The 211,848-nt window shown below is 42.9% G+C and overlaps 1 protein-coding gene across 6 annotated transcripts; it reads left to right on the forward strand.

The window, feature by feature from the left end:
- The first annotated feature begins 49,933 nt into the window (after positions 1-49,933).
- CEP170 (centrosomal protein 170) lies at positions 49,934-191,250 on the forward strand. Of its 6 annotated transcripts, none has more exons than XM_073627941.1 (18): positions 49,934-50,127; positions 69,069-69,215; positions 75,370-75,459; positions 80,876-80,954; positions 85,062-85,120; positions 89,978-90,128; positions 96,277-96,399; positions 99,555-100,028; positions 117,868-118,475; positions 134,246-134,369; positions 149,382-151,109; positions 152,622-152,880; positions 164,299-164,473; positions 171,253-171,417; positions 181,266-181,354; positions 181,527-181,620; positions 185,733-185,784; positions 188,996-191,250. In XM_073627941.1, exons 2-18 carry the CDS (start codon positions 69,111-69,113, stop codon positions 189,280-189,282), a joined length of 4,662 nt encoding a protein of 1,553 aa, XP_073484042.1. In that variant the 5' UTR covers positions 49,934-50,127; positions 69,069-69,110; the 3' UTR covers positions 189,283-191,250. The 6 variants fall into 6 exon arrangements, with proteins under 6 accessions (XP_073484042.1, XP_073484045.1, XP_073484044.1 ...); XM_073627944.1 differs by having other exon boundaries at positions 164,299-164,446; XM_073627943.1 differs by having other exon boundaries at positions 152,625-152,880.
- Positions 191,251-211,848: the final 20,598 nt, after the last annotated feature.

The raw sequence follows: 211,848 nt of genomic DNA on the forward strand, positions 1-211,848 counted from the left end.
TGGAGCAGCAGCAGGGAGTGCCTGCAACACAGGTTGTGTCAGAGCAGCCACAGTGGAAGACTCCAGGTGATCCTGCTCATATAATTTGGAAAAAATATTACCAACAAGTGGATTGACTGCATCTTCTGAATTCATGGCCTTCACCTACTGTCAGAAACCATGAATCAGACTGAGACAGAAGTACCGTTAAATCACACTCGTTTAATAATAAAAGTAAATAGAACAAACGTAGTCAAAACATAGCCAAAGTTTGGTAACCGGAACAGATAGTCAGACAAACCAGAAAGTCAGGAAGCCAGGGAACAGTGTAGTGGAACAGCATGCAGGATCTGGAGCCAGAAGGAATGTCAGCCAAGTAAGTCTTTAACAGGAACACAGGAGATAGTCTCTGTGATGTTGACCAAGGCGAAGGCAGAGATCATCTGGGCTGGACAGCTTAAGTAGGCAGGACTGACGAGCAGGATATCATCAACAGGTGAGTCACTGTGGAGAAGTAGGAGCTGGCAATTAGCCAAAAGCTGAGCGGCCAGCTCAGAGAAGGAAGAGCTGAGCCCAGTCCTGACAGTACCTCTATCAATCATCTGTTTACCTCCATACACGTACAGTAGAATTGTCCGGAGATGAGAAGAGAGCAAATTGGGCAACAGACCCATAAGAACAAAGAACACATTGCAGTACACATCTACTTCTCAAAAAAGATGAAGCCACACAGAGATGAAGGATCCGCATCTCAACCAGTCACAGTAGTATATGTTTGTCTGTCATGTCTTTAACCTCACATAGAAAGAAAAATGCTAAAAAAAAAAAAAAAAAAAAAGCTTTAGGCAGTTCTCTGTGCAATGGGCTAAAAAGAGATTGTAGACAGCCCACTTTGGGAATACACTAAATACAATGTTTGCTGTACAACTCTTTTCTGCTGTCTCATCTGTGTGCGCAGTCTCGGCTGTAAAGTGTTGGGAAGAGGGTGTACCCCTTTACAGAGGATAAGCAGCAGGACCTGTTCGCCCAGAGTATGGTAGAATTTTTTGGAGACAAGAGCAAATTGGGTAATAGGTCCATAGGAACAAAGAACACATTGCAGTACACAACTACTTCTCAAAGACGATGAAGCCACATAGAGAAGGAGGATCTGCATCTCGTCCTGTCACAGTAGAATATGATTGTTTGTCTTGTCTTGTGCCATCCATTGTGTACATTTGTGTTGCTAGCTGTGATTGGTGACAGTGATTACATGGTACAGACAGGGCAAATCACAGCTCATCTGTACCATATGATTAGCTGTGGCAAATCACAGCTATTTACAACAAAAAGACACTGAATAATTCAGTTTCCTTTAGTAAAAATGATTGCATATACTAGTAAAATTGACTGATATAAACAAACGATGTGTGAAAAAAAATTATCTGGATCACTTCCCCAGAGCAGTAGTGTTACAATGGTAACACTTTATTGCTCTGGTCACAGTGTGTTAAAAAAAATCTTAAAAAAACAAACAAAAATGTATAACTTCATATACCCATTTTGTATCAACATTCACCACCCTTATACCCCCATGCACTCCCTTTATACCCCCATTCATCACCTGCATATTTCCCTTACAGGTTCTCTGTTACCTCCATCAATCATCTGTTTACCTCCATACATGTACTGTAGAATTGTCCGGAAATGAGAAGAGAGCAAATTAGGCAACAGACCCATAAGAACAAAGAACACATTGCAGTACACAACTACTTCTCAAAGAAGATGAAGCCACACAGAGAAGAAGGATTTGCAACTCAACTGGTCACAGTAGTATACGTTTGTCTGTCTTGTCTTGTCTTTAACCTCACATAGAAAGACAAATGCTCAAAAAAAAAAGAGGTTTAGGCACTTCTCTGTGCAATGGGCTAAAAAGAGATTGTAGATAGTCCACTTTGGGACTACACTACACGAGAATACTAACACACTGAATAATTCAGTTTCATTTAGTAAATATGGTTGCATATACTAGTAAAATTGACTGATATAAACAAACATAATATATTAAAAAAAATTATCCAGATCACTTCCCCAGAGCAGTAGTGTTACAATGGTAACACTCTATTGCTCTGGTCACAGTGTGTTAAAAAAAAATCATAAAAAAACAAACAAAAATGTATAACCTCATATACCTATTTTGTATCAACGTTCACCACCCTTATACCCCCATGCACCCCCTTTATACCCCCGATCATCACCTGCATATTTCTCTTACAGGTTCTTTGTGTACCTCCATCAATCATCTGTTTACCTCCATACACGTACGGTAGAATTGTCCGGAGATGAGAAGAGAGCAAATTGGGCAACAGACCCATAAGTAAACAATGGTATCATTAACTGTTAGCGCAAAGAACAGTGTAAAATAAAGGTAGTGCTGATGTGAATAAGAAATCACTTATATTCAGTCTGTAAACAGTTCATAAATGAATCATCAGTTCATGGTAAGAGAACGGTGGGGTAGTAAAGGCAGCTGCTGTCCTCAGAAAGCCAACTCGGTATGGAGGAAGATAAAAGGAGAGAGCACAGGAAGCGCCACCTAAGTGTAGCATTAAGATTAACGTTTTAATGACATGGTACATATGAACACTCACAAGAGATAAAAAGATATAGATTCATCTTTTATCCAGTGGTCCAAGAAGCTCCTGGTGTCCGGGGAGAGCTTCAATGCGTTGCTGTATAGGTGGTGTGTCCTCTGGCCAACGCTGTATCCTGGCCAAGCCCGACAAGGCCCAGGCCTAGGGCAGCACTTTGCAGGGGGGCAGCACGGAAAGAGTCCCCGCCGGCTTGCGTTACACTGTTAGTGTAGTGCTAGTCTTATGGGGTGGACTTAGGTGAGAGGCAAATTAATCCCCATAAAGTGGCCGCACTGCTTCCGGTATGCGGGCGGTCAGCATTCCGCAACTGTGGGGGGGGCTGCTTCTAATTTTGACTGTCCTATCATCCTGGACCACAAACCTTCCTCACTGTGCTCTATGTTTTCTGCTGCACCATTGGCATGGTTATATCTTCATAGTCCTCTCCATAAAATTATCAGAAATTTGTGCTTAAAGTAGAACTATAGGCAATACTTTTTTTTTTCATTCTGGATAGAATAAGGGAGGGTTATAGCCCCTGTCAGTTTATTATTTACCATCCCTGTCCCATTGCAGAGATTTCCCTTCACTTCCTGCAGCATAGCCAAACAGGAAGTGAGAGGAAATCTATGCAAATTAAGGGAATCCATTGCCCCTCCCCCCAGACCCTCAGAACTAGTGTCCCCACTCAAAAATTTCAGGGCGGGTCTTAAACACCAAGGGGTGTGGCCTTGAAAGGAAGGGGTGGGTCATATTTAAATTAGGAGGTGCATAAGTTTAGTCAGGTCTAGGGCAGCACAAAACCTAAATACACTACTGCTGTGGCCACAGGAAAGCAGACAGAACCAGCGTGGAACGCACGGATGTGAAGTCACGGACAGCGGTATAACATCCAGGGGAGCTGTGGCAGTGGAAGACAATAGGCTAGCAGGCTACCTGCTCGGAGCGTCAGCTCCTTCTACAGGCCTGGGGTGGCAGTGCCTTCAGGCTGCTATTTATGTGACGGTGCTGTGGGACAGCAGATCCCAGCGCGGACTAATCTTAACCAGTGTCCACGCTGGGATCTGCTGTCCCACAGCACAGTCACAAAAATAGCAGCCTGAAGGCACTGCCACCCCAGGCCTGTAGATGGAGCTGATGCTCTGAACGCGTAGCCTGCTAGCCCATCATCTTTCACTGCCACATAGGGATGAGCCGAACCCCCCCCCAGAACATTGGAACGGACCGAAAGTTCTTGCGAGCATTCGAACACCGTTAAAGTCTATGGGACACGAACGTGAAAAATCAAAAGTGTGAATTTTAAAGGCTAATATGCAAGTTATTGTTCTAAAAAGTGTTTGGGGACCCGGGTCCTGCCCCAGGGGACATGTATCAATGCAAAAAAAAGTTTTAAAAATGGCCGTTTTTTCGGGAGCAGTGATTTTAATAATGCTTAAAGTGAAAAAATAAAAGTGAAATATTCCTTTAAATATCATACCTGGGGGGTGACTATAGTATGCCTGTAAAGTGGCGCGTGTTTCCCGTGTTTAGAACAGTCCCTGCACAAAATGACATTTCTAAAGGAATAAAAGTCATTTAAAAAGTCATGCTTGCAGCTGTAATGTAATGTCGGGTCCTGGCAACGTGGATGAAAATTATTGAGAAAAACGGCATGGGTACCCCCCCAGCCAATTACCCGGCCCTTTGGGTCTTATGGATATTAAGGGGAACCCCGCACCCAAATTAAAAAAAGAAAAGGCGTGGGGCCCCCAGGCCCTATATACTCTGAACAGAAGTTTACAGGCGGTCCAAACAAGACAGGGACTGTAGGTTTGTTCTTAAGTTGAATTTGTTTGTAATTTGGAAAAGGTACATTTTGTAAGTGTAGCTTCAGCCAAAAAAACAATTCTTAAGCTTTTTGAATAACATAGGGAAGGGTTATCACCCCTGTAACATTTATTTTGCTGTCTGTGCCCCTGTTCAGAAGATTTCACCTCACTTTCTGTCCCAATGACAATTGGATTTTGAAAAATTGGGGTTATTAGGGAAACAAGGATTGGTGATAAAGCATCAGTGGAGACACCTTTTTCCCATATTAACTCTTAAAGGAGAGAATTTCCCTTCCTAGGGGTAGATTTCCTCTCACTTCCTGTTGTTTCCCTCTGTTTGTAAGTAGGAGTCGTTCGTAAGTCAGATGTTTGAAAGTAGGGGACCGCTTGTATATACTATACAGCCTGCCCTATACACTCTGCAGAAAAGTGGGCCTTAGGTGTTGGTGGTACCAGAACACTATAAGCCCTCACAGTTACTCTTGGTGGCCGCTGGAACGGGCCCTGTTGAACAGGGGCAGAAAAATTGGGCCTTTGGTGGTGGTGTGGTGGTGGTGCCACAACACTGTAAGCCCTCACAGTTACTCTTGGTGGGCTCAGGAACGGGCCCTGCTGTGAAATATTAGATCAAAAATTGTAATTACACGCCCCTGTTAAACAGGGGCAGAAAATTTGGGTCTTAGGCAGTGGTGGTGGTGCCACAATACTGTAACCCCTCACAGATTCTGTTGTTGAGCACAGGAAAGAGCCCTGCTGTGAAATATTAGAGCAAATATTGTAATTACATTATCAGGAACCATGAATCAGACGGAGACAGAAGTATAGTTAAATCACACTTGTTTAATAATAATAATAATAAGGTAAACAGAGTAAGCGTAGTCAAAACAAGCCAGAGTTCAGTAACCTGATCAGGTAGTCAGCCAAGCAATTGTCAGAGAGCCAGAAGGAACGTCAGCAGAGCAAGTCTTCAACAGGAAAGACAGAAAAAGTCTCTGTGATGTTGACAAAGGCGAAGGCAGAGAACAAGTGAGCTGGACGACTTTAAGTAGGCAGGACTGACGAGCAGAATCAACAACAGCTGGGTAACTGTGGAGAGAGATGGGCGCTGGCAATTAGCCGACAGATGAGCGGCCAGCTCAGAGAAGGAAGGGATGAGCCCAGCCCTGACAGTACCCTCTCCTCAATGACCACTCCCCCTCAGTGGACCACCGGGCTTGAGGGGAAAACGTCTATGGAAATCACGGAGGAGGACAGGGGCATGTACGTCTGAGGATGAGACCCAAGAGCGTTCCTCCGGACCGTACCCCTTCCAATGCACCAGATACTGTATGCGCCCACGAAACCTAAGGGGGTCAACATTGGATTGTACTTCATATTCCTCATGGTTCTCAACCTGTATAGGGTGAGGACGTGGTACCAAGGTGGTAAAGGGTTTGCAGACCAAAGGTTTCAATAAGGAGACATGAAACACATTTGAGATGCGCATACTAGGAGGAAGGTACAAGGCGTAAGCCACTGGGTTAATCCTGCGAAGGATATGGAAAGGCCCAATAAACCGAGGTGCGAACTTCAAAGAAGGAATACGAAGTTGGAGGTTGCGAGACGACAGCCAGACTCTGTCCCCAACCTGCTAGGAAGGTGCACGCAGGCGTCTGCGGTCAGCATGGAGTCTGTACCTATCGTTAGCATGTTGCAAAGCCTCCTGAACTTGTGCCCAAGTGGAACAAAGACCACGGAGATGCTCCTCTAACGCAGGAATACTCTGCGGAACAAACGACTCAGACAACATGGAAGGTTGGAAACCATAATTCGCCATAAACGGGGATAATTGGGAAACAGAATTCAAGGCACTGTTGTGAGCAAACTCTGCCCACGGTAATAGTTCAGCCTCCTGAACTTGTGCCCAAGTGGAACAAAGACCACGGAGATGCTCCTCTAATGCAGGAATACTCTGCGGAACAAACGACTCAGGCAACATGGAAGGTTGGAAACCATAATTTGCCATAAACGGGGATAATTGGGAAACAGAATTCAAGGCACTGTTGTGAGCAAACTCTGCCCACGGTAATAGGTCTGACCAGTTGTTATGATGGTCAGAAATATAGCAACGTAAGAATTGCTCCAAGGGCTGATTGGCTCGTTCTGCAGCCCCATTAGACTGTGGGTGATATGCAGAGGAGAAAGCAAGTTGAATTCCCAACTGTGCACAAAAGGCTCTCCAGAACCGGGAGACAAACTGACTACCCCTGTCCGAGACAATCACCTTGGGTAGCCCATGTAAGCGAAAGATCTCCCAAGCAAAAATGGAAGCCAGTTCCTTAGAAGTGGGCAGCTTCTTAAGTGGAATACAATGACACATCTTTGAGAACCGGTCAACCACCATAAGGATAACAGTGTTGACTTGGGACTTGGGTAACTCCACAATGAAATCCATAGACAGATGGGTCCAGGGCCTCTCTCCATTGGGTATGGGTTGTAAGAGGCCTACTGGACGGTGTCGTTGAGTCTTACTCTGAGCACACACAGAAAAGGCAGTTACGAAGGCAGTTACATCAGCCTGTAGATTAGGCCACCAGAATTGTTGGGAAATGGCCCAAAAGAGTTGATTCTCCCCAGGGTGGCCAGCTGCCTTGGGAGAATGGTAAGTCTGGAGCACGGCAGTAAGGAGACTCTCTGGGACAAAGCAGCGGTCACAAGGTTTCTCAGGAGGAGCATGGACCTGAGCAGCAAGAATTTTGTCACCCCAGAGGGCGCATGCGCGAGGCTAAGATGGCGGACATGTGAAGTCTCGGCTCCGCTCCCCACCGGCCTGCTCGTCACACACCCGGACAGCTAGCAATCCCGCCCGCCGCTGAAAAAACCTGCTCCGACTCCCGCCACCCCGTGGACCCGATCCACGGCCCGGACAGAGCAGTAATTGTCCCCACGAGAGCCGCTGGAGCGGGGACTAGGGAAGGCCAGAAGCTGCGGCCTCAGTTACACTATCCGCCGGCCCACTTGCTCCTCGCCTGGGCTTCTAGTAACCCCGTCCAACGCAACGAGCAGCCGTCGGACACCTGCAGCCCTGAGAACCAGAACTACAGGTTGAGGTAGGCCAGATTAGCCCCCCCAGCTGCCGCTCTGACACAGGCCAGAGAGGGCCGAAACATCAAGATGGCAGCGGCAGCAGCGCGGCTCACAAGTAAACAGCAGCCCCCCCGCAGACACAGCCCGAGGATGCCTTATTCCACAGCCGGGCAGGGGAGGCAAACGAGGTGACCTCCCAAGCAGCTTCACTATCACCAGAACGGGACATGTTCTCCTCACCATCTGATTTGGACAGGGCTCTGGGGGACATGTTATTCAGCCAGGGGAGCCCAGATAATAACCCTAGCTATTCATCCAATGTGCAGGCTGCTTCACCACCCACTGAATATTCTGGGGATCCCATACTTTTAGCCAGATTTTCTGCATTGCTTGATCAGGGCTTGGAAAAGGCCACTACACACATAACCTCCGACCTTAAACGTGAATTGCAAGAATTGGGAACCCGCATAGGAACCCTAGAAAACACGCTGGATGACACTATTACGAGGACCAACCAAAATACTGATTGTATAGAGAATATTCACAAGAGGCTCGATGACGCCTTAAACAAGATTGATGACCTGGAGAACCGTTCTCGTCGCTACAATTTTAGGGTCCGCGGAATCCCTGAAAGTTTCACAGACTCTGAGGCTATAGTCAAGGAACTGATTTCATACCTTATTCCAGATATACCTCTCCACAGAATGGAACTAGATCGAGTCCACAGGGCCCTGACTGCACCCCGGCCCAATGGTCTACCAAGAGATATCATTGTAAAACCTCACTACTACGCGGTGAAGGAAAGAGTGATGGCTAAAGCTAGGGAGATCGTGGACTTACACCTGAGAGATCACTCTATTCAGATTTTTGCCGACATCTTGCCTGTCACCGTACAAAAACGCAGAGCATTGAAACCCCTGCTACAACCACTCATTGCTAACAATATAAAGTATCACTGGGCCTTCCCGTTCCGACTGAACTTCACCTACCGTAACAAAAAACACGCCTTCTCGACCTTTCCTGAAAGTGAAACATTGCTGAGAAGTCTGGGCCTGATCTCCAATGAACTTGGAGGCTCCCCCCATACTCCACAATCCAAACCTCCAACCAGCGTGCCACTGCAGAGCCCCCTATCCCAGGTGCGGTGCTCAACAAGAAGCAAGGCCAAGCTCAAGGCTCGACCTCCATGATGACGACGGCTGTCGAGGCTGCTTTTGGGATGATGCAAATTTTTTTTGTCGCTAATTTTCCCAATTGATCCTAGGGCGGGATCACAGTTAGAATCACAGTTAGAACCACTGATGGTTCCTAAGTTTACCGTTATGTTACAGAAAGAGGGAAACCCTCCCTTACAAACAAACACTATCTTTTAGTATTGTGTACAACAACAATGAGACTTCCACTCCTTGTTAAAAAAGTATGGTTCTAAAGTTAACGATTCAAGGGTGTTCTAATGTCCGGTGGAGGTTGTCATCTGCCCTGTTTGATTTTATTCTCCTTCCTGGTTGAGGGGACTGGGATCAAACCTGGCCTTGGGTCTAACCCAGGGCTGTTACTGACGACAAGGGGCCTATACCCCCCCCCCCCTTTTTTTTTTTTCCTTCTCCCCCCTTTTTTTTCTCCCTTGTTATTACAATTTAGTCATCATTAATAATCTAAGTGACTTGTTCTAATATTGTTCTCTGCATTTTGTAGGACAGTACCTATTCAGATTGTAAATTCCATCCCTACTCTCTACCTCTCTTTCTTTTCCTTCCTTTCTTCCTTTTCTTAAATCTTTCCTTCGGAGTCCCTCGGTCCTGGGCCCTGACCACGAAGTAAACTTCGCCAGTTGGACAATCCTGCAACTGTCCTCTGGGGTATAGGTGAGTAAGTTTATTGCTTCTTGAGTGCACCATGGCGAATCAGACTACAGACCTCCCCTTTAAAATTGTTACACATAATGTCCAGGGATTTAATTCTCCAGTTAAATGCAGAATGGCCTTTCAACACTACAAATCCCTACACACAGACATGCTTTTCCTTCAAGAAACGCACTTTCCTCCGAATTACGATCCTAAATTTCTACACCATTACTACCCCCACTTTTACCTAGCGAACGGCCCGGGTAAGACTGGGGGGGTGGCAATATGTTTTTCCAAGCGGGTCTCTTTTTCACTGGAGAAACAAATTAGTGACCCAGAGGGCAGATACCTAGCACTAATAGGACACCTGGAGGACTCCCCCGTTACCTTAATTTCTTATTATGCACCCAACACAGGCCAACTACCTTTTTTTCGTAAACTACTGCACTCCGTGTCCCCTGACCTAGGAGGAGTTGTTCTCTTTGGAGGAGACTCCAATGTGGCCCTAGACTCTATTTTTGATAAAACCAGGAGGCCTTTATCGGCCCCACGACACTTCCCTAAAGTTGGATCTAAATTAGCCAAAATGTTATATTATCACAACTTGATTGACGTCTGGAGAGAGTTAAACCCATCCAGGAAAGATTACACATTCTTTTCCCATGTCCAAAATACCTATTCCAGAATAGGCCACTTTTTCACAAACGCCACAAGTGTTCCTCTTTTTCGGGCCATTAAGATAGGGGAAGTGACTTGGTCAGATCACTCCTTGCTTTGGACCACGTGTGACTCTTTATGAGACACTAGGGGTCCAGCTCCCTGGAGAATAAATGATTCTCTTCTGAGCAACCCTTCCGTCTGTTTTGACGTGGAGCAGCACCTCAAGGAATATTTCTCTTTGAACAATTCGGAAGATACTTCCCTGTGACCAACTGGGCTGCCCACAAGGCCACAATTAGAGGCTATCTCATACAAATAGCGCCCGAATTAAAAAACACTCTAACTCATTAATACAGGAAAAAGAACGGGAATTAAATGATCTATTGGCCCAGCACAAACAGCGCCCCGACCTAGACCTGAGAGACAAAATAGATTCCACTCGGTTGGAATTAAACCTTTGCTTGACAACTAAAGCAGAAAATAGCCTTAGGTGGACCCAGGCTTCCTTTTATACGTTGAAGGATAAACCTGGTACTATGCTGGCTCGCAGGCTTTGCGCCTAGGACCCGTCGGACGGTACCCCCAAAACTCAGACAGCCCAATGGAAACTTGACACAGAACCCACAGATTATTACAAAATTGTTCCACTCCTACTATACTTCCTTATACTCTACACAGGAGGCCCCCCTCCCGGAGCCCTGGATGACTTTTTTAAAGACGTGGCCCTACCATCTTTCTCAGATTCTCACCGTGAGATCTTGGAAGGAGACATCATCGTAACAGAAATTTTGGCTGCAATAAAACAGGCTAACGCGTCCAGGACTCCGGGGCTGGATGGCTTCTCAGCCTCTTATTATAAGAAATTTGCTCCACTATTGGCACCCCATCTACTAAAATTCTTTACTGCCCTTCGTGACGGGGTGCCTCTTGATACGGATTCTAATAGAGCCCACATCAGTCTGATCCCCAAGCCAGACAAGGATCATAGTGATGTGGCAAACTATCGCCCGATATCACTGATCAATAGCGACCTGAAGCTACTCACAAAAATCTATGCAAACCGATTTAATACAGTTCTGGCGCAATATATCCATATAGACCAAGTGGGATTTGTTACGGGGCGGCAAGCTGCTGACCAGATCTGACGGGCCACTGACCTGATTTCTATTTTACGCTCTAATTGGGATGGGCGCTAGGCGAGGAATGCTTCTGTCATTGGACCTTCACAAGGCCTTTGACTCTGTTTCCTGGCCCTTCCTCTTCCATACATTGAAACAGTGAAACTGCGGACCTAAATTTATGAGCCTTATTGGCACATTATACTCTAATCCTTCGGCCAACATTCTTGCATATGGACACAAGTCGGATCTTATACAGATAAGGAGAGGAACTAGGCAGGGATGCCCTCTCTCGCCTCTCCTTTTTATTCTGGCGATCGAATCACTGGCAACGGCTATCCGTGCCAACCCAAACATTCATGGTGTCCCTAGTGGCGGCAGGACACATAAATGTGCTTTTTTTGCCAACGACTTGCTATTATTTGTAACAGATCCAATCACAACTCTACCCAATTTATTTGCTACACTCTCTAGATTTGAAACTGTCTCTGGTCTACGAGTTAACCAATCTAAATCTGAAGCCTTGGACATAAACCTTCCTGTCCCGGTACGGGATGCAATACAGCAGTCGTTTCCCTTTAAATGGTGCATACAGGCACTCCCTTATCTGGGAATTAAACTCACTCTGGATGTTTCTACACTGTTTCAGGTTAATTATACCCCCCTTTTTAAGTCCATTGAACAAGAACTAAAGAACTGGCAGTCACATGATCTTTCCTGGATGGGTAGAATAGCAGCCATAAAGATGACGGTACTAGCCCGAATCCTATACTATTTCCGATCATTGCCAATTCCGATACCATTTGCATTCCTTAAAAAACTTCAGTCGCTAGTATACAAATACATTTGGGGTGGTAGGGGATGCAGAGTAGCTCACTCCACTCTCTACATCTCCAAAGGGAGTGGAGGACTGGGAGTTCCCCACTTCGTGAAGTATTATAGGGCGGCTCAACTGGTACAACTTTCCCAAATTTTTTCTACAACATACCAACCAGACTGGGTTCGGTTGGAAGCGCAGGCCAGTCCCTCACTACCAGTAGACCTCCTGCTGTGGCTTCCGACAAGAGAACGTCGGGCCATATTGTGCCCTTCTTTATCCCACTCCCTGCGTTTGTGGGACATGGTGAGCAAAATATACCCGCTGAAATCTCCTCATTCTCCTGTAGCCCCTATACTCAATAACCCACACTTTCCTCCAGCCACAACCCATAACCCACAAAATCCCCAACAATTCACGTGGTGGGTTAACAAAGGCCTTTATAGGATAGCACACTTCATAGATCACAAAGGGATCAGGCAACAGGCTTACTTTTGAGAGACGTTCCAGATGCCTCAGACGGAATCTTTCCGTCTACATCAAATCACTCACTTCATAAAATCCCTAGCTACTGATCTGATAGACATAACCACTAGGACCTTGTTTGAAAATAAATGCTTATGCAGAACTGAGTCACGGGGAGGGATCTCAGAGCTCTATGCCCTCTTCAATACTCAACAGACCAAACCTTCATACCAAATAGCATGGGAATCTGATTTAGGTGAGACTATAGAGGAGGAGTTATGGGGGAAATGGTCGACCATGGTGCACAAGGGAATACTCAATACTTCCCTGGTGGAGGGAAACTACAAGGTGTTGTCCAGGTGGTACCTTGTCCCGGCGAGGCTGGCAAAGATGTACCCCGGAACTTCACCCCTTTGCTTTAGAGGATGCGGGCAGGAGGGTACCATGTTACATGTTTGGTGGTCCTGTCCCAAGGTCCAGCGCTTCTGGATCAGAGTATTCACCCTGTCCTTTTCAGTGACAGGACAAAAGCTACCTAAAAATCCCAAGACTGCGCTATTTGCAGATTTGCCGGACGGGACCCCTCCGAACGCTCATCTTCTTTATTTTTTCAGCAGCTAAAATTACAATAGCATGAGCATGGAAAATTCCAGTGGTCAACCTTGCACTGGTAAAGAATAAAATATCTTGGATCATGGTCAATGAAAAATTGGCCAGTATCCTTAAAGACAGACAGGCCAGATTTGACAGGGTGTGGTCCCCCTGGATTAAATACCTCCAAGCCCCATAGTCTCTAGAATTGTATGGTGGGGGACCCAGGCCGAGGGAAACGGCTCCTACTTTGGATTCTTGACCTTTACTTTTTTTTCTCTTCCTCTCCTTCCCATCCTCCTCCTTCTTCTTAACCTTACTTTAAATCACTTCTCTTCTCCCCTTCCTTTCTTCTCTTTTTATGTTTAAAGATCCAACTTATGGATACAAGTGGAGAGCTATGGAGCCTCTCTCTTCTTGGCTCCGATGGAGGAACAAGGTAAACTAACTTTAAAGGCCTAACCTCCTTTGGTGCCAAGGGACCTGATACTGAGATATACTAAAAGGTGCTACAACTTGATTTAATATTACCAAGAAGTTAAGAGTACTCCGCTCACAGGGCAAATTTATTTTTTATTTTTAATTTTCATTTTGATAAACACTATTGATATATGGAACTTATATGATATGTTATTCTAGACCCTTTAAGGATAGGTCTACATTTGTGTCCTTATGTTCAGAGAGCGTACTGACACTCACATGTTACCCCCCCCCTCCCTTTTTTTTCTTGTTTTGTACAACACTTTTGTGTCATTTGACTGAAAATATGATTACTGACTGATTGTCCATGTCATTTTGTATAATTTGCAAAACCTTTAATAAAGAAAATTGAAAAGAAGAATTTTGTCACCCAAAGGAGAAGTAAGACTGGTGCGAACTGTAGCCAGAATACGATCAGGAGGAATCACAGGAACTGGAACTGACTCCAACTTGGAAGTGGAGGAAAATTGTCATGACAAGGCGTCAGCCCTTACATTCTTAGTACCGGGTAAAATGAGACAATGTAATTAAAACTCGACAATAAAAGAGCCCATCGCGCCCTTCTGGGACAGAGGAGCTTAGCCTCAGACAAGAATGTGAGATTCTTATGGTCAGTAAGAATGAGAACCGGCACAGTGGTACCTTCAAGGAGATGTTTCCATTCTTACAGGGCTAACATCGCTAACAGCTCTCTGTCACCAATCTCGTAATTGCACTCTGCGGGTGACAATTTCTTGGAAAAGTAGCCACACGGATGCATAGCGCTCTCAGAGTTAGGACGTTGAGACAGAAGGGTGCCAACTCAGTCTCAGAAGCATCAACTTCTAGGATAAAAGGCAACATAGGATCAGGATGTGCCAACACAGGAGCAGAAACAAAGGCAGCCTTGAGACTCTCAAAGGCCTTAATGGACTCTGGAGACTCAGGAACTTGCACTTCTCCAGTTTACAATAGAGGTTGTTTTCTCTTAGTTTCTGAAGCATACGACAGACATCTGTGTGGTGGCTCTCCAGGGACTTGGAAAATATGAGGCTATCATCGAGATAAACCACCACACATAACTGCAACAAATCTTGGAGGACATCATTAATAAACTCCTGGAAAACTGCTGGGGCATTACAAAGGCCAAAAGGCATTACGAGGTACTCATAATGGCCTGTTCTGGTATTAAACGCAGTTTTCCACTCGTCGCCCTCCTTAATCCGCATGAGCTTGTATGCCCCTCTCAAATCAAGCTTCATGAAAACTGTTGCTCCCTTGAGGCAGGCAAAAATATTCTGTAATCAACGGAATCGGGTAGGCGTTCTTAATCGTGAAACGATTGAGACCCCTATAATCAATACAAGGTCTCAGTTCACCGCTCTTCTTCTTCACAAAGAAGAAACCAGCACCAGCAGGAGATGAGGATTTGCGGATGAAACCTTGAGAAAGTGCATCTGCAACATACTCCTTGATGGCCTTATCCTTCAAGACAAAGGGTAAACTCGGCCACGAAGGGGTATGGCACCAGGTTGAAGGTCAATTGCGCAATCATAAAGGCCGGTGTGGAGGCAAACTACCGGCTTGACCTTTGTCAAAGACATCGCTAAAATCGCGGTACTCCTCCGGCAGGAAGGAGAGTGAAGAGGTGCACAGGACCTTGGCTACCTTCTGGAAGCATGTCTCACTGCATTGTGGTGACCAGGAGAGAACCTCAGCACGGCGCCAATCAAAAGAGGGGTTGTGCATCTGTAACCAAGGATAACCAATAACCAGTGGAAACCTAGGTGAAGAAATAATTTGGAATTGGATTATCTCATGGTGAAGAGCCCCTACGGCCATGGACAATGGAACCGTCTCATGAGTCACATGGGCAGGCTGTAGAGGTCTCCCATCAAGAGCCTCAATGGCAAGTGGAGTGTCACACAGCTGCAGCGGAATCGAGTGCTGCGATACAAAGGCAGCATCAATGAAAAGGCCTATAGCCCCAGAGTCGATTAGAGCCTGTATCTCGATGGACGACTCAGCCCAAGAAAGGGTGACAGAAACCAGGGGCTTATCCTTCTGGATAACTGGGGACGAAACAATGCCACCTAAGGTCTGTCCATGACATGACCTCAAAGTTCAGGCGCTCCTTGGAAGGGTAGGAAAAGACTTCAAAAAGTGATATGCCTGGCCACAATAAAGGCACAATCTCTCCCTCCTCCTAAAGGCACTCTCATCCGCAGAGAGACACGTGAAGCCCAAGTGCATGGGTTCATCTTCTCTGACCGACTCAGTACCAGGAGGCATGGGAGGTGAGGGATGCACGGGTGGGACTGCAAAGCTCGGAGGCAAACGTACAGGAGGCTTCCAAAAGTGCTCCTTAAAAGAGAGTCTTTTTCTGAGTCTGGAGTCAATGAGGATGGCAAACGTGATCAACCTCTCCAGCTCAATGGGTATATCTCGGGCTGCTATCTCATCCTTGATGGAATCCATGAGACCATGAGAAAAAGCAGCCACAAGGGCCTCATTGTTCCAAGCAACCTCTGCTGCCAGAGTACGGAATTCAATGGTGTAGTCGGCAACCGTTCTCGTACACTGTTTGATGGACATGAGGCACTTGGCAGCAGAAGCGGATCGTGGGGGAACATCAAATACCCTTTTAAAGGAGGCCACAAAGTCAGGGTAACTCAAAACAACAGGTTTTTGCATCTCCCATAGAGGGTTTGCCCAGGCCAAGGCTCTCTCAGAAAGCAAAGATATCACGAAACCCACTTTGCTTCTGTCCATTGGAAACGCCTGGGGCAGCATCTCAAAGTAAATCTCAACCTGGTTGAGAAACCCTCTGCATTGAACTGGATCGCCCACAAATCACTGGGGAAGTGGAGCGCAACCAGACATACCTCTTTGGAGGTAATACTCGAGGTGGGTGCCTGCACAGAGACTGGGGTAGCAGCAGGGACGGTCTGCAACTCAGGTTGTACCGGAGCAGCCACAGTGGGAGTTTCCAGGTGAGCCATGTGACTCAGGAGGGTTTGTAATGCCTTGCCAAACTGATCCATGTGGTGATCTTGCTCATCTGGAAAAAATATTACCAACAAGTGGATTGACTGTATCTTCTGAATTCATGGCCTCTGCCTACTTTCAGGAACCATGAATCAGACCGAGACAGAAGTATAGTTAAATCACACTTGTTTAATAATAATAATAATAATAATAATAATAATGTAAACAGAGTAAGCGTAGTCAAAACAAGCCAAAGTTCAGTAACCGGATTGGGTAGTCAGCCAAGCAAATTTCAGAGAGTCAGAGATAAACGTAGTAATACAGCAAGCAGGATCAAAAGCCAGAAGGAACTTCAGGCGAGCAAGTCTTCAACAGGAACGCAGGAGAAAGTCTCTGTGATGTTGACAAAGGCGAAGGCAGAGATCAAGTGAGGTGGACGACTTTAAGTAGCCAGGACTGACGAGCAGAATCAAGTGGCTGGGTAACTAAGGAGAGAGATAGGAGCTCGCAATTAGCCGACAGCAGCCAGCTCAGAGAAGGAAGGGCTGAGCCCAGCCCTGACATACATGCCCCTGTTAAACAGGGGCAGAAAAATTGGGCCTTAGGCGGTGGTGGTGGTGGCACAACACTGTAAAGCCTCACAGATACTCTTGTTGAGTGCAGGAACGGGCCCTGCTGTGAAATATTAGAGCAAATATTGTAATTACATGCCCCTCCTAAACAGGGGCAGAAAAATTGGGCCCTACACACTGGTAGTGGTGCCACAACACTGCAATATTTCACAGATATTCTAGTTGAGCGCAAGAACGAGCCCTGCTGTGAAACATTACAGCAAAAATTATAATTATACGCCTCTGTTAAACAGGGGCAGAAAAATTGGGCCTTAGACACTGGTGGTGGTACCACAACACTGCAACCCCTCACAGATACTCTAGTTGAGCGCAAGAACAAGCCCTGCTGTGAAATATTACAGCAAAAATTGTAATTATACACCCCTGTTAAACAGGGGCAGAAAAATTGGGCCTTAGGCACTGGTGGTGGTGCCACAACACTGCAACCCCTCACAGATACTCTAGTTGAGCGCAAGAATGAGCCCTGCTGCGAAATATTACAACAAAAATTGTACTTACACGCCCCTGTTAGGCAGGGGCTAAAAAATTGGGCCTTAGGCACTGGTGGTGGTACCACAACACTCCAACCCCTCACAGATACTCTAGTTGAGTGCAAGAATGAGCCCTGCTGCAAAATATTACAGCAAAAATTATAATTTTATGCCCCTGTTAAACAGGGGCAGAAAAATTGAGCCTTAGGCACTGGTGGTGGTGCCCTAAAACAAAAATGTTCTTAGAAGCTATCAACATGAACATTGAGGAGGACTAGGATAGTCACTCAGCATAACAGGATAGTCACTCAGCATAGACAGTCTTCAAGGGATCTCACATTCATAGAAAAATTAATCGGTTACATCAGCATCAGGTGCTTGGTAGCTGGTGATCCAAGACTGATTCATTTTTATGAAGGTGAGCCGATCAACTGAGTCTGTGGACAGGCACACTCTGTGATTGGTTACAAAGCCTTTAGCAGCACTGAATGTGCGTTCAGAAAGAATGCTGGATGCAGAACAGGCCAGTAGCTCAATTGCATATTGTGCAAGCTCTGGCCAGTGATCCATCATCAAGACCCAATAACCCAAGTCTGATCTTGCCCCTAGGTATTCCTGCACCATGTAAATCCGACGCTGGCTATGGTTGCTGGAACCGGTCAGACCTCGGGGCTGCGGACTAAAGAATTGTCTGAACGCATCGGTCACACGGCCACCTTCTCCACCGCTCTTTCTGTGACTGACCGAAGCCTCAGCAGCACGTTGTCCAGGAGGACCAGGAAATTGTAAGCTCCCAGGCTCTGGAAACGCATTGCACAAACCTTTCTGCAAGGCCTCCTGAAGGTGTTTCATCCTCTGCTCCCTCTGCAAAGGCTGGATAAATTCCGCAACCTTACCCTTGTAACGTGGATCAAGAAGGGTTGCCAGCCAGTAATGATCCCTCTCCTTGATACCACGAATCCGATGGTCCTTTCGCAGGCTTTGCAGGATCAGGGAGGCCATGCAGCGAAGGTTTGCTGAGGCATTCAATCCGGTGTCCTCTGGGTCACTAAGGATGACATGATCCACAGCCACCTCCTCCCAGCCACGTACAAGTCCATGGGTTTCTGGAGACCGAAAACGATTCTTTGAAGACTTCTGCTGATGCTGAGTGCTAGGCTCCACCTCCATGCTGACACAATCCTCATCCTCCTCCTCCTCTTCCTGTGTGATCGGCGGGCCCGCAGGAGTACTGTCTGATAAAGGGGGCCTTGAGAGGTAAGGAAGTCCTCCTCTTCCTCCCTCTCTTCTGCCTCAAGTGCCCTGTCCATTTTTCCACAAAGCATGTTCTCCAACAGGAAGACAAGAGGGACAGTATCACTGATGCATGCACTGTCACTGCTCACCATCCTCATGGCCTCCTCAAATGGTGACAGGACAATACATGCATCCTTGATCAGTAGCCACTGGCGTGGCGAAAAAAAGCCAAGCTCCCCTGACCCTGTCCTGGTGCCATACTCACATAGGTACTCATTGATGGCCCTCTGCTGCATATGCAGCCACTGCAGCATTGCCAACGTTGAGTTCCACCTGGTGGGCATGTCACAAATGAGGCGGTTCTTGGGAAGGTTGCATTCCTTTTGAAGGTCAGCCAGCCGAGCACTGGTATTATATGACCGGTGGAAATGCCCACAGACTTTCCTGGCCTGCCTCAGGAGATCCTGTAAGCCTGGTACCTGCACAAGAACCGCTGCACCATCAAATTAGGGACGTGAGCCAAACAGGGAACATGGGTCAAGTGTTCCTGTCGGAGGGTGGAGAGGAGGTTGGTGCCATTGTCGCAAACCACCATTCCTGGCTGAAGCTGGCGTGGCCTCAACCACCTCTGAGTCTGCCCCTGCAGAGCTGACAGAATCTCTGCCCCAGTGTGGCTCCTGTCCCCTAAGCAGACCAAGTCAAGCACTCACCCTTGAACGTCTTCGGAGCACCTCTGGTTCCGAGAACAAATCTGCAGAGGAAGAGGCCATAGAGGAAGAACAAGAGGAGGGAGTGGAGAAGAGAGGTGTGGCAGAATCACCACTACTAGCATTTTGGAGGCGTGGTGGTGGAACAAGCTCCAACAATACTGCACCCTGTCCTGCATCCTTCCCAGTTGCCAGCAGAGTTACCCAGTGCACAGTGAAAGAAAGGTAACGTCGCTGTCCATGCCTGCTGGATCATGAGTCAGCGGTAATATGCACCTTACCGCTGACCGCCCTGTCCAACAAGGCCAAGACATTGCCTTCCACATGCCGGTAGAGAGCCGGAATGGCCTTTCATGAAAAGAAATGGCGTTTGGGAACTTGCCACTGAGGTACCGCACATTCCACAAATTCATGAAAGGGGGCAGAGTCTACCAGCTGAAAAGGCAGCAGTTGAAGTGCTAGCAATTTAGCCAAGCTAGAATTCAGCCGCTGAGCATGTGGATGGCTGGGACAGAATTTCTTTTGACGGTTTAGTAACTGGGGTAGGGAAATTTGCCTGCTAAAATCGGATGTTGGTGTAGCGATAGCAGATTTCCCGCAAGTACTTGGCACACCTAATTCTACACCTTCATTCCTCTCAGTGCAGGTTTCTGAGAGGACTGAAGGTATAGTGGGGTTGGAGATCCCAGCTGATGAGGAGCAAGGAGAGGTTTGCCTTGTTCTTTGGAGTGGGTCTTTTAAGTACTGTTGCCAACGGACTGCATGGTAGGTTGACATATGTCTGGTCAAGCATGTGGTGCCCAAGTGGCTGCTGTTTTGGCCAGGCATGATACGCTTCAGACATATGTTGCAAACAGCAATGGTGCGATCTGCTGCACACGTATCAAAAAAGGCCCACACCAAAGAACTTTTCAAAATATGCAGGGGAGTCAGCAGCGCCCTGCACATGCAGAGCTCTGCGGTATGATACAGTCAAGTGGCTGCCCTTAAGCTGGCCCCTGGATGGCATCCTGCCTCATTGGAGATGTGCCTTCTCCTCCTCCTCTCTTCTATCTGGCACCTACGTAGAGTCAGTGACCTCATCATCCCCTCCCTCCTCGCCACTGGAGCAAACCTGGCAGTATTCTGCAGCTGGGGGAACATGACTGCCAGTTTCTTGTCCTTCTGGGGCACCCCCTCTCTCTGGGCTCATGTTACTGCCTTCCTCCACCTAGGTACCATCATCGGAGCCTTCAAAAGGCTGCGCATCCTCCTGCAGCATGTACCCGACACTGTGGTCGAACAGTTCAGGGGACTCCTCCGTGCATGATGGTGGGGCTAGGGAAGGAGTGACTGATGACATTGAGCCGATGGAATAGGCCGCTTTGGCAGCTGCATTGGCAGGCAAACTACTCTGAGCCTGGGTGACAGAAGATGTGAAGAATGAGGACGGCTTAGTTATCCACTCTACCAACTCTTCTGCATGTTGTGGATCAACATGGCCAGCTGCCGAAAAAAAGTGTGCCCCACGGCCACGTGCTGAGGATGCGCTGTGTCCACAACCAGAACTGTGGGCTGTAGACACAGAGCCTGCTTGGCCTCTTTTAGTGGCCTGTGTCTGCCTCTCCTTGGTGGCCTTCCAGACATGCTGTAAAATTTTATTATTAAAACACCAAAGTTTACTAGAAAAAGTACACCAGGAATGGCCTGCAGTCAGATATAGGCTTGGCTAGACTAGAATGCAGTGAATATATATATATATGTAGGAGACTGTATATATATTTAATGCACTGCAGATCACTGAATCACCTGACAGCCTGCCTGAAAGTATATTTGAAAACATACAACAGGAATGGCCTGCAGTCAGATATAGGCTTGGCTAGACTAGAATGCAGTGGATACATATGTAGGAGACTATATATATATATTTAATGCACTGCAAATCACTGAATCACCTGCCTGCCTGCCTGAAAGTGTATTTGAAAACGTACACCAGGAATGGCCTGCAGTCAGATATAGGCTTGGCTAGGCTAGAATGCAGAGGATATACATGTAGGAGACTATATATATATTTTATGCACTTCAGCACACTGAATCACCTGGCTGCCTGAAAGTATATTTGAAAATGTACACCAGGAATGGCCTGCAGTCAGATATAGGCTTGGCTAGTCTAGAATGCAGTGGATATATATGTAGGAGACTGTATATATATTTTATGCACTGCAGCTCACTGAATCACCTGGCTGCCTGAAAGTATATTTGAAAATGTACACCAGGAATGGCCTGCAGTCACATATAGGCTTGGCTAGTCTAGAATGCAGTGGATATATATGTAGGAGACTGTATATATATTTTATGCACTGCAGCTCACTGAATCACCTGGCTGCCTGAAAGTATATTTGAAAATGTACACCAGGAATGGCCTGCAGTCAGATATAGGCTTGGCTAGACTAGAATGCAGTGGATATATATGTAGGAGACTGTATATATATTTTATGCACTGCAGCTCACTGAATCACCTGCCTGCCTGAAAGTATATTTGAAAACGTGCACCAGGAATGTCCTGCAGTCAGATATAGGCTTGGCTAGACTGGAATGGAGTGGATATATATATGTAGGAGACTGCAGGGGCGAACTGACCAGTCGGTCCAATCGGACATGGACCGAGGACCCGGCCGCTAAAGGGGGCCCGCCAGCGCCACCTGCTGGAGCCTTTAGGGCTGGTGATCATCTTTTTGGGCCTGCTCGGGCCCGCATGGGCCCCAGCGCTGCCTCAGAGGATAAGGGGGAGGAGGGCAGGCGCCGCCGGATTACATAGAGCGGGGATCTCCCGCTTACTGCTGTCATCCGATGTCCCGCCACCTTTGATAGATGTCTCACTGGTCCAATGGCGGGACGTGTGACGTCTAACAAAGGGGGCGGGACATCCGATGACAGCGGTCGCCCGGTGTCACTGCGGGAGTTACCCGCTCTGTGTGATCCGGCGGCTATCCCCCATGCACTGATCAGGCTGCATGGAGGGGGCACTCTGAGGCTGCATGGAGGGGGCACTCTGAGGCTGCATGGAGGGAGCACTCTGGTGAAGGGGCACTCCGGTGAGGCTGCATGGAGGGGGCACTCTGGTGTGGCTGCATGGAGGGGGCACTCTGGTGAGGCTGCATGGAGGGGGCACTCTAGGTAAGGCTGCATGGAGGGGGCATTCTAGGTAAGGCTGCATGGAGGGGGCATTCTGGTGAGGCTGCATGGAGGGGGCACTCTGGTGAGGCTGCATGGAGGGGGCACTCTAGGTGAGGCTGCATGGAGGGGGCACTCTGGTGAGTCTGCATGGAGGGGGCACTCTAGGTGAGGCTGCATGGAGGGGGCACGCTAGGTGAGGCTGCATGGAGGGGACACTCTGGTGAGGCTGCATGGAGGGGGCATTCTGGTGAGGCTGCATGGAGGGGGCACTCTAGGTGAGGCTGCATGGAGGAGGCACTCTGGTGAGTCTGCATGGAGGGGGCACTCTGGTGTGGCTGCATGAAGGGGGCACTCTGGTGAGGCTGCATGGAGGGGGCACTCTAGGTGAGGCTGCATGGAGGGGGCGCTCTAGGTGAGGCTGCATGGAGGGGGCACACTGGTGAGGAGGCACTCTGGTGAAGCTGCATGGAGGGGGCACACTGGTGAGGCTGCATGGAGGGGGCACTCTGAGGCTGCATGGAGGGGGCACTCTGGTGAGGGGGTACTCTGGTGAGGCTGCATGGAGGGGGCACTCTGGTGTGGCTGCAAGGAGGGTGCACTCTAGGTGAGGCTGCATTGAGGGGGCACTCTAGGTGAGGCTGCATGGAGGGGGCACTCTGGGTGAGGCTGCATGGAGGGGGCACTCTGGTGAGGCTGCATGGAGGGGGCACTCTAGGTGAGGCTGCATGGAGGGGGCACTCTGGTGAGGCTGCATGGAGGGGGCACACTGGTGAGGCTGCATGGAGGGGGCACTCTAGGTGAGGCTGCATTGAGGGGGCACTCTAGGTGAGGCTGCATTGAGGGGGCACTCTAGGTGTGGCTGCATGGAGGGGGCACTCTAGGTGTGGCTGCATGGAGGGGGCACTCTAGGTGAGGCTGCATGGAGGGGGCACTCTAGGTGAGGCTGCATGGAGGGGGCACTCTAGGTGAGGCTGCATGGAGGGGGCACACTGGTGAGGAGGCACTCTGGTGAAGCTGCATGGAGGGGGCACACTGGTGAGGCTGCATGGAGGGGGCACACTGGTGAGGCTGCATGGAGGGGGCACTCTGAGGCTGCATGGAGGGGGTACTCTGGTGAGGCTGCATGGAGGGGGCACTCTGGTGTGGCTGCAAGGAGGGTGCACTCTAGGTGAGGCTGCATTGAGGGGGCACTCTAGGTGAGGCTGCATGGGGGGGGCACTCTAGGTGAGGCTGCATGGAGGGGGCACTCTGGTGAGGCTTCATAGAGGGGGCACTCTAGGTGAGGCTGCATGGAGGGGGCACTCTGGTGAGGCTGCATGGAGGGGGCATTCTGGTGAGGCTGCATGGAGGGGGCACTCTGGTGAGGCTGCATGGAGGGGGCACTCTGGTGAGGCTGCATGGAGGGGGCACTCTAGGTGAGGCTGCATTGAGGGGGCACTCTAGGTGAGGCTGCATTGAGGGGGCACTCTAGGTGAGGCTGCATTGAGGGGGCACTCTAGGTGTGGCTGCATGGAGGGGGCACTCTAGGTGTGGCTGCATGGAGGGGGCACTCTAGGTGAGGCTGCATGGAGGGGGCACTCTAGGTGAGGCTGCATGGAGGGGGCACTCTAGGTGAGGCTGCATGGAGGGGGCACACTGGTGAGGAGGCACTCTGGTGAAGCTGCATGGAGGGGGCACACTGGTGAGGCTGCATGGAGGGGGCACTCTGAGGCTGCATGGAGGGGGCACTCTGGTGAGGGGGTACTCTGGTGAGGCTGCATGGAGGGGGCACTCTGGTGTGGCTGCAAGGAGGGGGCACTCTAGGTGAGGCTGCATTGAGGGGGCACTCTAGGTGAGGCTGCATGGAGGGGGCACTCTGGTGAGGCTGCATGGAGGGGGCACTCTAGGTGAGGCTGCATGGAGGGGGCATTCTGGTGAGGCTGCATGGAGGGGGCACTCTGGTGAGGCTGCATGGAGGGGGCACTCTAGGTGAGGCTGCATGGAGGGGGCACTCTGGTGAGGATGCACTCTGGTGAGGCTGCATGGAGGGGGCACTCTGGTGAGGCTGCATGGAGGGGGCACTCTAGGTGAGGCTGCATGGAGGGGGCACTCTAGGTGAAGCTGCATGGAGGGGGCACTCTAGGTGAGGCTGCATGGAGGGGGCACTCTGGCGAGGCTGCTTTGAGGGGCACTCTGGTAAAGCTGTATTGAGGGGCACTGTTGAGGCTGCATTAAGGGGCACTGGTGAGGCTGCATTAAGGGGCACTGGTGAGGCTGCAATGATGGGCACTGATCAGGCTGCATTGATGGGCACTGATCAGGCTGCATTCATGGGCACTGATCAGGCTGCATTCATGGGCACTGGTGAAGCTGCATTCATGGGCACTGGTGAGGCTGCACTGATTGGCACTGATGAGGCTTTACTGATTGGTACTGGTGAGTCTGCGCTGATTGGCACTGGTAAGGCTGCATTGATGGGTACTGAGGGCTTTTTCTAACATAGACTCTCAAATGGGCACAGAGAGGACCCGCACAGGCAGGCGATGTCATTATGTGTTGCGCCACGTGTCTCCGCGCACAGGGCCTGCTGCAAACCTTCTAGATCTACTGTCCTGGAGAGGGCAAAGGTCACCACTTCCCTCCAAGTACCTCTCTCACCCCGGCAAACAGTTCCCAAAATGGCGGAAGAGGGGAGGACACACCAGCAAGCCAGGATGCCAGCCAGCCACCCACCCACAGCAGGGCCAGGGTGCCAGCCAACCACCCATTGTGACCCACCCACACTAGGACCAGGGTGCGTGCCACCCAACCACCCACGGTGACCCACCCACAGCAGGGCCAGGGTGCCAGCCAGCTAGCCACACACGGTGACCCACCCACACCAGGGAGCCAGCCAGCCACCCAGCCACCCACAGGAGCCAGCCACAGAGGATGTGGGAACCAGCTAGCCACAGAGGATTCGGGAACCAGCCACAGCCACAGTACCCATAGTTAAGGTAAGAAGAGCTCTACACAGTGCCAATTTTATTTCTACTCTGTGAGAGGTTGGGGCAGGGGTGAGAGTCATGGCACAAGGAGGGGGTCCTATGAGGACCAGAGTGAATGAAGGTGTTCACTGTACACTCTGTTAGAAAGAGGCCCCCCTCCAGGTCCCATTATACTCCTTTGTAGTCTCTAATAGGTACTGGAGCGGGGTCTCTCTCTCTAACAGAGACTCTCTAATGGACACTGTTAGAGAGAGACCCCCTCCAGGTCCCATAAAAAAAGGCAGAAGTTGTACTTTGTGCAAAATGTAGGGGCGAGGTCAGGGGCGGGCTATGGGCGTGGTTAGGGTGGGCCATGGGCGGGGCCTGACAGGGGACCCTTGCTTTATTTGGTCCAGGGGCACTGAGTGTTGTCAGTCTGCCCCTGGGAGACTGTATATATATTTTATGCACTGCAGCTCACTGAATCACCTGCCTGCCTGACAGTATATTAGAAAAAGTACACCAGGAACAGCCTGCAGTCAGATCTAGCTACACTGGATACAGTGGATATAGATATATATATATATATATATATATATATATATATATATATATATATATATACGAGACTGACTGTATATATATATATATTAAATACACTGCAGCTAACTGAATCACCTGCCTGCCTGAAGTATATTAGAAACAGCACACCAGGAACCGACTGCAGTCAGATCTAGCTAAACTGGATACAGTGGATATATATATATATATATATATATATATATATATATATATATATATATATATATATATATATATATATATTAGGGGTGCAACGGATCGTCACCGATCCGCGATCTGAACGGGCCAACCTGTTCGGATCAGCACACCCGCGATCCGCGGAGCGCTCCGCGGCCTCGGGTTTTAGGAAAGGCCGCGGCTTCGGCCTAGCTCCGGAGCCGCGCCCATCTTGGTACACCCGGTGGTGCTGAGCATCGTGCTGACATCATCACCCCGCCCCCAACTCGTGGATTTGGCGGCTTCTCTAAACCAAGGTATGACTAACAGGCACAGCACTAATGTATACAGTGGGAAGTCTGTGTGGATATTACATTGGGGACATCACATGTAGACTGGCTATATTACAGTGGGGGACATGGACTGGCTATATTACAGTGGGGGACATGGACTGACTATATTACAGTGGGGGACATGTGGACTGGCTATATTACAGTGGGGGACATGTGGACTGGCTATATTACAGTGCGGGACATGTGGACTGGCTATATTACAGTGCGGGACATGTGGCTATATTACAGTGAGGGACATGTGGCTATATTACAGTGAGGGACATGTGGCTATATTATAGTGGGGGACATGTGGCTATATTACAGTGCGGGACATGTGGCTATATTACAGTGGGGGACATGTGGCCATATTACAGTGTGGGACATGTGGCTATATTACAGTGGGGGACATGTGGCTATATTACAGTGGGGGACATGTGGCTATATTACAGTGCGGGACATGTGGCTATATTACGGTGGGGGACATGTGGCTATATTACGGTGGGGGACATGTGGCTATATTACGGTGGGGGACATGTGGCTATATTACGGTGGGGGACATGTGGCTATATTACGTTGGGGGACATGTGGCTATATTACAGTGGGGGACATGTGGCTATATTACAGTGGGGGACATGTGGCTATATTACAGTGCGGGACATGTGGCTATATTACAGTGGGGGACATATGGCTATATTACAGTGGGGGACATGTGGTTATATTACAGTGGGGGACATGTGGCTATATTACAGTGGGGGACATGTGGCTATATTACAGTGGGGGACATGTGGCTATATTACAGTGGTGGAGATGATGTGGATATATTACAGTGGGGGACATGACGTGGATATTACAGTGGGGGTGATGATGTGGATATTACAGTGGGGAGATGACGTGGATATTACAGCAGTGGGGGAGATGACGTGGATATTACAGTGGGGAGATGATGTGGATATTACAGCAGTGGGGGAGATGACGTGGATATTACAGTGGGGAGATGATGTGGATATTACAGCAGTGGGGGAGATGACGTGGATATTACAGCAGTGGGGGAGATTGTGGATAACTGGATTACAGTGGGGACTATATGGTGGTGGAATTTTCACAGGTTTTTGCAAATTCAATTAATTGTATTTTGCACATTTATCCAAATTGACTTTTAGATTATCCATATATTTTTCTAATTATTTTTCATATTTTTGGTGTTCTTGTCAATTCATGTGTTTACGTTTACGTCGTTCACTATTGTAATATTACGTTTAGCGCAATCCTATTTTTTCTATATTTTTTTCCTTGTATTGGGGTTTTGCAGAAGGATTGCTGCTTCCACTGAGTCTTAGGCGATTTTCGGCCGCACAAGATCGCTTCTAGGTCTTAGCGCGGTTTCTTTCCTTTTTTCCAGGTGAGCTCCCCTGCCTTCCCTGACTGGCGAGTCGGGCAAACGACTGCCCACTGTTTCATCCTCCCCTGGAACGTCTTCCAGGCTACCGAAGCACTTCCACATCCTGCCTCTACTTTGGGGAAGGAATCAGTCCACACACACAGTGTGGTCATGGCGAGCGGAGGAATGGAGGAGCTTGAACGCCCCACGTCATTGAAATCCCCTGTATGGGAGAATTTTGGCTTCCCTGTCAAATATGATGATGAAGGAAAGAGGTTAGTGGATAAAACCGTGACGGCGTGTAGGCACTGTGGCACAAGAAAGCCATATGACACTGGAAACACATCAAGCATGGCTACGCATTTGAAGCGACATCACCCCGGTGTTTCACTGACAGGAGTGAAACTGAAAACGAAAGCTACTCAACAACCGCTTATCACTGCAGCATTTACGCAGCCACTTGTTGCACAATCAGACCGGGCTAAAGCCATCACAATAGCCATCGGTGTGTTTATAGGTGCAGACATGAGGCCATATTCGGTTGTGCAAAACGAGGGCTTTAAACACATGCTGAAAGTGCTTGAGCCACGTTACAACATCCCGTCGCGCACTCACTTCAGCGAAAAGATTGTGCCAGATCTTTATGAGCAGGAGAAGAAAAAAGTTGTGGATGAAGTATCCCGAGCATCCTCTGTTGCGCTCACGACAGACGGGTGGACATCCAGGGGAACACAAAGCTATGTGACGATAACCGCTCACTTCATCACAGCAGACTGGGAGATGAGAAGTCCGGTGCTGCAGACACGTCCCCTTTACGAGAGTCACACAAGCACTCATCTTGCGCAGATACTGACTCAAGCAGTGGAGGAATGGAAGATGAAGAGGCCCAGTAATAATATCCCAGTCACAACTGATAATGCCAAAAATCAAATAAATGCAGTGAATGAGGCAGGACTGGGCCCACATATAGGGTGCTTTGCACATGTAGTGAATTTGGCATCACAGAAGGGAATCTCAATCAATAGGATGGACCGCCTCCTTGGGAGGATCAGGAAGGTGGTTTCCTACTTCCACCGAAGCACAACAGCTGCTCATGTGCTTAAGACAAAGCAAGAAATGCTAAAGCTGCCTACTCATAAGCTCATACATGATGTCCCAACAAGGTGGAACTCTACCTATGATATGATGGAGCGTTATCTGGAGCAGCAGGCAGCTATATACTCTGCATTGACCGACAAGACCCTGAAGAAAAATGTCAAAGACATCATTACCCTGTCTGATGATGATGTGAGAGTGGCAGAGGAGGTCCTCCAGGTGCTTAAACCCCTCAAAACTGTTACATCTCTGCTGAGCACTGAAATTTCACCATCTGTGTCAATGATCCTGCCGCTTAAAACAAGGATTCTACAATCCATGGCTCCAAGTGTGGAAGACAGCATCATCACTCGAGATGTCAAGACTGCCATTAGAGAGGACCTGCAGCACAGATAAACTTCACCCCCTACTCTACAGGACTACCTTCACAGATCTACTGCCCTGGATCCGAGGTTCAAGTCCCTGTCTCACATGGACCCTGCCCTACGCCAGAAGACATACAGTGACCTCACCACTGAGATTGTGAGCAGTCTGGGCACTGAAGACTGTGATGAGGTAAAGAAAAAGAATATTATTTAAAAATCATAAATTTAAATCTAAATACATTTTTTATTTTCGTAATAATGGCTTTTTTTAAATGTTATTATTTTCATGTTTCATAGACATGAAAAATATGGCAATAATATTGCCACATTTTTCATGTCTATGAAACATGAAAATAAATAATAGGTTTAATTAATCAACAATTTTTTTTTCTGCAGGGTCAAGCTGCAGAACCAACAGGAGCAAACTTGGACCCACAAAAGAAGTCGGCGATGGCAGAGCTTTTTGGAGAGACCTTTGCCACTGCCAGCAAAGACAACAAGACTCCTGCTGACATCATCAAAGAGGAGGTGGCATCCTACCTGGCAGCAAGCGGCATTACAGTGGATGGTGATCCGCTGACATGGTGGAAAAGCAATGAGTGTAGATACCCTCATATTGCCACGATGGCAAGATGCTATCTCACTGTGCCAGGCTCTTCAGTTCCTTCCGAGAGAGTGTTCTCAACAGCAGGGGACATAGTGACTGCAACGAGGTCCACACTCTTCCCAGACAATGTAGACACCCTTGTCTTTTTGAAAAAGAATTTGAAATTATAAGCTCAGGAATGCTTTGCTTTCTTTCTTTTATTCTTCTTTGATGGTGTGGACATACTAGGCTTTCACAATCCAAGATGGAAAATGATGTGCCTTCTTATGTTGCACTTTAAGTTGTTTTTGGCTCATTGCCCATCGGTCCATGTTTAAAGGAAGGAGATGTGCCATTTTTATGTTGCACTTTAAGTTGTTTTTGGTTCATTGCCCATCGGTCCATGTTTAAAGGAAGGAGATATGCCTTTTTTTTATGTTGCACTTTAAGTTTTTCATTATGTTACAAAGAAGAGATTAGGCCTTGTGCACTTTAACTTGATTTTATATATTTTCAAGTAATGTAAAAGTGTTAATAAACAAAAAGACAAAACTTATGTTTATTTGTCTAGTCTTTTTTTTTTTTATTTGTTGATCCGAAAATGATCCGATCCGTGACTCTGATCCGAGGAACGATCCGAACCACGAGTTTTTTGATCCGTTGCACCCCTAATATATATATATATATATATATATATATATATATATATATATATATATATATATATATATATATATATATATATATATATATATATACACATGAGACTGACTGTATATATATATATTAAATACACTGCAGCTAACTGAATCGCCTGCCTGCTCAATCTAAATGAAATGACACTCTCTCTTGGTCAACGCCAGCAACACACTACACAGACGGCCTTATATAGTGTGGGGCGTGGACTTAACCCCCTGAGCCATAATTGGCCCAAGGCACCCTGCCTTGGGCCAATTATGGCTCTCTTTGCTGACGGCGCTGTGATTGGCCAAAGCATGCGGGTCATAATGCATGCTTGGCCAATCATCAGACAGCAATGTACTGCGATGTTGCAGTGCATTAAGGGGCGTGACACGCTGCTCGAATTTGGCGCAAATGCCCCATAATGTTCGTATTTCGACGAACGCTCGAACAGCCAATGTTCGAGTCTAACTCATGCTCGACCCGAACATAAAGCTTATCCCTACTGCCACAGCTCCCTGGATGTTATCCCGCTGTCCGGGACTTCACATCCGTTTGTTCCACGCTGGTTCTGTCCACCTTCCTGTGGCCACAGGACATGCTGAGGACACACCACCTACACAGCAAAGCATTGGAGCTTTCCCTGGACACCAGGAGCTTCTTGAACCACTGGATAACAGATGAGCCTATATCTTTTTATCTCTTGTGAGTGTTCATATGCACCATGTCATTAAAATGTTGATCTTAATACAGCACTTAGGTGGTGCTTCCTGTGTTCTCCCCTTTTAACAGACCCATAAGAACAAAGAACACATTGCAGTAGAAAACTACCTCTCGAAGACGATGAAGCCAAATAGAGAAGGAGGATCCGCATCTCGTCCTGTAGAATATTATTGTCTGTCTTGTCTAGTGCCATCCATTGTGTACATTAGCTGTGATTGGTGACAGTGATTACATGGTACAGACAGGGCAAATCACAGCTCATCTGTACCATGTGATTAGCTGTGGCCAATCACAGCTATTTACAACAAAACACACTCAATAATTCAGTTTCTTTTAGTAAAAATGGTTGCATATACTAGTAAAATTGACCGGTATAAACGAACATAATGTGTTAAAAAAATTAATCCGGATCACTTCCCCAGACATAATAAAGGAGATGGTCAGAGACCGCAGACATAATACAGGAGATGGTCAGAGATACAAGAGATGGTTAGAGACTGCGGACATGATACAGGAAATGGTCAGAGACTGCGGACATGATACAGGAGATGGTCAGAAACTATTGCTTATATTGCTATTCTAATGATGAAGTTATAAAATGAAAGTGTATGCTGTGACCATAGGTCACCTCTATTTTTGTCTATCATTATATAACTAATATGAGCTAGTCAGAGACTGTGGACATAATACAGGAGATGGTCAGAGATTGCAGACATAATTCAGGAGATGGTTAGAGACTGCGGACATAATACAGGGGATGGTCGGAGACTGCAGACATAATACAGGAGATGGTCAGAGACTGCGGACATAATACAGGAGATGGTCAGAGACTATTGCTTATATTACTATTATAATGATGAGGATATAAAATGAAAGTGTATGCTGTGACCATAGATCACCTCTATTTTTTTTCTATCTTTATATAACTAATATGATTTCACATCAGCATGCAGAGTTACATGCTGATTTGAATTTTTGTGATGGGGATAAAGGACCACTTTGAGGCCCCTTCACACCCCAGTGTTTTGTAGCTTGAAGCTCCAAAATTCTCAGCATCCAAAATGCCATTTATTTCAATGATAGCTGTTCACATATGAGCTCTCAGATGCCTGTAGATGGTCAGAGACTGCGGACATGATACAAGAGATGGTCAGAGACTGCAGACATGATACAGAAGATGGTCAGAGACTGTGGACAGGATACAGGAGATGGTCAGAGACTGCAGACACGATACAGGAGATGATCACAGACTGCAGACATGATACAGTAGACGGTCAGAGACAACAGACAGGATACAGGAGATGGTCAGGGACAGCAGACACCATACAGGAGATAGTCAGGGACTGTGGACATGATACAGGAGATGGTCAGAGACTTCTGATATAACACAGGAGATGGTCAGAGACTGCGGACATAATACAGGAGATGGTCAGAGACTGCGGACATAATTCAGGAGATGGTCAGAGACTGCGGGCATAATACAGGAGATGGTCAAAAGACTGCAGACATAATACAGGAGATGGTCAGAGACTATTGCTTATATTGCTATTATAATGATGAGGTTATAAAGTTAAAGTGTATGCTGTGACCATACATCACCTCTATTTTTTTCTATCGTTATATAACTAATATGATTTCACATCAGCATGCAAAGTTACATGCTAATTTAAATTTTTATGATGGGGTAAAGGGCCACTTTGAGGCCCCTTCACACTCCAACGTTTTGTAGCTTGAAGCGCCAAAATGCTCAACATCAAAAATCCCATGTATTTCACTGACAGCTGTTCACATATGAGCTCTCAGATGCCTGTAAATGGTCAGAGACTACGGACACAATACAGGAGATGGTCAGAGACAGCAGACACAATACAGGAGATGGTCAGAGACTGTGGACATAATACAGGAAATGGTCAGAGACTGCGGACATGATACAGGAGATGGTCAGAGACTGCGGATATGATACAGGAGATGGTCAGAGACAGGAGATACAATACAAAAGATGGTCAGAGACAGCAGACACAATACAGGAGATGGTCAGAGACAGCAGACACAATACAGGAGATGGTCAGAGACTGCGAACATGATACAGGAGATGGTCAAAGACTGCGGACAAAATACATGAGATGGTCAGAGACTGCGAACATAATAGAGGAGATGGTCAGAGACAATTGCTTATATTGCTATTATAATGATGAGGATATAAAATGAAAGTGTATGCTGTGACCATAGATCACCTCTATTTTTTTCTATCTTTATATAAGTAATATGGTTTCACATCAGCATGCAGAGTTACATGCTGATTAGAATTTTTGTGATGGGGGTAAAGGGCCACTTTGAGGCCCCTTCACACCCCACCGTTTTGTAGCTTGAAGCTCCAAAAGGCTCAGCATCCAAAATCCCATGTGATTCAATGACAGCTGTTCACATATGAGCTCTCAGATGCCAGTAGATGGTCAGAGACTGCGAACGTGATACAAGAGATGGTTAGAGACTGCGAACATAATATAGGAGATGGTTAGAAACTGCGGACGTGATGCAGGAGATGGTTAGAGACTGCGCACATGATACTGGAGATGGTCAGAGACTGCAGACACGATGCAGGAGATGGTCAGAGACTGCAGACATATTACAGGAGATGGAACAAGATATAAAGAAAAACACTCCTATAGCCACATCCTGATAGTTAAATTGTCAAAAGAAAAAAGGGGGGGTTCGGCAAGGAGTCCCTAGTCGGACTTTAAAGGCACAGCAAACCAAAGGGATTGTAGTTAAAATAACAATATACTAAACTTTATTAAATATAAATGCATAAATAACAAAAACATCAACAAGAATGATAAAAATCATCTATATATAAATATACATGATGTGAGCCCCGATGCGTCTACGCGTTTTGTTAACAATTCTTTAGGACACATGAGGTTTCAATTAGTACAAAGAAAGGTCTCACTAAAATAAAGAACAGAAAAATAAATACATAGACATATAATACCGTATAACACCAGATGAGGCTCAATAGCCTTTGCAGAGAGAACAGATACTGTGTGAGTCCACCACATTTCCTTATACGGAGGCTTCCATAAATTCAAATGATAATGGGGATATATAATTCATATTTCCACTGTAGATGCAGAGATTTTGTCAAAAGAGTAAGTGACCGTCAGCTGAAAAAAAAAAAAAAGAAGGGGGAGAAGGGAGAGGGGAAGGGGGAAGGGAAAAAGAGTAAGAAGAATAAATTCAGTAAAAACAAAGTGCAATGAAATAATGCATGGCAATCACAGTGCAACTAACCAAAGTAATATATACCTGTTGCCATATATGTCCAGGCTCTGGGTTCATTCCCACCAGAGAAAAAACCCAAAGAATTTTTTGTCAATGGGCCGCGGGAGTAAATGTACATGCTACAAAGCTCCACCAATCGTCAAAGGGCGCAGAGAAGCCCATAAAAAGTGTCCACTTGATAATCCATGTGGGAGTGTGTAAATACACTGAGGGAGCCTATGAACAATAGAAGTGGAAAAAGCCCAAAAAAGATGTTTTAGGTCCATCTATATTCCAACAGAGACAACTAGAGCAGATTGTAGCAACAGCAAAGTGCTTACTTTCAATCAGCTTGGGTATATATCCCCTGGAGGACACAGAGACGCTCATAAGTTGAAAATCAGTGAGCAAATGCTAAATATCTAGTTTTGGCGCCAAAAAGAGGGGTGGATACATTGTCCAGTGTGGCGCCAAAATCAACATATCAGAAACAACAGGTATATCCTAGAATCCCGCGAGACAGGAGGCGGAGCTAGCCAAGTCACATGACACAAGCAGGCCACAGCACAGAGAGTGAAATCGCCGCCCATCCAAGCGTCAAAGCGGACCAAGTGCAACCACCTATCACGTCCCCCACCCACACACAGGAAGGGAGGAGGCGGGGCAACAGGTGCGTCCTAAAATCCTGCGACTCCACCTCTCTATGTTGTTACATGTTTGTGTCAGGTGACGCGTCTATCTCCGCCCCCCTGTCTCGCAGGATTTTAGGACGCACCTGTTGCCCCGCCTCCTCCCTGTGTGTGGGTGGGGGACGTGATAGGTGGTTGCTAGCTATTTAGCATTTGCTCACTGATTTTCAACTCATGAGCGTCTCTGTGTCCTCCAGGGGATGTATACCCAAGCTGATTGAAAGTAAGTACTTTGCTACCTGTTGCTACAATCTGCTCTAGTTGTCTCTGCTCCACAACGGGACAAAGCAGCTCATAGCGGCCACGGAAACGGGTGAAACACACACCAACTAGCAGCGCTGACTCCCCTGACACTCCAGACCCACTGGAAAACAAAAAGGGGAGAGAACGAGCGGCGGAACGGACCGCTGTATACTCGACAGCCTCTCTCCACACTAACGATGGGCGGTCCGCAGCAGCGCCGGTCACGAGTGACACATACCCCAGCATATAGTGCAGACACTCTGGAACAGAGAGGCAGTGACAGCATGAGGGAGACACACTTCACTCCGCTCTGTCTCACAGTTTTTTCCCCCTGCTTCTTCCTCACAGGCATTCCAAGATGGCGCCGGCAGAGACACAGAAACACAGAGCCACTGACACAAGGCTCTCCACTGGAAGAAACAGAGCCTGATACACTGGCTATGGACTCCTCTCCCTCACAGTCCTCTGACAGAGGTAAGTGACCTCCACCTACACTAAATCAGTCGTTTAATATGGCTCCTCTCTATTAAAAAAAACTGTGCTCCCCTCCCCCACGACCCCATTTTGAGGAAGACGCTCAAGAATCACTAGCAGCTCTCCCTACAAGAGATCAGTCTGCGAGTGGATCACATTGAGGAATGTGCTGACATAGCTGAGAGACAGATTTCTGACAACACATATAATTATGATATGGTTTCAGCATTCGAGGAACAAAGCATGCAAGTTAAATTGGCGGACCTTGAGGATAGGTTCCGCCGTAACAACATAAAATTTTGCGGTATACCCGAGAGCGTTAAACCTGCTGACCTAAATACATACTTACAGTATCTGTTTCTAAAACTGCTCCCACATCTCACCATACCTGATCTTACAACTGACCAAGCCCACAGGCTTCCTAAGCCAACCTACTTACCCAATGATGTACCTCAGGATGTACTGGCACGTATCCATTTTGATCTCATCAAGGATCAGATCCTCAGAGCAGCCAGAACCGCACCATCCCTCCCAGCTCCCTACACAGGGATCTCCCTGTATGTCGACATATCTGCAGCCACTGCTCAACGCAGGAAGGAATTTGCCCCAGTTACCTCTGTCCTCCGGGACCACAACATCCATAAGTGGAGTTTCCCGGCTAAGCTCATAGTAACCCATCAAGATCACTCCACCACATTCACCTCCCCTAAAAATGGCATAAAAAGCCTTCTCAACTGGGGCATCGCAAACACTCCGCCACTCTCCTCCTCACACAGCCCGCCTTCCCAGTGATGCTCGAAACCACGATCTACCAAAAAACGTACATCATAATGTACTCTTTTTTGTCTTATGCCGTGTACACACGACTGGACTTTTCGACAACAAAGGTCCGACGGAACGAATCCGCCGGACAATTCGATCATGTGTGGGCTTCATCAGACCTTTGCTGTTGAAAAATCAGACGGACTTTAGAAATAGAACATGTTTCAAATCTTTCTGACGGACTCGAGGGAGAAGGAGTCAGTGACGTCTTCGCATAGTGTTCGGCAAACACAGCGATAGCTGTATGAGCGGTGAAGCTATCTGACCATTATAACAAAAGCGATTCAGCTACTGCAAATGTGTGAGTGGATTAGTGCTCAGTTTTTGTAACATTTAAAAACACTGCGCAATGATGGTTTTTCTTTTATCGTAATGTGAATCATCACCTTGCAAATGTAATTCATCATGCAACTGTGATCTGTGATCATTGAAATACAAGCAAGTTCATCAAAGGCAATTGTTTGGACATCTAGACCTCAGCTGGATTAACACAAACAGACACTGTTTTTTTTTTTCCCTTCCATCTACATATACCTGGGATGTGTGTTCCCTTATATGTTTTTTGATGCATCTATTTGCATGTATTCACTTTATTGATTGATATATTTATTTGCACTTATTCACTTTACTGATTGTGATATCAGGGTATATGTTTTTTGATGCATTTATTTGCATTTATTCACTTTATTGATTGAATATTTATTTGCACTTATTCACTTTACAGATTATGATATCAGGGTATTTTTATGGTTTAGGATTTTATATATAAGCACCACTCCAACAGATGGGGATAGTTTGATAAGCGCTCTAACATATTTTATATTGATCATAAATGCTCCGCCACTCTCCTCTTCACGCAGCCCGCCTTCCCAGTGACGCTCGCAAGCACGATCTACCAAAAAACGTACATCATAATGTACTCTTTTTTGTCTTATGCCGTGTACACACGACCGGACTTTGACAGCAAAGGTCCGACGGAACATATCCGTCGGACAATTTGATCATGTTTGGGCTTCATCGGACCTTTGAGGTCGAAAAATCAGACGGACTTTAGAAATAGAACATGTTTCAAATCTTTCCGACGGACTCGAGTCCGGTCGAAAAATCAGTTCGTCTGAATGCTAGTCCGACGGACGAACAACAACGCAAGAGCAGCTATTGGCTACTGGCTATGAACTTCCTTATTCTAGTCCGGTCGTACGTCATCACGTTCGAATCAGTCGGACTTTGGTGTAATCGTGTGTAGGCAAATCCGTTGCATCAGAAGTCCGTCGAAAGTCCGTCAAAAGGTCCTTCGGAGTTCAGTCCGCTGAAAGTCCACCGTGTGTACACGACATTACTGATCGGTAGCTCTGTACACCAGGATTAATCTGTTTTCTGTTAATTAACCACATAAATGTCCCAGTGGCGGTTCATCGATACTCTCACTACTTGTCACCTCTGTTTTGTATAGGGTGCTACGCACACCTACAAGTTCTACTTCAATCGTAATAGTTGTTACTATATACACGGTTAATAAGTTCTCAATCTTATCTGTATTTCTTTTTGAATATTCCTTGTTCATTAGGGGAAAACCCTGTACTTCAATTTGCATCTTTTTCCTCATTATATGTGTATTGGACTCTCGGAGTATCATAAGGTATAATCTTATCGTACATTCTTAGACATCCCTCTATACGCTCCTCATGGCCTACACTATAACCTCAATTAATGCGAATGGCCTAAATTCACTTTTCAAATGCAATTTACCATGGAAAGTGGCCTTATCCTATGTCCTACAAACAGACATCCTATGTGTCCAAGAAACACATTTCCCAGCTAGACACCCACCAAAATGCTCCCACAAACAGTTCACCCAATATTTCTTTGCTAATGCCCCTAAAAAGAAGGCTGGAGTCATGATAGCTGTCAGAGCTTTCATTGTCTTCAAGCTTAAACACATTGAAATTGATACTGATGGGCACTATCTGATCGTGTCTGCCACTATTAATGGTTGTTACATCACGATAGCCAACATTTACTCTCCCAACAAGCATCAGAATCGTTTTTACAAAGATCTCATTCACAAAATACATCCCCTTAGAAGATCCCACCTAATTATCTGTGGAGATTGACATTGTAGATAGCTCCCTAGACACTACAAACACCTCTAAAAGATGCTCTTCTGTACTGTCTGCTTTTAAAGACAGGGAAAACATATACGACCCATGGAGGTGCCATCACGACGAGGAAAAAGATTATACCTTTTACTCCAGTGCTCAAAGAACTTACTCAAGAATCGACCTGTTCTTAACCGATTCGGCCACTTTACAAACAAGCTTGAACACCAAAATTGGCTTAATAACTTGGTCGGATCACGCATCAATCAGTATGAAAATTTTCATTACCCCCACTATACCACCTGGGAAAATCTGGAGGCTAAATACCTCACTTATAGCTCGATCCCCATACAAAGAGTAGATTACTTTTGAGATTGAGACCTTTTTTAAAGAAAACAAAGACTCTGTGGGCAGTCACTATGTTCTCTGGAATGCTCACAAGGCCTTTTTGAGAGGGACACTGATAAAAATAGGAGCTCACGAGAAAAAATTACGGAATGCCAAGATCACCCAACTCCTACACCAGAGTAAATCCCTAGAGCTAACCAACAAATTGAACCCCTCCCAGCAAATCACTGTTAGTTTAAAAAAACTACGTCAGGACCTAGGAGAAACTTTACGCCACAGCTTTGATTTCTACCTCAAACAAATTAAAATGACCTGGTATGCCCAAGGCAACAAGCCCGGCTCCCTCTTAGCCAAACAATACAAACATCAACAGAAAAAATGTAAAATCCCATATATTCTAAGCGACGCAGGCAAGAAACTCACTAACCCTAAAGACATTGCAAACCAATTTGCAACCTTCTACTCCAAACTATATAACCTTAACACCTCTGACACCCTAACACCCCTGGACCCTATAGAAATCCAACAATTCTTGCAAAAACTCCAACTACCCACAATATCGCAAGACTCCCTGGACCAAATATCGACCCCTTCACATTGAAGGAAGTACAAACAGCCATTGCTTCCCTTCCTCTCCACAAGGCCCCTGGCCCTGATGGATATGGAAATGAGTATTACAAGATATACTCCTTCCAAATTTCTCCCCATCTATGCAATGCATTCATCCACATAGCTGATACTGGAACTATCTCTGAGTAATCTTTGGAAGCACTAATAACAACCATCCCCAAACCAGGTAAAACGCCCGACTCCCCTGCCAATTTTCGACTCATATCCCTCCTTAACACGGACACCGAAATATTCGCAAAATTGATAGCAACTCGACTCTCATCCATCATCCCGTTGCTGGTGCATAAAGATCAGGTGGAATTTGTGACTGGCAGACAGGCCTCAGATGGCACCAAACGATATATTGATTTGATACAATGAGTGGAGCATCATAGAACGCCTTCTCTGCTTCTTTCTTTGAATGCAGAGAAGGCTTTCCACCGAGTTCATTGGCAATACCTGACAGCTGTATTACAAATTTGGTTTCCAGGGGAACATGCTCAACTCTATCCTCAGTCTATATACCAATCCTAGTGCCAGGGTTTGGACAAATGGAATTACATCTGACCCCTTCAGTATCACAAATGACACCAGACAGGGGTTCCCCTTATCACCTCTAATATTTGCTTTGGTAATGGAACCTCTTGCCCAAGCCAAACCTGAGCTTCCCCCTTAATATCGGGCATTCAAATTGGTGATGTAATAGACAAAATAGGCTACTATGACGACGACGTAATAATATCGGTAACTAAACCCCTCAAATCATTACCAGCATTACAAAATCTCCTAAATCGCTTCAGCCGCATTTCCCTATAAAAGATTAATTATAGTAAATCTTCCATGCTTGTCATCTCCTTATCGCAACCGACTAAAGAATTGATCTTGGCTAACAACCTTTTCTCGTGGGTCCCTAATTCAACTATAAATTACCTTGGTATTCAACTAATCTCTCCCTCCACAAGACTTCTCCATGTAAACCTACAAGCCTTAATGTCTTAACTCTCTCGTATATCGCAAGGCCTTCAGAAGACTGCTGCTTCCTGGGCAGGCTGAATGGCTCTAACAAAAATGTTTATGCTACCACACATGCTGTATCTATTTAGATCAATACTTGTGCCTATCCTTTCATCTCACATCGCAAAACTCCAAGCCGTATTCAACACTTGCATCTGGAAAAGCAATCGCCCTCGAATTCACCACAAATTACTATGCACACCAACTAAATTTGCTGGCCTGGGCGTCCCCAACATTGGAGCTTATTATAAAGCAGCCATACTGAATTAAGCTAATGTGTGGTGGACCCCTTTCCACCAACCGACCTGGCTCCAAATTGAGTGTGCAGCCTTGACAACGTCCCCAAAAAATCTACTCAGCGCCTACACATGCAACCACCTAGATTCTTTCTAGACACTGTTATAGCTATGACTCGTGTATGGAGCAAAGAAAGCCTGGTGCTCTAGGCACAGCATACCCCTCAGGATTTTGAGAACAGACCAGTGAGATATTTAAAAATTCCTTTATTGATTAACAAAATATTTATACAGTAGAAAGGTATAAAATCTACAGTAATGCAATCAAATTGAGATCGTTTTTATACAGAGATTCGATGACCATCGAAGCAGTGAACGTGGCAAGGAAACGCACACACTTACATACCTGAGCTGATCGCTGCTAAACACACAGGGGAAGAGGCAGAGTAGATATAGCCTGCACAATTAGTGCCCTGTGGTGCAGAGATAGGATGTGTGGCTGGATGTATCAAGCCAAAAGACAAAGGCATGAAAGCCCAGGGCCGGACGGATCAACAATCACTACAAGAACTCCCACTCAGTGGAGTGTCCACTCCAATCAGTATAAGGTCAGCCAACAGGTAAGGGGGTATACCTGGTAACCTCCTGTCTAAGGGAGACAGAGAAACAATAATAAGTATGTTGGAGTGATAAAAACGGGTCAAAAATTGGTAGTATCAATATATCAATATATGTGTGTATATATATATATATATATATATATATATATATATATATATATATATATATATATATATATATATATATATATATATATATATATATATATATATATATATATATATATATATATATATATATATATATATATATATATATATATATATATATATATATATATTTATATATTTATAATAAAAAAAAAGTGTATAATTTCGAATTACTATTTTCATGTCCTATTATGTTTTGTGTTTTAATTCAATATAATCTCACTCTACTATTAAATTTTTTTTTTATACCTTTCCACCTTTCATTTAAATCTACCCTTCTTTATGTGATTCCATTACGTGTTGGCCATCCCGTGCCTAATTTACTAATATAACATAACCTCTTCTTTTAATGACATCAATCATCTCTCCACTGTGCTTCTCAGAGGAGGAAAAAAGAAACAACATAAAAAACAACACAAAAAATAAAATAAAATAAAAAACCCTAACTCCTCCCAATTTCCCCCTACCAGATGCATCTCATAGACTATCCGATCCATAACGCAGCATTGCCCCCAAAAGGGTTTAATCCATTATTTCTGAGGAGTAATACAGCCATCCTGCCCATGTATCTTTACATTTATTCTGTTGGTCTTTAACCATATGTACACATCTCTCTGCTTCCATTATTTTTTCTACCCCCCTTTTCCAATCCATTATAGTGGGACATCCGGACTGTTTCCAACATCTAGTTATCAATATTTTGGCTGCATTTAGCAAATGGGGAGTAATGCTTCTCTTATAAAATCAGATGATGGCATCCCATGAAAAAGAAAATGTAATGGAGAGAATTCTATAGGTCTAAGTGTCATTTACTTAATCCAAGGGGCTATCTCCTCCCAGAAAACTTTAATCTTTGGGCAATGCCACCATAAATGCAGAAATGAACCCCTTTGGTTACATTCCCTCCAGCAGTTAACATCCACCGATGGATATATCTGAGCCAATCAAAGCAGTGTACGATACCATCCTGTCAGGAACTTATAAGACATCTCCTGTATATGGGAACTTATTGAAGTATGGTGTGTCGCTCTCATCAGCCTTTTAATCTGCTCTGATGTAAAATTATAGCTCAGTTCTCTTTCCCATTCTCAAATGAAATAGGGAGTTGTCATATTTTGGGCGCTCAGAACCAGCTTTTACATTTGAGACAACATATGACCCGGCTCTGATAAGTTAACACACGATTCCTCAAAAGTAGTAAGCGGGTTTGCTGGCATAAACTGGTGCTTCCACTTATTGAACAAGTCTGTCAGTTGATGGTATTTCCATACAGCCATAGGCACTTCCCCCAGTATTCAAACCAAATCCACCAATGGAAGCAATTTACCCTGTGGGGTCACGCCAGCGCAATTACCCTTCCCGTCCATTTCCCAGCGATCTAAACTCCCTTTCTCTTCCCTGGGGAAAACCAGGGAAATCCTTCCAATGGTGTTAAAAGGGATATTGGGGGGGGGGCAAACTTTCCCGTAATGTTCATTCTATCCCAAATGGATAGTGTTGTCTTCGTCAGTGGTGATGCATATTCCGACAACCCCCTATAAGAAACTGGAACCCAGGGGGCTCCGGCCAAGTTCCTAACTGCTAATGTTTTCTCCAAGGGCACCTAAATTTTACTAGCAGAGTCATGGCACCAGTTCATTATACGAACCAGGGCCATGGCTCTGTAATAAAATGCTATATCTGGAAGTCCCACCCCACCCTCCTGTTTTGGTCTCCTCAAAATCTCGTGTGCCAACCTGGGATGTATATCCCCCCACAGAAAGGTCAAAAAAGGCCTTCATATTTGTTTAAAGAATGTCTGTGGGAGTGTTATGGGTATGGTATGTAAAACGTAAATAAGCCTGGGAATTACACTCATTTTAAGCGTGTTTACCCTGCCAAACCATGTCAGAGTATAGAGAATACAGGAGATGGTCAGAGACTGGAGACATAATACAGGAGATAGTCAGAGACTGCGTACACGATACAGGAGATGGTCAGAGACTACGGACACAATACAGGAGATGGTCAGGATCAGCAGACACAATACAGGAGATAGTCAGAGACTGCGGACACGATACAGGAGTCAGTCAGAGACTGCAGATATAATACAGGAGATGGTAAGAGACCACAGACACAAAACAGGAGATGGTCAGAGATAGCAGACACAATACAGGAGATAGTCAAAGACTGCGGACATGATACAGGAAATGGTCAGAGACTGCGGACATGATACAGGAGATGGTCAGAGACTGCGGACATGATACAGGAGATGGTCAGAGACTGCGGACAAAATACATGAGATGTCCTGAGACTGCTGACAAAATACATGAGATGGTCAGAGACTGCGGACATGATACAGGGGATGATCAGAGACTGCAGACAAAATACAGGAGATGGCCAGAGACTGCAGACATAATACAGGAGATGGTCAGACATAGAGGTAGATTTACCAAAGCTAGTACACTCAGAATCTGGTGCAGCTGTGCATGGTAGCCAATCCGCTTCTAAGTTTAGCCTTTTCAATTAATCTTTTACTATAAGCCCCTGTTCACATCAGCGCGACTTGACATGTGATTTTACAGGTCAAATCGCATGTCAAATCAGAGCCTATTGCCGGCAATAGGAGCGTCCCAATCAGTGCGGTGCCAACTTAGCGGCACCACACCAAGTTTCAAAAGTAGTTCCTGCACTACTTTGGTGACTTTGGGGGCGATTTCAATAGACATCTTTGCATGAGCATGCACAGATGTCTTAGAGGTCGCCCCCGAAGTTGACTGAAAGACTGAAGACTGAAGAAGACTGCCTGTGAAACAGTTTCACATTGAGCAGATAGTGAGGCTTGTAAGAGCCACTCATTGTGTGAAACTGTCAGGTAATGTAACTGCTTGCAGGGAGAAAGACCAGCTGTCAAAACTCAGCGGTGATGTCGGGGGTGGGCGGAGCCAAACAAGCTATCAAACACCAGCCAATGGGATGGGGTCTGGGCGTGCCGCTATGTTTGGAAAAAATGGAAAAAGATGTAGCAGCGCTAAAAAAGATGTGAATGGGTGACCAAATATTAACTAAGTGTAAACCAGACTAAAAGTAGCATTGCTACTCAACCCAAAACTAAACAGTGATTATTGAATGGTGAATAACATATTTGCATAAATGGTAACACAAGTGAATATGGGATAATGTTCATCAGTGATAAAACTGTTCATCAATGGCAGAACTGTCCATAACACAAAATCCATAAGCCAAGTGAATACGTGGAAATAATAGTGACGAATCCTCCACGGCAAACAAAGTGCTGACGTCATTGCGTGTTGCAGTCTAAGCTGACGGGTGTTCGCACAAGCCGGCAGGCTGTTTGTTGCTGTTTTAAAACTTGGATATTGTAAGTGTTTTTCTACTTTTTTAATAAATGATGGTCCATCAGAATTATGCTATGGTGAGTTCCTTTTTCATTTTGGGCAACATCTGAGCACTCTGCTGGAACCTTCTGGCCTGGGGGATTTGTGCCGTTTGCTGATTATACCCTTTGGATCCTATTAAGGCACCGTTTTCCATATCTGGATAAAGGCCCTGGCCGGGTAATTGGCCGCAAGCGTACTCAGCTTATCTTATGGTAAGCACACACTCTATGTGGTGTTGCACTTTGTTTGCACTTTGTATTTATTAAAAAAGTAGAAAAACACTTACAATATCCAAGTTTTAAAACAGCAACAAACAGCCGGCCGGCTTGTGTGAACACCCGTCAGCTTAGACTGCAACACGCAATGACGTCAGCACTTTGTTTGCCGTGGAGAATTTGTCACTATTATTTCCACGTATTCACTTGGCTTATGGATTTTGTGTTTTGGACAGTTCTGCCATTGATGAACAGTTTTATCACTGATGAACATTATCCTATATTCACTTGTGTTACCATTTATGCAAATATGTTATTCTCCATTCAATAATCACTGTTTGGTTTTGGGTTGAGTAGCAATACTACTTTTAGTCTGGTTTACACTTAATATTTGGTTACTAATTCACGTCTTTTTAGTGCTGCTACATTTTTTTTTTCCATTTATTCTGTGTGTGTATCTCACTTTTAGTGGCTGCTTTTAGTTGTTTTATAGTTTTTTATGTGTCACTAGCGCGGTATACATTTTTTCTATTTATTTATGCTGCTATGTTTATTTGGCTCCGCCCCCTTTTTAAGTAGCCCAATCATTGGCTGGTATTTGATAGCTGCTCGGTCCCGCCCATCCCCGACATCACTGCTGAGTTTTGACAGCTGATCTTCTCCCTGCAAACAGTTACATTACCTGACAGTTTTACACACTAAGTGGCTTTTGCAAGCCTATCTGCCCAATGTGGAACTCCCCCTCTCCCCTGTCAGAGCCAATCAGTGCTGCCAATGAGTGCCAATCAGTGCTGCCAATTAGTGCCTATCAGTGCTGCCAATCAGTGCTGTCAATCAGTGCAGATCAGTGCAACCTATCAGTGCTGCCTATCGGTGTCAATCAGTGCTGCCTATCAGTGCCGCCTATCAGTGCCAGTCAGTGCTGCCTATCAGTGCCCATCAGTGCTGCCTATCAGTGCCCATCAGTGCTGCCTATCAGTGCTTCCTATCAGTGCTGCCTATTAGTGCCCATCAATGCTGGCAATCAGTGCTGCCAATCAGTGCCACCTATCAGTGCAAATCAGTGCTGCCTATCAGTGCCAATCAGTGCCCATCAGTGCTGCCTATCAGTGCCAATCAGTGTCCATCAGTGCTGCCTATCAGTGCCAATCAGTGTTGCCAGTGATTCCTATCAGTGCCACTCAATGCATCAAATCAGTGCCAATCATTGCTGCCTATCAGTGCCCATCAGTGCTGCCTATCTGTGCTTCCTATCAGTGCCGCCTATTAGTGCCAATCAATGCTGACAATCAGTGTGGCCAATCAGTGTCACTATCAGTGCGGCCTATCATAAGTGCTACCAATTAGTGCCCTTCAGTGCTGCCAATCAATTCTGCCAATCAGTGCTGCCTATCAGTGCTGCCTATCAGTGCAAATCAGTGCTGCCAATCAGTGCCCATCAGTGCTGCCAATCAGTGCCCATCAGTGGTGCCAATCAGTGCCCATCAGTGATGCCAATCAGTGCGGCCTATCAATGCTACCAATCAGTGCTGCCTATCAGTGCCCATCAGGGGCAGTGTTGGGGAGATGAACTTAGCAACCAGGCACAGTGTCCATGGGGGGGCCGGCCTGGTGGGGCACAACTGAAATACATCGTAGTCCGTAATACGTAATCACCACACTACTATTTACAATAAACTACTGGAGGTAAAATAAAAAGTGTCAGTAAAAGGCCTGCTGCTAAGAATTTTTATGTGTTCCCATACCACAAAAAAAAAAAAAAAGAAAAAAAAGTGCAGCACTAATTTACTAATCAATAACTTAACAATCATGGTGGAATGCTCTAATGCAGGGATCCTCAAATTACGGCCCTCCAGCTGTTACGGAACTACACATCCCACGAGGCATTGTAAAACACTGACATTCACAGACATGACTAGGCATGATGGGAATTGTAGTTCCTGAACAACTGGAGGGCCGTAGTCTAATGTATGGAAATCTCAATAAACTTCAATATTACCACAATACTGGTCTATGTTATATGCAACGTCACATATAAAACACATCAAACTGAGAACAAGACATAACAAATGAAACTTAGCAGGGATGGTGAAAACCCCTCCTATAGATATTTATCAGACAGATTACCTTCAAGTTCAATAATTCCAGTGATATTTGATGTCACATGTAATACACATCAAAATGAGAATAAGACAAACATTTTAAAAATTAACAGAAATGGTGGAAACCACTCTACAGATAACTGCAATACAAATTTTCTTCAAATGCAACAACTTTTTCGTTGGGAGGTTCACACCATTATAGCAATTTTTTTTTTTTAGATTGTTACACTTAATTTTATATGTTTTAGTTACTATTATAATGTGAATTATTGCACTTCAAGTTCATTTTCAACCACCCCTGCTAAGTCCATGTCTTTATGGATCTTGTTTGTGCACTGGTGCGCAGTCATGTTGGAACAGGAAGGGGACATCCCCAAACTATTCTTACAAAGTTGGGAGCATGAAATTGTCCAAAATGTCTTGGTATGCCACTGAAAAACAACCCCACCCCATAATCTCCCCTCCACCAAATGATTTGGACCAGCACACAAAGCGAGGTCCATAAAGACATGGATGAGCGAGTTTGAGGTGGAGGAACTTGACTTACCTACACAGAGTCCTGACCTCAACCCGGTAGAACACCTGTGGGATGAATGAGAGTGGAGACTGTGAGCCTGGCCTTCTCAACACCAGTGCCTGACCTCACAAATGCGCTTCTGGAAGAATGGTCAAACATTCCCATAGACACACTCCTAAACCTTGTGGATGGCCTTTCCCGAAGAGTAGAAGCTGTTATAGCTGTAAAGGGTGGGCCAACTAAATATTGAACTAACACTGGGATGCCATTAAAGTGTTTGTTAACCCACAGGGTACAATTTACATTATCCTCTTGGTTGATGAATCTGATGTCCCCTGTGACTGCGCTTTATAAAAAATGCAGCTATATACCTTGTTTACAGAGCGCAGATCTGCGACCACGTGACCCGCCATCTTTCTCCTCTCTCGCATGAGAGCTGCAGCAGGCAGGGCCGAGGATCCCCTCGCTGACGTCAATCGGGAGGGGAGGAGGAGAGAGGTGGCCCTACCTGCTGCAGCTGCCATGCGACAGAGGAGAAAGATGGCGGGTCGTGTGATTGCCGATCTGCGTTCTGTAAACAAGGTTTATAGCTGCATATTTCATGAAGCACAGTCACAGGGGACCTCAGATTCATCAACCAAGAGGCTAATGTAAATTGTACCCCAGTTTGAGCAACAGAAGGGGTGGGCACAGACACGGAGCTCACAGACAGGGAAGGGAGGGGGAGGAGGACAGAGAGCAGGGCTGAAGAAGACAGAGGCATGTAAACTGACCACCGTGCCAGTGGTCAGCAGCCATGATTAACTGTGGTCAGTTTACAGGGGGGAGGGCAGAAACTGGCAGGATCAGCCAGGTTTTGTAGGTGTTACGGGGGGGGCAAATGACACCGCACAAGCACTGTGCTGTATTACATGCTTTAACCACTTCAGCCTCAGAAGGATTTACCCCCTTAATGACCAGGCCATTTTTTGCGATACGGCACTGCATCGCTTTAACTGACAATTGCGTGGTCGTGTGACGTTGTAGACAAACAAAATTGATATCCGGCTGGTCGGCGAGGAACAGGTTAAAGGAACAGGATCTTTATTTTTTAGGGGTTAACAAACGCTTTAAAGTTCACGTGCGTGTAAAAGGCAGGTAACCCAATACTTTTGACAATATAAGGTGTTTGTGTGTGTGTGTGTGTGTGTATATATATATATATATATATATATATACACACACAGAGAAAGTTCAAACGGTGAGGTGCACATCGGTCGTAGTAACGTGTGCAAAAATATATATATATACACACACACAGACGTGTGTTTGAGCTTTGGGGTGCACACCCTCATGCAATAGGCTACACACGCCTATGTATTGCAGGTTCCAGTTTTAGTAAATAACCCCATAGTGATTTCCATTGGCTAAACAAAAGTGCCTGAAGTTTGAATTCTCAACATTTGAAATACACTTCTAAAAGGCTTGTATATATAAACAAGAAAAGAAGGATTCAGGTGTGAACCCCCAAAAAATGAAAACTGCCGGCAGCGCAAAGGTTAATGCATGTAAATTGGAGAAGACAAGGCCCCACAGGAGATTTTAGTCCCTGGGTTCCCTTTTAGAAGTGGCTCCTCTCACTCCTCAGTGTGACATGTTGCAGTGCCGCACTCTCAGCTCTGACTCTCCCCTCCTCACTGGCTGTTGCAGTGACCGACAAGGCTGCAGTGCGCATGCGCCCAAAACGGTCCTCCATCCTTCCTCAGCCCCGCCCTTTCCCTCGGTGCCGTTAGGCTCAGGCTGCCAGGGATTGTGCTAGATATCCCCGGAGGATGTGATTGGAGCGGGAAGGGCCGTGTTGTGTGCGTGGAATGTAGAGCTCCATAGGACTGGCAGTGGGCGGAGGACACGCGTGGCGGTAAGTGATGCGGCCTTTAGCATGTTTTACCGGCCCGCCTGATCCCCGGGCTCCCCGAGTCATGTGTGTCCTCTCCCCTCCCCCCACCCTCGGGGTGTATAGTGATGAGAACTCCGCGCACCCCCAGCATGGGATCCGTTAGGCGATCCATCTTTGTTCAGCCTGGGCTGTATAGAACAAAGCGGATCGCTGAGTGATGTCCATGCTGATCACTATAATACAGGAGGAGGGGATCACATCACTGATCATCACTATAATACAGGAGGAGGGTGAGCCCATCACTGATCACTATAATACAGGAGGAGGGTGAGCCCATCACTGATCACTATAATACAGGAGGAGGGTGAGCCCATCACTGATCACTATAATACAGGAGGAGGGGATCACATCACTGATCATCACTATAATACAGGAGGAGGGTGAGCCCATCACTGATCACTATAATACAGGAGGAGGGGATCACATCACTGATCATCACTATAATACAGGAGGAGGGTGAGCCCATCACTGATCACTATAATACAGGAGGAGGGTTATCACATCACGGATCACTATAATACGGGAGGGGGGTGATCACATCACTATAATACGGGAGGGGGGGTGATCACATCACGGATCACTATAATACGGGAGGGGGGTGATCACATCACTATAATACGGGAGGGGGGTGATCACATCACTATAATACGGGAGGGGGGTGATCACATCACTATAATACGGGAGGGGGGTGATCACATCACTATAATACGGGAGGGGGGTGATCACATCACTATAATACGGGAGGGGGGTGATCACATCACCGATCACTATAATACGGGAGGGGGGTGATCACATCACTATAATACGGGAGGGGGGTGATCACATCACCGATCTCTATAATACGGGAGGATGGTGAACTCATCACCGATCACTATAATACGGGAGGATGGTGAACTCATCACCGATCACTATAATACGGGAGGGGGGTGATCACATCACCGATCACTATAATACGGGAGGGGGGGTGATCACATCACCGATCACTATAATACGGGAGGGGGGTGATCACATCACTATAATACGGGAGGGGGGTGATCACATCACTATAATACGGGAGGGGGGTGATCACATCACTATAATACGGGAGGGGGGTGATCACATCACTATAATACGGGAGGGGGGTGATCACATCACTATAATACGGGAGGGGGGTGATCACATCACTATAATACGGGAGGGGGGTGATCACATCACCGATCACTATAATACGGGAGGAGGGTGATCACATCACCGATCACTATAATACGGGAGGAGGGTGATCACATCACCGATCACTATAATACGGGAGGAGGGTGATCACATCACCGATCACTATAATACGGGAGGAGGGTGATCACATCACCGATCACTATAATACGGGAGGAGGGTGATCACATCACCGATCACTATAATACGGGAGGAGGGTGATCACATCACCGATCACTATAATACGGGAGGAGGGTGATCACATCACCGATCACTATAATACGGGAGGAGGGTGATCACATCACCGATCACTATAATACGGGAGGGGGGGTGATCACATTATATACTGGGGATGAGGATCTGTGTACAATACATCCACACACTGCACCCCACTGTCATCATCATCTCCCATTCATTCATCATCTAGGGATCAGCCTGACTCTAATTATTATTGTCCTACATTCATCCCAGATACGTGGGGGATGAGCAATGTCATTGTCTGTCACACACTCCTCTAATACTTCTCTATTGATTGACATTGGGTCCATCCTTAAATAACAGTCAGGGGAGAAGCTGTGCACACCAACCAATCAGCTTCTAGCTTCAGCTTGTTCAGTTAAGCTATGAATGCTTGAAGCTGATTGGTGGTCAGGCACAGCTGACCCAGATTCTGTCTGCTGCAGCCTTAGGAAATTCTCCTCTGCATTTATGTTTCTGCTTGGGAAGATAGCGGTCCAGAACAATGGGTCCGGACCATTCACCACCGATCGCCACATGTGATCAGACAGACATTTTTAAGTTCAAAGGTCACCAATATAAAAGCATTAAAATGCCTGTAATCTACAAAAAAAGAAGCTCATGTACTTTTTGAGCAAAAGGGCGTTTTTCTTTAGGCGGCAGAACGCTCAGATGTGAACAGGGGCCATTGAAATTAATGGGATTTGTCTTGTTGGGAGTTTTTTAGAGCTGAGGCTTAAGCCTCATACACACGATCAGATTGTTGGCCAACAAAGCATCAGACTTTTGTCTGTAGGGCGTGTGCCAGGAACTTGTCTTGCATACAAACGGTACACAATTGTCGACCAACAAACACGAACGTAGTGACGTACTACAAGGATTTTCAGCTCTTGAGCGCCACCCTTTGGGCACCTTCTGCTAATGTCGTGTTTGGTGAGCATTGATTCTGAGCATGCGTGTTTGTACTTTCAACTTTTGTGTGACGGACTTGTGTACAGACGATAGGAAAATCTGACAACAGACCGTTGTCCGCCGAAAATTTACTAGCCTGCCAGCCAACATTTGTTGACAGAAAGTTGGACAACAATTGTCTGATGGAGCGTACGAACAGTCAGATTTTAGGCAGTCTGTCATCGCACAATTCCCTGCCAAAAATCTGATTGTGTGTACGAGGTTTTAGAGCAGAAAAATGCCCAAAAACGCCTAGATGTGAACAGAGCCTTAGCTGGGTATATACAAATGCAGAAATTTGTTTGACATTTTTTTTTTGTGAGAGCATTCGTTTGTTTTTCTAATCAAAACTGGCATCAAATCAATGTTTCTTAAAGCGGACCTTCAGTCATTTTTTCAACTTTCCATCTATTAAATCTTCTGCCCTAGTTGTTTTAACTTTGGATAGTAAAAAATTTTTTTTTTTCTGCCAGTAAATACCTTATACAGCCCACTTCCTGTTTCTTGTCTGGTCATTAGCCAAGGCTTATGACATCATGCACAGTTCTCGCTCTCTCTCTCTCTCTCTGCTTAGAGTTTTCCAGGAAGGGAGGGGGGAATGAGTCATAAGAGGGCCAATGAGAGCTGCAGAGCAGGAGGTGGTCCTCTGTGTGTCTGTGTAAATCCAGGAAGTGAACAGGCAGCAGCTTCAGCTGCCCACAGTTAAAATGGCTGCAGCCAGACTCAGTGGAGGGAGATTTCTGCAGCATATTTGACAAGTATAGAATCGCAGTATATATAAAATAATATGCAAAGTGGTTGGAAGGAAGCTTCAGAATGGCAAAGATGTTTTTATTACAAATTATGTGAGCAGACTGCAGTTCCTCTTCTTCTTCTTTTTTTTTTTTTTTTTTTTTTTTTACAAAATTTTTTTTTATTTGTTTTTATAGAAAGTAGTTTACAGGTTCAGATAGTACAAATGCATCCATAAACAAATCTCTTTTACAAAATATAAAAAAAAGTGCAATAGCCCAACGGGGGCCAACTGTTATAGCAGTTCCTCTTTAAGGCTCCATTCACAACTAGGCATCTCGGATTGTGGGCAGAATCGCAGAAATCCTTGAACTTCTTTTGGGTGACAGGCATGCACGATTTTACCGCGATTCGTCATGCAACACGCCGCGATCGGGGTGCCATTGGAAGTGACGGGGATTGAACGGGCGTCCCTCGATTTGCTGTGATTCGGGATCGCCTAGATGTGAACGGAGCCTTAAGATTACAGTGGCAAGAAAATTCAAAGGAATAGGATGGAAATTATTTCGCGAATATACAAATTTTGAACAACATTTGTGGTTTTCATTCGGTAAAGTCCATTTTTAAAAAAATCTAAAATCCAAACTAAACTTTCAAACGACATTCGAATTTACTAAGAATTTTCATTATATTTTTCGGTTCCCACTTCCTCAATCCAAGGATGATGTGGTCTCTCCCCCCACTGTCTGCAGCCTCCGGGGATAACATCACATGTCTTAGGAGGCTACAGGGTCTTGCATTTGGAAGCTGTCATGAAGTCACAGCCAGCCTCCAACTTCAAGATCGCAGTGCCAGGGATCCACAACTGGAGAAGAATTCATGGCCTGGAAAGTATCTGTTTTTTAAAAGTCAGCAGGCAGTATTCAGCAGTCAGTATTTGTAATATTCACAACGCTGGGTGAAGTTCCTCTTTAATCGGTGCTATGACCTTACCGCAAGCTTTCCACTGCTTTAAAAAAAAAAAAAAAAGGCACATTTCTAAAGTACAATGATTCAGTGATTTGCCTTTGGTTTGTAAGTACCGATCTGCTACAACATTAGCACAATGGTGTACAAGCTGTACAACGCATGGTTACAAGTCATCACACTGTTTACTTATTTAGTACAGGTATTTATTTAGTGCTGACAATTTACACAGCACTTTACATACTGTACATTCATATCACCCTCTGCCCTCAAGGAGCGGTAGGGTCCTTATGTCACATACTAGGGCCAAATTGGATAGAAGCTAATTAACATTCTTTTGGAGTAAACCAAAGTACCTGGCGGAAACCCACACCGCACAGGGAGAACATGCAAACCTTTTGCAGATAGTGTCGTGGTTGGGATTCGAACCAAGGACCCTAGTGCCACTATGCTGCAACAGCTGACACTTTTTGAAAATGACGCTTCATTTAAGTCTATGCACGACAAGAATTTTTTTGCACCAGACTTCAAGAAGCATTATGGCATGAACAGGGCACGTAGAAACCATTAAAAACAAAGTGCAGCGCTCTAACCCAAATAAAGCAATAAAATGATGCAAATACATTAAAAAAAAAAAAGTGCCTTCAATAATAAAGCATAATAAATGTGACAACATTTAGTGTGCAAAGCAATGCTAAAGTACTCAATAATTTGCTTATATATACACAAACATCTACATAGTGCAAAGATAAATGTCTCATAGTGGCCCCTTTTACATGGGCGCCTCCGTTCTGCGGGATCCGCTCGCTCAGCAAGGGGGAACACTCCGCTGATCCCCACTGAGCAGGCAGATGACAGGTCCGTCTCCGCTTATTGAGCAGAGTGGAGATGGACAGAGTTCCGCTCTCCCCTATGGATAGATCAGATGAAAACGGACCGCTTGTCATCCGATCCGATCCACCAGACAAATGTAAAATAGGACCTCCATCTGTCTAGTTTTGGCGGAGTGGATCGTTTTGGATAGCGGTGGGTGTCAGCTGACATTTGCTGCTTCATAGGGTTGAATGAAGTGTCTGACTGGGTCCACCTGAAAAACTGACAGGCGGACCTGATCGGAAAGCCCGTGTGAAAGGGTCCTTAACCACTTCCGGACTGCTCACCGTCATTATACGTCAGCTGTTTGAAGAGGATTGTCGTTTTTATGGCAGCAGCTAGCTATCCTCTTCTTCAGTGAGCGGTCCGGTTTAAGATAAAAGTGGTCTCTGTTGCGGATTCACCGCGAGATCCCTTTTATCGGCGGTGGAAGAGGGAGCACCCCCTCCTGACGCGATCTGGTGCCCTCCGCCGCTTACCGGAGCCATCGGCAGCGGCGGAGGTAATCAGATCCTTCCTGTGACCTGACATGGCCAAAACGTCACTTCCGCCCATAGCTCTTAAAGGGCCATTTTTTTTTCTTCATTTTTTTAAATGACAACATTTTTATCTTTATTTATTTTAGTGTAAATATGAGATCTGAGGTCTTTTTGACCCCTGATCTCATATTTAAGAGGTCCTGTCATGCTTTTTTTTTCTATTACAAGGGATGTTTACATTCCTTGTAATAAGAATAAAAGTGACACTTTTTTTTTTTTTAAACAGTGTAAAAATAAAAGGTAAAAAAAATTTAAAAGCGCCCCGTCCCGACAAGCTTGCGTGCAGAAGCGAACGCATACGTGAGCAGCGCCCGCATATGAAAACGGTGTTCAAACCACACATGTGAGGTATCGCCGCGATCAGTAGAGCAAGAACAAGCATTCTAGCCCTAGATCTCCTCTGTAACTTAAAACATGCAACCTGTAGAATTTTTTTCAAACGTCTCCTATGGAGATTTTTAAGGGTAAAAGTTTGTCGCCATTCCACGAAATGGCGCAATTTTGAAGCGTGACATGTTGGGTATCAATTTACTCGGCATAACATAAAAAAAAAAAAAAATTGGGCTAACTTTACTGTTGTCTTATTTTTAATTAAAAAAAGTGTATTTTTTTCCAAAAAAAGTGCGCTTGTAAGACCGCTGCGCAAATACGGTGTGACAGTATTGCAACGACCGCCATTTAATTCTCCAGGGTGTTAGAAAAAAAATGTATAATGTTTGTGGGTTCTAAGTAATGTTCTAGCAAAAAAAAAAGTTTTTAACTTGTAAGCAACAAATCTCAGAAAGAGGCACAGTCCCTAAGTCTCGGTTCACATTGGGATGACTTGTCAGGCGACCTAGTCACCTGACAAGTAGCGTCCCGTTCTGTGCAATTGAACCGTTCTAACGTCGCTCCGACTTAGAAAAAGGTTCCTGTACTACTTTGGGGGCGACTTGCATTGACTTCTATACAGAAGTCGTTTTGCAAGTTGCCGCTGAGTCGTGTCCTGGGTCGCCTGAGGCAGTCGCGCTGCAAGTCGTGCTGCCTCAGTGTGAACCGACCCTAAGTGGTTAAGCTGCATTTGCACAGGTGTTTTTAGTCAAGCTGCAAATCCCAGCATCAAAAATCTACCGTTCCCTTTCTGCTGGATTTGACAGCTTTGTGTGGATGGCAGCGTTTACCTGGTGCGAATAGCTGCACCTGCACGCAGCCTGTCATTGCACTGCACTGGCTCAGTGGCTGCAACTATCTGCCGCTGGTATTCTCCACTTGGGTAAATTCTTGTGTGAATGCAGCCTAAGAGCTCTTTCATACGGGCGGTCTGCCCGATGGACTGCACTTTGCTCAGCGGGGGATCGATCTGTCACTGCGACGAGACGGACCTGTCAGAGCCCCACTCACCTCTATGGGGAGATCGGATGAAAATGGACCGCCTGTCTGTTTTCATCCAATCTGCCAAACGGATTGGGAAAAAAGGGTCACCATCTGTCTGGTTTTTGCGGAGAGGATCGGATCAAATAGCAGCGGGTGTCAGCGGACATGTCGCCGCTGACATCTGCTGCTCCATAGGGCTGAATGGAGTGTCCGATCGGGTCCGCCTGAAAAACTGACAAGCGGACCTGATTGGAAAGCCCTGTGAAAGGGGCCTAAGGAAGCAGGGATTTGGGATAAATTCAGCTTTAACTTGATTTGCTTATATTTTCAGCTGGCTCTAAGCCCTTGTTCACATTGGGCTGATTTGACATGCCAAATAGCATGCCAAATTGGCAACAGGACTGTCCGAATCCGTGCGACACCACACCGATTCCTGAAAGTAGTTCCTGCACTGGGGAGAGTGGGGGGGGGGGGTGTGTGCAGTTTCAATAGACATTTGTGCATGAACCCGCACAGACGTCTGTCTAATCACCCCTGAACTTGCAATGAAATGCGGGTTTGAAATCGTGCAAGTTCAGCTGAACTCGCACGATTTCAAACCCGCCTCCAATGTGAACGTAGGCTTAATCTGGATGTACTGTTCATTTAGACATATACCTTTGTCTGAAGGTCATTTCTGCTGATGCATTTTCTCATCATGTGCTCAGTTTCAGCTTCCCCAAGCTGATGACGGGGTTAGTTTTAATGACTGCAAATCTATGAAAGATTTATATATGTCCCCTTATTTAGCTTGTAGTGACATAAATAATATCCTTATTGTCCAAAAATAATCCATACACATATACTACATTATGGCCCTGTAATCTATTTTTCATGAAATTGTTTCGTACTGTGTATGTTTACTTCCTTGTAACATCCTGAAACCAGTGTTCATTTTGGCAGTTTTAGGACTAAAATGGCATTTTCGTTTTAGACCCATTTTAGTCTTCTGCAATTGTTTGTTTGAGCCGTATTTAGTCGACTAAATCTCCAGTACATTTTAGTCCACTAAAACTCATTTTAGTCGTCTAAAATCTAAAGGGTGTAGTTAAATTGTAATGCATTATTTAAGCATTCCTCTACAATTTCCAAACTCATTATATACTGCTGGAGTGAAAAATGTTATTATGAATGGCATTAACCACTAAAGGACCGTGCCTATTTTTCAGACTTGGTGTTTACAAGTTAAAATCATCTTTTTTTTTTGCTAGAAATTTACTTAGAACTGCCAAATATATATATGTGTGTGTGTGTGTGTGTGTGTGTGTGTGTGTATATATGTATGTGTATACACTACCGTTCAAAAGTTTGGGGTCACATTGAAATGTCCTTATTTTTGAAGGAAAAGCACTGTACTTTTAAATGAAGCTAACTTTAAACTAGTCCTAACTTTAAACAAATATACTCTATACATTGCTAATGTGGTAAATGACTATTCTAACTGCAAATGTCTAGTTTTTGGTGCAATATCTACATAGGTGTATAGAGGCCCATTTCCAGCAACTATCACTCCAGTGTTCTAATGGTACAATTTGTTTGCTCATTGGCTCAGAAGGCTAATTGATGATTAGCAAACCCTTGTGCAATCATGTTCACACATCTAAAAACAGTCTAGCTCCTTCCAGAAGCTACAAAACTGACCTTCCTGTGAGCAGATTGAGTTTATGGAGCATCACATTTGTGGGGTCAATTAAACGCTCAAAATGGCCAGAAAAAGAGAACTTTCATCTGAAACTCGACAGTCTATTCTTGTTCTTAGAAATGAAGGCTATTCCATGCGAGAAATTGCAAAGAAATTGAAGATTTCCTACAACGGTGTGTACTACTCCCTTCAGAGGACAGCACAAACAGGCTCTAACCAGAGTAGAAAAAGAAGTGGGAGGCCGCGTTGCACAACTAAGCAAGAAGATAAGCACATTAGAGTCTCTAGTTTGAGAAACAGACGCTTCACAGGTCCCCAACTGGCATCTTCATTAAATAGTACCCGCAAAACACCAGTGTCAACATCTACAGTGAAGAGGCGGCTGCGGGATTTTGGGCTTCAGGGCAGAGTGGCAAAGAAAAAGCCATATCTGAGACTGGCCAATAAAAGAAAAAGATTAAGATGGGCAAAAGAACACAGACATTGGACAGAGGAAGACTGGAAAAAAGTGTTGTGGACGGATGAATCCAAGTTTGAGGTGTTTGGATCACAAAGAAGAACGTTTGTGAGACGCAGAACAAATGAAAAGATGCTGGAAGAATGCCTGACGCCATCTGTTAAGCATGGTGGAGGTAATGTGATGGTCTGGGGTTGCTTTGGTGCTGGTAAGGTGGGAGCTTTGTACAGGGTAAAAGGGATTCTGAATAAGGAAGGCTATCACTCCATTTTGCAACGCCATGCCATACCCAGTGGACAGCGCTTGATTGGAGCCAATTTCATCCTACAACAGGACAATGACCCTAAACACACCTCCAAATTGTGCAAGAACTATTTACAGCAGAAGCAGGCAGCTGGTATTCTATCGGTAATGGAGTGGCCAGCACAGTCACCAGATCTGAACCCCATTGAGCTGTTGTGGGAGCAGCTTGACCGTATGGTACGCCAGAAGTGCCCATCCAACCAATCCAACTTGTGGGAGCTGCTTCTAGAAGCGTGGGGTGCAATTTCTCCAGCTTACCTCAATAAATTAACAGCTAGAATGCCAAAGGTGTGCAATGCTGTAATTTCTGCAAAAGGAGGATTCTTTGATGAAAGCAAAGTTTGATGTAAAAACAATGTTATTTCAAATACAAATCATTATTTCTAACCTTGTCAATGTCTTGACTCTATTTTCTATTCATTTCACAACGTATGGTGGTGAATAAGTGTGACTTTTCATGGAAAACACAAAATTGTTTGGGTGACCCCAAACTTTTGAACGGTAGTGTGTGTGTATATATATATATATATATATATATATATATATATATATATATATATATATATATATATATATATATATATACACACACACACACACACACACACACACACACACACACACACACACACACACACACACACACACACACACACACACACATATAATAATTTTTTTCAGACAACCTAGAGAATAAAATGGCGGTTGTTGCAATACTTTGACACTGTACTTGCGCAGCGGTCGTACAAGTGCAATTTTTTGGGAAAAATACACTTTTTTGACTTAAAAAAATAAGACAACAGTAAAGTTGGCACAATTATTTTTTTTTATATTGTGAAAGATAATGTTACGCTGAGCAAATTGATACCCAACATGTCATGCTTCAAAATTGCACCTGCTCATGGAATGGTGGCAGACTTTTACCCTTAAAAAATATCTCCATGAGCGACCTTTAAAAAAATCTATAGGTTACCAGTTTTGAGTTACAGAGGAGGTCTAGTGCTAGAATTATTGCTCTCGCTCTAAAGATCGTGGAGATACCTCACGTGCGGTTTGAACACCGTTTTCATATGCGGGCGTGACTTACGTATGTGTTCGCTTCTCCGCGCGAGCTTGTTGAGACGATTACATTTTTCTTTTTTTTTTATTTATCTTTTAAAATTTTTTTTCACTGTCCATTTAAAAAAAAGAAATGGGTTACTTTTATCCCTATTACAAGGAATGTAAACATCGCTTGTAATAGGAAAAAATGCATGACTGGACCTCTTAAATGTGTGAGATCTGGGGTCAAAAAGACCTCAGATCTAATATTTACACTAAAATGCAATAATAAAAAAAATTCCCATTCAAGGGCAGAAGTAACGTTTGACGTCACTCCTGTCCTCCAATGTTATGGAGCCAAGCACGGGCCATCTTTCCTTCATCCAGCCTGCATCCAGCCTGTGAGGGGAGCAGACGCAATTGTCTCCACCGCTACCGACGGCTCCAGTAAGTGGCGGAGAGGGCCGCATAAAAGTAATCTTGTGGCGAATGCGCCGCGGAGACCACTTTTATCTGAAAGAGGACCATCTACTCTTGAAGAGGATATTGGGGTTAAGGCAGCTAGCTGCTGCCATAACAGCGGTATTCCTCTTCAAACAACCGACATACAACTGCGCCGGGGCGGTCCTTAAGTGGTTAAGATTTGAACATGCACTACAGAGCCAGTGTTAATTTTGACGTCAAATTTCAATTTAGTCATATTCTTTTGACTAAAATGCCATTTTAGTTTTAGTCATCTTAATTGTTTTAGTCGACTAAAATAGTATGAATTTTAGTAGACGAAATTAACACTGCCTGAAACTCTTGTGTGGAATGGGCAGTGCATGTTTAGTTGTGGTCATGTGCACCACAAACCCCATAGTCATTAGTCCATCCTGGGAGAAAGCTAGAGAGGGTTGGCTTTGTTCCTATGAAGTGAGACCATGGAGAATTAACATAGTCAATCTCTGAGAGGAAGTTCGGTCATACTTTTTTGTTAAGAATACATACAGTACTTAGAATTTTTTTTTATTTTCTGTAAATTAGAGTTTAGTGTCCCTTTTAAGTGAATCTTTCCTTGTCCAGGATGTTTCTAGAGTAACAGGAAGTACAGGCACATTTGGCGTGTGCAGCTATCTGTACTAGTGTGCAGATCAGTTCTCATTGTTTTGAGGCAGTGTTAATTTCGTCCATGAAAATATTTTGGTCATAGTTTTCGTCAGCTGCATGTTTTTAGTGACGGAAACTAAATGAAAATAAAATTTGAATTAACTCAATTGCCGAAAACTATGCCAAAAATCAATCCCAGTTATCGTCACCAAACGAAAACGGAATGAAAATGTGAGGGAGAGATGTTTACCCACCTAAACTTTCTGTTTTCTTTGGAGTTCTGCCTGTCTGTTAAAGCCCCAGACCCCCTGACTCTATTGGCAAGCTGTATTGGGAGAGATGCAGGTTCCCATCAATCCTTTCCCTTTCCTATGCAGTTCCACACATTACACTCAATCACACTATCTCTTTGGCGCCCTCGGCTGGTCAACACAATTCTATCCCCAGCCTATAATAGTAGCACATTAACGTGTAAAACATATGGGGCCCCACTGCACTGGGCTTTTATTCGTGGGGCCGCATACAACAGGTAAAATAAGTATTGAACACATCCCCATTTTTCTAGGTAAATATATTTCTAAAGGTGATATTGACATGAAACGTTCACCACATGTCGGTAACCACCCATGCAATCCATACATACAAATAAGTTCAGAAATTAGGTTGTGTAATAAAATGGAATGATGCAAGGAAAAAGTATTGAACACGCTAACTGAAATGTATTTAATACTTGGTACAAAATCCTTTGTTGGTAATGACAGCTTCAAGACACCTCCTGTATGGAGAAACTAGTCGCATGCATTGCTCAGGTGTTATTTTGGCCCATGCTTCCGCACAAACTTCACATCGTGAAGGTTCCGTGAGCCTCTTCTGTTAACTCCGATCTTTAGTTCTTTCCGTAGATTTTCAATTAGATTTAAGTCCACATGACATTGGCTGGGCCATTCTAGCAGCTTTATTTTCTTTCTTTGAAACCAGTTGAGAGTTTCCTTGGCTTTGTGTTTGGGATCATTCTCTTGCTGAAATGTCCACCCTTGTTTCATCTTCATCATCCCGGTAGATAGCAGCAGATTTTTATCAAGAATGTCTTGGTACATTTTTCCATTCATCCTTCCTTCAACAATGAAGTTTGCCAGTACCGTATGCTGAAAAAGAGCCCCGCACCATGATGTTCCCACCTCCAAACTTCACTGTTGGTATGAGGGTGTTTTTGGGGTGATGAGTGGTACCGTTTGACCTCCAAACATGGTGTGTATTATGGTATCCAAAGAGTTACAATTTGATCTCATCTGACCAGACTATATTTTCCCAGTATTTCATAGGCTTGTCTAAATGTTGTGCAGCAAACTTTAAACGAGCCTCAACATTCTTTTTCTTCAGTAGTGGAGTCTTGCGTGGTGAGCGTGCATACAGGCCATGGATGGCGATTGAGTGCATTACTTATTGTTTTCTTTGAAACAATTTTACCTGCTAATTCCAGGTCTTTCTGAAGCTGAAGCTCTCCACAAATGCTCCTTGGCTCTTGGACAGCTCTTCTGATAATTCTTTTCACTCCTCTGTCAGAAATCTTGCAAGGAGCACCTGGTCGTGGCTGGCTTATGGTGAAATTATGTTCTTTTCACTTCCGGTTTATGGCCCCAAGAGTGCTTACTGGAACATTCAGAAGTTTAAAAATCCTTCTGTAACCAATGTCATCAGTATGTTTTGCAACTATAAGGTTGCAAAGGTCCTGAGAGTACTGAGACACCTTTTTATAGGCCATCAGTTCAGACTGAACCAGCTGATATTAATTTGCACTGACAAGGGGCAGGATTGCTTTCTAATTACTGATAGATTTCAGCTGGTGTCTTGGCTTTTCATGCCCTTTTGCACCTCCCTTTCTTCATGTGTTCAATACTTTTTCCCTGGGTCATTTAATTTATTCTGAACTTATTTGTTTTGGTTTCTTTGTATGTATGGATTGTTACTGACCTGGTGACAATTTCATGTCAAAAGCACCTTTAGAAATATATTCACCTAAAAAAATGGTGACGTTTCATTATTTATTTTACCCACTGTATGCGTATCTCACTTTGTGCTGGGAGTGCGTCGCACAGTGCGCTCCCAGCAGAGACCAGGGTATCACCAAGAGACCCGGGCCCTGTACTAACGACCAGGACCTGGATCTCCCATTCCGGGTCATCTGATTGCTGTGGTAGCCTCTGGCTACCACAGTGATCAGTCACTGTGAAGCCCACCCCTGTGTTTTTCTCTCTTTCTGTGAATGGAGAGGAAAGATACAATGCATCTTTCTCTTTCCTTGCAGAGAAAAAAAAAAATTAAAAAAAATAATATACCTGGATCAAAGTTTGATCTAGGATAGTGCCAGGGTTAGTGTTTGGGTCAGGTAAGGGTCAAAGGTCAGCGCCAGTATATTTTGGGCAAGATTTTTTATTTTTATTTAGCATCAGTGTCAGTGTGTTTTAGGTAGGACAAAAGACCCTCAAAAAACAAAATGCGCACTATTTCTGGGCTGTACTATGGGTATATACAACGACTGACATACACGCATGTGATATCGCTGCAATTGTCAGGAGCAGGGGAATTTATTTGGGGTTGTTCTTTGGTGGTAGGTTATGGTAGTAATAAGAAATATACAGCATTTTTTTTTTTTCTTTTACTATTTTGGGCCAGGTTTCCTTTTGATAATAAAAAAAAAAATCAGAAGATATCCCTTACCATTTACTACCAAATGAAAGGCCAATTTGTCCTGAAAGAAACAAGGTATAATCCACCTGGATGCACAAAGTACTGTAGTTGTGATATGTACGGTTTTACTAACACATGTCAAAGTTGCAAAATTGTGCTTAGGCATTAAGATTTGTTTTACCCTTAGGCGTAAAGGGGTTAAACATGTATTTTACGCTACCACAAAAGAATAAGTAGGCGTCATCTACTAAGCTGCTGAAAGAAAAATCAAGAAAAGGCTTTTCTTATATATTTTTTTTTCTTAAGGCCTCATGCACTTTGGAAGTTTTTGGACATTTTTACAGCTGCTGTTTTTGGCTTCAGACATTTTTTTTTTTTTACAGTCAATAAACTCTCCAGCGTGTTATCCTATGTGTCCATGCGTACACAGGCTGTTCTCAACTGTTTTTTGGCTGTAAAAAAACCCCAAAAACTAGTGGGTTCTGAGAGGAGTTTTTAAGCTGTAAAAACACTCTAATGTCAAAAAAACGCAGATAAACACTCAAAAATGCGACTCGCAAGCGTTTTCTAACGTTTTTGGTCCATTAGGGGGAGAAAAAAAACACTAAAAAACGCTATTGCAAAAACTTTGAAAAACTCATTGCACAGCTACTGGCGTCTTTTGAACGTTATTATAACGTCGTGTGCATGAGGCCTAATATTTGATGTTGGTGATGCATTCAGGTTTTACGTGCCATGGCATTACAGTCAATAGTTTCTAAAACCGACTAAAACAAAACAATTGAGATGACTAAAATTCGACTAAAACTAAAATAGCATTATAGTCAAAAGGCTATGACTAAAACGAAATCGAAATTTGACGTCAAAATTAACACTGCTTTGTATAACTTTTTGGATCCATGGTCCAGACTGTACATGGGACCCCAGCTTCTGCCAAAGTTGAGACAAAGCCCTGCCCTCTGTCATTAAGCTGTCAAGTGGAAGAACATAAGTGGGCAGAAGTTTGAAGGATCCTACTGTTATATTAAAGATTTTTATTCCAGTAGTACTCGCAAAAGAAGTGCGTTAAAATCCCCACCTTTCTTGTTGCCTGTGTCGGCGAATGCCACTTCATTGCTTTGAAATTTTCTTGTGAAGTCTGCAGGGAAATCCAGCGTTTCCAGGAGTGTTGATCTCCTGGGTCCCTCACAGTTCTAACTGGTTCCTTCTGCTCTCCTCCACGTCACTTTTCACACCTGCATTGAGGTAGAGGTCAGAAGGAGGAACCAGTGATGGCTCTGGAGGACTTGGGATATTAACACTCTTGAACGTGTTGGATTCCCAATGGCTTTACAGGTGACGCTCTGTGTTGCTGTTAGTATGAAAAGTAAGTATTTAACACACTTTATTAACAAGTGTTGCTTGATGTATTATCTTTAATATAGTAACATGGCTGTTTTAATCCATATTTGGACAAGAGTCAACTCCCATTTTACAGTCCAGGTCCTTGATTCAAAGAGCTCAACATACACAGGGAAAGGTTTGAAATGCTAGTTGCCCCTTTATGGTTACCCTTTTGCTCCAGTAATTTTTATCATTGGTACAGAAACAAGAATAAAGCTGAGCTGTCACCCGATGCCTTAACTATTGCTCTACTACCTGCCTGAACTTGTTATAATAATACATGCTTTCTCCCGAGTATGAATAATGGTATAACATTGTATAACATAGAATGAAATCACTTCTGAAAATAAGGATCATTGATCACTTAAAAATACACAACTTGCTGGACCCAAAGCAGCATGATTTTTTGAGGGCAGATCATGTCAGACTAATCTGACTGAATTTTTTATATCATTAATGTTTTGGAAAAGTGTGGTGCTGTAGACATACCATATCTTGATTTCAGCAAGGCATTCAATACAGTTCCACATAATGGTATAATACAAAAGTTGTACAAGCTAGGTGTCACATTCTGGGGTCAGGCTTAGAGACCAGTAGCTATAGTAGTAGGGGGACTCTCACTGACCGGCAGGATAGGTACACAGACAGTCACCCTGGCGGATGATGCGGGCTCACCTGAGGTGCGGAGTCTAAGTACTAACCGGTGTTCACCAGAGCACCTGATGGTGGAGATGGATTTTTCTGCATGTTAGTACCAGGTCATGGTCCTCAGGATCGCCCCACCAGGAGGTGAGCAAGCCAGGGTCCAATAGTGGATATAGCTGGTATGGATCAAACAGAAGCATAGTCCATAACAAGTGGTTGGGATTGGGCAGAACTGTAGTCTAGGAACAAGCCAAAGGTTAGTAACAAATGGTAGCAAAAATATGGACAGCAGCAGGGAAGACAAGAGCGAGATTTTGGCCCTTGGGTGGTTCAGTGGATATGCAGTTGGCTAAAGGATAGATACCAGAGTGTGGTTGTAAATGGTGTTCACTCAGAACAGAGACCCGTCACAAGGCTTGATATCCGTTGAGGTTACATGGAACAAGATTTGGTGTTGCTGGAAGATTGGTCATAGCAATGGAAACTGCTCAATGTTTCTTAATGTAAAATAATGCACCTAGGGAAAAAGAATCCTGTGAGAGAGTACAATATTGGAGGTACAGTAGTGGCCAGAACTACAGAGGAAAACGATTTGGGGGTACTTCTTTCATATGATTGCATAATGAACAGTGTGGGAAAAGCGAATAGAATTCTAGGATGCATCACTAGAGGGGTCACCAGCAGGAGGAAGGAGGTCCTGATTGCCCTGTATAGATCTTTAGTGAGACTTCATTTAGAATACTGTGTCCAGATACTTGTACTATTTTGTACCTCATTGTTTGCCTAAAAAAATGTTTTCAATAAAAGTCATTGGAAAAGAACACTTTGTCCAGTTCTGGAGACCTTACTTACAAAAAGATATTGATAAGATAGGAGTCCAGTGATGGGTAACAAAAATAATAAAAGGTCTAGGGAATAAAAATATTAGGAGAGACTTCAGGAACCTAATATGTACAGTCTGGAGGAAAGAATGGAAAGGGGGAGACATGATTGAAACCTTCAAATACATCAAGGGGGTGAATAAGGTTCAGGAGGACAGTTTTTTTTTTCAATATGAAACCAAAATCAAGAACATGGGGACATGACTTTAAACTAGCAGGAGGAAAGCTTAAAATTTAATCTTAGAAAATATTATTTTACTGAAAGGGTAATTGATGTTTGGAATAAACTTTCAGCAAATGTAGTGAGCCAGTCAACAGTAAATGGCTTCAAACATGCTTGGGACAAACATAGATCTATATTCAGACAAAAAAGTCAATGCAAAAAAATAAACCCTGTTAAAAAAAAAAAAAAAAAGAAAAACAGACTTGATGGTCTACGTGGTCTTTTTTTCTGCCGTCACTTTTTTCTATGTTTCTGCTCCCTCTTGTAAGTTCCTCAATGGCCATTGCTGCGATGACCACCCTCCCTTGTCAATAGAAACATGCAGGAGGTGGAACAGGGAAAATCCAGCAGTCAGCATCTTTAGTAAGTATGAAACTTTGCAGGTGACAGCAGCCAGGGGTTTCAGGGATTGCCTAATGTGGTCAGAGTGGGGGATAACTAGACAGATTGAAATGATGAGTCCTTGTTTTGAGTGATGTAGGAGGCCTATTCTAGGATCTTTTGAGATAGTAATATAGACCAGACTTTGAATAAAACCCAAGATTTTGGACCAAAATGATAGGGTTAGAACTTTTAGCAATGTCCAGCGCTGTCCTTTCCTTCCTGTCCCAGTGAAATTAAATCCTGATAGGAATGCTAACTCTTCTCAATTTAGTGCAAGCAAAAAATACATATTAGTACAGTGAATATTGCAAGGAGAGTCCTCAGTCAAAAATTAAATGCATTTTTTACCATATGAAATTGCCACTTCTGGGACACCTGACTTGGGTTTGCTTGTTTCAGGTCAGTGGCTCGATAATAAACCAAAATGAGGATGGAACATGCATTTTCGTAAGTGCCATTACTGGAGCGGTGAGCAAGTCAGAGGTGACTTGAACTGATAGTTGTTGGCCTGTCAGCTTCAAGGGAAATGGAGCAATCATTGCAGGTTTTCCTTTATTTTGCACAGGTACTTTAAATCAGAGTCAATGGCTTGGTATTTTGGACAGCTATTTTATCTAAGAGAAATTCCCAAAACATGGCCTGTTGGGGGTACTTGAGGACAGTGTTGAGAACCACTGCTCTAAAGCTCTTTACCTCATCCTGGTTAACTTTCTTCGACTCTGTCTACCTTTTAGACGATCCCTGAAAACTCATCTCCTCAGGGAAGCCTATCCCATCTCTACATAAAAACAGTACTTTAGCTCTCTCCATCAGCTCATCCCCACACACTTATTACAAATTTGTTTCACTTGCTCCTTCCTTTTTAGATTGTAAGCTGTCATGAGCATGGCCTTTATAACCCTCTTGTGCTGTATTGTAGTTTACCGCCTTGTAGTGTACAGGCGGTGATCTCAGCGGGGGGGGCATTGATAGTTTCAAGAAACTATTAGATAAGCACCTGAATGACCGCAACATACAGGGATATACAATGTAATACTGACATATAATCACACACATAGGTTGGACTCGATGGACTTGTGTCTTTTTTCAACCTCACCTACTATGTAACTATGTCTTCCTGTTTCTTTTTTTGTAAGGTGCTGTGCCAACTGTTGCTCTATATAAGTCCTGCATAGTAGTAGTAATGATCATAATAATGAATAGTTGGTAATGTTAACAAAGACTGAGGGAGTGTTATCAATTTAATTTACTTGTTTGGAATTCTAATTGTTATTCTTTATTTATTTTTTAGAGAAATTCTGATGTATGAAGAATCAAACACTAACGTGGAAAAATGAGCTTGACATCATGGTTTTTGGTGAGCAGTGGAGGCACAAGACACAGACTGCCAAGAGAAATGATTTTTGTTGGAAGAGATGACTGTGAGCTCATGTTGCAGGTGATTTTCCGTCTTTTCTCAGTCATGTGCTGCATAAAATTCTTATAGTTTTCTGTGATTTCCTGCCATTGTACACTTTTTGCCTTTCTAAACTTAAAAGTATTTTGTGAACACACTGAATTAAAAGGCCACCCCAATTCAGCAAATAGAAATACTGGGATCAAAACACATTTATTGATTGACCTTTTTATTTGCACCACTTCAATACCGGGCACTTTTACCCGTTCCTGTCCAGGACAATTTTCAGCTTTCAGCACTGTTGCACTTTGAATGACAATTGCGTGGTGATGCAACACTGTACCCAAACGTAATTTTTATATTTCTGTTCACACAAATGGAGCTTTCTTTTGGTATTTAATCACCACTAGGTTTTTAATTTTTTGCTAAATAAATGAAAAAAAGACTGAAAATTTTGGGAAAAAAAAATTGATTTTCTTTTGTTTCTGTTAAAAACTATTTTGCAAATAAATAATTGTTCTTCATAAATTTAGCCCAAAATGTATTCTGCTACATTTCATTGGTGAATATAATCCAAATCAGTGTATATTATTTAGTCTGTGTGAAATTTAAGTCCACAAACTGGTATATATCTGAAAATTGATCAAACCTGATATACCCCCCAAATGACCCCCTTTTTGGAAAGTAATCCAAGGTATTTAGTAGGAGACATACTGTTACCAGTGCAGTACAGTGTCATCATTTAACTGGTAAAGAGAAAGGGAAAACCACTGAGGGTGGCACTTTAAGGGCACTACCAAAAAACAATTGAAGTATAAAATTATTTTATTGAGAATATAAACAAAGTACTGAACATGGTCATGAATACTGTAGACTCAAAGTATACAACAAGAAGATACAATATCCTATATCTGACACGTTTCAGAGATGATTGTGGTCTCCTTCATCAGGGGTTAACAGGACATATATAGTCTATAAAATTCAAATACAGATAGTCAACAGAAAATTAATGAATCTATTCAATGGCAAACAGATATAGGAAAGCCATATAATAGCAACTCACATTTTATTCAGTTGTATATACATGAGAAAGTCCACATTCATATTTAAAAGAACACTGTCACATGGGGTCTCCGGCCGTCCTGCCCGCATTGTAGCAGCTTACAATGAACATCTACGATGGAAATGCCTCAGTAAAAAAATGAAAAAATATATAACCCCACCCCCAGAGGAGAAAAAAAGGGGGGACTCGGGGTTATAGAGAGGGTCCCTAAATGGAACAAAGTCACGGATGCTGGGAACTGAGAAGGGAGTCCTGGGAAGAAAGCAAATGAATATATAATATATATACACAGTGGGGACTGAAAGTATTCAGACCCCCTTAAATTTGTCACTCTTTGTTATATTGCAGCCATTTGCTAAAATCATTTAAGTAAATTTTTTTCCCTCATTAATGTACACACAGCACCCCATATTGACAGAAAAACACAGAATTGTTGACATTTTTACAGATTTATTAAAAAAGAAAAACTGAAATATCACATGGTCCTAAGTATTCAGACCCCTTGCTCAGTATTTAGTAGAAGCACCCTTTTGATCTAATACAGCCATGAGTCTTTTTGGGAAAGCTTCAACAAGTTTTTTACACCTGGATTTGGGGATCCTCTGCCATTCCTCCTTGCAGATCCTCTCCAGTTCTGTCAGGTTGGATGGTAAACATTGGTGGACAGCCATTTTTAGGTCTCTCCAGAGATGCCCAATTGGGTTTAAGTCAGGGCTCTGGCTGGGCCATTCAAGAACAGTCACAGAGTTGTTGTAATATTTAAAAAGACTCAAGCGCTGACGTGGATAGAACTACTAATGCGGATCCAAATGGTTAATATGAGATGACCAAATAATATAGCTGCAACTAAAATGAGTAATAGGATCAATAAATAATATAGTGGTTAATTGCGCTAATATTATCCTCTTATTACCATTACAATTCATGATTAAAGACTGTCCTCCTAAAATAATAAAACACCTCCAAGTGATCTTAAAAATCTACAAAAATCCTCATAAGATATAATATATAACGAACACTGAACTTATCCCTCCATCATGAACGTGATTGTGCTCATAAAAAATGCCTGAATAATTAAAACAAATACATATACAAGTGCTTTAAAACATATCTGCTGCTTGTAAAAAAATAATATATATAAATGTGTGTCGTGCCACATAAAACATAAACTAAATCCAGTGCGAATAAATGTAAGTTTTGAAAAAATGAGTTTGTTTTTTTTTAAAAATCATTAGTATAAGGTGCTCAAAATCTATCAAGTGTTCTAAACAAGTTCAATCAGTGCCAGTTGTAGTATGACCAAAATTTATAAATAAATAGTGTCAAAAAAAGTTTTTACTTTCACTTCTTTCACTTCTTCTTTTGTTTTAATTATACTCCGCTCCTCCACTCAAATCCCGGACATGAAAAGAAAAAATTTATACATCCATTGTGCAGAGTTTCAAAACAATTGGATACTATGTATCAGACTAAGACCGTTTCACTCACATACTCTTCTACATGCGATCGCGTTTGCATTGATCAGCTGCACAGAGCTGAGCGGTGAGGCAATTCATCCGTCACCGCTTACTCACACACTGAGACTTCACTGCCACGTGACTTTTTTTTTTGAAAAAGTCACGTGGCAGTGACGTAACGCGTAGGAGGAGCCTGTGACGTCCCCAACACTTGCAGTGTGTGAGTAAGCGGTGACGGATGAATTGCCTCACCGCTGAGCTCCGTGCAGCTGATCAATGCAAACGCGATCGCATGTAGAAGAGTATGTGAGTGAAACTGTCTTAGTCTGATACATAGTATCCAATTGTTTTGAATCTCTGCGCAATGGATGTATAATTTTTTTCTTTTCATGTCTTGGATTTAAGTGGAGGAGCGGAGTATAATTAAAACAAAAGAAGTGAAAGTAAAACTTTTTTTGACACTATTTATTTATAAATTTTGGTCACACTACAACTGGCACTGATTGAACTTGTTTAGAACACTTGATAGATTTTGAGCACCTTATACTAATGATTTTTAAAAAAAAACAAACTCATTTTTTCAAAACTTACATTTATTCGCACTGGATTTAGTTTATGTTTTATGTGGCACGACACACATTTATATATATTAATTTTTTACAAGCAGCAGATATGTTTTAGAGCACTTGTATATGTATTTGTTTTAATCAGGCATTTTTTATGAGCACAATCACGTTCATGATGGAGGGATAAGTTCAGTGTTCGTTATATATTATATCTTATGAGGATTTTTGTAGATTTTTAAGATCACTTGGAGGTGTTTTATTATTTTAGGAGGACAGTCTTTAATCACAAATTGTAATGGTAATAAGAGGATAATACTAGTGCAATTAACCACTATATTATTCACGGAGTTGTTGTGAAGCCACTCCTTTGTTATTTTAGCTGTGTGCTTAGGGTCATTGTCTTGTTGGAAGGTAAACCTTCGGCCCAGTCTGAGGTCCTGAGCACTCTTGAGAAGGTTTTCGTCCAGGATATCCCTGTACTTGGCCGTATTCATCTTTCCCTCGATTGCAACCAGTCGTCCTGTCCCTGCAGCTGAAAAACACCCCCACAGCATGATGCTGGCACCACCATGTTTCACTGTTGGGACTGTATTGGATAGGTGATGAGCAGTGCCTGGTTTTCTCCACACATAGCGCTTAGAATTAAGTTCTATCTTGTTCTCATCAGACCAGAGAATCTTATTTCTCACCATCTTGGAGTCCTTCAGGTGTTTTTTTAGCAAACTCCATGCGGGCTTTCATGTATCTTGCACTGAGGAGAGGCTTCCGTCGGGCCACTCTGCCATAAAGCCCCGACTGGTGGAGGGCTGCAGTGATGGTTGACTTTCTACAACCTTCTCCCATCTCCCGACTGCATCTCGAGCTCAGCCACAGTGATCTTTGGGTTCTTCTTTACCTCTCTCACCAAGGCTCTTCTCCCCTGATAGCTCAGTTTGGCCGGACGGCCAGCTCTAGAAAGGGTTCTGGTCGTCCCAAACGTCTTCCATTTAAGGATTATGGAGGCCACTGTGCTCTTAGGAACCTTAAGTGCAGCAGAAATTTTTTTGAAACCTTGGCCAGATCTGTGACTTGCCACAATTCTGTCTCTGAGCTCTTCAGGCAGTTCCTTTTGACCTCATGATTCTCATTTGCTCTGACATGCACTGTGAGCTGTACGGTCTTATATAGACAGGTGTGTGACTTTCCTAATCAAGTCCAATCGGTATAATCACACAGCTGGACTCAAATGAAGGTGTAGAACCATCTCAAGGATGATCAGAAAAAATGGAAAGCACCTGAGTTAAATATGAGTGTCACAGCAAAGGGTCTGAATACCATGTGATATTTCAGTTTTTCTTTTTTAATAAGTCTGCAAAAATGTCAACAATTCTGTGTCTTTCTGTCAATATGGGGTGCTGTGTGTACATTAATGAGGGAAAAAAATGAACTTAAATGATTTTAGCAAATGGCTGCTATATAACAAAGAGTGAAAAATTTAAGGGGGTCTGAATACTTTCATCCCCACTGTGTGTATGTATGTGTGTATGTATGTATGTATATGTAATATAAATGATAAAATATAACATATGTGTATGAAAATTCGATCAGCAATAGAAGACATGGTGAATGTCAAGTTAAATTTGTTCCTGTTCATTCTCTCCAGACATTGAGACAACAGTTTCAGAGGGCCATCCCACACAGCGAAAACATCATCGATATACACTGACCATTTTCTTATATGGTTTAACTATATTGACAAGGCCTTGTTGGTGAGGAACATATGCTCCCACTCCCCCAGGTACAGGTTGGCATACGACGGGTCACAGCATGTCCCCATCGCTACCCCTTGCACCTGGAGGTAATGGGAGCCATTGAAGGTAAAGACATTGTGATGTAATATATAATCCAGAAGAGACAGGATGCACTCGTTGTAGCCCCAATCCTTTGCTCTTTGGTAGATAATGTTTTATAGCTGCTATTCCCTTGTCCTGGGGAATGGAGCTATATAAAGCATATAAAGCTATTTGCTCTGCTGCAGTCCTTGAGCAGTTACCTGTTACTGGGTGCAGAATTTAAAGTTCTTGTTTAAGAAACACTGCATGTCCCAAAAGACCAACTGAAGGGACTCCCTGACTATTTAGCCTGTTTAGCAGCCCGAGACCAGGGACTGCATCTGGAAGAGGATGAAACCAGACGGAAGCTGCTGAATGCAGTGGTAAGGACGTTCAGTTTTAAAGGTATTCATTGATCCTGAGGGAGGATGCAAGGCAGGGCTTGTCATGGGTATGCTGCTATGGATAGGCACCAGGAAAAAGTTTTACCTATAGTTCTACTTTAAGAATCCATGCACACCAGTGTTTTTTTAAGCTCTAGAAGCGAGAAGTGTTATCCCATGTGTCCATGCACACTACTTTAGGCTATTAGCATTTTATGAGTTTCAGCGTCTAGGAGCAGAAAAGAAAATGTTTCTGTAGAGTTTCTTGGAGCGTTTTCCCAGCAGAAACGCTCCTATGACCCCTTTCACACTGGGGTGGTTTTCAGTCGCTTTAGTGCTGGAAATAGCCTCTGCTAAGCGCCTGAAAACCGCCTCCCATTCATTCAAGTGTGACTTTTCACACTCGGGCGGTGCACTTGCAGGACATTCCGAAAAATCCTGCAAGCAGCATGTTTGGGAGCGTCGTATTTAGTGCTCCCAAAACGCCCTGCCCTTTGGAATGAATGGGCAGCGCTTTTCAAAGCGCCTGAAAAGAGTTTCAGAAGTGCGGCAACATGGGCGTTTTTAACCTCTTCTTTAGGGTTAAAAGCACCCTGCTAGCGGCCGAAAAGCGGTAAAGCGCCGCTAAAACAAGCCACGCTTTACCGCTAACACACGGCCAGCCCCAGTGTGAAAGGGGTCTTAATGCTACTGATAGCATTTTGTTAGCTTTTTTTTCCCTTTTTCTGCAAAAAGGCTCCTAAAAAGCTCTTAAATGCTCCTAAAACGCTACTACAAAAAGCTTAAAAAAAACATTAGTGTGCATTGAGCTTAAGTTGCTTTTACAGTATATAAATGTATGTTGAGCAATGTGATATATTAAGTGAATGTTTTTGTGAAGTACATTGCTGATTTATTTCTAAATTATATTTTATAGTCAAGAAGTGTGGACAAGCAACATGCTGTTATCAATTATGAAACATCTGCAGATGAGCATTTAGTGAAGGATCTGGGCAGTCTTAATGGGGTAGGTGTAAATGTTTTTTTTATATGATAATATATTATTTATGGCTATAAAGCAGAGAAATTATGTTTTTCATATCATTAACAACTTCATTACCATAAATGTACCATGTTGTACCATTTTGAAAGGGAATCTGTTATTTTGCATATTGCCAAAAAAGTGACCTGTTCTCCTAAGGGCTCGCCCCCCTCTACCCACCAATACTCTTATTTGCCACACATCCCTGCAGCTTTGTTCTTCCAGGTAAGGGGGGGGGGGGCATGTGACCTTTACCATCGTCCTTCCAGGGCAGAGTGCTTGGACCTGAAAAATCTAAATGCCAGGCCAAATCATGATTATGCGGGGGGAGGAGACGGTCATTAGAGATGGTTGTTTTTTTTTTTTTTTTTTTAAGGAAAGATGGTTATACTTTTGTTCAGTTTCAATACTGTTTTCCTAGGAAGTAAAAGGAAATGTGCACACTAGGGTCACATATAACAATAAAACCTTACAGAGATAATTAACCTTTCCTATCACTGTCAAAACATGTTTTGACTGAAGTCCCTTACCTTCTGGATGATTCTAAAGATTAAACATAGTTTGACATCAATGCTCCGATCCATGTAATGCTGGATCCAAATGGCAGAATCTAATGTATAGGAAATGCGGGATGATGTGCTTGAAAACTTCCATAAGGTTTCTTTATTACAAAGGTTGCAGCAATTTATGTATTGTGATGGGATCACACTACACACCGAAATGGCCGTATGATTTTGAGACCCTGTGTGCGCAGGATGTATTAGGGACCATGAGGAGCTATTACATGGGGAAATGTCCCAAGCTGGTGTGCTACTGGGATGCAGCACACTTAAAGCGGAGTTCCAGGGATTTTATCAACTCCTCCCCCCGTCACAGCGAGATATGTCATGTCCGGCCACGTTATGGCTCCTGGAATATGATTGTCATCAATCCCTGGAGACAATGCGCTGCCACTGCTTGTAGCATCACTAAGGTCTTTATGTGCATGTACGCAATCGGGAGGTGCATGCTGGGTAGGCAGCAGCACCTTATCCCGGAAGGACATACCAGTGGGCTTTGGCTGTCCACACTCAAGAGGAATGCACTTGGCAGTGACTGCTAAGTAATTTTTTAAAAATAACATTTTAAAAACCTACATTAGATATTAATGCCGCTTGATATAGGATTAGGTGCGAACAACATGGGGGTGTTTTCCAAGTAAAAACAAACAACTGCTGGAACTCCGCTTTAAAGTGGTTGTAAACCTCAGATATGAAATGTGAACAAGGCATATCCTTCCTTACTGTGTACTCTCTCCAAAGCACATTGTGTGATTTCTCTCTGCTGCCTGCCTCGTTCCTCTTCTGTCTGCATGAGTCAATTCTGACAGGTTTTCGTGACATCTAGAGATTAAAAGTTGAGGGGGAAAATAACACACAGCCTATGATTGATATTCTCAGCTCTATATTAGACATGTGCAATTCGTTTAGTATAGAATTTATTTTTTAACAAATTTCGACAGCCCATTTTAACTAATTTTTTATTCGGTAATCCAAAAACCTGAAAATTCGAAAACCTGAAATAATAACTTAACTATTACTAACTATTAAATTATAAGTATTGGAATTTCCTTTCAAATTTGGCTGTTGGTGAACGTAACGAATACAAATTCATCTGAAGTTACAAATTATCTGAAATAACAAATGCCGTATCTAAATGAATGGAACGTAACGAATTAATAATAATAATAATAATCATTTTTTATTATTATTTATTCTTAGTTCCGTTCCATTTGTTTAGATGCGTCATTGTTTTGAATTTTCGATTTTTCGAATTGCGATTATAACGAAAAAGGAAAACAAACACATTTTTCAGCAGTGCACATGTTTACTCTACATATTCAAGTCAAAAAGTTAGCAGACTTTGTGGGTACATAATGAGAGAGAGAGAATCAATAAAAAAGTATAGATTTTATTACAACATAGTTAAAAAACATATAAACAACATACAATCAATACCCTGTATGGACACAGTTACCAGTTACCCAAAAATACAGTTATAGAGGACTGGACCTACGGTACAAAGATTAATTTAATACTGTATCAAGGTAAAAGAAAAATTTTGAATCCAGTAATTCCTCCAAAAACTTGATCGTTGACGTGTTTCACTAAAATATTAGCTTCCTCAGGACAGATACTGGGTAGATGCTGGTAAACTTGTGGCTCAAGGTGTGGGAGAACTTGACCAAACTGACAAACAGCCGAAAAAAACGAAATTGCAAATGTGTGTCTAAAGTCGTGGGATACACATATATCATGTGGTCTATAGTAGATACCACTGGTATATAGTAGTCATGTATAGGTATTTGCGTATAAATCACAACAGCAGTAAGTGGGCACAAATTCCCACTATAAGCATGTTCAATACAATATCAATAGTACCAAGAGATGGCCCATGGATACCGGACCAAGTTATTAAATGGGTAAATATACAGTCCCCTTAAGTATAGAGACAAATGGAATATCTGAATGTGTCTCACCATACACCGCAAGGAAAGCCATCCACAGGGGTGTAGCACCAAAAGGGGCACACTTTTCCCCAATGTATGCGGCAATACCAATTTGACCCCCAACAAAAGGTCTCCCCCTATGTGATAAGCGCAGTTTGTACACATTCAGATATTCTATTCACCTCTATACTTAAGGGGACTGTATACTTGCCCATTTAATAACTTGGTCCGGTATCCATGGGCCATCTTTTGGTGCTATTAATATTGAACACACTTTTATAGTGGGAATTTGTGACCACTTACTGCTGTGTGTGATTTATACTCAAATACCTATACATGACTACTATATACCAGTGGTATCTACTATAGACCACATGATATATGTGTATCCCACTACTTTAGACACACATATGCAATTTAATTTTTTTCGGCTGTTTGTTAGTTTGGTCAAGTTCTCCCACACCTTGAGCCCTCCATATAATACAGGGAGGGCTATTAAAGGATAATTTCACCTTTTCATCGCGTTACACCCATATTCAGGGTGTAACATGTTACAATCAGACCGGCCCCCTCTCTCCTCCCCTAGATTCCCTGCTCTGACAGCTAGCAAGGATCTTCTCCCCCAGCTCGCTGTCACAATTTAAAAAACACATGGCCAAAGGGGCTCCTGCCGAGCAGCGTCACTCATTCACAGTCCTCTGTGAATTTAAATCTACAAGTCCCAACAGCCTTTGTTGCTGTCAGCTTGTAGTTTTCAATGAACTATCACGGCGCTGTGGACCACTTGGGTAGTTCATTGAGTCTTCCTGTCAGATTGTATATGCTTGGCTGTACGATGTACGGGCACACAGATACACTGACAGAGCTGCAGGAGACCTGCATGGCACCAGCGATCTGCTGATCGCTTGTGCAATGCTTTACAGGCTCCATAAACAAATAATTATAAATGCCCATTGTTTACATGCAAAGAAGAAGTGCATTTATTTTTGTTAAAAGGTGAACTTGTCCTTTAAAAACAGGGTTACAGACTTGAAACAGAGTTGAAACAGCAGCTTTGTATGGAAAAGTATATGCCTACTGAGGTATTCTTGGGAAATGTATTGTGATATTAAACCCAAGTCAATGCACAGATTCATGTGCACCAATGGCCTCCAAACTACAGCACTTCGCTTGTCTTTATCTGGCCTTGGTGTCCCACTGACACCCAATAATGGGACACTGTTCCTCCCACTGACACCCATTAATGGGACACTGTTCCTCCCACTGACACCCAATAATGGGACACTATTCCTCCCACTGACACCCAGCAATGGGACTCTATTCCTCCCACTGACACCCAGCAATGGGACTCTATTCCTCCCACTGACACCCAGCAATGGGACTCTATTCCTCCCACTGACACCCAGCAATGGGACTCTATTCCTCCCACTGACACCCAGCAATGGGACTCTATTCCTCCCACTGACAACCAACAATGGGACTCTATTCCTCCCAGTGACACCCAGCAATGGGACTCTATTCCTCCCACTGACAACCAACAATGGGACTCTATTCCTCCCAGTGACACCCAACAATGGGACTCTATTCCTCCCAGTGACACCCAACAATGGGACTCTATTCCTCCCAGTGACACCCAACAATGGGACTCTATTCCTCCCAGTGACACCCAACAATGGGACTCTATTCCTCCCAGTGACACCCAACAATGGGACTCTATTCCTCCCAGTGACACCCAACAATGGGACTCTATTCCTCCCAGTGACACCCAACAATGGGACTCTATTCCTCCCAGTGACACCCAACAATGGGACTCTATTCCTCCCAGTGACACCCAACAATGGGACTCTATTCCTCCCAGTGACACCCAACAATGGGACTCTATTCCTCCCAGTGACACCCAACAATGGGACTCTATTCCTCCCAGTGACCACCAAGCCTAAGACATTTTCTTCTCCCATTGGCCACAGTCCAGTCCCCCTTAAAATCGAATGGACAATAAACTGGCCCTTCGTTTAGGAAGTTTGGAGACCCACGATGTACATATGACTAGACCAATAACTTAGTTGCACTGTGCGGTTGTTTAGTGAGTTTTGACACTTTGGCCACTTTCACAGTGAGGCGCTTTACAGGTGTTTTCGCGTTAAAAATAGCGATAGCAAAGCGCCTATAAAGGCCTCTCCTGTCACTCCAGTGTGAAAGCCTGAGTGCTTTCACACTGGAACGGTGCGCTTGCAGAACGGGAAAGTCCTGCAAGCTGCATCTTTGGGGCGGTTTAGGAGCGGTGAATACACCGCTCCCAAAACATCCCTGCCTTTGAAATCAATGGCCAGCACTGCCAAAGCGCCTGCAAAGCGCTTCTGCAGCCACGCTTTGCGGGCACTTTTGACCCTTTTTCGCCCGCTAGCAGGGGTTAAAAGCGCCCCACTAGCGGCTGAAAAGCGCCTGTAAAACTAGCGGCGCTTTACCACTAATATGGCCGCCGCTTCAGTGTGAAAGTGGCCTAAGAGCTGCCATTATTGCGACTACTATTATAAATGTTCACTATTGTGTGTTACATGATTGGGTTAATTCAGGGTGCCCAAAAACCTGTAGATTGTGTGGATGTAACTTCTTCACAGCAGCAGAAGGCCCAATCATCATTGGATCCGTTTTTTTCTCCTATTGCACGGGGGCTTAAAATTGTAGCTGTATAAAGCTGTATAAAAACCAGTAATGTAGGCCTGAACCATCCTTTCCAGACAATAACTGTTGGGTGGGAAGGTGAGTAGTGGGCTATATACAGTACTGTATGCTCTCATTATTGGCAGACAAAATCCAAACTGAGCTATTGATGCATGTGTGAACATTTTTTTTTTTGCCCTGAAAAGTTTTGCATTATAATGTGTCTTTATTATGTTTTACTTTTATTTGCAGACATTTGTGAATGATGTCCGGATTCCTGAACAGACTTATATTACGCTGAAGCTTGAAGATAAGCTGAGATTTGGCTATGATATCCTTTTGATATGTAATTGATAAATGCATTTATTTAGACGAGCTGAAATCAAATGCATTATGCTAAATCCAGTAGAAAATGGTCAAAAGATGCAAACAATCAATTCTGCTTAATAGGCTACTTCAAGTCTGAAACACGCAGTCTATTCCTATGTAAAAGTTTCATCGATCCCAGTATAGCAGTAAAGAAAAAGCATTACAGTATGTAAGTGAATAAAATAAATGATTGTACATTAGATTTCAGTATATTCACCATAAACCAGTCTCTCTGTTCTTGTTAATCCCAGATTAACATCCTATTTCACCTCTCACGTCTAGGCCTATGATTCAGGAGTGTTTGGACATTAATGACCGATGACACAATGTTAACACTCAGACTGAAAAATAAATAATTCATATACAGAACGTTGTGCCATGGTAACAAATGGGTTGAACTGCTAGTTGAGGATAAACAATAGACATGCTGTATTTGTAATCTAAGGAGCATTGTGCGGAGCCTTTTCTTAGAACCCACAGACACAAGTGCCATGTCACAGCGCCAGCAATAATTCCATATAATAATGAGTACTACACAGATCCAACCAGTGAAGAGCAATGTGTTTACTTCCACAAATAAAACTTTTCAGGCTCCATTCACACTTGTGGGACTCAAGTCAGTCGATTTCCATTGCAACTTTGGTCTGTTGCACAACTGTTGCATTGATAACATTAAGATGCGACTTTCATTCAATTTTTGAAAGTTTATATTGCACTCAAGTCACGTGAAAGTCACATCAAAGTAGTGCATAGATTTGAACAGCTTACATTTAAATACATGGGCTGCGGCTTGTCTTGCAACTTTGTGTCCAGAGTCGCATGACAAGTCGAACAAGTGTGAATGGAGCCTTAGCGAAAATCAAAAATCCAGAAGGAAAAGTAATAACAAGAGTCAGGAGCAGCTCAATACATGGACAATGTTCTCTAGCAGCAGTACTGTTTTAATACTTGTGAAAGCAGGAAGCATTGAGAATTTCTCGGTCAGGTTCACCCATCTCCATGCCCCACAAGTTCCCTTGGATGGATAAAGGCCTTAGCTGGGTTTTGAGCCTCAAGTGTCACTGACCTTCCGTAATGGGAGGTCCGTGCAAGCCTGGTAAGCGAGCGCTCTTTAAGGTGGAGGTGGTAGCTTAAGGATCAAACACTTTATGGTGACGGATGGTGTGGATACCATTGGAAGAATCCTATTATAACATTTGGACTTTTTATTCAATTTATCTAATTTTTTTTCAACCTTTTTTTCACTGGTGTGTGTTTTTAGCGCAACTCTTTATACAACTGTTTATTTGAGACTGTGCATATCTCACAACAGAGTTGTTGCTTTCTAAATGCTATACTACACAGGATTTGTAGCTCAGTTGTCCAACTTTAAGGTTCAACCACTGCCATTGTGGTGTTGGAGGTTGGGGGACATTTCCCTTTCTAGAAAAAAAAAAGGATAACAGAGGTGATAAAGCCCTGACTTATATCCCATAGGGAGAAAATTGTTTTCAATGCAGTTACTTATTAACAGGCAGTGGAGATGCGTTTTTACACCACTTCCCCTTAAGGCAGTCGATAGGGGTGTAAACCATGGTAGTGTGGCTATTGCAAGGTTCAAACATGCAGTGAGGTGGTGACCTATCACCCCCTTGTAAAGTGCAACTTCTCTTGCAAAGTGATACCTATTTGCCTTTACTAAATCAACCCAATTTACTCTGTGGTTACTTCTATAAATCAAAAAGATTTCTGCAAAAAACATAGCATGTAGCTAAGTCTGTTTAATCTTTGGCTACTCTGTTCAATGATACAGTACATTCATAACATTACAAAATGAAAAGTTCGGCACTTTAAATGAAGCATATGACACACCATAAAATGTGTAAAAGTATCAAAGTATTTATTATCAAAAAGTATATCTAGCACATAATATATACATGCAGAATTGATAGATGTACAAAACACGATTACATTGAATATATATACACGCATACATTGCATTGGTGTCAAGGCACATGCTAGTGGTCAGTATATAAGGCTCCATGTAGTTAGGAGATAATAATAAGAGTAAAAACTATAAACATATATAAAAGGAATGTGATGGATTGAAGTCATGATTGCATCCTGAATCGGCCCGACACGTTTCATCGTAAAAAACACTCATCGGGGCGGATGCGTCGACATGTCTGAAAAAGACCAGTAAATTTGATAAAAACTTTGACAAGTAATATAAATGTATATAATAGCAGGGACAGGAAGTATCTAATCCTATAGGACTTACATGAAGCTAATAGGCAAAACATACAGTATAGTCCATCCAGGGACCCAAGAAATAGCCCATCCCAGGAGCTGAGGTAGGAGACCCATGGGCAAAGCACGCACGCACAAAGCATCCCACAATTTAGAAACCTCCATAGGTGCTGAGTAAAGGTGCATGACCCCAGAGTCTGTAAAAAAACAAACAAAAAAAAAAACAGTCAATACTTTAATGCCCTGTACACACGGTCGGATTTTCCGATGGAAAATGTGTGATAGGACCTTGTTGTCGGAAATTCTGACCGTGTGTAGGCTCCATCGCACATTTTCCATCGGATTTTCCGACACACACAGTTTGAGAGCAGGATATAAAATTTTCCGACAACAAAATTGTCGGAAATTTCCGATCGTGTGTACACAAATCCGACGGACAAAGTGCCACGCATACTCAGAATAAATAAAGAGATGAAAGCTATTGGCCACTGCCCCGTTTATAGTCCCGACGTACGTGTTTTACGTCACCGCGTTTAGAACGATCGGATTTTCCAACAACTTTGTGTGACCGTGTGTATGCAAGACAAGTTTGAGCCAACATCCGTCGGAAAAAATCCTAGGATTTCGTTGTCGGAATGTCCGAACAAAGTCCGACCGTGTGTACGGGGCATTATAGTTAATTGTGTGCCTAGCCTGTGCTTTCTCACAGTGGGGGAGATGCTTTCACAATGGGAAAGCATTGATCCATGCTCCTGCTTTGTGGGAACACAAGATCAATAACTTCCCTACTGACAGAACAGCAATCTGCCTTGTTTACATAGTCAGATTGCCATTCTGCTTGTGTGTACTGTACAATTGGCAGGTGCTGGCGGACATCTAATCCGCGGTACCTGCCGCTGGGCTCTGGCTGTGTGTGATCACAGAGGGAGCGGGTCGCCAGCGGCACATGTGCGCGCCCCAGACCCGGAAGTGCTAGCAGGTGATTTGGCACAGAGCGACTGCCCGGCCGCAATATATCTGCGGTGGGCGGTCAGGAAGTGGTTAAATTCCTTAAAACCATCGGATCATCATTAAAGACAAATCAGGATAAACTGGTGACATCAAATAGGTAGCATTAGTGAAACACCAAGCACTGTACAAATAAGTGTATCGAACCGACGAGTTTCTGAGAAAGATACGATTCATCCCTGTATTGACACTTGTTGGGGAGGGGACAGGACGCAGCAGGAGACAGCTGATCTGTCTCAGAAAGGATAGACACACTATTTTGGCTTTTTTGGCGTTTTGTTTGGCTTTCTATAGGGTGGTGCACTGAGCACCCAGCAAATGTGAGTACCCTGTCAGAGGGGTTGTGGTTTATTAATAAAATTATTTTATAAAACGGCATCACACTATCAAGTCCCTTTTTATGTTTTGCACGAGTGTGGAAGCAGCAGAACTGAGCAGCCCAGCACTCCATATTTATTTTACCAGCACGGAGGCACTTTATACATTTCAACACCTATGTGGATTATAACGTTTGTGATGCTGTGATCACTGTATGGTAAAAAAACGTTGTTTGCACGTCAACACATTTTTTTTAGTGTCATTGCATCAAGGCATTCATGCTAACATCCAGATAGTGCAGCATTTCCTCTATAAATATTGCATTTGCACAGTCGTATGGGACGGGATCAGTGCTAGCAGCTGTCCTGATAGGAGGTGTAACATATTTACAGATTTTGGGTAGCTCGCAAGATTTCTTGGTTTTAGCCTGTGCAATGTGGTTGGTCAAATCTAATTACTAATTGTTATGTGTGTAACTGTTAACGTTATCTGCTATTTCCTTAGCAGAAAATACATACAAATCTTTTTACTGTAGTACGTGGGGAAATGAAGGTCCCTGAGGAAGCTCTTAAGGTAATTCACTTTATATATGAATAATGTCCAGTATTATGTTTTTATTTTTTTCCCAGTCCTTCTTTCCAGACCACTCTGTGAAATGTGGCTCCTTCTGCTGTAAACAGGAAACAAGTCACAAAGCATCTATAATATGAAACAATTTTATTCTTTGCTCCTGTAACAACAGGATTCTGACCTGTTTATTAAGTTTTGTTTGCGATTTATTACTGGGAACCCTCTGCCTCATATCTTGAATTGGTCAGTGGGCCCTTTGGAGGTAGGCTACTGGGCAGGGGGTCAGTGGAAGGTTTGAGTTGTACATTTGTACCCCTTCCTCTTTCCTGTAACCACGAGTTGCAGGAAAGAAATTTGCACGATTCCTCCCATCAACGCAGAGAGTGTTGACGGGGGAATCAGCAATTGTCTTCTCCCGGCAGGTGTGGACGGGGAAGCTATCCCTGCCGGGAGAAGAGAGTGATTATTGCTAGCGGCTATAGCAGCTGCTAGCAATAATCGCAAGAGAATCTGGCAGGCTGGTTGTACGCAAGTTGATCGATCAACTTGGTACATTCAGCCTGCCCATTAATGGTTCGAATCTCGGCCGGTTCCTGCTGAACTGTGTATGGCCAGTGTAAGATTTAAAAACGTTCCATCCTGTGGCAGGCAGAGAGGGTCGCACCAGATGCCTGCTTTTAACCAATTAAGGACCAGCCTCGTTATGGATTTTAGGTGTTTACATGTTTAAAACAGGTTTTTTTGCTAGAAAATTACTTAGAACCCCCAAACATTATATATTGTTTTTTTTTCTAACACCCTAGAGAATAAAATGGTCATTGCAATACTTTTTTTTGCACCGTATTTGCGCAGCGGTCTTATAAGCGCACTTTTTTGGAAAAAATTCACTTTTTTGAATAAAAAAATAAAACAACACTAAAGTTAGCCCAATTTTTTTTTATATTGTGAAATATAATGTTACGCCAAGTAAATTGATACCCAACATGTCACGCTTCAAAATTGCGCCCGCTCGTGGAATGGCGTCAAACTTTTACCCTTAAAAATCTCCATAGGCGACGTTTAAAAAATTCTACAGGTTGCATGTTTTGCGTTACAGAGGAGGTCTAGGGCTAGAATTATTGCTCTCGCTCTAATGGTCGCGGCGACACCTCACGTGTGGTTTGACCACCGTTTTCATATGCAGGCGCTACTCACGTATGTGTTCGCTTCTGCGCGCGAGCTCGTCGGAACAGGGCGCTTTAAAATTTTTTTTTTTATTATTTATTTTACTTTAATTCATTTTTTCACTGTTTAAAAAAAAAAAAAATTTGGATCACTTTTATTCATGTTACAAGGAATGTAAACATCCCTTGTAATAGAAAAAAGCATGACAGGTCCTCTTAAATATGAGATCTGGGGTCAAAAAGTCCACAGATCTCATATTTAGACTTTAATGCAAAAAAAAAAGTAGTTTGAAAAAATTACACAAAAAAATTGTGCCTTTAAGACAAATGGGCGGAGCTGACGTAATGACGTCGATTCCGCCGTCCTATGGTATGGAGACGGGTGGGGGCCATCTTAGCCACACTCGTCTCCATACTGAGGAAGTGAAAGGACCCGATCGCCTCCGCCGCTACCGGCGGCTCCGGTAAGTGGCGTAGGGCGCGGGAGGGGGGGGTTTTACCTCTTCTGCCGCCGATAATGGTGATCTTGCGGCTAACCCGCCGCAGAGACCACCATTATCGTGTACAGAACCGCCGGCCCTAAAGATGGCTACCCTGGTTGTGGCAGCAGCTGCTGCAGTTACCGAGATATCCATCATCAAAGTAATGACGTATATATACAGTGGCCGGTCGGTAAGTGGTTAATGCCAGAGTATCCTTTTTATTCTGGTCCTGTAACCAGAATAGATAAACACAAGGCTGAAGTTTTCGGGATGGTTGTACCAGAAACTGTCCACAAAGTCAGTCATAAATAGGTTAATGTGAAATTAGAACTGAGTTTTGTGTCTGTGTCAGTCATTTGTACCAAGGTCACCTCAGAAGTTGTACGTCGGCAGAATGGCATGGGTGCGCAAAAGGGCGTACCCGTGCATCCCTTCGTAATCCCGGGCTAGCGGGAGCGTGCCCGCGGACTCTGTCTACCGGTGGCCCGCGATCGTGGCGAGGAGAGGCAGAAGGGGGAAATGCAAATGTAAACAAGGCATTTCCCTGTTCTGCCTAGTGACATGTCAGGGATCTACTGCTCCATGTCATGTCCTAAGTAGCCCATCCCTTCTACAGTTAGAACACGATGAGTGAACACATTTAACCCCTTGATTGCCCCCTAGTGTTTAACCCCTTCCCTGCCAGTGACATTTACAGCGTAATCTGTGGCTATTTTGATCGCTGTATAAATGTCAATGCTCCCAAAATAGTGTTAAATGTCCCATCTGTCCGCCGCAATGTCACAGTCCCGATAAAAAGATCACCGCCATTACTAATAATAAAAAAAAATGTATAAAAAAAAAAAAAAGGCCATAAATCTATCTCCTATTTTGTAGACGCTATAACTATAACCAATCAATATACACTTATTGCGATTTTTTTATTTCTTTCTTTTTTTACCAAAAATGTAAAAGAATACATATCAGCCTAAACTGAGAAAGAATTTTAGTTTTTTATATATTTTTTGGGGGTATTTATTATAAAAAGTAAAAAATATTCCTTTTTTTTTTCAAAATTGTCAGTCTTTTTTTGTTCATAGCGCAAAAAATAAAAACCTCAGAGGTGATCAAATACCACCAAAAAGAAAGCTCTATTTGTGGGGAAAAAAAGGACGTAAATTTTGTTTGGGTACAACGTCGCACGACCGCGTAACACTTTTTCAGTTCTAGATTCCAAAGAGTTTTCCTCAGAGTGAGTAGTCTTCAGACCAATCTACTTCTTCAGTTGTAGAACAGAATATTAATCCAGAAAGAGTTACTGTCTAATGAACCTCATTTACCAGCATCCAACAGAATCTTTTTTTTTTTTTTTTTTGCAGTTTGTGATCTTTTGATGTTTAGTGCCATTTCAGATCAAACAAGAGATTTAAAGTGGAAGCAAACCTTCCTATCATTTTTATCCAAGGAAGCTGCCATCTTGGCCTCTGTTTAATCTTCGACTGCCATGAATGCTGCACATGTGATCAGTTATGGCACCAGCCATTGGATGGTTTGACAGTTTGGTTGAGAGCACATCCAATGTGATGGTTACATTCCCGGCATGTGCTGAAAATATAACTTTTCTTTGAAACTGTCAAATCTATGGGTTTATTTCTGCTTTAAGGTAGTTCAACTAAAACGCAAGTTTGAACAATTGATCAACAGAAAGTTAATGACATTAGATGTCAACTATTCTTCTGATTGCCTTGTGTTCTTTCAGAAATTGATCCAGTGATGGGTATAAATCACAAGGGGGGGCTCCCTATGTGGTTGTATGCCAAAGAAAATTTGTTAATCTACCTATTACCTTTCAAAGAGACTCCTCCGTGGAATGCCTTTCTATTTCTTTTTCCTTTTTCTTCTCCTCTGGTAGGGGTGGTGGAATCATTATTTAAGACTCATATAGAAATAGGTGGTGTCTATTTTCTGAGCAAACATGATGGTCTATAAATGTATTTGTCAGCCACACTGCCTTCAAAGTAGGCTTCATGCTCTACTTGTGTGTACAGGTTTTCTCACACATATTAGACCTATGTTGCTTCCTCTAACCTTGTTAGTTGGCAGAAAATTACACTGTTGACAGTCTCGGTGAGTGATCACTGTGAGAGTGAAGATTGATAAAATGCTTCTCCCTGTCTGCAGTAGACTGATGACATCATATTGATGGGAGGCACTCCTTAGTCCTATAAACAACCATTAAAGCTCAGCAATGGCTTTTCAATAAAAAAAAGTACCTTTTTTTTCAATTACACTATGACTAAATATTGTGACTGTTGAGAATGTATTCATACAGCCATGTAAAGTTACGGATAGGTCCACCTTGGGCATGTGCATTAGTGATGTCTCTACTCAGTTGCTTGTTATTCATTGGGTCTGCTGAAGAAGAAGCCTTCCAAACATTCAGAAATGGCAGCTTCTTGGGTGAGGACTGGTAGTTGTTTAGAACAGATAATGCAGGACAGCCCTATTGTCTGGTATGCATATTTTTATCAATACTTCCGAACTGTCCTTTTTATTTAGCCATGAACAGTGCTTAGGTTGGAAAATTTTAGATCTCATGCACATTGGATGTTCTAATAACATTCTAAAAACGCCAGTAGCTTTGCAGTGAGTTTTTCAATGTTTGTGCAATAAAGTTTTTTAGCGTTTTTTTTTTTTTTCAATGGCATCAGAAACGTTAAACGCTGGTGAGGTGCGTTTTTGAGTTTATTGGCATTTTTAGGCGTTAGAACGTCTTTACAGCTGAAAAACTCCTCTCAGAACCCACTAGTTTTGGGGTTTTTTTCCAGCCAAAAAACACCCCAGCCAAAAACAGTTGATAACAGCCTGTGTGTGCATGGACACAGAGGATAACATGCTGGAGAGTTTATTGACTGTAGAAGAAAACCTCTGATGCCAAAAAAAAGCAGCTGTAAAAACATCCAATGTGCATGAGGCCTTAAAAGCAGTGCTCCTACTTTAAGAGATTACCTCTTTTTCCAGAAACCTTTCTCAGGACAACACAAAGAGCCCCCATTTTTCCTCTTTAATATTAATCCTGTTTTGTTTATATTCTCTTTTAGAACTGGGTTTAAACTAAAGTTTGATCGTATATATTCTTGCTTGTGTTTCCTGTTAGAGAAGGTAGAGTCAAATCTGATAGCGCTGTTTTGGAGGATTCCCAAACTAGAGTAAGCCTTATTCTCTTCTTTCTTTAGCATGAAAAGTTTACAAGTCAACTCCAGTTTTCTCAAAAGCAAATTGAAACTGAAGTATCGAAATGCAAGAGCACAGACATAAAGACAAACGTGCCTACAGATGTTCATCACAAAGCTTTGGAGACATTGAAGTCAGATGAAAAGCTTGCAGGTATCCTGCTTTATTTTTTTCCATTTTTAGTTTTGGACCTTTCTGTGTTTCAAGCAGAACTCCAGACAGTTTTTTTTCCAACAGTGAGGCTGTGCCTACACTGCATGAGTTAACTGCTTGTTTTGGTCTAGGGGTTTAGAGAGCAGAGAGATACTCATACTCCTCTAATCCTCCGATCCTTCCAGAGAAAATACAGATTCCTTCAGCTCCTGCCACCTCCGCAGTCCAGCGGTCTTGTGCGGTGGACTGTTCCTGACGCCATAGGCCCATAGCCCATCTCTGGACCTCAAGACGTTAGGAACAGTCGACTGCTGGACATGGGGTAGTGCAGTTTTCCAGGAAAATTGAATGATCAGGTGAGTATAGGCGCTGTGTTCACCCCTAGACAAAACAAGCAGTTAACCTGTGCGGTGTGGACACAGCCCTGCTGCATGGGGGGGGGAAAGAAATTGCCCGGAGTTGGGCTTTAAATATGTTTTTCTCTTTTTTTCTGTTTTTTAGGAAGTTCTAGTGATGTGTCTTTAACATTCTAATTATTATTTATTTTATTTATTTCTCACTGATGTTCCAACCTGTTTGCTGAGCTTTGGAAATAGGAGAGAGATCATATCACTTCATAAAATTCAGCTTTATACAGATACTGTTTTTCTAGCCACCACAGTAATTGTAAGTTCCATGTTAAAGCCCAAGTTAAGCTTGTGTTAAGACTAAAGCAATTTTGCCCTCACTGATCCAGTCCTCTGGATTGAATTCACACCCCACTTTAGACCCCTTTCACACTGGGGCGCTTTGCAGGCACTACAGTGCTAAAAATAGCGCCTGCAAAGCGCCCTGAAAGAGCCCCTGCTGTGTCTCCAATGTGAAAGCCCCAAGAGCTTTCACACTGGAGCGACGGTGCTCTGGCAGGACGGTAAAAAAAAGTCCTGCTAGCATCATCTTTGGAGCGGTATATACACCGCTCCTTCATCGCTCCTGCCCATTGAAATCAATGGGGCAGCGCAGCTATACCGCCGGCATAGAGCTGCTGCAGCAGCGCTTTGTGGTGGTTTTAACCCTTTCTCGGCTGCTAGCAGAAGGGTAAAACTGCCCCAGCTAGCGCCCGAATACCGCCGCTAAAAATAGCGCCATTTTACCCCCGACGCTGCCCCCCCAGTGTGAAAGGGGCCTTACTGTGAACTTAGGACATCAAGTATTCACCCCCAGCCCTGGACCATAGGACAGTGTTACAAAGAGAAAACAGTCTGAAAAAGACATTGAAGTGAGGTGTCAGGTAAGTAATACTGCATGTCCACCTCTCTGTAGACTAAATAAGCATCAAACCCTTGCACTATGGGGGGAGCCCACTGCAAGGGTTGTTGTCTCATTCCTGGAGTTCAACTTAAAGACTTGCAGAGTAGCTCTCTGATAGGTGGGGAGGCCTCATTTGTCTCTAAGAGCTACAGCCTCCAGCAGAATTTCATTATCTGACATGCTTCCAAGTTTCTCAGATGCCTTGTTCCCTTCTGTATATTTTGGTTGCTCCCCTTGGTTTCTAAGTATTCTCTGTGGGCTCTAGTGATGTAGGGGCCATCAGATTGAGCCACAACACACTTCATTGGGTATACAGGCATCCAACACATCCAGAAGTGTTGGATGCTAAACATTCTCCTGGAGGCCTTAAAGTAATAAACCCTCAGCGATTTTTAGCTTAACGCATTGAGCCAAATAAAATAAATTTTCCCCAGTAAATTATTTATTAAAGTAGTTGTGAAGAAAAGTCCTACAAATATATAGTCTGGCCAGATAAAGTATATCTTAGTAATTAATATTTTGAAAATATAAATAATGCTTTTTTTAGATATATATATTGTATATATCATTTTTATGGAGGTCACGTGATCTCTGTTCCTTCTGCAGTGCACCACAGAACGGCCAGTGGGCCAGACTATCCTGTGATTGATTTCTGGAAGTGACACTGCCAGCAAGGCTAAGCATTTCTAAGGAAATGGAACGCAAGCCAATAGCCTGGCAGAATCACATAACTTTCTCTTTCCCCAGCTGACTTGCGCACTTTTGATTTTCTAGGAGAGGAGTTAAAGGATGGATGGGAGGGACATGGCACCAAACGGACAACCAAAGTTACAGGCATGCTCTGTACTTGCACAGTGTGCTTGTACCTGCGAACAGGACTAGAAGTCACACAAACTGACCACGCTAGCGCAGATCAGCTTCCGTGCTTGGCTTGGTCAATTTTTACAACCAGGAAGAAGGGGAACAACCAAGTGATAAATAAAGGAATCTGCAAAAATTCTGCTGAAGATTCCCTTTTTGGAAGTTTTATCACAAGTTATTTTTACCCTTCTTTTTTTTTTTTTTCATTTCACTCTGGACAATTTTCACTTGGATTTGTGTGATAATGATGGACATTTGTTTTATTATTTATATTTATCTAATACATTTTTAATATTTTATGTGTGTCAACGCTGCACTTTTTTGCACAATTGTTTTGGGTTGGTATCCTAAAGTGTTTTTTTTTTTAATTAACAAACATATAATACCTCCACTGTGCAGTTCATTTTGCACAGTGTGGCCCCGAATCTCGTCTTCTGGGGTCCCCCCAGCGGTGCTCGCAGCTCCTCCCTGCATCGGTAAACCCCCCCGGGAGAAGCGCTTTACCTGGGGCTTACCTTGCGGGTGCGCTCCCGAGTCCAGCATTTGCGTACATAGACACAGAATGCCGGACTCGGCCCCCGCACCCGCGTCCTTGGATTTGATTGACAGCAGCGGGAGCCAATGGCTGCGCTGTTATCAATCTATCTAATAAGACCCCATTCACACAGGGGCAACACGACTTGCAGGTCACCTCAGCGAGGCGACCTGCAAACGACTGCCCGGGCGACTTGCAAAACGACTTCTGCATAGAAGTCTATGCAAGTCGCCCCAAGTCGCCCCCGAAGTCGTACAGGAACCTTTTTCTAAGTCGGAGCGACTTGCGTCGCTCCCCTTAGAACGGCTCCATAGTACAGAACAGGAGGCGACTTGTCAGGCGACTAGGTCGCCTGACAAGTCGTCCCTGTGTGAATGGGGTCTAAGAGCCGAGAACCCTGAGCGGAGAGGTCCAGCGCGTCTCCGCCGAGGGAACGAAGGGCTCAGGTGAGTAAAACGGGGGGCTGGTCACTGTCAGAAGTTTTTTCACCTTAATGCATCCAGTAGTGGTTCTCAACCTGGGGGTCGGGACCTCTACGGGGTCACATGATGATTTTCCAGGGGTCACTGAATCCTTGGCTGTTCCTGAAGCCTGCGCTGCTCTCCCAGCGTTTTTGCGGCCGCCCAGCAGGGCTGTTCCTGGAGCCCGTGGCCACCCGCTCGGCTTCTTTGCAGCTGCCCATTCAGTTCACGGCATGGCTGGGGGGCAGAGACTAGAGGTCAGCTGTCTGGTGAAGAATGTGAAGTGGGAGAGGCTGGAGAAGACCCTATCTCCTGATTTCGGCATAGGTGTCACTGCTACGAGACATTACAAAGTCGGAGACACAGTGAGTAACACTAACTGTGATTATAGTTGCTATTAAAAGTCCCCACTACAGTTCTCAGATCAACAGATGACCCTGATCAAGAGCACCTAAGTTGGCTGATCACAACTCCCCCCAGCACTGCCACTCATCCCAACTCCCTGCTAGCGCTGCCACTCATCTCATTCCCCCACCCCCCACCAAGGAGTAAGAGAAGGAAAAAAATAGAGAATACATGGAAGGGAGAGGAAAGGAGGGGGAGGAACAAAGAAAAAGGGAGAGAAAGAATAAGAGAAAGAACAAGAAAGACGGCTAGGGAGAGGGATTGGTGGAAAAAACCCAAGAAATTAGGATAGAGAGAGATAAAAGGGAAAGAAAGGAGAACAAAGAGTGGTACATCCTAAAATGTACCATAAGGGGTTTTAATACTGTACGAGTGGAAGGGACTCAAGTAGCGCTAAATGTCCATGGGTTAGGGGCGCAAATGACTCATCTTGCCTTGGGTGCTGACTGTGGAGGAACACAACTTGGGAAATTTTATCAAGGGGTCACTTGACTAGGAAGGTTGAGAACCGCTGATGCATAGGATGCCTTAAAGTGAAAAAGGCAAGGGTTTACAACCCCTTTAACCCTTAGTGTTGGCTGCTCAGAGTCTGTTTTTTCACATGATATGAAAATATAAATTAAAGATTTCAAGAAACAGATTGTTAAAATTTGATTTTTAAGGTTACAAACACTGTAATTCTTAACCCAGCGCTTACAATTTACAGTTTCCATGTTGAAAACCCAAAGTTTATTGGTATACAAATGTTGGTACAATAACACAATGCAGTTGAAAGGACTGCCAGGAGCGTTAACAATAATTTCCAAGCAGTGGACATCATGTTAAAATGTGTTGTAGCAGCTCAGCAGGATAGTGAGCCATTAGGAAACGCACAGAACAGAATAAAGATTAAGAAAGGTGGTGGGGGGGCAGATGGTCAGTGTGGGCTAATAGCAGATGTGAGGGTATCTTAACGCAAGGCTGGCATATATTGATACATACAGAATACTTTGAGGATAGTTGTGAAGGAGCACCTCTACAGGGATGTCTCCTGTAGGGCCATTGTTCTAAAGACATCAAGGGAACAGATAAAAGATGCGTGCATGCAAACCCAGCAATTACAAAACAGGCTCACTGCTCAGACATGGGTGCTAAAGTGCGAGAGCCAATGGTCACAGATTTTATTTTATTTGGATGGGCATCCCCAGTGAAAGTATATCAATTATCAAGTTTAGTTTATGTCAATTAACCAGGACTGAAACGTAAGGGGGGGTAGCCTGCATCCACGTACGCACTACCAGCTTCCCAGCACTAAATTGCATCTCGTGGAGGAATATAGTTAGGAATCTGTCAGCATGAGAGTTACGAAGAAGGCCTAGCAAAGATTAGGATCTAATTGCAGCAGAGCCCATTTTGTCATGTAAAAATTGTATGATCTCCTGGGTCCAAAATGTATAATCAAAATGTATAATGGGGCTCACTCCTAAACGGTGGTAAAATGTGCCCACCTCAGTGGAGAACCGTACGCATAAAGGGCTGTAAGTGGGGACAGTATCTAGATATATACGAACAGGGGTTAGATATGCTCTGTGCATTATGTATAATTGGGTTCGATGGTCAGAGACCTTGGTGGATACCAATTTGTAATTGTCCATGATTTCCTCCCAATTTGAGTAATTTAGAGTACCAATATCTACCTCCGATCGGGTCTTAACCTGGTACGCTAGTTTAGTGACGGAAGGGGTAAGCAATAAGGTGAAGATCTGTTTTTGTCCACATTACAAGAGAGACAGATACGTGTCTGGAAACTGAGCCTTCACGGCAAGGCGTAGTTGGGGGTACCTGAACAGCATATAATTGAGGCGGTCATATTCATCTTTGAGAGCTTAAAATGGCCTGAGACAATCGGAAGATATTATTTGGTGTAAATATATGAGGCCCATAAGGATGAGTGCAGTAAGGAAAGAAGCGCAGTTTACAATTTTTAATGCTACTGGCTCCTACTCTCTGTGCTGCTTCCTTGAACCTTTGGATTTTACAGGAAAGAGTTAACCGTGGACATTGCTTTCTGGAGTCAGTCAGTTAGCTTGGAGAAAGGAGGAGGAGTGAGGAACAGGGGATTGCCCTGCCGTTCTAGGCTATGGGGCTGTGTATTTGTTGATGCACATAGTGTGGGAAGACACAATTCTATCCTCTGCATAGAAGGCTCCATAGGATTCTGCAAGAAAAAGGAGCCACCCTGAAACAGGAAACCTGGGGCAGTGGTCGCGGCACCAGCTTGAACAGGAACATTGACAAGGATTAAAAAGGAAAGAAACTGCATACTCAATAAGCCATTAAATTGGCAGCTGAAAATGCTTAAAAAACTGAGGGTTTAATATCACTTTAACTCTTGGAGGGGGTAATGTGATTCATCACTCCACCAGAGAGCCAAGTATTAATAGTATTTTTTTGCAGGCTGCTTTTTGTAATTTTCTTAAGCATTTAAAAATTCTGTGTGATTACTACATATGTGTTTCTGTACATATTACACTTATGATAAAATACCTCCCTTTTGGACAGGATGTGTAACATTTCTTTCTCTCTGTATGTGTTTATTTATTTTTTTTTTAAACAGCAGACCTTTCTGCAGTGCACCGTGGAACACCATTGTATGGGCAGCCATCCTGGTGGGGGGATGAAGATGCTGCAGGAAACCCAAATAACCAAGAAGGCAAACCTCATGATGCCGGTGCAACAGGTATAAAATGTATATTTGTTTTATATGTCTTGTTGATTTTGATCTTATTATTACTATTCTATTTTTCCAACTGACTCGACAAGGGCTAAAATGTGTTTCTTGCATACATATTCAGTTGTATTTTGGACAATTCACAGATAGGACCTGCCTATTTCATTCCGTTTCTTTTGTATCCTACTTCCCCTTATTTCTCCCTCCATCCTCTTTGCAAATCTTCTTTGCTCTCCCATACTCTTTTTTTTTTTTTTTTTCCTTTACATTGTCTTTTTTTATTTGCTGGGATCCAGATGGATCGGAGTGGTGAAACTTCAGAAGATTCTCCTAGAGAGGATGTAGTTGAAGGATTACTTTGCCGTATCCTGTCTATATCAGATCTTGTCCTTATTAGACATGCTGTACAGTGAGGGAAAAAAGTATTTGATTCCCTGCTTATTTTGTACGTTTTCCGACTGACAAATGATCAGTCTATAATTTTAATGGTAGGTTTATTTTAACAGTGAGAGACAGAATAACAACAAAAAAATGCAGTAAAACGCATTTCAAAAAAGTTATAAATTGATTTGCATTTTAATGAGTGAAATAAGTATTCCCCTATATAACAGCAAGATTTCTGGCTCCCAGGTGTCTTCTGTAGAAGTAACGAGCTGAGATTAAGAGCACTCTCTTAAAGGGATTGCTCCTAATCTCAGCTTGTTACCTGTATAAAAGACATCTGTCCACAGAAGCAGTCAATCAGATTCCAATCTCTCCACCATGGCCAAGACCAAAGAGCTGTCCAAGGATGTCGGGTACAAGATTGTAGATTTACACAAGGCTGGAATGGGCTACAAGACCATAGCCAAGTAGCTTGGTGAGAGGGGGACAACAGTTGGTGCGATTATTCTCAAATGGAAGAAACACAAAATAACTGTCAATCTCCCTCGGTCAGGGGCTCCATGCAAGATCTCGCCTCTTGGAGTTTCAGTGATCATGAGAACGGTGAGGAATCGGCCCAGAACTACATGGGAGAATCTTGTCAATCCCATGTACAGGCCCGTCCTGAAGTTTTTTAATGAACATCTGAATGATTTAGAGGACAACTGGGTGAAAGTGTTGTGGTCATATGAGACCAAAATCAAGATCTTTGGCATCAAAAAAACTCGCCGTGTTTGGAGGAGGAGAAATGCTGCCTATGACCCCAAGAACACCCTCTTCACTGTCAAATATGGAGGTGGAAACATTATGCCTTGTGGGTGTTTTTCTGCTAAGGGGAATGGACAACTTCACCGCATCAAAGGGACGATGGATGGGGCCATGTACCTTCAAATCTTGGGTGAGAATCTCCTTCCCTCAGTCAGGACATTGAAAATGGGTCGTGGATGGGTATTCCAGCATGAAAATGACCTAAAACACACGGCCAAGGCAACAAAGGAGCGGCCAAACATCATCAGCATCAAAACCTTAATGACTTGAAGAGGATCTGCAAAGAGGAGTGGGACAAAATCCCTCCTGAGATGTGTGCAAACGTCTGACCTCTGGTTGCCGACAAGGGTTTTGCCACCAATTACTAAGTCATGTTTTGCGAAGGGGTCAAATATTTTTTTTCACCCATTAAAATGCAAATCAATTTATAACTTTTTTTGAAAGTTCCTAGATTTTTTTTGTTATTCTGTCTCTCAATATTAAAATAAACCTACCATTAAAATTATAGAATGATTATTTCTTTGTCAGTGGGTAAATGTACAAAATCAGCAGGGGATCAAATACTTTTTTCCCTCACTGTATATTGGTCTCATGCAATTTGGACTATTGCAGGAGAACACCTTGATGGATTGAGTGCCCTTTCATCTTATGTTCCATTGAATAAGCATGACCTTCCCCAGCTTTTTGTATGTCTTGTTTTTTTTTTTTTGAAATCTCATTTTGTAATGTACAAAGAGTCAAATTTTAGATGCAATCTAAAAATAAGTTTTGTCTTTAAGTCCTTACAAGAAGGATAATCCTATCCCTCCTATCTTGAATTGTTTTGTAACTGTACGATCTGCCTTTATTTGAAACTGATGACACTATATAAATCATGTGTAATAATGTGAATAACAAGTACAAGTGATCACAAATGTGGGGAGAGCAGGTCCCTGCCCTTATGGCCTTATAGTGGTGCTAAAGTCAAGTTTTCTTTTTTTTTTTTCCTTTATCTAAATGCATTCTATGCATTAAAGAATATGTAAACCCAACATTTCATTTTCCTGATATGTGGCTGCTGTACCATGTACTTGTATGAAAAATTATCCTGTTCTCTTTGTATTACTTCCTTTGTGTGAAATCCCTGGTGTTCCTGCCAGTCACGCTTTTCTTTTAAAAACTGGCCACACTAGGCAGGATTGCACAGCGTGGTCTGTTCTCTAGCTGTGCTGGGAGCTCAGCCTGCTCTCCTCCAATGATCAGACTTGTCCTGACACACGTCCCCTTCCTGCACAGACATTCACTGGAAAGTTCAGCATACTGCTGTTCCCCCCCCCCCCCCCCAGCTCTCTTAAAGGATAAGTTCAGTTTTCTTAAAAAAAAAAAAATTAAATACTAATTTTTTGCAGGTAAAAAAATGTGCATTTACAAATTTTTTTTTTTTTTTTTTTTTTGAGCCTGTAAATCATTGCAGATCGCTGGTGCCATGCAGGTCAATGTATCTGTGTGCCTCGGGCAAGCAGATACACTTACAAAAAGAATCAATGAACTACCATGGCGCTCCACAGTTCATTGATAACTACTGGCCAACAGCCGTTAAGGATGTCGGGACTTGTAGTTCATTCATACACATATTTCACACGCAGTGTGTGGGTGGAGCCCCGGCCGTGCTGATTTAAATAATTGACAGCTAGTACGGGGAAATTCTCCCCTTACTGCTGTCACAGGGGGGGATCAGGCAGGGGCTGCAGCGCAGAGGGTATGTGATCACTTATAAAAAAGGAAACACTTTTTTTATTATTATTATATACACAAATGTTTTGCCTTTCGTTTCTATTTTACACTGAATAGGTTGTTTTACAGGGTAAGAATTAGCTGCACTAGCTGCTCTTATGCCCTTTGTAAAGATTGGATAGCAATTCATGTTAGAAAAGCTTAACAGTCAAAATCATCTTTTGTCAGAGTGCACTATACATTTTTAATTTATTTTTTAGGTTGCTGCAAAGATGCTAAGAAAAGTGCTCAACAAGTGACCACATTGAAAGAAGAAAATGCAAATTCTTTTATCAGAGAGCCAAGTTACTTTGAGATCCCTTCTAAAGAACTCCAACAAAAATCAGATGTAGAAAATGCCACATGTGAAATCCCATCACAGGATCCTCACTGTTCTCAAGTATCAGGGGCAGGTCATGCTTCATTTACCATTGAGTTTGATGAGACCTCTCCAGGTAAAGTAACCATTAAAGACCATATAACCAAATTTATGGACCATCGTCAAAAATCAAAAAAGACTCTCTCTGCTGGAGATAAGGACCTTGCTGGGTTACATACAGAGATGATCGCAGCAGAAAGTAAAGTAGCTGATTGGTTGGCACAAAATAACCCACCAAGACTGTTAAAAGAAGCAGCGGATGAAGATAGTAAAAGTATTAAAAGTGATGTACCAGTGTACTTGAAGAGGTTGCAAGGTAATATATTTTATTTTGTACCTTTTTTCTTTAACTTATAGCATTCAAACTTGTTGATTAGCAGCATGTGTATGTTACAGAGGCAGCTTAAAGTAGAGCGAATGGCAAAACGTTTGTTTCCATTTAAAATAGAGTCCCTGGTCATCACCAGAATTAGTGTCCCCATCGGAAAATGTTCTCTCTCTTCCTGTGTTGGTGACAACTCAAAATGTGGGATTTTCTTTCACACTTGGTGACAACCGTAAACCAGACAAATGAAGAGGGTGAATCTCTCTAACAGGTGTTCTAATCCCTCCCCGGTCATAATCCAAAACTGAAAATATCCATCTATTGACATCCACTGAGCACAAAAACATTTGTCCCGATACATTACTCAATAGCCCTAAAGGATATAAATTCCCCATGAGATGTACTAAAGCTGGTGCATACACAATCTGGTGCAGCTGTGCATAGTAGCCAATCAGCTTCTTACTTAGGCTAGGTTCACATTGATGTGCTATGAGTGGAATCCGTTTTCTAGTACGAGTTGACGCGTTTTAGACGCAATTCTAATAAGTTACTTTCAATGCGATTTGGATACAGTCAGTTCTCTCTTTTATCGCAGAGTACGGCAGACTCGGTGTCTGCCAGCACCTGCCGATGCATCGGTACACAGGCAGAACATGGCTGATTGCCATTCTGTTAGTACAGAAGGCATGAATACTGTGTTCCTGTAAAGCAGGAACACAGATCCATGCCTTCCACTAGTGCAGCACAGTGGTGTAGTGGTTAGCACTTTCACCTAGTAGCAATAGGGTCGCTGGTTCAAATCCTGACCACTACACCATTTGCCTGGAGTTTGCAAGTTCTCCCTGTGCTTGCGTGGGTTTCCTCCGGGTACTCCCATTTCCTCCCACACTCCAAAGACATGCTGGTAGGTTAATTAGATCCTGTTGAAAAAAATCGGCCAAATATGTGTATGTGTTTGTAAGCGCGTTGGACCGCGCTATAGCGCAGATGGACACTGGCGGCAAAAAACCGCCCAAACTGAGGCAATTCAGTTTGCATAGGTAGCGCTATACAGGTCACTCATTCATTCGTTCACTAGTAAAAGCACCTCCCCCACTACACTTAATCACAGGCTAGGCACACTGTTAACCCTTTGATTCCCTTCCCTGCCAGTGTCATTAGTAAAATGACAGTGCATATTTTTTAGCACCAATCACTGTATTAGTGTCACTGGTCCCCAAAAGTGTCAGTGTCCAGTTTGTATTGCACTCCCGCTATAAGTCGCTGATCGCCGCCATTACTAACAAAAAAAAATATATATAAATATATATAAATAGTTTGTAGATGCTATGACTTTTGCCCAAACCAATCAATATACACTTATTGGGATTTTTTTTTTTTACCAAAAATATGTAGCAGAATACATATTGGCCTAAGTTATTGAAGAAATTCGATTTTTTTTTTTTTTTTTTTTTTTTTTAACTTTTTTTTTAATTTGGATATATTTTATAGCAGAAAGTAAAAAATATTTTTTTTTTTCTTTTTCAAAATTGTTGGTCTTTTTTGTTTATAGCGCAAAAAATAAAAATTGCAGAGATGATCAAATACCACCAAAAGAAAGCTCTATTTGTGGGGAAAAAAAGGATATACGGTGGATATAAAAAGTCTACACACCCCTGTCAGGTTTCTGTGATGTAAAAAAAAAAGAGACAAAGATAAATCATTTCAGAACTTTTTCCACCTTTAATGTAACCTATAAACTGCACAACTCAGTTGAAAAACAACCTGAAATCTTTTAGGGGGGAAGTAAAAATAAAAAACTAAAATAATGTGGTTGCATAAGTGTGCACACCCTCTTATAACTGGGGATGTAGCTGTGTTCATAATTAAGCAATCACATTCAAACTCATGTTTAAATAGGAGTCAGTACACACCTGCCATTATTTAAAATGCCTCTGTTTAACCCCAAATAAAGTTCAGCTGTTCTAGTAGGTCTTTCCTGACATTTTCTTAGTCGCATCCTACAGCAAAAGCCATGGTCCGCAGAGAGCTTCCAAAGCATCAGAGGGATCTCATTGTTAAAAGGCATCAGTCAGGAGAAGGGTACAAAAAAATTTCCAAGGCATTAGATATACCATGGAACACAGTGAAGACAGTCAACATCAAGTGGAGAAAATATGGCACAACAGTGACCAAGAACTGGACGTCCCTCCAAAATTGATGAAAAGACGAGAAGAAAACTGGGAGGCTGCTAAGGGGCCTACAGCAACATTAAAGGAGCTGCAGGAATATCTGGCAAGTACTGGCTGTGTGGTACATGTAACAACAATCTCCTGTATTCCTCATATGTCTGGGCTATGGGGTAGACTAGCAAGACGGAAGCCCTTTCTTACAAAGAAAAACATCCAAGCCCGGCTAAATTTAGCAAAAACGCATCTGAAGTCTCCCAAAAGCATGTGGGAAAATGTGTTATGGTCTGATGAAACCAAGGTTGAACTTTTTTGGCCATAATTCAAAAAGATATGTTTGGTGCAAAAACAACACTGCACATCACCAAAAGAACACCATACCCACTGTGAAGCATGGTGGTGGCAGCATCATGCTTTGTGGCTGTTTTTCTTAAGCTGGAACAGGGCCTTTAGTCAAGGTAGAGGGAATTTATGAACAGTTCCAAATACCAGTCAATGTTGGCACAAAACCTTCAGGCTTCTGCTAGAAAGCTGAACATGAAGAAGAACTTCATCTTTCAGCATGATAATGGTCCAAAGCATACATCCAAATCAACAAAGGAATGGCTTCACCAAAAGAACATTAAAGTTTTGGTATGGCCCAGCCAGAGCCCAGACCTGGATCCAATTTAAAATCTGTGGGATGATCTGAAGAGGGCTGTGCACTGGAGATGCCTTCACAATCTGACAGATTTGGAGTTTTTTTTACAAAGTAGAGTGGGCAAATATTGCCAAGTCAAGATGTGCCATGCTGATAGACTCAGAAAAGACTGAGGGCTGTAATAAAATCAAAAGGTGCTTCAACAAGGTATTAGTTTGGGGGTGCGCACACTTATGCAACCATATTTTTTTATTTTTACTTCCCTCCACCTAAAAGATTTCAGTTTTAGTTCAGTCTCAGTTTGTTTTTGAACTTGTTGTATAGTTTATAGGTCACATTACCCACTTAAGGACCGAGCCTCTTTCTGAGATTTGTTGTTTGCAAGTTAAAAACTGTTTTTTTTGCTAGAAAATTACTTAGAACCCCCAAACATTATACATTTTTTTTCTAACACCCTATAGAATAAGATGGCGGTCGTTGCAATACTTTCTGTTACACCGTATTAGCACAGCGGTCTTACAAGTGCACTTTTTTTAATTAAAAATAAGACAACAGTAAAGTTAGCCCAATTATTTTTCTTTATAGTGTGAAAGATAATGTTACGCCGAGTAAATTGATACCCAACATGTCATGCTTCAAAATTGCGCACGCTCGTGGAATGGCGACAAACTTACCCTTAAAAATCTACAGGTTCCATGTTCTAAGTTACAGAGGAGGTCTAGGGCTAGAATTATTGCTCTCGCTCTACCGATCGTGGCGATTTCTCACGTCTGATTTGAACACCGTTTTCATATCAATTTTTTTTCTTATTTATTTTACCTTTTATTTTTTATTTTTACACTGTTTTTAGTGTAAAAAAAAAATTGTCACTTTTATTCTTATTACAAGGAATGTAAACATCCCTTGTAATAGAAAAAAAAGCATGACAGGCCCTCTTAAATATGAGTACTGGGGTCAAAAAGACCTAAATGCAATAAAAAAAAAATGTCATTTAAAAAAATAATTTAAAAAAACGGCCCTTTAAGAGCTGTGGGCGGAAATGACGTTTTGACGCCGCTTCCGCCCTGCATTGTTATGGTGGGGGCCATCCTCCCCTCACTTGTCTCCATACCCAGCTAGGGTGAAGATCCGATTGCCTCCACCGCTGCCGACGGATCTGGTAAACGGCGAAGGGCATTGGAGCGCGGCGGGAGGGGGGCCTCTCCCGCCGCCGATAAAAGTGATCTTGCAGCAAATGCGCCGCAGAGACCACTCTTATCAGAAACCGGACCGCCGGTTGAACACGAGGATACCGAGGTTATGGCAGCTAGCTGCTGCCATAACAACGATATCCCCCGTCAAAGTTAGGACGTATATCGGCAAGCGACGGTCCGAAAGTGGTTAAAGGTGGAAAGTTCTGAAGTTATTTATCTTTGTCTCATTTTTTTACATCATAAAAACCTGACATTTTAACAGGGGTGTGTAGACTTTTATATCCACTGTACTTTTCTATTTGGGTACACTGTCGCACAAACACCCATTTATCAGTTAAAAAAAACGCAGTGCCGTATTGTCAAAAATAGCCTGGTCAGGAAGGGGGGTAAATCTTCCGGAGGTCAAGTAATTAAAATCTCATTAGAATCGCAGTGCATTTATGTGAATGGCCTCCATAGAAACTCGTATTGTTTCACTTCTCATAGGATTCAATGCGTTCTGTAAATCGCATCAGTGTGAAGCTGATTGGTTTCTATGAGATAGCCGAAAAAACACAGCAGCGCTATCTGAATGTAGTAAGCCGTGAAAGGTGCAATGTTTATTAGATTAAAATGGCAACTCGCAAACAAAGGAGGTGAAATGCGTGTGGAACAAGCCACTGGCCGCTCTGGTGTATTCTAGGGCTCTGAGTCCATGTAGCGATCGCTTTTCCGTCAGCAGTGACGTCAGTGGAAGTGGGGCAGATAGCGCTGCTGTGTTTTCCTGCTTTCTCAGCCTGCTGCTTGCTTTGAGAATGTAGTCAGCTTTACCTATGGACATTGACAAGGGAATTTATAGATAGGCAACTCTTATCCTCATATTGATTAGTGGTTTCAAATTAATAACTACTGCAGTAGGGAAGAGACACAAAAGATACACTCCGCATCTTTCCAAATAACTGTTCTGCTTTATTATGACGCAATTGAAGGTATACACAGGATTATGTAGGTATCGCATTGATATTACAATTGTACTTTTATGGTAACAAGGGGCGTAACATAGGCAGGCTAATTTAATCAGGACACAAAAGCATTATTAGTGCCATGTGCACAGTGAGGGCAGTGTGCAATACATATAAAATAGAATACAATTATATACAGAACTTACAAATTTCCTTTACAGACATTTACCAAATATCAATGTCATTTGTCTTTTGTTTTTTTTTTAACATGTATTTATATATATATATATATATATATATATATATATATATATTATATAATATATATTGCATCCCATACCTTGCCTCTCCCCAAGCATCACTCATCCTTATTTTTATTGGTTTCCATGGAGAGCTGCACCAGATTTTGCATGCTCCACTTTTAATTTTTTAGTTCATCTCCCCCTATGTGTGCACCAAATGCCTTTTCAAACTGGAATATTAAAATGAGCTATGACATCATCACTGGGCTGCACATAGCCTGTGTAGGGAGCAAAGCTGTGCCAGGGACCCAGCAGGTCCACCCATTATTCTGCAGAAAATTACGGAGGGGGAAAACAGATTCCAGATCAGTCATCCTGCACAAGGAGAGGGGAGCAGTGATAGGTCTGTATAGGAAACTCCTGCACAGCTGCAAAGTTTAGGAGTTTTTTTTTTTTTTTTTTTGTGGATTACTTCACAGGTCTGGAAAAATATATAGAGGAGGCCAGGATTCAAGTAAGAATATTCATGTTGCTCTTAAGACTGTTTTAGACTAAATTTGTTTAGCCAGTATTTTGTGTAAAATTTTATAGAACTATTAATATTCATCACAAATATGTATGTAGAAGTAGCCATAACTGTACAAAAACCAAGACATATGACACAGTAATGATCTTTGCTATCCAAGCTATCATGAGTCATTTTAAGAGGCATTCAAATGGAAAATGATGCTAGCAGCGGTGTGCAGAAAGGAGGAAAATATTTCCAGCTCTGATAAGTACATCTGTGTATCAAATATGTTTTACTACCTTCTTAAATCATGCATGCATTTTTCTGATAATGTTCTTATATGTTGGTGCTTACTGATTGGTCTCTTGTTGTCAGTTATTGCAGGGCGACTGTTTTCAATCAGTCCCGGGATAAGGGCTTTTAAAAGACAGTCCATATGTACATAGATAAGTGATAATAAACTTTATACAGAGAAAAGGATTTTGATATAGTAACACAAATTGATAAGACTGCTGAAACAAACGTAATATGCAATAAAAACGCTAAGGTTACATTTACATGGATGGCAAAAACAGGCGTTCAAATTTTTCACTACTGCCTAACAATGCTAGGTAGTAATTGGTAAATGGAAAGCTGAGTGTGTAGTACATAAGTAAAAATCTGGTCAGGTTTGTGACACCTTTAGGCTAGATTACATGTGTGACAATACCCTGTATTTCAGCAGTGTTTTAGCTGTGTTTTTAAGACATCCTGACTGTCTTTTAATGCCTGCCATGAATATTATAATGGGCAACAATTGTTGCAGTACACGCAGGCGTGCTACCATTGTGTTGTGTCCCTAAACCCACATCATAAAAACACGATCAATAAATGCTGTATTACATGCAGTTCATACTCAGTCACTATGAGATTTGTTTTCTGTATTCTGCAAAAAACCTGGTTGATCCTGCTGCTCTCTATCTCTAGCTCTCTATCTTCCTCTTTAGTCCCCACTGCAGCTAGGGATTTTTCAGCTATGGTGGCAACTCTTCACATGCTCAGTTTTCAGTGAGTTTCTATTCTGAGCATTTCCTCCCTATCACATCTGAGCAGCCCATGTGACTATAGAGTCACACATGTGGGTGTATACAGTGGTAAATGACAGCCCACTCCCTCCCTCCTCCTCCTCCTCCATGTCTACTAACCAGCTAAACACAGTGGGGTGGGGAAGACACGGGCTTGAGGGGCGTGACACAGCCTGTGACTGGCAGAAATCCGCCCACACCATGTAATCACCATTTCATCATCCACATACAGAAATAGAGGGGACAGTGTAAATTAAATGGTGTGTTTACTATCTTTTTAAGCAGCATATCACTTTTCTGGAGGCTTTGCATTATCATCCGCCACTATTAACTTTAATAGTAGCGCTCCTTAAAGTGGATGTAAACCTCCCTCCTACATCCAGTGAAGTCAGTGGCATCAGATGATACACAGCGATGAAACAAACCTCCCTACATATGTTTTACCTGTAAATGTGCATTCTTTCCCTTTCTGTATTCTTTAGAAAGTGCACATTGTGTTACAAATGTTTCTTCCCGTTTCAGCAGTGGGAGGGGAGTCTGGGCATACACTGTGTGTGATCTGATTGGAGGAAAGGCACACACCCCCACTCCACATAGGCAGAGGAACAAAGAAACATGCAGAGCTGTGCTGTGAATAGACAAGCTCTCTGCTTATATCCCTCTAATCATCCTCCCTCACACAAATTTCCAGCTGCTTTTATCTCCTGTGCCGGGGAGCTTTTCAGACGTTATCATACTGATAACCGAGGAACGGAGCAGCAGAAAGCAAGGGCACTTAGTGCTTTGGAGAGAGGTAAGTAAACATTACAGATAGATGTGCCCAGGTCTTAAATAATGCTTTTTTTATAGGCATTCAGCATTTTTTTAACCTGTAAATCAGCTCTGTCAGCCTATGTGGCCATGCACATCGGCATTTAGATCCGTATGTCAAGAGTAGTCAGTACAGTCATTAAAAAGAAAAAAAAAAAACGACTAAAGCTGCATTCGGAGAGGAGCTTACAAGCATAATTTACGCAGTGCACATGTAAACACATGTACGCGTGCGAATAGATTCTAATAGCCCAAAAAAAAACATTTTCTTTTTCTGGTTAGTAGAATGACAATCCAGGATTTCCTGTCTGTACAGGAAGTAACCAGTGGTCTTCCCTCCTTTTTCCATACCTCACGATGTGCATTCCAGTGTTTGTATCTGCTGTGTACTTCAGTGTGTGCTCCATTATGACGAAGGATGTGTCCCAGTAAAGCTGCATCCAGATGTTTCCTAGGCAAGATGTATATCCAGCATGGCGGGATATATCACAATCGCTGACATATAACTGGGATATACTTGGTAGATGGGAGAAGGAGAATAGGGGTAAGTGTATATCTCTGCATGATTCATGTATACTTTTCAGTGTATATGGAGTATTTACCCTTTTTTTTTTTTTTCCCAGAACATACTCTGCTTTCCATGGAAATCGCTCAGTGACAGGTTACACCACAAAATAACCTTAGAGAAGGAGGCAGCCAGAAGTTGAGCCCCAGAATGTGCCCTAAAACCTTTTCCATATGCCGGAGAGCTAGCCTTCCAATGAAGGACAGTGGTGTCTACAGAGTAAGAAAAGTTGTTAATTTTTTGGAGCACTTTAGTACTGTTTATATGTAAAAGAAAATGAGGTCTATGGGCAGTTAGATGTAATGGATGTGCGCCTGTTTACATCCAACGACATTAAAGTACAACTTCATCTACAACATTGGAGACAGAAACCAAAAGAAGCAAAAACAGAATTTCATTTGTAATGATTTCTCTTTATAGGACCACATCCAACTGGTTTGTGAAGGAGAGGGAGGATCAGGTGGTAGAGAGTGAGGCTGGGCCCCTCAAACCCATCTATTTCTTGTATTTCCACCATCCAGCTACAACAGCACTATCGGAGCAGTCCGCGAGCCTTGATGTGTTTATTGGGCGGGTATCTATCTCTATTTTTCTATCTAGCTAGCTATCCTCTCCCTAATTTATCCATCTTGTACATGTTGTCTACATAAAAGTTTCTGTTTCTCTAGGGTACAGCAGCAGAGAAGTGTTCATCATATCAAGGCACCTTTGGTCATGGATGTGGTTGGCAGGAGAAGGAGAGAGAGATACTCCACAGTGCGAGGATCGCATCTTACAGCTGCTTACTGAAGTGTGTCCAGCAGCAAAAGCACACTGGCAGACAGAGATGGGAGGGCGACCTTCTGCCATAGGATTCTGCCACAGCTGGAAGACCTGGTGGGGAACATGAAATGCAGGCTAAGAATGTTATTTATGATATGCATATCTCCTGGCCTGCAGTTCCACTAAATGCAGTGGTCTTCCACCTCTCAGCCCCTGGTACATACCCACCTACTTCTAAATCTCCAGGTCCCCCTTGCTTCCTACCCTAAACCACAGCTCCTCCATGCCCCCCGCCCCTTCATTCTTACCAGAACTATGCCTTTCATAATGCATCAGATTATCCATCCCAGTCTCCACTCTGTTATTCACAGGGATGGGGCACTCTTCCTCTCCCCTTTTCCTTGATTATTAGGACCTTAAATATACACTACCGTTCAAAAGTTTGGGGTCACATTGAAATGTCCTTATTTTTGAAGGAAAAGCACTGTACTTTTAAATGAAGCTAACTTTAAACTAGTCCTAACTTTAAACAAATATACTCTATACATTGCTAATGTGGTAAATGACTATTCTAACTGCAAATGTCTAGTTTTTGGTGCAATATCTACATAGGTGTATAGAGGCCCATTTCCAGCAACTATCACTCCAGTGTTCTAATGGTACAATGTGTTTGCTCATTGGCTCAGAAGGCTAATTGATGATTAGCAAACCCTTGTGCAATCATGTTCACACATCTAAAAACAGTCTAGCTCCTTCCAGAAGCTACAAAACTGACCTTCCTGTGAGCAGATTGAGTTTCTGGAGCATCACATTTGTGGGGTCAATTAAACGCTCAAAATGGCCAGAAAAAGAGAACTTTCATTTGAAACTCGACAGTCTATTCTTGTTCTTAGAAATGAAGGCTATTCCATGCAAGAAATTGCAAAGAAATTGAAGATTTCCTACAACGGTGTGTACTACTCCCTTCAGAGGACAGCACAAACAGGCTCTAACCAGAGTAGAAAAAGAAGTGGGAGGCCGCGTTGCACAACTAAGCAAGAAGATAAGCACATTAGAGTCTCTAGTTTGAGAAACAGACGCCTCACAGGTCCCCAACTGGCATCTTCATTAAATAGTACCCGCAAAACACCAGTGTCAACATCTACAGTGAAGAGGCGGCTGCGGGATTTTGGGCTTCAGGGCAGAGTGGCAAAGAAAAAGCCATATCTGAGACTGGCCAATAAAAGAAAAAGATTAAGATGGGCAAAAGAACACAGACATTGGACAGAGGAAGACTGGAAAAAAGTGTTGTGGACGGATGAATCCAAGTTTGAGGTGTTTGGATCACAAAGAAGAACGTTTGTGAGACGCAGAACAAATGAAAAGATGCTGGAAGAATGCCTGACGCCATCTGTTAAGCATGGTGGAGGTAATGTGATGGTCTGGGGTTGCTTTGGTGCTGGTAAGGTGGGAGCTTTGTACAGGGTAAAAGGGATTCTGAATAAGGAAGGCTATCACTCCATTTTGCAACGCCATGCCATACCCAGTGGACAGCGCTTGATTGGAGCCAATTTCATCCTACAACAGGACAATGACCCTAAACACACCTCCAAATTGTGCAAGAACTATTTACAGCAGAAGCAGGCAGCTGGTATTCTATCGGTAATGGAGTGGCCAGCACAGTCACCAGATCTGAACCCCATTGAGCTGTTGTGGGAGCAGCTTGACCGTATGGTACGCCAGAAGTGCCCATCCAACCAATCCAACTTGTGGGAGCTGCTTCTAGAAGCGTGGGGTGCAATTTCTCCAGCTTACCTCAATAAATTAACAGCTAGAATGCCAAAGGTTTGCAATGCTGTAATTGCTGCAAAAGGAGGATTCTTTGATGAAAGCAAAGTTTGATGTAAAAACAATGTTATTTCAAATACAAATCATTATTTCTAACCTTGTCAATGTCTTGACTCTATTTTCTATTCATTTCACAACGTATGGTGGTGAATAAGTGTGACTTTTCATGGAAAACACAAAATTGTTTGGGTGACCCCAAACTTTTGAACGGTAGTGTATATATAAAAACTTGTTTGGCTGATACTTTTTACAGTATGGCAGATAATAAAAAGTTTTTGCAAATGCATCTTTGGTGTCCTCAATTTTTGTTTTCCAGATCCAAAATGTGTCAGCTGCGCTGCATCACAAAGCAGGATATTTTTTCATGTGTGTGGTAATGCTGCTATTCGATGACAATGGAAGCCTCAACTCACATGGTTGGAAAAATTACAGCCTTAAAGTGATATATATATATATATATATCAATCAAACATGTTATGCTTACCTGCTTTGTGCAATGGTTTTGCACAGAGCAGCCCCGATCCTCCTCTTCTCGAGCCCCCTGCCAGCGCTTTTGGCTCCTTTTTCTTTCTTGACCAGTGTCCCCAATAGCAAGCTGCTTGCTATGGGAAGGGCACTGGTGCATGCTTGCTCCCGAGCCCTGCTCTATGAGGTTTGGCCCTGCCCCCAATCTCTCATTGGCTCACTGGCTGTGATTGATGCATAGAATTCATGAAGGTAAAAAAACCTTCAGCCTTTACAACCACTTTAACAAAGACATTAAACTGTTACTAAACGCACACTGTTTAATGTCCTGGGTTATTTTAAGAAGGGGATAAGGTGATACGAGCATCTCAAAAGCAGACCCAAGAGCAGTGTGTTATCCCTTCTCTTTATGTATATTGATGATGGCACTGTATTTATTTTAATTTTAAAAAAAGAAGCATTAAGTACTTTTTTCATAATTGATATGCAGCTGTCATGTGACCCAGCTCTTTCCCAGCCCATCTGCAGGGAAGCATCAGCAAGAGGAGCTTCTAGTCCTCTGCTGCCGGTCACATGTTAAAAAAAAAAAAAAAAAAAAAAAGAAAAACAGCCTTTTTAAATACAGCAAAAAAAAAAATACATTTTATACTCGCCTAGGTGGATGCAGCATCGACCCAATGCTGTATCTGTCCACCGCCAGCACTGCGGTGTGGTGCTTGATCGCTCAGTTCTCCCCCCGTCTCTGACAGTCACAGCTCTCTGCTCTCTCTTGAAGTGCTGGGCTGTGGGAGGGGCTGGCTTAGGCCCTCGGCGGATTGCTGAGAGGCTGAGCCAGGTGCCAGTCCAGGCTTCTAGTGGGACCTCAGCTGGCAGCCGGCTAAACACAGGTCACAGGAGTGCAGAAGGAACTGCACGCCTGTGATTTATAGGAGAAGTATGGCCAAAAAAGCTTTGGTCATACTTCTTTAATATCAAATAAAGGTTTTAAATTGTTATGCAAATATGTATTTGAACTAAATTCTTTATTATTTTTGTGCAAAAACATGGTGCGGGCTATTTAGGGAGAGGTTCTGCCAGTCACAGCCTGTTTCATGTCCCTCCAGCTTGTGTCTGTTTGTATGTGTAGGTGATGCCTCCATTAATCAACATATAATATCCTGCCCCCATTGTATTTAGCTGCTTAGCTTAGAAAGGGAACTGAAACTGCAGCATGCTCAGTGGATGTTGCAACGGCTGGTCTACACAATCTCAGGCTACAGCAGCAACACAAACAGAGGGAGGGACAATAAACAGCAGGGTCAACCAGCTTTTTTTTTTTTGCAGAAAATTAATCCCATAGTGACTGAGCGAGTATGAATAGCATGTAAAACAGCACTTACTGACTATTTTTAATGCTGTGGCTATAGCTGCCAGCAGTGATCATTGTATTCTATCAGTGGGGAATTGGCAGTAACATGGTGTGGGCGGATTTCTGCTAGTCTCAGGTTGATGTGTCAGCCCCTCCAGCCTGTGTCTTAGAATAAGAGGGAGGTAAAGCTTCTATCAATCTACATATAATATTTTGCCCCCATTGTGTTTAGCTGTTTGGAGGGCATGGAGGAGGACGGAGGGAGTGGGCTGTCATTTACCACTGTGTATACTCCCACATGTATGACTCTATAGTCACATGGGCTGCTCAGATGTGACAGGTAAGAAATGCTCAGCTTAGAAACTCACTGAAAACTGAGCATGTGCAGAGTTGGCATCACAGCTGCAAAATTCCTAGCTGAATTGGGGACATGAACAGAAGGGGGAGATCAGAGAGCAGCAGGATCAACCATGTTTTTTGCAGAATACAGAAAATGAATCCCATAGTGACTGAGTATGAATAGCATGCAATACAGCATATACTGACCGTTTTTAATGATGTGGCTATAGTCGCCAGCAGTGATCATTGTATTCTACCAGTGGGGAATGCTCCCCATTGGCAGAACACAATAGAGCTGTGGGAGCGATTTGCCCCATCAACACTGACTGTATTGATAAGGAAATCAAGTAATTTTCTAAAAAAAAAAAACTGCATAATGTATGGCCTAACATTCCCTGCCTCAGCTGTGCTTCATTAAGGGGACCAGGAAACTTTCTCCAGATAATAGATAAAATATTGTCCCTGCTTTTGGCATACAAAATTGTGAAGAGCGCAGGTACGCTTCACAACAGTGTCAATATTGCTCAAATCCATTTGTATAGTACACCTAAAATGGCTTAGTCTGATAATTGGAAATCCATCTTTTTAAAATTCAGGCCTTTTTTTTTTTTTTTTTTTAAAGGCTTCATTAAGGATGTTGACAGAAAATGCCCTGTCAACCACTTTCACATTAGGGGAATGACTTGCCTTTTCAGTCATAGGCCAAGCACTTGTAACAAACTTTCCCTCCATTATCCTTTTTCCCATTGGAGAATTCAAAGCACCTGGGATTCAGCGGAACTTCCACAGCCACCAATGTTTATCGCAACCAAGTTGTTATAATTGCTATCAGCAATGGCCATCAGCGCAATATAGAAATATATTTTCTTTTAGGTTTTTGTAATTCAATAGGAAAAGTTACTGTTTTTTTTACTTCAGCATTAAAATACGCTTCAGTAGGCTTTAGCATCACAGGTATCGTCACATTGTAGTGATTAGTGACTTTGCCCAGGTGGAAATGGAAGTGCAAGGAAGAGAATGATTTGCCTGTTGCCAAAAACCTGCCAAAAACAGAAAATAATGAATTTATTGCCTATAAGTCCATGACACTTGTATGAATGAGGGCTGAGCCTGGGTTCACACATATGCGAACACAGACATTGCATGTGATTCGCACCGCATTGGTGTGCTGATCACATGCGATGTCTGTAATGCAAATTCAGCCATACAATTGTATAGCTGAACTCACATTGGATTCACACAAAAAAAAGGTGCAGGAACCTTTTTTTTTTCTCCGCAATGGATTTGGATCGCATGGGTGTTCACACCCATGTGATCCTATTCCTGTCCAAATTCACAGATTGCACTGCGATCTGCAAACCGATCTGGTGGTTTCATTAACTTTGTATTGACACCCACAGTGGTTCACAGAGGGCAGTGTGAATCGCATATGTGTGAACCCAGGCTTACTGTTATTTAGTTGAAACTTCTTATAAAAGGGTGGGTTAACCCTAACCATGAATTTCTCTTATCTGCTCACTTTTGATCTGTTAAATATACCATTGAAAGTGTGTTTGTATCTGTTCTGTGCAAAAAATGCTGGATCCTGACAAAAATCATGTGAGCTTATAATCTACTGCAGCCCTCAAATTTTCTACTTGCATTTAGCGAGTGGAAAATTAGGGCTGGGGGGGGGGTGGAGGGTGAGCACCGCCGGCGGGCGGGGTGGATCGGGAGCCATTCTCCCAGTGATCGCCTCAGGGGAAGAGAGCATGAAGGAAGAGGAGAGCTGCGGGATCACAGATCGCGGATAGCGCGCTGTTACAGCTTACGTTACAATTGCCTCGGGTGGTTTGTGCAGGAGAGTGGTGTGGAAAGTATACCAGTGGGTAGTATGTGCAGGAGAGGAGTGTGGAGAGTATACCAGTACCAATGGATAGTTTGTGCAGGAGAGGCGTGTGGAAAGTATACCAGTAGGTAGTATGTGCAGGAGAGGCATGTGGAAAGTATACCAGTGGGTAGTATGTGCAGGAGAGGAGTGTGGAAAGTATACCAGTGGGTAGTATGTGCAGGAGAGCAGTGTAAAAGGTATGAGAGTGGGTATGACAGTGGGTAGTTTGTGCATGGAAGAAGTGTAGAAGGTATACCAGTGGGCAATATGTGCAGGAGAGGAGTGCACAAGGTAAGACTGCAGTTTACATGTGTAGGAGAGGAGTGTGGAAGGCAGGCAGGCAACACCGTTCGCCTATTTTCTCACAAATGGTAGTTACAAATCTTTTTATAGTTTGCAACAAAATCAAGAAAAAATATGGTCAAAACCATGCAGATGGATGGCAGGAGCAGGAAATGCACCCTAAAATGCATTTGCACCCATTTATAAAACTGAGTAACTGTAAAATAGCACCATGGGCTCTGAGCTCTTTACCCATAGGGTTTTACAGAGGACGAAGAGAAGTCAATCCATGTTTAGGAAGTGGGCCTAAACTAAAATTGAATCTGTTTTTTTTTTTTTTTTTTTTCTGGGAAAGTGGAGGTCATAGGGATGTGTCAAGGGTGGGAGAGATGCCAAAACAGGAGGGAAATATGTCAGTGGAACTGGGGTTAATCGAGTTTGGAAAGGAGACCCCAAAATTGAATTAGGTTATTAGCAGGGCCTGTGTCATGATAAGCAGGAACAGTATGTGAGAGATGGGGCAAGACTTGTTGCCAGTGAATTTTTAACGAGGAAATGGGGCAATGGAGCTGAAATTACTATTGGACCATGGGTTGTGGAAGTGGGACTGATCTTTGGCATAGTACATTGTATAAATGGCAAGGCCTATTGCATATGCACCAAAGACTGGGTGCTGGGCATTAACGAATATTCACAGGGCACTGAGGGGTGATTATGCATCTGCTAGTGACTGGCCGCTGAGGGGTTAATGCATGTGCTTAGTACTGGTTGCAGAGGTATTAGCACACATAAGTTAAAGGTGTAAGCAGAAGATGAAGCAGAACATGAAGTGCTGAGAGTTTAAAACATATATTTTGGGCACTAAGCATTGAGCGGTTAACCCACATAAGCAGGGTACTGGGTGATAAATGGTAAATGTATATAAGCTGGGGACTGAGTGCTAAAGTTGAGGGGTTATCATATGTGTGGTAATGTATAGGTGCTAAGTGGCTTATGATCGCTGAGGAATTAACAAGTTGTATACTAGTCACTGAGGGTTATTGCACATGGTCTTTGAACATATCACTGAGAGCATCATGCACTTACATTGCAAACAGGTCACTGAGCAGTAAAGCTCATAAGCTGGGGATAGATGGTTTAAAGCAGGCATGTCCAAAGTCGGGCCCGCGGGCCAATCGCGGCCCGCGTTCCAGTTTTGAACGGCCTGCCTGGTAATTTGGACATGTATATCTTTTGTGGTCCCCAACAAATTCCTGAGCGTCGGGGGCCACAAAAGATATACATGCTGGCTGCCTTGGAGGGGACAGGGAGGAGGCGGGACGAGTGCCGTACATACAGGAGTATTTCCTGTTTTCACGGCGGCCTCTGTAATATGAAGTCCCTGCGCTGCCATTGGGCGACTGTTCTGTCCATCATAGGAGGCGGGACTTTGTATTAAAGAGGCCGCAGAGAAAACAGATTCTGCTGTATGTAATCTTCCCACCCCCTCCCTGTCCCCTCCAGGGTTGCAGATGGGCATCAATCGGGCTGCATTCCTGGCAACGGTGGGTCTGCATTCATGGCAACGGTGGGTCTGCAGATGGGCACTGATCAGGCTGCATTCATGGGCACTGACTTTTGCTTCACAGTTCTTTATTTAAAATAAAAAAATTTCCTGAAACTTCCCCCTTAAAGTGATGGTGTTATGTTATACACCAATAAATACAGTATAGCCAAATAACACGCCCAAGCTCATCTCTTCCCCACACACAGCCACAAAGGCAAGAGAATTCTTGCTGAGCAGTGTATTAGTGCTCGGACGAACACACTTAGACCGAATCTTAATGGTTCAAAGAATGTCAGACAAAATGGTCGGCCCTCACGCACGTTCACGTCATCAAATCTGGCCCTCTTTCAAGAAAGTTTGGACACCCCTGGTTTAAAGTGTTACTAAAGCCACAACAATTAAATCAGTCTGTATATGCAGTAAAGCATGCTTGCTATTCTCACTGTGGAACCTAAGGGGTTAATCCTCTGCATTGTGTAAAATGGCTGTTTGATTCATCTTCTCTGAACCTCCCCTTGTTTCAATGTGCCCAATCCATCTCCTGATAAAACAGAGCCTTGGGGACACTGCACACTGCTCAGTTTGGTGTGTATTGCTAGAGAGTTTTTTAAGCACAGGGCCAATCAGCAATGTCCAGACAGAGGGTCAGGGGTCCTGCAGCCTCCTAGGACAGTCAAAGTAAAATGACACCTCCTCTTACAAGGTTTAACCAGACACTGTGGGAGACCAGATATAGTGAATGCAGCAGGGTATTGGGTTTAGTAACACTTTAAAGAGTTTCTTCTGTGTCCTGGGATGCAGCACTGTCCTCACCCGGGAAGGTTCTTATCCAGTCTTTGGTTTCCTGGTGCCGCCATGCTTACTGCAAAGCCAGTTGTGATTCCTTGCAGCTTTCCACTGCACGTGCGTGGGCCGTGCTGCACTGTGTGAATAGTTGGGCAGCCCTGTGATGTGTCGGAAAAGTCTGTGGGCAGAGAGAGGGAGTCAAACTTCCACTAAGTTCGCCCAGACATTGCACAGGGATGAGACTCCGGAGGGGATACTGAAAAATGTGTGTGCTGGAGGAGGGATACAGGAGAATCTTAGTACTGGACCAGGGATCTTACTGGGGGAAGAGCAGGAGGAGGAGGATTTCCCAAGTAACAAAGTAAAAATTAAAACTTAAACATTATATTATATATGAATGATATATTATTATATAGAAAGGATGAATTGTTTGTTTTTTGTGTCAATTTTAAATGTATTATTTACTTTCTTTAGGCAACAAGCATGAGGATGGGACACAGAGTGACTATGAAAATAGTGCAACATTAAAACATATAAACAAGTGTACCAATTTACAAGATTTTGAGAGACGGGGTCTTATAGAGCAGAAAAGACTGGAGCAGAAGACTCAGACCGGAGGGAAGCAGCAGGAAACTGCAAGTCAGACTGCTTTTTTGATAGAGTTTTTTGACGAAGACCACCCACGAAAAAGACGTTCCTATTCTTTCTCTCTGAACACCAGCACTGCCGGCCCAGAAGCTCCATATCCAATCCCACAGTCAAGGATAGATAAAGTCAAAGCCGCTTCCGTTGATCCTAAAGGACTCTGTTTGGGTTTACAGTCCGTTGCCTCATCTCATAGAGTAATTCATAGCACACAACATGCAAAACTGCTGCTTAAACAGAAATCTGAAGAGCCTTGTGATTTATTAGTTTCACAAAATGTTTTATTGAGGAGCTCTGGAAGCCTTGGACATCGACAAGCTAGTAAGCGGATTACATCTGACAGTGTGGAATTGCCTTCCTTGGAGACAGATCACAGGAGCAGTCATCTTGCTGAAAAGGCAAATAGCAAGGATGATGCAGAAGGACCATGTGTGACGGTAACCCAAATAACAGCTTTTGGATTAATTGCTAGTGTCATGGACAGGTCGTTTCTTATTTCAGTTAATGCTTTTTTGAGGAAAAGCTTGTGTTACAATATAAAATAGCGTGCTTGCAAAATACTCTTCTGTATGCTATAAATGCTAAATACATCCAAAACGAATCTTTCAAAATTGCGTGAACCATTACGTGTTAAAGCCTGAGTTTTGTCAAAATGAAAAACAAAAAAAATCAGAATCACAAGATGTTACTTACTATCAGTGCTAAGTGTCCCTTGTGCTGCTGGATCCTGCTTTAGTTGAAATTTCCTCTTTTGACCCCACGCCTGCCACCGCAGTCTTTCAGTGCAGCAGGGGTTAATAAATCCGATGGACCTGTCATATGCTTTCTTCAAGAGGGCTGACAGTGCCTGCCCTTTCTGCCCCCCCCCAGATGAATGAAAGGTCTGCCTCACCATTCTTAGATTACATTTCATTCATGGAAGCGCTATAGTACCACTTCGATGAATGGAGGAGGTAGGCATAGTTGGCACTCTTGATGGATGCATACGACAGATCCCTCTGCTCTATTAATCCCCATTGGAAGATTGCTGTACCAGGGGGTGTGTTTATGTCTGTGTGTTTGGGGAATCGGAAGAGGAAGATTTCCACTAATGCAGGAACCAGCACACAAATGGACACATTTGATTAGTAGTAAGTAATGTCCCTTGTGATGTGGTTTTTACATTTTATTTTTGACTAAACTTGGGCTTTAAAGGACAACTGTACCTTTGTACTAGGGTTGCACCGATACTAGTATTGGTGCAAATGCTCCGATGCTTGACCTGATACTTGGTCAGTCAGTACCCGGTGGGGGAAGTTACAAGCACCGATCTCCCTGTGTGGCTTAAATAAAGCATAAAGCATCTGGCAGCCTCTTCTCATCCTCTCCTGTGGCTGTCAGCTGCTTTATTAAAAAGCCACACAGGGAGATCGGTGTTTGTAAGTCCCCCACCACTGCACCGATTGTCCCTGACTGTCCCCTGTGTCCCCTCTGTGTCCTCTGATCCCCCTCTGTGTCCTCTGATCCCCCTCTGTGTCCTCCTCCTGATCCCCCTCTGTGTCCTCCTCCTGATCCCCCTCTGTGTCGTCCTCCTGATCCCCCTCCGTGTCGTCCTCCTGATCCCCCTCCGTGTCGTCCTCCTGATCCCCCTCCGTGTCCTCCTCCTGATCCCCCTCCGTGTCCTCCTCCTGATCCCCCTCCGTGTCCTCCTCCTGATCCCCCTCCGTGTCCTCCTCCTGATCCCCCTCCGTGTCCTCCTCCTGATCCCCCTCCGTGTCCTCCTCCTGATCCCCCTCCGTGTCCTCCTCCTGATCCCCCTCCGTGTCCTCCTCCTGGTCCCCCTCCTGATCCCCCCCCCCTTCGTGTCCTCCTCCGCCCACACCCCACACCCCGTACGAGCAGGGAGTGTGCATCTCCAACTCAGGGGGAGCGGTGGCTTGCTGGAAGGACCAGGTATGTGTGCCCAGGGGCCATGGGTTTTGACTCAGGGTGGCAAGGCGGGGTGCCGTGATTGCATGGCTATCCCTGCATGTTAGACCCGGGTCACGGCCGGTGGGTGGCGTTTCCGGAGACAGGAATTCCTGTGTGGGCGTGGCAACAGTGGTTCCAGTCGCCTGGAATGCAGAGATCAAGGGGCGGGTAGGTCGTGATTCTGGCCCCCGTGGGCGACACTTGAACCAGGAAATTAAAAAGCCAGGTGGCTTTTTCCAGCATCCCGCTGCACTCTCTGCAAGATGGAGGAGAAATCCGCAGCTCTGGCGGAAGCAGGCATCTCAAGCATCGGCCAGGCCCAGGTAAGAGGGGTACAGTGGTCCCTCTATCTTCCCTAATGGGCTATATGTTTGTGACTTACTATCCTTCCTTGTGTGGGGAGCCTGCGGCTGCAGGACCGGAGGTGACTCCGCTCTGGTCCTGCAGTCTGGACAAGGGGTCTGTCAGATGGGCTAGTGCACTTCCTTCCTTTTGTGTCAGGTGGAGGGTTGTCTCACTCATGTATGTATAAATGTGTAAATAGTTATGTGTTTCTCCCGGGAGATAGGTGAAGATAGGGTGTGTTTTTGTATGTTTTCTTTATATAGGTCAAGACATCAGCAAAAGCTAACCCCCCCTCCCCCCCCCCCAGTTCAGAGGACGTGCCCTTCATGCAAGAATCCCCTCAGAGATTCTTGACCAAAGCCTATGTGCAGAACCTGCATAGCATATCTGTATCTGATAGAGGAGGAAACGTCCCAACAATGTAAAGATCTGTTTTTCTCCGTAAGAGAACTTACAGACCCCTTAAGCTCAGTCATTAACTCTGCTCAGTCAGGTCTCTGTTGGTCAAAAATCCAGCAGCCCAGTTTGACCCCAGTACACATTGTCCAGTCCTTGGGTGTCCACCTCTAAAGCAGCGCAGGTTAATGACTCAGAGGAAGAGGGTGCAGGTATGCTTCTTTCCCTCAAGGATGAGGAGGAAGAGGAAGATGATAGCAAAAAATCCAGATACAAGCTATCATTAGAGGAGGTAGATGATCTTCTTAAAGCAATCTACACAACTCTAGAGATCCAAGAGGAGAAAGTACAACTGTTGGTACATGACAAAATGTACCAAGGCTTGAATCCAAACAAGGTGTTCTTTCCGACACAATCATAAAAGGGTGGAAGGACCCAGAGAGGGGTCCTTTATTTTTCAAAAACCCTCAAAAGAAGGTTCCCTTTTGAAGAGAAGGAGACCAGGGTGTGGAACAAGAAACCCAGAGTGGACGCAGCTTTCTCAAAAGTATCTTGTTTCACGGACTTGGCATTCGAGGATATGGGGGTATTAAAAGACGTAATGGACAAGAGGGCGGACTCCCTTCTGAAAAAAGCATGGGATTCCACCTCATCCAGCCCCAAATCTGCTATGGCTTCCACAATAGTGGCCAGGAACCTAGAATGTTGGATAGAGAAACTTAAGGGGCACATGGAGGCTGGTACGTCGAAAAAAAGACTTGAATCTTTTCCTCTTATGTTGAAAGCGGTGAAGTATATGGCTGACGCATCTGCAAAGTCAGTAAAAATGTCCACGAGGTCTACAGCACTGGTGAATTCAGCTAGGTGTGCTATCTTGCTAAAAGAACAGGGCATGCGGCATCCTAAATAATGTGCGGTTTACCCTTCTCAGGTGACTTTCTCTTTGGCCCAGACCTTGAGATAGTTCTGGATAGAAAGGCCGACAAAAAGAAAGCTTTTCCTTCTAAAAAAGAAATGGCCTCCTAAGAAGAATTTTTGTGCTGTTCAGCAGCCCCACAAAGGTAGAGACCAGGACCAGAAGAACAGATGGTCCTCTGAGAGGGGCAAGGGAAGGGGTGGGGTACTCTTCAGACCCCCGATCAGCCCTCCAAAATTTAGTGACACTCTCATCCCGGTGGGAGGAAGGTTATCTTCTTTCCTCCCACAATGGGATAAGGCAACCTCAAGTCCCTTCATAAGGCTGCTTTCACACTGGGGCGGGCGTTGACGGTAAAGCGCCGCTGTTTTAGCGGCACTTTAGCGCCTTTTTAGCAGCGCTATTTGGCCGCTAACGGGGCGCTGTTAACCTCCACTAGTGGCTGAATAAAGGGTTAAATGCGCTGTGTAGTGCCGCTGCCGTCAATGGGCAGGAGCGGGTGTATACACCGCTCCAAAAATGGTGCTTGCAAGACATTTTTTAACGTGCTGCCCGCGCATCGCCCCAGTGTGAAAGCAGTCTGGCTTTCACACTGGGACTGCAGGGAAGGTGTTTTTCAGGCGGCATCATAACTCATGGTTACAGCTTGGAATTCTCGGAAACCCCTCCAAGCAGATATTACGTCACCAATCTTCCAAAAGACAAGGAGAAAGCTTTCACAATGATGAACCTTCTTTGGGATCTGATACAGCGGAAGTTAAGTCCCCAAACATCAAAAAGGACGAGGTTTCTATTCACAAATCTTGCTCATGAAGAAACCACCTGGAAAGTATCGACTGATACTAAATCTAAAGATTTTAAACAGGTCAATACGATGCAAGCATTTTCGGATTGACACCATTTATACAATCACAAAATTTTTGTCCCCGAAGTGCTTTATGGCATCTCTGGAACTGAGGGATAATGCTTATCTGCACGTCCCAAAAGCCCAAGCTTCCCAACGATTTCTCAGACTTGCCGTCAACCCGTGGAGTTCGATATGGCATCTCCCGTTCAGAGCTCTACTATTTGGATGATCATCCTCCCTCAGAATCTTCGCAAGTGATGGCAGAAGCGTTGGAGCCACTGAAGCTATTGTACCTTACCTAAACTATCAGTTACGTCAAATGAGGGGCAGTGCGGCTCTCGTTCTGGGACAACGTCCTATAATGTCGTTTCAGAATGGCTGCTCTCGCGCACCCACTGGGGGGGGTTGTTGCTAGGACACGGCGTAACCCCGATCGCTGTAATGAGCCGCGGCAGCACTTGTCCAATCACAGCCGGTCACATGTAAACACGGAGATGCCCGTAATCGGCTCTCCTCACCTCACACTGACAGAGTGTGTGACGATGAGAGCCGATCAGCAGCTTCTCCTCGCAGGAGACATGTACACATGTAATCAGGGCACTGCTCCTCAGTGCCCTGATTACAATAGCGCCATCAGTGCCCACAAGTGTCACCAATCAGTACCCATTAGTGATGCCAGTCAATGCTGGCTATCAGTGCCGCCTATCACTGCTACCCATCAATGCCTATCAGTGTCGTCCATCAGTGACGCCCACCCGTCACGCCTATCGGTGCCCACCAGTTTTGTCTATCAGTGCCCAAAAGTGCGGCTCATCAGCGCCACCTAATCAGTGCCCTTAAGTGCCGCCCCATCAGTTCCGCCTCATCAGCGCACATCAGTGAAGGAGAAAAATTACTTGTTTAGAAAATTGAATTTACTGACAAAAACTAAGAAAATGTTTTGTTTTTTTTTTTTTTCCCAAAAAAAATTTCGTTTTTTTTTTTTTTTTTTGTTGAAAATAAAAAACCCAGCAGTGATTAAATACCATCAAAATAAAGCTCTGTTTGTGTGAAGAAAATGATAAAAATGTCACACAGTTACAGTATAGCAAGACCGCGCAATTGTCATTCTAATGCCGCGTACACACGGTCGCATTTTCCGACGGAAATGTTCGATGGGAGCTTGTTTTCGGAAATTTTGACCATGTGTAGGCTCCATTGAACATTTTCTGTCCGAATTTCCGACAAACAAAATTTGAGATCTGGATCTCAAATTTTCCGATCGTGTGTACACAATTCCGACGCACAAAGTTCCACACATGCTCGGAATCAAGCAGAAGAGCTGCACTGGCTATCGAACTTCATTTTTCTCGGCTCGTCGTACGTGTTGTACGTCACCGCTTTCTTGGCGATCGGAAATTTCCGACAAGATTTGTGTGACCGTGTGTATGCAAGGCAAGTTTGAGCCAACATCCGTCAGAAAAAAAACATGGATTTTGTTGTCGGAATGTGCGATCGTGTGTACGCGGCATAAGTGTGACAGCGCTGAAAGCTGAAAAATGGCCTGGGCAGGAACGGGGTGTAAGTGTCCTGTATTGAGGTGGTTAAAAACTATTTTTTTAGTTTTAGTGGCTATCATGTCAGCCCGAAGAATCAGCGAGCTTCAGGCTTTGGCGGTCACAGAACCCTCTTTAATGATGGTGCCGCTGTCACATGACATTAAAAAAAAGTATCGGTATCGGCGAGTACTTGAAAAGAGTTTTGGTACTTGTACTTTGTCTTAAAATGGTATCGGTGCAATCCTACTTTGTACAATTGTCTTATAAAAATTTCCGATTACCCTCTAAGTGCTTCTCATTGCTCCTCCTCCTTCTCTGCTTCCTATGGTGGCACACGTGTGGATTTGATCCCGAGCCATGCTGTGTGTGTGTCTATTGACATACACCATGTGACCAGACCCCACCCCCGGTCTCTCCTCATTGGCTGTGATTGGCAGGAGCCAATGACACACAGCGCTATCACTGAGTCCAGTGAGGAGGGAGAAAGAGCAGTTCCGCTGCTCTTTGGCACAGTGCTGGATCAAGATCGGGCTCAGGTAAGTATAAAAGGAGCGCTTGGGGGCTGTACATAAAGTTTTTTCTTTTACCTTGATGCAGAGAATGCATTAAAGAGTATGTAAATCCAACATTTCATATTCTTGGTATGTGCCTGCTGTACCATATACTTGTATGAAAAGTATCCTGTTGTATTGTTTCCTTTGTGTAAAATTCATGGTGTTCCTGCCATTCCCTCTGCTTTCCTATTAAAAACTGACCACACTAAGTAGGAGAACAACCCGTGGTCAGTTCTCTAGCTATGTGTTGTAGTCCAGTAATCAGACTTGTCCTGACAACCGGCAACTTCTTGCTGCTTGCAAGAAGAATTTCTTCATCCTTTATTGAGGGATATAGGAATTCAAAAACAGCTGGGTTATACTGCCATCTAGTGGAGGTTATAACACTATCAAGGTGAACAAGACACCTCAGTTTATTTCTAGTGTCCTAGGACAGTGGTTCTCACCCTCAGTCCTCAAGTACCCCCAACGGGCCATGTTTTCAGGTTTTCCTTTACTTTGCATAACTGCTTTAAATTAATATCAATGGCATGGTATTGATAAGAGCTATTTTATCTAAGGGAAGTTCCCAAAACATGGCCCGTTGGGGGTACTTGAGGACTGAGGTTGAGAACCACTGTCCTAGGAGGTTATGCTCTACTGAAAACAAAAGTCAAACTAATTTTGCTAGCCTTCTTCGCGTTTTTTTATTTATTTATTTATTTATTTATTTTTGGGTGACAGTCAAGATTCTTGCTACACTGCTGGTATTTTATTCTATTTTTTTCCATGGTGAAGTAATTCTAAATTCCTGGCTACACTGCTGCTTGAGCTGGTCGCGATCAGGCAGCTATCTGGATCTGTATCTCCTCAGCATTAGCTTTGGTGGCCGTACATAGACCATATCACATAGACATATACATTGGATGGGATGTGCAAGGTTAGTGGTTGAATGTGATCTTCAAGCACTGGGCTCTGCATTGCGGTGCTTTCAAGACCTTAGTCTAGTGTTACTGGATCAATCGGCACCATCTCTTGCAGTGTTTTGTCTCTGACCCTCAATACCATTAAAGGAGAATTAATGTCCTACTCTCCACATTAAATATTTAGAACAGGCAGTATGACATTAATAAAACAGCATTTTCTTTTTGAAATTTTTTTTTCTTGTAAAATCTGCCTTTATTCCTCCACTTTCCTATCAGCAGCTTTTGCTTTTTTCTTTATCCTTCTAGTTCATTTGAGCTGATTCTGATTCCTATGTCAGCTTCTTGCCTAAAAGCAGTCTGCATTTCCCAGGAATACTAGCACCACATTTAAAGTGGAACGTCACTCTCCAAATCAATATTAAATATTTTTAATCCTCGTGCTACTATCATTAGTAGATAGGAAAGTATATCATATCTTTAAACTTTTTTCTTTTTTTTTCTTTTACATATCTTCAGTTGCTTCCCAGTTTCTTGCCTAGGCAAATGATGTCATAGATCCCAGGAGTCTTCAGGAGGGGAGGAGAGGAGGAGGGGTTTTCTCAGCTAAGCACACTCTCCCTCATGCGTGCTTGAGCTAAGGGCAGATGTATTGCAGGAATTAAATGATTTATGAATTATCTGCCCTTACTGAAGAATATGGCCAAGGCCATAAATGCTAGGGGGTGTTTTTCAACAAAAATAAAGCATGCAGACATGGGTGGATGGGGGAGTTTGCTTTGAATAATAATTAAAAAAAAAAAAAAAAAAAAGTTTTTGGTTTGTGGGGCTCAGATGCAACGAAGATCAGCTTTAAAACACCGAGGGAAAAAAAGTACTTGACCCCCTGCTGATTTTGTACATTTGCCCACTGACAAAGAAATGATCAGTCTATAATTTTATTGATAGGTTTATTTTAACAGTGAGAGACAGAATAACAACAAAAATATCCAGAAAAACACATTTCAAAAAAGTTATAAATTGATTTGCATTTTAATGAGTGAAATAAGTATTTGACCCCTTCACAAAACATGACTTAGTACTTGGTGACCAAACCCTTGTAGACAATCACAGAGGTCAGATGTTTCTTGTAGTTGGCCACCAGGTTTGCACACATCTCAGGATGGATTTTGTCCAACTCCTCATTGCAGATCCTCTCCAAGTCATTAAGGTTTTGAGGCTGACGTTTGGTAACTCGAACCTTCAGCTCCCTCCACATATTTTCTATGGGATTAAGGTCTGGAGATTGGCTAGGCCACTCCAGGACCTTGATGTGCTTCTTCTTGAGCCACTCCTTTGTTTCCTTGGCCGTGTGTTTTGGGTCATTGTCCTGCTAGAAGACCCATCTACGACCCATTTTCAATGCCCTGGCTGAGGGAAGCAGGTTCTCACCCAAGATTTGACAGTACATGGCCCCGTCCATCGTCCCTTTGATGCAATGAAGTTGTCTTGTCCTAAATTTTCCCAAAGCAAAATGTTTCCACCTCCATGTTTGATGGTGGGGACAGTGTTCTTGGTCACAGGCAGCATTCCTCCTCCGAACACGGCAAGTTGAGTTGATGCCAAATAGCTAGATTTTAGTCTCATCTGACCACGACACTTTCACCCAGTTCTCCTCTAAATCATTCAGATGTTCATTAGCAAACTTCATAGGTGCCTGTACATGTGCTTTCCAAAGCAGGGGGACCTTGCCGGTGCTGCAGGATTTCAGTCCCTCATGGCGTATTGTGTTACCAATTTGTTTTCTTGGTAACTATGATCCCAGCTGTAGTTCTGGGCTGATTCCTCACCGTTCTCATGATCATTGAAACTCTATGAGGCGAGATCTTGCATGGAGCCCCCAAACCGAGGGAGTTTGACAGTTATTTTGTGTTTCTTCTATTTGCGAATAATCGCACCAAATGTTGTCACCCCCTCACCAAGCTGCTTGGCGATGGTCTTGTAGCCCATTCCACCCTTGTTTAAATCTACAATCTTGTCCCTGATATCCTTGGACAGCTCTTTGGTCTTGGCCATGGTGGAGAGATTGGAATCTTTGCTTCTGTGGACAGATGTCTTTTATACAGGTAACAAGCTGATTGATAGGGGATCAAATACTTATTTCACTCATTAAACTGCAAATCAATTTATAATTTTTTTGAAATGTGTTTTTTCTGGATATTTTTGTTATTCTGTCTCTCACTGTTAAAATAAATCTACCATTAAAATTAAAGACTGATCATTTCTTTGTTAGTGGGCACACGTACAAAATCAGCAGGGGAACAAATACTTTATTCCCCTCACTGTACAAGGGCTGTTGTTTTGTTCTGTTTCTTCCTGAGCTCCAGGCTGTAGCAGAGGTTTCTAAAGTAGAGAGGTGGGCAAGACATTGAGTAGTGATGTGGAGCTGTGAGGGAGTAGTTCCTGAGCACAGTGTTTTTGCATGTGTGACTACAATAGGAGACTTCAGGAAACCAGACGGAAATGTTGACACAGGTAAGAAATCGGTGTGAATGGGGTTCTTGGCATCTATTTTATGGGGAATAACTTGAGAAATTATGAAATTCAAAGATAGATTGGTATGCTAAAGTAAATATGACATTTTTTTTTTTTTTAGGACTTTAGTGATTCTTTTAAAGGGTGGAAGGTGTGCTCACCTGTCAATACTTCACTGACAGTTGAATTTGCTCATTAGATCCCAGTTGGAATAAAGTCGTTTGGTTCTTTGCCCTTTGTTGGAGGTGTTCCTGATTTTCAAGATATGTCAGAATAGGTAGCATCACTTAAAAGGGGATTAATCCAACATGGGCGTAGGCAATGACTGGGAAAGATATTTCAGTGCCGAGGGCGAGGATGCCAAAATGCTACCCTCCCCCCCCCCCCCCCCCACCCCCGCACGCAGCGCAGGGGGCAGAGCCTGTAAAAGCAGTTACTATTTACATTTGTGATTGATCATCACAATGATCACAAAGCACACATCCAATTAGATTGCTTTGATGACGGCTTGGTTCGCCACCAATAATGAGTAACCTGGCTGCCCAAAGGTGATTTTTGAAGATTGGAAATGGTGCTCTAGAACTAGCTGAAGCTGATCTTGGTCCTGCTCGAAAACCTCTTTCGATCTGCGGGCTGCGCTGATCATTGTATTTTGACAGTGGAGGAGTCCTGCTGTCAGAATACAATACCACAGAGGGGGGGATTCCTCCATCCACCTTGTTTGAGTGGATGCAGGAATCTGTTGAGCCTGCGGGGAAAAAATAATAGTGTGTACTAGGGTTGCATTGATGCTAATCATTTGCATGAGTACTTGTACTCACGCAAATGCTCCCAATACCTAAAACCAATATTTTTCAGTGTGATTTAAGCTCATACAAAATGAATGGCTCAAATCGTACTGTAAAGAACTGCATGCAGTTTGAATAGGAATACAGTGCACTTCCTGTCCGAATCACATGCGATTTCCCACACCGCTCTTGTGTGAACCCAGCCTTGTCATAGTCACTTCAGCCTCGGTTCACACAGGAGAGGTTTGGGAAACTGCATGTGATTCAAACAGGAATCGCACTGTATTCTTCAAATCACATACGATTCTTTGCAGTGTGATAAAAGCCCATTCATTTTGTATGGGCTCAAATCTTCCCACAAAAGTATCAGTAACTGGTATCAGCAAGTACTTAAGCACAAGTATCGGCACTCCTAATTGCCAGTACAAAGCAGGTATTGGCACAACCCCAGCATGTACCCAGCTTTAGACAATGTGTCAGGGTGTTAAAAGGACTCAAAGACAAAGCTCCTGGGCAAACAAATCTGCAAAGATGACAATAAAGATAACAGAAAACAATTGTCATTATTAGTACTCATGCACAAGAACACTATGCTGTAGGTGAGCATACATTATACAATCTGATTGTACAATCTCTGCACAATCTCCTTTAGATTTACCAAAACTTTGTAATATATGGACAAATCTGAACAATTAATTTAAGTAGTATCCAGTCAGGCAGGACTTTGTACTACATAGTTGGTGGTAGATCCAAAAGTTATTGTACAATCAGATTGGTATCATTGGTATAATCAGATGGATCCTTTTCTTTTTTTTTTATCAGTCCATGTCTGATCAAAAAAAACTGAGCAGATCGCCCCCCCCAACCACACAACTAAGGTGGATGAGGGAATCCTTTACACTGAGACATCTAGGTTAGCACTGCAGATCAAAGGAAATATTTTTGCTGGTTTGAGAGAAGTTGATCAATAAAAATTGACTTCACCTTTTGCAGGAATTGATGGATTGAAACGTATTCGGTACTTGCTAGACTAGTCCAATTTCCGTCCATCTATGTCCAGCTTTATTAGCTCCTGTGTAAAATCTGTTTTCTTATGCCTGGGGAGTCGGGGAGCTCACTTAAGTCTCCATGTACAGGAATTCTTTAGGGGTCCATTCACATGTGGTGCAGACATGTGTGTCCCATGCAGGGCTCTCTTTTATCAGTACAGTTATGTACGGGCATTGTGTGCATCCCTGTGCCAGTGTCCCATTCACTTCTATTGGGAACCGCACCTGCATGTCATATTAGAATACAGTGGTTGTATCCTTGCAGCCTCATGTCCCAGTAGAAATGAATGGGGTCCTGACATGGGGTTGCACACAACACCTATGTACCCCGTGCTGATAAGTCAGCCCTGCATAGGAGACATATGTTTGCACCTCTTGTGAATGGACCCTTACTAAAAAGAACATTTGTCTCCACAGCAATTAACAGTGATATGAAGCCTGAAAGTTACCTGTCAGCTGAGAGACAGAGAACACTCAGTTTGGCCATGCAGCAGAGAGGAGGAGACTCGAGGGGAAGGGCACAGGAGGAGGGGACATGACACAGAGGGGGAATGGGCTCCGACATCGTTCAGAGCTGGGACCGATAAAGACAGGAGGCTAGGGGGCGGAGGTGGTGATCTCCCACAGACATCGGGACAGTGTGAAAGATAAAGCAGGAGAGATAGAGATGACCGGAGAGGCAAACTGCTCCCACACCAAATCATACCGCCCAGGGCAGCTGGCCCTCCTGCTCACCCCTAGTACCGGCCCTGGGCGTAGGCCCTCGTTTTGTAGAGCGCCTGAAGAAAATGCCTGGAGCCTTGTGCTTACTGCAAGCCTTAAATCTTCTATCTTGCATGGAACTGATGTCTGTGCAAATGTGTAGGGCAAACTGGCTACGCACATAGGACTCTGATGAGATATCTAAAGAGGTTCTGATTCACTTATCCTTTAAGGGACTTTGTCTCTTTAAACTTACTTTTGACACCATAAGCAACGCCACAGGTGGCTAGAGGATATTCCCCAGTCCTCCCCATGGCCGGGTTAGAAATGAAGCTGGCCTTGCGTACTATCAAAGGCCAGGTTTCGGCCTTGTCGGTATTATTTCAACAACCACTTGCTTCGCATTCTTTGGTTCGTAGCTTATTCAGGGGGTAACGCGGCTTAATCCTCCGGTTAAGTCACCCCTGAACCCTTGGGACTTGGATTTAGTTCTGTCGGCATTGCTGAAACAGCCTTTTTGAGCCGATACAGCATATTCCCTTGGTCCTTTTGACAAGTAAACTAATTTTATGGTAGCCATATCTTCTGCAAGAAGGGTATCAGAGTTGGCTGCTCTTTCTTGTAAGAGCCATATTTGATTATTCACAAGGATAAGGTAGTATTGCGTCCTCATCCTAACTTTCTACCGAAGGTAGTGTCCAGTTTTATCCGAACTAGGATATTGTTCTACCTTCATTTTTTCCAGAACCCTGTTTTACGGAAGGAAAATTACTACATTCTCTTGATGTGGTGAGAGCAGTCAAGGTCTACTTGAAGGCGACTGCTCAGATTCGAAAAACGGATGTTTTGTTGTGTTGCCTGAAAGTCCTAGAATAAGGACAGGCAGCATCGAAATCTACTATTTCTAAATAGATTCAGCTAGTAACTGTTCAGGCTCATGGTTTAAAGAGGAGGATTCCACCCTCTCAAATCAAAAGCGCACTCCACTAGGACTGTTAGTGCTTCATGGGAGTGCATCACCAAGCTTCAATGGTTCAAATCTGCAAGGCCTCAACTTTATTTTCAGTCCATACATTTACCAGATTTTTATCAGGTGAATGTAAAAAGGCATGAGGATATTGCCTTTTTGGGCGTAGTGTGCTGCAGGCAGCAGTATAACTCCTGTGGTCTCATGTTGCCCTAATTCTGTTTTGTTTCCCTCCCCTTCAGTTGGCATTGCTCTGGGACATCCCACATAGTAATTACTATGGCTCTGTGTCCCGTGATGTATGATTAAGAAAATAGGATTTTTATAACAGCTTACCTGTAAAATCTTTTTCTTTGAAGTACATCACGGAACACAGAGGTCCCTCCCCTCTTTCTGGTATACACGTGTATTGCATTGCTACAAAACTGAGGTACTCCCAGTAGTGGGAGGGGTTATATAGGGAGTGGACATCCTGTCTTAGGGTGTGCCAGTGTCCATCACCTGAAGGTGGCCTATAACCCACATAGTAATTACTATGGCTCTGTGTCCCATGATGTACTTCAAAGAAAAGGATTTTACAGGTAAGCTGTTCTAAAAATCCTATTTTTTGGCGAAATACTTCCAAGGGGAAATTACATCTGAAGGGATGCAGGCTCTGTAACTTTCCTCATTAAAGCCCTGCAGGTGCAGCAGCTGATTGATAATTATAAAACCACTCCCATTAGATGGACACAAACAAACAGCTATTTCTTTAGAATAACAAAAGGTAGGACTCTGCAACAAAGTTTGTTAAAATACTTGCATTGTAAATAGATCACCCAGAGGGGAATGTTTTTTTGCTTAACAAAATTGGTGTTACTCTTTAATTGACTTGATGGCCCCCAGGTTTTTCCCTACTGGCAACAGGACTTGATAAATCAAAATCTTGCATCGGAATTGAGACAGTCTACCTGCTCAGTAGTTCTAATTTTCATCTTGTACAGATGGAAGCCCCACTATCTAAATAACTGTTTTCTTGTATATCTTCAAAATGCCAAAAATCAAGCCGGCATGTTATCTGGCTTAAGCAACCCCAATTCTTGAAGCCCATTGTAGCCTGATGTACAGAAAAAACAATAAAAGACCCAGCGCTGCAAATCAATATCTCCTTCACATAAATAAATCACATAAACAACAAAAGGTGTCCATCAATATGTGAAATCCCAAGTGAAAGGTTTAAAACAATGTGAATGACACTGTTAATCCAATATATCACATCTGCAAATAAAGTGCCACAAATGTCCAAATTTATCAGTGAATTGTATTACTGCATTGTGTTGAAATCAATCGCCACGTGATGTACCTTCCACCGCCATATAGCAGCTTACCTCCAACATATGACCTACTATCACTTTGGTCAATATGCCCCTGTCCCTTTTAACTGTAAATAACTTTGATGTATCAACTTGCTGGAAGACGTGTGTTCACCCCATACGGTTATATATACATGACCAAATATCCAGAGAATAGCACCCGGAAAAAATATTTAAAAGAACATATTGCTTTTCATTAGGAAAAATAAATTTATGGTGCACTACAGATAACGGCTCGTATATTGCCCAGATACACCCCTGGTGGTATAAGCATTAGAAATTTGTGTGCACACTCCACGTCACCGGCTTTGCCCCTTACATGTTACGCCACTGACATGGCTTCGTCAGAGGGATTTGGACATGTGTGAAGGAGATATTGATTTGCAGCTCTGGGTCATTTATTGTTATTTTAATATCACATTTTGGTGTTATAGGTGGAACACCATACAGTATCTGGCAGCAGCACATATATCTTTTTGGTATACACATTTTTACACCCTTGAGCTGCGCAGGAGTAATATCACATTTTTGATTTATCCTGATATATACAAATACATTGAGAGAAAGGTTAAGGCCCCTTTCACACTGCAAAGTCACATGAAAAGCCATACCCCATGATTTCCAATAAGTACCATTCATATCTGTTCGACTTCAAGTCGCACCGACTTCAAAGTAGACCCTGTACTACTTTGGTCCGACTTTGATGCGAGTTGAGGTCCATAGACCTCAAGTTTACACAGGCATTCCCTGAAATCGTGTTGAAATCATGGCAAGTCACAGCAGTGTGAAAAGGTTTTAAATAGTACAAAATCATGTAACAAAATGCAGCAAACCTTTCCAGATGCTCTTCTAAGCCTCAATTTACAGTTGTACGACTCAAAAATTGCACAGACTTTGAAATACAACTTTGATGCAACTTTGACACAACTTTGGATGGGTGCAACTTGGATATGACTTTGGCTTTGACCACTGATAATGGACAACTGTTGCACAACTGTTGTATTGTATAACATTCAGGTACGACTTTCATTCAACTGTTGAGTGTTAACATTGAAGTGTATGGCCCTCGTGTTGCATGCAAGTCAGACCAAAGTAGTGCATTAACAACTTTGAAGTTGCCGCAACTTTAAGTCACACATATATGAATGTTTTTTTCATGGAAAACATGGAGAATGACTTGTCATGCAAGTTTGATGGCCAACGTTGCATGACAAGTTGCACAAGTGTGAATGGAGCCTAAGGGATTTATATGAATCTCGGTGATGACTTGGGCAGTCTGACTTTAGTGGCATTGCTTTTTTATTTTTAGCATTCGCTCTTCACTTGTTAATTTTATTTGATTGCTAGGGTTGCCCTTTAACTTTCAGATTTTTTGTTTTTGTTTCAGGATGTGACTTCATCAAGTAAAAAACGTTGGGCATCCCAATGGGCCAGTCTGGCTTCTAATCATGTGGGACAAGATCAAGATAATGGACAGAGCGAATCCAATATTTCACCTCCTGCTGAAAATGGTACTTTTTGAATACGACTGCTACTATTAATGTTGTTTTGCTACTATTACAGTTGTTGCATACTCTTGAGAGGTTTCAAATCAAATTTCCATGTGAATATTTTTAAAAACATGTTCAACAGGTCTTTGAAAAATGCTTGTAATCAGTGTTAGAGACACTGTTGTAATAGTAATAGTTCATCAGTGGAAACAACCCATAAAGAAAGGGACTCAATTTCTTTCTTGTACATTGAGAGTCCTTACAAAAGGCTTTGACACCGGCAAAAGAAACAACTATGGGCCAGCCTATTATTATTATACAGGATTTATATAGCGCCAACAGTTTACGCCTAGGGTGTAACACCACTTACTACCAGCATGCTCCCAGTTTTTGCTAGTGAGGATGGACGTGTTTTCTTCAGCTAACTTTTGAATTTTTATACCGGTAGCTTTAATTACATAAATTGCTGTTGGTGGTCCTATCTGCAGCATAGTTATCCTCATCCTGGATTTTGGAGTTTGCTGGATTGGACAATTGTAGGGTGAACCTGGAAGTGACTCTCAGGCACTGGGTTCCATGTAGGGCTTTCCACACTCACGCATTGGCTGCTGAGCCCATTTCTGATCCAAAGCTGCTGGCATTACCTTTTTGCCCTTTCTCTAAAAACCCACTTGGTGGGAAGGCCTTTGGAGCCAGGAATGGGGGACTTCCTAATTTTATTGGTTGTTGAGCATCATTATTGCAAGTTTTCCAAAGGCTTTGCCAAGGAGGGAGTCAAAGCTGTGGGATAGAGCACTGATGTCATTCCACTGGAGTGTCTCACTGTCTACACCATAGGTGCTCAATCTGTGGCCCTCCAGCTGTTGTGGAACTACAAGTCCCATTAGGCATTGCAAGGCTGAACACAGTTACAAGCATGACTCCCAAACACAAAGGCATGATGGGACTTGTAGTTCCACTACAGCTGGAGGGCCGCAGGTTGAGCACCCCTGGTCTACACACTTTATTTCCAGTCAAACTACATTGAGTAATCATCTCCTGCTGCATGTAGCCACATGGAAACTCAATCCGTTCCTGCTTATATCTACAGTGACTTTGGTCAACTTTAGCCTCCCAACCCTTTGATGGGGAAGCTCACCTGCTGCTGTACACATGGTCTTTCCTCAGACCTTGAGCCTGCACCTTGCTGACTGCTGAAATATGCTTGATTTCAGACACAGGGGAACAGTACTGCTGTACTAGTTGCCCCCAGCACATTCTCCACTAACAGGTTAGACTGCTTGTAGCACTCCCCCTACCAGTGGCAATCTCTGTAGTCTGGAATCGTGCTGCCCTCCTTGGCACCATCGGATGGGGCTTGGCTCCCTGCATTTTGTTTTAAAATGGTCACCCAGGATTTTATAGCCTTAGAGTTGTTGTAAGTCCTTACATATAACCAGTGAAGTGACTGGCCTCAGGTGGTACACCGAGCTGAAACAATTCCTCCTACATAAGTTGTACCTGTTTATCTGCAGCTGTCTTTCTCCAAGCGTCTTCCAGGACAGCCCATGAGACCTTGGGCTCCTCCTACCAGGACAGGAAACACGTCACCCCCACCAGATAAAAGGGCGGTCCTCCAGGCCCATGTCAGTTATTTGTGTTTCCTCCGGACGGCAGGTAACATGTTCATGGAACCTGCTCCCATAGGCCTTATAAGCAGGGGCTTTGTATGGGTTTTTTCTGGGGCATATCACTTACCTCTTCCTCTGCCAGAAGCAGCACACCGCTGGGGAGGTTGGCTGTGTTGCTGTTCTCTGTCCTCAGTGCCTGGAGAGGGCCAGGACCGGTGTGAGGTCGTGCCCCTAGCGCAGTGCATTGCACTCTAGCTCAGCTGAGCTTCGGTTGTCCTTCCCTGCCGATAGCCTGGCTGATCTGAGCAAGGAATGGAGGAAGCCGCAGCGTTCGAGCGTGCGGAGCTATTGCGCTCCAAGCCGGCCCACAGGAAGTGCTTGGAGAGGGTTACTTCCGGGGCATATGACATCATCATCGGGCGCCGGAGACGAGGTTCCAGTCTTCATAAACGGCGCGAACAGAGAACGCTGGCTGCTGGTGTTTCTTGGTGTTAAGCAGCCAGGCTGTGGATGACCAAGAGGGGCAGAATGGATCCTCCTGCAGTACCTGCACAGGCAGCGGATGCAGTTCCCAACACCAGCACCTCACAGGTAAGCCTGGGGTGTTCTGTCACCACCTTACTATCCCTGTGAGTGTTCCCTCCCCCTCCCCCCTCTGTAGTAGTGGGTGTAAGGGGACACATTTCCTCCCTCCTGCACGTGGTGTTACGGAGTGATTGTGTGGCTTTAATTACATTGTGGGTCATTTATTTTGTCTTGCAGACCAAGACTCAGGACAAGGCCCAAGCGCAGCCACTTAAAAGGAAATGTGCGGTTTGCGCAAACAAATTGAGCTCCTCATGGAGCAAAGCAGTTTGTCGCACCTGTATAGAAGGCCTAGTAAAGGATGACCCGGTTGCCTCTTGCCAGAAGATGCTTACTTCTGTTAGGGATGAGCTTGCGTCCACCTTCAGTTCCTTTAGAACGCTTATTGACAAGCTCCAGACTCCAGCAGAGAGTCCGTCTTCACTGAAGGCGTCAGTAAGCGCTCCGCAGCAGGCAGAGAGTGAAGACTCTGAGGCTGAGGTCAGATCTACCCGTTCTTCTCTGGAAGAATCAGGGTCAGATACAGAGCCCAGAGATAGAGAATCCACTCGAGGCTCAAGATTTAAGTTATCTGTTGAGGATGTAGATGACTTATTAAAGGCTATCTATACTACCCTTGAATTAAAAGAGGAAGAGGTTCAGTTATCCAAACATGATCTTATGTATAAAGGATTACATAAGAGAAAATCAAGAGTGTTTCCAGTTCATAGTTCTTTGGTTGATACTATTAAACTGGAATGGGATAATCCTGAGAGAAAACCATTCTTCTCTAGTAACCTAAAAAGGAGGTTTCCTTTTGATGAGGACACTGCGCAGCCATGGAATAAGAATCCCAAGTTAGACGCACCTCTTTCAAAAGTTTCAAAAAACTCGGACCTGGCGTTTGATGATATGGGTACGCTTAAGGATCCGATGGACAAGAGGGGGGATATCCTTCTCCACAGAGCCTGGGACTCAGCAGTTGGAAACCTGAAACCAGCTTTGGCTTCCACTTGTGTGGCCAGAAATCTGGAGGTTTGGTTGACTCAGATCCAGTCACATCTGTCAGCAGGTACCTCCAGAGAGCAAATTTTAAAGTCTTTTCCTCTCCTATTTCAGGCAGTGGGTTTTTTGGCAGATTCTTCCGCTGAGTCGGTAAGAATGTCAGCCAGGACTTCGGCTCTAGTGAACTCTGCCAGGAGAAGCCTTTGGCTTAAGACCTGGTCAGGGGACTCAGCCTCCAAGTTGCGCCTTTGTGGCCTTCCTTTAACTGGCGATCATTTATTTGGCCCAGGTCTACAGGAGGCACTGGAACGCACGGCTGATAAGAAAAAGGCGTTTCCAGAGAAAAAGAGAGTTCAGACAGCCAGAAAATTTTTTCGTGGCCAAAACAGGCAACAGAGTCCTAGAGAGAAGGACAGCAGGCCGAAAAAGCATTGGACTGGGCACAAAGGCAGAGGCAAAGGGGGAGAGCTATTTAACCCTCCTCAACAGCCCGCCAAGCCGCAGTGACTTGTGTTCCCCGGTGGGAGGGGGATTGAGGGCCTTCATCCCACAGTGGGCAGCAGTCACTCTGAGCCCCTTCGTCCTGGACCTAGTGACCAACGGGTACAGGCTGGAGTTTGTTCACCAACCACCAGAACGTTTGTTGGTCACATTTCCTCCACAAGATCGGGAGAAAGCGAGGGCTCTGGGTCTCCAGATCGGAGACTTATTAGATCAAAAGTCCTGATTCCTGTTCCTCGATCGGAGCGGGGCAAGGGATTCTATTCCCATGTATTTGTGGTCAGAAAGCCGGCAGGAAAGTTCCGACTTATCCTGAATCTCCGGACCTTAAACAAGTCCATCAGATACAAGCATTTCCGTATGGAGACGGTTTTTACAATCAAAAACCTACTATACCCAAACTGCTTTATGGCCACGTTGGACTTAAGGGACGCTTATCTTCACATCCCTATCCATCCAGCCTTCCAAAAGTTTTTGAGATTGGCAGTGAAGACGGGTATGGGGACCCGACATTTTCAATTTCAGGCCCTCCCCTTCGGTCTTTCCTCAGCCCCACGCATCTTTACGAAGGTGTTGGGGGAAGCGCTGGCTCCTCTAAGATTAAAGGCAATAACGGTTATCCCTTACTTAGACGACCTCCTGATAGTGGCAAAATCATACCAAAGGCTGTTGGAAGATCTCCAGGCTGTACAGGACTTCTTACAGTCCCTAGGCTGGCTAATAAACAAAGAAAAATCGTCCTTGATTCCGGCCCAGAAAGTAACTTATCTGGGTTACGATTTTTGCTCCGTGAACCAAAGAGTTTTTCTTCCTCAGGAGAAGATTACCAAAGTGTTCCAGACTATGTCAACATTGCAGACCAACCAGTCGGTCTCTCTGAGACAGGTGTCGAGGGCAGTGGGTCTTATGACCTCATGTTTTCCCGCAGTACCATGGGCGAGACTGCGTCAGCGTCCGTTACAAAGGTTTCTTTTAAGAAACTGGGATGGGGACGTAAGGTCCCTGGAGTCAAGGATCTGGCTTCCCGACAGGATAAAAAGAAGCCTGTGGTGGTGGAGAGCTGGTCAGCACCTAGCAGGAGGTCTTCCATGGTCCTTTCCCATTTCCCGAAGGATTACCACGGATGCGAGTTCCTGGGGATGGGGGGCCCACCTCAGCAATGCAGTAGCACAAGGAGAGTGGTCCCCAGAGGAGGCAAGGGCCTCATCCAATCAAAGAGAGCTGCTTGCAGTCCAGAGAGCCCTCCAGTCTTTTCAGATGGAGATCAGGGGTCACAACCTCCAAATCCTGTCAGACAATATAGCGACAGTCGCGTATATCAACAAGCAGGGAGGCACGAGAAGCCGGAGGCTTCAGTCCATTGCCCAGGAGATCCTTTCATGGGCAGAGGGGAATCTAGCCTCCATTTCTGCTGTACACCTGAAGGGGAAAAACAATTACCTGGCAGATTATCTCAGCCGTCACAGGATAGACCGAGACAACTGGTCCCTTCATCCCGAAGTCTTTGCAGACCTCACCAAGAGATGGGGTTATCCGGTAGCGGATTTGTTTGCAAACCGAAACAACCGCAAGACGGAGATATTCTTTTCCATGAACCCGGCAGACCAAGCCTTGGGGATCGATGCTCTGGCGAACCCGTGGCCTCCAGGCCTATGTTATGCCTTTCCGCCAATCAGGCTGATTCCAGAAGTCCTCCGGAAGTTTCGGCTGGAAGAGACAGATCTGATTCTAATTGCCCCGTTTTGGCCCAAGAGGCCATGGTTTTCCCTGCTACAGTCTCTGGTTTCAGAGCCTCCGTGGAGTCTTCCGAAAAGGGAAGACCTATTATTGCAGGGTCCAGTATCACACCCTCAGGTGGTTTCCTTAAACTTGACGGCCTGGTATCTGAAGAAAAGATACTGAGCGCCCAAGGGTTCTCTGACAAAGTAGTCAGGACTCTCGTTAATTGCAGGAAGCCAGTTACTAGAGCCATATACTCCAAAGTTTGGAAAAGGTTTAACTCATGGTTATCTGAAAATGATAGATTAACTCATGATATTCCGTCTATTTTGGAATTTTTCCAAGAGGGTGTCGACAAAGGTCTTTCTGTTAGTACCTTAAAGGTACAGGCAGCAGCTATTAGTGTGTTCCTCCAGTTTTCTCTCCTGGAAAATCCTACTATAGCCAGATTTTTCAAATCTATCTCTAGGGCCAGACCAGTAGTAGTGAGAAGTTGTCCAACGTGGGATCTGTCCCTAGTACTTCAAACTCTGGTAGAATTTCCGTTTGAACCTCTGGAAAGTATGTCAGTTAAGTTACTTACATTAAAAACTGTGTTCCTTATAGCTGTTACCTCAGCTCGTAGGGTAAGTGAGTTGCAGGCCCTATCAGTTAGGGAGCCCTTCCTCACGATTTTTGAGGATCGAGTTGTGTTACGAACCGATCCAGGTTTTTTGCCCAAGGTGGCAAGTACATTCCACCGATCTCAGAACATTGTATTGCCAACCTTTTGTAGTTCGCCACAGGGCGACTTAGAAAGAAAATTTAGTTTTCTAGATGTAAGAAGGATTCTCTTGGTCTATCTTGAGGTCACGAAGACCTTTAGAAAAACTGATGCCTTGTTTGTCCTCTTTTCTGGAGTTCACAAGGGGAATAGTGCATCTAAAGCCACATTGGCTAGATGGATAAAGCAAGCCATCTTGGAAGCTTACAAAATTAGGGAGGTCCCTACACCTTTTGTTACTGCGCACTCAACTAGAGCCTTGTCTACATCTTGGGCTGAGAGGGCTGGTGCCTCACCGGAACAAATTTGCAGGGCTGCCACTTGGTCCAGTTACTCGACCTTCATTAAACATTATCGCCTGCATCTCCTATCAACTCAGGAGCAGGCGTTTGGTCGTAAGGTCCTTCAGGCAGTTGTCCCTCCCTAGACTGGTAAGTTCTGGCTCATCGTCTCATGGGCTGTCCTGGAAGACGCTTGGAGAAAAGCTGAGTTAGACTTACCGGTAACTCCTTTTCTGAGAGTCTTCCAGGACAGCCGGATTCCCACCCGGTATTGTCTGAAGTTATGTGTATTATGCATATGTTTTGCAGGGTCCTACGGTTCTTGAGAATACTGACATGGGCCTGGAGGACCGCCCTTTTATCTGGTGGGGGTGACGTGTTTCCTGTCCTGGTAGGAGGAGCCCAAGGTCTCATGGGCTGTCCTGGAAGACTCTCAGAAAAGGAGTTACCGGTAAGTCTAACTCAGCTTTTCTTCCATATCCTGTCAAAGTGTGGAATTTACACAGTATCTCTCAGCTCTGAAAAACAGGAGTCCGGGAGCTGAAGCTACATCAATGAGGATCGCTCTGAAAGCTGGTTGGAGTGAAGGGATGCACCCCCCCTTCAAACAACTCATAGGAACAAAACCAAGGCTGTCACTGGAGATCCCTACCCTGTCACCTTTTTTCTATTGGTGTCAGGAAAACTCATCAGAAGGGACTCATGCTGATAGCAGAGGAATCGGGCAGCAGACAGAAATGACACATAGTGCTTTGGATTGAGACAAGTACACACTAGAGGGATATGCTTTTTCATATTTCATGTCTGAGGTATACAACCACTTTAAATTACCTGCTTATTTTCAGAACCTAATTGTAGATTGTGCTACTGCATCCTCTCTATCAGATTCTAATTCCAATTTACTTGCAGGATTAGTGTCTACTTAGCCATCAGCAATGGAGACTAAGTTTAATTCTGAATTGCTCATGTTGTTGAGCGATGAGATTTCCCCCAAGGTGTCAAATTCCACTGCTGTTACGCCACAGTTAAAGCAGAGCTCCACCCAAAAGGGGAAGCTCCGCTTGTTTGCACCCTCCTCTTCTCCACTGCTATGTTTGGCACTTTTTGGGGGGGAGGGAGGAGCGGGTACCTGGTTTTGACAGGTACTCGCTCCAACTTCCTGGTAAGATCACCGCACGGTGATCTATGTCATTTCCGCCCCTCCTCGTGCGACTCGTGCATAAGCAGCAGGAAACAGGAAACAACTTCCTGTTTCCCCTACTACAGATGCTGGCGTCTGCACTCGAAGCCGATAACAAATCGGCTAGGGGTGCTGACATCGCGGGATCCCTGGACAGGTAAGTATCCTTATATTAAAAGTCAGCAGCTACAGTATTTTTAGCTGCTGACTTTTTTTTTTTACAGACTGGAACTCCTCTTTAAGGAGATCGTTTTGGCTCCAACTGATAGGGTGTGTACCATTTTGAAACTTGCGGATCAGCCTGTCGCTTCTACTAGTGCTGTTTCTGACCTTGAGTCTTATAGGACTCTTAAGGTCACAAACACTTCTATTTCTTGTCTATTGAGGTTCACAGAAGGTCTTTCACCTTTGGGTTATACTGCCATGTATTTTCTTAAGCTCTGCTGTGTAAAAGACTAACCTATTTTTGCCAGCACCTTTTTTCTAATTCTCCGAGATCTTGCTTTTCGTCAGTCAAGACCCATTGCTACACTGCTGCTAGATCCGGTCTCTCCAATTGCAGCTGTCAGTCATCTTCAGCCTGGCTTTGGGAGGGCCATGTCTGAACCCCACTGGACTGGACTTTGTAAAGATAGCCTGGAAGTGCACAGTGTAGGGAGTTTTCTATATTCCGTTCAGGTAAAAAGTTTTTGGCTTTGTCTCAACACTTGCCCTGTCTTTGAAGACTCCCTTTGTGAGTGGGCCAGTCCGTTTGAGCACCAGGAGTCTTGTGTAACCTTGTGTAGGAGTCTTAGCACCTTTAAAATAACCCATTTCCTGCCTATTTTATCAGTGGAAAGGGTTAACGCTGTTGGATGGAGCGCCAATGTCATCCACTGGGTGTTGTGTGTGCTCCTTGTTCCCTTTACCATTATACAGTGTCCAGGAAGCATCTCCTTGCTGCTGTTCCTGCTTTGCAAAGAGCCTTGTGGAGCTTTGATCCATTCCTGCTGCCTGCCTACAGTAAGTATGGTCACATCCAGTCATCCAAACCTCACCCTCCAACTGTCTGGGAGTAGTACCTAAAACCTGCCCTTATACCCTAAACCTTATGCTGCCTTGTGCCACGTGGTCGCAACACATCTAATTCTAGAGGAGGAGAGGGAACAATCCCGCTGTACCAGGTTCCTTGAGCTCACGCTCTACTAATTGCTCCAGGGCTGCTTGCAATGCACCTGCTAATGAGGCTTTCATTTGCAGCCTGGAATCCTGTTGCCCTCTGCTCCTAGAGTCTACCCCCTCTTTGGAGTCTTCCTGAGCTCCTTCGGGTATAGCCATTTTCTTTTCTCTTTGGGCTGAGGTTTTTACTACAGTCATGCAAGACCTTATGATCCAAATTACCCAGTCATTTGCTGACTCTGACCACAGAATCCACAAGTGCTTTTCCACATATTCTCCTGTAGATTCTGTATCTAATTTGCCCGTGGCCTTGGTATCTCTGAGCCATCAACTGAGGCTGATTCCGAGTTTCTCCGGTTTCTACTTGATGAGCTTGGTTCTGAGGGATCCCTGTCCTCTGCCATTACCAAATTTAAAGAGACCATTTCATCTTGTTGTGCACACCACTATGAAACTAGAAAATCACCCTATTGCTTCTACCAGTGTTATTTCCTTGTTTGGCTCTTAAGACTGCAAAGAGGTTCCCAGTGCATCCGCTGTTCTAGATTTTCCTCTATGGAGATTGGGAAAACCCTGACAAAATGTTTGCCCACCCCCCAAACACTTATTAGCCTTGTACCTATTTGAAGAGAGAAGCATCCCCCCTATCAGAAATATGAAGAAGTCCGGTGCTAAACAACCTCCTGCAGACAACGGTAAAAATTAACATGAATGCAATAAGGCTGAAAAAAATTCCCATACTCCTGTTGCTGTATGTTATGCAACTGAGTTAAGTTGAAATCAAACAGCAAAAATGCAAATTGCACAGTGTCTCCGGGATAAATAGTACCAAGTATGGTTGTGCTCTAGTGGCTAATACCTGTATATCACTCCAATGCCGTCAGGGCATGGTAAAAGAATAGCCAATGTTGATGTCTACTGGGGGATCAAATGTCCTCCATCCCAAAGGAAAACAAATAAATAGTAAGACAACAGTTAAAACATGCCGCCACTGAATAAATATGTCCAAAAAAAAATCACTTTATTAAGACTGAAAGCATGAAAACATGTACAATGTTCACAACCATGTCTGTAAATTCCAAGAAAGCTTAGGTGCTGCCCGGTGTTTGGTCTCCCTTTATATGGCTTCACCAAATGGAGTTATTCCTGCCAAATACAGACGAGACATGGATAAAGAGGCCTCGCCCTGAAATGCGTTGCCCTGGAGATGTTAGGCGATTTCGTCCGTCCCCATTACCTCCTGGATCATTAGTGGCACGACACTTCCAGTGACTCGGCTTTGCATGCCACAATTTTAGGTGACGTAGTTTCCGGCTACGTGTTCCCGGCCAGCACATGGACCCTTCCATTCCATGTTTTCTGAGCGGTTTGGAGTCTCCATTAGTGCCATTCTTTGGAGAATGTCCCCCACAAGAGCGGCTGCCTTTGGCAGGGATTGTCTCTTGATTTATATGGTTTCACCAAACACCATGGTGGAACCGGGCAGCATATAAGCTTTCTTGGAAGTTACACACATGGTTGTGGACATGTTACATATTTTGGTGATTTCAGTCAGATTTGTTGGACATCAGAACATCCACTATTCTGGTGGAGGATGTACCTGTCTTTAAGGAGCCAACCGACAAAAGGCTGGAAGCCCTCTTTAGAGCTTTGCCAGAACTTTTCCAAATCTTGCAGTTGATCCCTCAGTTAAGAACCTTTTGAGCAAATGGTTGTAGCTTTGAAGTGATTGTAAAGTCTCGTTTTTTTCTCTTGTTAAAATAACAAACACGTTATACTTGCTCTGTGCAATTCTTTTGCACAGAGCAGCCCTGATCCTCCTCTTCTCGTGTCCACCCCATAGCAATCCTGGCTCCTTCCCCCTACTGAGGGCCCACCATAGCAAGCAGCTTGCTATGGGGGCACTCGTACATTCTCGCTTCCAAGCCCTGCTCTGTGTGTCCATAAAACCCACAGAGCAGGGCTTGGCCCTGTTCCTCACTACCTCACTGGCTGTGATTTAAAGCAGCAGGAGCCAATGAGGGAGAATACCAAGAGGGCCTTCGTTCTTGTGCACATCGCAGGATCTAGATCGGGCTAAGGTATGTAATTAAGGGGGGGCATGCGGCTGTTTTTTTTAATCTTAATGCATAGAATGCAGTAAGGTAAAAAAACCTTCTGCCTTTACAACCACTTTAAGCTACAGTCGTGGCAGTCTACTGCAGGCTTCATGTCTCTTCCCCTGCTTTAATGTCTCTTGTCCATACACACATGAATGACACTTTTGGTTAAATTGCTGGACTGTGGAACCTGCTCCTTAGAGAGTGTCTGATCTGCTTTATCTTTCGAGGGAGAATCTCTCTTCAACTCTACTCTTATCAACATCAATGTAGAGGCTACTGGTGGCAAGAGTATACAGTAGCTCACAAAAGTGAGTACACCCCTCACGTTTTTGTAAATATTTTATTATATCTTTTCATGTGACAACACTGAAGAAATGACACTTTGCTACAATGTAAAGTAGTGAGTGTACAGCTTGTATAACAGCGTAAATTTGCTGTCCCCTCAAAATAACTCAACACACAGCCATTAATGTCTTAAACCGCTGGCAACAAGAATGAGTAGACACCTAAGTGAAAATGTCCAAATTGGGCCCAAAGTGTCAATATCTTGTGTGGTCACCATTATTTTCCAGCACTGCCTTAACCCTCTTAGGCATGGAGTTCACCAGAGCGTCACAGGTTGCCACTGGAGTCCTCTTCCACTCCTTCATGATAACATCACAGAGCTGGTGGATGTTAGAGACCTTGCGCTCCTCCACCTTCCTTTTGAGGATGCCCCACAGTTGCTCAATAGGGTTTAGGTCTGGAGACATGCTTGGCCAGTCCATCACCTTTACCCTCAGCTTCATTAGCAAGGCAGTGGTCGTCCTGGAGGTGTGTTTGGGGTCGTTATCATGTTGGAATACTGCCCTGTGGTCCAGTCTCCAAAGGGAGGGGATCATGCTCTGCTTCAGTATGTCACAGTACATGTTGGCATTCATGGTTCCCTCAATTAACTGTAGCCCCCCATTGTCGGCAGCACTCATGCAGCCCCAGACCACGACACTCCCACCACCATGCTTGACTTAGGGCAAGACACACTTGTCTTTGTACTCCTCACCTGGTTGCCGCCACACACGCTTGACACCATCTGAACCAGATAAGTTTATCTTGGTCTCATCAGACCAGAGGATATGGTTCCAGTAATCCATTTCCTTAGTCTGCTTGTCTTCAGCAAACTGTTTGTGGGCTTTCTTGTGCATCATCTTTAGAAGAGGCTTCCTTCTGGGACGACAGCCATGCAGACCAATTTGATGCAGTGTGTGGTGTATGGTCTGAGCACTGACAGGCTGACCCCCCACCCCTTTAACCTCTGCAGCAATGCTGGCAGCACTCATATGTCTATTTCCCAAAGACAACCTCTGGATATGATGCTAAGCACATGCACTCAGCTTCTTTGGTTGACCATGGCGAGGCCTGGTCTGAGCAGAATCTGTCCTGTTAAACCACTGTATGGTCTTGGCCACCGTGCTGCAGCTTCTTATAGCCTAGGCCAGGGATATGCAATTAGCGGACCTCCAGCTGTTGCAGAACTACAAGTCCCATGAGGCATTGCAAGACTCTGACAGCCACAAGCATGACACCCAGAGGCAGAGGCATGATGAGACTTGTAGTTTTGCAACAGTTGGAGGTCCGCTAATTGCATATCCCTGGCCTAGGCCATCTTTATGTAGAGCAACAACTCTCTTTCAGATCCTCAGAGTTCTTTGCCATGAGGTGCCATGTTGAACTTTCAGTGGCCAGTATGAGAGAGTGAGAGCAATAACACCAAATTTAACACACCTGCTCCACATTCACACCTGGGACCTTGTAACACTAACAAGTCACATGACACCGGGGGTGGGGTGGGGTGGCTAATTGTGCCCAATTTGGAAATTTTCACTTAGGGGAGTACTCACTTTTGTTGCCAGCGGTTTAGACATTAATGGCTGTGTGTTGAGTTATTTTGAGGGGACAGCAAATGTACACTGTAATTTACATTGTAGAAAAATGTAATTTCTTCAGTGTTGTCACGTGAAAAGATATAATAAAATATTTACAAAAATGTGAGGGGTGCATTCACTCTTGTGAGATACTGTATATACGTGAAAAGATATAATAAAATATTTACAAAAATCTGAGGGGTGCACTCACTTTTGTGAGATACTGTATATCTTCCTCTGCTGAAGCCTAAGGAACAGACTGTGAAGTCGTCGTCTTCTCGATCAGTAAGGAGACATCTTTTTTGTTTTCCACTCTGCACCATCCATATCCAGACCCTCAAGCTTGGCTCCCAGTCCACCTGCAAGGTCTGGGGCTCAAAGTCCTCCAAACTCAAAAAACTTTTGTTAATCTTTGCAAACGCTTGAACTGCTTGCATCTCAGATGCCTGGGTTTGGGAAATGGTATCCAAGAGTTACAAGATGGAGTTTCACACCTTGCCCTGTCCTTGAATTCTTACCACCTCCTCACCATTCCCAGATCCATATAAGTCATCCATGGTATGTTGGATCTAAAAGCACTGAATGTCTTCATTCGAGTTTAGATGTTCCTATGAAATCCAACAGGCCTGTCATTGCCTTCCTTTAACAGTGAGACTTTGTAGCGTTGATGGACATAAAGAACGCCTATCTACATTTTCCCATCTTTGCAGCACATCAGTGTTTCCTGCATGTTGCTGTGGGGCCCTCCATTCAGTCAGACAATGCCACAGCGGTGGTGTACATAAACCATCAGGAAGGAGGCAGAAGTTTTGCTGCGACAAGAGAGAGGTAGATCAAATCCTGTCCTGGGCAGAACTTCACATCTTAGCCTTATCCATCAACCATGTACCTTTCAGGCATTGGCAGTTGTCAGGCATACTTTCTCAGGCGGCAGCACTTGGACCTAGAGGAGTGATCCCTATACACGTACAGTAAGTGTTCCATGACCTGTGTCACAGGTGGGGGACACTGGATGTGGATCTTCTGACCTCCAAGTTCAACAACAAACTGGACAGTTTTGTCTCCAGGTACAGGGATCCTCTAGTGCAGGGGTGTCAGACTGGCGGCCCTCCAGCTGTTGCAGAACTACAAGTCCCGTCATGCCTGTAATTGTTAGCCTTGCAATGCAATGGGAATTGTAGTTCCGCAACAGCTGGAGGGCCACAAGTTTGACACCTGTGCTCTAGTGGAAGCAGTGGTTACTCTGGTAACTCCATTGGATCAAAATATTCTATGTCTTTCAACCCTTGAAACTTCATCATCTGTTTCGCAGGATTGAGATGAAGGGCATTCTGGTGATCCCCATTGGTCTGCAGTGGCTATGATGAGATGTAGTAAGCCGACATGGTAAATCTATATTGCGCTGTGTGACCTCTGCCAGATCATTATGATCTTCTGTATAAAGGACCAATTTACCATCCTGCTTCATATTAGCTAGATTAAACATGACTATAAAAGCTCAGGTTTTGAAAGAGAGTGGCATTTCTGAGCCTGTGATTCCTGTGATGCTGAAAGCTTGGAAGGCTAGTCCTACAAGGTCTTGTATCGAATGTGGAAGGCATTTTTCACTTGGTGTGTGACTTAGGGTTTCCATCCTAGAAGTTTCACCATGAGATTAATCCTCTCCTACCCACAGCTGGTCTGGACCAGTGTTTGGCACTCAGTACTATCCAGTACTACAATCTGGTTTTCACCCTCTCTATTTTATTTCAGAAATCCCTGCTGTCATAATACAATAGCGGAGTGGGAGGATTACATCATGCACCTCGAATGTGTGGATGTGGCAATCTGTTCATTTTGTTTTGATCAGCTGGCTGGCTGGCTGATCAAAAAAAAATATCCATCTATGGCCAGCTTCAGAGGTCTAGTGGCATCAATGCCTTGATGGTTCAGGGGTGTTTTGTCAGAAAAAGAGTGACGTGTTAGTGACCTTCTTAATATTATGTGGGTGCTCATAAAGTTATGGATGATCGGTGTATATGAAACATAGGACAGTTTTGTTTTTTATTAAACTAAATTGGTTCTATGTTCTTTGGTTACTGTAGATGCCATTACCGGCAATACTATTACATTATATGCTTTTATATAAATTAGCTTTCTGTTTTTAGCATTTTTTTTATGAAAGCATTGCATGTTTTTATGTACATATAATTAAAGGTTTGCACATTATTTCTTCCTTAAAAAAAAACTGTATTGTTGATGTGTTTCAGATGCAGATCTGAGTGAATCTGGAATGTCACTTAAGAGTACTGGATCTGCTGCCTCAGTGACTTGTGCAAGTGATCGTAAAAGGAGAAGTTTACCAAAGCTTCCAAAAGAGGAAACCAGCTCCCACATTTCTACAAGTAAGCAAACACATAGGTCAGATGTTGGAGAAAAACAAGATACAGAGTTACAAGAGAAAGAATCGCATATCCGTTTAGGTAAGAAAGACAAGCTATATGTTTCCAATGGAAAAGCTAGAACTAAGCAAGATAAACCTATGGAAAGTTCAATGGACAAAACTGGAACCCTCACAGATTATTCTTCCTTAGGGTTTGATGCTAAGAAAGATGCCTTACTCGCTGCACGGAAGCAAGCGGTATACAAAGCCCACCTTGAGCAGGCTAAAGATCTGTTGACTTCTCCAAAGTTGTTCAACAAGCCACCAGTTATCCAACCAAGTGGTTCATCCTCTCCGAATGCCCACAAGCTACAACAGGCTGCTGAAACCTCTCAGAAGAAGGCTGGCCAGAAAAGTGAAGTTGTTTCAAACAGTAATAGTGTTGAAACTGATAGAAAAGAAAACTTCAAGCCACTCGTGAGACAAGGCAGTTTTACTATAGATAAGCCTAGCTCAAATGTACCTATAGAACTTATTCCACACATTAATAAGCAGCCTGTACTATCCCCTACCTTTCCCTTTACATCTATGAACAATGTAAGAGGGAGAAGTGACTCTGTAGACACTGATTCTAGCATGGATACTACTCTGTTGCTGAAGGATACAGAAGCAGTCATGGCTTTTCTTGAAGCAAAGCTTAGGGATGATAGCAAAACTGATGATGATCCAAAAACTCCTAGCTACACCCAAGAAAATTCTATATCCCCTGAATCAGATGTTGATACTGCGAGCACTATTAGTTATGTTGCTAATGACACTGATAAAAAGTGTCAGCAGAAACGAAAAACCCTTAGCAGTCTGCACAAGGACAAATCCTCAACATCTTCCCCTTCTAAAGAACCCCTCAGTTCATCAGTTTCCATAACCCGTGAAAGAACTGAAAGAAAAAGTAAAACTCATGTTAGGGAGGCTGGAAGCAGAAGTGATATTCAAAAAGTTCTTCGAACTAGTGTAAGAAACAGACAACCATCCCTTGACTTGACGGATGATGATCAAACTTCTAGTTTACCTTGTTCTACTGTATCAGATATTTTATCTTCTGATCAAGAAACATATTCCGGAAGGTCACACTCTAAATCTCAGTTTGCCTCTGTAGATGACAAGTTTACTACAATAAAAACTGCTGCGGCTAACAAGCCAGTTACTCTTCCTAGACCTCGTCCAACAAGGACTTCACTTTTGCGCAGGACGCGCTTAGGTGAAGCTTCAGACACGGAGATTGGAGATACTGATAGAGCATCAGTAGCCTCAGAAGTATCAACAACAAGTTCAACATCAAAGCAACCTGCTAGCAGGAAACCACTTTCAAGAATAGATTTGCTTGCACAGCCTCGTAGAACAAGGCTTGGTTCTTTATCTGCACGCAGTGACTCAGAAGCAACAATAACAAGAGGTTCTGGATCTTCACGAGCTTCAGAATATGCACTTAAAAGTGGTTCCAAAATGACTCCAACAACCGATGGGAGAAGTTCTCCAAGAGCCAGAGCTAACAGCATTTCTCGCCTATCAGATGCCAAAACAAAAGTGGTTCCATCTGCTCATGGCTCTCTTGCTGGTAGGTTTTCATGTTTATGAAGTGTTTTTATATTTCACGACTATTATATTTGATCATCTTGACTTAACCACTTGCCCCCTAAAAGGTTTTACCCCCTTGCTGACGAGGCCATTTTTTGCAGTTCGGCACTGCGCTACTTTAAACACTTCAGCTTTGGAAGATTTCCCCCCCTTCATGACCAGGCCATTTTTTTGCGATATGGCCCTGCGTTGCTCTAACTGACAATTGTGCGACACTGTACCCAAGTAAAATGTATGTCCTTTTTTTCCACAAATAGAAATTTCTTTTGGTGATATTTGATCACTTGTTTGTTTTTTATTTTTTGCGCTATAAACAAAAAAATACAATTTTGGAAAAAAAAACAACGGCAATCAGCGACTTATAGCGGACTGTGATATTGCGGCAGACAAATTGGACATCTAACTGCCGCTTTGGACACTTTTTTGGGAACCAGTGACACTAATACAGTGATCAGTGCTAAAAATATACACTGTAACTGTACTAATGACACTGGCTTGGAAGGGGTTAACATCAGGGGCGATCAAAGGGTTAACTGTGTGCCTAGCCAGTGTTTGTGTACTGTGTGGGAGGTGTTTTTACTTAGGGAACACATGGATCCTTGTCCCTGCTTTGCAGGAACACAAGATCCATGCCTTCCCTACTGACAGAACGGCAGTCTGCCTTGTTTGCATAGGCAGACTGCCGTTCTGCCTCTGTAACGAATGATCATCGGATGCCAGCAGACATAGAGTCTGCAGTCCCCACTGATTGGCAAAAGCTGGCACATCCCGCTGTCAAGACAGAGCTCTGTGTTGTTTCCAGTCACAGAGTTCTGTCCTGTCATCCGGTTCACTGATCGGCAATCATCAATCATTGGCCGGGACCTGCTGATCGGCTTGTGTTATAACTAATGACAGCCGGGGATACATGAACCAGTGCGGGGAGGGCACTTTGTCGCCATACTTCTAAGTGAGGCTGTCAGCAAGCGGTTAAGCTGTGTATAAGTTGTTGGAAACAGAAAAACTTCAAATAACCCATCAAGTCTTTTTTTTGTTGCATATTTGTTATAATCTATGTTTATTCCAAGCATTTAATCATCGATTTTTTTATCCACCCTGTCTCCCTCACCACATTCTAGTGGAACGGGCTGTTAAAGGTTTCCTTTTTTAAGGCTGAATAGTCAGAATTAGCTTTATACAGGTACCTAGGGGCAAAGCTTATGCTCCTTGATTGCAGAGCTGTAGCGTTGCAGAAAGATCACTGCTTCCACACATAGGGCAGCAGTAGTTCTCTGCAGTCTAATGAACTGACATTTCTACACTGGGGTTGAATTAAATCCCATTCTACAAATAACACATTTACAGTGTACTATGCATTAAGGTCTGCCAGAAAACTGTAAAATTGTAAAGTTAATGTGAATTTATACATGTATCGTTTGACTATTTTTTTTGTGCTTCAGTTGTAAATATTTATTATATTATATTTTTATCTTCTCACCCTAATTTAAAAAAGTAGGTAATACACGATGGAGACGAGTTCCTCCAGAGTATGCATCCACTTCTGAAGATGAATTTGGATCTAACCGCATTGCTGCTAAACCCACTCGGCTACGTACTTCTTCAGCAGTTAAAGTTCAGAAGTCACAAGTTAGTGGAAGCAGCCCAGTTAAAGCGCCTTCAGCAGCTCTCAACATTAGTTCATTCAAACATAAGGCAAAAGAACAAGATGATTATATTCGTGACTGGACTGCACATCGTGAGGAAATAGCAAGGTAATGTATTCATTTTGCACATGCATTGCAATATCATTAGGCTAGGTTCACACATGTCCACTGAGAATTTCCCCTCAGTTTTCACTGCAAATTTCCAAAGTAGCTGTTTAGCTGCAAATTAGATGCGGTTCAGATGCAAATTTGTGGAGGCGGCAGACACTGGCGTCTTTAACATTAGCACCCCCTCATGTCGAGGGCATGTGGCCTGGTGGGGGCTCGCTTGTCAACTGCCCTCCTCCACCTGCTTGCTCGGATAAGAGTCTGGTTTTAATTTGGAAATGAAGGGGGGGGGACCCTACGCCTTTTTTTTTTTACATTTTGGTGTGGGGTTCTCCTTAAAATCCAGACCAGATCCAATTCGTGTTCAAAAACTGACCAGATGTGCGATTCAGATGAGTTCCCATAGAAGGCAATGAGCCTGGAATTTGCACCTGAATCGCACCGTGGTGCTCAGAAAACGCACAGGACTCTCTTTAAATTTGCAGTGAATTTGCGCTGCTTCTGCGCCGCATATATGTGAACTGGCTCCATAGAAAGCCAGTTTGATTCATGCGAATCGGATGCAGTTTAAATGCATCCAATTCGCATATGTGTCAACAGAGCCTTAGTTCACTGTACATGTATATTTTGAAAGAAATTTAAACTACAGATCACAAACATTTACATAAACAATTTATAGGACTAATATAAAAAAAACAAGTGCTGCGCATTCCAAAGTATAACAAGACATAAAGTGTAAATGACAAAAATATTATAAAGCGTCTAATCTCAAACTTTTGTTTTCAAGAAAATCGTTACAAAAATATGTGCTGTGCAACCTAACCAAAAACACAGTGTGAAACAAAATAGTGCAATCAAAAAAACTCAAAGAGAAATATTCCGATCGTGCATATACGTATATAACACACATGAATGTTCCAGCATAACCCCTTTAAATAATTTGTGCTCATTTATGTTGGATTGTTGGACAAAATCTTCTTCTTTGTAGAGTTGTGTAACCTCATCAGCTGTCTCTTGGGTATGTTGGTTCACCAGGATGCGTGGTGACAGCATCTGAGGGGATGTAAAGAAAAAAATTTGCATGGAGAAGATGGACAATAATAATAAAAGTATTGTACTGTGTTCAGAAAGCAATGGAAAAAGTTTTTAGATTTTCTGAATTTGATCATTGAGGTGGAAACGGTTAGTTTTAAGGCAAAAACCTTTTTTAAACCCACAGCTACATCCCTTTTTTTTAAAGAGGGTTATGCTGAAACATTAATTTGAGAAGAGAATAGAAAAATTGAAAGTATGGGGAGAGAGACCTCGATTAAAGTTTGTATCAATAGAGACTCCCATGAGGGGAAGAGAGATTTTTCATTTTGTGTGCTTTTATATTACAATGTCCAATGCATTACATTAGAAATCATCAGGGGATATTAAAGGAGACATTTTAATAACTGGCTTTACCTGAATACCCCAGTTTTGTATATAGGAAGACCCCTAATTTGAGGGACAAACTAGTCAAAATTGTTGTAGACCCCCATAAAAAACATGGGTTTTTCGTTTTTTTACAGGAACTGGGTTTTTGCTTGTGGGAGATGTAAAGCCTGTACTAACACAAATGCTAACCTCAAGAAAAGAAAAGAGTTTACTGCTAAGTCCACTCAGAATATGAAATTAAAAGATTTTATTTCATATCCGACAGAGGGTGTTATCTGCACGCTGGAATGCCCTTGTGGCTTTCAGTATGTGGGACGCACTAACAGAGCACTGAGAGTTAGGCTAAGGTAGCATTTCAATAATAATAAAAAGAGTTGCAAAAAAACATAATGGTTCGCACCACTAAGCTATTTCACAAGAAAGACCCCAGAGGTTTGAAATTTTGGGGGATGGAGAAGGTCACCAAGCGTTGGAGGGGAGACAATTTTATAGGTCAGTTGAGCCAGGAGTCCAATTGGATCCTTGACAAGTTCTTATTCTCAGAGGACTGAATGAATAATTTCACCTCCACTGTTTTATTAGCGACTTTTAGCCCAGGTTCACACTGACAGCGGGAATGAAATCGTGCGAGTTCAGCTGAACTCGCATGATTTCATTCCTGCATGTCAGTTCCGACTTCGGGAGAGATTTTAGAGACATCTGTGTGGGTTGCTACACAGATGTCAATGGAAATCGCACCCGAAGTCGCCAAAAGTAGTACAGAAACTTCTTTTGGGAATTGGTGCGGCGTCATTGGTGTATGGGGCGTTATACCATTTTTTCATATATAATATTTTTATACAGTATATTTTTATATACCATATTTATCGGCATATAACGCGCACAGGCGTATAACACGCAGCCTAACTTTAAGAGGGAAGTTTCAGAAAAAAAATTTCCACAGTCCTTTGCACAGTGCACGGACCCCTTTCCCTGCACGGTGCACGGACCCCTTTCCCTGCACGGTGCACGGACCCCTTTCCCTGCACGGTGCACGGACCCCTTTCCCTGCACGGTGCACGGACCCCTTTCCCTGCACGGTGCACGGACCCCTTTCCCTGCACGGTGCACGGACCCCTTTCCCTGCACGGTGCACGGACCCCTTTCCCTGCACGGTGCACGGACCCCTTTCCCTGCACGGTGCACGGACCCCTTTCCCTGCACAGTGGACGGACCCCTTTCCCTGCACAGTGGACGGACCCCATTCCCTGCACAGTGGACGGACCCCATTCCCTGCACAGTGGACGGACCCCATTCCCTGCACAGTGGACGGACCCCATTCCCTGCACAGTGCATGGACCCCTTTCATTATAAAGCCCCCAGTCTCCTGGAACAGCATTGCCAGCATACTCTACAGTTGAGAAAACATTACTGTCAGTCCCTTCTCATACACCACTTCTCCTGGGGAAATATTTAGTTGACCGCTGAAGCAAAAGTTGAATTGTTCAGGAAAAATACTCAACACTGTGCATGGTGCAAAAAGGGCACAGCTTATCAACATCAAAAGCTCGTCCCAAAGGTGGAGAGAATATAATGATTTAGGCTCCCTTCACTGCCTCAGGGCCTGGACCACTTGCCATCATCGAGGGGAAAATGAATTCCCAAGTTTACTAAAATATCCTACAGGATAAATTGGCTGTACGCCCGCTGAAGCTTGGTAGAAGCTGGGTGATATGCAATTCAAGAGCGGTTGCAGCGCTATATACTCCAAAATAATATAGAATAGATAGATCAAATAAAACTTGTCTATCAAAATTTTCCACATGTCATGTCATAAACAAATGAACCCTTTTCCTCATAATAAACACAAACAATGTTTAACCACTTGCCTACTGGGCACTTACACCCCCTTCCTGCCCAAGCCATTTTTCAGCTTTCAGCGCTGTCGCACTTTGAATGACAATTGCGTGGTCGTGTTACACTGTACCCAAACTGATTTTTTATCATTTTCTTCACACTAATAGAGCCTTTTTTTGGTGGTATTTATTCACTGCTGTTTTTTTTTATTTTTTACAAAAAAAAAAAAATAAAAAAAACTTTTGAAAAGAAATGTTTTTTACTTTTTTCTGTCAGTAAATTTTGTAACTAAGTAATTTTTCGCCTTCACTGATGTGCGCTGATGAGGCGGCACTGATAGGCTGAACTGGTGGGCATTGATGAGGTGGCACTGATAGGCTGAACTGGTGGGCATTGATGAGGTGGCACTGATTAGGAGGCACTAATATGCGGCACTTATGGGCTCTAATAGGTGGCACTGATAGGCGGCACTGATGGGCGACACTGATGGGCATTACTGATGGGCATTGATTGGCAGCATTGATGGGCAGCACTGATTGCCAGCACTGACTGGCATCACTAATGGGCACTGATTGGTGGCACGTGTGGGCAGTGGTGGGCACTGATTGCTGCCACTGGTGGGCACTGATTTCTGGCATTGGTTGGTGGGCACTGATTTGTGACACTATATTGCTATATTGTAATCAGGGCACTGATGATCAGTGCCCTGATTACATTCTTAGATGTTCCCCTGCATGGAGATGTCGCTGATCGGCTCTCCTCGCCACACACTGTCAGTGTGAGGCGAGGAGAGCCGATTACCGGCATCTCCATGTTTACATGTCACAGCCGTTCACATGGTCAAAGAGCCACGGATGTGGCTCTTTACAGAGATCGGGGTCGCGCCGTGTCCTAGCAACACGGCGCAGCTGCGATCGCCGCTGTGCGCCTCCGTTCATCATATGACGGCGTCCCAGAACAAGAGCCGCACCGCCCCGCCGTCATTTGACAGTGGGTGAGCGGGCGGCAAGCAGTTAAAGATCTATGTGCTAGTAATAAACATCCACATGCCACTTTTTTGCTACTTTAAGGAGTAGGTTCACCTTTTTAAGATAAATAATAAATGCACATCATTTTGCAGGTAAGAAAATGTTCATTTATTATTATTTTTTTTTTATTGGGAGCCTGGAAAGCATTGCACCCATGAACAACTGATTTTGGGTGCAATACAGGGCTCTTGCAGGCTCTGTGTGTAAGCTGTTTGGCCGTACATCGTATGGCCAAACAGTTTTACACTAGCAGGAAGCATCAATGAACTGCCACAGTGCTTAAAAGCGCTGTATTAGTTCATCGAGAACTACAAGCCGACAGCCACAAAGGCTGCTGGAACTTGAGTTTTCAATCCACAGATCTCCGTGAATAAGTGACACGGCCAGCAGGGCGGAGCCCCGAGCGGCTGTATTCTTTGCAGTGTGTGACAAAGAGTGGGGGGAGAAGATCGCCTGCCACATCTGGGGGGAGGGGGGTGTTAATTTGTAACACCCTGAATACGGTGTTACAAAAACTCACCAAATTCCATTTAACCTCCGTATCATAGGAAGGCCTTAAAGTGCCTTTTTCTTATGTGTGCTGCTGCTTATTAAGTTCTCCTCTTTCCCCTCTCTTCTCCAGTTTTTCCTCTGTCAGAGACAGCTTCTACCACTTTCCATGCCACCTAGAAACATAAAAGGCAAACCTAAATAATATGATTAGGGCTTGCTTTACTGCCTCGGGGCTTGGACCACTTGTCATCATCGAGGGAAGACTTAATTCTCAAATCTATTAAAATATCTTACACGATAATGTCAGGGTGGCTGTCTGCCAGCTGAAGCTTAGTAGAAGTTGGGTGATGCAGCATAACAATGACCCTAAACTATGAAGTGAATCCACCACAGATTGGCTTCAAAAAAGAAAATGCCCAGACCATAACCCTATAGAGAGGCTGTGGAATGACCTCAAGAGAGCCAGTCACACCAAACATCCTGCAAATGTGAGCTGAAGCCATTTTATAAAGAGGAATGGTCAAAAATTCCTCTTAAGCATTGTGCAGGTCTGATCCAGAGCTACTGAAAGTACTTACTTGAAGTCTTTACTGCCAAAGGATGTTCAACCAACTCCAAGGGTTCACTTTTTCTCCAGCACTGTAAATGTTTAATGGGAGTGTTCATAAAGAAATGAGAAATAAAAATTGTTTGTGTTATCAGTTTATGCACACTGTTTTGTCTATTGTTAAGACTTGGATGATGATCAGATTACATTTTATGGCAAATCACTGCAGAAAACTAGTTAATTCCAGGTGGTTCACATGTTTTTTTCTTGCCACTGTACTGTATATACACAATGAAATCTGTTTCTTGGAGCGCACTATTTTGTTTCACACTGTGCCTTTGGTTAGGTTTCATGGCACATTTTTTGTAATGATTTTCTTAAAATTGAGATTCGATGCTTTATAATATTTTTGGCATTTGGACTTTATCTCTTGACATATTTTAGATAGTGCTGCACTTGTTCTTTTTATTTTATGTTTTTGAGGCATGACACACTTATCCAGTGCCAGCTGGCTGTTCACCTACGCTTATATTTTAGGTGCACATACAGTTTTTTCTTAATGTATAGCAGTAGTGCTGGCTCCAATGATGTTCATGTGATTTAAAATTTCCACAAAATTTACTTAAAATATGACATTTCAATTTAGTGTTTGAAAATAATATTTTTTTAATTCTTAGGTTTCCTCATTGATTTGAAATTAATTGGGAAATCAAGGATAGGGTCTTGAGTACAAATGCATTAGCAAAAATCCAGTTAGAAGTTTACTGACATACATTACCTAAATTACATCTGATATTGTACTATGACAGCACCATAGTAAAAAAAATTCCTCCACTCATAAAATTTAAAACTAGAAGGATATTTTTAGTTCTTTAGCAGTCAATCATAGGAAATTTTATAAATTATGATATCAAGCTCATAGATCTATTTTTAGTTGTGAACTGATATTACTCTCCACTACACAGCATAGTGATACTCCACACTGCAGCCTGTATTTTAGATCCCATTAATAATATACAGGCCAAGGTGGTAGAGAATGCAGTGTTTCACAGAATTTTCCCTCTGTAACCACTTCGGTTCTCACACCTGTTTACCCACTATAGACCAGACCATATTTCACATTTCTGCTATGTGTCTGTTCATTTAGATATACCCAAAACCTATGTATTTTTAAATGATAACAATGTATATATGTGCTTTATAAAAAATGTTTCCAGCAAATAATCTAAAATAGAAACATGGAACAGGAGTGCTTATACAGGTTGAAATGAAAGGGTTAAGTAGTAAAAAAAAGAGCATGTCCTGGTTAATTAAGAGTTAACTCCCTGTGCACACAATAAAAACTTTCCTCTGTCAGTTGCAGCTCTCTCACTCACAAATCTTGACAGGGAATGCGGGAGATAAGATAGCTACTATGTTACTTTGTTGTTTTTTTTTACTTAAAATGTTACATTAAATTCTCACTGAGATTGTCAGAGTAATCATTTCATGAGGAAGACTTCTCACTAGTTCCCAGTCATAGGATTTCACTGGCTGTGCACAGGAGCTGAGTAGATGGAGATAAGAAAATATAAGATAGTGCAAGGCCTACAAGACAGTCCTGTGTATAGAGGAAGGGGTTTTACAGTCGTTTGTAAGACGCCCAAGGTAGGCAACTGGTTAAAGTGCAACTGAATTCATGCAAGTTTTCCCAGGGCACTGGCCATAATGTGCAAGTATATTCATAAATATGGCACGCTTCCCTTAAAAACAAAATTCCTCCAGTGATGTAACGTCTCTGCTCTCGCTCTTCTGCCATTGCCACGGCTGACATCTTATCCTAGTCTTCTTTCCGGTTAGGAATTTTTAGCCATGTTGATTGGCTGGCCTGAGTTGACTTTTGTGCTTGCGCACGAGAGTTAAATTGTCCTGGCACCCACGGCATGATGAGAATATACACTGCTCTGCACATGCACAGATCTTGTTTGCATACGGAGACACTAGGTTAGAGGCTCATATCTTCAGGTGATTGGACATTGGTAAAGCTTTCAAGGACACATCCCTGATTGTCTCCCCTAAAAACCTTACCCCACTACATGAGTCCTCTGTTTTTTCTGAATGTCCTAAGGTGATGGACCTCTTTTCCCTTGTGGAGGAATCCCTCTTAGCTTAAAGTGGTTGTAAACCTCAGACATGAACAGAACAAAACCTATCCTTCTATAGTTTGTACTTGTTTCAATTAAGAACACTAAATGTCCCTTTTGTTTGCTGCTTAGTTCCTCTGCTATCAGCATGAATCACTTCTAATATGTTTTCCTGACACCAAGAGAAAAAAGGGGATGGGAGGGATCTTCAGATGATTGACAGCCTCAGCTCTGTTTCTGTGTGCTGTGTAGAGGGCGGTGTCCTTTCCCTCCAATCAGCTCTCAGAGATTTCCTCACTGAACTCTGCAGAGTGTAACTTCAGCTCTCTGCCCCCTTTTTTCTGAACTCTCAGAAAAGCTTTCTAATTCAGCACTTTGAACAGATGTAGAGAAGAGAGTGCTGCAGATAGACAGGTACAACTTATGTGGGAGGATTTGTTTTATCTCGGTGTATCACCTGAGGCCAGTCACTTCACTGGTATATGTGAGGATTTACAACCACTTTAATTTAATATTTTTTAATTGTTGAATTCTTCAACCATCTCCTTCACTCTCTTCTAATATCAAAATAGAAGCAGTGCATCCGCATCAACGCAACTTCAGGAAAACCATGGCTGCTGTATCCGGATCCTGGATCCCATGTCATTTGGATGGCCTGTTGCTTTGGGCACAGGAACCTGCATGGGCTCTCACCTTGGCACTTGTATTGTGTATGGCTCAGGGTGATATATAAGTGCAAGGCCATAGTCCATCACTACGGAACCCAGACCCCGGAGATCCCTTCCGGGTATGCCCCGTAAAACAGATGAAACCTGGTCTTTATATGAAATCCAGTGTCACAGACAGTTAAGGTAGGGTTTCCCTGTATCTCAAACCATTACTGTAAAACCGGGGCTATGTTTGGAATGTGTTCACTTTATGGTGTAAAACTTTCAAACTTTACACTTAAATTAAACTTAGAGCTGAGTCTCAGGTGGATGACCAGGTGTCAAATCATACCACAGGGCGCAAACTTTACTGCTACTTCCACCTAAAGCCAGTATAAGGAGTCCAGGCGTTCCTTCTTCCCTTTCGCCACAAGGATTTGTTACAGGACGATCTACATTCAGGTTGCTGCACACTCCTGGACATCTGTTACAGTTTCTCCAAGAACTGTGGTTTCAATTTATGGTTTCAACGGGGAACAAAATAGAGTTCAAAACTCTACCTCCTCACCACTTTTTTTCTCAAATCAACCAAATAACGCCCAGTGACAGTCAGCACTTTCTGCAGTTTACAGAGGTAGATGACCATCCAGTTTGTTGCACTGTCCTTCTGTCTGTCCTCTGCTGCCAGAGTATTCACAAAGGCCCTAGCACCACTTATTGCCCCTCTCAGAACTCAGGGCATCCAAGTCACAGGTTATCTGGAAAAGCTTCTCCTGAAGGACTCATTTCCCTTACAGCTGTCTGCAAACCTCCACAGGACAATTCAGATGCTCCAGGCCTTTGGTTGGGCGATCGATTTCCAAAAATCTCTCCAGTCTTCTCTTTGCCTGGAAATGGAAAATAACCATCAATCGCCCTTGGTCTGGAGCTCCATGCAAGATTTTGCCTCATGGGGGAAGGATGATCATGAGAAAAGTGAAGGATGAGCCCAGAACTACACAGGAGGAGCTTGTGAATGATTTCAAGGTAGTTGGGACCACAGTCACCAAACAAACCATTGGTAACACAATAGGCAGCCACGGATTGAAATCCTACAGTGCCCCAAAGTCCCCCTCCTCAAGAAGACACATGTACAGGCCCATCTGAAGTTTGCTAATGAACATCTAAATAATGAAGGACTGGGAGAAAGTGCTGTGATCAGATGAGACCAAAATTTAGCTCTTTGGAAGTAACTTGACTTGCTGTGTTTGGAGGAAGAAAATGCTGATTATTACTCTAAGAACAGCATCCCTAAAGTCAAGCACGGAGGTGGAAACATTATGCTTTGGGTCTTTTTCTGCTAAAAGTACAGCCGACTTTGCCACATTGAGGGTCCAATGGATGGGGCCGTGTATTGTAAAATCTTGGATGAGAACCTTTTTCCCTCAGCCAGAACACTGAAGATGGGTCTTCCAGCATGACAATGACCCAAAACATAGCGCAGAGGCAACAAAGGAGTTGCTCGAGAAGAAGCACATTAGGGTCATGGAGTGGCGTAGCCAGTCTCCAGACCTTGAAGCGGAACTTCAGTCATTTTTTCATCTTTCCATCTATTAAATACTCTGCCCTTGTTGTTTTAACTTTGGATAGTAAAACATTTTTTTCTGCCGGTAAATACTTTATACAGACCACTTCTTGTTTCTTGTCTGATAAAAAGTCTAGGCTTATGACATCATGCACAGCTCTCTCTCTCTCACTCTCTTGAGAGTTTGCCAGGAAGGGAGGGGGGATGAGTCATAAGAGGGCCAATAAGAGCTTCAGAGCTGGAGGTGTGTGTCTGTGTAAATCCAGGAAGTAAACAGGCAACAGCTTCAGCTGCCCACAGTTAAAATGGATGCAGCCAGACTCAATGGAGGGAGATTTCTGAAGCATATTTGGCAAGTTCAGAATGACAGAATATATAAAATAATATGCAAAGTGATTAGAGGGAAGCTTCAGAATGGCAAAGATTTTTTTTATTACAAATTATGTGAGTAGACTGCAGTTCCTCTTGAATCCTATAGAAAATTTATGGAGAGACCTGAAACTTCGGGTTGCCAAGCAACATCCAAGAAACCTTAAGGATTTGGAGAAGATCTGTAAAGAAAAGTGGACCAAAATCCCTCCTGAGATGTGTGCAAACCTGGTAACCAACTACAAGAAACGTCTTACCTTTGTGCTTGCCAACAAGGGTTTCTCCACCAAGTACTAAGTCATGTTTAGCTTGGGGATCAAATACTTAATTTACTCACTGAACTGCAACTCAATTTATGACACTTCTGTCATGTGTTTTTTCTGGATTTTTGGTTGATATTCTGTCTCTTAACTCTTCATTTCTTTGTAAGTGGGCAAACTTACAAAATCAGCAGGTGACCAAATAATTAGTTTCCCCACTGTATGTGATAAAACATGATAATAAATCTTGTATAAACAGTTCTCATAAATAAGATCCACCACAATCTTCCTCCTTGTGTTTGAGACCAAAATCCTGGGGCTGCAAATCACTTAGAGTACAGGGAAACACACCACAGCACCTGTTTTCAAGATGGATTCTCACCTTCAGAATCGACCATACCAGGTCATGCCATGCATTCCCCGCTTAGGGGGTCACATACAGGTCTATCACTTCAGCTTTACCTTTTACAATCACCAATGCGGTACTGTCCCTTTAAAGCTTGTAATTCCTAGATCTTGCGTTGCGCTGTAGGTACTCAAGATTAGAAGCACCCACCATAGTGTAGTAAACGTGAGCACTTATTTTTATTATATCATAAATATATGCACTCTACTAATTCACTAATAGGAAAACAGCTGATATTTATATGTGAACTTTGAAGATGAATATCTTCACAATGCTTATATGTACATGTACATCACTCTAAGACAGTTTCTCTTACCCTGCTGCTCCAAAAAGCCATGGAGGGTGCAAGCCCTGTATGCAAACAGATACTTAGAAGAAAATAAGCTGGACGGCCGCACTCCTTTGCAATTTCTTTATTCAAGCGCTGGATACAAAGGTGAACTACAGGTATCAGCTTACATGTTTCACACCAAGGTCGGGTGCTCACTCATAGCTCCACAATGCTTATAACTATAAAGGTGAATGGTTTAATTTGAAGTGCTTTTGCTGCCTGTTAGGAATATTTAAATACTTTACTGTGGGTGGGCTAACAGGGGGCATTGTATCGTGGCTGTGAATGGGAAAAAAAAAATACTATCTCTTTAAAATTTATGTCCACTTCATACAAATACAATCAGTGTCTATTGGTAAATGGTAGTGAACTGTTTTTAAATTCTGTTTGCAGGATCAGCCAAGATTTGGCTCTCATTGCTCGGGAAATTAATGATGTTGCTGGGGAAATAGATTCAGTGACTTCATCTGGCACAGCACCTAGTACCACAGTAAGCACTGCAGCCACCACTCCTGGTTCTGCAATAGACACTCGGGAAGAGGTAGGGAGTCTACATGAAGATGTACAGGTTCTTCTATTTCATTATTCTTTTTCTGTTTAATCCATTTTAAAGATTTAATTTGATCATGCTTTTACTAATTTCAGTTTCTCACCTTTCATACTATAAAATAATAAAGTGATCGAACTTGAGTTTTACAAAAAAAAAGTGCTTGCTGTTATTGTTTGTTAACTAGCAAACTAGTGCATTGCTTACCTGGCCAGCTACTATGGCTAAATAATAGAAGAGTGTGATAGGATTGTGCTTGCGTTTATTGGCTCTGCTTCTAACAATTACATTCTAAACGACCCTAAAAAACATTGCCACTATATCACCAAGCCATACCTTATGTTAGGTTAATTTAGGCTTCATGTACACTACAGCTCCTAAACTTGAGTTTAGGCGCTTTTGGTGTTTTTTTGCCAAAGCTCCTAAACTCAACTCCATAAAAGCCAATGTGTCCATGTACACACAGGCTTTTAGGATCTGCTGAGGTTAGGAGAGGTTCAACCTTCCTCCTGAACGTGGAAGAATCGCATTCAGGATAGGAATGGTTTGACCGCCAGCTGCAAATCGCATTTTGCATTTTCCCGCAGCCAGCGGTCAAAGTAGGCTTGGTGTACACGAAGCCCAAAATGGAAACCTGAAAGTCATTGTTAAGGAACCTCAAAGATTTTTTAGATGTAATCATTTGTTAAATCAGTTGATAATCTATTAGCATAACAGGTCCCACATCATTTTTATGTGAATGCTCACATGTAGAATATGACATTTTAAATAATAATCTATTTTTCTTTATAGCAATTTAGGGCATTTCAGCACTTATGTCTTTTGGGTTGGTGATGAGAACCCTTTAAGCAAACCTTGAGCCAAAATGCAAGGTCCACTTATTATATAGTAACCCTCCCTTTAAAAAAAAAAATCAAAAAAGGTTGGTTTCTTATTAAAGCATATTTAAACCCAATTACAAAAAGTTTGTTTATTGCAGATTCAGGCCTTGGATGTGCTTACTGTGTTCTAATTTTTTTGGCTAAGAACATTTTAAGCATATGCAAAAAATACCTGTTGATTTGCAGTGCATTGTTACTTTGTGTAAGATGAACAGAAAGCACGAACATCCTTATTTTTTTTGTGTAGATCAGCTTTTCTCAACTGTTTCAACACCGAGGAACCCTTGAAATAGCTTTTCGGTCTCAGGGAACCCCTGCTAAAAATTACTTTATGTACAACTCATATATTGTTGTGATGGTCAGTGGGAAGAATGCTCTTACATTTGTGGTCATTTGGCAAGAATTGGCCCCTTACAGATACAGTAGCTAACAGTTCAGTGGCGTCAGTGGGAACTTATCTGAGAGGCAGACATTGCTGATTGCTCAAGGAATACCTAGTGACCTCTGGAGGAACCCTGGTTGAGAAACCCTAGTTTAGACCACTAGTTCCATCAATTCACTATGAGATGGAAATGAACAAAAGTAGACAAGTTTGAAGTCCAGTCTTTGTGACAACTATGGCTCCCTCTATAGATACAGTGGAGAAATTAGAGTAGAGATGAAAGAAAGTTTGTTATTTGCAGATTACCAAGTGAAAATAAAGGATAAAAGACTTCAAAAAAGAAAACTAATGGAAAGCTGCAATATATACAATTTTTGTTTTCTGGGTTTGGATACATGTATAAATATACTTCACTTATAACTAGCTTCTGCCCATGGTACATAGGCAAGGGCAATGTCATGGGCTTATCTGCAAAATCCTGGGAACACTAAGGATTCCAAATCTGACAAGATGTTCTTGCACTGTGCTTGAGTGTGTTCTTGCAGGATATAGGCTCTTGCAGGATTTAGTGTTCCTAGGATCTCGTTGGAAGGACCCTGATGTCACCCTCTGCAGTGCTGAAGGTGGGAGAGGTGTTTTTATTGTAGTGTGGAATGTGGCATTTTTATTTGGGGGCATGGTTATTTAAATTGGAATACATTTTTAAATGGGGAAAAAAATGCAAGGTCCACTTATTAAACTATATATATATATATATATATATATATATATATATATATATATATATATATATATATATATATATAAATAAATATATTTAGGGTGTAACTTTTGTTGGATTATAAAGACATTTTTATACTGAGACTGCAATAAGGAGGACTTTAGTGGGCTTCTGCATGTACTTTCTCTACCCCATCACAGAATGGTAGGAGAAATCTCCCCAATGTGGGTAAAAAGATCAACATTAAAGTAACCCTGTCCTGGCCTTAAATATCTTCGAAGCAACCCTGTCATATAATCAAAACTTTCAATAATTTGTGTAACTGTAAGGGAGAAAGAGAATACTTACCTCTCCTTATGTCCATGCACTGAACAGAAAACCACAGCTGAGGTGTCTTTAAAGCCGACACTGTATTTGGTTATAACAATGATTGTTATGCTCCATGCACATTGGCTTAAAAATTGCTGCTTCTACAGGAGTTTTGTGTTCTGCCTGTAGAAGCAGCTCAATGTTATCCTATGTGTCCATACACATTAGGACGTCTACAGGCCTATTTTGAGCTCAACGTTTAGAAGCAGGAAAAAAATCCTTCTGGCTTGCGTTTCTGATTGGAGCTTTCTGGCAGAAAAAACGCAAAACTCTCCTAAACTCGTCTACACTGTGTAAAAAAAAAAAAAACATCTATATGAGTATTTTGTTTCTGCCAAGGGAACTGGCATTTTTTTAAGCCCAGTGTGTATGGAGCCTTACTGTATTATAATGATAACTGTATACGCTGACATTTCTTCTAATGTACTAATTTGAAGCTGAATTCCAGGCTTTTAAGAAAATATGGTACAGATCGCATGCATCAGGCAGTAATAGAACATGTGTAAAAACAATCATTTAAAGTGCAGTTCAGTGACTGAATAACTTTCACAAAGTTTAACATTAATGCAAACACTTTAAAATTGCAAGGTAAAAATTGTGCATGCATGCACAATTTACTTTTACTATATCCATATTTTTTTATATCCATATGCCATTTTGCATAGTCTATTCCATTTACTTCCTTAGCAGTAGTGGGAGGTGATGAAGACTGTGCTATCATCCAAGGGAAGTGATGTACTCATTCCCTCACAGGACGTTTCCTGTTGGAATTATTTTCATTCTTTTCTAGGAACTGAGGGTGTAATAGATCAGTTCTATCATCACTCAAGTCTCTATTGCTCTTTAATCGGCCATATTTTACTTAAAGTGGAACTACACTTCATCTGATAGGAGTGAGGTAACAGTGATTGTATCACAGTAAAGTGGATCGGTACAATAATTATTTAGTTGTGAATATAAAGTGATAAGTGCTGAATTGTGCAAAAAAGGGTTATAAACAATATGCAAATAATGAGAACCCGGTCACTATACCATATAGGTGAAAACACAAAAAACACACAAAAAACAAAGGTGACATGTGCTTATAGGTCCCATATAAATTAGTCTATTGGATTAGGGATCTAAAGTGACAAGTGCAGAGATATATTAATTATATGTCTTGATATGAGAAACAATGTGTGCAATAAAAAAAAAAAAATGAAAAGTATTACAATTCATCAACTCACTGTGTATTAAGTAAAAACGTATATAATGTATAGACACACGATCAGAATTTTCATAAAGATGACGTAATGTTTCTTCCGATATGTTTGAATGTCTCTTTTATAGTGGAATATAGGTAAAGAGGTGCAGTGATTGATGACAATAATCCCCCTTATGTAGTTGCACTCACCGGAGCGCCCTACCCCTGCAGGGGTACGAGCGTAAGATGTTAATCCCCAGGTGCCAATATCATTCCAGCTCCTAGTAGCCCAATCCAGGGTCGTCCACCCGTAGAGGAGGGGGGAAAGAAACTCCACTGTCCCCTATTTCAATGGAGATCCCGGCCAGACATCCACATGCCGTTTACAATAGTGGCGAGTGGCAGAGATGACCCTTTACATTGATATTCAGGGAATGGAAAGACTTGTTACACAGCTCGAGGAACCCTTCCAATCTCTGGAGGAACCTCAGGTTTCAACAAAAACCTGCAAAGAGATTTCTGCTAGACAGGACTGCACTGTGAATCAGAGCTGTGTATATCCCATGACTGGATGCACAGAAATACAAATCTTTTTGCAGGTTTTTGTTGAATCCTGAGGTTCCTCCAGAGATTGAGTCTTTCCATTCCCTGAACAGGTAGGACCTATAGGGGAGATTTACTAAAATTGGAGCTCACAATCTAGTGCAGCTCTGCATAGTAACCAATCAGCTTCTAGGTTTTATTGTCAACGCTTAATTCAACAAGCTGAAGTTAGAAGCTGATTGGCTGCCATGCACAGCTGCACCAGATTCTGTGCGCACCAGATTTAGTAAATCTCTCCCATAGTTTTGCCGTTATGCATGCATACACTAGTTTTATCTCACAAGTTCAAAGTGTTTGCATTAAAAAAAAATTTAAAAAATCACCGCAATTCTGCTTTATTGATCGGGACATCCAGAATACACAGTGCTAGGCTCACCCACCAGTAGTATTGGACCTGTTACCAGACTGTGTTACTTTACAAGCATCCAGTGAGAGGATCCTGGAACAGATTGAAAATCCAGATCCTTCTGCTGATAGAACAAATGTGTTTTTATTACTTTTATAGAGGCGAATACAGCAGTTAAACCCACATCTTAATCATTACTTGCACTGCTGATTGTTGAATTTCTCAATTTTCATTTTTGCCTGGACTTTAGCTTTAATGTAATGAATAACATTTTTTTTTGTTTGTAGCCAATCCACTGTGTTTTTAATGCTTGTTTAATTGTGTTTGAAATCTAAACATTACACTTCAAAATCAAGTATATGCTATTAATGTTTGATATTAACACTGACATATAACATTACCTCCATTTTAGCATCACGTTGGATTTCACACTCTTGTCCACTGGAGCACAAATCCAGTCCCTTAGGGTAGAATCGCCACACATTTTCATGATTTCTAGTGATATAGTGATTTATAACATGCAGTAAATGAGCTTTGAAACAAGCCATTCCCGACCTCTCTAGCTGCTTAAAATGTGAAGTAATGAATTCATAATCCCCTTACTACCACCGTACTGTTAAAAAAAAAAAACAGGTAGGTGCTGTATTGTAAAAAAAACATACAAAAAAAAAAGTTCTGCACACTGATGCCCTCACCAGTGTAATACCAGCTTTAATATAATACATACAGGACTCCCAACATATAGTCTAGCCCGGGAGTCAGCAATCTGTAGATCGCGGACAGGTGACTGGTAGATCGCGGTCTGGGCTTGCTGACCCGCCATTCCAGAGCATCAAACAGAGTGCAATGCAGAGGAACTACTTGTAAAGTTGGAGCTGTAGTAAGGAGCACGAGCCACTTAAGCCGATGCCTCCTCTGTAGTGCTGACTCCTGTCCCATGCGGAGTGATACCAACTGCACTCCACCTCTTATCGCCGCTAGCGGTCTCCAGAGTGGTGCCAGCAGCAGGAAGAAGAGATCTTTAGGTCAGTGTGAAGCAATACATATTAATATGAGGCTGCTTTCACACAGATGTACTTCCACTTACCCATGTCGCTGGTGCAGTGCAGTGTACCTGCAGCTTTCCTGCTGGTTTGCTGCTCTTAGCCATAGACTTCTATTATATCCTGCTGTTTTACCACCCCCAACTTTATGTGTGAATGAGCCCTTAGGGTGCCGCTGCCAAATGCAACTATGGGCTCATTCACAAGTGCAGCAGGCACTGCTGCTCCTCTGAAAAGCAATCCGAGTGTGTGTTGACTGATTGAAAACCATGATTGCCATGCAATACACGCGCTTGCAACACGGTAATGCGGCAATTAGAGGTTTAAATTGGGTCTGATGAGGCAACACTGTGCCCGGTGATCCTTGACTTCTCCCATGTTGTTCAAGTAGATCTCCACCTCTTTTAGGTTGCCTACCCCTGGTCTAGCCTGTCCACCCCCAATGGGTTTCACCCTACTAAGGGCCTAATCACGGAGTGCTGCAGAAAACACACATGGGGCTGCCAGTGGGCCCGTTGAATTCCTGTGATCGAGTTGTCTTTTGGATAGCACAGAGTTGCTTTGTGACTTGTGACCACTGTCATGGCCACTTTCACACATCTGCTGATTACTGAAGCAAATTGCTCTGCCAGGCTTTACCAGTAAAGTAAATCTTTATTATTATTATTATTATTATTATAAATGAATAAGCTTATTCCAGACAGTGGGAACCATAGACGTCAGATCATAGCTTTACTTACTGTTTCCCTATAGAATACATTGTGTTCTAAATTTGTGAGGAAAGACCATTTCATATGCATTATAATAGAAGTTTTGGAGTTTTTCCTTTTATATAGTAAAAAAATATAAAAAAAAACTGAGTTATATGTCACCAAAAATTCACCCTTGCAGTGGGGACACCCCCCACTACAAGGATTATGCCTAGGGGTTGTTCCCCTTATTCACCTGCAAGGGATCTGGATACCTGGCCTTCCTTCACCTATTTCTAGCATGTTTAAAAAAATTAGCATTCTAGAAGAGATTCATAAGGTCTTTTTCACTGTTGTTGCATATATTTGGATGTATCCCATGAAAACGGACAATTCTTTCCGATTCTTTCCTAAGTGACTGGTTTACATCTGTGTGCAGCCGTTTAGTGTGTTTTTCAAAGCTACATTGCCTCATTCACACCTACGTGCATGCATTATCGTGTGCACTGTAACACACAAATAACAGTGTGAATGATTTATTAGAAAGCATCAGTTCATTTTTTTACCTTTCCCTTATGGACAGCTAGTGGACCGTGTATTTGATGAAAGCCTTAACTTCCGAAAGATTCCTCCATCAAATTCATCCAGATCAGAAGCAAGCTTGCGAGCAAGTGAAGCCAAAGCCCAGCCTAAAGAAATTTCGGAACCTCCACTTATCACTAGAAGAAAAACATGGAGTAGAGATGAAGTAAGTTCAAATATCAAAAAATCCCAATGACCTTCCAATTTGAACTTATTTTAGTAGCAAAATTTGCAGCGTCTTTTACTTTTACAATTTTTCTTTTCAGTTAGCAGATGAATCTTGCATGTTCAGGCAGGTGCTAAATGTATAGTATGTGTTTAGCAATTTTAGATAGCAGTCAGATGTTTAGTAAAAATTTGGTCACAGGAAGGGCTTTTCTCTGCCTCATGTTAAAGCTGATCTCCAGGTTTCCTGTCACTTTAAATCGTTTCAAGCTGGTCCAAACCAACTATTTCCTTCATTAATACTTAAACGAAATGATAGAGCCGGCAACTCCAAATTCCATTTGAGTTACTTTATTTGTTACATGATAGTGAGTATAAAACAGGGGCTTGGGATATCTTTTTTTTTTTTAAATCTTCATTATTTATTAAAGCTTTCAAACATTACAGCTGATCTTCAAGACAAATTGCATCACCTGCAGATTATACACATTACTACTTTACAATACCTCTCTCTACTTACAGATAATCTCCAGAATACCAATTTAACATTCCTAACAGAACAAACAAATGAACAAATCAAACAACAGACAGACAATACACAAAAAGGGGAGAAAAAAAAAGAAACCCCCACTCCTCCCCTCTCCTCCGCCCCTCCCCACCATCACTATCGGTCCTCCCCTAAACTATAAGGCATCCTGTCCATCCCGTTTCTGCCCAGGAGTTATAACTTAGATCATTACTATGATATTCTAGGGGGGCCAAAGAGAAAAAGGCCAATCCTGGAGCTGTTACCCAGGGTCCCCATAACTTGACTAGTATATTCTGCCCCTGTTCTTTTACACTTGTTGTTCCATTAATATAGTCGCATTTACCTGAGAACGCCATTCCTCGAATACTGGTCTATTAGGAGACATTCATTTTCTAGCAATTATCTTACGAGCTATGAATAGTGATCTGCCAATTGGTATTAACTTGTCCCATGGATATAGCTCTTCATGAACATAGCCCAGTAGACAAGTCTTTGGTTCCATTTCTATATTGGTATTGTAAGCTCCATTAATTGTGGACACCAGCTCTCACCAATATCTGACCAGCATGGGGCAGTTCCACAACATATGGATCAAATCAGCCGGGGCCTGCTTACACCTCGGACAATCCGGGGTTTCCCTCCACCTCCACTTATATAATTTTTCCGGCGTCCTTTTTATAATAAACAATTGAGATAAGCATTGTGTATCTGATATGGATACCAATGGGGCCCTCTTCAGAATATTTTGCCATTCATCCTCTGTTATACCCCCCAGGTCTGTCTCCCAACCCTTTCTACCTGGAGTATTCTTAAAATCCTGATACTTCATCATAAGTTGGTTATAAGCTAATGTAATTAGACCTTTCTTTTTCTCCTTAGCCCCCGCCAATAAAGACATCAATGGCATAGATCTTGTATTCATCCCGACACCCTTAAACTGCGAGTTAGCTGCATGATGCAGTTGCAAATATTTATAAAAGTTATTATGATGTAGTTGGTACGACTCCTGTAGCTCCTGAAATGAACGCATAACATTTTGAACATAAAGCTGCAAAATATATTGTATTCCTTTAGAACGCCAGTACTCAAGCCCTTCCAGTTTACATAACTCTTCATAATACCTGTTCCCCCAAATTGGTGAAAATTCTGACACCCCTACATATTCCATTATACGTCTCATTTCTTGCCATATTTTATTCATAAGGACCAATGTTGGTCTAGACTGAATACTCGCAAATGATCCCGATTCTAACTGGGCTATGAGATTATAATACGAGCAGTGACTCAAAAGCACAGCTTGTATGGGGTCTCTCCAATCTATTGTCCCCCATCCAGCAAAGTGCTGCAATTGAGAGGCGATAAAATACATTCTGGGCTGTGGTACCGCTAGGGCCCCCCTCCTCCTTAGTACGCTGAAGGATAGACAGTTTGATCCTAGGGCTTTTTCCTTTCCACAATAACTTTTGGAACCAGAAGTCTATTTATTTAAACCATTTTAAAGGAATCCATATGGGTGAGTTGTGTAACACATACAACAGTTGGGGAGCCCAAATCATCTTTATAAGGTTTGCTCGACCCACCACTGATAAAGGCAACTTAGACCAGGCCAAACTCTTTTGTTTAAATTTCTCCAAAATAGGGTTCAAATTATGTTGTGGGTAGTCCTTCACCCTTAGGGATATCCATATTCCTAGATATTTAAAGGATGACACAACTTTTATTTGCTGAACCTCACTTGATATACTTAAATTAGGATCGTCTATAGGAAATAAAACTGATTTGTCCCAGTTAATGATAAATCCTGAAAATAAGCCAACATTTTTTATACAGGTCATTACAGAGATCAAGGAATTATCCGTATCTCCCCAAAACAACAAAGCATTATCCACATAAAGTTATATTTTTTTCAGTTTGTGCACCTCTATTAAATCCACAGATATCCTCAGACTGCCGGATCGCTTCTGCTAACGGTCTTACAGCTAATGCAAATAACAAAGGGCTTGGGATATCTTGGTTTGTCGATCCATATTGCCCCCCAATACTGCAATCTCAGTGTAAAACGTCTGTAGAAAAGTACTCACTCATGTAGCAAACCATATCTGATGTGGGAAAAAAACCAGTATGTGCCAAGCCCCTGTTTTATACTCACTATCATGTAACAAAGTAACTCGCATGGACTTTCGAGTTGCCGACTCTCTAAATCCGTTTAAATATTACTAATAATTGATGGTCGGAGGACATCTGAGCCAGAGCACCTGTTTGTGGATTCTACTTCAAGCTTGCATCCTGGTTCCACTGTTCTGAGCGCTTCATTTGTTTCCTATTTCCTTCACTAAGTGCTGCATTGGCTCTAAGTGCTGTATGAACTGTATGTAGCTTCAGCTACTTACAGTACACATTGCTGGGTTTCCGACTATGAGGCAAAGACTTCCCGTTTCACAACTGGAACAAAAACCGTGTTGGTCTGAGTGGTGCCATTCAGATGCAGCTTTATATTATCTGAGTGAATACAAATTTCCTCTGATTGGCTGAAGTGGAGAGGCTGGATGACTCGGCCAATCATAGGAAGCTTTGTATTCATTCACCGTATACAAAGCTGCCTCTGAATGGCTGGGCGCTGCTTATACCAACTCTGTTTTGTTATGGTGTGAGATAGGAAGTCTTTGTCTCACTGCCTACAGTTCATGCAGCACTTAAGTGAAGGAAATAGTTGGTTTAACCAGTTTGGTCCAAAAAAACTATTTCAAGTGACAGTAAACCTGGAGATCGGCTTTCACAGCCACATTAACATGTGTATTCTTTTTTTTTTTTTCCTCTTATCCTTGTGTGGCAAAATTGTAGGCTAAGAAACACAAAATTGATCAGAGAAAAGCTTTTCTTGCCCCCAACAGTGATGAGCCGAATGTGTTTGCAGGAGTGTGACATAGGTTTATAGGTTCATGTTTGCCCTCGCTACTATATTAGACTAGGTTTGTGAAGTTGTCTAATGTAGTCTTTTGAACATTGTCTAAAGCTGCCATCCATTGAATAATTTCTGCTATCCCAAGGTACAGCTCCAATACACAACACACTCCGTCATGATAAAGTGACTTATTAAAGGTAGTAGTAGTAGGATTGAATAAAGTATAGTGTGTTAGAGTACCACATCCCTTAACTTGTAATTGCACTTTTACTCAGTACCATTATTGCTTGATATATTATCAACCTTATATATGGCCCCTGGTACTGTTTTAAAATGGCATTGCAGTTGCTGCAACACTATTTTTAAACAGCATCTGATTTCAGTGGCTATATCTGGTGCTAGCAGATTCAGTCCTGGGAGTTCTGCTTGTCAGTGAGTGCTGTGATCCAGTGAACAGACCAAGAGCTACAATGATCAGCTCTTGGGATCCTAATCCTACTATAATGCTCTGTAAAGTGCTCAGTAACAGATTATAACCACAATGCTTTCACATTACTTTCTAAGAGCTCATTTGGCCATCCTTGAATCGGGCAGGGCTGGCCTTGCTTCGCCTCCCCATGCAGTAAGAGATTACAATAATAGAAATAGAATGCTTGCTGATAACAGTGAGCAATAGATGAATATACAGTTGGGTCAATAAATATTTGGCCACAGGCACAATTTTCATACTTTTGGCTCTTTATTCCACCAGAATAAAATAAAAATGAAACAATTCACATGAATTTGAAATGCAGACTTTCAGCTTTAATTTAAGGGGTTGAACATAAATATCAAGTACAAATTTTAGGAAGTGTAACCATTTTTATACACAGTCCCCCCATTTTCAGGGTTTAAATGTAATTGAACAAATTAATATAATCATAAATAAAATGTTCATGTTTTATATTTTGTTTAGAATCCTTTACTGGCAATGACTGACTGAAGTCTGGAACCCATGGGCATTACCAAAAACTGGGCTTCCTCCTTTCTGATGCTTTGTCAGGCTCTAACTGCAGCTGTCTACAGTTGTTCTTTGTTTGTGGGTCTTTCTGCCTTTAGTTTTACCTTCAGCAAGTGAAATGCATGCTCAATTTGGTTGAGATCAGGTCAGCCATTGCAGAATATTCCACTTCTTTTCCTTCAAAAGCTCCTGGTTTGCTTTTGTAGTGTGTTTTGGATCATTGTCCATCTGTACTGTCAATTGCCATCCAATCAACTTTGCTGAATCTGGGCTGAAAGTATAACTCTAAACACTGCAGAATTCTGAATTCTGCTTCTGTCTTCTGTCACATCATCAGTAAATACCAATGACCTAGAGCTGCACGATTCTGAATAAAATGAGAATCAAAAATCTTTTTTTGCTTAGAATAAAGATCACTATTCTTGGCGTAACCTCATCTTTCACATTATACAAAAAAATTGGGCTAACTTTACTGTTTCTTTTTTTTTTCATTCATTGAAGTGTATTTATTCACAAAAAATAGCTTTTGAAAGACCGCTGCGCAAATACAGTGTGACATAAAATATTGCAACGACCGCCATTTTATTCTATAGGGTCTCTGCTAATATATATATGTGTGTGTGTATATAATGTTTGGGGGTTCTAAGTCATTTTCTAGCAAAAAATACTGATTTTAAGCAACAAGTGTCAAAAAAAGGCTTCGTCTTTAAGTGGTTAAACTGACCTCCTTTGCAGACCAAAGTCTATCCCTTTGATCTAAAAGAACCAAATGATAAAAAGTTTCTTTTTATCTCTCAGCGCTGAGCAATGTTGTGATAAACTTTGCCAGCTGCCTTTTTTCTTATTTACAGATCTAAGCAGAGAACGGCTCTGCACTTGTTACAAGAATCGTGGAAATTCTGGATTAAGATCCTGAGGGGGGGTTTAATCGAGCGCAATTTTTTTAACGATTAATCATGCAACTCTACAGTGACCCAGTGCCATGCCATCACACTACCTCCACCATGTTTTACAGATGAGGTTGTGTGCTTTGGATCATCAGCTGTTCCAAGCCTTCTCCTCACTTTTTTCTTCCTGTCATTCTGATACAGATTAATCTTGGTTTTATCTAACCAAAGAATGATTTTTCCAGAACTGGTCTGGCTTTTTAGATGTTTTTTGGCAAAGTCTAATCTGGCTTTTCTATTCTTCAGGCTCATGAATGGTTTTCACCTTGTGGTGAGCCCTCTGTATTTGCTCTCGTGAAGTCTTTTCTTGATTGTAGACTTTGACAATGATACGCCCACCTCCTGGAGAGTGTCCTTCACTTGTCTGGATGTTGTGAATGGGTTTTTCTTTACTATAGAGAGGATCCTGCTATCATCCACCACTGTTGTCTTCCATGGACGTCCAGGCCTTTTTATGTTGCTGAGCTCACCAGTGCGTTCTTCTTTCCTCAGAATGTACCAAACTGATTTGGCCATTCCTAATGTTCCTGCTATCTCTCTAATGGATTTGTTTCATTTTTTAAGCCTTACAATGTCCAGGATCTCCAATTTGGATGTACATACCCTCAAATTAAACCTGAGTGTGCACTTTCAGCCCATGTCTATTGTATAACTATAGCTTGAATATGTTTTGATAAATATCTGAAAAAAAAAAAAAATTGTGCCCGAGTCCAAATATATATGGGCCCCAACTGTATGTTATCTTTCTATTGCTCCTCCTCTACCCAATGTACCTCAGATTTTTGCTAGTGTCTTAGGAGGATGGATGTCTGGTTCATGGCTTCTACTTCCATTAGCTTAGATCAAGATTAATCACTGCTTAAAGTGGATGTAAACCCGATTCATGAAATTTGAGCTGGGCACATATACCTGCAATGTTTTGTTTTATCTCTCTTCAAAGCCAAGTCCCTAGCTTTGTCCTGCTCTGTTAGTCTGTTATCAGCCTGATAACTTTTGACACGCTCTCCAAGATGGGAGATAGAAGTGTGTGTGGGGGGGGGGGGGAGGTTGCTATAAATAGATTCGCAGACTGCTAAACTAGTCACAGGCACGCTCTGCTTGTGTGGGGAGGGGGTGTGTGCGCCTTTCCTCCAATAGGCGGTCTCACAGTGTATGCAAAGTATCCACACCTACAGGGGAACCAGGAAGAGAAAAATCTAACAGGACGTGCACTTTCTAAACAGTATATAATACAGAAGACAGCGGATATACATTTAAAACTTATGTAGGGAGATGTTTTTCATCTCTGTGTATCTTCACTGGGTATATGAGGGTTTACATCCACTTTAAGCTCATTTCTTCATAGCAGCTATGTGGATCAGCCTGAGTTTGGAGGCCACACCCGGACCCCACTGGACTGAAATGTGACATTAGGGGTGCTGTTTTCTGCATTGTGTTGCTTTTCAGACCTGAGTTTACTGGTAAAAAAAGAAGCCACAAAGCACTTTCCTGGAACAGAGCTGTGACACAGCCCTAAAGTGTGACCCTACCTCTAAAGATTCCTCCTGCTGCTGATTCACTTGCAAGCACCACATGCAAATCTGGTCAATGGTCTGTTCCCACTGCCTACCTGCAGTGACCTGGTTAGCTCTGGCTGCCTGGCCCTCTTCAGCACCAACTGCCTGGGTTTGTAACTAAAGCCTTGCCTTGCACTTTGGGCATTGCTAAACCACTTTGGTTGCATGTCTGCACATAGACACGAAGAGGACAGTCCTGTTGCTATGGGTAACCCCAGCCCATACCACTTTAGTTTGACTCGTTATTCTCTGGGGAAACTGGCGTCTGTAATCTGGAACTTGTTACTCCTTTTGTTATAGGGTCTATTTTATTGGAGTCTTCCTCAGTTCTGTTGGTTGGGGCCAAGTTCCCTGCCCTGTTTTCAGGGACCTCCACCTATTACACCTATTACCGCAGAGTCTATCAATGAACCTCCAGAGCTCTCAGATCAGGCTAGGCTACTGGTTCCTGTGACCATCTCCAATCTCGATTTAGAAAAGACTGCTTTTTAAGCAACGCAGTCTCCTGCTGTCATTGAAGAACTACAAGGGGTCTGACCACCTTGATGCAGTGCGTTCTACCGAGTATTTGGAGGATCAGCCTTGGATGTTTTAGAGCCCCCACAGTGGCAGAAACCTTCCTTTTAGACATAGTTCCCTCCATCTCGCCTTGACTATGTTTCAGCAGGAAAAGTTGTCTGGTCCCTGTGCTAAATGATACTGAGAGTATTCGCCTCACTCCAACTGTCTTTCTTAAAGCGGGGGTCCACCTATCGTTTTTTTTTTTTGGAGTTCATTCACAAACTTTTCTTCTCATGATTATCTACTCACATTTTCTGTGTAATAAAACCGCCTGTGTCCGATTTCGTTGTAAAGAATAACTTATAAAATTCACTGAAGGCGGTTTCCATCTTCATTGTGGGCATTTGAAGCCCACAAGCATGTATTTCCTGGATGCGGTGAATGCTGTGCTCCCAGCATTCACTGAGATGTTGTGATGACACTGTTGCACAATGCATGCTGGGAAGCCTGAGACTAGCTCCCAGGGGACTGTGGGAGGTCTGGGAGAGGCTAGAAACACGCCTACTCCCATGGGAGGAAAACCAGGAAGTGCTAAGAAGATTAGAAAAAAAAAGGTAATTACGGCGATTTAAATTTTTTTACACAGCATGTCAGCATCTAGGCAAGGAAGAGAATGCATAGAGATAATGTTCAAAATTTGGGTGGAACCCCGCTTTAAGGACAGTGCCTTGGAGACTGACTTAACTCAATTTGCAGCATTGACTCCAGGAAGGTTTATGCAGCTCTGATTCTCTGCTGCAGGTAGAGATCATTGCTGGGAGGCCCTAGGCCCCCTTGGATTGTCAGCAGGTGGAGTGCTTTAGCCTCTTGCTGCAGGTACTCTCTGCTGGGGACAAAGTATAAGGCCTTTTCACCTGGTCAAGTGGTCCTCCTTCAGCTGAGCAGCAGCCTCCCGGGGGAGGTCATCTATATGCCTTCCCTTGCCCTGTGCTTAGTGCTTTTCATGCTTGGGTGGACCTAGGGGGGGATATGGAGATATTGGAAACTCCCTTGACCCAAAGTTTTGGTCAGGGTTAGGCAAGCTCAACAGCATTCTTTTGCAGGCCTCAGTGTCACCTTAGGGTGTCAAAGGGGATGCTTCAGTTTCATCCTCAGTGTATTTTGATAACTCTTACCTCACTAGTCTGGATTTGAAGTCTCACTTCATTTCTGTCTATCCCTGTGAGGCTCAGAAAAGAAAACAATGGAATGCACCTATGGAGAAAGCGCCAGACCGAATGATAAGGAGTCCAAATTAATTTATTGGTTAGCAATGCTAGACCTTGTGGGGATGTCTCCCTTGCACCCTAATACTTATGTCATGTGGACTCTGTGGGATTGAAGCTTTTAGTCTTTTAGTGGTCTCATTTTACACCCCTAAGGGTTATAGGGTTTAACTAATTTCATACGTTGTCTTGTTGACCGCACCTAGTAAGTTGGTATTCTGGCTATGCAATCCCCTTTAGTCGCAGAATTTCTACCCCTTGATTTTAAGAATTAGGAATGTAAGACCCTTTTTGTAGTAGATTCCTGATTGGGGCCTGTTCCTTCGGGAGGTTATCCAGATTTTTTTTTTCGTTGACAACATAAGGTTTGAGTCCTTTCGTTCAGGAGTTTTTTGTAGTTCCACTTTTTTTTGGTGGGTTCTGGTTGATCAGCTTCTTGCTGACTCAGGTAGTCATTCCCCTCTGATGGTAACCTTCTCTATCCTGGTCTGAAGCATCATGTTGATCCTCTGTGCTCTCCCTTTGGTCATGTTGACAAACTCCCTTATCTGGTTTGGGATCTCCCCCTCCTCTATCAAGATTAGGGTCCTTCAGGAAGGCAGTCCTTCCTGGTCCTGAGGCCAATTATTGTGTTTTGCCATGTTGTTCGCTCCTCAGTTGGACTCCTTTTGGATGTCCTGACTGTATCTGAATTCCAGTGTTCCCCAGCGGACTCCAGAAAATGGATTTTTCAATGTGTACAAAATCCCTTTTTTTAATGCAAGCAGTGTAAGTTTGGTATCAACCTTTTTTACTTTTTTTACTTTAGCGCAGCTTCTCTTTTCCTTTTTTTACTGAAGTTCTTTGTAAAAAAATAATTTTATATATAGATAGATAGATCTTGGAGCAGATATCAAATGCAAAACATAGTGTGCAGAAACCTACCCTAATACAAAAACCTAATACACACTATGGGGGTGGCTTTACTAAAACTGGAGCAGCTGTGTATTGGAACCAATCGGCTTCTATCTTCAGCTTATTCAGTTAAGCTTTGAATATAAAAGCTAGAAACTGACTGGTTTTCATGCACAGCTGCTCCAGTCTTGGTAAACGCCCCTTTCTGTTTAAATGAAAATTTTTAACTCTAACTTTTGTTTCTTCTCTATGCAGGTAATGGGAGATAGTTTACTGCTTTCTTCTGTGTTCCAATTCTCTCGAAAAATTAGACAGACGATTGATAAAACTGCTAATAAAATAAGGTATGATATGCTTGTTCTAAAGTTGCAGCTTTTTAAATTTAAATGACTATACCTTTCTGAAGGCTAGATCAAGACCTTTGTTTTGTTTAAATATCTAGGTACATGTAATTATGTGTACATTTTTCATTTATGTGCCAATATGCCCGTACAATTTTGTTTTTTTATTTGGCAGAATTTTATTTAAGGACAAAGAAAGAAACTGGGATGAAATTGAGAAGAAGTTGAGATCAGAAAGTGAAATACCAATTCTGAAAACTTCATGTGTGGTAATTCAGCATTTGTTTATAGCTCAGTTGAAGTCACAGAAATAGATATGTAGTCACATGGATATTGTTCTAACAACTGCTATTTGCATGGCCTCATCTCCACTTTTCTATTACAACTGTTGTGCAGGTTGTCTAAGTATGACTGTGCAATCCAGTAGACACCAGAGTTAAAGCGTTTGTTACCCCCAACACTTCATATTCCTGCTATGTGCCTGCTGTACCATGTACTTGTATGAGAAAGTATCCTGTTCTCTTTGTATTACTTCCTTTGTGTGAAATACCTGGTGTTCCTGCCAGTCCCTCAATGTTCTAAAATCTGACCACACTAAGCAGGAGAGCTCACATGGTCAGTTCTCTAGCTATGCTGGGAACTCTCAGCGTGATCTCCTCCAATGATTAGACTTGTCCTGACACCCCTTTAGCTTTTTATTTTAAAATGAATGGGTTGTTTTACAAGGTGATAATTTACAATCACTTTAAGCTGGCTATACGCTGATGACATTTTTTAGACGGTTTCTAATGAATCAGCCAAAACTCAAGCAGTGGATGGCCCTGTTGGCACCCTAATGCCCAACATCCTACAATGTGAAAATCTAATGAACTAGGTGGATAAATCTCAGACAAACAGTGACTCTAGTGAATCGGCTGCAGTCACTGTCTAAAAATGCCCCCACTGTATTCTAATAACCACTAGCTTTTAGAGTACAATAGCCTCAGCAGGAAATTCGATCATCTGCCCTGTTTAGCATAGATTTTTATTTTATTCAGCTGCAGGCTGAATGAAAATTATGTTCATTTATGACCAACTTTAGACCCAGTGCTTTTAGTGATTGGTGACAGAAATAGACACTAAACCCCTTCACTTCTGTACAACAAACCAGCATTAGGTCACTTATGATGAGGGGAGTTGCTGTTACTTTGCTCTTCCAGCACAGAGCACTGGATTGGGGAGAGCTGTAAGCAGCATTTTTACTCAGAGAAAAAAATATATTTGTGTGTCTTTCTTGGTAATAACATACAACTACAGTACTCAGCTTCCTAACTAGAGACATTATGGAATTTTTGTTTTCTTACCAATAGTTTTGTACCTACCCTTATTCTTAAACTACAGTTATCGTCCTATGAAGTTAAACTCTAGCCATAATACTTTCTAAAAATGTGCAACATTCTGGTTGTAGTGGTTGTAAACCCTTGCCAAAAAAACCTGCAAGACAAAGGCATAATGAGCTAGTATGCATAGCATTGATTATGTATTACTTACTTTAGAACGAAGCTCTCCGCTGCGGTCCTCGTTCACCGCTCCGGCCGGCGACATCGCCCCCGGAGTTACTTCCGGGTATTGCGGGCTCCGGCGCTGTGATTGGCTGGAGCCGCGATGACGTCACTCCCGCGCATGGGATGGTGGCAGCAAACAAACCTGTCCCCCTCACCCTGGGAGACAGATGGGAAGGCAGGGGTTTAGAGGCCTTACCGTGAGGAAGAAGATTACACGGAGGAAGATGACACGGAAGGCTTCTCCTCCTGGTCGAACAGGAAGCGGGTTTTGAGACCCAATTGGCTGGGAGTCCTAAGACTCCTAAGAATCAGGAAGACAATAGTGAATATTCGCTATTGTCACATAACTGGGTGGGCTCAGGGAGCAGAGCCCACCTTTTTTTGAAGCCAGAGTCTCAGGCTCTATTCATGTTCTTCAAAAAAAAAAAAAAAAAAACCTCATTGAAATCCATGCATCCGGCATTAGATCTCCAGCTGCAGCAATTTGTTTTAAATTCAAAACATTCTAGAATCTCTCATGAAATATTAGTTTGATTATAAAGACAGGGACCTGGCTTTACCTCATTTTAGAAGATATTCTATTGCTACTCTGTTGATAAGACTTATAGACTAGATGCTAGCTAATAAAATAAAATAGCGGGTCACTGTGGGAAAAATTCCTAGGTGGAATAGACCTCACAAGACGTTTTTGGCCAACTCCTCCTTATAGAGAGCTCGCTGTTCATGTCGCACTTACTGTATATACTCGAGTATAAGCCGACCCAAATATAAGCCAAGGCACCTAATTTTACCACAAAAAACTGGGAAAACTTATTGACTCGAGTATAAGCCTAGGGTGGGAAATGCAGCAGCTACTGGTACAGTAAATTTCAAAAATAAAAATAGATACCAATAAAATGACATCAGAGTGTCCCCATCAGAGTCTTATCAGAGTGTCCCCATCAGAGTCTTATCAGAGTGTCCCCATCAGAGTCTTATCAGAGTGTCCCCATCAGAGTCTTATCAGAGTGTCCCCATCAGAGTCTTATCAGAGTGTCCCCATCAGAGTCTTATCAGAGTGTCCCCATCAGAGTCTTATCAGAGCGTCCCCATCAGAGTCCGGTGAAGCCCACACACGGTCGGATTGTCCGCCGAATTTGGTTCGTCGGCATCTGTCAGACAAGTCCGGTCGAAAAGTCCAACCGTGTGTACGCGGCATAAGAATATATATGGGCCTAAACTTTTTTTTTAGGGGGGGGGTTTGGGATATTTTTATTATAGCAAAAAGTACAAAATATTTTGTTTTTTATTTTCAAAATTGTTGCTCTTTTTTTGTTTATAGCGCAACAAATAAAAACCACAGAGGTGATCAAAAACCACCAAAAGAAAGCTCTATTTGTGGGGAAAAAAAGGACATAAATTTTATTTGGGTACCACGTGGCACGACCGTGCAATTGTCAGTTAAAGGAACGCAGTGCCGCATAGCAAAAAATGGCCTGGTCAGGAAGGGGGCAAATCCCTCCGGGGCTGAAGTGGTTAAGGTTAAACCGCTTCTCTTCCAGTCTCATTGTGTGGCCCCTGGGACTGAAAAGTTTCATACTTACGCCGGGGTCATTTGTATATCGCTATCCTATCTCCTCTCAAGCGAGAATACATTTAGTGCTTGCAGTCGTTCCTCATAATTAAGGTCCTCCAGTGCCCATATTAATTTTGTTGCCCTTCTCTGGACTCTCTCTAGCTCCAGCACATTCCTTCTGATGGTTGGTAACTAGAACTGGATGGAATATTCCAGATGTGGCCGAACCAGAGTCTTATAACGTGGCAGGATTATAGTTTTATCTCTGGAGTAAATTCCCTTTTTAATGAATGCTAATATTCTTTGGTAGCCGCAGCTTGACACTGGGCCCTGACCATCATGCTCTTTTTCATATGCATCAGGCTATTTTGAAATTAGGGACTCCTAATTTCCCTATTACTAGATACAAGATGAACTTGGTACTACCTTACCTATTGGATACAAAGTCAAGATTTTAAAGCTATTCCACAAAATTTTGTTTAATTAATAATTTAATTTTAAATTTGCTGCACATTGATACCTATCCCATTGTGCCTGGCATTGATCTGTGCAGTCTAATCATCAAAGTGTTGGAAAGGATGTGATACAGAAAGGACCATTGCACATATGTGGTGTTTTTGTCCTGATATTCAAATCTATTGGTCCAGAGTAGCAAGTGCTATATCTAAGATTTCAGGTTTGACTGCACCCTTGGGCCCTTGGGTCTATTTATTTCATGGCTCTAATCTCTCATATAAAGATTATCTGAATAACCTAGTTCCTCATTTAATAAACTCTGCAAAGAATAATGTGTCTTTACATCAACATTCATTGTAAGTCCTGCCTGTTATGTCACAAATTAATCTTACACTGATAATGGAGGAAGCATAGCTGACATCTTCTGATTTCTAACATATGGGATCTTTGAATATCTGTAGTCTATTTACAGGCTTAAAGTCCATGGGGTCATTGATTTAAACGGATTAGGTGTTTTCTCATCAAATATCTGTGCACCATGGAGACATTACCTGTTTTTACTGATCATCTTGTCGATTTGGAAAAAAAAAAATTTATGTTTTTTTTCCTAATAAAAATTAAATGAATGAAAAAAAAAAAACTAAAATGGCAGTCACTGGTACATATTAATTTAATAATCACGTGGTAAACACAACATTTCATAAACCAAGGTTTCATATTTGCACAATTGCACATGGAGAGATCAATATCTGTAATACAAAATTAAATTTATGGCATCTTTTCCTATGTATATATTAAAAAAAAAAAATTTGTTTCTCCTTTTTAGGAAATCTTATCAATATTACAAGAGCTGAAGAGAATTGAAAACCAGTTGCAAGGTATTTATGAACATATTTTCCGAGCACTAGCTGTTAAATGTTTAACATTCTGCTTATTTCAACATGTTTTCCTAATCCTAAATCTTAGATTTAGGTTAACTACAAACATAATTGTGAGAATGCAGTTTCATTTGAGTTTCAAGTAATGTTTGTCGTGACACTAAATTAGGTAGGTTTTAAGGTGTATGCCAGTTCCTTGGCAATAAGAAGATCTGCATCTATGCAGATTTTCATTTTTATCATTCAAGTCGATGAGTACAGCATCAGATATTTATAGAATACAATGTATACCTTGCATAGCAGCAATGAAGTAAAGACCCTTTTACAGGGGAGTTCCGTACGTCCCTTTTTCTTCCGTCCGTTGACAGATGAAAAACAGACACCAATGTATTTCTATAGCAAGCGGATGATCATCCATTGAAATCTGCCTTCATTAACCTCCGTTTTTTTTAAATGAAAGAAAGACCTTTTTTTTTCTTCCATTAAAAATCAGAAGTGGACCTAAATGGATGTTATTGGACAAATAGTCAGTTTTTGACCGAAGGACCAGGGCATCATGATTGACAATAGGTTTACACTGGGGGACATTTTTATTTATTTTAATAAAGGACTTGTCAAAAATTGTTGTGTTTTTATTTACTTTTTACACTTTTTTGGTGAATGAGTAGGGATACTATGTACTCATATGGGGGGGGGGGGGGCAGGATCTATTAAAGGAAGCTTCCAGATTCCAATAAGTCACTCCCCCGCATCCCCACAACCACTGGACCAGGGTTGTGGGGAGGAGGTACTTGTCCTCATCAACATGGGGACAAGGTGCTTTTGGGGAGATGTGGCCTGGAATCTTTCAAGAGTAGTGGTGTTGGGGAGTCGGTGCAGTTGATCGCTGGTATGGATTCTGGGGGGGGCATTGTTTTTCAATTTTGGCATGGGGTTCCCATTAAAATCCTTTTATTTATTTATTTTTTTAATTGCCGGATATTTCCCTTTTTACGTTCAGCTGTCAGCAGGGAGTCCCGCTGCCAGCTGATGAGTCATCGGTTGTTAAGGATGTGGCACCCAACTTGCCGGCCCGTTCCTTAGCAACCAACTATTCAAATAGAATTCTAATCGGTCAATCAATTTTCAACTGATTCGAATTCTAATCGTTCCAAAAATTTGAAATTTGTAAGAAAAGGGATGAAAAACGGATGTACACAAATGGATGTAAAAACTGAAGTTCGAATCCGTTTTTCATCCAATTTTCTAACAAAAAAATAAATGACTGAACAAATACAACACATGGAACGCCCATGTGAAAGGGGCTTTAGAGAGTAAGAAAAATAAAAATAAACACGTAGATTAAGCTAGAGAGAAAAGGGGGAAAAGGGGAGGGGGATTGTTCCCGAGGGGCCTAGGTCATGGTAGGGGAGCTGGTACTGGCAAAAATAGGTGGGAGCATATCACTATGAATCAAGCAACGTGGTGTCCGATACCATGGAAAGAAACGCATCTCTCCATAGCTGCCAATTTTTTTATATTTAGGAATATGATCATGTAAGGTAGTGTTTATTTTTCTTATTGTGGCAATTGGAGGCATTGCCTGTCAAACTCTTACATCTGGTTGAACGAGGCAGTGGTGCAACTGCAAGCCGAATGCTTGGCTCACAGTTGTGGCATGTTCCTGCAATGCAAGACTGCCATTTAGATAAATTTCAGGGGACAATTTCTCTTCATCAGACTGGTACGGGCACTTTCTACCCAGTGTCAGAGCTTTTTGGCACTTTCTACCCTATGTCTGAGTTGCTTTAAGCAGCCAATGGACATAAGTCACCGGTCCAGAAGTTTTCAGTAGGATTTAGTAACAATTGTCAAGTCTATGGTGGCAGCAGTATCTGCATGTGATGCTTTCTTCCAACCCCCTCCCCTTTGCAGAACTAACCTTGCAATTTTATAGAGCATTCTATAGTGTTGAAGGATTTGCTGCCCTCTAAATTCTTTTTGAGATTTTTTTTAGGTCCTCTCGTACTCGAGGGCTACTAACTTCTCTCTCATTTAATACAAGGAGAGTACATGAGTTTTGATTATACTGTATATAAGATGAATAGTATACAATGTAAAACGTGTTAAATCTTAGAGCTGCTGACAAACAACCATCACCTTCTGAGCACAATTGACATTAATAGACACAAAAGATGACAGCGCTCCTAAATCCCCTTTTCTCCCTCCTGGAAGAAAAGCAAGTCTCACCCACTTAATCTTGCACGTATACAAATATCTACAGTCCAAAATGTATTTTCTAGGAACAATCTCAACTTATCTCTCCTCTCCCTAAATTTCTCTCTGTTAAACACACTTGCTGTATTTTATGATGGCAGAAAGCACATACCAGTTCCACAATAGAAATGTCAAAAGCCTGACCACACTGAGCTTGTTTAGATTTGCGCAGTCTCAGCTTACTGTGCGCCAAGCCTTTGCTTTGGTGGATGATACTGTCCCAGCTTCCATCCTGAGTTCCAAGCTTCTCTCTGGATCCCTCTTCCAGCTATAGGCAATCAATTGACCAAGCCTCACTGTCAACCTTTCTTCAGTGTTACTTCCTTTGATCTTGCACCAACCTGCCTCTCCAAAGGATGCAGTGTTGCACACGTTTTTTCATCCTTACTTCAGAGCTTACACTCTCCTTAACGGTAAAACAGAAAGAAAAAGTCTCCTTGTGCAGTACAAACATAAAAGAACTTTATTCGTAATAAAAGTACTACTCGCAAGTGTACAGTCTATCCATGCATTCAGAAGAGGGCCAACTCTCCACTGGTAACACCCGATTGGGGCCAGCACTCAAAAAACAGAATCCAACAGGTCCCTTCCATCAACAGAAATGTGGCTCCTACCATAACCCAATGCGTTTAGAAGCTTCAGACACCTTCGTCAGGGGTCCCCTGATGAAGAAGGTGTCTGAACCTTCGAAAACTGAGGCTAAGACACCTCAAGAAATGTTTTTTGAACGCCAGTTTCACTGCGCTATAAATATGCCACTTGGTGTTTTCAACAGTCTCCCATGTTAAGACGGGGCCATACTTTTCTGATCAGTCCTCCTTTGTTTTAAATAAACAAATTTATTTTCAAAATGTAAAGTCTGTGTTTGAAAAGGATTAAACATACTGTATGTACACGTAATAAATGATGACCAGGCTGATGTTTATACATACAATTGTGTTTTTTTGTTTTCTAGTGATTAATGCAATGATCGATCCAGATGGCACTCTTGACGCCCTAAACATGTTGGGATTTGGAAGCCCATTTCCTTCAACACATTCAAACTCAAAACATCATAGTTCCTTAGTACACTCAATCAGTCCTTCATCATCAGTTCTTTCCCAGACAGAGAGCAGGAGCAGTCGGTCAAATGTGAAAGTAGCATCATTAGACGCTGAAAGAGTTCAATCCATCGCTGATTTTAGCCTGCAATTTAATAGGTTCAATCCTGATGGAAAGGAAGATTCCACGTCTCAAGAATAAGATTTATAGTGAGAATTCAAACAATGTGTTCCGTTTTTATGTGTACACAGCTTATGTTGATCTACAAAATACTTCTAAATAACAAAAACTCAGAATGTGGTACATTTTTTTTCCTAATGTATCTTTCAAATTGAATACCAAATCACATCTTTGAAATGATGGGAAAAAATTACCTGTTTTAGGTAATTTTTATACAAACTACAGTTATAAAGTAGCAGTCTGTATTAATCATTAGGAAAGGAAACTTCTCAGAGGGTAAACAAAAATGAGAGAGATGCTTCCAATCTTAGAGGTGCATTGTTCTCTTCAAAACATAATATGAAAAAATGTGATTTACTTTGACAGTGTGTTACCACAAACAATGTATATAGAACGGTTTTAACTGTTATAAAATCTCTTAGATCACAAAAAGATTTTGCACTGTTGCATTGTATTGAACAGAAAATCTCGCATTGGATAGCATTCTGTTATTCAAATACTGTTACCGAATAACATTTACTAGTTACTCCTGTTTCATATTTTTATGTATGACGTGATTTTATACTCTTCAGTTGTGTATTCACAAACCTTTTACGTCACCGAGAATTATTAATTAAAAGAGCACTTGTGCCTTTGTCGTACAGACAGGTAAGACATTGCTCACATGGGTTTGCTTTGGCCCATGTTTGCTCTTAAGTACATGTATGTATAGCTGAAGCATGTTTGCAGACATAGTTACGGTCTCTGTGTGTGCAGAACTGAATTCTACTTGTGTTCTTTAAAAAGCAGAACTTTAGGAATTAAAGCCCAATTGAAAAGCTAAATACATCCAAGGTGCATTAAAAATAAAATGTGCGAGTCCTACAGTTCAGTTTCTTTAGACATAAGCAGCCAAAGTCCTACAGTTTAATTTCTAGCATGGTAAAGGGAGAGTAGATGTCAGATCACTGCTACAACACAAGAGTAAGAATCCATCTCTACAGCAAACTGGTAGGTCAAAGGCTTTGCTATTCAGGCTGCGGCTGCTTTCTAAACAAAACAAATCGTTTGACTTTCAACACCTTTTGTTTCAATGTACATGGGATGTATTTATCCAAGTTAAATTTAAAGGAGTTGTAAAGTCAGAAGGTTTTTTTTTATCTTCATGCATTCTATGCATTAAAATAAAAAACCTTCTGTGTGCAGCAGCTCCCCTAATACTTACCTGAGCCCCCTCTTTATCCAGCGCTGTCCACGAGTGTCTCAACCATCCAAGACTCTCCCACCTGATTGGCTGGGACACAGCAGCGGCGCCATTGGCTCCCGCTGCTGTCAGCCAATCAGGAGGGGGGGGGGGGGGGCGCCTCTTTGTCTGAATGGACACAGGGAGCTGTGACTCTGCTTGGGTGCCTCCATAGCAAGCTGCTTGCTGTGAGGGGAACTCAACAGGAGGGAGGGACCAGGAGCACAGAAAAGGCACCTGAGAAGAGGAGGATCTGGGCTGCTCTGTGCAAATCCACTGCACAGAGCAGGGTAAGTATAACATGTTTGTTATTTTTTTTTTTTTTTAAAGTACGAGACTTTACAATCATTTTAAGGCTCCATTCACATTTGGAGTTTTGGGATCTCGGCAGAATCACTGCGATTCTGCCTGTGATTTCAAATTGCACTGCAGTTGCAAAACGCATATTCGGGGTGCCATTCATTTTCAATGACACCTAAATCGCAGTGCAGTTTTGCTGCGATTATCACAGGGTAAATCAGGCGGCAAACTGCAACATGTGAAGCTTGTCACCCAAAAAGGAGAAGGAGCTTCTCTTGGGCGACAATCTTTGCATGTTGCGGTTTGCTGTGCAATTTATGTCGCCGCAGAACCACACTGCCTTTTAGGTGCTATTGAAAATGAATGGCATCCAAACGTGCGTTTTGATATCACAGTGCGACTTGAGATGGTGGGCAGAATCGCAGTGAAAAATAAAACAAACGTGAATGGAGTCTAAAGTTCAGGTGGGGTTTAACGGAAAAGATAGCAGTGCAACCTGCCCCCCCCAACTCCAGCTGATCAAAAATAGTGCTGGTTTTTCAAGTACAGACGAATACTTACCATAGTCCACAATCCCATGGCAACCAGCAATGAGTTCCTCCACTCTAGTGGTGGAACTGGGGTCAAGTGCTCCTACATCATCACATACAACGTAGTTCCAACTTTGGACGCTGGTCCTGAATTGTACTTGACATCGGCGAGAGGGGCAGCATTGGAGGACTGTTTGTCCCATGCAGAAACGGAGGAAGACTATGAAACCCTGGATAAAGGTAATTATTCCCATGCATTAAATCATCCCCTAGAAAAATTAGCACTATATTTTTCAACATACTGGGTGGGCTACAATTTTAACTATTATTTCTGCCCGGAGTTAGGCTTTAAGTCATTATGGGAAATAACTATCATGAAAAGAATGTTATAGCATTGGTTTAAGAGAAAAAAAACATATCTTTCTTTTTATTATTTTTTTTTTAATACAAAATCTCATTTTGGCCTTTCATTATGTATGCATTTCACCTAAGCAGTTTTTCACCCCAAGCCTGAAACCTTAGGCATGTTAACTTGATCCATTCAGCTCATTCGAGAATTCTGAATCTCTGTTATATCTGACAGGAAGACAAAGTAAAATAATGGTTATAAAGGGCTATGGCCCAGTGTAAAAATGGTTAGTTAAAAATTGTTTTTGGTTTAATTACAGCTGTAAAAATATTCTGTAAACACTAATAGTTTGTCAGAAACCTGTATAAAAATTGAACCCAAGTTTGCAGTTAGCATTAAGTTTATATTGCATTTAGCTTTTCCATTTACTATATTTTGTGTATGTATGTATATTTTATCTACTTAATGAGCTTTTCTTTTTTTTTTTTTTATTGTAAACAAGACAATAGTTGAACTAACCTACTAATTTTAGGTACTACTGCTTTCCAAGCAAATATGTGAAAGTATTTATTAAAGCAGTAATAATATTCTGTTTCTCATAGCAGGCTGACTTTAGTTTGGTGCAAGCCAGTCTAATGCTGACCGTGCATAGGTTGATATTTTTTTCCCATGCAAGTAAAGATCTAAGCATCATTTAAAAGAAACCTAAAGTATGTGTGCTTTACTGCACATTACTGTCTTTATATTGCATTGTATCCTTTCCAAAAGGAATTACCTCATTAGAACAATGTATTTAAAATCAGTTCAAGAAGATGATCACACAGGTTTTTTTCTCCATTGCAGACTAACCCGCTCTGCAATCCAGCAATAGTTTTCTTCCCAGTTAAATAATGTCTAGTTCATGCAGCCCACTTTCTCGGATCCTAAAACATTATGGACCCATCCCTTGGGGATGTCACAATGGTTGCCAGCATTCACAGTACATTGAGGCAGAGAGTAAAGTTGGCGTCTTCCTACCAGCCATACCCTCTGCATCATTAGGGCGGCCCAGCACCAGGGAATAGGAAAAGAACTGTACATGCCACGTGACAATGGCCTGATGTCTTCTGGGGAAAAAAGGTGCGTGTGTGTGTAAAATATATATAGATATATATCTATACATATATAAATATATAACTATATACACACACACTCCATAGTGAAGAGGGCTTTTAACCCTTTTATTGCCACTACAGCAGTAGCAGTTTTTGCAGGCTGCCATCTATATTGTAAAAGCAATCAGGTGTCCAAAAGACCTGTGATGTCTCCAGAAAGAGAACCTGACAGTCAAAAAGTGCTATCACATAGAGGTCTTGTCAGCCCCCTTGCAATAGCAATAAAGTGATAAAAAAAAAACATTTAAAATTGGAGGATAAAAAAAAAAAGTATAAAATAAAAATGCGCACAATTGCCACATGTAGGGTGCACACATGTATGTAAAATGACAATTGTGCAACACCTGTTGGGTATTGTGCTTGCCAGAATGAGAGAAATAAATCTAGGACTAGACAGATAGAGCCAACCTAATTTCTTGGCAGAATGACATATTGCATTATTTAGGTCTTTCCACCCCAGCCCAACTGTCCCTGGCCCACCCCTTTCATTTTTTTGGATTTCAGTTCTTTTAAATCATAAAGGCTCAGCATTTACATGTAGACATTACCTAGGACAGACTGCATGCAAACGCAGTCTAGCTAGAATAAATCCACTGCTTGCATCAGGGCAGAGGGCTCTTGAGACAAGTATTCAGGCAAGGTGCTGTAATGTTTTCAGAAAGCGCCATGCAGCACCCTGCCAGCCCCACCAGCCTTGATTTGCCTCAATTGCATTTAAATGCACAGAGACCCAATGATCACATCATTGGGTCTAAAATAAGGTATGTCATGAAAACAGGTTTCATTTAAAGAAGAACTCCGGGGTGGTGATTAAATCTGTACAATAGCCCAGTATAGAATGCTAAACAAAACTGCTGACATGATTTTGATTAACACTGCACAGTTTGTTTAATACTCACTGTTTAACAATCTGTGACCTCATCATTTTGCATAGAAGCTTCCTCAATCCCCAGGCTCCAGGAGGAGGTATTTCAGAATTGTTGACATCACTTCCTGTTAGTGTTCTTTGCAGCTCACCAAGACTACACATCCCACCATGCCCTGGGATTTATAGCCTGAGTGGGCGGAAATGTGGGTGCGTGTTGGGCAGATTAACCTCTTGACCTCCGGGAGATTTACCCCCCTTCGTGACCAGGCCATTTTTTGCGATATGGCACTGCGTTAACTGACTGTTGCGCGGTCATGCAACGCTGTACACAAATACAATTTTTGTCCTTTATTCAGCAGGGCGGTTCTTAAGTGGTTAAGAAGTTTGCTACTTCTAGGCTTCTGACTCCACCCACCCACATTGCTGTACCCTGCTCTTCAGTCCCTTATTTTAGGTTAGCACATTGCACGTTGTCTCCTCACAGTGCATTATTAAAGGTGGATGTGGGCACTTTCTATGAGCTGTTCACATCTTAGTCTGTTAGTATAAGTGTGAGGTCGCAGAAGGTGGGACAGATCTGCTAACTACATAGCCCAGTATTTGGACCCAGCCGGGAGTCTGAGACTCCTGGGTCCACCCACTGCAGTGTACAACAACCTGGTTATATCTTCTCTGCCCATACAAGGAACTACAGGGGGGATTGTACAAGACCATTGGCTGAAGAGATAGAGGGCATATCACCCAGTGGTCTTGTCACAGTATGAGAGGGACAGAGGGCTCTTCACTGAAGAAGGCTGGATATCTGGCACACAAGAAAACTATGCACTGTAAGACCAGCAAGTTATTAAAGGTACAGAAGCACCTGTATACATATGTAAAAAAAAAAATCTGCCCGGAGTTCTGCTTTAAAATGTTATTTAGCATGTTGATGAGGGGTAAAGGAGAAACCAGGGAGGACAAAATAATAGCTTTAAAAAGTAGCTTTTGTCTGGCATTAACTGTGAGCTTCTATGAGGGAGGACAGGACAAGGGGTAATTTGTAATTAAATGTCTATTTATGAGAAACAGGGTTTTGATATTTTGTTATATATATCTGTTTCATGTGGACAAATACCTGATCCATATCTATGATATATTATATTGTGAATTCAAAAAAAATCATCTTTTGGTAAAACAAATTTGTTATTAAAAGAGCTTGGGCAGCCTAAATATATATAGCCAGCCATTTTAATTGAATTTACAGAAAACCTTTTACAAAAAAAAATGTACACATCTTTTTTTTTTTTTTTTTTTTTTTTTTTTAAAGGGCCCTAAATATATTTGTTTCAATTGTGTAGGTTCTCTCATTTCCAGTCACTAATTTCCAGTCTTCATTGATCCTCGTGAAAAAAATAATCTGCCTGTGGTCAGCATAAATATCGTATATAGCTGCTTTTACTTCTGCTTTCTGAAATTCATGCAGAAGCCGTACATAAGCTGCTGAACTTCGTATGTTTAGTTATTGTTGGCTATGAAAACATTTTGAACAAATTATCATATTTCATTGTTAATAACTGGAAACTGGAGTATTCGTTTTGTCCCTTGTGTTTTATTCATGCCGCCTTTAAATTATTTTTTTTTAAGTGGCAAACTAAAGAAGCCAATGTAGATCCTAGCCCAGTTAACTTACTGGTTTTCATGGACACTACTGCTTACTCCGTATGGTTCCCTTTTTATTTATTTTATTTTTTTGTTAAGACAGCAGTAAGAAGAAAATAGATGTTTAATGGTTTGCATCTTTAACCATGCAGGCCGTATTATCTAGTTTGTCAAGGACACACTATAGATGGTTATTATTGTCATTTGATATATATTCAGATTGAATCTATATACATGCTTGCTATGTTGGCATTGCAACATTTTTTCTATAAAAAACTTTTTTACTTCTTTTTTTTGTTTAATGCGAAATGTTATTTTAGTGCACAATTAGTATACTGTTCATTTTGAGAAGCAAATTGTTTAAAATTCAAAGTAATTTTAAGGGAAAGAAAAAAACATTTTACAATTGATTACTATTTGGATATCATTTCCCCTGGTCCTCTATTATGATATGTAACATTTGCTGGATCCTTCTTGCACAAATGAGCAAAACTGTTAAGATGATCATACTATACAATCTAATTTTATGATTGGTTGATAGACTTGTGTCTTAACACTGCCAATTTGTCACTCAGGCTAAGGAGCTCAGAAAATGCTTTTGCACATGATTCTCTTACAACCAAATCTAAGCTGAGTATCCCATGATCTATTTAAGCAGCGTTTCTTATGGAGCCCTGTATTACTTTGGGAGCATGAGATGCCGAGACATGCCGATTTAAAATTGTCTTCAGTGTTCCATAAAAGTTACGTATCACAATTTTTATTTTTTATTTTAAATCAGATGCTCTAAGAGGAGTTGTCCTGGTCTAAAGGGGAATATTGTAAAACAAAAAAACATTAAATAGGAATAGTATTTTTACTATGTTTTTGTGACATTTCAAGCTGAAATGACAATAGAGCCTTTGTAAAATAAGTATATAAGTCCTTCATAAAAAAATTATATATATATAAAACTATTGTCATAAATATACTTTATTCTTTTTTATTTATCTTTTTGTACAAAACTTCAGTTTATTTATTTTCTTTTTTTTTTTTTTTTTGTTCTTCCATGTTGTTACTCTTCCTTTTTCAATAAAAGAGTTACCTTGACAAAACGCATGTATTTTTTGTTTTCTTTGCTATATACAGTATACTACAGTGATAGTTTATAGGGGAGCCATGATAAGATATGTTAGTTCTACAGGACTTAAAACAAAGTAAGAAAACGGCACAAAAGATAAATTATGCGCTCAGTAAAATACCGTATATACTCGAGTATAAGTCAAAATTTTCAGCCCCTTTTTTGGGGCTGAAAGTGCCCCCCTCGACTTATACTCGAGTCACCGCCGTCTACCTACATGATCAGCGTGTCAGGCAGGCAGACGGCGGCCAGCGTGTGCTACATAGCACTCAGCAGCCTCTCACTGTTCAAAAGCCGCGCGTCCTCTTCTATGATAGGCAGTCAGTGTACAGCCTATCACGGACATTCTCTCATCCTCGTCCGTGGTATGAGGATGAGAGAATGTCTGTGATAGGCTGACTGCTGGGAAATGGAGTTTTCTGCCTATCATGGACGAGGAGGAGGCGCGGCTTTTGAACAGTGAATGGCCGCCGCACACGCTGATCGGTGCAGAGCGGCACACGGAGGATGCACAGGACACAGGTAGGATGCACACAGACACATGCACATAGGTACATATACATGTGACACGTACATATACACAGGTACATGACACATGCACATATACACAGGACACAGGTACATATACACATGACACAGGTACATAGACACAGGTACATATACACATGACACATGCACATATACACATGACACATGCACATATACACATGACACATGCACATATACACAGGACACATGCACATATACACATATACATATACATATGCACAGGACACAGGGAGGTATACAGCTGCAGAAGGGCATTGTTGACCCTCTTTTTCCACTTACAGTAGCTGCTGCATTTCTCGCCCTCGTCTTATACTCGGGTCAATAAGTTTTTCCCATTTTTTGGTGGTAAATTAGGGGCCTCAACTTATACTCGGATCGACTTATACTCGAGTATATATGGTAATATAGTATTAATGGTAGTCCTGGTACAACAAGTGTTAACTTTGTTCCATCACATGCACTTGCTGCAGTTCTCCCCAGAGACCATGTAACAGCTAAAAACTAGCAATTAAGTCAAACACCAGGGGGCACAATCTAAGTGTAGAAATAGAAACACATTTATTAAATCAATAGACAAATGGAAACTCACAAAACGATTGGTCAGAACCGCATGTAATGTCTCCAAGCTAGCATTACTGTCATCACAGGGATCCAGTGAACCCTCATCCACGTTTCAGAGGAGCGGCATCGGGAACTAAATATGCTGGGGTTTGTAGGGGGCAGCTGACAGCAGGAGAAGGTTGAGAGATGATGTCTCACATACTGGGTGTACACAAGGGGGCGTGACTACACACTTTTCAAAGCCACCAGCTTCTTTGTCAAGCCTGCCCCTCCTCTGCTAAAGGACTCTTCTACTCCCAGAAGGACTACAAGGCTCAGCTGGGTCATACTTAGAGTGCACTAGAAATGCAAAACAAGAAGCAGAGGGGCATTGTCACTATACCTAACTCATGGGCAGCTAACTAAAAAGAAATCATCATCGTACGCTCTATTTCTAGAAGCCCACAGAGACACGTCAAACAATATTGGGATGAACAGTTCTGAAAATATGTGACGGGATACTGTAAGTTTTCTGATTATCAGTGAAAGTTTTGACTAGCGCTTTTTATGAAAACCCTTTCCATTTTATGATGTTGGTTGTGAAACTGCTTAATACAACTGATGTCTTGGTTTTGCCTTTTCTGGATCCTCATCTCGATACGTGGAATAAATCTTTTCATCTAGATCCCAAGAGTAACCTCTATCAAGAAGTTTTTCTTTAAGAACCTGTCTTTGTAGGACATATTCCTCTTTTAATGTACTGTTCTACCTAAGCATACAGCATTGGCTCTTGGGAATAAGGTTGAACCATCTCCTATGATGGCAACTGATAAGCTGCAATGGTGGGCACTGATAGGCTGCACTGATGGCCACGAGGTGACACTGATAGGCTGCACTGATGGCCACGAGGTGACACTGATAGGCTGCACTGATGGCTCCTGATGAGGCTGCCCTGATGGCTACTGATAAGCTGCAATGATGGGCACTGATAAGCTGCACTGATGAGGCTGCACTGACATGGCGGGTCTTAAACAGGAATCGGCGTGGCCTTGACAGGAAGGAGTGGGTCGTATTTTAATTAGGGGGTGCACGAGTTTAGTCAGGCCTAGGGCAGCACAAAACCTAAAAACACCACTGCCCTAAGTACAGACAGACTCCCCACCACAGATGTACCCCTCAGTACAGACTCTCCCCTAGCATAGACTGCTCAGTACAGACCAAATTCCCTGCATAGACTGACCCCCCTCGCAGACCCCTCAGTGCAGACTTAAGACCCCCCCCCCCCAGCACAGTCTCATAAATACCCCCGCCAGTACAGATTGCTCAGTAGTAAAACACCCCCCCCTTCAGTACAGACCCGAACAGAATATAAAGGCTCATGGCCGGGATGTATTGAATAGACCAACGGCAAAGAGTTGGACACAATATGGTGAAAGCATCTAACTACCAGCAGTGGGTCACTGTCCTAGAAGTCGGGCGGGGACCAACACATCGCCAATCGTAGTCCCCCTTACAAGCTGACAAGTTAAAGGTCATGCTAAATTCCATTTGCATGTGAAGGTTACCAGCAAACCTAGAAAAATGCCCCTGGCATCCATACGAAAGGGATGCACCAAAGGGACAAGGATCAACAACTATCCCTAGCCAGTCACAAATAAACAGGCCATTACTAGGCATATTGGCATATTAGGATGCTATTGAATATGTATTTTATATCTTAGTATAGTATCTATAATACTGTTTATTTTATATTTTATATACTGTAGCTGCACCTTAAGCAGAAATAACCAACAGGAAGAACTCCACAGACTTTTAAAGAGGAAGTAAACCTCAGGTTTTTTTTTTTTCCCGACCTGAAAAGTAAAGGCATAATGTGCTAGTATACATCGGAGCCACATAATGTCACGTCCGCACGGGAGCCGCCTGTCACAGCACAGGGCTCTGAAGGAACAGCACGGGTGGCCGTTCCTTCGGAGCGCATGCGCCAATGACGTCATTTGCTGCATATACAGTAAATATCTCCTAAACAATGCACATTTAGGAGATATTTACAGTACCTATAAGTAAGTCTTATTATAGGCTTACCTATAGGTACAATTCATCTATGGGAGTTTATAACCACTTTAATTGAGACCCTGAGGTTAAGGGGGGCATTTTAGAAGATGAAGTTAGTTCTATGCAGACACCCTGCTCTAATAGCACTTGATTTCAGAAATATCGATTATCTTTGAAAAACAAGGATATAGTTTAGCCCCAGTTCACACTGCCGTGGCTTTGAAGCTGAATCGCAGTGCGACTTCGGAACGACTTGCATGCAATGACTTTAACAGAAGTCAATGCAAGTCGCACCGATTAGAATGGTTCCATTGCACTGAATGTGGGTGCGACCTCTGATGTGGCATGTGCTCCGAAGTCGGAGTACTTGTTGCATCAGTGTTAACTGGGCCTAAATGTTAAAAAAAAAAAAAAAAAAAAATCCAACCCCCTCCACGTCTTATAGCTGGCCAGTCACACTCCTTTTTCTGTTTTGCAGGATGTTTGAAAAAATAAAAAATCCAGCCTCCTCCTCCCCTTATAGCTGGCCAATCACGCTCCTTTTTCTGTTTTGCAAGTTGTTTAAAAAAAATAAATAAATCTGGCCACCTCCTCCCCATATAGCTGGCCAATCACGCTCCTTTTTTTGTAAGATGTTAAAGTGACACTAAACTCTGGTTTAATAAAAAATTAAATTCAATTATGTGTTCCTAAATTTAAAAAAAGTAATTTTTACTGCTGTCACAGTGTGCATAGAACAGTGCACATAATTGCAACTAACGTGCACTGCTCGTTCCAAACAAACCAGAAGTGAAGGGGAAAAGTAGAGGTGTGGGAGGTGGAACACTGGGTTGGCTATCTGCAAAAAAAAGCAAATGCTTGTCTGGACTCATTGCCTAATAGTGACGTAATAGTAATGTTTGAATCCATTGGTCCAGATAAGGGGGAGGGATTTGACAGATGGCCCAAGGACTGATCTTGAATTGTTGATGTTGTGCCCACTTGGGTATAATTCCTGATTTGACAGATACCCTCTGGATCTTGGAGGGAGGCCGAAAAGCCTAGGGAATTGTTGACCAGGGGACATGGACTTTGTTTTTGTTATGTTTAATACACCCTATTTTTTTTTTTGTACATCGTAAGCCCATGGTCTGAAACTGGTAAATACAAAATGGAAACGGATACTGGGAAATAAACGCAACCTTAACCACTTGCCGACCACCGCACACAGATGTACATCGGCAAAATGGCACAGGCAGGCAAATGGGCGTACCTGTACGTCCCTTTAAATTTGCCGCCTATCGGGTGCGCGTGCCGCCCGCAGGTCGCAGAAACTCGTTGTTCGCCGGTGGCCCACGATTGCGGTGTGGAGAGGTAGAATGGGGAGATGCCTATGTAAACAAGGCATTTCCCCGTTCTGTCTAGTGACATGACAGAGATCTATTGCTCCCTGTTATCGGGAGCAGTGATCGCTGTCATGTCAGTGGTAGCCCATCCCCCTCACAACACCTCCCTAGGGCACCACACTTAACCCCTTGAGCCCCCCTAGTGTTTAACCCCTTCCCTGCCAGTGTCATTTACACAGTAATCAGTGCATTTTTATAGCACTGATCGCTGTATAAAATACAGTGGTCCCAAAATAGTGTCAAAAGTGTCCGATGTGTCCGCCATAATGTCGCAGTCATTACTAATAAAAGGAAATTAATAATAAAAATGCCATAAATCTATCCCCTATTTTGTAGACACTATAACTTTTGCGCAAACCAATCAATATACGCTCATTGCGATTTTTTTTTACCAAAAATATGTAGAAGAATACATATAGGCCTAAACTGAGAAATAAATATTTTTTATATATTTTTGGGGATATTTATTATAGCAAAAAGTAAAAAATATTACTTTTTTTTTTCAAAATTGTCGCTCTTTTTTTTGTTTATAACACAAAACACAAAAACCACAGAGGTAATCAAATACCACCAAAAGAAAGCTCTATTTGTGGGAAAAAAAGGACGTAAAATTTGTTTAGGTATAACTTAAGACAACCGCACAATTGTCAGCTAAAGCGAAGCAGTGCCGAATCGCAAAAAATGCTCTGGTCAGGAAGGGGGTAAAATCTTCCGGGGCTGAAGTGGTTAAAAGGCACAATACTGTATAAAACCACTAATAAAGAAGAAGAATTATTCACAGCAAACACAACAGAAACAGCATGGTGCTTTCAAAGGTGATTGGAAAGGAATAGGGAAGACATGGAAAATTGCTGGCACCCAAGACAGCTTTAAAGCCTTATCAGCAGTAATTTTACAGGATTCAAAGATTGGTACAAATTAGAGCTCTCAGGGTAATTGCTGTTTGAATGAAAGGCACTTTCACATCTATGCGCATCTAGTAATGTGCACTTCATTCATTTTCCCATACACATACGCCATGCTTTGCTTGATTCAGATGTGTTTTTCATTAGTGCACTTTGGAAGGTATATGGGATATACATCATATAAAGTATGACAGATTGTATATAATGCAAATGAGCTAGCACACAAAATTGTTGTCATACATGTATTTCTGTATCTTTACAATTTTTTCAAGGAACTTGTTTAAAGCGAAGATAAAGTCCACGATTCTCACCTTTGTTCCAACGGTCCAATGCCTAGGAGTTCCCTTACCCCAGCGTCGGGCATCTACTGCCCAGCATCTTCCGGGTGCCGGTCTTCGGTTGTCTTGGTTGGCCGGCACAGGATAATGTAACTATGCACAGGAGTTCAGTCATCCCAAAACACAGGCACCATTATGGGAATGAAAGCTGAGCTGTGCATGCGCACACAAATTTTATGAATTCTGTGAGCAGGCAGGTAAGTTTATTTTATTGCAAATCTTGTGTTTGCATTTATTATTACACAGTTACACAGTAGGTGAGGTTGAAAAAAGACCATCTAGTTCAACCTGTGTGTGTATGTCCGTTTATGTTAATAGTACATTGTATATCCCTGTATGTTATGGTCGTTAAGGTGCCCATTTAAAAGTTTTTTTAAATTATCGATGCTCCCTGCTGATACCACTGCTTGTGCAAGAGAATTCCACATCCTTACCGCTCTGACAGTAAAGAACCCTCTACGCAGTTTAAGGTTAAACTGCTTCTCTTCTAATTTTAGTGAATGGCCACTTTCTTTTTAAATTCCCTTTGACTGATTTTTTTTTCCCTATGCTAGGGTCACCAGTGCAATATTTGTACATTGATATCATATCCCCTCTCAAGCTCCAGAGAGAATAAGTTCAATGCTTGTAGCCTTTCTCCATAGCTAAGGTCCTCCAGTCCCTTTATTAGTTTTGTTGCTCTTCTCTGGACTCTCCCCAGCTCCAGCACATCCCTCCTGAGGACTGGTACCCAGAACTGGATTGTCAAACACTTTGCTTGCGTTTCAAAAGAACATTTGTCAACATGAGCCCTAATTTGTGTTACCAACCAGAAAAAATTAAGGCTGGGTTCACACTAGTGCGAATTGGATGCAGGTTTGCCCCCATCCAATTCCCATGTCAGGAGATTGTGACCAGCTCTCAATGGAGCTGGTTCACACAGCTCTGGGACGGCTCCGGTGTGAATTGCACAGGAGTCCTCTGTATCTTCTGGTCCATTTCGGGTCCCATTTCAGCCAAAAATTCGGACCGAAATCGGATCTGAAATGGTAAACAGGGACGCACCAGATCCCTGCGGTGAGCTGTTCCGTGCGACAGTGTGAACCCAGCCTTAGTGTAGGTGCTTACCTGGTACTTGGTGCAAACATCTTCATAAGGTGTAAATGCAAAAAAGCATCATAGCAATGTTTATGGACGTAATGCTTAACCCCTTCAGATCTGCGCTATAGCCGAATGATGGATCCGTCGAAAGTCTGTCAGAAGTCCGTGCCGAAAAATCCCTCCGTGTGTACAGGGCATAACACATGAATTTGCTTTGATCTAAATCATTCCATTATAGCTCTGGCTGTATGTTTAGGGTTGTTGTCCTGCTGGAAGTTGAACCTCTGCCCCAGTCTTAAGTCTCTTGCAGACTCTAATGCCCTGTACACACGGTTGGATTTTCCAACGGAAAATGTGTGATAGGACCTTGTTGTCGGAAATTCCGACCGTGTGTGGGCTCCATCACACATTTTCCATTGGAATTTCCGACACACAAAGTTTGAGAGCTTGCTATAAAATTTTCCGACAACAAAATCCATTGTCGGAAATTCCGATCGTGTGTACACAAAGTGCCACGCGTGCTCAGAATAAATTAAGAAACGAAAGCTATTGGCTACTGCCCCATTTATAGTCCCGACGTACGTGTTTTAGGTCATCGCATTTAGAACGATCGGATTTTCCGACAACTTTGTGTGACCGTGTGTATGCAAGACAAGTTTGAGCCAACATCTGTCGGAAAAAATCCATGGATTTTGTTGTCGGAATGTCCGATCAATGTCCGACCGTGTGTATAGGGCATAACAGGTTTTCTTCTAAGATCGCCCTGTATTTTGCTCTATCAATCTTCCCATCAACTCTGATCTGTTTCCCTGTCCCTGCTGAAGAAAAGCTTCCCCACAACATGATGCTGCCACCAACATGTTTCACGGTGGGGGTGGTGTGTTCAGGGTGATGTGCAGTGTTAGTTTTCTGCCACACAAAGCATTTTGCTTTTAGGCCAAAAAGTTCAATTTTGATCTCATCTGAGCTGAGCACCTTCTTCCACATGTTTGCTGTGTCCCCCACATGGCTGCAAATGGGACTTCTTATGGCTTTCTTTCAGCAATGGGTTTCTTTTTGCCACTATTCCATAAAGGCCAGATTTGTGGAGTGCATGACTAATAGTTGTCCTGTGGACAGATTCTCCTACCTGAGCTGTGGATCTCTGCTGTTCCTCCAGAGTTACCATGGGCCTCTTGGCTGCTTCTCTGATTGATGCTCTCCTTGCCCGGCCTGTCAGTTTAGGTGGATGGCCATGTCTTGGTAGGTTTGCAGTTGTGCCATACTCCATATTCCATTTTTGGATGATGGATTGAATAGTGCTCTGTGAGATGTTCGAAGCTTGGAATATTTTGTTATAACCTAACCCTGCTTTAAACTTCTCTGCAACTTTATCCTTGACCTGTCTGGTGTGTTCCTTGGCCTTCATGATGCTGTGTGTTCACTTAGGTTCTCTAACAAACCTCTGAGGGCTTCAAAGAACAGCTGTATTTATTCTGAGAATAAATTACACACAGGTGGACTCTATTTACTAATTAGGTGACCTCTGAAGGCAATTGGTTCCACTAGATTTTAGTTATTGGTATCAGAGTAAAGGGTGCTAAATACAAATGCACGCCACACTTTTCATATATTTATTTGTAAACAAAAATTTAAAAAAACATTTATCATTTTCCTTCCACTTCACAATCATGTGCCACTTTGTGTTGGTCTATCACATAAAATCCCAATAAAATACAATTACTTTTTTTTCGTTGTATCATGACAAAATGTGGAAAATTTCAAGGGGTATAAATACTTTTTCAAGGCACTGCATACCCTATTTTTTCTAAATGGATTTAACATCAATTCCTTGCTGCTGGACTTTATATTATATGGCCTGCTGTTTACATAATACAAGAGATCAAACCTTACAGCAGAGTTCCACCCAAAAGTGAAACTTCCGTTCTTACACTTCCTCCCCGGAAGACCCACTCTGGCCCCCCTCCTCCTTCCCCCGCCGCCGGGCCAATTAGAAAGCACATGCGAAGTAGGGAACCAGCTGTGAAGCTGAAAGCCTAAAGGCTTCACTGCCGGTTCCCTTACCAGGAATGGCGGTGGCAGCACCCAGGATTCGATCCGAAGATGGGCTGGGGTGCCGACACTGTGGGCTCCCTGGACAGGTAAGTGCCCTAATATTAAAAGTCAGCAGCTACAGTATTTGTAGCTGCTGACTTTTAATTTTTTTCACCCAGGCTGGACCTCCTCTTTAACCGCTTGCCAACCAGCTGCCGCAGTTGTACTGCGGCAACATGGCTCGGCTGCACGAATTGCCGTCATGTTACGTTGGTAGCGTATTTAGCCACTAGGGGGTGCACGTGCCCCCTGCTTGCCCACAGAGCCTATGCGAGTGCCTGGCGGTCGCGATCACCGCCACAATCGCTCGGGGCACAACGAGAACCAGGATCTGTGTGTAAACACACAGTTTCTGGTTCTCTGAGGGGAGAACAGACAGATCGGCTGTTCATACAGAGTATGAACAGCGATCTGTCATCTCCCCTGCATAGTCCCCTCCCCCCTTCAGTTGGAACACACAATAGGGAACACATTAACCCCTTGATCGTCCCCTAGTGTTAACTCCTTCACTGCCAGTGACATTTTTACAGCAATCAATGCATTTTCATAGCACTGATCGCTGTATTAATGCCAATCGTCCCAAAAATGTGTCAAAATTGTCCGACGTGTCCGCTATAATGTCACAGTCCCGATAAAAACCACAGATTGCCGCCATTACTAGTAAAAAAAAAAAAGAATAATAAAAATGCCATAAAACTATCCCCTATTTTGTAGACGCTATAACTTTTGCGCAAACCAATCAATATATGCTTATTACAATAAGCGTATAAGCGTATAGCGCAAAAAATAAAAACCGCAAAGGCGATCAAATACCACCAAAAGAAAGCTCTATTTGTGGGAAAAAAAGGACGTCAATTTTGTTTGGGTGCAATGTTGCACGACCGCGCAATTGTGTGTGCCTGGCGGCCACGATGTCCGCCGGGCACCCGCGATTGCCCGTTAACCAGGCCGGACCGTGGATCTGTGTGTGTAAACACACAGATCCACAGCCTGTCAGCTCTGAGGAGAGCGATCTGTGTTCCCAGAACGGAGGAACACTGATCGGTCTCCTCCCCTTGAGCGTCCCCTCCCCCTTCAGTTAGAATCATTCCCTAGGAAACATATTAACCCCTCCCTGCCCCCTAGTGGTTAACCCCTTCACTGCCTGTCACATTTACACAGCAATCAATGCAATTTTATAGCATTGATCGCTGTATACATGTGAATTGTGTCAAAAGTGTCCGATGTGTCCGCCATAATGTCGCAGTCATGAAAAAAAATTGCGATCGCCGCTAAAAAAATTAAAAATATATTTTTTTAAAAAATGCCATAAATCTATCCCGTATTTTGTAGACACTATAACTTTTGCGCAAACCAATCAATATACGCTTATTGCGATTTTTTTTTACCAAAAATATGTAGAAGAAAACGTATCGGCCGAAACTGAGGAAAAAATGTGTTTTTAAAAAAAAAAATTGGGATATTTATTATAGCAAAAAGTAAAAAATATTGTGTTTTTTTTCAAAATTGTCGCTCTTCTTTTGTTTATAGCGCAAAAAATAAAAACCGCAGAGGCGATCAAATACCACCAAAAGAAAGCTCTATTTGTGGGGAAAAAAGGACGTCAATTTTTTTTGGGTACAACGTCGCATGACTGCGCAATTGACTTTCAAAGTGCGACAGCGCTGAAAACTAAAAATTGGCCTGGGAAGGAATGGGGTGAAATTGCCCGGTATTGAACCGGTTAAAGAAGTATTATAACAAGAGTGGCAATGAAAGGTAAATTTTCTCATGATTAGGAGGGAGCCTTACTTTGCCATGCTGACTTCCAATCCTGATTTTTTGTGTCCCCTGATAGTAACTTTTAACTAGTCTATCCCTGATTGATATTGATGGATATATGATCTACAGAGTTGGCTCACCTAGTTTTTAGGTACTGTATATTGTCACTTGATAATAAATGCCAAAATCAATTCACAATTGGCCATATTTGATCCTGATGTCTATAATATCTGGTAATATGAAATTCTTTATTTTATTAGGGTCTAAAAGAATTGTTTCCATCATTTGTTTGCAGGCTCGATGATACACTTTTTTAAAAAAGTCCCTTACCATATCCCATTTGGGCTATTCTTATCTGCAGTTGTTTGGCCTTATTTTGAAACATTGTTCATTCAAGCAATTTCTTCATACTCTGAGATATTGCCTGTTGAGGATACTCTTGATCGCAAAAGAATAGGGGGGAGAGTGTGCACTAGAGGCATGCAGCTGTATCTCCAGCTGTGTGCTTTCAATTCAAACTCTGATGCCCTGTACACACGATCGGACATTCCGACAACAAAATCCATGGATTTTTTTTCAACGGATGTTGGCTCAAACTTGTCTTGCATACACATGGTCACACAAAGTTGTCGGAAAATCCGATCGTTCTGAACGTGGTGACATAAAACACGTATGTCGGGACTATAAACGGGGCAGTAGCCAATAGCTTTCGTCTCTTAATTTATTCTGAGCATGCGTGGCACTTTCTGCGTCGGATTTGTGTACACACAATCGGAATTTCCGACAATGGATTTTGTTGTCGGAAAATTTTATAATAAGCTCTCAAACTTTGTGTATCGGAAATTCTGATGGAAAATGTGTGATGGAGCCCACACAGGGTCAGAATTTCCGAAAACAAGGTCCTATCACACATTTTCCGTCGGAAAATCCGACCGTGTGTACAAGGCATTAGGCCGGGTTTACATATACTGTATGCCGGGTTCACACAGCTCTGGGGGGGAGGCTGCGGTCCGCATTTGGAAAAGGTCCTGTGCGTCTTCTGAGGTCTGATTCAGGTCTGAATTCAGGCAAATATTTGGATCTGATTCGTATCTGAACCGGTGAACAGGGACGCACCGGACCCCCTGCTGTGAGCCGCGGCCCCAGCATGTGTGAACGGAGCCTTAGTCAATGATCCATCCTGTTGGACTTTAATCGTAATGTGATTTCATATGTATCAAACTGCATAGTAAATTTTAAACTGTAATCGTCGTTTTTCAACCATACAATAAATTCCTCCAGCTGTTCCACAGGATCCGTCCATATTATAAGAATATTGTAAATGTATCTGTGCCAGGAAAGAAGGTGGCACAGGTACATTGACATCTCATCTGAGAACACTTGTTTCTCCAACACCTTCAGATACAGATTGGCATAAGATGGGGCCCACCAGTCTGTAGAAATAATGTGCATAGACTTGGTGGACCACCCAGAGGTGGCAATTTAGCAGGCGCTCTTTTAACTGTAAGTAGACATCGGGGGAATGTAGTTTGCAACCATTTCTCAATACACTGCCCCTCTACCATCTCTTGGAGCCAATAATACAGATATTATGCTGTCCCAGACTGTTATTGAGATCATCTGCATTTTGATACCAAAAGATTTTGCTTTCTCTTCTGTGGGCAGTAAGCAGGGAGAGATAAGGGAAAATACATCTTCCAGAGATGAAATTCTTGTCTTTGTTTTAGTGAGCCCTATATCAGTTTTGTATCATGTTAAAAACTTTTATTTTATTTTGATTGAAGCAATCTTCCCTTTCAGGGATGTGTTACCAGTGGTGATTGCAGCCATGACTTAGGAATTTACCTGCTGCAGTTTCAGTGGTGACCCTGCTTCCTCCACTGCAGGTTTGGTGGCAATTCCTTATGGCGGTCCATGCAGGCACATTTTTTTAACCTCTCAGAAGGGGTTTGCTGGCAATGCTTGCTCATAGAAAAGTGAATAAGCAATGCTGGTTACAGGGTTGTGCATTCAGCAGTTCATTTAGGTTGTGCATGCAGCAGTTATTCAGGATGGAGCAGGGAGCTCTCTCAGCTGTGGCCATCCATGTCAGCGCTTAGCCAACCTCCTGCCCTGGGATTTTTTACATATACAGTTAGGTCCATATTTATTTAGACACAGGCATAACTTTCATACTTTTGGCTCTGTATGCCAGCAGAATAAAATTCAAATGAAACAATCCAAATTAAATAGAAGTGCAGACTTTCATCTTTAATTCAAGGGGTTGACAATAAATATCAAGTACAAATTTTAGGAACTGCAACCATTTTTATACACAGTCCCCCCATTTTCAGGGGCTCAAATGTAATTGGACAAATGAATATAATCATAAATAAAATGTTAATTTTTAATATTTTTTTGAGAATCTTTTTCTGGCAATGACTGCCTGAAGTCTGGAACCCATGGACATTACCAAAGACTAGGTTTTCTCCTTTCTGATGCTTTACCAGGTTCTAACTGCAGCTGTCTTCAGTTGTTCTTTGTTTGTGGGTCTTTCTGCCTTTAGTTCTGCCTTCAGCAAGTGAAATGCATGCTCGATTGGGTTGAGATCAGGTGATTGACTCGGCCATTGCAGAATATTCCACTTCTTTTCCTTCAAAAGCTCCTGGGTTGTTTTTGCAGTGTGTTTTGGATCATTGTCCATCTGTACTGTGAAGCGTCGTCCAATCAACTTTGCTGCATTTGGCGGAATCTGGGATGACAGTATATCTCTAAACACTTCAGAATTCATCCGGCTGCTTCTGTCACATCATCAATAAACACCAATGACCCAGTGCCACTGGAAGCCATGCATGCCCATGCCATCACACTGCCTTCACCATGTTTTACAGATGACGTTGTGTGCTTTGGCTTATGAGCTGTTCCAAGCCTTTTTTCTTCCCATCATTCTGGTACAGATTAACCTTAGTTTCATCCGTCCAAATAATGCTTTTCCAGAACTAGTTTGGCTTTTTTAGATGTTTATTGGCAAAGTTTAATCTGGCTTTTCTATTCTTCAGGCGAATGAATGGTTTGCACCTTGTAGTGAGCTCTCATTAAGTCTTCTCTTGATTGTAGACTTTGTCTGTATGTTGTGAATGGGTTTTTCTTCACCATAGAGAGGATCCTGCGACCATCCACCACTGTTGTCTTCTGTGGACGTTCAGGCCTTTTTATGTTGCTGAGCTCACCAGTGCGTTCTTCTTTCCTCGGAATGTACCAAACTGTTGATTTGGCCGCTTCTAATCTTGCTGCTATCCCTCTGATGGATTTGTTTTGTTTTTGAAGCCTTACAATGGTCTGTTTCACTTGCATGGACAGTTTCTCTAAATGCATGGTGTAGGTTCACAGCAATAGATACCACACTAAAGCCTCGTACACACGGTATGATTGTTGGGCAACCGAGCGTCTGATTTTTGTCAAAATAGTAAAACAAAGAATTCGCCCTGGGACTTTAAATGAAGTGTGTGCCATTTCTGCCAGTAAACATAACAGTAGTAATTACAGTATATGGTTTATTCAAGTAAAATTGTTTACATGCATAGATAACACCAACAGTTGCCAAAAAAAGATATATAAAACAAGAAATATTGGTACATGGATGTAATAGCAGTCATAGTACACGGGCATCATACTACCCGACTAGTTTCGCGAGATCCAGCTCGCTCTTCAGGGGTGGATGTGTGTAACATTGTACCTAAGATAAAAAAGTATATAGTTGGCAAAATGGCACAGTATTAGTTATAAAGGCACAGTGTAGGAGGGGTTATGGGTCCCCATACTCACCACTGAGCTTGACCATGGCTACAGGTGTGCGGCTCCAAGATAGCGGCAGCAGGTGCCTCACCAGGGAGCTGAGGGGGCGAAGTCAGATGGGACCCCACCAGGGGCCAAACGGCAAGCAGGCATGGCATAGGTGTAGTGGTGTAACCCTAGAGACCTCGTTAGTTCATAAAGAGTGTAGGCTGTAAACATAAGTATGTTTGTCAGGCATCTAAAGTAATAAAGTAGAATCAATAAGTACTAACATGAAAATATGTATGCATGAAATGAGAGGCCTGGACCCAAAGATGGTAGGGAACATGGAGATGGTAGGAAACATAGGATAACAGAGGGATACTCACAGGTGCAAAGATAGAAAAGAAAAAGAAGTGAAAGAGGTGGACTGTGATTGTGTAATAGTAGGGTAGTGATGTATCCCTAAAAACCTCATTAGTCCATAAAGATTATAGGCTATAAACATAAGTATGTTTGTCAGGCATCTAAAGTAGTAAAATCAATGAGTATTTGCATACAGATATGTATATATAAGTAAAAGGCCTGAGCCATGGATGGTAGGGCGTGTCAAATGGGAGTGTGCCAGGATCTTGTCTTGCATACTAACGTTACACAAATTGTCGTCCCACAAACATGAACGTAGTGACATACTATGCGGAATTTCAGCTCTTGAGTGCCACCCAGCTCTTCTGCTAATTTTGTGTTTGGTGAGCATTGATGCCGAGCATACGTGTTTGTACTTTCAACTTTTGTGTGACGGATTTGTGTACTGACCATCCGAAAATCTGACGTGGAGCTGTCTTTTGACAAAAATTTACTAGCCTGTCATCCAACATTTGTTGGCCGAAACTTGGAAAACAATTGTTGAAAGGAGCGTACTAATGGTAAGAACTTCGCACAACAG

Source organism: Aquarana catesbeiana, linkage group LG04 (genome assembly GCF_042186555.1).
Source record: "Aquarana catesbeiana isolate 2022-GZ linkage group LG04, ASM4218655v1, whole genome shotgun sequence".
NCBI classification, from domain to species: Eukaryota; Metazoa; Chordata; class Amphibia; order Anura; family Ranidae; genus Aquarana; species Aquarana catesbeiana.

Coding starts and splice junctions, on each gene's coding strand:
- CEP170 (XM_073627941.1), top strand. CDS start 69,111: ATGAGCTTGACATCATGGTTTTTGGTGAGCAGTGGAGGCACAAGACAC. Junction 118,476..134,245: donor CAGAAGGACCATGTGTGACG/GTAACCCAAATA, acceptor TTTTTGTTTCAG/GATGTGACTTCATCAAGTAA. Junction 181,621..185,732: donor TTCTGAAAACTTCATGTGTG/GTAATTCAGCAT, acceptor TCTCCTTTTTAG/GAAATCTTATCAATATTACA.